Source organism: Bombus bifarius, unplaced genomic scaffold (assembly GCF_011952205.1).
Source record: "Bombus bifarius isolate JDL3187 unplaced genomic scaffold, Bbif_JDL3187 scf7180000010271, whole genome shotgun sequence".
NCBI classification, from domain to species: Eukaryota; Metazoa; Arthropoda; class Insecta; order Hymenoptera; family Apidae; genus Bombus; species Bombus bifarius.
Genome location: NW_022885586.1, coordinates 3,619,885 through 3,833,712, shown reverse-complemented (window position 1 = coordinate 3,833,712; position 213,828 = coordinate 3,619,885). Strand labels below are relative to the sequence as shown.

At 39.9% G+C, this 213,828-nt stretch overlaps 15 protein-coding genes across 30 annotated transcripts; 4 read left to right on the top strand and 11 right to left on the bottom strand.

Moving 5' to 3' along the window:
- Nucleotides 1-13,763: 13,763 nt before the first annotated feature.
- On the bottom strand, nt 13,764-65,854 carry LOC117216570 (cilia- and flagella-associated protein 251-like). The gene is made up of 11 exons (XM_033463368.1): nt 65,650-65,854; nt 65,479-65,572; nt 65,084-65,235; nt 64,359-64,572; nt 25,447-25,514; nt 22,857-23,046; nt 19,228-19,318; nt 17,890-18,149; nt 17,563-17,676; nt 16,864-17,277; nt 13,764-15,023 (listed from the first exon to the last, which is right to left on the bottom strand). The coding sequence occupies exons 1-11, from the start codon at nt 65,652-65,654 to the stop codon at nt 14,718-14,720; spliced, it is 1,908 nt and encodes a 635-aa protein (XP_033319259.1). The 5' UTR covers nt 65,655-65,854; the 3' UTR covers nt 13,764-14,717.
- On the top strand, nt 34,393-90,955 carry LOC117216568 (RING finger protein nhl-1). Of its 7 annotated transcripts, none has more exons than XM_033463359.1 (16): nt 34,394-34,547; nt 37,769-37,876; nt 62,067-62,248; nt 63,136-63,369; nt 67,265-67,614; nt 70,791-71,066; nt 74,438-74,759; nt 76,147-76,364; nt 77,381-77,652; nt 78,422-78,737; nt 79,813-79,923; nt 86,541-87,059; nt 87,641-87,802; nt 88,342-88,498; nt 88,732-89,013; nt 89,776-90,955. In XM_033463359.1, the coding sequence occupies exons 3-16, from the start codon at nt 62,069-62,071 to the stop codon at nt 90,205-90,207; spliced, it is 3,831 nt and encodes a 1,276-aa protein (XP_033319250.1). In that variant the 5' UTR covers nt 34,394-34,547; nt 37,769-37,876; nt 62,067-62,068; the 3' UTR covers nt 90,208-90,955. The 7 variants fall into 7 exon arrangements, 4 of the variants coding, with proteins under 4 accessions (XP_033319248.1, XP_033319250.1, XP_033319249.1 ...); XM_033463358.1 differs by having other exon boundaries at nt 88,318-88,498; XM_033463361.1 differs by lacking the exon at nt 79,813-79,923 and having other exon boundaries at nt 88,318-88,498.
- A 236-nt stretch (nt 90,956-91,191) lies between these two features.
- On the bottom strand, nt 91,192-131,662 carry LOC117216569 (calmodulin-binding transcription activator 2). Of its 6 annotated transcripts, none has more exons than XM_033463363.1 (16): nt 131,392-131,662; nt 131,015-131,142; nt 121,600-122,024; nt 121,028-121,310; nt 110,506-110,597; nt 102,868-103,056; nt 102,382-102,780; nt 101,324-102,085; nt 100,719-101,054; nt 100,402-100,649; nt 100,101-100,300; nt 99,782-99,889; nt 98,619-98,776; nt 97,970-98,460; nt 97,206-97,361; nt 91,192-96,364 (listed from the first exon to the last, which is right to left on the bottom strand). In XM_033463363.1, the coding sequence occupies exons 3-16, from the start codon at nt 121,831-121,833 to the stop codon at nt 96,226-96,228; spliced, it is 3,795 nt and encodes a 1,264-aa protein (XP_033319254.1). In that variant the 5' UTR covers nt 121,834-122,024; nt 131,015-131,142; nt 131,392-131,662; the 3' UTR covers nt 91,192-96,225. The 6 variants fall into 6 exon arrangements, with proteins under 6 accessions (XP_033319254.1, XP_033319256.1, XP_033319253.1 ...); XM_033463365.1 differs by lacking the exon at nt 131,015-131,142 and adding an exon at nt 97,026-97,050 and having other exon boundaries at nt 131,392-131,661; XM_033463362.1 differs by lacking the exon at nt 131,015-131,142.
- Nucleotides 131,663-132,871: 1,209 nt separating this feature from the next.
- Nucleotides 132,872-135,877, bottom strand: LOC117216573 (AP-2 complex subunit mu). Of its 2 annotated transcripts, none has more exons than XM_033463370.1 (5): nt 135,724-135,877; nt 134,763-135,143; nt 134,427-134,677; nt 134,092-134,348; nt 132,872-134,015 (listed from the first exon to the last, which is right to left on the bottom strand). In XM_033463370.1, the coding sequence occupies exons 2-5, from the start codon at nt 135,100-135,102 to the stop codon at nt 133,535-133,537; spliced, it is 1,329 nt and encodes a 442-aa protein (XP_033319261.1). In that variant the 5' UTR covers nt 135,103-135,143; nt 135,724-135,877; the 3' UTR covers nt 132,872-133,534. The 2 variants fall into 2 exon arrangements, with proteins under 2 accessions (XP_033319261.1, XP_033319262.1); XM_033463371.1 differs by having other exon boundaries at nt 135,531-135,819.
- Nucleotides 135,878-136,225: 348 nt separating this feature from the next.
- LOC117216575 (peroxisomal membrane protein PEX14) lies at nt 136,226-138,240 on the top strand. The gene is made up of 4 exons (XM_033463375.1): nt 136,226-136,549; nt 136,784-137,107; nt 137,184-137,419; nt 137,919-138,240. The coding sequence occupies exons 1-4, from the start codon at nt 136,493-136,495 to the stop codon at nt 138,100-138,102; spliced, it is 801 nt and encodes a 266-aa protein (XP_033319266.1). The 5' UTR covers nt 136,226-136,492; the 3' UTR covers nt 138,103-138,240.
- Nucleotides 138,241-139,254: 1,014 nt separating this feature from the next.
- LOC117216574 (CTD nuclear envelope phosphatase 1 homolog) lies at nt 139,255-143,704 on the bottom strand. Of its 3 annotated transcripts, XR_004489389.1 has the most exons (7): nt 143,472-143,704; nt 143,186-143,376; nt 142,423-142,489; nt 142,143-142,344; nt 141,752-141,969; nt 140,602-140,776; nt 140,202-140,332 (listed from the first exon to the last, which is right to left on the bottom strand). XR_004489389.1 is itself a non-coding variant. In XM_033463374.1 (6 exons), exons 1-6 carry the CDS (start codon nt 143,515-143,517, stop codon nt 140,187-140,189), a joined length of 861 nt encoding a protein of 286 aa, XP_033319265.1. In that variant the 5' UTR covers nt 143,518-143,704; the 3' UTR covers nt 139,255-140,186. The 3 variants fall into 3 exon arrangements, 2 of the variants coding, with proteins under 2 accessions (XP_033319265.1, XP_033319263.1); XM_033463374.1 differs by lacking the exon at nt 140,602-140,776 and having other exon boundaries at nt 139,255-140,332; nt 143,195-143,376; XM_033463372.1 differs by lacking the exons at nt 140,602-140,776; nt 143,472-143,704 and having other exon boundaries at nt 139,255-140,332; nt 143,186-143,400.
- A 973-nt stretch (nt 143,705-144,677) lies between these two features.
- LOC117216571 (mRNA-decapping enzyme 1A) lies at nt 144,678-147,474 on the top strand. Its single transcript, XM_033463369.1, has 4 exons — nt 144,678-145,104; nt 145,584-146,037; nt 146,117-146,599; nt 146,686-147,474. Exons 1-4 carry the CDS (start codon nt 144,896-144,898, stop codon nt 146,920-146,922), a joined length of 1,383 nt encoding a protein of 460 aa, XP_033319260.1. The 5' UTR covers nt 144,678-144,895; the 3' UTR covers nt 146,923-147,474.
- Nucleotides 147,461-174,066, bottom strand: LOC117216576 (BMP and activin membrane-bound inhibitor homolog). Its single transcript, XM_033463376.1, has 3 exons — nt 173,533-174,066; nt 149,007-149,258; nt 147,461-148,533 (listed from the first exon to the last, which is right to left on the bottom strand). Exons 1-3 carry the CDS (start codon nt 173,663-173,665, stop codon nt 148,280-148,282), a joined length of 639 nt encoding a protein of 212 aa, XP_033319267.1. The 5' UTR covers nt 173,666-174,066; the 3' UTR covers nt 147,461-148,279.
- Nucleotides 174,067-174,703: 637 nt separating this feature from the next.
- On the bottom strand, nt 174,704-183,954 carry LOC117216566. Its single transcript, XM_033463356.1, has 6 exons — nt 183,197-183,954; nt 182,778-182,919; nt 181,722-181,945; nt 180,964-181,156; nt 178,442-178,567; nt 174,704-177,910 (listed from the first exon to the last, which is right to left on the bottom strand). The coding sequence occupies exons 1-5, from the start codon at nt 183,291-183,293 to the stop codon at nt 178,525-178,527; spliced, it is 699 nt and encodes a 232-aa protein (XP_033319247.1). The 5' UTR covers nt 183,294-183,954; the 3' UTR covers nt 174,704-177,910; nt 178,442-178,524.
- A 1,399-nt stretch (nt 183,955-185,353) lies between these two features.
- LOC117216359 lies at nt 185,354-189,395 on the bottom strand. Its single transcript, XM_033463013.1, has 4 exons — nt 189,313-189,395; nt 188,850-189,225; nt 188,384-188,594; nt 185,354-187,985 (listed from the first exon to the last, which is right to left on the bottom strand). The coding sequence occupies exons 2-4, from the start codon at nt 189,069-189,071 to the stop codon at nt 187,969-187,971; spliced, it is 450 nt and encodes a 149-aa protein (XP_033318904.1). The 5' UTR covers nt 189,072-189,225; nt 189,313-189,395; the 3' UTR covers nt 185,354-187,968.
- Nucleotides 189,396-189,763: 368 nt separating this feature from the next.
- LOC117216358 (splicing factor 3B subunit 4) lies at nt 189,764-191,504 on the bottom strand. The gene is made up of 4 exons (XM_033463012.1): nt 191,395-191,504; nt 191,077-191,160; nt 190,727-191,001; nt 189,764-190,652 (listed from the first exon to the last, which is right to left on the bottom strand). The coding sequence occupies exons 1-4, from the start codon at nt 191,426-191,428 to the stop codon at nt 189,804-189,806; spliced, it is 1,242 nt and encodes a 413-aa protein (XP_033318903.1). The 5' UTR covers nt 191,429-191,504; the 3' UTR covers nt 189,764-189,803.
- An 86-nt stretch (nt 191,505-191,590) lies between these two features.
- LOC117216360 (biogenesis of lysosome-related organelles complex 1 subunit 1) lies at nt 191,591-192,703 on the bottom strand. Its single transcript, XM_033463014.1, has 5 exons — nt 192,512-192,703; nt 192,306-192,442; nt 192,153-192,225; nt 191,861-192,078; nt 191,591-191,756 (listed from the first exon to the last, which is right to left on the bottom strand). Exons 2-5 carry the CDS (start codon nt 192,364-192,366, stop codon nt 191,722-191,724), a joined length of 387 nt encoding a protein of 128 aa, XP_033318905.1. The 5' UTR covers nt 192,367-192,442; nt 192,512-192,703; the 3' UTR covers nt 191,591-191,721.
- Nucleotides 192,704-192,832: 129 nt separating this feature from the next.
- On the top strand, nt 192,833-196,297 carry LOC117216357 (protein AF-9). 2 transcript variants are annotated; one of them, XM_033463010.1, is made up of 4 exons: nt 192,833-193,043; nt 193,286-193,451; nt 193,526-193,794; nt 193,897-196,297. In XM_033463010.1, exons 1-4 carry the CDS (start codon nt 193,011-193,013, stop codon nt 195,700-195,702), a joined length of 2,274 nt encoding a protein of 757 aa, XP_033318901.1. In that variant the 5' UTR covers nt 192,833-193,010; the 3' UTR covers nt 195,703-196,297. The 2 variants fall into 2 exon arrangements, with proteins under 2 accessions (XP_033318901.1, XP_033318902.1); XM_033463011.1 differs by having other exon boundaries at nt 192,833-193,451.
- A 2,765-nt stretch (nt 196,298-199,062) lies between these two features.
- Nucleotides 199,063-206,226, bottom strand: LOC117216351 (tropomyosin-1). Its single transcript, XM_033463004.1, has 7 exons — nt 205,838-206,226; nt 202,502-202,792; nt 202,086-202,219; nt 201,819-202,007; nt 201,482-201,557; nt 201,275-201,407; nt 199,063-199,439 (listed from the first exon to the last, which is right to left on the bottom strand). Exons 2-7 carry the CDS (start codon nt 202,739-202,741, stop codon nt 199,357-199,359), a joined length of 855 nt encoding a protein of 284 aa, XP_033318895.1. The 5' UTR covers nt 202,742-202,792; nt 205,838-206,226; the 3' UTR covers nt 199,063-199,356.
- A 4,329-nt stretch (nt 206,227-210,555) lies between these two features.
- Nucleotides 210,556-211,448, bottom strand: LOC117216630 (putative odorant receptor 92a). Its single transcript, XM_033463506.1, has 2 exons — nt 211,209-211,448; nt 210,556-210,805 (listed from the first exon to the last, which is right to left on the bottom strand). The coding sequence occupies exons 1-2, from the start codon at nt 211,398-211,400 to the stop codon at nt 210,635-210,637; spliced, it is 363 nt and encodes a 120-aa protein (XP_033319397.1). The 5' UTR covers nt 211,401-211,448; the 3' UTR covers nt 210,556-210,634.
- Nucleotides 211,449-213,828: the final 2,380 nt, after the last annotated feature.

The following is a 213,828-nucleotide window of genomic DNA, read 5'->3' as shown; positions in this document are numbered from 1 at the left end:
CTCCACTGACGTGATGCATTTACCCTTTCGAACAATCTCAAGAAATAAACAAATATTTGTCAGGATCTTTGAGTAACGATGGTACCAATTACGGACGGTTTACGGACACATTGCGACTGAGAAGAACCGAAGAGTTACCAAAATTCGTGATAAAGGAAATTGTCAATACAATTGTTTTGGAATAAAAAAATTTCGAAATTGCGAATTATACTTGTCTTGCTAATTGAACCATGTGATTGACGCGTCGTGTTTTTTCCACTGAGCTATTCAACCAATGCAAGATATAAATTTCGTCCGCCATTTTTATAGGAAAATATGAAGATCTGCGGATAATCTGGAGGATTAACGCTAGGAATAACGTACTATAAAATTTAATAGATCTTTTAATTCATTAACTAATTAACGTTGTTTGTGTAAAAATTATTTCAATTCCTTTCGTTCGTTACCTAACTGCAATCGAGGATGAAGGCAGACCGTGAAAAATACTTTTACGTCTTTTCTGTAATTACCAAAATTTCAAAAATAAGTTTCACTCGACGCCAAACTTCGCAAGCTCCATTCGCGCGGTCACGATGCGAATCTAAAAGGATAACGATACTCCGAAGAGCCGTAGCGAATCGCTGGCGTACCAATTAAAGCACGCTAAACGCGACCATTTAATAAGATTACTCGGACCACTCGTTAATCCCGTGAAAGCTTAGCTACGAGGGACGTGGACAAAGAGGGGTGAAACAGGTAGTCGGTTCAACGGGCTGGAAGCGGGGCGGAGAGGGTGTAAACGGCAAGAGGCACGAATCCATCGACTCTTACCACCTCTTGGACGTTCTCCCCTATCGCGGTTCCATCGACAGCCCGTAGCGTTGGTCACACGATCCCCTTGGTCGACGTGAGAGCATCGTAACCGTCGAGGGAGCCACTTCGACTAGCGGACGCTGGGTTATATTTAATGTACAGGATGGTACGTGTACACTTAACTGTACGGTACACGTAAATTCTGTGGTCGACACCACGCCAGAGAGTTGTTATTATTAAAATTCCGGCGTTAAGGGAATCGTCGATGGGATTTAGCTGGAAGATGCAAAACGTTGGAAATTCTTCAAATGAACTCGTTGCTTTCAATCCTCGTTATAAATTCCCTAACACATTCGTCCCTTTGAATTATCCATCCCGAGCTATCGTCATCTCAGCAGAAGCAAATAGAAAATACATCCTCACGTGATAGATGATAAACGTTGTAACTCTTTGATGAAAGGTAAATATTATTCGATGGAAAATCGGTATAACCATGGAATACTTTCTATAATCCAACTTGATGACTTATCCTCGAAGCTGTCTCACGTTCGCCATAGAAACCGATCGCGATGGAAAGCAAACACATCTGACGCTCGGAAACCTGTGCTTAACGCGAAATCGTTTTTATGAATTGTAGATGGCGAATCGTGAAAACGATCTACGCTGTTTACGGGCGTCCTACGGAGAACCGCGAGCGACGAAATCGATCGCGGAACGCTCGAGTAGCTCGAAGATGGAACAATGAAGACGATGAATAAAATAGGACGGAACCGTAAAGCTGGTTTAATCATCGAAATTGTAGTGTACGTTGGCGTGCCAATAAACGGACTCGATTCACGCTCGATGCATGTTTCTCGATTATATACATATTCATTGGCTTCAGGCGACCTGTTTGTCCCTGTATCCGGGGAAGATTCAGCCAGTAATTTCCGTGATCATAAAATCGGGGACAAGGCGAACAATCGGCTTTCCAGCTGACAAACTCCGACCCTTCCCGCGGTCGCGACCTCGCGCGCGATTCTCTTCCCCTTTCACGGTGTACGCTAACGCTTTATCGAACTGGTATCGTGCACAGTGTACGCTGAATGTACGTCGCTCGATTTTTACCACGCAGCTCGCGGAAGTGTCGAGGGAAATAAAATTTACTGTGGACTAAACGATCGACGACAATAGAGCGACCGGTGTGTTTGAACGACTCGATTTTACACACCGTTCCAGATCGCTCGTAGAGAAGCACCGTCGAAATGTGTAATCTCCTCGTGATTTTTTGTTTCGCTCCTCGTGCTTCCGCGTCCATGGAATACACCCGTGATCTGTTCTCTTTTCCGCGATTTTCTCCCGCTTTTTTCACTCCATTTTGTTTCAAGAGGGAAACAAACAGTCACGAGTGGGAAAATATCTCGTGACGTCGTATTTGTACAAGAAATATTCTCAATGGTGTAATAGACTGTCTCATTAATTTGTTATAGTAAGATTAATACTACCGTAGTTGAATACGCGCCACGTGCCTCGATCGCTATTTTCGTCAGCCCAGACTTTCATATTATTAATGTATTTGTTGTTATTTAATTTCATATATATTATTATTATTTTTTTAGATTAGAACACTGTATGTCCCCCCTAGATACCATGCAATTTTTCTTTCAAACATTTTCTCGTACCACGAATAACTTACGAGTTATTTTAGGTCGTCGTGTTGGGAGACTCACCCTGTATATTCTACTGGGATTTTTTTTATTGTAAACGGTAAGTAAATACATAAATAAATAAGAATGAGAAAAAGAGGATGGAAAAATGTTTTGGCAAGCGTTCAGCATCGAATTTCAGTGAACAAATTACACGGCGCCAGATATAAATAATCATAGCACTGGGTGTCCATTTGCGTGCAACATGAATGGTGCACCTGATCCAACCTTTCGTATCTCTGTCCCTTTCTCTCTGATTATAGCGCTCTCTGAATAGTGCAACCCGCCGCTACAAGAGGTTTCAACGTTTTATTCATTGTCCGGGGAATAAATCGATGGCATCGTCTGGAATAGCACGACATCGCCTTTTCGTTTCTTCTTATTTTATCCAAACTCCACGTCGCGAACAAGGAAACTCGCGGATTCTATTGTCCATTGACAAATTCGCGATTCTTTCGCTAGCCGCTTTGATTCCAAGTACCGTTCTATGTGAATAACCAACGTGTCTATGGAACGAAAGAAACGAAACGGAGACTTACATATTAAATAATATCGGGTTGTTGGAAAAATTCGTAGCGCTTGCAAAATTAGAAGATTTTTACAAATCCTTTTTCAATAACAGATATTTTAAAATCTTGCAAAAATTATTAGAAAGGGACGGGAATTCGGTACGAGTATCGAAACATTTTTTAAGTCTTTTCGAAAGCCTAGAACAGTAGAAAAAGTTAGGCCTGTGTAGTAAAAATGAGTGAGTTTGTTGGCGGAAAGTGTGGAAATATGCTTGCCGAAGAAGGTTTAAGTTTAATAATCCTTTTGGTAAGAGTAAGTCTTGGGCGAGAAATTACGGCGACATCGCATGTCAGGCGCAATAAAGTTGCCATACGTGAAGCTTTTAGGGTGTAATTCATTTTTAAAGCGAACAGAAGGAACATTTATCGTGTGTGGAAATCGTTTCGATAAAGTGCAAGAACCAGAGGTTGAAAAGTAAAGTACTACGATAAGATCTCGGCCGTTTTTTATTGTTGAAATTTTTCCAACCTGTGATTTCGTTACGAACCGTATCGTTTTCATATCTCGTTCTCTTCAAACAGGATTTCTCTTCCATCGGATTTGTCTTCTATTCCACAACGATTTTCATAAATGTACGAAAGATTTCGCACTTGCAGTCGGTAGCTGGCAAAATGGCATGGCAGCAGGATAACTTTCAACCAAGCATCATGCATCTGCAAGCAGCGAAAATCCCTTCGATGGCGGCCAAGTTTCTTCCACGACGAAAGTTGCTGATGCTTTTTAAGTTGCGACGCGCACGCTGCGTATGTTGCCGGAACCGTTCTTCGATATACGGCCAAAATACCATGGCGAGAGAGGAAATGGCAATGCTACGCGTGCACGACTACGTATTCTGACGTTCGGTAATAGAAGCTTAAATTGAAAAACATTTCGTACAGCAGTGTTCAATTTATTTAGAATCGAAAGGAATATTACGTTCAACGAGATGGTGAATCTTTATTAATTTCGAATTGAAACATTGACCGTCGTCATGATCATTCATGGTGACCCAGGTTTTATTAAATTTTTTAGACCGATTAAAGTAAGATAAGTATGGATGGAAAAAGTTTCAACGATAACTCAGATAATATTGCCAAAGTGCAGGTATGTGCACTTTAGAATTTGACAAAAATTATACGTTACGATGTAGTGTACATATCTCGGACTATTGCGATTCTTGAGACAAAATATGTGAAATTCGGGAGGCGATTGGACCAGATCCAGCTTGGATTTTCGAAACCTCGAAACCACAATCATTGACAGTCATATAAAAATATTCTTTCTGGGTTATACTTGCTTCTTATGTTATACATGCTTACTTTCTTGTTATATTTCCTTCGTATCGTATTATTGCGAAATATCGTACAAGTTGACACAAAGGTAACGCGAAATATAGAGTTATATAGCCACTGTTACCACCGTGGAATTCTTGCACAGTTCCAAGTAACTTTCCCAAGCGCCGAAACTTAAGATGCTATTACTTTCACGCCACTTTATATTTTTCTTTCGCAGAGACAAAATGAAAAATTGTTAACCCTGTAATGGCCAAGCCCTTAAATCGTTGCCTGAAAGTCGCGTGACTTTCGTATTTTGTTATTTTCAGGAGAACAGACATCGAAATACGAAAATGTAAATGAAGCGTGTACGAAACCTGAGAAAAGAAATTCGTCGAAACGATCGTATGTGCAAATACTTTTGCTAACCATTTTACTTCGATAAACGTAAAACAAAAATATTTAAATACCAATGAGGAACGTGGTTTGGTGGATTTTTAAAACAAACGTCGTAGCAATGGAATAACGTGAATCGCAGGGTCAAGCCACGATTTAAAAACGCTGGGATGCACGGAGGAATATTAATAGGAGTTACATTAGGTCGGGGCCAAGTTTAAAATCCGCCACAAAAACTATGTTAAAATCGAGCACACAGCTCGGCGAGGAAAACTATGGTTCGGAGCAATTACCACGGAGCCTTAGCGGCCTGTGGTAATGAGTTGGCGAATTGCTCGGAAGCGAACGCAATCGACGTTTCTTTCGCCGGTTGAATAAGCGCCGCTTAATTATCCTGACAAATCGCTGCGACGTGACCATCGCCGAAGAGTGGAACTACCAACGTCCACCGTCGTACGAAAACATTTAGTCCAAACTACCCTCCATTACGTAACTTCGGCTTCTGCTTGCATCACGAGTAACGTGTACGTGCTCGAACGAAAAAAAAGCATAAGTTTCTGAAGAAAGAATTGGAGAAAATTAAGTAACAAAACGTGATCGCGTAAAAGATTTCCAAAATTTCACGCGCGACGTACGAGAAATCGTAAATACGAAAGTAATGTATTAAAGTACAAAGCAAATACCAAACGTTTATAATTGACGACATAATTCTTTACAGGTATGTTAGAAGCGAAGATTGTAACTAGGAAATTATCTAAGAAATGTCATGACTTTTAACTAAGGCAGGAGCAGATGTTTAATGCATCTCAACTTTATTTGGAGCTTGAAAGCTCCAGTCAGTTAAAGTAACAAGTTCGCATTAATGAAGTGTTCCAAGTAACTGGAAGCCAAGTGACCTGATCGATGAGAGTAGAAATTTGAAAGAACATTTCAAGTCAAGTAAATCGTAGATTAAGAAACAAAATCAAGGAATTAAAGAAGAAACGCGTGACTGTTTATAAACTGGGTGACCTATTAAATCAGTATTTATGAAGATCCACATCATCGGCGAAGCCAGCATTCGTCATAAATCACGGACAAAGAGAAAAGAAATGTTAACAGAGGGGAAATCTGTTTCGTAATTCGCTTTAATCCTTGCAGCGTTATTATTCCATGAATTATACGCGTTCGTTAACGCCTCTCTGTCGACGTGCTTGCAGTTGTCTCTCTTAAACTGTGGATGCGTTAACAAGCGGCGAGGGCTGATAAAGTAGCATCGTTCTCTCCGCGACATTACGGAACGATTACTCAGCGCGAATGCAGGAACGGGACAAGGAGAGATCACGTCCCATCGTTGGAATTTCCCGGCAGACACTCGGGAAAGTATTCCAGTATTAATTTCCAAAGGGTGCGGTTCAATTTTTGCCAGCGCGGTCTTCGTGGCGCGCGAGACATTCGTCGAAATCATTTCGATAAAATGAGGATAAGAGATGGAAAAATAAATAAAAAAGAAAAGAAGAAAGAAATAAATGACCGTAAGAATGGGAGTGAAAATTGTACAATTGCAAATCCGCAGAAAGGAATTATGATAAGGTATGGTTGTTTGAGTCACTTGAGTCTCAGCATCTTAAAACTCAATCTTCAACGCTTGCAAAGAATAACCGTACTTGTTGCATATTCTGAGACACTATTAGCCTGTGATATAATAATGGAAGAATGAGAAAATATCGTGTACTTTATATGCAGCAAGAGAAGATATAAAAAATGAGGGAATAACTCGAATAATTCTATGATAGAATAACTTGAGTCAGAGAAAATGAGCGAGAAAATAACTCGCAGAAATAAAGTAATATATATGCAATACTCGTGCTACTGGATAGTCACAATTATTGAGAAAATTAACATTCGACGTCTTTTCTTTTGGCGAATAGAAGTTATAGCCTCGTAAAAAGCTATGATTAATGCGAGCTGTCAATAAGAGGTCAGTACACGATATATTTTACTGTTTATTACATCACTGATAAGCGATCAGTTAGCTTATTTTCAGATATACACGTCGTATAAAAATTGTTCGTAGCCGAATTCGGTGAATCACAGGACAAATTACTTAGCTTGGCTTAAAATATCCTTCTAACTCGAATAACCGTTCAAAGTTTTCTCTTTCTCCTTTTTAGCGCGACACGGAAAGGCCATTGAAAAATTGGAAGAATTTATGCAAATTCCGGAGATGTCGCAGCGGCGAGGATGCAAATGGCCGATTCGTCGAGCGATAGCCTTTCGCACGGAGACTAAAGCTAATCTTTTTTTAAACGAAATTCCCTTGTTCCCATAGAAAAAATTCGATATCCCGGTGATTACTAAAGTGGCCATAATCGATTCTTCGCCAATGCAAAACCAACGATAACTATCTATAACCCGGTACGCTGTCAGGCTTCCGCGTGGAAAACAAAAGGGACAAATTTGAAAATTGTCAATCCTGTCAAACAGCTTATACACAATCCAGGTAACGTGACCATCCTGATTACCCAGGACCAAACAATAACTGAAATTAGATTTTTCGGCACTGAATTAAAATTTATGAAAGGAAGTCTGATTAAACTTTGTTCCACGTCCGTTCCCAGAAGTCATTCAATTTTATCGAGAAAATTAAATGTGGCCAGCCACAGAAATTCGTGCAATTCCTATTAATGGCTCCCGTTATAAAGCGCAGATCATCGACGCTAAACATCGAATGATGCATATTTTGAAATCTTTCGACCCTCTATTACGTTATAATTTACGTTTCAACCTCGCGTTTTTAAGATCGATCTCTTATAAAAAATGGAAAGTGTGACTTATCGTATCCTTTTCCGATATCCTCCTTCTCTTCCATTGTTTTCCCCTCTATCTTTTCTTCCTCTGGTCCCTTTCTTAACTTCTTGGAGTTAACAAAGCGTTCTGCTTTATTAACACGATTCTCCGCCGATATGAATGTATAAAATATTTCAATAAAAAGATAAGGGGCAATGTACAGAGCGCGGGTGCGCGCGGAAAGTTGAGGCACATTTCAATTCGAGTAGCATAATGGTCGATATCCGCTCCCGTTTGCTCACCGAACGAAACTTTTTCCCATTTTCGTCGTATGAACGCGATGGGTGGCCGCGTCGCGCACGAGAACTTTTTACTTTCGAAAAGTGCACATTCTCGCGACCCATGGATTTTCACGTCGCTCACAAACCGCTCATAACCATTCTTCTTCCTTTCTTTTTTTTCTCCCCTTTTTTGTATAGGTGAATATCTAACAAGACATCGATTTTTGAAGGATCTTAGGAAACCTGAGTGAAAATCTGATATCTGTCCGTGTAAATTCGAGAATCATCCGAGAGCAGTTTGGCAAATCTGCTTTCAGAATAAAACGCCGATAACAACGATCGGTAGCAGCATTTTTAATATCATCGAACGATACTGGATAAAGGGAGGAATCGAAGTAACCGAGGCAAAATATCGTTAGAATCGCAATATTCCACGGAACTGGCAGAGTTAACCGGAGCACCCTCGAAAACTTTCTTAGGAAAATATCGCGGTAGAGATGAGAACGTTCATAAACGTTCGAACATTTTCGTCGGCTTATAGTAACACTGGGTATTTGAATTCTGTCAAAATATACAAATTACTGGCTAATTAGAACTAGAAACAGCGTTTCCTATCTTCTTATAATAAACTCTAATACTACTATTTATAATGCGCTAGTAGTAGTAGAATTAATAGACTATAAATTTAAATTGTCGATTAAAAACAATGAATTACACGATCGTATTAATACTTAAAAGATGGTAGGATTCGCTTCGGTTCATAGATATTTCAGTATTGAAATTTGTTTCAGTATACTCTTTACTTTCACTCATAGTTTAGGAATTGAGCATCATGGAAACAAAGATCCCTCTGTATAAAGATATAATGCTACAATGTTTGAAAAGGAAGCTGCTCTGTAAGCAACGTTTCTAGCTCAAAGAACATTGCTAACGATCGAACGATAAAATTGAAAAGCACTACGAATCGTTTGATAAGTTCTCACAGCATCCTGTACGCGTTTACCCTCCGTTTCCTCTTGTGTTCCGACCGCTCTCACGGATGATAAATAAAGTTCACCGTCTTGAAAGGGATCGCAATCAGCTCGTTTTGCTGGAGATAACGAAATTATCGTGTTTTTTTCCGCATGGTGTGTAAGCCCGCAGGGGCCAAAGGAATCGTCGTATATCTACATAGTCAGCACGTGCTACGAAATGTTAATAAATAGCACTTACGTATTTCAACCGCGATAATCGACTAACGAGCATATCGTATTAAGCGTGTGAATCTTCTGCCCAATGATATCGCGCAGGTTTCACGTTTTTTAACAAGCTGCTGAGCTCGGCAATTTCAAAGCGCAGCTTTTCGAGCTTCGCCGACAGAGAAATATTTAATCGTATTTTACCACCAAATCCTCTCTAACGTTTGTTTCGCAGATTTAACCATTCGGTGAGATTTCAACGAAATCTACGAATTTGTATTATCTATGGATATTGCTTATCAATCGTTCGAAGAATCTGGTGCAGCGATATCGATTTTTAAGAAATTCTACGTTTCTTGGACGCGACGCTATCACGTATAAAATCCTGTGATTAAAAACGTTTGAAAAGATTTCCAATTTCACTCGTCTTCTGATAGAGACTCCTTCTCTAAAACGAAACCGCTCGAGATATTACGCTGCCGGTTCTGAATTTTCCAATTTCTGTCCACAACTTGTTTACGCTCATCGCAATATCGATTCTCCGAGGTTCGTTATACCCTTATTAAACTGGAGCATGCGGTACACCATTGCGATACGCGAGCAACATTTTCATTTCAGACAGCAATCAGTTGCCATGCACTGCATTAGATCAAAACGATTCGACTTTTGCCAGAAAAGAAAAAAAACGACGTTGGAGGTTTCGATTGAAAATTAGACGAATATCTGGAATCTTCGAAGAGCAGAATTTACATCAAATAATTTGGTAATGTCCCTTACTTAATACGCGATCTATTAAAAAATCTAAGTAAGCAAAAATTGTATCCACCACCGAACACAAAAATAACGTTCCATCTTTGCGAACCAAATATCGAAATTTGTTATCACGCGTATCATATCCTTAAGAAACATAACTTCCAAACTTACACTTGCACATTCGCCGTTTAAAACTTTCAGGACTACGCAGAGACCCTGGAGCGTCTATAGCGTTCAGAGAACTAGCACACCGATAATTTAATCAATAAATTAATTAGTAGCTTGGTGTAAAAACTCGTCTAAGTGATATTATAATTTTCTATAAGAATGTTTCCCTTTCGAACTGGACGAAAAAAGAGTTCTACATTCGCTGGTTCCGTCTGACTTATATTCGAGCGCTTTCATAAATTCATCTCTCGTTGGATGTAACAAGAAATCGAATTTCGTACGAAAAAAAAAAGTCACTATGAGACCGTTCGACCGATCATCGTAGCAAGCAAATCGAAAGCGAGAGAAAAGAACAGGAACTCGAATATTGACGTTTAGAGTGTGTTCTCTGTGAAGAGGTTGGTAGCGCGAGCTGATTGAAAGTCACTCGTCGTACTAATGCGGCTAACATATGGCCGTCTGTTTCTACTGTTCCCGAGAGCCGGCTCCATACAGCTCGCGGCCAGTGATCGATAAGCCTAGATTCAAAACTGCTTTTCCCCCGTATTTCGTGCTGCGATTGGAACAATAAATCACCGCGGGCTCGACAGAATTCGAATCATATTAATAGTGCTCCGCTTTTTAGACCGTGAAAATAGGGCTAGGCCGAAACGAAACGGCCGTGCTGAAAAATCATTTCTCCACCACCGTCATATTCGGATACGATGAATTTGTAAAAATAACAGAGTAATAAAATAATAATCTTCTTCGTTGGTTCGTAGATTCGACGGACGTTCTGCTTTTTTGTGTGATTTTTAAATGAATAATTTACCTCCGATTAATCGCATTATTGTTAGCATTCTTAATTTCGATGTGATATATTCAGATATATTCTATAGAAAAGAAAGAAAGATAGCATATTGTTAAGTATTAAATAAATAAATAAATGTTGGTAAATTCTGAAAATATAAGAAAACAAGTTAACATTAAGTCACCGATAAAATGACAAAGAATTACACGATACCATTTCGAGGCCCTTGTTTCACGATACTCGTGGGCGCGTTTGGCAGTTCAATTTTCTCAACTTGTTTTCATCCTCCAACTTTTCCCCAGATGTGTATACCCTGGAGCATTTCTCGTCGGTACGCATACGCGTGTGTTTCGCAAAACAAGCCAACCAAACCAGCAACCGTTCGAAACCGGAAAGAAATCCCCGCTGAGACTCGCGGAAACAATGATCTCAATTAAACTTACGTCCCATTAAATCTTCCGCTGAAACTTTCCAAAATGTTGTACGTTTAATTTCTCTCTGGTAACTCGATGAAACAATGGTTATCGAGGGTGGATGGACACGATTCTTGGGACCAGCGATTCGATCCAGCTATTATAAATCACACTCAACTAGAGAGTTGAGAAAGTACCGATAGCCCTAGGTGAAACGCTGTGAGCTATAACGTCAGCTGTAAATCACGTCTGATACTGATACGGTCAATATAGAGTGTAGACTCTATTTCTGTTGTCAACGAAAAGGCAGCGCGATGACTCGCGATCGAGCGATACGCGTGTATTAAAAATTATTTCACGTGCCATCTGCATCGTGTCTTTCACAGCTAATAAATCACTCGTACAGTGGCAGGCAGGATAGAATGACAAAGATCTTGCCGCTTCGAGGCGAATGAGATCGCTTTTTCGGATTTTGTGAGCCGACGTTGCTGTCGTTTCAACGCAGATGAAATTAATGGGGTCGTCAAATAGAACCGTCATACAGAGAGGAACCAAGAAAGTCCTCCAAGGCCTGTCCTACTTCGTAATATCGCGGCCTGGTAAACAGACCCTTTGAACTTTATTAGCTCGTTCTACCCCCCTGCGACCAGTTTTTTAGATCGCTCTTCCTTCTTCGCTTCGTTCATTTACCTTCTTAGAAAATTTGTTTTGAAAATTATGCGCCGAAAAGTAATCTTCCTGCGGGCTTTCCGAGAGACACAGTCCTCTCATCGAGATACCCGTGTCGCGCTATAGCTAGAAAAAGTCAGTGGTCGTTAAAATTAATGAGATGTAAATACGACGAGTGAAGTTAGTGGAGAGAGGAGAGGACAGGGGGAAGAAACATCGCTTGGAAAAGATATCGGAGATTTTAAGAAAGGAGAATTTTTTCTAAATTTCTCGTAACTCAAACTTGAATAACCTTTTTAGTTGGAGGATGATCGTTTTTTACCATTTCCTGGCGACTTAATTCGAGCAGTCGAGAAGAGGAAATCATTATGAAGATACATCTACTCTGGGCATAGTAAGCTGTGGAGCGTCGGAATTTTTAAAAGGACATCGTACGAGGGAAACTCGTGCAGATTGCCCAGAATGTTCCAGCTGGAAATTGAACGGAAATCGAATATCCTCTGAATATTAGTTCAATTGTGTGTAACAGAGCCCAGGTGTCCTAATATCTATGGCAGATAGCGTAGATGTCGAAATGATATTTCACTGTCTCAAAGCTGTTGAACGTGGGTAAGTATCATGATACCAAATTCATCTCACATAAGAGCTCGTCTGGACGTATACCTCGAGGCGAGCTTCTCATTGTGTTCGAGTTACTTAAGAATACGATGTGATTGGAATCCGAGAGAGTTGTAAGTAAATCTCCGAGTTTTAACGATCGTCTATGTAGTTTAAATCAATTGTACTTTTATTCAAGTTGTGTAATAATCGTAAAAAATTGTCTAATTCCTGTATCTGCTTTAACTCGTAATTTTCACGATATTTTTTTATTATTCTTTTAATATTAAATCGATAACTTTTCTACACGACTCTCGTGTATCGCGTTACTCTCATTCTTCGTGACTGGTATGTACCTTCTACCTATGGTAGAAAATACCCTAAACTCACACAAGAACATGGTAACCATGGACACGTTGAAACTTGGTATCGTTCAAAATTAATTACACCGCTGGATAATGCGCCTCGTACGATCCTCGCAGTGTACACGCTACCTGTTTCCTTGTGTTCCCGATAATTACACCTGTGTAGTTCTTAATTAGTCTCTCTGAAACGCTCGCAGTGAACGACAACTATAACATCGCGGCGAAGAACGATCGATGTAGAACCCTTGCTACGACATCGGTAGGTGACGCCTCGGACACAAACCATTCTAGAATTTCGAAAGTTCCATGGCAAACATCGGTCTAGCAGTTCGTCCATAGACCAGTTACTTTTCGCCGCATTGTTGATTTATGTGCTTGGGAAATTCCCAACTATACGTTACAGGTGTTGCGCTGTAACTCGAGAAGACGACTCGAACAGATCTTCGTTCGACTTTCTCAACTTTTCCATAGGATTCGGATTCCCTTTGTGCGTCATCCTACGACATGACAAGGTCTTAAGATCGATCGTATCGAAGTTAACATCTTCGAGGTACCTCGAGCCGTAGCAGACGGGCGAAATTTGAAAAATGAAAGCTTAGTATCAGGTCGTGTGAAATGTAGAATGAGAAACAGGAATAACTGTCCGAAGAACATTTAGCGAAATGAACTTATTAAAAAATTAATCGACAAGATCTCTGGAAGACGTAGTAAAGTAAGAAAACTCACGAAATATTAATTGTTTCAAAGTGATCGATATTCTTTTAGCGATCACCGGAAACTTTTGAATGAAACACTTTTTAAAAAGTAACAACAGTATAATATCAAGTATATTTGTGTTTCTTGATAGAAACAAAACCTTGCCACTTGATAGATGACGTCAAACATTGCTCCGTGTTATATATCGACTTGATTTTATCGCTATGGAGACATTGCCTCTGAGCTAACCGGCGAAAGAATCATCTTATGGTATAGGCTAGGAACGAACGAAAGAATTTTTTGTGAAAAGGAGATTATCGAACAAAGTGCTGACAAACACCGAACGAAATTCTTCCTCCATTTTCCAGTTGAACCTTCTACGGGAGATATATTTCTATGGAAAACTGTGGCTAAAATTACGTCTGTTATGCCAGAACAGGCCAAACACGGACATAAGCTTTGACGTTGTATAATAAGCCGTTGGTGGATCCGACATCGGTTACGTTGGATGACTCTGACAGGAAGCATCGTCTTTGATGTCGAATCCAGATATTACGCGGAATCTAAATGCAGCCGTGGTAGAGTTTGCTCGTCATGAGACACCAGTCAACCTGCGGACGAAATCTGTCGGCACGAGGAGAGGCAGCTGCCGCGAAAAATGGCATAAACTCGTTTCAAACTTTATGTTTCCAACTGATCGATGAATTTTATTACCAGTCACCGCGCAGAGTTCGTAACCGAAAAATTCCGATCGAAGATTACCTGTCTTGCCAGCGACGACTCGATTTTTCGCTATTTTTCTCCGACGCGTAGTTGTTATCCGACCATCTGATAGTCGCAACGAGGCTCCGTGTGCTCGAAAAATCAATTACGAAAGAAAGTCGACCAAAGAAACCTTAATTCCATGATCTTACTTGAAAATTCATAACCGAGTTCGATTTCATCGAAATTATTCCAAAGATGAATTTCTGTTCTCGTTCGGGATTTTTCTTTCGCTCGTGGTATTTGTACTATTAAATATCAGTATCACGAGCAGCAAGCAACGAAATGAATTATTGTCGAGAGATTGTGCAAACATTTGCTAACGCTCCATGCAGCTGCATTATTTTTTATTGTGCAACTGGTTCGTTACTTTTTCGATAGCTGCAATCCCACAATTTTGTCTGTATCCGATAGAAAATATTTGTCAATTACCCACTAGATTACATTCGCTTACCATTTCGCTCGATTCGATTTACATTTAATGGCGCCACGAACGATGCCTGCACCTGCGTTGCTGAAAAAATTTCTTTCATTATTGCTTGTAATTTTATGACATTTAATCGATTTTCCTATAATTTTTTTATATCCATGGTTTCCCTCCTTTGCAGGGTTTGTCCGTGAGATTGAAGAAAAGGCGTTTGTAAGCGCCAACGATGTGCTCGCGATCGGTATCCGCTGGAATGACCTTTTCGTCATCGTGTTCTATGGCTACGTCGATATCTGGCTCCGCCGTCAAATAAAAGATGTAAGGCACAGGCTCGGAAGAACGTGCATTGTCCCTCACGAAATCGTCAGCCTCCACCATTGCGAATTGGCTCCTTACAGAAGCAATCTTCGACTCGTCCACTGTAGTCCTGCCAGTCTTCGAAGCCGTTTTCTCCATTATCTATAAAAATTTGCGAGAAGTTCATTGAAAATGAAAATCGAATATCGTCTTTGGACATAGATACGCTTTTTTAATATTTAACTTCTGCAGCAATTGAATTTTATATCGGTGCTCGATTACCAGTGAAAACGACGCAGATAAATCAGACGCGTCCCAAGTAGCAATTGAACGAGAAGTATTATTGAATCGTTTATTACTGCTCTTTTTCTCTCGATAATGGTGAATCAACTGGTGATCTTTCGATCATTTTTAACGCAATTGTATTTTTCTAACGTTAGATGTCTCAAGTTTGAACAAAATAAAAGAAATTTGTAATTAGTACACATGCCTCGTCGTTTCAGTTCTGTGCTAAATATCTCTTTAAAAATTACACGTTACAAATAGAAATTTTGTTTACAAAGATTTAGAGTTTGATTGAAATATGAAAATTCTTATTCTTTTGGTGGTACTAGAACTTTTTGATTTTGTCACTTAATTATTCGTCGTATATTTGTCCACTGTAGCTAGCACAAGTAACGTCTCTATAATGCTTCTCAAAATGTAAAAATAAGAAGAAAGTGAATTTATTACACAACCGTTCTATGTTAAACGTTTTTCTACAACTATAAAAATCTCTTTCGTTCGCTAAAATAAAAATGAAGATTGAATTTGCTTATATTGAAATATAAAATTTCGAAGATAGCGGCAAGGTTAAGGGAAGAAGTTTTAGAAGACACAGCACGTTAATCCGATATTTATCAAGCTTGCCCGACAGAGAAGAGAGAGAAGGTAAAAAAGAATTTATCGATATACGATAAAGTTACCTAACTGGACGAATTAATTCGACGTTGATTAAACAGCTGATTCTTCATAATCGCTCGATTAAATGGATTACTTGCTGTAACAAACTACCGACCGTGGATCTCTCGTAAATAAGAAAAACGCGAACCTCTTCCACTCTCGGCCGTCAAACAAAAGATCGACTCGCACTACTTATAAAACGACAGATAAAAATTGTTTCGAGAGTTTCTCGCTTAGTCGAGAGTGTGCCGTGTCGTCAGTTGCCTTGTAATTCACGGAATACGACCTCCGTGTCCGGTTATTGCGAACTCTTTCTACTTGTCGCGCAAAAAACTCGCCGCCTTGTGCGCCGCGTCGACTCTAATGGAGCTTGAAAACCCGACAAGAAACGAAAAATCAAAAGGCAGACGTTTCGAGTCGAGACACGAACGATACAAATTGGAAACAACGGGAGAATGCGTGAAAACATGGAACGAGGAATCAACAAGAACCTCTGGAACACAGGGATGTATCGAGCAAATACAACACAACGTACAGAGACAAAACAGTCCTTTCGATGCTTTCGGTAAAGCTTGACCGTGTTCGTTCTCGTTTTCTATCAAAAAAAAAAGAAATGGTCCACTAACTGTTGATCGATCTATAAATTTTTACATCGAATGTTTTTCTATGTAAACAATCGAGTTACGAATGGCATGGAACACAAATAGAAATGTGTTTCGCTTACTAAATATTCTAACGAGTACTTTACTCTGCTTTACATATTTTTCTATATCGTACGATTTCTATTAAGTTCGCACGCTTAAATTTCCCAAAAATGCACAAACCTAAGTAGTCTGATAATAACTGAACTACAAATTTTGAGGTGTATGATGCACGTAGCACGAAATCTCCTTAGAAACACCCACAATGGAGAAGTTTAACGAACAATTGATCTTTCTGAAGATCAGTGCAACGTGAAAAAATGATTTCCTGACAGATTTTCCTCCAAATCAGTGCAATGTGGAAAAGAAATCTCCTAGCACCTCTTAACAATCTAGAAATGTAGCGGCAGTAAACGTACTTCTGCAGACACTGATACTTTTGACGATTCCTTCAATGGTTCCCTGGTCGACGTAGCTTCCTGCTCCTCCTGTTCCTCTCGTTCTTCCTGTTTCTCTTGCTCTTCCTGTTTCTCTTGCTCTTCCTGTTTCTCTTGCTCTTCCTGTTCCTCGTCGACCGTGACTGTTTGTGGTGCTGATTCATGTGGCGCGGTATAAATCGGGTCACCCTCGGACTTTTCATTCAAAGAAATCCCGCTGGATTTCGTGCCACGTTTCCCACTTCTCCTAGGCTTTCTACCCTTACGTGAAATCCGTACAGATTTCGGGCTCACTAATAGTTTTGGACGAGGCGGACCCTTCACTTTGCCAAACTTGTCCAAGCCTTGCACCAGGAACGTTGTTATCACCAATCTACCTCCAACTTCCTTGATTGCCTATAACGCAAAACATCTTTTCAAATTGTTCATTGTCTTTTACATAGTTCACTCAACTTCGATTGCACGTGTATATTAAAATGTACAGAATCTATTGGGTTGGCAACTAAGCGATTGCGAATTTTGTCAATACCATCTAATGACAAAATCCGCAATCACTTAGTTGCCAACCCAATATATGAACTGTGCAATTTTCTTCGCAATTATCAAATGTCCGATTCTTTTAATATTTTAGCGACAAACAAGAGACAAAAGGAATAGTTCAAGGTGTCATGGAGCTATTACCAGATCGGCAGTGTCCTTCCAATGCTTATAATAGGATCGGTAGATGGTCGCCTCGTGCGTAAAATTCTTTAGAAATTCTCTCATCTCTTCCTCGGTCCTCGGTAAGGGCAGTCGCTGCAAAGAAACTCCCTTTTTTATAACGGTTTACGGGGTGTAAACGAAAGTTTGGAAGTTAGGATGAAGAGCGACGCTGTTCACGGAAGGAAGATTGGAAAGTTTAGAGAGACTTTTGCTCGAACGATCGGTCTGATTCTTACGGGATTGCGAGAACTGGGCGTGATAAAGCTAAGCGCCTGTTATCTTTAATGACACCAGCAAAGCTCTTACTTCGAACGGCTCGCTGTCATCCTCTTCCTCTATTCCTGAATGCTCCCATGGTGTGCCTATGGGCCAAATCTTCGCGAATTCTTCTTCGTTTGATCTTCTCGCTGTTAACATTTCTCCCGATTTCGTTGGTGATGTTTCTTCCGATTCTTCTTTGAATGTTTCTCTCGATTTTGCTTCTATAGTCTCTAGCGATTCTGCTGTTAACGTCACATCTGTAACTGTTCTAGCCAGGGAAATTTCGCTCGTTTCCTCTATGGTTCCTGTAACAATGATATGAATGTGAAACGGAGGATGATGAAATGACAAGATACAATTTGATTGGAAAATCATATTAAACAATTATGTATTACTGATTTTATTTTATTTGTTATCGTTTTACGAGAATGTCCCGATAAGATTGATCTTAAGGAAATAATATCTATACGTGCAGTGAAACATTGGCAAAAGCCCAAACAAAGACAAACAGATCATAATTATGCGAGACTGCGAGTATAATCTCCAAAATACACTGCAAGTAAGTTTTTAGACAAATAATTGGAATTATTTTAGTTTTTGATAAACACTTTGCGTTTGACGATTAATTTCTCGTTAATTTATACACTCATTGTTGATACAAATCTAAACATAGCTAAAGTGTCGAATTATTTATAAGCTACAGTATAAATGATCTTATAACTCACAGACGTTTCCTTGAAGAAATAATTCTCACAGTTTAATCGCGTGTTAATATCGCGTGTTAATATCGCGTGTTAATCATCCAAAATGAAGGACTTAGATTACGGTTTTTACACGGTATAAGCGGCAGAACTCGGTGGTACTCGTCTTAATTAAATCGCGACCAGCCCTTCTCCGGTTTGTTTATCGCGGTGAAAAAGTTGGACGACAACGGTGCTTTGTTTCGCCCAAACAGGGCGGGAAGAACAAAGAAAACTTCCTTCGTCCCTTCGAAACCGTTTATTCCTGGCGTTTTCGCCGTCCCATTGGGAGAAATTTAGTGCGCAATAACAGGTATACATTTAATAGAATTATCTATTAAATACAGAAAATTCTAAGATAAAGCCTGCTGTCTGGCAACAGCTTCGTATGCTACGTGACGTCGTAAAATCTGTTTAGGGCAGCGTAAAAGCACTACGTGACACCAACGCGAGGACAATGACCACACTTTCAGATTTATTTCGTGATAAGTGCGACGCCAACCACTACGGTATGCGTTTTCGGAATTACGGCTATCTCGCTCATATTTTCCCACTAGTTTTACGTTGCATTGTCCCGAGATGAAAACGAACGAAAGAAACACGGAACTCATAGACATCTATGATTAAGTTATTCTTCTTCTACCTTGATCGAAATCCTCGACTTTACGAGGAACTTCTTCTTCTTCCTGATCCGCCGCGACTTCGCTCGGCTCGATTCTTGGCTGGTATCCATCCTACCAACAGAAAATTGAGACAAAGTATCGTAGATTTTTGGGGAAATTTAATAAGGTAAACGCGAACTGACCGAATAATTGACACACGCTACTGACTATGGGTATTAAGACGCTTTAGAAACATTGAGTAAGTCTGCAGATTTATCAAAATAAAATAAAATAATCTGGGAATTATCTTTAATTGTACTTGTATACGTAAGAATAATTTTCTAATTAAGATACGTTCGTCAAAAATGAGTTTGTCAAGTAATGAAATACTTCCACGAGAATCTGATACTATCAGGTTTGACAATTACATGCGATACCTTCATCGTGATATACTCCTTTAAAGAATAATTTAATCGCACCGTAATGTTCCATTATGCGTCGCAATGATAATTCCAAAGAATAGAATCATTGCAGTCGAATTTATTTCTAATTTTGTAATTGAAATACATCTCGCCAAAGATAAAGGCAAGTGTACAGTTAGCGAAGCAGATCCTTTCGAACAATGGTGTATTATCATAAACTATCGTATATACATTCGTATACAAACAGATGTTGCTTCCCCTGGGCCCTGGCCTGAAGCAGTGCGAGTTAATAAATCTGTAGGACGCGAGAGAAAAGTTTCTACTTGCACGATAAAAACCGGTGAATGAAAACCGAGGAACTAGTTTTGCATATCGAACGGTTTGCCCTTTCATTTTCTTCAAAATTCCGCTTAACCCTCGACTTCGACGCGTATGATTCCCCCAGATTATGCGAAATCTCAAGCAAAACCTACCCTCAGCTAATCCTGAAGTTCGGCAAAACTTTAAACGCAGATGGTAGAATTATGGACTATGTCTATGAAAGTGATGTAATTTATAGCCGGTCGCAGGATGGAAGAACGCAAAAAGAAGAACGATTCGTTCGCCGTGACACGAATGGCTTGGAAGTTTGGCCCGTGCAAACAAAACGTCGCGCGATTAATGCATATTAAAATGAAAATTAAACTCGCTTATCTTCCTGCCAGCTGAGAGACGAGGGAAACGTGAGACGGCAACGGTTGCCTCGAACTGCATACATCGATCGGCGGACAGTTTAGAGTTACGTTGCAAATACTCGCTTTCGATTAGGCCGGAACTGCTAATCGTTTGCGGTTTCTGTTAATGCGTTTAAGCCAAAGAGCTCGATACAATCAATCCATGTTCTGTTTACGAGGTTATCTCGACGTCAATCAACCAGTCACGCGATCCTCCATGTTAAAATTCATTACTTTTACATTGACGTACCGACCTAATTTTAATACGTTCACCGTGGCCCTGACTTTTTCCACGGCCTGGCTTCTCTTATTAAAACACGAGCCAGCCCATTGCACTCCCGACTAAATATATTACAGTGAGCTACGATTCATCGTCCAACGTCCACAGTTTCGACTAACTGTTGTCCTCAAGGTCGACCGCCCCTGCGAAACGACACAGCGATATATACATATGTATGTATGCATGTGTGTGTGTGTGTGTGTGTGTGTATCTGTGACGTACGAACTTTTAAAACGACTACCTCGCTACGAAAAAGTCACTGGATACTGCGGAAACTAATATCATCTGCTATTTAATTATTCTAATTGTATTTATTTTTCACGATACATTTTTTGTTTCTCATACGAGGAAACAATACTTCTATAAGTATTCGAATACGTACGTACTGTAGAAGACATTTATGCATATATCCATATTATGCGCGTTACGTAAAACGTATTAAAACTTCATTAGCAGTGTAATGAGACACGAGTAACACGATTACTTTGGTCAAATTTGAAACCGACCAGGAAATATAATACACAGTTTACAAAACATTTGCTGCGGACGTTCATTTAGCGAAACGAATATCGATGTTTATTAACATAATGGATAATTGAATGTTTAAATAGTATACTAAATATCTCGTAGCTTCTACAGTACATTCTCGTGTTTCAGGTATTAACAGTATAATAATAACAATCGTGTTTCGTTACCGCGCCAATGAAACTTCAAAATGTAGCGTATTACGCGTAATATATTCATGAACGGTGTCTACGAATATTCGTGTGTAGGAACACGAAAAGAAAGAAACAGAATTAAGTAATAAAAAATGACCGAAATTATGACATTTCTGCCAGACAGGCGACCGTTCTTAAACGCTATGCGGCGATAAGTTTCTATCTCTCCTCTTTGTCTCTCCATTTTTCTCTCGCCAAGTTACTCACAAGAACCATGTCGGGAAAATCGTGTATGTGTGTGTGTGTGTGTGGCTGTGTGTGTGCGATGGCCGAGAGAGATTTAAACGCATTCCCTCGCCGTTGAAGCATGCAGCGTCGTGTATAAATCTCCGGCAAACAGACTGAAAAAGCGCACAAACACCTGAGCTTCGAGACAACGTTGCCTTCATATCGTACAGTATAACGAAAGCTCAAGGTTAAGCGACTAGATGCGATTCGCGTAAATCACGCTCCTCCGTGCGCTTTAACTTCGCTAGGAACACGAGGAAGCTTTGACGAAATTAAATTTCCGATGTTTAGACGCGCCAGCGAATTGCCGATTCTCCGCAGTCGGCTTCTATCCATGATAAAGGGAATCGGAAAATTTGATAACCGACGATATTGTTTGGGGAGAAGATGAAATTTTCAACAGCTCCGCCATCATCGCCTATTATAAAAAAAAAAACACAAGTTCGCGTCGAGTCGATGAATTTTCATCGGGACAGGTATACAAAGTTTCCCGTACTTCATCGGCAATCTCTGCCGGGGATCGTCGTCCATCCGTTTCGATATGAACACGATAGCTAAACTTGTAATTTACGTTGGAAATTTGAAATTCGTCGCCGGAGCTACGCTCGCCATGTCGGAATTTCATTCGGCGAGCTTTCACGACTTTCCAAGGTATTTACGCTGGCTCGTAACGCGTATCGTTCGTTTAAATGGCTAGCTAGGCTTTTGTTAACGATACTTCTGCCATATCTACAGCGAAGATATAACCGATTCGTCGTATTCGTTTGGCGAACGTGCGACCAAACAACCTTATCTTTTTTCTGTCAGCTGGAAATTATCGAAGAACGATATCCAGACGAACTCGAGCTCTTGATCGATTCTACGAATGCGAGTAGTAACCTAGTACATTTTTCCAAAATTGTTCTCTTATTGGTAATTCCAATCGTAAGCAAACCTAACTCTGCTTATATTGATAACGACATTAAATTGCTATTGCTAATAAATCGAAGTGTCGAAATTTTGTGTTGTATAAATGTTGAATAATGTTAAACAATGTAGTGGAAATAATGGCTTTTGTATCTTGATTTTGATACGTGAAATTCAATTTATAAAAGGAATAAGTAACGTAGAAAGATAATGCATATAAAATGTATACTTTCATGAACGGTTATATTTTCACTGTAAGTAACTATGAATGAATTTCGGAATAGAATCCCCATTGCGTGTAATGGCGTCCATTTCTCATCGCCCTCTGTCCCATCGCACTTTGACATAAATATCTAAGATCGGTCTGACCCGGAACAGGTCGTTACACGGAACAAAACTTACCTCCTCCTGTTTCAAGGCTTCATCGGCCTTCTGCAATTCTTCCGCGAGCCTTATAACAAAATCGATGTGAGCACGTAACCACTTCTGCCATTCGTCGGCAATTTCCCCGATGTTCGTGAGCCAAATAGACCAGACACGCAGCTTTTCCGATGGTACGGCGTATATCCGCTCCATAGACCTCACCACGTCCCTGCCATTTCGACGCATTATGTCATTTCAATTTCTCCATAGTCGAAACGTCTATCTTTTGCCCCAGTCTCTATTTTGCAAACTAAGAAAAAATTTCTCGCAGCAAGAATCACCGAGGAAAAATTCCGTGCTTTCTCGTATTTTCAAAAAATCGTAACTTGAGGTAAATCGATTCGTTCTTATATTCATGAGATCGACGTTATTTTCTCATCAATTGAATAATATTTATCGAATAATTGGAAAAATAATTGGAAAGGGCATGACGCAAATCGAGGGTCAAACAAATAAATTTGTGTTAGCGAGATATTGCGAAACTTTTTAGATTTGTTCTAAGAGGGAAAAAGTGTCCCTTAGCTTGAGGTGTCCGGATTACACAGTGGCAATAAATAGCAGTTCGAGGACCAAGTCCAAAGAATTGTGCAAACAGCGAAGCCAGTGCGAACTGTGTGGAAAGTTCGTATACAGGACGTTTGCTTCAAACATAGCGAAGTTTGCGTCAAACGAACAAATCGTGCTCTTCTCCCACAATACGATTATTTATCGCGTTCTTAATCTTTAATGTCCAAAGCCTTAAATCATTGCCGATAAATTATATAAAATTGTACACATGTATGTATTATATTTGTTGCTAAAAATGCCGATATTAAATCCAGCTATAAGTTTATTTGCCGATTAAAAGGAAATTTCATATTATCAACTGCTTTTACTGAAGAATGGAATATTCTGAATAAAACAGTTGAATACGGTCAATTTTTAGAATTGATTGATAAAATCAATAGTATAACAAAATGGGAGAAAAATTAATTAAGGCAAAAGAATAGCACGGGAATAAAGCTGAATTTTAATTTCCAAGGGAATGCACGAATTTCTCGACGTAGAACATAAAAATCTGTTTCATTAGAATTAAATAAAAAGACCCTGCTAAAAGAAGCTATTATATAATATATCGATCGGGAATTATTAATTTGACGTACCTTTAGAATAATGTCACACACACGCGCCCGCTATTGCGAGCTATTAATTAATTGGATTAATTTTATAGTTAGAAAGTGAAACGAGTAATTCCGAAACACGAATTTATAATTCTTCGTTCAAATGAATTTCCATCGCTTTTAATGGCAAGAAAACTTTCCAGTTGCAGGAATTATTTCTACTAGAAGCAAGATAACACCAACAGAGGAAAGATCCAGAGAAGCAAGATTTCCTTTTCCACAAAAGGTTTTCGTTAATCTCGTTAGCAAGGTCGAATAAAATTAAGCGATGAATATGACTTGATGAAACGTCAAATGACGGAGCAGGTAAGAATATTAACGCACCGATGACGTCAACAGATGAGAATAACTACATTTCAAAAATAGAAACGATCCTATTTATAGCGTTGCTCTTAAGAATGCAGAATACTTAAAAAGTGGAAAGTGTTATGAACGAACTCGCATCTTATCATCGAATAGATTGTTCGTCACACTGATTCAAGCTAAATAAATGAAACGTTCGCGGATAAAGTTGGTCAAATTAGGTTAGATAAAACATTGCACAAGTTTACTCAGCGTAACAACGTAGAAAGATGTTCGTACGTTCTGTAATTAGAAAGAATCGGCAAATGCCCGCGACGATTTCCTGTTTCTCCTAACAGCTTCGATTTGCGTCATACAACCTACACTTTAGACTAAAATTACGGTTCAGCGATCATGAAACTATTTCGAGATCGGATTCACGAGTAGCACGCACAAACGCCACTTTCCTCTTGCTGGTATTTTTCTAGGCCCTCAATTTCCACATTTCTCGGCTAGCTTACGAAAGTGCTCGATCGCTTTTACGAATATATCACGTGTGCTGTACGATACGCTTTGAAATTTCACTGACGCCGTAACGAGACACGTCTGTCGTAATTATATTTATTTGTGACGAAATTTGATCTGAAATCTTAATCTGAAATAGAAATTGCAAAAGACACTGAAAACATATGTTCAATAAAAATTTATTGTACGACATAAATAGCCACTTTAGACATAGAACAAGCGTTACAAATGGCTCCATTGAATATTAAAGATTATTTAAACACTCTTGTAATCTCTGCGAAATATATGTGGATTTCCATTAAATATCTTGTAACTTTTATATACATTCTCGGATTCTTTTCAAATTTTTCAATTATAATGGTGGCAGTCGTGTCTCGTTATAGCACCACTGAAGTTTCGAAACGTTTTATATAACAACTTTCTGTGAGTCGCTGAACGCACGAGACGAAACTAAACCAAAGTAAACGCGATTTATACGTGGACTGTTTATATTTACGCACGCCTTCTCTAATAAACGAGAAATCTAAACAAAGAAAAATGTAAATTTGTTCGCGTAGGTGTTACGAAAAAAAAAAAAATAGAATTTTCCATGGTAAACTTACAGATCCGACTTGGTTTTTCGAATGTCCTTCGCCTCGTCCGGTGGCAATTCCTGATCCTGATCCTCTTTCTGAAAAACGAGAACGATCATTTCCCATGTGCTCCGTGAATGTTCCAAGGGGGTTTGATTAACCATAAAGCAACGAAATATAGCCGTGACAATCGGACGATTGGTCAAAACGATTTTCGGTGGAACGATCAAGTTTATGGGACACTCCAGTCTCAGTGTAACTGGTATAGCATTGCATTCGGTATCGCGGATTGCCGCTAGATTAATGATCATTGGCCTGCCAATTCGTGATGTGTGTTATTAATGACCGAGAGACGCAGGAGAAACTAGGGAACTAAGTTTCCAAACGAATGACCAACGATTCCTGTAACCACGTTCTAAAACAGTTGATGTTCGTGACAAATATCACCCTCGTCAAGCCTTTCCACCCTCTGAATATCGTAAGGAAAAATTTACAAGATTCGATATATTTTTTCATGTTTTGCGAACCTGCAAAAATATACGGCGTATACGTAACGCATAAAAATACACAGTGTGTATGGAGAAAAAATGCAAAAAATTGTATCGAATCCTCTGTCGTATTTGTGCGACGATGTTTCAGATAGTAACGCATTCTACGATAGACCGAGGAGATTTGTTTTTGTTAACGAGTTAGTTATTTTACGGCATCACAATCGTCGTTTCTCTTAAAGAAAAAAACTCGCATATACGGCGTGATTTAATCTGATAACAATAGTAACGAAGAAAAATATCGATACGTATATTTAATTATCAAACTAATTTGGAAATGATTCGCTTTAAATACAATTAGAGTCTGTCGGGGAAAAACGAAAGGCTCTAGAATATTTATCTGTCTCGTCGAAAAGGAGAAGAAAGCGAGGTTTAATTTAGTTTTCGATTCTCGTAAATTGAATTAGGATCTTCAGAAGTATTTAACACGACATAGTGTTATCCACTTTAATTAAAGTAAACACGGTTATTTTTCCAACGAGAAAGACAAATTGATAGAAAGAAGTTTAGTGACGCACAACGTGATAATCTTGTTCCATAAAACTGGTTAGTCGTTAAGTCGCCAGGCTATTCAACGTTATAAAATTAATGAACCGAGCTGGAGAACATCTCGATTACGCGGACGTTTGTTCGCAAATATCCACGTTAATGAATTTTCATCGAATTCGTGGCAAAGAACGGACAATGATTGCGGCATTATGCTAGCGAGAACGACGAGATAGTGAGGTAATGTCTGATACGTATATGGGACACCGCACATTACCCTTTCCATGCATACGTGAGTCAAACACAGCAGCAAAGCGGTTAGCTGAAATAATAGCTCGTATAATCGATGAATATACATTAATATTAACATTAATATTATCAGCAGATTTATTTATTTTTTCAATCAATATTTTGACAGATAGAAAATTATGGATAACTGGATGGATCGAACTGCAAGGATTTATTCTTTGAAATTATCGTAATGTCACGACAGAAATAATCACATAACAGAAATTGACTTTTAAAAGCCGATATGAAATGACAAAATCGACGTTTGCAAGCGTTTAATCTTACGTAATAGTTTAAGATTCTTATGGAAATATTTTGTTAATTGACAAAACTGCAAGGACTTTATTGTTATCATAGCTACGTATAATGTAAAATATTCTAATATGCAATATTCTCATGCAATTAAATAGATTTTTAAAAATTAATATGCGATAATATGCGGTAATACCTCGTGTTAGGACCATGTTTTTTTCACAGATAATTAAATTTATTTGTTAAGTCTACACGTTTCATTAGAATACTCAGTATCGCTTTTTCTAGTAGTAATGAATTAACCACTAACTTACGTATCCTGATAAAATTTTCATATTATCGTCACATATCAACCAAAGTATCCGAATAATCATGAACTCCGTTCTAAAAGTCAGCAAAAATCACGGTAAACATTATTTTGCTGGTTTACGCGTGCACATAAGATGAAAGATGGTTCTCGATTCTCCATAAACGAACTCGCGCTCGATAAACTGCCCGATTGTTAATTTATCGTCGTACCAGCGTCTGTTCTTCGACGATATTAATCTGTTCTGATCGTAAAATAGATACATAAATCTCGTCACGACCTTAGGAAACGATATTAAAACTAAAAAATGGAGTTGTAGTAATCGGAAGAACGATGCAGAATGTAGTAGGACGCGAGTGAAAAATATGGATAGCGCGTGTCATTCGCTGTTAATTACATAACTCTGTCATGGCAGAGATATGAGTAACTCGATAGTAATTAACAACACGACATAACGATGATTCGGCGGCGAGACAAGATTAATCAGCCGCTTTTGAAAGCAGGCTGTTACAATAATTAACCAGGCATCCGTGGCTCAAAGCGACCGACATTTTTTCCCCTACTTTTTCCCTACTTTTCTGCTTTAAACTATAAAAATAACAGCAATACGTACAGGCTCAAAAGCTTGTACATTTTTATGAATATGGTATATTCATAATGGTTCATTATGCGAAATATTTTAAACCATTAGCATCGTTACGAGTCTCCATTATGGTAATTATATTGGTAAAATTTCAAACAAATTTGAACATACACATAAAAATGAGAATATATTTCGCGGAGATGGCAAATGTGTTTAAACAATCGGACATTACGATAATAAACTTCCATACTCAATGGAATCAGCCGCTTTAACATTTATCGTATTCTCAAGATGGTTGCGTTATCAAGAAAACTTTTCACCTGGAAGAAAAGGGGGAAAAAAGTGGTTGGAACGATTACGAGGTGGCGGCGTGTTTTCAACGTGAACGCAAGGGTCCGTAGCACCACGACAGATAGGAGTCGTGTCGACGGTGAAATAAGTCTGTTGTTATAAATATCACGCGGACGATAGCAAAAATAGCTGCCAGGGCCGTGACAATTGGGATGTTTCCCGACCATCTCGCGCAAATATTGCGGCAAATATAAAAATCCTTCGACGTATTATCATGTAATATCATACATTAAAATTCACCTGTTTACAATCACACGAAGCGATATCAGATTCGGAGAATCAAAAGCGTACCTGACTTCTTTTCCACTGTATTATTCAATGAGAAAAAAAAAGAAACATGATAATTAATGGCGTTGAACAGGAAACTAGATACACGAAATCTAAAGCTAGTTCTTCAAGTGTATCAAAACGCGCTGCAACTTCATCCAATTGAAATAAATCGAGAGAGTTTAACTTTCAGTTAATACGCGTAAGCGGCAAGTAACGGCGAGGGCGCTTCATTAATTATCCTTTGGCTAACGAATGTTGCGCGCAGAGAGAACGGGCATCGCTCGATCATGTCCTTACCTCGGACGATTATTAAAAGTTGTTATTCTTTTAATAAAAGTTACAAACTCTCTAAAGAAGATAGTACGCGGCGGCGGCAACGCAAATACGAATAATTAACTTTCCCATCGCGCCTCCCTTCTCTTGACCCACGCGCAATCGATACTCCCGTGAAATTAGTTGGCGATATTAATCCGCCGGCTTCCTCTCGACAGTCGTAAATTTGCAGAATTCCCAAAATACAGGAACCGACTGAAACCCCGATAATGTTAAACTGCAACTGGCGCCTTCGACCGCGAGAAAAAGCATCGAACATTCCAACGCCTCTTTCCCTCTATTTTTCCCCCGTTTTTCTCATTTTTTCTTCTTTTTTTTTTTTATCTTTCCTTTCTCCAGCCAAGGAATTCCACGTAGAACTATCGCTGGCCTGGAGCCGGGGAATTTTTTCCTCGCGTGAAAAAATGCAATTTTCGAAAGAATTCCGAGAAGATGCCGGCCAGGATGTATTTTCCTATCATTCTTCTACACCCTCGAAGAATGAAAAACACCTCGATGCGCATCGTGAGCGAATGCAGGAATTGTTGGTTAAACAGACGAACGATTATCGATCGGGAATCGTAAATGAGTATGGCAAGGACGATGTAAGGTGGATTCGCGATGAGATCGTCGGTATAATTGCGGCTCGTTGAATCGAAAGAGTCTTCGTTTAGGTCATGTAACTTGATCAATGTTTCACCTTCCTTAGAAAGTAGAATATCTTATCTGCCATTTCGAAAGATTTAAGAAAATTGTATTTTTTTTTTTTGTTTTTGTTTTATTATTATTATTCTGCACGAAGTAAGACGACCGTAAGTTTATTTCGGATAGTCTAATTTCATAGCTTCGCGTGATCTCCCTCTCCTGTCGCTTCTCATTTCTAGTAACGGTGAAAGGGTCGACGATCGGGTTTTTCCGAGAAAAATCCCTGAATCTCTTTCCGCTGAATTTTCCGTGCGGAACGCGAGAAAATCAGTTTGGTAAATTTGCTAAAACGAGGGAACGTGTGGTCCACGGGTTCATTTCGCCGTTTCAACGACGACAGACGAATAGACGATAAAACTCACGACTGAGAATTCTCGGGGCAAAAGGTGATTTATCGGCACAGTATTCGGCATCGATCGATATCGTGGCAGAATGATGACGTGAAATTAGCTGCAGCGCTTTACAAATCGCTCCACCATCGAACGATCAATCCCATTCTTTTTCCCCCCTGTACTTTACGTTTCTTTTTCACATTGTGTTCCACACGATATTAACGAAAAATGTTTTTCGTCATTACGCACTTCAGTGACATTTCACATTTTGACATTTTAGTATTTTTTTCTTTTTTTTTTTTACCAGAGAGGGGAAAATTAAATTTCTTAATAGAATAATAAAAGGCTCGTTAGTTTCTCGAGCTTGGACGAGCTTTTTGCCTGTAAATCTCAATTCGCTACGTCGTTAATCAATCACGTATTACCAGAATTTATACTGTCAAATATATATGTTTTTCCATCCTGCTCATAATTTTTAAAATATTGCGATAATTTGACATAATTAATTTTGATCCTCCTTTTATTAAAATTCACCTTTTTCCTCGACAACCAACATTGAAAGAAAAAAATCAAATTTTTCCCCTGTCACGTTCATACGTCATATTCCATTAATCCTTGTAAATATTTTATATCGAATCGTTGTAAAAGCAGATATTCCGAAAGTTAACTACAAAAGTGAAGCTCTAACCAACGAGCTTACAGAATAGACTGCTTTCGGTCGCAAGTATCACACGCGGAAATTGCGGTACACTGAAATTCCGAGTCGGAATGAATATTTCCTTGTCGATGATAAATTGAATGTCACGCCACAGCGAATTTTTATCCCAACTGCATATAACGTATAAATTATTCCCGACTGGAATTTCTAATGCAAAATTCGCGTGATTTATATACGAAGGTGGACGATAATAAAATTCAGTGGGAATAAACGATGAAAAAATAACTTCAAAAAATTCGTCATAATATCAAAAAGAAAAGAGAAATCTACAGATTTGTATCTTCTACTTTTTTATGAAATTAACATCTCTAATGAAACTTGGTTTCTGGGATAGACGAGAGGATGACTGGAAACGTTAGAAAATTTTCCCCGCAGAGCATTTCTCTGGTGAGTCACGTTGAGTTCGTTTATTTATCGTAGCATACGAGTAGACAACTAATGAGCCACACAAGCGGGACTTCATCTTGAAATTGCAACAGTAATCCCGTTAAGTGGCCAGGAAATTATTTCGGTCTCGACTAAATTTCCTTTTGCTTTGCTTCGTCCTCGATATCGTGGCATGGATTAAACAGTGGCGGAAATATCGATTAATAAAAATTGATTTATCAGCATCGTGGCAAATAATTGGATAGAAATTTAAACACTAGATTCTCACGTTATGAAAGGTGGAATTTCCGAAAAAATCTTCTGATATATAGCGGAAAGAATTTTTTCTCGAGGTCATTTTTTTTACAACATTCCAAACTCATCGGTATTCTTATATATTGATCTTGTATATTTTTTGTATAAAAAAGTGCGTTTTTTTATTCTTCATATAAAAGCTTTAAGGTATTCGTGTCTGAAGATTCTTAACTTAAAAGATATTTCATAATATATCTTCAGATTAACTTTAAATGTTACCAATATAATCACGACGTCCGTGTCCTCGTTATAGTGCTAATGGATTTTTTCAAAGTTTCCTATAACGCACATAACGTATTCATAAAAGTTTCCCATAGGAAATGTTCAAATATCCCCGTAGATTTTTCTATCGCGATAATAAAGAAGAAATTTTGCTTTCCTTAAACGACTCGAATTTCCGAGACAATCCCAAATGCCAAGATCAATGTTACACGACTTTGCGTCATTATACAATCGACTGCCAGAAAGCGAATTCAAATACAGTATCAACATGCAAAGAGCACGCAAAGAACATGCAAACACACATCATGTTTATTCAGTTGAAAGTTTCTTAAGATGACTAGATCAACTTTGTTAATCTCTATCGCGTGTTTTCTCCCTAAAATTAGAAGCGGCACACCAAGATTGTATCTCTCTGCTGATCATCTAACGGTTAGTTTTATTTTTAGACAGAATGGTTGTACATTTGTGACTCAGAAGCTCCAAAAAACGATCCGTGAAATCTCTCATCCGGCGCGGTCTATAACGGAATAAACGTTTTAAAATTACGTTTCAACATGCGGGATAACGGGGTCCGATGCACAGCAACGCCAGGCCAAAATATCGAGCGCCAATTTCGCGATCGAAAACGTTTCTAGGTTTTCATAACGGAAACGAAATTTCAGTTGGCTGTTTCGTCGTTGATATTTAACCGACGACAGTAAACCGAACGCGACACGGAATTTCGTGACAATTCGGACTAATGGCGTGGCTGTCGAATCGATAATAATTCAACATTTAATTACGATTCTGTCATTTGAACAGGACGCGATGCGTTCGGCGAGAGACCGCAAACTATACGCGACGCGGAACGTTGCGGGCGTCGCTGGTATCGGTGTATCGTATCGAATCGGAAGATAGATCGTCGTGTCAGCCTCGAAACAAAGTCAAGAGCAGACCGTCGATATTTCATCGCTGGTGGCCAGCTCGCTGAAAACAAAACCGCGAGCCTGCCGCGTCTGTTGCGTCGCCGTTCGATGAATTACACAAGTTATGCAATCGTTCTGACCAACAGGAAAAGATCGCCAAGTATTTCTCCTTGAAAGATAAACAGCTATAACGTTTGTCGGTTAGACAAGATAGAAAAAGTTGGATGGAAAATCGAAGCATAGATTCCCGAAGTGTGAATCGCCAGGTGATTTTAGGTGGATCGTATCGAATGTTCAAATACGACGATAGTTTACGTGTTCATTTGGACGAGTTTCACTCGTCGAGATTCGTCGGGACAATTGAAAATAGATTCGACTAAAACTCGCACGAGAATTACGCCTCTGTATAGTTTCTGTATAGTTTCTGTCAGCTTGTAAGTCTATATCAAATCAATTTTGATTCGTTTATTGATCGACAGTCAACGGCGATTACGTCTCGGATTAATCATTTAGCCGTTAGTTTTAGTTAATCAGTGTAGCTTAAACGTGTAAAGAGTAGGTTACACTTGGCAGTGTGTGTAAGGGAAACTAGTTTCGTGGAAAGGCGGTGTGATATTCCGTCATCTATTACAACGTGGTTTTGAAAGGATGAAGATCATGGATATGTTAGGATCGTTAGTAGGTCCTATAAGTCGCGAGTACCCACTTTGTCATCTTTAAGTCCTTTCTTCGTTGGTGGCAATAGATTACGGTCGCTTTAACGATTCTGTCGTCTCTCTTTGCCTCTCGCTACTGGCCTTCTACGTGAGATAGAATGTCTGTATTTGGAAGAAAACATCGCTACGACGGGATATATCAGTGAGAAAGGAAGGTTAAAACGACGAAAAAGAGGCGCGGTTGAAACGAAAACTTCTCTCCATTCTAAATGGCCCAGCGACTGACACAGAGGATATTAAAAGATCGGGCTTATCTCCAAAGACGCGATAAATCTTGGGAACTTTAATCGAGCGAAAGTTGCAGTTGTGTTTGTCGCGATTTACTTCCAGCAAATTTTCTTTCCACCGAAGGAAGAATAGTTGGACAATGGAATTGGCTTCGAAGAAGGGAGAAAAAAAAATGATCTTAAAATCGCGGGAACTGCTCGAAGCTTAATGAAGTCGAAGGTGCACGAGTGACGAGGTTGAAGAACAAGGGTTCTCGATGATTTCCGGCTAATCGACCGCGTTCACCGTTTTATAAAGATCGCAGAGAGGAAAATGGCTTTTTCTGACAATTATTTACCGATCAACAAACTGATATTATCGGCAAACCAACAAGTTAGAATTTTACAACTTTAAGTTAAATCAGATAATCAGCCAACTAGTAAATTGTAAAATTTCATTCCCTTAATACCGAACTTGTTGCCGTTGCACAAGTACACGGGTCTAAATTAATTGAAAACAGCTGCGAATAAAATGTTACGTTAACGCAACGTTGGCACCAGGTGGGTTGCTACTACTTCGTTTGGTCCTGAACTTATTACCAAGACCAGTATTCGAACATCGCCGTGTCCACAAAAATTAACAACAAACACGAGTCCAGAGACATCACCGTTAATTACGAACAATTCCACGGAACGATCGTTATTCGTCACTAAAAAATAAAAAAAAAATAAAAATAAATGTATTTATCGACAAAAGCGAAATCGTAGTCAAACGAACGACACGAGGAAGCCAAGTACGAGACGCTGGTCGCACTTTCGAAACGCGATTCGGTCTCAACCAAACGATCCATTTTTATCCACGATGGTCGCGAGGATGGAATGCAAATTTCGAAATGCCACGGTGAGGTTGAAAACAATCGTGGGTGGTCGAAGTTCAAGGACGGTGTTGGAGAAAAAAGTGCCCTCGACGGCGAAGTGACCAGCACAGGGGGCAAAGATGACTGAGAAGAGGACCTCGCCAATGGCGTGCACGGGGATCGACGGTGTTCAACTCGACGTAGCCCGTAGAGGCATGGACGAAGTAACGGGAGCAGGTGGAGGGGTGCGAACGCTCGGGCAGAGGATCAAGAAAAGACGACGAAGAGGGAGGAAGAGGTGGCGGCGGAACAGAGCGGCGAAGTAGCTAGCCAGAAATAACTAATAAGACATTCACTCTAAGACGGGCGGCCAACCGGCCCGGACGAACGCGGTGCGTCTCGTATAACTTCGTAATCGGGCACCTTATCACCCCCTCATCAATACGATAACACTACACACTGTTCGTACCTGCGCGAAACAACGGTGACGAGAAAAGCGTGGCAACGGAATATCGCTAGACACACGCGTCTGTATACACACAGTGCCGTGGAAACCTAGTCGCGTATCATTATCTCATCTCTTGGTGTCCTAGTTTCTGCAAAGTGCCTGCTACTGATACTGTTGTAGCCTTCTTTACTCCAGACACTGTTGATTAAACGAAAGAAGCGTAACCGGGCAACCAACTGATCGTAAAACAAAAAAAAAAGAAATAAAGAGAAATATTTGAATGAAATTGGAAAAAGGAGAAGAAAAGAGAGAGAAAGAGAGTGGAGCAAGGAAAAGAGAGAAAGAGACTGGAGAAAGAGAAATTTCAGTCAAGTATATCACGTGTGATATCGTATCGTATTGCATCAAATGCGAATCAAGTGCCGAGAGTGAAGAATTCGATTCTCGTACTCGTGTGCATCGCGACGTTAGTTCCGTCTTCCGGCCAGGATATCCTACACCAGCTGGTGCTTACGCGAGAAACCGACGAATCCGCGATTGGACCCGAGGCTCGGACGCGAGAGAGGATCTCTTTTCGCCGTCGCCATCGGCCGTCTAATTTTAAGTGTTAGATAATGCACACCGGTGCGCACCGGTGCGCTCCGTTACTAAAACGGTACAGCGCCGGCGATGCACACGCTCGCCCAGCGCGCACGCTCGTTCACGCGCTACCATTGGCGTGGAAACGCTTGCCCGCGCGCCTCACGCCTTGCCACGCGAATCGTGCAAACGCGAGGAGAAGAAAGCGCGAGAGAAAGAGAGTGAAAGCGGTGAAAGGTGCACGGTGGTGATGAGTTTACGCGCTGCGGCCCTACTCCCTTTAACGAATCCCACAGGAGACGCACGGGACCGGGAAGCCTGGGAAATCTCGGGGATTTCGAACGTATCGAAAGTCGGGACTTTCTCCTCTGTACCCGAGGGGTTTTCGTAGTATTTCAAGTTTCGACTTTCCAAGCTCTAAACCGTTTCATAGCGTGTCCCTTGCCCCGGGCTGTTTATTATTTTACAACATCTTTCCCTTCCCTCGTTGTCTCTGGAGACGGCTTATTAACGTTTCCTTTTTCATTTATGTGTATATTCTCCCTGGTGGCAGACACTCGATAGACTCTTTTAGAAATGGATCCTCGGATAGAGAAAACTCGAGGCTTTCATCACCGCGAGAAGAACTTCAGTTTTCTCGATCTTTTTACCACCGGATTCGAGACACTGGAACGGTTTTCCCATCACCGCCGTGATCTCTCGTCCACGTCTCTGCCTCTTCGTTTTCTCATCTTTCTACGCCGTTAAAAAACTCCATACTGCTCGTTTCCACGAGCAAGCTTTCCGCTCAGCGCAGCAGATAACTCTTCCCTTTTTCTGTATCGCTTCTCTCTGACCAACTTAACGACATCACGATCGACTTAGTTTTCATCCGTGGCCCGATGTGCGCTTAATTGCGATTTATCCTCGTTCTCAGCCGCTTTTCACGTACCACGATCGTTCGCCAGTTTCTTTTTTTTTTCTCGTCTCGTCTCTCTTTTCTTTTTTCCACGAGCCCAACCCCTGTTAGACCAACCGTTTCCCTCTTCGTCGTTTTTCTATCCGATTCGCCTTTCTTTTTTTCCGCTTTTTTAACCCACCCTTCTATCATTCTCTCGCTCTATCCGTCCGGTTTCCCTTCTCTTCGTTGCTCCGCGTTCGCGCAGCTTCTATTCCTTCTCCGCGTTTCTCACGTCCCGTCCTTCGATCCCACTATCTTCGTCTGTCTCTCCGTGCTCTAATATGGCCGGCCGGTGTCCAATTACTCGCTTCGTTCTCGCTACAGTTTTTCCACGCTCTCCACGACCGCCGTGGCAACGAGGAAAAGATCCTCATCAAGCGTCGCGACACGACCTTTCATTTTCTGCTTTTTCTTCCGTGCCGCGGCCGCCCATTCACCCACCCTAAACCTCCCTTCGTCCATTTTCCTTTTTTCTATTTCTCCACAAACTCCTTCCACGTCGCTCCTCTTCGTCGTTCCAACGTTTCGCCGTGTCTTTTTCCGAACGGCCGTGCCGAAGATCTCGCGAGACGCAATCGATCCGGCGTGCGATTTAAATTGGGAAACCGTGTCGACGCGTGTCTCTTCGTGTTGGCGCTTCGAATAATTAGGAAAGAGAGCGAGAGGGAGGGGGAGAGAGAAAGAGAGAAACTACGATTAAAAATATATGTTGGAATGTTGGGTGAGTGTGGTGTAACAGGATCGTCCAGGTTAAGAGAGCGAGGCGCGATTAAAGTTGGAGCATGAAGGGGGATGAGATCATCCCCACGTGGCGACTGTTCTTCCCGCTCTTTCGCCAAGGAAATTGCTGATTCCTGAATTATCGGTAATTCATTGGCAAAATGATTTCTGCGCCAGATACTTCCCGAGTGGAAGGCACTTTTATTTCGTTGCAGGAATCATACGGGTATTCGGAAATATCCGCTGGATACGATCGTTGTGAAAGGCTTTGATCCAGCCCATTCAGGATCAAACGGACAAAATAGTATATTTTACAAACGTTACTGAAGTTTATGCAGAAAGCGTAAATTACTGTTTTGGCAAGATACGAAAAATCTATGAAACAAATAGATGCATTGAAAAATTCCGCTGCACAAATTCGAAACACAGAAAGGAATTGTATAAATTAAACGGGAAATAGTTAATCATAAAATCCTTAGAACACTTCGTAAAATTGTAAACTCCATCCGGAAGAAGAGATAATAATGAAAGAAATATTGAAAGAATTTTTGAAGCTTTATGATTAGACAAACAAATGAGATTGACAAGTCCTTAATGGATTAACGTTCAATCGCGTCTGACCAAGAATGCGTCTCATCTACTTAAAACTGGTCGCCCGCCTGGCCGCATACTGATACGATCCACTTACTCGAATCATTCTACCTAACGCTTCAACTTATATTTACCTCTCGTTTCACTAGTTTCCGCCGAATCGTCGAAATATTTGTTTATGGTTAAAACACAACATATAGTATGGGTAGGAGGGGGAGAGAACAAACAGAATGACCACGGTTTCCCGATTGTATCGCGTGTCGAATTGGTGGTTACGTGATCATAGTTCCGTGTTCGCGCGACGACTCGTTTAACAGTGGTGATTTGATTTCTAGCTGTCACAGCGCCGGATATTGGTGAACGACGGGTGTGACCACTTGGGGCCCCCATAGAGAGGGCCCCCAACCGGAAGAAGCCGCCATAAGGCGGTCACAGTCTACCAGGTAAGCTCTTCTCCTATTTCTCGATCGATTCTCGAAACGCTAACCACACGTTACATGTACGTTATGCTTGTTTTGCAATCCATAACCCTGCAGCCTAGTTTGCCCGAATGATTGTGAATTAAAAATTCAATAAAACAGGGATTGACGGCTAGAAAAACATTTACCTAACTAAAGTGGAATTTTACCGACATTTTTATTAGAACGGAACGGTGAATTTCAGATTCGCGATACTGTTTGCCGTGAAAATTTCGCTTCGTCCCGATGATCGATGCCATGGAAATTCAGCCGAGATTATTGATGAGCCTTCGTTACAACTCTAATCTCGCGTTAGATCCTTATCAACGGCCGTTTCTCAAAGCAAAAGGAACGTCCGAAAGTTTGCCAGGATAATGGTATAGCAGCTGCTTTCGCCGAGTTATTAAGACGAGGCGGGCGAATAAATGAATCTAGGCCCAATCAATCTTCGTCCGAGAGGCTTATGATTCTTTAAAGTATTAAATTCTCGCCACCGTTTTCGCTTTTCTTCTCTTGCCTACGCTTGAAACGTTTCGATCGAAGGGAAAAGAAAGGAAAGAAAAACAGTAAAACAGACGACGAAATGATACAGACGGTTAATCGTTCACTGGTTGATGCACGCAATTAGACGATTCAATTTTCGCGTGAAAATGAAAAGCTGCGCCCGAATAAATACGGAACGATGAATGTGCACGGGCAGAGCTGGCCAGCTGACTGGAAGTGGCGAATGTCGGGTTAAAAAATATTATCGGATAGCCGCAGACACGTCTACAACCTGTAAAATTGGACTGGTAGAAACGGTGTTTCCCAAACGAATTCAATTATCGCGTGTTCAGGAAATTTGCTTTCTCTCAAACGGGCTGAACGATGAATCGCTTTAGAAGCCGATGTTGGCAATATTTTCCGCGCGTTTAAGCGCCGTTCCTACGCGCTGATATTTCCAATGAAATAACATTCCGATCAAGCACGCCCTGTTTGATTAATCAACACGTAGTCGTAGCCTCGTTCTTGAGATTTTACGAAATCGTCGGTTCCGCCATAAGTTTCGAACGTGGATATCGCGATACGTGTAACGCTGTTCGTTTCTTTACCTGAAGCTGCTTCACGAACATGTGAAATGAGACAGGCAACTTTTTTTGTTTCCTTGTCGGAACTATCTTAATTATAAGATGTAGAATTTAAGGATTGAAAAATTTCCATATCCCCGGAAACCATGTAAAAATTTGAATCTACATGTTCGAGATGCTAATTCAAAAGTTTGAAAGTCGGCCATTAAAAAGTTGAATTGAAAAATTTCAATGCGATCGTTAGAAATTTAAATTTAGTAGCTGGAAACGGGAATTGCGAAGTTTCAATTTGACCATTGAAAGTTCGGATTCGACTATTGGGGCATTCGGATCCAGTGATTTAAATTTAACCATCGAAGGATTGAATTTAAGCGTTTGAAATGTTTAATTTCGAAATGATTCATAAACTCTGGTTTTACTCGAAAGCTGTTATTGTGTTGCTCGAAGCTGAAGCAGAGTAACAGTTGGACCCGTTTCAAGATGCAACTTTGTAAACTCGAGCGCTTTAATCCGCGTTTGAAGAAGAGAAATGAAACGTTCGATTCGCTGAGCTACATTTGTTTTCCTATTTACCACGGTAGTTATTCATCCGAAATGAGCGGCTAATTAATCTTCCCTCGCGTTTTAAGCGCCTCCTTTCTTATCCGCTGCTCAGAAACGAAATAACTCTAATTACTTCTTTTCATCGAGGTATCGCGTTCAAATCCCGCCGTCGCGTGAAACTGTAATTTCCAGGGAATCGTCGGCGGCGGCGACCCTTCTCCTGTAAAAAAAAACTTTACCAACGTAGACGAGAGAATCATTTTACAGTAGCGCTCGTCCTCGGCGAATCAACGAGCCGCAGTTTCGAACGACGGTGGAAAAACTTCGGTGATATGAGACGAGGTCTCGCGGCAATTTTTGTTCGTCGCCCAGGAAGCAGCATGGAACGTAGAGCGAACGAAGGAGAAAGAAGTCAAAAGAGAAACGAAAGAGGGAAAAATGGAAAAACGAAGCTTTTGAATTTGAAAGTCGCCATTAACGAAACGGCTTAACAAAAAGTGAACGCAGGAAGTTGCGCCTCGAGCGGACCTATCTACACCCAAATTAGCGCAATTAAATGTGCCACGTTTCGTTTTACTAATTAATGTTCGTTTTTCACAAGAACCATGACCGTTCCGCTAATTCTAGCTAGAATGGAAATTTCAACTTGCGATAACGCGTCCACTTCAGTTCTTTTTCCTTTTTTTTTTTTTTTTTTCTTTTTCTCCTCATTCAAATCCTCACGACCAGCGAGAGAACACAAAGAATACGTAGAACGGAGAAAGTAACTGTCATGTAAAATCGTCTGTCCCAACGAATATTTTATATCAATTAACTAATGGGTCTATTGCTGTGACTGGACGAGATAACGGGCAAAGAGTATAAATTCACAGTGTTTCAAAGGCAAATGTCATCCGGCCGACAGGGATCTACAATTCGAATTTAAACATTCGTTACACGTGTACATACATTCGTTACCAGTGACCTGGCCGGGCTAGTTTATACCAGAGCTATTCGTTCTTCGATAAGAATAAATTTCGTACCGATAACCGGACCGATACGTCAAAAGTCACGTATGATCGGTTGCACGCCATTCGCGGAGATAAATTCGCCTTTGAATTATCTTTCGGATTAGATTTCTACGGCGCTACCACGATATTCTCTCTTGGTTCTTTCGAATCTCCGCTCTTTGTTAACAATGCTACCCGTTTGTTTCCCTTCTCGTTTGATCATTCCGATCGAAGATTGCATTCGTACGTGAATTATTTTCTACGGTTTCGCGAATCTCTACTATCTGCGAAATTCAATTCCAAGCTTTTATTGCCGGCACTCTAATTTAGGAATTGCACATTGGAGAGCAGTAAGTTTTTATAGCATTAACCTTGCTGAAACTAATATCTCCTCAAGTTATACGATATCTCGTGTAATACTTGGTCGGTTCAGAATTAATGCATCGCACGACTGTTCAATTTTAAACTGGGTAATATTAATTTTACCAATTATATTATAAATGATAACGATTGTTAAATTCTTTATGAAAATTGTTACGATCCTCCGAGTCATTTTCGAAGTGGAATGGTAGCTCTTTTACGATATAGCACGAAGAAGACCAGGACACTGCTGTAAACATAACATCTAAAATGTCAGCGTATCTCACGCGATTATTATTAACGTTATGGCGACCCGCGATCCGCTACGCTCCGAGTGTTGGCTATTAATACACAACGTACATGCTCCATTTATCTGCTTGTACATTCCTCTAATCATTTATTCCTTTCACCTTTATACTTCTTCGGAGAAAAACATAATTTGGAAAAACCGTATTTCTGTTCATTCTGAACATAAAACATCGTCATATCGTTAACATATATTTCTTACAAAAATTGGAAATATCTGGTACCAAGTATGCAAGAAATTTTAACGACGAAGAAAACAATTATCCACTAAATCGTTCTGAATTCACCGTCATTTTCCTACGTTATCGAAAGGTTAATAAAACGTACTACGTTAAAATTCATCGTCCGAACGATATCCACCGAACGATACATCACGTTCCCCTGGATCCCTAAAAATCTCTATCCAACAGGGAAACATTAGATTGATCCACGACAGGATCTAGCAGGAGTCGTTGTCAGAAGAAAAATAGATTCCTTGTATTCAGCGTTTACGGTGGACATGTGTGACGTATTCGTACAAATGGAAATCCATTTTTCATCAAGGAAAAACACTCCGGTTTCCCGTCGATGAATCTTCGACGACTTGCTTTCCTATCCCAACACGACCGTAATATTTTCGGAAGGCCCTAAACCGCATGAAAAATTCGTTTCTCGTTCAATTTCCTTCTTCCCCAAGGAAATCTACCTGTCATGAACAGCATCGTTACTTTAACATACTCGCTGATTACTTTGGGATAATTATACTTTAATTAGCTTTGCCTAAATAACGGCGTGTTTTCGTAAACCCTCTTATAGCAGCGAAACGAGCGCCGACAGAAATATTTAATTCCAAGCGTCCTTTCGATTTTCATTAGCAGAGCGGAGCAGCCTTCTCCACTTGAAGAACTAAACCTTCCCAGAGGAAGTTGCAGTGTCTCATTTAAATTGTTAAAGAATCCCCCCTAAAGAATTTAATAATTACGAGATCTTCGTCGATAAATGAAGCCCTCTCGCGTACCTGCTCGTTCAATTCGATGATAATCTTTGATAGATAGTCTCTTCTGGCAAAATCTATTCCGGTTTCATATCGGCTTCCAGCATCTCGTCTCGGCTGTTCTTTTCGAAGACGAGCTCGATTATCATCGATCTTATCCGATATTCTCGGCTTTAGACACTGCTTTTTCTAAAACTATATAAATTTGATTTGTATCCCCGAGCTGTATAACGCTTTATATTTCATATTGTACAGGTTTCGTATCTCGATAAAACAACGCGCAAATTATTTTACGTTTCTCAATAACATAGTCGGTTTTTATCCTCTTGTTATTTCGCTGTAAATCTGTCGTTTCAGCGGCATATCTGCCTTGCGGTATAAAATATTAAATAAAATGGAATTTGTTGAAGCTGATAAATTTGTTATCGAATAAATGTAACGGATAGATACTTATGACTGGCTGTATAGATACGTTATTTTTGACCGGTCAAGCGGACAGTAGAATGGAAGAATCGAGAGAAGGAAGCTAACAGCGTCATAAATCTACAGGAAAATCGCAGATGTACCGAACAAAAATCAGACACGTACGCTGAGTGGACTTTCAAATTTCTTCGTTTCCTACGTTTCTTGAAATAACCGCCCTTTGTCATGGAAATCTGAGTACTTACGACGCTACTACAATTCCATAAACGTCGTGGTTTCTTTCAAAGGTAGGGCGCTACCCTTAGGAGCGATACGTTGCATCGAAATCGAAATCGAAGAATGGAACGCTAAGCCAATGATACCTTGGGTTATCGTTGACCCATGATAATTTGTAGCAGTAATCTGAGAATTATTTCAAGAACGACGATCAAAATATTTCGTTGCCTGATGTGTTCGAAATCGAATGAATCTTTTCCCAAATGCGGCCAAAATTAAAATAAAAATATTTTAATACGACTAAGGAAGATACCTGGAATGAAAGAGCAAGAGCTTTTCTCCATTTGCGAGGGATAGTGGAACAAACGAATGCACACGTCGTTGTTTAAATAGCTCTTAAATGGAAGTAACGATGTTTGAGGGTTTTTCAAAGAAATGCAAGAAAATTTGTTGTTACACGACCCGATAGAAAATTTGTCAAGCATCGTCTTTCGATTTCAACGATGAATTATCTTTCGTATGTAAAAAAATTCTAACGTTAGGAAGATCAAACAGTCGCGTCACCTTCGCCAGAATAGAACACAATGACAATTTTTTGTCATAATCACGGTTTATACGAAAGAGGAGATCGAATTAAAAAATTTTAATAAAACGCCACGCGTTGATCATCGGTTTTCGTTATCGCAAGCAAATAATGGTCTTTTTTAATATTCGTTTAACAAAACATCGCGTTCGTTCGGTATTCACTTTTCGCTCGAGTCATTAAATACGATTTTAACGCAGCTCGACCGGACCAGCTAAAACCATCACCAGCCATTCGTACTGTTTAATTTGACATCATGTAGCTTCACATCGATTTCATCGGCTGTGCGGCTTGTTTGGCCCGTTTCATCTCTAAGTTGGCTGGCATAAACTGTTTACAACCGCGGTTAATTAGCTTTATCACCGGCCGTCCCACAGCGAACGTATCTTTTTCCATACACAATTTTCCATGTTTAAATTGCTCGTTTAACGTGCATCTCATTTCCACCATCGATACGCTCCTTTGTCCTTTTTTTTTTTTAATATATACGTATACATATATACATTTAATCAATCGATCTCATATTCGTCGTTCGTATTGTTTAATCAACTCGGCACACTTGGTTCTCTAACGGGAATGAAAATGAATTATTTCGATCGAAGGAATAATTAAACGTAACCGATCATATAGCAAAGTTTCGATCAATATGAATAAATATAAATTGGCGGCATACTGCGCTAAAAACAACACTACGTAGTACACAAGAGCAGAAGGTACATCGAAGAAAGAAGAAGATAAAGAACGCAAACAGAATCACGACAGAAGCCAAATATCCACTTCTAATAATACCGGGTGATTATCTCGATTTTTTGCAACGTCGCCAAAGCCACGAGTGAGAAGTTGCTCTTCTTTCTTCTGTGACATTTATTACGTGACTAGCTGCACTTTGTACCTCGTTAGTCCACGATGCACCCTTTCACAGTCGCCCAACCCCCTGCCGTTTGCGGTGCTCTCACGCGTGCAGTGCCGCCGGAGAGCGGGAAAAAAAGAAAGGGATGGAAGAAGACAGAAGAGAAGAAGGAACAAGAAGCAAAGCGTTAAAAGAGCACTAAAGGAGTGAATACTGCGAGAGCTTATCCACTCGACCCTTGTCGGTGAAGTGATCCAATTTTGGGCGGGCTGGCCGATTTAAGCTAGTCCTGTGTGCACCGTTGGACACGGATTTAGTCTGAAGAACATTTTGCCGCCAATTGGCTTTGTGTACGCCGATGGAAACACAATCGGATAAACTTAATAAACGCGAACGTTTAGACTTCTTTCAAAATTTGAATGTCACACCGTTGGAAGAATCGAACTATAGTTGGTCGGAGATTCGAAGATCTGAAGTTTAAAGTGGGAATTCGATTCGTTTAGATTTAGCGTCAAGAATATGACGCGGCAACCGACTTTCATATACACCGATGAAAAGCGCCTTTAAATTTGGAAATTTGTACGTGACACCGTCAGAAATTGAAATTTAACCGCACGAAAATTTGAATCGAAACGTTGAAGATTTGAAAATTCGAGACTAAATCGTCGGAAGTTTTGCTGAAAACTCGCGGGGCGGAAACTTTTGGAAGCGATTCAAGACGGGACATTTCAAAACTCTGCGAAAGTTTCGTGCATGCAAATACCCGCATATCGGAAGTACAGAGTCCACAGAACGTAGAATAAGTCGCGTCTGCGCCAATCACAACGGCGAAACTGTACAAAACCGACCACCATAAATTTCATTAGCAGACAGGGCCGAATGCAAACGACCGTGGCGTTCGTAAATTCAACGATTATCCGCTGTTACAATTCAACCGTTCCAGGGATTCGATGGCGGACAAGCGACATGGCACATCCATAACGAACTGCCCGAGGCTAAGTTCACGTTACAACGCGATACAAGTAATGATAGGGTCACGATCGTTAGCGAGACCCGCTTATATAGATCGAGTCGCAATTTTTTCTTTCTTTTCTTTTTTTCTTCGCCTGAGTTACTCGGCTCACCCTCCTTCGTTCTCCTTATACAGCCACGGTAAATCGCTGATAAAAACGTACGAAAAGCCAGCCAGACTGGCGTGAAAGAAAATTCGAGGATATCATTTTTTTCTGGCGATATCTAATGTTACGTCATTCCATAAGAAAATTACATGGAAGAAATATGATAGTCCATTCTTCTTAATTTTCCCAATTTTATACCACTTGGTGATTACGAAAGAAAGTATGCTAATGAGTGTTATGTTGGTTTAACTTAACCAATATCTTATCTTACTAACTACCATCTAACTGATAATTCTTAACTTAGTAACTGATATCAGCCTAAACGATCGATGGTATTAATATTATTTGTACGGCTTGATGCGAGAAATGGCAATTTCATATTTTTGCAAAAACGAGTAACATCGAGTTTCTAGACAATTGTATATTCTATATCAAAAAAGAACAATTTTAAATTGTATCTAGAAATGATTATAATAACATTTCTATATGCCAATGTCAAAATTTTTCATAAAATACTAACTGATATTTCGTGAATGTCTAACTGATAAAAAATATCCAAGACAGGATAAAAGGCAGATATAGCATAATCTTTAATTCTATCTGTATTGTATTAGAAAAGAAACTTGAAACAACAGAAACTTGTACGCCAGAAATTATTTGAACTTTTAAACATATCTCTTCAAATCCTAACATCTTGACTTTATAAACATTGGCATTGGTCAAAGATAGATTTTACTGTCGAATTGATCGATATACTGAATTTTCAAATTGCTCTCCTATAAAATAGTGTGGCAATGAAAAAAAAGAGGAGAATAATGGAACCTCTTGAATTCATTATTATTGATCGCTTCTATATCTGATAAAAGTTTTAAAAGTTCAACGTAGGGACACCACGTTACCTACGACAACCTGCTACTTCCATGCCGAATTAATGAGGAAAGATTAAACAGAAATTAAGGAGATAAAGATTGGTTTGATTTATGGCTTGCTCGATTCTTTACTATTCTCTTTCAGAAAGCTCGCTCTCCTTTGTTCTGCTTTTCGTACAAATCATAGAGAGAATATTCAGCGAGCTAGTCTCGTATCGCTGTAGACGCGTATCGTTCATTCCATTATTCTCCTAAAACCACGGCGAATCGCCAATTAGCGTAAGGGTTAATTGGTCAATTGGGACAATGGATTAATTGATCAAACACGTAGCGCGAAACTGGGAAGCGTATGGGGACACAGTCGGTGGAATCACGACTTTGGAAGGAACATCACCGCCGAAATTACGTGCCATGTTCTGGCCTTTATCGTTTAAATCGTTTTAAATCTTTTAACCTGGCAAGCAATCGGGACAGCGATGTCCATAGAAACTTAGCTAGAAGAATAACGCGACCAATTACACGGTTTTCCATTCTATTCGAACCATTCTTCTCTCGTGGGTTCATTTTCTCCGTGTAACTCTCGTACTACCGGTTCTTTCTCTCTGACTCCTGGTAAAAGCTAAGCGAAACTACCGGCGCTTTAAGTAAAGGCAATTTCTAAAACGAAACTTATTCATAGAAGACGACGAGTATCGAGACTCTGTCGGAACTATGTTCGAAATTTTACGATAGCGAAATACGAAAGCTGGCGCGAGGAAGCATCCCTCTCTTTGCCTTTTCGAGTGCAAGATCGATATCCCAGCACTGCGTTAAGGAGAGAAGGAATTACGGTATTAAACGTGACACGCTGCGCAAAGCCGTGACGTAAAATGTGGTATAATCATCCCGTCAAGGTGATGCGGCCCCCGTCAACGTCTCTATCTATTCTCACACGAACTGGCAACGAGAGCTTATTCCTCCCCGTTCGTCTCTTATTTTCCACGAGAATGGCAAAGAAACCATTCACGCCAGACGAAGATCCGGTCTCACCCATTTCTGACGCATCACTGTTTTATTCATCGCCAGTTATTCTTTGAATCTCGTGCCACATCCCCTCGGTCGCTGCGAGAATTTTCATTAAAATGCTCCGGAATAATAGATCGCCGTTTCGTACCAACTCAAACGCTTCGCTTATCGCCACTCTTCCCTGGAATCGGCGACTACCCGCTATTATTTCTACGGGCCACTCTTTCCTCGGATTTACCCTTTGAACGTGGCGTGCGCCAAAGGCGCCAAATTCGCCGTTAACGTGCCGACGAAATTCTATTCCGCTGCTCTTCATCCACCTGTGTTCAACAGCTCGTCGAAACTTTTCGTGAAATTAATCGCGGACAAAGCTCTGTCTTATCGTAAAATCCTGCGAAACCCAGTCGGCTGTGAGCTGCAAACGGCATCTCGTTTCACGATCGCGGTATATATCGGCAATTTCTGCGGGCTTTCGAGGCACGCATTATTACCCCGCGTTAGGTGGATCCCTTCACGTCGCGTCGCGTCGACGGAGAGAAGGCAAGGAAGCACGTTCTCCAGTAATATATCGCTCGACTACAAATGTATATTAATGCGCCGGCACAACATTTGAATAGAAGAACCGGCGAAGAACGTGCGAGATATAAATTAAAATAAATAGTGCGTGAACAACTAGCGGAGGAAACGCGCTAAATTATTCAATCCGTATTCCGCCACGAGCTAACGACTTTTTCAACGCGACGTTTCCGTGAAAAATAACGACGAGGAAAAACCAGATATTCATCCTGCACGATAGCTTCATAACGCATTCGGATGATATTCGACGTCCGGTATAAAGATAAAAAGAGAAGGTTGATTAATTGGAGTCTGTTGCAACGAGCAGCGAACGAGAAACAGGCTGCTCGTCTGAATCATCTTATGGAAACGATAATATCAAACAACCCTGTTACGTAGCTTGCTTATGCGTTATGCAAATCTGTCGAGAATAGTCTGAACGGTGGTTCTTGCATAAGCAATTACGAAAATCATGCGGCTATGCAACCTTCTCACGGAGGGAATAGCAAAGAGATAGATTGGCGAAGGGACTCGAAGAATGCATCCACTCGATATCGCCCTAACAAACGTTCGTAGCAAACCTGGCAACCGGTATTGCTACTAACATCAAAGGGTTGCACAAAGAGGCGAAACACGGGAACGTTATGATTGAAGAAATTGCTGCTCGCTCTTTAATCGTGTCTCGATCCAGAATCCTCGATCGAATCCTCAGTCGTATCGTAGATTGAAGAACCGTTGATTTATCTGAGGATGAAGAAAGGGCCAGCAAAGCGAATCGATGAAAACAAAAGGGTCAACGGCGTAGCATAGAAAACGGTGGCAAGCAACGTCTTTGTCGTTGGTTATTGTCCCCACTGCCAGCCGCCTTCTGTTCTTTTCTCATCGTCGACGGTAAAGAAAAGAAAAAAATTTCATTTTATTCGAGATCACCTCTAGCCTCGAGGTGGTCTCACGAATGAGGTGGCTCCGTCCAATTAAGTTCAAACCCTGTCCCGCAATTTCGTTGGAATAAAACGCGGGAACTTCTTACGATATTGTGTTCCTGATCTACGCCGCCGCGTTAATTAAGATTAACAATGCGAAGCACGATGATTATCTCTTTGTTGACTCGGCATAGTTCTGATTCTGGCAGTGCTGTATTGTCGACCACCAACCTACGACCCACTTCTACCCGGCTCTGAATAAAGACCGGCCGTATAATGGCATCGAATTAATTGAAAAACTCCATGGTAATGTGCGCCCCAGTCAAATATAAATCGACGATCAACGCGTATCTCGGCTGGAAACGTTCCACGCCCGATGGGACTTGCAACGGACACCGAAACTCGACAGACGGTGACTAAAAAATTAAGATCAACCGGTACAATCGATGTTTCCAGCTTTATCCATCCTTAACCTCTGATTTCCTTTCGATCCTCCCGGTAAAATATTTACAAAGCGCGTAATTAAGGGACCAACGATGGAAGAGAAATATTAGAATTGCAAAGAAGGAGATCAGAGCCTGGAGAAACTCGAGCGTCTCTGTGCCACAGCGTTTCCGCCCGATTATGATGAAGAACGGTTCGATTAATCGGCTGCGTTCAGGAGCCCGGTCGTCGTGGCTTTTTCTAAGAAATTAATTAACTATCCGTCGTATAATTCAATTAAAAAGCCATTTAAAAGTTCCGCGAGAAGGACATGGATTGCAGGTTGAAAAAAATTTTTAATCGACTTCTCGACAGTCCGCGACGTTAATTAAATCTCGTGCTCGCGGTATTCCTGCAGAAGTTACAAGTATTTAGATACTTGGTATCAAACTTGCGATCAAATGGTCTGCCAAATTTAAACCGAAGCGAATAAACACGCTTCAAGTCACTTAACTCGAATCTCTCTACAGAAGATCGACTTTCGTCCAACTTTAATCGTTAATCTTTCGTTTATAAGCAACAAATATTAACTATCTGTTTCATTAATATCCACTATCTTCATGCTATTGTCTGAAATAATATCACGTGCCAAAATTAAATCGAAGAGTTTCGCTCGAAGTATATCGTTTAGATATCTGCAATAGTTTGCAAACGTCCGAATACTTCAAGATGTTAACGTATACATCGTGTAACCGACGATAAATCAACGTTCCTGGCAGCCTTTCGCCTTCTGAATATCGACTCGTCGATCGATATATAGATTCTTAAGGAGAGGGTAGTTTTATGGAGTTTTATCACCAAGCTGTTTAACGTTGTTTCGTGGACCAGTCTTACGCAGCTGCCAAGTACAAAGGGTGGCTTATAGATTATACAGCTGGCAGGAGGGTCTATACAGAGCGCATATTACTTCGGAATATCGTTCCGCAACTTTCGTCCCCCATTGTCTGAGATTTCAAGTTCGAACTCGTGATCATTTTCACGGAAATTATACGCGGAAGTTATAAGATCCCATTGTTGGAAACTCATCGACATCGGGCGCGTCGAACAACGTCAATATTGGAACGTCTTCTCGTAATTAAACATTGGACGATGGTACGAATTCTATTCAGCCAATATGCAGGAAAAATGGAGGGACGAGAAGAAGGTGGAAGAGAACCGTTCTATCGCCTAACGAACTCCTATCGATTTAACATTCGTTCGAACGTCGATCGTAACTTACTGACTGTCCAGCTACCTGGATAGTTTATCCAATTTTTTCGTTATTATATGGAGTCACGCGAACAAAGTCACACCGTTGCTATTTTTTCGTATAATAATATTGGTAGAAGTTATGGTTTTTCAAATTCGTTGAAACGTATCGCGACAGAGAATAACGTAAAAAGCCGATTAATTACGAAATTAAATGAACGTTACTTTTTAACAGCAAACTACGCGTCTAAATTTACTTCACTTGCCTCGCTATGATTTTCAACCCGCCATATTTCAAAATCATTGATATCCGTAAGGTGTGCCCTGTTCTACGCCATCGTATCGATACTTTCTCCGGCGATAAGAAATAGACAGACAATAAGAACAAAGAATACAGTGTTCTCGGCTTCGAGGAACGCATAAATTGTTCGATTTAAAGGTCGTTTCGCCGGGGAAACTTAGATAAATCAGACTGGTTGAATCGGAAGCACCGATGATGAAATATTACAGAAATCCAGACGCGAATTCTAATTATTCGAATTACGAGCTACCTCCTAACGAAGTCCGCCCACAGTCGGGCCCGTTGTCTTGGTCGACGTGAAATTATCTTCGTCCAAGTGCAAACAAGCTGTATCGTCCGATAGAACCGTACGACTTTTGCTCCTATTTGCTGGCTCTGGAGAAAGAGACGAACAAACATCGTTGAACCGTTGCCAACGGAAGAACGTAGCTCTAACGCGATAAACAATGCGGCCAAAGAAGCCTTAAATCTCCTCCGTTTTGTTATTGCGACACGATCTTCGCGGTCAGAAGCGGTGCTCGCAAATCTACAACCCACGTGCACACGGCTGCGTCGTTGTAAACGCGATAGTGGTTTTTTACACGAACGTGGTTGCGGTGCCGACGATGTGCAACACGCGTGCAAGCACGATTTTCGCAGATTCGCCAAAGAATAGAGGAAAATGGGTAGGAAAAGGAGGAAAGGGAGGACAGAGGGTAGGCGAAGGGACGCAAAAAGAAACGGCGTTAGAATTTTTATATTAACGCCGTGATTTTTGCCACGCTGACGCGCAAAACGCTATGACGTGCTTTAAAATATTGCTCGACCTCTGTTATCAACCAGTCACGTAAAAAAGAAAAAAAGGGAAAAAATATATATATAACGGAGAAAGAAACGACGTGGAAAAAACGAGAGCTAGTGACTCTTATTGTAGCAACATCGAGGCCACACATTGCCACGGGATGAAGCTGAAAAAATTGCCCGACCGACACGTAAATCAACGCCGCTGCTGCTTTTCGACCATTGTTTCGCCGCGGACGCTTTTGTCAAATTTCAGTTTTTTATCGCGCGAATAACTTCGCGAGAATGTTGGAAATATTTCGAAATTATTCATACTATAGGCGACGGCTGGTATAATAAATAATGGACAGGGCAAAATATTCTATAAGGGTCATATATTCCGCGCGAGATTAAGCCAGAGATTTTTAGATCCACTGTCTTCACATGATAGCGAGTAAACACACAGAATTAAGTTACGCTCCGCTGATCTTGTTACTCGATCCTCCGACAGTTTTCTTCGTGGGTATCGCTCTCGCTCCGTTCTTTCTCAATAATTTCATTAGAAAACACGCTGCGCTTGCACACGTCGCAACCGCTAAATCACCTTCCTGGACGACAACGGGAGCAAAAGCAGCATCCGGAACAAGCATCCTTCTTCATAAACTACTCGACATATCCCTTGACAAACGTCGTTAGACTATAGTAACAGAACAACGAAAGCATAACACAGAGCTTATCCTAATAAGGTAGATATTTAGACAAATATCCGATCAAGTGGAAGAGAAATTTGTGTACGAAGACCGTGTGAAATCGTACGAAAATTATTCGAAAATACGATATCCACGTTTCGATTTTTCATTATCAGAATTTTTCACCAAATTGAATGACCAAGCGATAGAAAGGGAAATCATCTGAGAATAATTTGAGAATAAGTCGTTCGCGTCTCTACGTTTCATATCCAGAATTCCTGGTCGATTCGTGCGAAAAGGAATTACCTGAAATTGTTTGAAAATTTGCGAGGTAAAGTTGTGAAGTAAACCGACTAAATTTAGACTCTTCATATCCAGAATTCTTCGTGGATTCGCGTGAAGGGAAATTATTTGAAATTGTTCGAAAATTGTTACGAAGTAAACCGATTAAATTACGACTCGCTATTTCCAGAATTTTCCACCAAATCGGCTGACTCCTATAATGAAACAGTGGCAGAAATGAGAACGATAAGAGCGTGTTCTCATTGGGACAGCGCGATGTTCTCAAATAATACGTTTCTCTGTACGATTGTTGCACAATGATAATGCGGCGCGCCGTGGGCAATTCGCCGTGGACGGATAGCGTCCAGTTTTCCCAAAGGTAAAAGGACTTTCTGCTCTTGAATGTCACGGAAAAGCTTTCTGATTCGTCGCAAAGCTGAATGGATTCGCGTGACTAAAGAAAAACAAACATTACCTAACTGGTGTTTATCTTGCTTCGGCAAAGAGACGACGCATTTATCCGTTTTCTAAACTAGCTTTTTTTATCGATCAACCGTCACGATAAAATTTCAATGTGGAATTTGACTGAAAAAATATTTTCTCCAGAGGAGAATTGGAAATCTATGAGACGCGCCTCCGAGATACGTGTATAGACTCTTGCCCTTAGGGTGAAAAAGGTAAACGTCATTATTTGAACGAAATATCTCATAAAAGGTAGCAATTGTGGAAACGAAATGGCTCGGGCGAAACTTTACAACGCAATTACGAGGCTCGGCTGTGCCATGCGAATATGAACACGCAGTTCGTGACTATCGCTCTGCCGTGTCCTCGAGCATGGTTGTTCGCAATTTTAGACACTCGGGACGTGCCTCACCGCGCTAATTCTGTGGCCGTAAAAGAAGTTGCACCGTACTTTTTAGCACGTTATCCCTCGTAACGGTATAACTTTAACGGCAGATTAGGCGAACAAAGTGAAGGAGAACGGAATCACGAAACGACTGTTTAAGACGACGTATGAAATTAGAAGAGACTACTCGAAAGGAATAAAACGTGAGCTGGCAGAACTCTAATCCTCCGAGCGAAAGCTTCGAGTTACGGTCGACCTACCGTCCAGCATTGAAAATTCTGACGCAACTGGTACATAGAAGCAGATGGGAAGAAGCTAGAATTTTATGAAATTTAAAGAAATTCACGTACTATGATCAACTATCGATCGACCTAGAATATATTAATCGGCTGCGCTCTTCGATTTTTCACGATCCAATTTTATGCACAGAGATCATCCCAAACATTTTTCTTTGTTGAAACGACACTGAGATTTAGACAACGAAAAAATTGAATCTTGTAAACGAAGCAGACATTCGACAATCTCCTGTATGTGAAAACGAAATATTTAACGTTACTAAATTTTCCCATAACGTGAACGGAAACAATGTTTTTTCTTGGTGTTTCACAAATTCAGCCGATAATTGATGAAAGTCACGCGCGTAGCAAGCCATTCGTCACGTGTCAACGCGTTATCGACAGAATCATGTAGGAAAGAAAGAGAGACAAAACGGGGATCAGGAAAGTTTAGGGTGACTACGAAACAGCGACCGGAACGACAAAGGGAAGGGGAGAAAAAAGTAGCGGGAAAACTAAGGAGAGCCGCGAGAATACACTGGGGAAAACATGAACAAAAAGGAGAAGTGAGGGCTAAAGCTAGTGGCGAAGGTACTTTCAGTCGGTCGACTGACAGTGGAAAAATTCATATAGATTTATCCTGGCTAGGGACTACATTGGGGCCGAGCATTTGTCAATTAGAAAAGCTAGAAAGGGTAACAAAATACGAGACGTGCAGAGAATTTTTTTTTTCCTCGGCCAAGGGAAATCGATAGAGAGAAGCTGGTTAAAACAGACGGTGGGCGAACAATGGTTCGTCGATACTGATAAATAGACATAGTTTTGTTACGTTAAATAGACTGGCTGAAGCGGGTGGTGCGGCCACTGTTTCGATTCCTCGGCGTTTCAATGGCTTTCCACTGCCGGCGTTTCGCACGCTGCGAGGAATATTTAACAATCGATAATGGATGTGTGTTATCACGACGACGAAAACGGACACTGTCTCACTGTATTTGATTCGCCCTCGTTTTGCTGAATTTGCCTGATAATTATATCTTGGCATCGTACGAGGATGGTAACAACACGCGACTACGCATAATGAGAAAGAAACGCAGTATCAACGGCAATTTATCGACGAGTTCGGTTGAGGGAACATGTTTGGTACAAACTGAAGCAAACAACCGGCAACACGAATCGACGTTTTTTCTCTTTTTTTTTTTTTTTTTCTTTTTAGTACGACAGGAAATACGTTACACAGGAATAACACCCGCCAGTCGGATTTGTAAACGTATCGTGATACGATTAAATATAACCGTGACACCGATAAAAGGATACAATGAATTTAATACCGCGATAACCTTTTTATGCTCGATAATACATCTATCATTGCAATGTCGCGCGATAAACGCCGTCATAGACGTTCCATAAATTTTTCACTGGACCAAATGAAATTCCGACCGCGTTATGAGCAATTTTCATTTAACGATCGTGTTCATTTGCGAACACGGTGATCGTGGATACGAATTTGTTTCACCGAAACGATCAAACTCACTTATGTTTCTTTCCTTCGGTACTCCATTCTTCTTGCGAGTAACGATTACCCGTTATTTCTAAGGCTATCGGGAATAAAAGTTCGTGATATATTCTTAGAGTAAGAGTTTCACGAAGCGAAACAAGTAGAATCGAACGTTCCATTATACTTGAGTAGCGAATGAAAGAAAGATTGTTTGCGATCGTTGTATATCTCTGCGATAGGATAAGTAAAAGGAGATTTGCATGGGATGGAATTCCATCTATGAGAGTATTTAAGGTATTTTTAACTCTTCAAAGACGGAAATTGTAAAATAGAAAAGCAATCATAAAATTGAAAAGAAACGTTTCTTACTATGAAGATAATGGTTGTTCGCGTTTATACAGCGTGCCGAGACCACAATGAATTTAATTAGACAAACTCTCGGAGCATCCTTTTTCTCGTTCGTGATCTCATTCATCGTAACAAGAGTGCCACCACTAGGTAAGAAAATTCCCAGTTATCGACCTCGTACAATCTCCGACCGAGTTTTGCCGACTTAAAACAGCCACCTGGTAAATTCCCGTGTAGAAAGCTGTCTTGCCGACTAGAGAAAAGCACAGGTCGATAAGAAAAGCAGCATACTGCCGGAGCTATTCTGAGAGCTCTGCCTGAGAATACGCAGCGCTGGAGAATCGAGAACGTGCCTAACGTGGCTAACTTTAGCATGGATTTTCGTGCCGATGCTAGACGCTAATAGGAGCATAGAATCGCGATCAGCAACCCGTTCTCGCTAATGTCACTATTTCTGGACGACAACTTTTTCTGTTCTAGTCAAAACTTCGTAACAACTATCCTAACGGTAAATTTCGTTCCACTGGCAAACAACGTTATTCAACGAGGATGGAATCGTGCAGATTTTTTAACGTAAATTGTAAGACTATGCCAAGAGATTTTCGAAATAGACGTCGGATATTTATGCAAACTCGTGTTATAAATGCACAAAGTTGGAAAAGTTGCTCTTTCTCTGTTGCTTTGGAAAAAGAATTATCAACGTCTTCGACGAATGTTTGATTCTCTCCTTAGTTACGCCAGACTGATTAGGTTTAATGATGACAAACGAAAGAGGATCAGTAAAGTTAAGTTATAATAAGAAAAGGAAATGAAAGTTATGACAGCGTTGTAATATCGTTCTGCTACTTGAATCAATTGGGTAGCGGTATTAAAATGGTTTTTCCAGTTGATCGTACAAACGGATGGAAAACGAGAGTCCGTTAGGAAGGCAATTCAGTAAAATTTTCCTGGCGCAACTGTATCCGATCATCTGGATTAGCCTTTAATATTGGCCTCGGTGCTTGGCCTGCAGCCAGATTGAATATAATTGATATCGATTCACGGCTGACGTCGTGCATGCCGTTGCATCGTTTTAACTTTAATCGCAATGAACGGGTTAACTTATAATTTCTAATCAGCGTTAAACTAGTTTCGTCGCTCTTCGTCTTCTATACTTTAGAAACGAATACGACTGTTTCCAAATCCGCTGGCAACTCTGATATCCGTCATATACATATTATACAATTCTTCGATGGTAAACGTCCAAATATTTTCACGAGCCATTAAATACGAAAGGCGTCATTGACAATCACGATGATATAGAAAGTACGATTCAACGAAATAGATTTCGCGAGAATGTTCCAAAAATTGTACAACGTAGAAAATATTAATTCAATTATTTTTTGCGATGTGAATTCGTCATCTAAATTTATCGAATCGTGTTAACGCGTTAATAAATAAGTCATAGATCACGAGGCGACGAATATGCGTTTCCACACACATACATACACGGACGCTCGCGCGCAGATATATCGAATTCCTTCTAAATCGGGAACGATATAATTAAAGACGCGGAAAAATAACAATAACCAGACTGATGGTCCACTTTCACCGTTGCCTATTGATTTTCGATGCGGGTCGTGACGGGAAATTGAATAGGAATTTCCATCGATCTACAGCGAAACGACAAAATGCATATTAATGCTGGCGTTAAACAGAAGGCTTTATTAAATGGCGCTCGTTACGCCCGTCTCGTCAATCCGCAGCTACAAAACGGACAATTGCAAATTAGAAATCAAATCCGGTATTGTCGCGGGTAATCTAGAGTGAACGACATTCAACAAGGGAATTCTGGTCTACCGTTGACAACGGCTACTATCGGCCAATTTAATAACAACTGATGAACCAAAGTGAAACCATTCCTTTCCAACGTATAGGAAACGTTCCGTTGCCATCGAAACTTTACTGGATCGTTAAAATTTCACGTTTCGTTTAATATTAAAATTTTCACGTTGATGTTTCCGACACGAGGATAAAAAGATAGATACTTTGAAAAATTACGAATTCAGAGTTTACGTTAAATTTACACCGATGGATTAACACGTACGATACGATCGAAACTTTGCTACGTATATTTAAGATTCTTCGCTTTATTTCAAATCGAGATGTTCGATGCGAAGATGAAAAGAAATATCTCTTCTAAAACGACGATTCGAAAGACGCGTTAGATTTACGTCAAGACAATGTAACAGCGACGATATCGCCGAAACGCTATACTACATTCTTCAGATCCCACACTAACTCGAAACACCGAGCTTTTAAGAATAAAGATGAAAAGGCAGATATTTTCTAAACCAACGATTCCAAAAGACACGTTATATTTACATCAAGGTCTCTTTTGTCTCTTCTCGCTCGATCGTTCACGCAACCAAGTATTCTCCCTCTACTCTCTGTCTCACGATCGAAACCAAATTTTCGTCTCTCTCTGTCTCGAGTGGCCAGTCTCGTTCAGAAGAGAAAAGCTTGTGTAGCACGCGCGAGTCCATCGACGAAACACGCACGCGTGCGTGAATTCTCAAAGTCCCGGTGTGTTTCTTGCGTGGATCTCTCGTCGAAAACATACCGCCGGAAATCGAAGGTCTCCGTCTAAGTATAGCACCCGCTTCGCTAGCGTAAGTCTGGCCACTGACGTCGAAAAGTGTCAGTATACCCTGGACCAACCGATTCCAGCAACGCGCTGATCCCTGTGTGTCTCAGTATCTCGTGAAAACCGACAGTGCAACTATATAAGTTTCGTTTTACCAAGTTCTCGTCTTTTCGAGGATCACGCGATTCTTCTGCACAGCAACGAAAACACTGGAAGCGTTCATGAATGGATCGATAAGAACGTCATTGGCAGTGTGTCGCGTGTGAATACAGCATTTTGTGCACGTTTTTAAACTTCCTTCGTTCCAAGGAGAAAAGTCTCCGGCAAAGTTTCCTTCCACGAGCAACGAAGTTTCGTCGATAACAGTTGCCCGTTTTTTTTTCTTCTTCTTCTTTCTTACCACCGTTCTCTTTCTTATCCCTTTATTTTCCCTGCTTTTTTCTTCCTCCTTGTTTTTCGCTCGAAGGAAAGAAACGGACTCGGATTTGTTTTATGCCGACGCTTTGAAGTTCCGTAGAAAGAGGGAGAGAGTTGAACGTATAATTCTCTGGGTACGTATGCAAACTCCACGAATATGAAATAAACCGAATTCTCTGCCCTGCTGGTAGGTGTTCTCTGTCTTTGCTTGTTACAAAGAGACGCTTCCGATGCGATACGACTCGCTCCGCTAGAACGACGATAATTTTCAGAAAATTTGACGCGCGGTTTTGTTGAATGCAGATCGGAATCCAGGACGACTAACGAGACAGAGCAAATTCAATGTTCCTGAGCGCAAATACTTTTCTAACGTAGGATAGCGCGCTCTCGACGTCTTCCTTACAATCGTTTCGCATCGTCATTGTTATCGCTTCGTCGCACTGCTCGCTAATTTATAGTTTACAACGCTGCTACATTTAATTAGGCATTCCTTCGCTTCGATCGACGAATATTCTCTAGAATTTCGAAGGAATCTCGTACAGTCTCGCTTGACAAATATATATATATATATAGTAGAGTTGAAGGAATCGTGAAAATAAATGAATAGAAATATCGCGTTTCACGCGCTGCATGCGCCGCGCCAAACAAACCAGGTATTTAAATATCAAGTAAACGAGAATTTGGATCGTGTGGGCTGTTCAAAATACGCCCACAATATTCGGTGGAAATTTCAAGCAGACAAAGGAAAGAGCTGAATCAGCGACACGATTCGACCGCACTTGGCGCGAAAATATAATAATAACGCGCCACGTGCATTTGTGCGCGTCTTTTGACGCGTCATCAACGGTTAATCGGAAGAACTTGCTGGACTTTGCGCTTCTTATATTCTAAAAAAGAATTTTCCTGACCTTCCAAGTATACGCTACACCTCGTACAATTCTCCTTGTTGGCGAGAACTTTTCATCCTCCAACATGCATACGTAAATCCATTCACTCTTTGTCTCGTTCTCGGAACGTTTCTATTTTCCACCGAATTTTCCCGTGAGCAAGAGCAGCTCGGTCCTTGCGCTTTGTTGCCTGCTGAACAAACACGATCGCCAAAAATACCATACACTTTGGATCTCAAGCAACCGAAGAAACAAATTTACGGAAACAACGAGGTCGAACGGAACTCGGTCGAAGAGAACTCGGTCGGACGACAGGTCTGACTATGCAGAGGACAGATCTACTGAAATAATCTCTTATTCGTGTCGGCGAGCGCAAGAAGATAATCGTGCAAAGGAGGCGAACATCGTGACAAGACTGGTGTCAAAATAAACGCAGATCCACGGAAGCCGGTTAAGTCAGCAGCTAGCTTCCGGCTAGGTGTCAGGATTAACATTCTGCTTGCCGCTGGCCCCCGCCATCCAGAAAGTTGCTAATACAATAGCATCTAGCCGCCTGTTGCACCCTAGAATTCGCTTTAAGATCAACAAGTGGTTCGTCTAAGAGTAACAATGCTTTCTAATGTGGCCGCTTGTTTCCAGTGCGGTGACTTCTGCGAGAAGCTGATTGGTCGTTGGCGCGGCCTTCGACGTCGCCTCTACGTATTCCGAATGTTGCGAAAGCCAAAATGAATTTGGCTCCGATCGTCGGCTGCGTGCGTGTCTGAGAGAACTACTTTGAAATAATCCCTGATACTTCGCTGTGGCTGTACGCGCGTGTAGCCGGATTTTAAATTTAACCCACCCGCGTTTCATCGATGTCGTTCGGGAGTCGATTGGAAGACGAGCCAGAATCTACCGAGGAAATTATCGCCAGCTTTCACAGCCACGATAGCTTCGAAATAAAATTCCATATAATAACGATTCGCGTTATCATCGCTAATTACTTTTCGTCACTTTTACGACGAGAGTGTCGATAAAATACAGCTTGGATTACTTTTGTCGCAAGATTCAATAACTACGGCTACTTGAAAAGTAAAAAGGTACAAACCATAGGTAAGTAGACCGTAGGTATTTATGTACATTCATATTTACATGAGAACAGGTGGAAACACGGAACCTAGGTAGGAGAGTTTATTTTGTCAAATATTATAATGAAACTACTTCATTTTGAATATTCTTTACATTTCTTAATATTCCGTATATTCTGTATATATTTCGTATCTCGATACCACGTAAATGCATGAAAATCCACAGTCTAGAAACGATTAAAGATTATTTTATATATTTACAAATGGATACGCGCTCCTAGTTAAAACTCGATTTTGTAAAACTCGGTTATCGGGAGATAACCATAGAAGAAATCACATACGAAAAACGGCGATAGATGACAACTGTTTGATCTCGACCTTTGAGTGATTCTAAACGAGGATAACGGAGAACGATATTAGAACGTCGCGACGAATGTCACGAATGAGAATAGACGGATATTAATAAGCTGATGATATTGAAAAATCTGTAGGCCAGGCGTTATTTTACTTGGCTCGAGACACGATTGCATCTGATCAACGTTGAAAGCGAATGAAAACGTGGTGGCAATCTAAAGTTTCATACGTTGTACCAATCAAAGTGGAGTACTTTCGATGATTTGGTGGCTACTTTCGAAACTGTGCCGCGATCACCGCCATAAATCGAGCGGTGAATTTTGAACCGGACCGATGAACGAGAATACGAAACGGTCGCTGCCAAGCCACTCGGCTAATTACAAGACCGAGTCGTCGTTCAGGCCAATTTGCAGCGCACGAAGTTCACAGGGACACCCTCTCGGTTTACCCATCTCTCGGGCAACAACTTCTCGTCGATGATACACCGGGTCTCGAAATAGAAGAGCAATGACTCCTCGAAAAGAACTTGACATTGTCTTGTTGGCCACCGGTGCGTCGGTGTGTCACGCAGAATTAAGGAAAGCGCGTTCGTTAAAAGAGATTAAAAGAAAGAGGATTAAGGAAAGAGAGATAGAGAGAGGGAATTAGGATTTTCCTCGTAATCCGACTATTCGTTGAATCGCGAAAGGAAAATATTCCTTGGAGAACATAACGTTTCTTAGCAAACAGACAGGATAAATAACGACTTGGCACAATAGAAATCTCGAATTGCAACAGACTACGAATTACACGTTCGAACTATTTATTAGTTGTGACGACGATCACTTTGTATTTCAGGGAGTGGCGTAAGATTTGCGAATGTTTTACCGGAAATTGGTTAAACCTGTGACGCGGCCCGACTAAAAACATTTTCTTTTAATATAACGAGATCTCCCTTGTTTCACCGAGTTACAAACGCTACGTCTTTTGTATATATTTAACAAATTGGCTACCGGAGTGACGCTTTAAGATTAATTTCAACTTGATTCTACTAATCTGATCAAAAAAATATTTCCTACAAAGGTCGATCTCCACGTAGCTGGGGATAAATTGCAAAAATGCAAAATATCTAGGAAACTTGTTATTCGGTAAAAGATCAAGGTAACCGTGATACTTTAAATTATACGTAATTCTTTTTATTGAAGTTGGCATCGAAACGAATTCAACGTTTCTCGAATAACTTGTTAAATCGTTTAAATAATCATCTATTATTAAAATGCAAAATTAAAGAAACAAAATATAATCTTCAATAAACGTTTTGATAAAATTCCCTGCGACAGCCAAACGGATTTGAATAAAAAGCAGAAGAAATAACAAGTGTTTTCTCGTATTTCGCAGGCATGGAGCAGTTCGAACAACTGCTAACGTGCGCGATATGTCTGGACCGGTACAGGAACCCGAAGCTTTTGCCATGCCAGCACAGCTTCTGCATGGAACCGTGCATGGATGGCCTCGTTGACTACGTGCGTCGACAAGTGAAATGTCCAGAATGTCGAGCGGAACATCGTATACCCTACCAGGTGAGCGATCAATTCTCCAAAGATTTAACAAACAAAGTTAAAACTACGCGCCAATGTTGAGACTATTAACTTTCGAGACTTTCCTGCTCCTTAAAAAGTTATTACTTCTTTAACCACGTTTTCGCGACCGACGTTGTCGACAGACCGCGGCTTCTATAGTTCTCGCGCAAGTTCGCGAGAACAAAAGCAATTATAAGAGGTTACATCTTGGTCTCCTGCTCGTCCTAAACTCGAGAAAGCGAGAGAAAAACGGATATCGATTTCGCGAATTAGGATTCGTTTGCTTCGTTCTCTGAAACGGGCGGTTTGACGTCAGCAGTGAATCAAAAAGGAAACACAGAAGTAAGCTGGTCGGGACAAAGCAAGACTTTCGCGAAACACAGATGTACACGCGCAAAATTAAATATACCAGCGTACGAGGTTTTTGCTTTAACAATGTATAATGTGTGGCCTCATCTTTATTCAACGAAGCCACCGCGACGGCGTATCCCTCGCAAAATTGGATAAAGTTTCGCGTTTCATCTAACGCGTCTCGCCAACCATTTGTCTCAGTTTCTTCCCACCCTAAAGGTGGTAACCGACCGTTCGGCGTCAAACGTAACACAATTGTCCTTAATTAAAAGCGACGATGCGAGCGAACACGAACGACAAACGGGAATAAATGGGAACAGGAGAGAAAAAGAAAGAGAAAAAAAGAAGGGCAGAACGAAGGAATCCGGTCTAGAAACAGTTCTCGTATGAAATTCAATTTCAGGTAAAAGCCGTACTCCGAGATCAAAGTTATCCTTCTGTTTGGAATTTCTTTCGTTTCATTTCGAAGGAGAATCATGGTTATTCCATTAAGGGAGACCGCAGCGCGGTTTTAACTTGTCTCGTATTGTCGCCAGGGTGTACAGGCCTTCCCGACCAACGTGACCCTGCAAAGATTCTTGGAATTGCACATCGAGATCACTGGGGAGCTACCAGACCCGACCAGCGGTCAAACAATGGAACGTTGCGGCGTTTGTTCGGAGAAGAGCTACTGCTCCCTCTGCGTCCACTGTGAGAAAAAGTGCTGCCCTGAATGCAAGGACGCTCACATGGACATCCTCAGGCGTGAAATCACGCGCATCAATTCCCAGGTAAGCCGTAAGGGCCACGTGCTCACGTGGAAATTCTTTTAAGAATACGTCGCGCTACCACGGACCTTTCGCCGTAAAAAGAATCGCGTTACTTGCCTATTTACTCCGTGGAAATCTATTTTTGGCCAAGATATTAACCTTACGGAGGACTGACGAGCAGACTGCCTCTACTTGGGTGCAAAAAAAGAAGATCTCGTCGTAGAAACATCGACTCGCTAAGGCGAGAAAAACGATTTCACGCTCGGACACCATCCATCCCTTTATCTTCGCCCTTCGATTTCTACTAATTTGCTGATTCCGCTTCCCTGGCGATTAAAAACTCCCGGACATCAATGGAGATCGGAATGCAATAATCTGTTTGATGTTGATGAAGATTCAAAATAGATCGTACAGAGTAGATTCGCGATCGATTTCTGCTTCTCTTTCCTTCGCCTTTAGCCATTGTTTCCTTATCTTTGTCCTTCTATCTATTCTTGCCTCCTTTTATCCTTTCCCTCGTTCTCTTCTTCCTCCTTTCTTAATATTTTATCTCTCCCACTCACCTCGTCCTTCCTTGCGTTCCCCACGTTCCCCTGTTTCTGTCGTTTCTTCCCTTCCCTATGCCCTATTTTCTTTTCTCTCTCTTTTCACATTCTATTCACATTCACAGCCGAAATTCGGAAATTCAGGATCACCCCAACCGATCAAACATCCACTCGGCATACGCGATTCGATTTTACCTAGTCGTTGGAAAAACGTGCCGAGTCATACGTTTTTCACCGCGTGACTTTCAGTCGCTTTTATATCGGTTAACGACGCGCACTGATTTCACCGGCGATTCCCATTTCCACCTGTTTCCTCTCCCATCTCAGCGAATTCGCAAAATTCCGTACGATAAATTGTTAGAAAAAGAATAGAGAGAGAGGGGCAACGAATGGAATTTGTAAGTTACAACAGCTAAGTGAAATCATCATAATTATACGTATGAAATGGACGCGTTAACAACGTACCTGAGTGGGTGGTAACACGTTTTCCACGAATTCGCCGGCAACATTGCCCGGGGGATAATAAATGCAAACGAAGTAAAATTTGCCGCTGTCATCGTTGGCCAATCCGAGACCTATCGATTCCGTATTCTTCCAAATTAGTTGAGTGAAATGACGCACAGATTGCAAATCTTTTACATCGCACACACCATATTTGAAATAGTTACCCTCTGCGTACCTAAGGACCAATTAAAAATCCACTCGATTACTCGCTATTTCTTTCAAATGTGAATTCAATTGCCATAACGAATGTACGTTAATAGAAATTCAAGAAAATTAAACCTCGCGAAATTTTCGGCTCGAATGTAAAATTTCTATTTAACGTGCATAAACGTTCGTTAAATTATATTTTGAAAAATGATACGAAATTTTAATGGAATTTTTAGTTCAAGTTGTATTTTACATTTAAATTTAATCTATTAACCGGGTTGTCCCTTGAAAAACTCTAGAATCACGGAATTAAAAGTTATACATATTTATGATCTCTGGGAAATATGTATTTCTGCTAAATATCTTATTCGGATTGTTTTCGAATCTCACTAATATAATCATGAGCCTCGTTTTAAGAACTTTTCTATAATACACGTAAAATATCCGCAAAAAGTTTCTAGAAATGTTCGAACATCTTCGCGATACACCGTAAACTGATTGAATTATATAAGTTAAAATAGCAACTTTAAAATACCAACCACATTTCCAGCGGATCTTTCGGTTTAATCTCATAAGGGAAGTCCCTCCAGAAACTTCGGTATATGTTTTCGCCATAATCAGGATCCGATCTATACTCGAGAACGTCTTTTTTCGCTATTGTGTCCGCCCATTCCTGCGCCCGCTCGTTCAACTTGAAAAGCATTTTCATTTCGTAAACGTAAAATCTCGCTGCAATGCCTTAAATTCTATTCTTGCCGTCTTAAATTTCAACGTCATGGAAATTGACTAAGGATCGCGATGTTATCGCGTTAATAAAAATGTACAGCGGCAGTTCTTTGAGAAACGGCCGCGTTCAATATTTCATAGAACCTTGTAAACGAGCGCGCCGCGTGAAGAATATTTCCGGATGAAATAAGAGCAGATCCTTGTATACCTTATCATCGATTTCTAATGGAGAGGAACCGTGATTGGCGCGATATTCATTATGCAGCGTCAGGAAATCTGCCACGAAATTCAACGGGAAATTCCTGAAACAGAAAAAAAAAACTAGGTTACTCCCTGTCCACGAGACACGACGTAACAAGCGTTTCAATCCGTTGCTTACTCCATTTTTAATTTAAACGCTTTCAATAGTCGGAGACATGTTGATTGATGTTTGCAAGCGGATATTTGAAAATATGGCAGGTGTGCTTGAAGGCATATCTTGTAGGTTTCAAGGATTTTTAGAAAGAATTACACGGCTACATGTTTCAAATCGACGATGACTTAGGTTATACGAGTCATGATGGATGAACAATCGCGAAACAAATTCTCGCGCTCGTACATATTCGTTCGTAAATATCGGGGCGAATTTTAAATACAAACAACAATGTTCGAAACAAGAATAAACTAATTTCACTATTTGCAAGATTACGTTTACGAGGTTATTCGAGGTCTCGGATCAGATAACGATTTTTAAAGATTTTTATGATAATTTTTGATGTTCCAGTAACCTTTCGTGTTTACTTAATTCCCCATAAATATTCTATCAATCGGAGTGTGCGTTCATGACACAACAAATTTAAACATTAAACATTGTTCGCGTAACAATAGTCGTTTCGACGAGGAGCACCGAAATCCTCCCCGACTTCTCGAACAACCCAGTGAAATTGCGGTTTCGGGGTGATTATGTCGAGTGAGGTGGTTTTGAAATTTTAGATAGACCCGGAAATATTGAAATGGAGTTGCGTACCAAGCAACTAGATTCGATCGGGATGAATACCGCGAATTCAGGTCAACATAACCGCGTACGTACAAATACGTGCTATGTATGTGCAATGCAAAAATAACCGGCCGGTATATTTACCCGCTCCTAATGTATTCAAAACAAACGCACTCTCCTCTGCGATGCGAATTCAGCGTCTAAAGGGAACGTGAGACAGAACGCACCCCATGTGACGGTCAGTGGAAAATCACGACAGTGAGAAATGGAGATGTTTTCCATTGGACATCTTCGCCATAGAGTTAGCTTCTCAAAAATCACCATATATATAATATATATGTATCATAATATAATATTTCAAATATTCCAAATATACGAATATCTCGATATTTCGTGATAAAGAGACGCAAGTTTCAAAATATTCCAAAATCGAGTCAAAAAGGAATAATTTTTCAAAGAAGCTAAACGTATGTGTATAATATCTCCAGCGTTTAATAACGCAAATATCATAAATATTGAAATCTATAGTGCTAGAAATATTTTACCTGTTCGTTACGAGCGTCGATCGTACTCGATACACGCATCCGCACGACCGAGCGACAACTAAAATCAACAATACGCTACGCAATCGCTGTGACTCGAGGCTGTCAATACGCTACGCGACGGTTGAACTTCGTATCGAGAAGGTTACCATTCCAAATATTTCAAACACTTTAATTACCCAAATCTACACCGTGTCGAATATATAATATTCCAACTAATATAAAGTTCCAATTAATATACATAGTATTCCAAATATCTTAAATAGTCGGATCTATAATATTGGAAATAATATAATATCCACTAAATAATACAATATAAGCACAAATACTCGCATCTTAAACACAGCTCCATCGTAAGCAGGGCTTTTCAAATATCCGAAAATCTCTGGAGAAGGAAATAATTTCTAGAAATTGAGAGCGCAAGATTTTGTCTTTTTCCAACGATTCCATCGATTCGATAAAAATTCTGTTTACAGATACGCAGGGGGCTGCACAGGTTGCAGGACGCGCTGGCTTTGGTAGAGAAAAACACATTGGGACTACAAACAAACTGTGCCTCGGTCGCGGAAGAGGTGGACGAGATTTATCGGAGGCTGAGCAAGGCTTTGAAAGACCGCACGGAACATCTGCGTAACGAGGTCGATCGATACCTGGGCACAGAGCTCAGAGGCTTGATTCAGCTCAAAGAGAATCTGGAATTGGAAATCGCGAATATCCAGAGCAACTGCGATTTGGCGGAGGCTCACATCAATGAAAACGTGCCATGGGACGATTCCGAACTCCTCGATACAAAAGAGCTTTTCCTGCGTACGGTGGAATTCATCAGGTTCGTCTCATCGCCTTTAATCTAATTTCCTTTCTTCTCTTTTTCTTTCTCTTTTGCCACAGACCTCTCTCGAGACCCATACAATTAGAAAATATCGTAGAATCAGCCACTAGTTTCCTTCCTGCTAATATCGATCCTCATATTTTCTTGCGGAAATTTCGATTCCTTTGGCCTCCTCCCTAAACCGAAGATATTTAATCTCCCGTATTTCCTTAACGAGCCACCCTTGAACCAGATGGAAGCCCTTATGGCTTGTATTACGAAAAGGAAATTCCTCGCAATGTCTGTTTAGTTGTAAAAGCATGCGCCGGATTTATGGAACACGTAATACGCCTCACGGAAATTCAGATTAAAATTCGTTGAATCAAAGAAGCGGAGTTTCCTTTAAGGGTACTCGCAACCAACGGGACTGGAATGCAATATAATTAAGTACAGAGAACTAACGAAACACGAATTTAGTTCGAATCGCGTCACGATTGCGTTTTAATTGTATTTCATCGGTGTAGAAGTGACACGATGGAAGTGACATTAAAGGGAATCGAACGACGGAAGTATTTTGGATTTTACAGGACCAGGATCTTTGGAATTCGTTTCCTATCGTTTATAAGCGTCGTTAGAATCTAGAAACGACCTGGATCCCATGAAAATTCATTGTGGACTCTGCGGAGAATAACGATCCCCTTGAAATATAAAGTACCTTAAATTTGATCCACGAAAAGGCAATCTGCTAGACGCGTATTTCGTTTTTCGTGCTTTATCGAGCGTCAAGTTTATCGTCAAACCAGGCCACGATCCCTTAAATTACGACTACCACGTTTCTCGTTTTCTTCCATCGCGAAAAGTTCGCGCTGTATCATTTCGCTCAACGTTCAATTAAGAAGCAACAAATTTTACGCCGAGCCGTGCGTTTTGTAGATAAGCGGTACGTTTGACGCACGATGCCTGCAGCCACGTACACGCGTTCCTCTGCCATAAATTTTCACGAAATAAAACCCATGGTTACATACGCGGTCCGTGAAACATAATTCAGACAATGAAATGATAAATCATCCTTTTTTTCTTTTTTTTTTTTATCTGCGTTCCCACCTCTTAATTTTTCTTCATTCAGTGTTTAATCTGCAGCGCGCGTGTTTGACATTTTCACGCGATATACGGCAATTTTTTAACTCGCCAGCTGCGAGATCGTGAATGGCCAAGTATTTATTAGTTTGCCGGTGGATGTAGCGAGTAGAGGAAGCTAACGTAGAGAATATGAAGTGAAATGCAACGTAGAAAGTAGCTGAACTCTTTGAAGACTCTATACATTAAAAATAACCTTTTAACGTTTCACTGCGTAACAAAATTCGTTCCATTTGAAGATTACAGGGGGAAATATGAAAATATCACGAGCAAAAGGATACACGTATTTCAATATGACGTAGTCAAAAAGAGGAACCATTTGCATTCGATTCAAACGTATTGTCGTCTAGCAGTAGATGACAAACGTGTCAAGTTTCGTGAAAAAAAGAAATAACGGCGCGCCTAATATCTAAAATATGAAATCGATATTTTCGACGTAAATATATTTCAAGAGAACTCGACAACAACATTTGGTAAAAAAGTTGCGTTCGCGTACAAAGAACGAAAAATGTGATTCAGATATTTCCTTGCGTGATCCGCGTTTTTAACGTGTTCGTTTCTACAAGACAATTTACAAATTTACTGTAAACAATGAAATATCACGACGCGGATCACCGATAGAACGTAATTAATCATCCAATTTAATCAGCTGGTTTCTTTCGAGAGTATTATTCTCCAAGGAGAATATTCCTGCACTAGTCAGACACCGCGGTCGAAAAATAATGAAAGTTGCGTTGCAATTTTATGGAAAGCACGTGGCACGTTTGTACGCCTCCTTTTTTTCCAAATTGCTTCTCCGATATTCCATGAAACTTTTTCCACGGCGAAACATGGACATGCACCTGAAACAAGATGCACAACGGCTCCAGATAACTTTTACACTCGATCTTCCGCGGCGCATAATGTAAATGGAACCTTTCATCTTCCGAACTTGTCGAAATTCTGCTTACCCTTCCACTTCGTACGCGACACGGCAGCATACTAACCACCTTTTAGTTTCAAACAGTGTTCCCTGTTTTCGCCCGTTGCGGTTATTATTCTCGCGGAGAAAAGATTACCGAATAGGAGGGACGAGAGACGCGCGTAAGAAACTCCGCGAAATATTTAAAAGCTCTCCTTGATACCGTGATAAGTATGAGCCGAACAAGGGCACAAACAAGAGATCAGCTTTTTCGTATAAAATGCAAAGGCTGGGAAAGTTCGAGACACTCTCAGAACTTTAACACTTTTCGTTAATTCTGTTAACTTCTCAGGTAACGAAATAGTTGAACAAACAAGTTTATTTATAGCGAAAAGATGGCGTAAATAATTACTTTCTAACTTAATAATTAATTTAACCGTGTTATAGTCTTCGGATTTCTCTGTTCCAATTTTATTCTTGCCTTTAATAATATAAGAAAAGAAGAAGCATAGAATTGAAAGGAGAAATCGTGCGCGTCGAGGGTAGTCTTCTCGTATTTTCCCGGAATATCGGAAATTTATTGAAAACGGAAAGTCAGAAAACGGATTGCGATGGAAAATACTTGGAATAAACGCAGCAGAATTAAACTAAATTCGTATTTCATTAATTTTCTAAATTTAACTACGACGCTACGATTATCCTATTTCGAAAGGAGTCGGATTTATCGTTTTAATTAAAACGTGTCAAGGGACGTAGAAAATATTTCAAAAACGCAAAGGAGTTAAGCTAAATTTATGTTTTATCATTTCTCCAAATTTAACCATATTATCAACTTCCTCGAAAGGGATAAGAGATTTGAAAATACAAAAGCCACTCCCTAAAACGTACTATGTCCCTGAGATATAAAAATCCTATTTGTCTTTCCCCAGGAACAAATATTCAACTTCCGCGAGAATTAACTAACCGTCTAACAAAAATTTGCTTGGCAGCGGATCGGTGCTCACGCCAAGTCGAAAAGAATTCCTGAAAGTTGCCCTCGTTAAACGAAACTTTTTACTAAATCCCGGGAACCTGTAGCTGACTCGCAATAATGTAGCTCGGCAAGAAAGGCAAAAATTTCGTTACAGCCCGGACTAATTTACGATCCTGGTTGCAGGAACTTCGAGTACGAAGCCGGGGATTACAGTCGGCGAGTGCGTTTTGTAATGGCGCACGATCCGAACCAACTGGTCCTCCATGTAGCCGGTTACGGCGAACTGAATATCAAGCCAGAAACCGGAAGCGGAGGATTGCTGGGTAGCTCGAGCAGTCTAGCACCTCCCGGAGGATCACCGGGTCTCATGAGAAGCAAAAGCGACCATCGTCTGGCTTCGCAATACCGGCAGCAAGAGGAAGAGCGACTGGCGAGAAATCGATACGTGCCCGAATACGAGTAATTATCCCTTCTACTTTTTCCTCCAACGTTTATTTATCGTTCGTTCGTCTTTCCGTGACAAAAAAATTCGACTATCTGCTAACTAATAGGCCGGCCGTAAAACGGTTCACCTTCTTTGCATAATGGCGTTCGATTTTTCTAAATAGAGAACCATACACCGGCGAGAAAAGTGATGCTTTTTTCGCCGGCGTATCTCTTATCCTTATTCTTCTTTTTCCTGTCAAGATGCTCGGGCTAGAAAAAAAAAACATAGAAGAAATAAACCGAGGGAGATAGATAGAATTTGTGCGAATATTCTTAGAGATCAAGGGGAAATGTATTGCGCAGGTTATGGTTGCTTCGCGCGTTAGAATACGAGTCGGGTCTACTGTTTATAAAGTAGTTGGCGATACGTTTTGCAACCGAAGTGGTAACGTTTATCTCGTCAAGACAGGGGAAACTTGACTCGGGAATGCGTGGCAAATGATTTTACAACGATCTTCGAGTGTTTCGAAGGGAACAATGCGGCACACTGTGCAGCAAAGAAGTATCTTTGAATGGAGAAACTGTAGTCCGACGAAAGGACGTATCTCTCCGAGAAAATGACGACGGCAAGAGAAAAAGAGACATTTCGTTGGTAACTAGCTGACCGGTAAAAACGTGTTTGACCGTGGACGCAGATTACTTTGGAGTATTGCCAAACGGCATCCGTGGTGGGCATACATTTTTCAGGATGTCCCACATATCTATTCTAGCAAATGTTATAAATACACGAGGCTCCACTGGCTGTATCTTTTTCCTGGCGTGGGCCGGGCAACAACTTCCTCGAAGCCGAAATAGGCATGGTCGAGTTTAATTACCGGTCGTTTCGTGTAATACGCACACCGGCCGGTCTAATAACCCACCTAGTCAAGATGTAAATAAAAAGTCCTCTTGATATATAGAAACTCGCGAAGGTGAGTAGGAGACTTTTACGAGTACATTATTTGTGTTATACGCAGCATTTTGAAATTTTGTTAGCACCGCGACGGTATCCGACAGTTGGGATCACGTCGATGAAGTTGGAAATAAATTTGAAAATGTATATAGAAGTTACAAGATATTTAGCGCAAGACTATAATTCGCCAACATGAGAAAAATATTTTAACAGTCCAGTTATCCACCGTAGTGATAAGACTCGATATTCAGCGGGACCATCTCTGACTAATTTTTTAATAAACATACAATTGCAGTGAACATCTTGTAACTTTCACACGTATTCAAATCGGTTTCAAACTTTGTCGATATAATCACGACAGTCGTGTCTGACTACAGTCAGTGACAATTAAATATCAAAATGTTTTATATAACATGTAGTATATGTACGTAAAAGTTTTCTATGCTAAATGTGCAAATAACAATTAATTAACGGAAACGTGCAACCTACGAACGCTATAGCGTACCGTGTCCTCGATACGGCTGCAAGAAACTGCAATTAACGACGTTCTCGTTGCATGTCTATTGTCGCTAATTCGGTAGTTTTCTGACTGATAATCGAGGGTAGTTATATGAAGCTGTAGCATGCAAATTCGTCAGCCTGGTTCGTGCACCGAAATTTATTACAGCGACTAGTCGGCATTTATTTGTTTTACCAGCTAGCTCGGAGAACGACTGAATTTTACTCGCGCTCGAAGGGACTTTACGCAGTCTACAAGCATCGACGATTTAAAGTTGCAATTTCAATACAGAGACTTGAATAATAGTAGTTGAATATTTGATATTCGATGTTGTATTTCACAGTAGCGTGAGAGTAACTGGAAATTACTTTTATCGGTTGTCAACGTTCCCATCAAGGCAAAATTGTACAAACGTTTCGAGAAAACGCGTTTCCAACTGACAATAGACATATCAGTTGCTCGCGGAACAGAAATATTTCATATTAGGGTCCTCTTACACGATAATTTACCAACTAATGATACGATGAATCGACAAAAGTTACGAGTTATTGGCCATAAACTGTTCTTTTCTAATTTTAGAATTTTACATCAAACAGAATAACGAACGGTAATTTGTGAAATTGTAAAAACAATTTTATCATCGTGTACTGTATAACTTCATTTGTTTTATCACCAGGCTCGTTATTTACAACTTGCGATTTGTAACTTGTGAAACTCTATTAATAACATCAATTCGATTACGCGAGAGAGCTCCGAAACGAACGAATCTATTTAAATAAACGTTGAATAAAATTTGCTAAAGTCGAATTTCAAGTTCGATATTGTTTAATTTCCCGTCCAAAAGCCTTCATAAATAGAAATTAATATCTCGCGTTTCGAACGTGCAAGAGATTGCGCCACATGAACAAGACGCAGCACATTTGAACGAGATCAATTATCAACACCGTACACGATCGTTCTCCTTGCTGATCTTCTCTCATTATACGAAGCCATCCCTGTGTCTGCGAAGCGATAATTAAGCAACACTTGGATAAACCCGATGAATCTATTACTGTGCACTGCCTTGAAAAGCAGATAACCCAGTTCCAGAAAATCGCGAGCAAGGAAATGTAGCGTTTTCATCCGTGCCTCGAATTCCATTCGAAGAAATTAATCGTTAAAAGTGAATATCGTTGTCCCTGCAACTAGTGAAACGAAAGATGAATTATAGCGGAAAGAGGAACAGAATCGCGTTAAATTTTAATCTCATCCTCCTGTTTTTACGTCCATCCTTGTGCTTCTTTTTTTTTTCGCCGCTTCGATTTCGATGGGATCGTTAAAGCGTGCACTTACAAAATTGCTATTCGTTAGTTGTGCGACGTATCTGCGACACGTGTCACTCGAAATTGCTAGGACAGACGATGGCCGATCACAATGCAGAGACGCTTTATTGTCAGATGATCTTAGTTCGATTAGAGTGGACGTTCCAGCGGAATTGTTCATGACAGGCCGAATAGTATTGGGATATCTCCATCTTCTTCCATCGTCTTGTCCCTAATTCGTGGAATTCATTTCAAACATTGGAAATCAAATTTTCAATATGGTCCATGTAGAATCTTTCAAATTTAATATTCGAAGGAATTCAGTGAAGTTTAGCTAACGAAATTAATTCCATATATCGTATTACGTTTGTAGTATTAACTGTCTAGCATTTTCTTCCGCTGTCTTGCTCCAAATTTGTAGAATTAATTCGAGAAATTAGAATTAGAATTTTTAATATCGTCCGTCTAGAATCTTCCAGATCTAACGTTCGAAAATACCAACGAAAAAATCTTCCATTCTCTTGGCCCTAATTTATAAAATTAATCCAAGACGTGAAAATCGAAATTTGTAATATCATTCGTCTAGAATTTTTGAAATCTAATATTCGCAAACACCGACGAGGAGGAAATAATAGAATTATTGTTGCGACAGGTACGATGCACCAGAATACGAAGTGCCGAGGAACAAATCGAGATACAGAAGTCGATTTATGCGACACCGGGACGGGGACGATTCGGATGGCGACTCGAGGTCGACCGTGAGGTTTACGTCGACGCCACAGGAGCCCTCGGGACTTCGTGAACGTGTCCTGGACACAGAAGACGCGGCACGCGGGCCACTTTCCGGGATTTTTCGACTCACAGACTCGCCGCGTATTATGAAGAAGCTTCAAGAATACGAGAGAGCCGGAAAAAGAAAGAAGGAGGAACCGGTGTCACATCCTGCTCAACAACCTCAACCACCAAAACCTCAGGTTAATGAATAGCAATTTCACCCCTTTAATTCCGACCACGGTTATTTCAACGCTACGAAACTCTTCCACGAGTTACTTCAATAAAATACTCAGTACTTTTTTTGTCTCGCTTGTTTTCGATAGAAAGAAAAACTATGCAGGGAATTTAGCTTGTAACTACAGTATATCGCACGCGAATCGTTGAATTTAATTCGAAAAAGCGAACCTCTGTTTAGCCGATGCCGTTCAGTTTGTGCAGTTTTAACGGTGGTTATCGATTTCCTGGTCGACTCCCACCTCTCGTAATATTCTCAACGTTCCCGTAGCTTTCTCGACTAAAGAAAACAACAGCCGGCGCCAAATGAAATTATCGTGTTTACAATTATACCACTGAGATCGTATATTTCGAACGATCAATTCGATTCGACCACGACAACGTAAAGCATATATCTGCCTGATCAATAGTCGAGATCTTCGTCTTCTCGAACAACGAAAACTATCGTTACGATACATGTGAAAACCATTTCTAAATTAAATCGTTGACTCGATTGAATTTCTCAGTTCGTCCAATTCGTACGATCGTATTTAGTTTGGACAGTGACGCCACAGTACAGAATTTTCACACGGATTCCCATATTATGACAGGCGATATACGCGAATGGATCGTAAGAGACGGTTCGATGGGCAAGCTCGGCGAAAGTAGCTTCGAAATCCCGCGTTATATCGCTTGGATGCGATTCAACGGGAACTAAATTTTTGATCGTTCGATCTATATGTGTATAGTGCCGATACACACGACTCGCAGGAAAACGTATCGCTGTCTCTATGGACACGAAAAGGGAATAAATCTTGAATTTAAAGTAATTGAATATTTCACGCCGGAAAACAGAAGCGTGCCGCAATATGAAATGTATACTTGATCTCGATTCATAAATATGTAAATAATACGAGACACGAGTGAATAAATTTAGTTTGTAGTTGGCCGTTGTATATTTTTGTACGAAATTCTATTATAATACAAATGAAACATATGAATACACGAATATATTTTGCTCATCAAGAAAAAAGGTTAATCTGTTTCTCTCGTGTCCACTATGCGACAAATCCTCTCTCTTTGTCCCATTACCACACATCAATCAAGGTTAGCATTTTAATGCATCGTCCACGCGTGTGACGAATCACACGGTCAACGTGAAAAGATCTCGACTTGTCCGTAAGCACCTAATCACCAACGAGTAATTTATCCTCAGACTTGGCTCATACAGGAAAACAGGAGAAAGGAATAATGGAATGTTTAAAAAATTTGTTAAAACAATGGAATATGAGAAAAGATGTTAAGCCATTTAGCAGGAAATTTCCACCAAGTTATCGTAATGTACTCGTTAAATATATTCTTTTTATCGCGTAGGTCCAAGTCAGAAAAGTGCCGACAGCGATGGCGAGACAAACCAGCGAGGATGACGAGATTTCTAGGATTAAAAAGCAGAACAAAACGGCGGCCACACCTGCGACTGAAACGCTGGAAGAACGACAACCAGTATCCACACCTACACCTGTTCATCCACCTCCAAGGGAACAGTCTGAACGAGAACCGGAAGAACCTGCACGAAGACCGATGCCCGCGAGGTTCGTATTTAAAATTATGCTTCGTTTTGGCTAAAGTAATCCCTGCACCTGTCCGATTTGTTAATGCAATAAGCTCGCTGAGACAATTCAGATACCTGTGATTGATAGTAAAATATACAACTCGATCGAATTCGCCCATAACATTAAGTCACCAGGATCTCGGTCTGCGCGCGTTCCAGTAGTAGAGGCGCGTATCTAGTCGGACAGGCTGATTTATGCCCACCCGATAGAAACCAATCGGTTCGATGGAATATTCCAAGTTCCAGAGGCGGCTTCTACTCAATCTCATAACGTAGTATTACCCTGTAATTGGTGAATTATGTGTGTGTGTGTGTGTGACAGTATTAACGAGACACTTTTATTCCGGAAACCATTATTCTTCTTATCACTTTACTTTGTACGAAATGTGATAACTGAAGAACTATTTAAAACGACGATAAATAATTTCGATATTTAGAAGGTAATTTGATAGCGTTCATTTCTGAAGGTTCAAGTAGCAAATTAGAGTCTCCTTTCTTGATTTTCGTTTTTTCTCAAATATTGGTCTTTTTTAACTCTTGAATTATACTTTGCTTGCCCAGCATGCCTCGCAGTTTGAACTGACAAACGAAAGGTCAGCGTAATATATTCTTGAAAATGCTTCTAAAATAAAAGAGATTCCTATCGACATAGCGAAAGTAATTTTGAATTAACGAACGTAGGAAGAGATGAGAAAATGATTGAAAATGAATGGCGGCAGTGTCGGTCAATAGAATCCCGAATTGAACAATTCCGCACCTATGATCCGCTGTTGATCGTTTATGCAGCAGTTTATACCGTGATCTGGAATAGGATTTTGGAATACACGCAACCACAGAATGGATGAATCGTAGGCGGATGATTGCGTTATACGAGATCGAACAAAGAGAGCCGCGATGTAAACTAATGTCATCGGTACAAATTACGTACGAATGCTCGCTACTCTATCGAGTTTACTGACTACAGGAAGTCGTTAATTGAAATATCGTTGCTCGTAGGAGAACTTCCACGGATACCCACACTCCTGCGACGAGAAGCGCTTCATCAGACTCGAGCACGGGCTCCGAGAGCTCAGGAGGATCAGGAATCCGCAGCACGGGTGCACCATTCACCGCCGAGGAAATGAAGCAGAAATACTTGTCGAGAGCACCGACGTCGAACGCAACATCTACGATCTCGTCGCCGCACAGCGGCACACCACCGACTGCCAAAGACACCGCCAACGCCTCTCCCACTTCGCGATCCTTTCAGAGCCGTTTTTTAGGCGCAGGTAAGTTTCTACTTTAACGGCCATACCGTTACGCGAATCAACGCGAAACGCGTCTAAATTGGACATCGATCCTTCTTCTAACTCTCATGTCAATACCTTTCTGTGTGTTCTCGTTTAAAATTATTTATCTTCCCGGCAAGTGATTTCCGACTTCAAGTAGATCGTGTATATTTGAACGCTACAGGGGACGAGCGAGATAAATTAAACTGACAATCTGGTTACGAGGAAACAATTTTAAAATTCGATAGAGATAGAAGAGCAATATTATATTTTATATTCTTGAGCGTATGCAAAGATATTTGCAAAAGGTATTTGCGCATATCCTTATCTCTCAACGAAACGTCGATTTTTATCAGGTGCTACGCGTTTCATTTTCGTATGAAAGCGCTGCTAGGAGATACGAACGTTCATATACTTGGGTTTAATTAATTATAAATGTAATGCTCACTCGCAAATTTGATAATATCAGAAATTCATCGTGATAACTTCATCGTCGTCGATCAACGGCCATCATCATCGGGCAACGTCGAAAATTTCCGGTATCGACGTAAGGATTACCGTGAAATATCCTAGAACCGATTATTTCACAGATGAACGTTTAACGACCCAAATCTTAAGGTCATTATGATTATACCACGGGCGCCATTAACGAATCCACGTCCGATCCAAACGACGTTTCTCGAAAACGTAATTTCGCCTGGAAAGCGAAACGCGGAAGACCGTTTGATATTTATTTGAACGTGTACCGGATTTTCACATATCTCTGTAGGTAACCGCGCAGCCCCGCCGCCACCCACGCAACCACCCCCAGCGGCGCGAGAGGAAACGGCCATAAAGAAGAAGGAGGAAGAGGAGGAGGACGACGAGGAAACTAGTAGTTCCTCGGAGGAGACGGAATCCGAGACCGAGGAGGAATCGGAAACCGATGCACATCCGTCGGGCACGACGACCTCGACAACACCCTCGACCACTGCACAGGATCGTCAGAGAAGCGAATCCGCGATGGCGAGGACAGATATCGGGCCTCTGCTCGCTCGAAGCGCAGAAGCTAGACGAGGTAGCAAGGAAGACTCTCCTACGACCAGGCAAGTATATTTTCTGCCGAAAATTCTAATTCGAGGGTTTCTTGTTTTTATTAACAAGTAACATCGTGCGAGAATCCATCGATCGACGTGTATACGTACGTGGCGAGCATATAAATAGAGAAAGATAGACATAAATTCAATTTGTAATTATTCTTTGGAATTAAAAATTCAAAGATCGTGTTTGAAGGCGCAGTAGAACCTTGATTATTCAAACTAATCTCACGTTGTTTAAGCAAACGAATAACGCTATTTTCGTATAGGAGAAACTCGTTTATTTTCAACTATTTTTACAAACGTTAACATCAAACGAGAGCAGAAAGTTTCGAATAAAAATGTAGCGATTTACTTCGTGTTTGCTTTTGTTATTCAAGGGACCATTCTCAGACGTTCCAATTTGTTCATTGTTTCGTTGGTCGATGCTCCGATAATTAAGATTCTACTGAACGAAAAATATATTTCCAACGCCTACGTTATAGAGGAAGAATGATAATGAAACAGTTTATGATACAGTTAATCGAATCTACGAGTACGAATCTTTATTTAAATTAAACGATCTCGTAAATTAAACGAGAAGCTCTAACAGGGTGATTTTTTGCGTCCATCGCGGGATCAAATTTTGCAAAAAGCAATGCAAACGAGGGGTTCACCGCGTGTATCCGGGGATCAATTTATATCTTTCGACTTGTTTCTCTATCTTAATAAATAACGACGGTGATGCGACTTGATTTGAAAGAGTGAAAAATCAATAAATAGCGTGGACGAACGGTGTACCAAAAGTTTTATCGTAGCAAACGACGTCGATAGGAGAATCGATCGTAACTTCGAACTGTTTAACAATAATCTTTCGGACGATATCCCGCGACGAACTCTCGAGCCGTAAAGCTTCGAGAATCGGTCAGAAATTGCTAGCGATGTTTAAACGATGATGTACACGTAGAGAATACCATCGTAAAGTCGGTTAGAGATCGGTACAAGGAGATTGACGAAACGTACTGATAATTCGGGGAAACGCGCGGTGACAAGCGTTAAAGGAAAATTGAACTAGAATATCGAGCGATGTCAACTCGTGTCTCAGGTATTCGTCGCCGAGAGGAAGTCCCGCGCATTCGGTGACGAGCCCGACAACTACGACGACCACGACGCCGACGGGCGGCGCCGCGACAACGCCGGCCGGCTACACCAGCAGGTTCGTAGCACACGTAGATCACGGTCAGAATCATCAGGCCAGTTCTAATTCCAATAACCCCCACGACCGTAATCGTTTTAGGACGTTTAGTGACGAACACGATGAACCGTCAAACACCGATCGTGTCGAGGATTACGAAATCGCGGCTAAGAACGCGGATTACGATATTGTCGGTGCAGACGGATCGATGGTTAAACCGCAGTCGAACAAACGAACCTATATACCGGACGATAGTACGGACACCGACGAAACGATCACCTCATCCTCCTCCTCCTCCGCCACTAGATTCAAAAGTCTCGAAGGTAACGGTAACGATAGTCGAGTAGAGAACCGCAGCGAGGTCAACGAAGACGCGTTAATGGAAGGTCGTTCGGGGAACGACGTGAACTCTTCGTTATCCGCTTGGACCGACCGACGAGCGTCGCTCGCTCAACCAGCTACAATTCCAGATAATGGATACCAGCCAGATAAGACTGCGAGTTCCAATGGATCCCTGGAAACCTCGCGAGAGACGGCCATCAACGGTGACGGAAGGAAATACGCGAATGGATCGAGCGATAAATCCAACAACGTGGAATCGAGTTCGGAGAGCGAATCCGAGAGCGGCACCGAGAGCGCCACTGACAGCGACTCTGAAAGAGACGAGGAAGAGGACAAAGAATCCAGAGACGAGAATAGTAACATAATGAATAAAAAGACTGAAAACCCGGAGCAAGGTCGAGCCTCGGATATCCAACACCTGAACGATACCAACAGTGAGGATGAATCGAACAGTTCGGAGACCGACGACCAGACTACCGTATTAAGCGTACCGTCCAACTCTCATTCCGAAAATAGTTACACCGTTCTGGAACGATACGACGATAGAAGCACGAAGCGGCGAAGCTCCTCGATACTCGATGACAAAAGTATCGAGGAATTGTTCGACGACAACGGATGGGTGATTACTGATCAGGATCTGCAGGCAGAAAAACCTCGGAGAATCACGAAAGGTTTCAAGTCGATCGATCGCAATGACTCGGGCATAAACAACGAAAACACCGACAATGAATCATCCTCGAACGACGAGAAAAGTAACGTTCTGGATAGCGATACGATCGACAAGGAGGATAACGAAAGGACTGAAAACGAGAACGCGTTAAACGTATCCGAATCGTCTGAAAGTTTATCGAGAAGTCGAGCGTATAGACAAAGTAGCATTGGCAAGAACGGTTGGCTAGTGTCGGACGAATCCGAGACTGAATCTGACAGAGCCACTTCACCCGTGGAAAATTCTACGATCCGAACTGAGACCGATACGACAGAGGCGTCGAAGAATGTAGCGAGTATCGAGGATGAGAGAATGAATGACGATGACGCGTCAACACCGACATCGACCACGGTGAACGAGAAAAAATCTGAAAGTGGCAAAGATTCGATCGTGGCCGACAGCGTCGACGAGAACGGTTGGGTGATCCTAAACAAGGTGAACAACTCGTCTACGGGGAAAAATATCGAGGGCGGAAGCATGGACGAGACGAGCACGATTCGTTCCCAAACGACCGACCTCGTAGCGAGATCTAACATTGAGAACGGTGCATTAGTCGCGAACGCTACCCAATCCAAAGAGACCGAGACTTGCAACGAGCACGAGGACACGCCTGGTGTCGATATCACTATACCGATGCAAATGGTAACCACCGTTTTCTGTGTGTCCGTACTGTGTTACAGCGTTCTAATCAATCTGTTCCTGTAACCTGTCTACTATACACCTCTTTGCCCATTTCTCACCGTATTTACGTTCACGCCTTCTTTTTGTCGTTGTTCGTCGGTGTTAGTAGTAAAAGACTGCAAAGACTACTCTCACGGATACAGACGAGACTGTCTCGATTGCAAGATACGACGCAGCAGTTTCTTCGTTCGTTATTTTTATCCTTGCGTTCGTTCGCTTCGATTCCCTCTCGTTCTTCGTGTTTCCTTCGCGGCAGGAAGGAACGCCGGCCTCGTGGAACGTTTGTTTTAAACCGTAAAAGAGAAACAGAGATCGCAAAGGAAAGTGTCGAACGTAGAAAGAATGGAATTCCTCGGACTCTTGCTCGGCGAACAATTCGTTTACCTGTGTTTCGTCTGAACTCGAGCGCTGGCTATTTGTCGCCTCTTTTCGCGAAACTGCTGCCCGGGATCTGGCGTCTTCTAACGTCTTTCAATCGATATCATCGACCATTCATTCACGTCGGATCACAGACATTCGAAACAAAAAACGAACGAACAGAGTATGCATAATATAACCGATTAGACCTCAATCGAGTATTTATTGTATGGTAAAAAACTTGCATTTTATATATTGTGATAATCGTACGTACGATCGTAAGAGTAACTTTTTGTTCCTACGTTGATCACCCGCGACTATTAATCCCCGCATTGCTCAATAAACGTAGCTTCGTAGACGCGGAAGAAAAATTAAGAAACACCGCTCTAGTCGGCAAAACTAAGCGTAGTTCAGCGCAGTTAAAGAAACCGTCCTCCTACAGTGCAGCTTAAGTCCACGCTGAAATAAACGCTTTTGAAATCGTTCCCATTGAGAACACGGCCGCGCTAATGGCACGTCGCGAGACGAAATGTGACGCGTAAGACTATTACGATTACAGTGGTTACGTATTCCAACGAACTGGCTTTCTCACGAACGAAACATCTAACGACTGCGACGCACATATCCATAAAAATCTGTGTATATATATTTGATACATATCTAACGTGTCGAATTCGTCGGAACGTCAATTCGTCCGACTACGCATCCACTGTAACCATAGCCTAACGCGTGACAAGCCATTCCCGTTAACCCGTGATCATTTTCATATCATTGAAACTTTTTGTACTCTTTTTCCTAGTGAATAGACTTGCGTCAGTTTGTTGGTGTGGTAAATAAACTGCATTTCTTTGTGATAACTCGTATTATTTATTTCCCTGTCAACATGTCCTCAGTTTAGATAAGCATATAACAGAACAACGAAACAGAGAAATGTCGTATCCCGCCTGCAAATCTCTATACTGTCTGTTCGTTGTTATTACTCGTATCTTTCACGCGTCTCTGTTGCTTGTTTTTTCTTAAAATTGTATTTATCGTTTCTTGTCACCTCAGTTTCCCAAGTATCTTTGTCGTTCGCTCTTCTTATTCGTATACTTTGTTGTCATTCCTTCAGAAAATACGTAACAAGCGTAGAGAATAAAAAAAGAAGAAGAAAAATGCATCTTTATTTATTGCACTAACAGATTGAACGTTCTCGTCTCAGAATCATGTGAAATCCTCTCGTTACTCGTTTACACGCACCACCCCCCGCCCCCAACCCCTAGCGAGAAATTTCCACGAAGGCGCTCGGCTTTCCTTTATATTTAAGACCTCCCTCGAACTCTGTTGCACCACATCAAGATGCACGCACGCTCATACCACGAATTTACAGCTTACTCGACGAAAATGTAGTTCCGAGGAGAAGGTAAAAATCGATCCACGTGTAAGAGGCTCGCTACGATCAAGGTATCATACATGTTCGTTGTCGACATTGAAAAACTTAGTATTGGATGGTTTAAAAAACGATACAAGGCTTGTTCCAATCAAATTATCGAACAAGCGAAGCTATCGTTTGCAACGTAGATAGATTAATCGAGGTTTTAATAATTTAACAACGACAATTTGGACCTGACACCGCTTCTTCGAATCTGATTAACCTGTTTGCAATCACGCGCCAGATATCTCGCGATATAGCGTCGTTCGTGTAACGATGAAAAATGATTAAAAATTTTATTAAATTGTAAATTAGAAATCGATGAATCAACGTCTTGGACGGATAGGTGGCAGCTTTTTACAACTATGGTATTTATCACACTATGGTAGGAGAACGATATTCTGAATTTTTTTTTTATGAACCTGATTCTCTGTCACGGAAAATATTTTCGATATTTTGATAAAAATATTTGTTCACGAAATATGAATAAATGTGCAACGTTGAATGAAGGGCGTGTTATACGTGTAGGAAAAAAAGGCTCACTTGATTTTACCTATAAATATTGAAAAAACAGACACGTGAGATATTTCATCCTTGACGCTGCATGAATAATATTTCATCGTGCGATATCTCGTTCGCGGTTACAAAGCGGTTAAGTGATTTCCATTCGAGCTTCCCTAATAACGATGAACTTTATGGACCATTAAGTAACATCGAATTCGAAATTCACGAATGTCAACGCGAGAACACGCGAAATATTACGTAAGAAACTAATGTGACCGCATTATGCACGATACGGAAAGTGCCGAGGTATGCCGTAAAGGGTTTAAATATAACCCGTTTGTTACTTTAAATATCCTACAGCTCGGATAGTCAGTGGATCTATATCGGTCTGTAGTCTACTTGACTGGAAACACGGATGTTATTCCAATACGTTTTAGCGTTTGGCGTTCACTAAACGCGGTAGCTCGAGAATCATCTCGAGATTTTAAAGCGAACGGTACAAAAAAAAAAACGTCGTAGAAACTGCCGAACCACCGAGATGTAGCGTTTAAGGTGTTTGAACGTTACGAGCTGGTTGAAACATTTTCTCTGGCCCGAAAACACGATGAACCAGAACGTTCGAAAATTCGATGGCGACTGAAACATCGGCGCTGTTCAAAGTTTGCACGAGGAAAGCAGAAAAATGTAGGTTAGAAGTGGTCTTAAAATTTTACGATTACTGTTTGCGGTAACTTCTCTGTCATACATATTTACCACGTATATATCAAAAGAGGAATGTTTATCGTGGCCAAGAGCTGATCGAAAAAGAACGTGTCTCGGAGAAACGCGTGTTAGATGAAAAATAATTCAAATGGAAAATAAATGCTTCTATAAATTAAAATAGGAGGTGCAACGAACGAGTATCCAATTAACAGGAAATTAGAAATTCCTTGTTGCACGCATTCGGCACTCGTAGCTCGACTCTTTCATTCTGTTACTGCTAAAAACACGCGAATTAATCGCTTGATCTCGAATTGGAACGTAACGGCGAATTTTATCGGATGATCAAAAAAAAAAAAAAAAGAAAGAAAAAGGAAATCGATAATTGAAAGGAAAAGGTCTACTTCCTCCGGAATAAAATTGCTTCCGACGATACATGGTTCTTGTTTACTCGCCACTTTACACAATTTATGAGGGATATGATAAAGAACTGACATATCAAATAGCGTGCTACAGATTGATATATAACACAGCAGATATGCATCCGTTTTCACTACTCTGTACACCATGGATACACGGCTGATTACACGTCAGATTTATACCACGTTGTGACTAATTGCCATGGATCCCACGATAGAATGGTAACTAACACTTGGACTGATATAATAGTGAGAAAATGTAACGCGATATATCACGAGAATAGGACGTACGTATGGTTATCAATGAATACCAGCATGATTAGAAGATAAGCTGGCAGAATGCGAAACTATCGCTTCGAGATCGCGACACTCGGTTCCAGGGGACGAAACACGTCACGAACTGCATCATCCATCAAACGTATTTCATTCTGACGTACGTGTTACTAAATATATAGCTATAACTGCAAGTTAACAGCTCCAACACTTGGACGACTCAAGCTTCAGTTTTCTGCTCTTCAAATAACCAAAGAAGCTGTTGATGTCTGCGCGAATATCCGTGAACTGGACGAAGTACGGAATCGGTCGCTTGTAACTCGTACGGTGGCTCACGAAAGTATTTGAACATTTAGCGTAGCAAACTTTTATGTACACACTCTATATGTTGTATGGAACATTTTGAAATTTCACTTCCACTGCAATGACACGCGAGTGTCACGATTGTATTTGTCATATTTGAAACCAATGTAAAAATGTAAATAGAAGTTGCAAGATATTTGCTACAAACATACAGGGATTCAGTAAAAAATTATGAGGTTCGTGAGTTTTGTAAATAATGTCGTTTCGTATTTTACATTTTCCTCGAAGGATGTCATTACGTCGCATAAGTATTTTACGTCAAAATTTTGACAATTATTAACAGAGGAATTAAAAATCAGTAAAAACGTAGAATATCGGGAAACGACAAATAACATTCATCGACGAGTATGATGAAACTTCTGCGTTTTGGACCTACATATGCTCGCATTATTACAACTATGTTGCAGCTTCTATGTACATTTTCGGATTAGTTTCAAACCCTACCAATATAATCATACTCATAATCATAATCATAACCAAGCGACTTTGAAATTTCCAAATGTTTTCTACAACATAATAGTATACAGTGAGAAACTTTAAACTGATAAATCTAACTACCTGTAGTTTATGTCCATTTCATGTTACACGTGTCTCTGCACACTGTACAGTTACACATACTTGAATATATTTAACAATACAGGAAACGTTCCTTACTGTACGAAAGTACTTCTGTCACTGTCATTCACAAGAGATTTCTGCAGGTGTTCGAATACTATCGCGAGCCACTGTATATGTTCCCAATGGATCGATAACCTTTGACATAGACACTTATCGATGGCCAATCGATGTTTTGTCCCATTTTAATCCACCGAGTAACAACAGGCTTCTCGATTAACAAGTTCGATCTGAACGAGCCAACCTTCGTTCCGCAATGTTTCAGGTTCCTGAACAAGAGCAGAAGCCAGGCGGCGATGATGGCGAGCCGGGAACGAGAACGGGAGCGCGAAAGAGAACGAGAACGCGAACGAGAACGCGAAAGGGAAAGAGAACGGGAGAGAGAACGCGAACGAGACGCGGACACGGAGGTCGATTCGCCGTTGTCGACGAGGTCACGGTACGCCGCGTTGAAAGAGAGAAGACAACGGCTGGCTCGGTCCAGAAGCTCGCACAACTTCGGCGGAGATGACCTCGACCTCGACGAAGAGCCACCCTCTCCGACGACCCAGTCGCCGAACGCTTACTTGGCTGCCAAGTACGGAGCCGGATCTGAACTGGCCAGAAGTCGGAGTACTCACGCCTTAAAGTCGAGAGAACCGAGTCCGGAGCGTGATAGGGTTGGCACAGAGAAGGATGGCGCAGCTTTGAGTTCGTGGGCACGATACTTGAAGAACAAATACGGGAATCGCACCACCAAAGACAAAGAGCCCTCGTCCTCCGCCTCGACGATTCCATCATCGAGGTACGGTATTAACGTTGAGTGTTTTCACGGCTTTTGTGGTCAAACCGGGTTGTTTATGTTCGTATCTAATATTTTTACTGTTCTAGCTTGTCAAAACGCATACAAAGCTTTTGCGGTCTTTGTAAAAATGTATTGGAATAGTGAAATATGGAATTGAAACACATTGAAACGTGTCGCAAAAATGAATTATTATGTTATATTAGGTTGATTGAAGAGCTCGTAGCTTTTTTGATAAAAAAAAAAACGAACAGATTTTCAAAGAGAAATTGGTGAAAGTATTTGATAAATTAATATGTTATGTACTATTCGGTGAAATTGATTCTGTATGGAAATGAATTACCTTTGATTCTTTCAAGTTTCGTTACGAATTTTCCGAACAACTCAATGCCATCAGCTTTTAAATCAAACGTTCGAAAAATTTTTCTGTGAAGATACAAATGTGCTAATAAAGTTTCATACTCGCGGCATAAACGATTCAGATTGCCTACAGAGGCTGAAACGATTAAATTGCTTCGACCAATGATAAAGGAATTTCCCTTTCTCAAGACACGAAAGAGTTGTTCTTTTAATTTTATTTGCAGTGGAAGTACTACCTCGAGGAGATTATCGCTGGGACTACCTTTGAGGCACGGTGGTCAAACATCCTTCGAATCTTCTGACGACGATCAAAAAAACCCGTCAGGCTCCCCCACGTCCCCTACAGCAGCTCCCGTTATACCCGCGGCAGCAGGTTCCTCCACTAGGTGAGTCTATTTATCATTTGAGCCTGTCACAAGCCACATTGATCAACTTGGTAAATTGAAAGATAAAACAAGCGATCATGTTGCAAATATTATTTTTAAATTTACTTCTTCAATAAATTTACTTCTTCAATAAATAAATAAAATTAAATCGATCGTTCCTTGAGAACGGAACGTTAATCGCGTTTACTTTGCAGCTGAGGGGAAGACCAACGTAAGGAATGCGGGTTCGATCGAGTCATTTCGAACAGATCCGACATAATCATGAAAATAAGCACGCGTATTGGCCAAAAGTGTCACATATTCAAATAAAACAACATAGAAACGCGTAAAGGAGAACGATAGAGAGTAGCACATTCTTTACCCCTGTGCCAATCCGCTAGTTATCTTTTCAATTCTAATGCAGTACTTATGTAACGAAACTGAAAAATTACAACAAAATGCAAAGTTGACCGGTTTGGTTCGTGACAGGCTTGTTTAAACAGATGTGAATGAGCAATATGAAATTTTCATATAAGGAAATGGTTGTTGGAATTTGACAGCAATGGCCGGAGGAGTCACTACTTGCTGAAGCGGCGGCAGCTGTTCAAGTTCGGGATGCGGGGGAGCGAAGCCGGATGCTTTACCTGGCCGAGAGGCCTCGCGGTTGGCCCTGACAATTCCATCGTCGTAGCCGACAGCTCTAACCATCGTGTTCAAGTAATTCATCCTCAAAAATACCTTAGAGATTTCTCATATTCCGTGATAAATTCGTAAAGTACATGTTCTTCAAAACGACCAAATCAAAGGGCGAATAAAATTTATTACGCGATCTAATAACACGTACTGTTCTTTAAAACAACGTCATCGTCAATGCCAGGGAAAGCTTTCTGACGATATAAAAACGAAGGAAGATTGATCGATGTATTGAAATATGGCGTTGAAATTTACAGGTATTCGACGGTAATGGGAACTTCATGAAGGAGTTCGGAACATATGGCAGTGGCGAGGGTGAATTCGATTGCCTCGCCGGGGTGGCGGTTAACAGGATCGGACAATATATCATCGCGGATCGTTACAACCACAGAATTCAAGTTCTCGATCCTTCCGGTCGTTTTCTGAGAGCTTTTGGATCCCAAGGGACCGCCGATGGTCGGTTTAATTATCCTTGGGGAATCACCACGGATGTTCTTGGATTTATTTATGTGTGCGATAAAGAGAACCATCGCGTACAGGTACGTGTGTTCGCGATTTTGTTATTTATTTTTCTTTCTGTTATAAACTGTTCGGAGAATCGTATGAGAAAAGTGCAAGGCCTAAAACGGCAGCGTCAATGCGACAACATACACGAGACCCTGAAAGATATCACACTATGTGAGACTTCTTTACCTATATTGTATTGTGAACATACGATAATGATACAAATATGATGTTAGTTTCAGTGTTCATTAACCCTTTTCAAGCCCTCACTATGTGTACCTAGACTTTGTATAGTTAATCCTGAATAAAAAGCCTTCAAAAAAAAAGATTTTTTCTGAAATAAAAAAACATTAATTTCGAGTAATTCTCTGTTTGAACCCCCCGAACTCATGGAAATGAGAAACGTGAGAGCAGCTACGGGTGAACGATCACAGTTCTTCTATAAAAAAAATTAAAAAAAAAAGCATTAGTACGAAGGGAAAATGATGCTTACTTGAGACACACGGCGTTCAACAATGGACGAAACGTGAGTTATTTTACAGCGAGAATACTAAACACGTAATCCCTCGACTGATACCCTTTGCGATTTCCAACCTCGTAGGTTTGTGTACAAAGGTCGATTATCCGCTAATTGGTGTGTGCAAGATATCTTGTGGTAGCGTGTCGTGTAGGAAAAAATAATCCAGAAACTATAATCAAATTTCTAATATAAAGCAAATAATCTCTGTGTAACGAAAGCGTCTGTATGCTGAATTGTATCATTTGTACAATCGCTGTAACAGTATATGTTTTCGCAGGTATTTCAGTCAGACGGTACGTTCGTGGGCAAATTCGGTTCCTGCGGAAGCGGACGTGGCCAATTGGAACATCCTCACTATATCGCGGTGAGCAACACGAACCGCGTGATCGTCAGCGACGGCAACAATCATCGTATCCAGATATTCGACGTGAACGGCCACGTGCTGACCTCCTTCGGATCCGAAGGTTCCGACGAAGGTCAGTTCAAGTTCCCAAGGGGTGTCGCTGTTGACGATCAGGGCTACATCGTCGTCGCCGACTCCGGTAACAACCGGATACAAATATTCAGCCCAGAGGGGGCGTTCCTCAAGTCTTTCGGCGGATGGGGCAGCGGTGACGGTGAATTCAAGGGTCTAGAGGGTGTTGCTGTCACATCGACCGGTAACATCGTCGTATGCGATCGCGAGAATCACCGCGTTCAAGTGTTCTGATTTCGTTTCGTTTCGTTGTGTTCTCTCTTATTTCTTCTGTGATTCGTCGACCAAGGACGTCGAACGATCGCAAAGGAGGGCTATTTTAAGAAAAGAAATTCGGTATTCTAAACGGTATTTTTCATGGTACTTTGGATTTTTGGTCGTATAATTAGGACGAGCAACACTGTGGTCCATACTTTTGATCAGAAGGGTTTCCAAAGGTCGACGAATATCGCGTGGAAAGAACGAAAAGCGCGCTTCGACGATGAATGAATGAGACGTCGCGTTAACTGCTTGCTTGCGTTAGAAATTAACATGTAGCTGTGTTGTGCTGAGCTAATCATCTTACGGGGAAGCCCTTTGACACAGAGACCATGGAAGCTTCGATCTTTCTTTCGAGAGATAATATATTGAAACGATTGGGTTGGAAATTTCGTATTCCATTTCAATGTATGGCTTCGATGCGAATACGTCTGTGGCCGAGACGAATCGACGATGGAACCGAAATGAAACTCTTGGACGTCGGCCAATTTACGGAGTTTAGCTTGAAGAATGAAAAAAGAAAAGGAGAAAAAAAAATCATTTTGTCTGTTCTTCTCTCTCGTCTTACCCCCTTTCTCTCATTCTACCATCTTCCTCGTACGCACATCATATCCGCGTAACTTAATTTAATTTATACTCAAAGTGACAACAATACAGTTTGTACCGTTTGTATGCTTCAAATAAATTGTTGCGGAAGTAATAAAAGAGAAACGAGAAAAAAGGACGTGTCTTGTTTTGTTCTGTCCGCTGAAAAACTTCCATTTGAAAAACGTCAAAAAACAAAAAAAGAAAAAAAACAAAAGAAAGAAGTCACCTGTCTCACCTTCTGTCAATCCATTGGCAATCTCGATCTTAAAAAGCCAACCGTGGAAATTAAGAGGATTCGGTAGCTTGTGTCTTGGACGAGTGCCTAGAGCTAGAATAGACAAATAAGCGGGGGTAAGTCAAAAGGTAAGTGAGTCAATAAATATATAATTTATTAAATGCAATGATGAAATGGTGTAACAATAGGGGGCGGGCGAACGGCGATCATAGGATCGCCATAAGGGCGGACAAGAGGGAATACGCTGCCCCGCCCAACACCCCCGGATCGGAAATATAGATAAAATATTTTCGTTATTATTTACAATATTAGTTGAACGTTAGTCAATAAATAATAAACAGTGGCGTAATCCTTTATTTAATATAATTTAATAATGTAATATTACGTTTGCGATAATAAAAATATTACAAGAGATGGAGCCTTTACCATTATTCGTTTCCACTAAAAGTAGCACGAACTTGTTTAAATTATTGCAGCCATCGTTCCAAAATTCACGCGATCAGACAGATCCCCTTGAAACCGTGTTTGACCACGTGTGTCGACGATCGATATTCGTTCAAGAAACCTTTACTGCCATCGTTCCACGGCAAATGATAAGTATCCAAGAAAATCAGCTTTCGTGAATTTTCGAACGTGAGTAAACGTCGGCTGGATGTAGATGTCGAAACAGCTGTCGAAACCATCAACCTTCCGGGATAGTCGCTCTTCGCGAAATCGAATGGGATTTAACAAATTAATTAATCGGCGTTACGCTTCCTCGATATCCGTATAGAAAAACCGCATAGACAGCGCGGAACGTCGAAACAACGCCACGCCGCCGGATTATCACAACGAAAGTACGCGACATGCTTGGACGTTATTATCGAGTAAAATACAGAGGGTTGATACCTCGATAAGACTAGAAATATGTTTATGTAACGCACGGGCCAGGCAGGCAGCAAGCAGGTACAAAGTGACCGTCTTAATCAAGGAACAGTGAGTAGAACATGAGCTAGGCACCGATATCCGATCGTTTCGACCTTTTCGACATCGTGATACAAACGTCCTACAGGATGACCCGTGATACACCAACATGACGTCAAGATCGAAGGTGTCGCATCTCGTAAAAAACGCGTGGACATACATCTTTCCGCAAAACATTTTTTGTACAATATCTTTTCTTCGTGATGTTACTCGTAACGTGCATATTCCTTTGTTTCCTGATAGATTCAGAATGTTGCGTGTCGCCGATAGAACTTGTTTACTCGTTAAGAAAATGAACTTTTTTATCTCTTCGAGGATAATCACGTGCCTGTGTAATTTGAAACGCCAATTGATAGATGATTCTCGGTCGTGCTGGTTTATAACGAGGCATCTTACACGCGTATATATCTCGTGCGATTTTCTGGAGACTGGACAATTGGAAATATTCGAATCTATAGCGCGAATCAATCATTCCCAATCAAAGGAGAAGTTTTTTTTTTTGTTTTAATAGTTCCTCTATACCTACTGATTCGTCTCTGCATCTAGAAAGTTTAGTTTGAAAAGTGGCATGACATATTTTCTCATCTGTATCGAGTTTAATTAAGTAGTAATAAAGTTATAATTAATTATTTATATAATTAATTAAAGTGGCAGCAGTTAGGCCATGCGGCTCCTATCATCTAGTCGTCTTTGACTCTTGGCTTTCTTACGTAGATTTAAAAATTTGTTTACTTATTAAACTTTTATATTTTGAGAATAATTTTTATTAAGTGACTTTTAAAGTTTATGTATCCTCGAAGCGCCTACCCTAGCGATGTCTTTTAATTAATATTATTTTTTAGCATTTTCTCATTTTTTTTCTTTTTAATCTCGCTGTTCTCCATACCTCGATATAATCTTGGTGTACGTGGTAATTTAACGCGATTCTAGAGTAATAATGGGGAACTCTGAAATATTTCGTCCGCGGCGCCGGCTTTTCCATCTGGGAACTTTTCTTAATCGCGACTGAAAAATACTGTGTGCAAATATTTTATACTTTTTTATTTCTTTTTATCTTTTTTGTGTCTTTTTTTTTCTTTTTGTTCGTTCGTTCTCGAATGTCGGAAAAGCGACGTAACCGCCGTATTTGAAGATCGGGCCGCCGTCTCGGAAACTCTCGAAAAAAATCCGTTTATTTCGGCGTGTGTGCACGGAGCTCTAATTCCTTTCTTCACTTTTTTTTTCTTTTTACTTATTTTCGCTTTCTCAAAAAGTCAGAAATTTTTATCGTAAAATTCGAAAGTTGATTGCCACGCACGAAGTTGTACAAGCCCGATAGACTAAAAATATTCCTAAGGTGAGATTTCCTTTTCTTTCGTCATCGGCCACGCTCCCCCGTTTTTTTCATTTTAATCGACTTTTTTTTTTGTTTGTCTTGTAATGTACTACATACTCGCTAGCCCTCGTTTAATAGTTTCTTAAATATGTAATAAGCAAAAATATGAATATAATAATAGTTTTGTGTATATAATAATAATTATTATTTTACTCGTCTCATTTTAAGTATCGATAGGATCGTGATTAATTAATTAATTAATTAATTAACAATGATTAAAAGAGTGTAAGAATTTGTTATTCTCTTTCTTTCTCTTCTTCCATTCGCATCCTTCCCTCTCATCATTATTTTTTTTTTCTTTTTTGTTTTCATTATCAACTAATAATTCTTTAAGCTTAATGGCATGAAAATGCTCGTTGGAATTGACTCGTGTGTACAGTTTATCATAATTCATTTTTCTTCTCTCTTTTCCATTCGCGCTCCGCACAATTATTTAACCTCGCTACAAAAACCTCATAGCTTGTCTTAAACACCGGAGGATCAACACAGGATTTCTTTACTTTTTTTTTTCTTTATTCTTATAAATCGAAGACGAGGATCAATCGGTCCATCTATCAACAGATTCTCTCGACAAATCTGACGGCGTAATCTCGACCCACCATACTGGATTTGTCTGTCTGTCTGTCTATTTTTTTTTTTTTGCGTCTCGGCGACTCGCGTCCCCAATGGACGTTGAGACGTTCGATTTTTTGCGTAACTTTTTTTTCTTTAGTATTTTCTGCGGAAATACTTTCTTGGATCACCATTAATTTATCACAATAGATTTTTGTCTTCTTAAATCAATTTGAACGCGGGTACCACGGCTGTGCCCCCGTGCGCATATATTCCGCCTCGCTACGCCTTAATTTACCTCTATTTTTTAATTTTTATTCTTTCTTTATCTAAAGAACCTTTAAAAAAATCCCCTACTGGAGAGAGAAACGGTAGGTAGTTTTGTAACAATGTAATCGACTATCTTACCCTAATATAATTCTACGAAGTTGATTATACTGTGACTTTAAGCACAGCCCGTGGATGAAGTGCCCTCCGTTTAAATAGAGAAAGGGCTCTTGATTTTTTTATGTTTTTTCTTTTTTGTTACTTTTACTTTTTACTTGTTTCTTTAAACTCTCTCTCTCTTTCTCTCTCTCTCTCTCGCGCGCTCTCTCTCTCTCTCTATTTCTCTTATCTTTAATTTTCTCTAGCAGCCTTTTTTGTTCACACGCTCACTCGTCCATGCTCTCTTTCTCTCTCTTCCTAGGTCTCAGATATACCAGATTTCTCCGAAAATAAGATGCTTCTTGTTCATCGACCTGAATTGTATTGCCTTTCTTGTTTAAAAGCGACAAAGAAAAATTGTATCGTGCAAGGAAGAGATCATTGCTGCCACCTAATTCAAATATTATGCAGTATCAATATCTCCTGAACGTTCACGTACAACAGATATTGCACCGTGTTATTACGGCAATGAAACATTCGCATCATGCTCGATTGTATTGAAAAAAAAAAGTAGAAAAGAAAAAGGAAATACGAAAAAACGTCGCGAGATTCGAGCCACTTTGATTAAAAAAAAATTCGATTTCGCGTAAAGCTGTGTTATAGCGAGGAACAAATAACAAAATAGCGTTCGATGTACAACAGCAACGAATAAAAAACTTGCGCGTCAGATCTCGATCGCCTTCTTCATCCTTCTTTTCAACGATAAATACTTAAATATTGAAAAAAAAAACAAGCAAATCAAACGTCATTCGTACTTCGGTACTTGAAAATAACGCACTGCGTAAAATACTTAATACATATATGCTTTCTCACTCGGAGATTAATATGTAAAAACATAAATTAAACTTCACAAATATGTAAATCGTACAAAAAGAACGAAAAGAAGGGAAGAAAAAAGGTTCTTCAACGACGTGTCCACGAGTCTCTTATCAATACTGTTCTCTCCTCGTCGTTGTCTATATCGAGTCTTGTACCATTTACGTAAATCATACGTAAAGTAAAAAAAGAAGAAAAAAAGAAGAAACGAACAACAACGTATATAAGCTATTACACTATTGTCGCGTGAAACACTTCGACGGACACGCAACGCGAAAATAATGAACCTCTAGAACGGCTCGTTCAATGTACGGTGCCATAGACTTGCAAGGATAACAAAAAGGGTATGAAGAAAACTATCTATACAGTGTGCCAAAAATCAATGCAAAATATAGTCGTTCTTAAAAAGGTTTCAGCAAAAAACATAGCCTCTTTCGTATTCTCAGTCGTAAAAGGTATTTGATACAATTGATGCCTCAAGCGGAGGGCAACATTGCAATTCTACGAACATGCTTCGACCGATGCGATTCTTAATACGATCTTAAATAAAATTAATGCATTATCTATTATGCTTGAATCGCCTTGCACGTGTACAACGTCTCGTGTACGCGTGCTAGAGAGACCATGATAGACCACCTACCTCTGATACCACTTATCGTCAACGTCGACCGAAGAAACAAATGCAGGAAATAGGCATAAACGGCAGCGTCGAATAAACTGAAGCGAGAAATGAATAAAGTGGATTCAGGTGATGATGTCACGATCCTTCGGCTGAACTGTGGGTCAAAGATGCGAAAGGTGGAAATTGATGTTTAGATCAAAAAGGCAGGTACGTTATTATTGAAGAGAGCAAAGCGTGTCCGTGTCGTGATCGGTCGTCAAAGGCTTCTTGGACTATATTGTTCCTGGAACCTTGGCGAACCTCGACGATTATTCCGTCGTAGCGTACCCCATGACGACCATTATTGAGTGGCTAGGCTCTATTACTTTGCTTCCGATGTATCATCACCGTTCTGTGTGCTGTTCGATCGACAGTCGATTAAGTGACCTCTTGGTTGGCGGCTACTAGGCTGGCCCCTGGGCTAGATGAGGGCGAGCTTTGGGGGACAGCAACCGCCCGTAAAATGCCCGCTGGCGGCCTCCCGTTCCCGTTTGCGGCGGCCCTGGCGTTCTGCAGCCTAATTCCAGAAATGCATTCGTTCATGTAGATCAAATTTACCGAGCTAACCTACTGCGAATGTGCATACATGACACTGAATGATCAAGCACTCTGAGGAACACGTGAACTACGAAACAAACGAGCGCATCTAACTCGGTAGAACCGCAATTAACACTTTGCTGACAACGATTGAAGTACTTTGTATCACGATTCAAGGAACATTCTTCTCAGACATAAAGGATATAGTTACAGTTTCCTAAATAAAGTACTCCAATTCCCTCTCTTTTGCTTTTCTTTGTCTATCTTCTTTTGTTCTTTTTTTTGTATAAACTAATCTACAGGAGAGCAAAGTGATAATTGAAGAGAATATCTTCTCGTCTCTATGAGAAGCTCCGTTTATGATGACCGTTGCATGGACTCTGGTTACTTTCGTTAAGAACACGATTAAGACATATAAAACAGAAAACACAAAGCACCGGTCACATTCCGTATAATAACACAGAAGCTAACCAAGATAATTCGTATCGGAAACAATAGTTCGTTATTCGAGGGTCGTGAAACAGGGTGCACTGATCGTCCTGGTGAAAGCGAAAGAGCGAGTATCCTTTAAAGAGATACAGGAGCGATAAACGAGCAGTGTTTGCCGCGCGACAATCGCCCTACTTGTTTTCGTTACTTACCGGTCGTGAATCGTCCCACGACAAGCTGCATTAGTACACACAGAAGAGGGAGACTTTAGAACTTTAGATGTCTTTCGTACGATAAGCCTTTCGTGTGCTAACAAGAAGTCTACATAACTAATAATGCGTGCACATCGTTGCAACAAGAAATGCAATTATGTGCACCGGACGGATACTAACTTGATCTTCGATTGCCGCATGAACTGCTGGATCTTCCTCGCAGCCTGATGAGCGGCCTGCTGATGAACCGCTTGCTGTCTGGAGCTAGCCGAGCCTGGACGCGAGCGATAATTCCTGTAGTTGCTTTGTATCACCAGAGCAGCCTTCGTAGCTTGTCTGCGAATAGGAAGAAAAGTAGACGCCCATGAAATAAGAACTTGCAGTGACACGCTTCGAGAATGCGTTGTGTATGTATATACATAATGGACAAGAGCGGAAGAAGCGCAAGGAAGGTAAGCTTTCATCTCAAACAAAAGTCGTATTAATTTAATGCCAGGTTAATTTTGTATTCAGGACGCCGCAGCGGAGGTAAGGAACTTCCTAAAGTTTTCGGATTATTTACGATGCCAATTAAAAGTTCACCTCCCTCTCCGTATCACCCCTTAGAGGTAGATAGAATGAACTTTGGTGAAATCCGTCCGATTCAACTGGATCGTTAAATTGGCCCCGCGGTGGTACGCCTTGTCCTCCCATTTTATTAATTGCAGCTTATTAAAACTAACGTTCAACTCGGCGAAATACCAACGAGAATTTAACTATTCGAACGAGCCGGTGAAAAGTTTCGTAGCGACAAGATTTCGTACATTTAATCGTTGTTATTATTTTCAACTTCGTGTCCGTATTATATAACGATGGAAGTTAAACCCTTTCGTCCGGATAAATCGGGAGGATAAAACGAAGAGTAAATAATACGGCCGCGACGTGTTAAGCTAAAAACAGATTACCTAAAATAAGCGTACTGTTTATGTCGACGATAATATTGTTGGATGAGTACAGCAGCGTGCCTCTCCGCTTCTTCCTGCCTTTGACGTCCCTTGTAATTTCTGTAGGCTTTCTGGATCATTCTAGCGGCGTGATAAAGCTCTCTTTGTTCTCGATCGGACAGAGTAAGTCTGCTCAGATCCGCTTCGTTCCCGTCACCGTTTCCGTTACTTCCACCTGTTCCGCAAATTCCAGAGCCCATCACGTTACCGAACTTCCGATCTCCACCGGTCGAATAGTACTGGCCGTTATGACCGTTATTTCCGTCTAGCTGCAACTGCAGCTGTAAGAATTCGCAGAAGTCGGCCGTCGTCGGCGGTGGAGATGGCGAGTCCGGTGTGAGACAGCTGCTAGATGGACTCGAGGGACTAGCATCTGCGTCAGCATCCGAGACTGATGCCGCTCCTCCACTGCACTCACGATACGAGTCGAACAATTCTCCAGAATCGAGTGGCTATAAGAATTACCACCACCATGCGATATGAATTTCATTCTACGAAGAATTTTATTTTAAGAGTACGGTAGGAAACGTGTTGTTTAAGGGATTTCTGATATAATTTCAAAGACAAGAATATTGCATAGGTATAGAACTAAGATATACTGAATGCTTACCATTTGCTCCATCAGAGCATCTTCTAGAGATGACAAGGGCGGTGCCGGGGGAGGTGGTGAGGAAGAAGACGGAGAATCACCTTCCGCTCTCTTGATCCTTTCCGGTAGCGCAGCTATAATTTGCTCAGCCAATGTCAGCACCCTCGCGTCTTCTTCCCCTATAAAAAGGAATCACCACCCTAGCCAAACTCGAAAAACGTATTACAGGACCGCCGAAATCACATTGATCACAACATCGAGGACTTTTTGTTCGCTTTTTTTTATCTGTTCGTTTTTTTATTTTAAAGCCGTGAACGTATTTTTACGATGAACCAAATCGGACGTTAATTAAACGTGTAACACCAAATATTGCGGATTATTTCGTTTTTTTATATATATATATGCAGTGGAGATCTCTACATGACACGAATCGAACGTCTTCAAACAGGCAAATCAGATGGCGAGCGTAGACGTTTTTCTCAGCTTGTTGAATGTTCCGTTCTACGGGTGATCTGACGTAACCCGTGGTATTTTGACAATGTGTGTTTTCCGGATTTAGCTCAGCTGTGCAAATCACGTGTTCTCGTGTAATTGTCTCGTAGGTTCCAATGTTTTATTGATTGATTATTATTATTTTTATTATTAGTATTTTTGTCACGGATATCCGTTTTAAAACTTGTCGACATAGCCCAGAGACGAGGACTGTCTATCTCTCGGAGAATTGGTCGGCAGCCGATAATAGACGGCTAAGAAAGTTTTAGACGTTACACAGCAATCATCCAACACCAGCAGTTACGAAGGCCAAGCAACACCAATACTGCTTTAAGCTGCAAGAGTTCAGAGGAGTTAGAGGACAGCGAGCCTGGACCATTATCCGGTCGTCTCGTACGCATAGACAGAGAGACAGAAAAAAAACAGAACACTGTGTGTGTACGTGTGTGTAATGTAATGTGTGAGAAATAGAGATAGAGAGAGAAAGAGAGTAAGGGAACGCAGTTTTAGCTAGGAATACTACGGATCACAGCCCGCGCAGTACTTGTTTATCTAGGCCGATGAATCTATAAGTGTAGTATTAGAAACAGACAGAGTTACAAATATATATGTATATATATGTATGATATATAGTTACAGATAGACAGGCAGACAGACAGACAAATAGAAGGGGAAACGAGGAAGGTACGGACCTACAGTCTCCTGAGGGGTCGGAGCGCTTTCCATTCCCTGCTCGCTGAGGGCTAATGACGAGTCATCCTCTTGCAACAATTCCATGTTGTCCAGCAGCGGCGAGCCACCTGTGTTTTTCGATAAACCCCTTAATGCTACGTTTCCTGATTAATTTTACGCTCGCATGAATTACGACCTTGTACTCTAAATCTTACGGGGCAGAGATATTTTATATGGCGCGGGTCTTTATAGGAAAAGGAACTGTGATTTACGTGTTGGACGTGAATGTATGTGCGTGTATATACGGAAGAGGGCAGTATAATAGCAAACGAGACTAACACAACGCAAGATCGAGACCGCTGTCTTGAGATGGCCTCCTAGGACTAGGGCTGGCGGGTCGCAAGAAAAGCCTCTCGTCTTGTCTTCTCGCTTCGAGTCGATTCAATTCTTCTGCAATCGCCGTGTGACCGTTCTCCGCCGCTAACTCGGTCGCGGTTCTGTTCTGACAATCCCTCACGCGAAGTGCCATTGCGTTCCATCTGTGTAAATAGACAGATATTCGCAACACGAACTCAAACGAAATGAAATATTTCGTGACACTCGATATTAAAGCCGAATTCAAGAAAAAAAATATATGTACCTATAGAGGATCCTGGCTGTATCCGCGTGCCCCGCTGCACAAGCCCAAGCAAGTGGTGTGAGACCGGTGCTATCCTGCCTCAGGGCATCAACTTCGGCATCTAATACGCTACTAGGATTTTCCGCTCTCCAGTGAAGGAGGGCGCAGGCTAACCTGGAGTAGCCCAACCCAGCGGCCAAATGTAGGAGAGTAGGGCCGCCGGATTGTAATGGTTCCGCTCCGGCTCGCCACGGACGGACAACAGCATCCTGAGACATAGATGATCTCCATTTAAAGGGTCAAGTGTGTTGGAGGTGCTAGCTAAACAAAGTACTGACTTGACAATATGCCACTAGCCGCTCTTCTAGATGAGCTGCGGGAGATGGAGGGCCAGGTCCTTGCAAACGGGACTCCACATCCGCCAAACGGTCCAGAAGGGCTCGTTCCGGACTAGGCTCGGATGTCGGTGCCCGACGATACTCGAAAGCAACGCTATCGGAAACAACGAAGCCGTCACACGCCACTTGAAGAGATGCTATTCCCGGAGCATGGGCTGGGCAACGACACCGCAACACTCCTGGTTGTACCAAACACGCCTCAACCGGCTCCGCATCGAACAACACCGAATAAGATTGAGAATTACTCCCACCAGTCCACGGACCAGCGACCAATACCTAAAACAGTAAGTAAATTTTCGCTGCTTTTTCTTGATTAACTTCTAAGCTTCAGCAAATGCATCTATCATCCATTGCATCATCTTCCATTTGCATTAACCTTCGAAAATTCTTCCAGCATACATTGGAATTTTACCTTTCAACTGAAAAGAGACATATTCTAATCGAGTATTCGTGACTTTCAATCAAATTATACACAACTGCATTCGAAGAGAGAACCAGTATGCGCCGGACTAAGGTTGAATTAATATCAAATACATGAAACTCACCTTCACACCACCCTCGGTGTAACTCCACTCCGGACTATACTCCGCAATATGGACGGTTGTTCCAGGATGACATCCCACGTCATTATCAGATCCGCCTCTTTCTTCAGCCTTAGTTTGTTCGGCTTCAAAATCGTGAAGCTCGGGTAGGTCACCGAATACGTCAAACGCGTCTAAGTTAACTAGAACATCGTCCGATGAATCGATGAAATCCATTGGATTGATCATGCTGTTGTCTGCCGGAGAAGGCGACGGAGACGGTGGAACCATGTTGGCGGACAACGTTCGCTGAATATCTTCTTGACTGAGGTCCAAGGTCTCGGCGAAGTCTGTGACCTCGGGACCTGTGCCACCGATTGGCAACGATTGTACCGCAGAACGATCCATACTTTCTTGAGCGTCTATTTCCTGTTGGGTCTGTTGTTCTCTGTCCACGCTCGTCTGCTGTACAATTTGTTGCTCCGTAACCTGTTGCATCTCCACTTGTTGACTTTGCTGTTGTTGCTGCTGCTGCTGCTGCTGCTGTTGTTGCTGCTGCTGCTGCTGTTGTTGTTGTTGTTGCTGCTGCTGCTGTTGTTGTTGTTGTTGATGGTGATACGGTTGGCTGTTGAGAATTAGAAGACCGCCACCACCTTGGATTTGTTGCAAACTTAAAACTAGAGGAGCCGGTTGTTGGCTTTGAGCCGTGTGGGAATGTCTTGAGTATACGCGAGGAGCCGGTGAGGCTGTTGTTGACGATTGCTGACCTCCGGTAGTCGAAGAAACCTGATCATTACGACGAATATTAAATAGAAACAAGTATCGAACAAAAACATTACAAAGACGAGAATGTAGAAAATGAAAATCTGAATTGTAGATATGATATTGTCGATCAATATACGTGTACTTATCATTATGTTCGCTAGACCGTGGATTTTTATGCCATTATGAGACATTTAAAGGTACGAAGACGCACATAACGTATGAATTTACATAAATATCCAGAGTCTAATTTTTCTATCGTCGCTCTCAAAAATCACCATCTCATCTCAGCACAGCATTCAGATCCACCGAACACGTACCTGATTGTCCGGTGTTAGTCTCCTAGGTGCAAGCTGAGTGCTAGTGGTAGAAGAAGTGGAAGATGCTCTCTGTCTGTCCAATAATTGAGAAACTATCATGTCGACGGGATGATTCGAGTGTTGTGTAAGATGGGGATTATTAGGATCGTCATCTCCACCGAGGAACATGGGTCGAAGCTGGGAAGCCAGCTCGTCTCGCGTCCACTCCTTCTTGTCTGGCGGCAGTGCGAGACACGGTGGCAGCGCCGCGAGCTTTGCATCACCGTCCGGGTAAGGAACGTTTAAGTAGTGAACGAGGACGACGTCTGGATTCTGTAGTAGCCAATAACATCGCCGATGAAACGTCGGGAGGATCGCCGAGTGCACATAACAGCCATAGATGCACTCGACTCCCTGTACCTAAGATTTCATCCAACAAGCAAATCTCACTTTATCAAACTCGATTCTGATGCACGTCGATTTTCATCCATAAACGAAAAAAACTACCTTCAGTTTCATGTGATCCTCTCGTGTAGTTTTACCATCTTTCCGTTTCTTCCAGCAATAACCGTCCCGCCGGTAACGGACTTTCTTTCTCGAGTACAGTAACATCGAACCACTTCGAGGTCGTACCTTTACCTCCCGACTTTGCCATTCCGCGTGTCTTTGGAAACTGATCAAGATGGCAGCAATTTCCTGATAACAAAACCAAAGTATTTCAATCTATGCAAGTCCTCGTACATCGTTTTATTTGTGTCATAAACTGGTACTGTATGCACGACACGTTATGACAGTGCAACTGCGAACTCGTCCAGATGACAAGGATAAGACAATCTCGATTGAAGTAGGATATGCGAATTCGAAAGAGCACATAGACACTTCTCAGTCAGTTTCGCTGACATCTGCTCCCTCCAAGGTTTTCGCTTACTTTTCAAATCGTGCTGATACATCTTGCGATCTCCCTTCGATTCTCATCTTCGTAAAGATACGAACGTCGCAAAACGAGACGGATATTTCGCGACTGGTGGTAGAAATCTTTCGAATGAAATCTAGATCTTGAAAATTATACAAGAAAAAATAACAGGATCTTATTAATTTGAACAGGTCGAGCAATAAAACAATTCAGATAACAGAGATAAGTTCGTCGGTTAATCCCTCCAGCTCTTGTTAATTCTGACGATGGAATTTAGCTGTTAAGATCTCAAATGTTCCTTCTTTGACGAATAAAATTCATTTTAAATATAAAAAATAATTACATATAACACAGATCGAGTGTGAATGATATAGGGTATACAAGGTGCTGCTTTAAATACCAAATGTCACTATAAGAAATCGTAGCTAGAGATAACTCTTTATCCCATAAATCTCTCTTCCTGGCTAATATAAAAAATTCTTCAACGTTCCGTGCAGAGCGTTTTCTAGCCTAGTTACATTCACAGATATGAAAAGTAATGCGCGTGTTTATTTCCTTCATGTTTACCTACTACTAATAATAGCAGCTCGGATATTATACGGTTCTTTATTGATTTTCCGCGCAAAGAACCAGTACTAGTACAACTTTTGAAACAGAACGCATGATAATAGAGAAAAAGAACTCGAGTGCTTGCACGATAGAAAAAAAATCTAATTACCGGCGAACAGATTTTGCCTGGTTAATCGTGACACGTCGTTTTCCGCGCCGTACGTGGCCTCAAGTCGACATGCAATGCAAGGTAGAAGACTAACGTTACGAGACGTGTACAAGGGAGAAAAAATGGGGTACGTAAGGAATTAGAAAGAATTCGGTCTTATAAATTTTTTTTAAATATCCACTGATTGAGGATAGAGTGGGAGGAAGGCAGCCTCTTCGAGTAAAAAATTGAACACTCGTAGGTGAAATAAGCAGCAGGGGGCAGAAAGTGTGCGGCACGCGATCTCACGTGGCGTAATGCAAATCGAACGCCAAACTGCAACTGATTCGCTCAAACCGTAGAAAGGTGGCTGGCAATAAAATTCACGGTGTTGATATAAAGTTCAGCCAGCCCTTCGCGTGTCATTATCGTTCGAAAAGCGTTTCGCCCGCGATCAATTCAACGTGATAATTCGTAACGGTGAGGGATCTCTCCGTGAGATTCTGCAAATGTCTTCGACATAGCGTTCGGAATAGCACGGATACCGTGGGATAATTGAAGCTACACGACCGCAATGATCGAGGAATTTCGCGTACACTTTATACCGATAGATGGTTTCTGATTGGGGTTGCTCGGTTGGCAAGCTCAAACCACAAATCGTACATTTCAAATGAGGTATGTCAAGATTGCACTCGGTTGTGGCGCGGTTCCATCCGAAGGACGCGATCCTATTGGACGCGTGGAGACAGAGTCGCTCGTTAACGTTGCGTCCAGTTACGTAATAAAATTAGCGTGGAACCGTCGCCCTGAAAATGCATAATACGAAAAAAAAAAAGGTAGACGTAATAATTACCGAGGAACATTCGTCTCGCTGGGAAAAAGGTAATTGCTGAATAAAAAGAAGAGGAAGGAAGGAGGAAAAAAGGAGAGAGGAGCAAAGTATGGTTCAGAGTGCTTAATATCTTTGCACCGTTCCCATGGGTGGGCCTTCGACTTTCCAAAGGTTCTCCAGCGAACGTGGCCTGGATATAAATATTCTTAACGAGGGATGGATGAGAATGAGCGGAACGGGTAACTGGAGTGGCTGGAGAGGGGAAAACGGAATAAGAGCCCAGCGTATACCCGACAGCCAACCATTAGGCCAGCCAAGCGCCGACAGCGAAGCTAGATAAAGCTTGCCCACTATGTTGCATTGATTTACAACTGGTTAATTGATCATTTGCATTCTGTCGGGGATACATTGCGCGGTCACCCGTACAGAAACTAGAACTTCCAAAGGCGATTTTCGTCGTGAATTTCGCCAACACGTTCTCCAATCCCTTTAGCTATAATTACGAACCCACTGATCAATGGTAGAAAAGGTCAAGAGAGGGACTCAAGATGGATGAATCGTATAATCGATGCTCGTTTTTCATTCGTATAGAATCGAAATCGCTTTCTATTTTGCGATAACGGTTACGTAAGAAACTAGTGGAATTATTACATTCCTCTTACATATTAATAACCTACCTAGTATCTTATTTTATCAGTCAGGGATCAGCTACGAAATCTTCTTCACGCGAGGTAGCTACGTAAATTGATTTTCTATGCGTTGCCATATTTTGCAACGTGCCAGACGTGAAATGGGTCAGGCAACGTGGAGAATAGTTTAACTTGAAAGACGGCGTCTGACAGTGCATATCGTTATGTTGCGTGCAAGGTCGGCTTCCATGCAACGCCAGTCAGACTCACAAAATTTTTACCGTGATACTACATCTAATTGCGTAGTTAATATTCAAGTTCGTGTAAATCAAGCTTTTCTTTCGTTCTTAATTCTTTTAATTTATTTTTTTAAGGACACACTTCTGGTAGGTCACATACACACACGTGTTAACTTTGTGTCGCAACGAATCCGAGTAACAAATTAATCCAAGAAGGTCGGTCGAAATACGTACTCTTTGAACAAAGACCGTATAGATCTCTCAAGATACGATGAAAGAGCCCATAGATTCCTGTATTCGGTTTAGCGGATACGTAAACGAGACGCCTTCTGTCCCGCGTGTTACCGGAAAGGATGTATTCTCCTTGATTTACGAATGCAAAAGGACCGATAAATCGACCCTCCTTCCGACACCCTAAACAAAGGTGTTACGTCGTTCCAATGCTTCCCACTTACAAATTCGTGCCAGAGACATTTCGTCGGTAATTGATAATCAATAGATAGAGAATAGACAAACAGTGAAAACGACTAAAGATGAACGAAAAGTTTGTGTTTCGTAGACCGTGTGACGTACGAGTAGCTTGTGACAGTTATCGACAGACAGTAGATTCACACTGTTCGTCGATAACAATTTTTGTCACGAGTATATAAATGTTTCGGAACAGTTTTGTATTTACAAGACAGTCTATGATAAAATAAACGTCACTTGAGAATAGCTTGCAAGTTCGAAGTCTCTGTCAGTAGTATAAGTCGGTATTTGTTCAGACGCAGACGGGAAGAAGCGACAAGAGCACGCGACGTAAGAACGTCAACGTCAAGCCGAAAACTCTCGTCAACAATATCGAAACATACTTGAGAGTTTGCTAACAGAGTGGAGACGCTTTAATGACTGGTGACGTCGGCCCAATGAAGCTCGCTTATTTTCCATGCAACTCGAGTCTCTGAGTGCTCGATCTCCTCTTTGACAAATTATGTAAGTGAAATTTTTGCAAAATGTGCGAAAAAACGATGATAAAATGCTATTATTACTAAATCTAGAAGCTTCACAGCGGACATACAATTTCAATAAACGTAAATACTGCATTCTCCGAAATTACATTCTCTCAAAACCGCGACATCGTTCGATTCGGAATTCAGTTCTCACGGTGGTCTAAACCGAAATACAGTGGCAGACCGAAAGAAGTTTATAAAATAAAGATAGAGAAATATTGGAATTTAAAAAAAAAATGATTTATGTCAGATAAGTGCGATGAATAAATATAATATATATAACAAAATGGACGACTATTATCAGTATCATAGAAAATGTTTAATGCGATAGTTACTTAAAAAAAAAAAAATTCACAGCGTATCGATTTTAAAACTTTGTTTTGTCCGCCATGTAATCTGAAAAATTACAACTGATGAGGCCCACACGTACTGATTACTTCGAAAAATTAGACAATTTCCTGGATCCTTTGTAGCGCTCCAAATAAAAGGCAATGAGTATTTTCTCTTGAAATCAGACGAACGATGATCAAAAGCTGGTAAATAATTTTTCTTGATTTCGCGTGAAAGCTTGAAAATCAGCAAGTTTGTAACGAACGCAGTCGGAAATAAGCAAATATTAACTTCACAATAATAATAGTCGTATTTGCCGAAATCAATTTCGGTGTTACGTCCAAATACAATTTACTGAAAAACGGTCGAAGCGGAAATTGCATTACTGGCAGTGCAAACTAACGTTTAATTGCGCCGACTGTCATTGTGTAGCCAGGTAAACTGTAGCTATTCAATGCATTTATACTCTGCTGCAATCGGAAATCAATAAGCAAACAGAAACATTGTTTTCGGATCGATTTCCGCTTACAGATAGTCCGTGCGGTTCCGTATGCTCATCAATTAAACGAAATGTTATCGCAGAAAACTAACGAAGGCACCGGCACCAACGTAAACCGAAAAATCCAACTGTAATCCGGAATGTTACAAAAACGGATTTCATTGAGAAGGAAAAAAGTCAGAGTTAAAAAGTTAGGCGCAGCTCTATCGTATATACAATTTTGTGAAAGTATAACACTTGCTATGTTATTAGACTGCAGATGTTTATGCAAATTCATATTATTAAAAATGCAGATAAGACAGATAAACGAGCCTTGAATGAAAAAACGCTTTATTTCCTAAATTTAGTAATATGTACTTCTACTATATTTACTTCTGATATTTTGTATATATATTTTTGCTTATTTATTCTTCTGATAAATGCACGAATATCCGCAGTTCAATCGTGACAATCACAGTGTGTCATCGCGGTAATCTAATCTAAATAATGTAATAAAACCACAGAATGTTAGTGTATAAGATATTTCCATAAGCATTCAAATAATTTTGCAAGCCATTAGATATAGGATAACGCGAATCTCGAACAAACGAAAGAGCAGTCAATTTTTTATCATACTCTCAGTAATATCACGTACGATATTATAAATCACGTAAGTAGAACAATCAGTGACGTTCTAATTCACGGATAAACGTAAGAGATCCACGTATTATTTCGTGTTCCAGATTTCAAATACTTATTTCTCTTTGTGGTCGGTTACCAGTTAATAAATCAACGTCATTAAATCTCATTACCGATGGCAGAAGTGCAAAACAAACGATGTTACTTCTCTGCTATATAGGTATGTGTTAAAAATTATTACTATAATTCTGCTTGCCGGAATATATTCACCGCGTTCTATGCTCCGTTACAAATGGGATTTCATCAGGCAACGATAGGAAGAGTGGAATGAGCACGACAGAAATCTTGGGAAGTTATCAGACATCGATTTGGATGCGAGGGGAAAACGAGAATACGTAAAGCCTGGCGACGTTGTTGGGAGGGAAAAAATCGATGAAGCAACCTGAGGCTACATACGTCTCTCTATTTTCTGGGCAATAAATTCCAGTCCTGTATAATCGGGGCTATTAAAAAAGTTAATAGGGAAAGTTTCGCCGGAAGAATTCTAGCAGCGAGAACGAAATTGATTCGCTTCGGTACAGAACAGAACGTAGAGCTCGACTTTTATGCTCGTTTGAAATTTAGACTTGATTGCGACCTGTCTCCAATAACAACTTAGAATTTGGCAACGGGTCAATAAAAATTCAACCCCGGCAACGGTCTGAACAATGGGCTCTTTGCTACGTCAATCGAATAAACTGAATTTCCATTTCCAACTAGTTGACCCGTTGGTTAGTTAATCTTTGCCCGGAGTTGCCGTGCAATCAAAAGTAGACTGCAAGTTTACCGCGCTCCATTTATCTCGTTCCAGTATATATTATTCGTGAAATTCTCAATGCTCAGCCATGAAAAATGAAAGAGGATGCAAAGTCCGATGATGATGAGCACTCTGACGTACTCACGTATGCTGTCAGAGCAGTAGAGAGAAATGGCGTTGAAGTAGGGACGAAAGCAACACGGGAACCAGGGTAAATGGGTGAGGAGGAAGCAAGGCGAGAAAACAAGATCACGGCGGGTGTCGCCCGGTAAGGGATTTCGACTGCATGCAAGATGGTATAAACTTTCTCGTGTTACAAAAAGTTGCTACGTTAACTTCCTAAGAACTTCATCCTATGAATAGTTTCGCGAGCATGAATCGCTAATGTGCCTGGCTTTCATCCATTCCGCGGTTCTCCCGAGGTAAGTGAAAAAAGAAAAGAGAAAGACGGAAAAAAGATCGAGAGGGAAATGAATTGACGTAATATTAATAGCGATACTTTGTTCCCGCTTCGAATTTCCAAGAGACCCTATAACGCCACGACTCGTTCATATTTATGATACTAATAATTTCACGTCAAAGTTACGTCAACGTGAAAATTCAAACGATAGCTAATATAAAAGGATGATGCAGCGCTCGAGTTGACCTCATTAGCGATGCATATTACACCGCAATAGATAAGCGAAAGAAGAGGCAACTTGCACGCTTCAACGACCAGACCCCTCGATCGTTTCAAAACAAGCCGAAATTCCTCTCGACGAACAAATCAAACTTTGTGATCGATACTTTTACTTTCCATAATCCTAGGCCACGAGATGAATCTCAGCCGCGATATCAAGAAGCAAACATGACCGGAAGATTCGACGTTAGTTTATCGAATCGTCGCTACCTTTGTGTTCGCTATTTTGCCTATTCGGAGGGTGATTCTTGAAAGAAAAGAGGAGTAAGAGGGGAAACACCGAGAACGAAAGATCGGATGAAAAATAGACGAAGAGAGGAACGAATGAAAGGAGAGTTATCGTCGATGAAGGATAGCAATGGGGCAAACACGGGCTCGCAATTCGGTTCGACTCGACGGAACTGAAAACTCAACTCGGCTCGGCTGAGCTCTCTAGCTGGCTCCAGCTATTGATCGGAGGCCGACCGGGGTCAGAGTAGCAGTGGACTACATCGGTACACCTACGAGTGCACGGTGCTCCACGTGTTGGTATGTGCACTCCTGCACACTGATGTGAGCTTGCACACGGACGGACAGCATCTATCCTCTCTAACCACCGACGCTACGTACGAGCCACCAACGGCGTTGCGACGTCGCTATTTACTTTCCAGTTGTGCCTACTGAAATGCCGTGTAAATGTATATCCAGTTGGCGCTGCTAGGAAACTGTACGCTCTTTTGTTAGAATTCGACCGAGACATTATCTTTTTTTTAACCCGCTCCTCTTTTTCGCTCGCGTACCTCGTTGCATTTTCTCCGCTAGTATATAGTTTGCCGTATAGTTTAGTCTTTTCTTTTTCTCTGTTCTTAATGGGCGCCCGAAAAAGTTCAAGCATCGAGTGGTTTTATAGAATTTCAAGCTAAAAATAATCGTTTACCAACTCACCTCGTTGGTGTTCCATCGATGCCTCTGAGTTGGAAAATGTTCAGCTCGTGGCAAGGTCTCCAAATTCTCCGGAAGTTTTATCGGATCTCCATCTAAACAGAACGACAACGAACACGATGAAAAAGCGTCCTCGATAATTCGAGATTTTTAGGTGAGGGGGAAATAGTTGTGAAAATTCAAAGAGATTCAATAATCTAATGGTCTCGATAATGTACGTAAGTTTTCGATTAATTTTATCATTCGAGTGTTCACTAATCTGATTATTCCCGGTATCACGCGAGTTATCGTAATTCGTGCTCGCATATTTATTTCGACGAAAGCTTAGACGTTTGCATAACATATTATTAGTCATGTTTATATGCAACGGATCGAAGCTGTTATCGATCGTAAGCTAACCCGTGTGTGAGAGCAAGAGAACAATAATTTTAAAAGTAATGCACTTTTCACGTGCATAGTATTACCTCCCCGGGGATTTAAAACGCATAATTTATTCGAAAAGAAAACAAAATGCGGTGTGCCAAGGAGAGTTTTCCCCTTTTCTAATTTTCTGAATAACGCAATACGTTTTCATTAGATGCTATCAATCTAGAACTATGTTGATAAAAATTACAAGTGAAATATAACGATATCATCACAGTCCCTGGAAAACGAACGAAACAATTTCTAACTCACGGACAACTCGGTGTATCCTCGCTAAACGCAAACTGCTTGACGTTACGAGTTGTTCTAATAAATTACGCGTATTGACGTTCCAAGACATTAAGGAAACGGCTGTTCGTTGGATGAAATATTTCGGTCTACTGCCACAGGTTTGCCTACGATGTTATTGATACCACCGGCAGTGCAGCTGTAGTTCCTCGGGTGTCTGGTAATTTATTGCCGATACCTTCTGCGTATATTGCATTTTTCTAACATCCAGCGTAACGATATGGAAATTGAAAAAAGCAACAATATTTCAAAGCGAGTGCGGAAGCCAGAAGAAGAAAAAAAAATGAAATCATCACCGTAAAAGTGTCTAGAATTGCGTCGTTCAATTATCGCGAGGATAACGACATATTTAAAATAAAAATGCAATCGCAGCATCAAGCTCTTAGCTCCTCGTCGTCGAGTTGTAACGTATATATACGACGATCGGAATATATCCTTCTAATCCTGGTAGTATGAAAGAAACGTAAGGACTCACTTGGTGCGAGAGGCGTCGGGTAGGTCGCGTGATAGACGACACGCTGTGGATTCGAATGATTGTAGCCCGCCATTTCCGTGGCGCTCGTCAGAGCGACCGCTTCTTGGATCTTACCGATCGTGGCCGATCGTCATCGTCCTTGAACGTACGCGTAGCGCGATCGTTTTTGTGCTCTCGCAGGCATCCCCAGGCTCCTCGTGAATTTGGACGAGTGTGCGGCTGATATGGCGACTCGACAATGGTCGGTGTTCGCGATTCTAGATCGTGACAAGCTACGGCGGCACTCTTTTTGTCAGGAGAGCTTGCTGCCGGGTTCTAGGATGGAAACACGACTCGCTTGACGTTGTCCTCTACGTGAGGCTCGTGCACGTGGGTGGTGATTCCCCTTAGAACGGCAGGACATATCCCCCAAAGAATCGTGTACGCGAGCCAGGTTGTCCGTTTCAAATAATCCCTATCCTCGGTTCGAAAGTCAATTTAATTTCAGCCCGCTGATCGAAAAGAAATCAAGAGTCACAGAGAGACAATATTATTCACAACGAACGTCGTTGACTTTACTCGACGCGACGTACTCGGATTGATGGACGACACACGTGGAGGCGAACGCGTGGAAATGACACCGCGATAAAGATTTGAATCTTCGCCTTCTTCTCCTTGCTAATATAACTCTTAATTTTGTCTCTCCTTCTCTGTTTGTTTTAAATGCTTCTTCGTACTAGTATAAAAACCTGGAGCCCCATTGTATTCTATACTCGCGAATAACCCGGAACAATTCTTTCACAAACCTTCTTTCCTTTCTCTCCTTTTTCGTCCACCCTATCTCCTAGTTAGTTAGTTCTCTGTACCTCTTCGACCTTGCTTCCTTCTTCCTGCTAGAGTCCTCGCCTCTCAAATCAAACACACACTCGTCTCGTTCTCGTTCTTTCTCCAACTCTCCTTCCTCTTTCTTTTTTCTGTTGTGCGTTCCAGGAGCTCTTATTCTTCTTATATCCTAAGTTACAACACTGAACCTGTCCCTATCGGAGGGACAAAATAATGTAAGGGTCACACAGTACAGAGAGAACTTAAAAAGAGATTCGCCCGCAGCTGACGCGTTTTACGATCGCCTTTACCGCGTTCAATCCTTTGCTTCCTCCGTCGTTTCTCTTCCTTGCTTCCCTTTCTTCCTTCCTTCCTTCCTTCCTTCCTTCCTTCCTTCCTTCCTTCCTTTCCTTCCGCCCTTCTTTCCTCTCTATCACTCTTTCTATCTTTCTCGCACGCGCGCCTTTCTCCTGCCGATACCACCAGTGGTAGAGCTTCAGAAAATAGGCCTTCCTTCTATCTCCCTTTCTTTACTCCCTCGCTTATCCTCGCGTGTCCTCTCTCCTATTTCTTCTCCTTTTATCCTTCCTCTCTTTTTTTTGCGTTATAGGCTTCGTAACGATTCGCTTAAGGGCTGGAAATAGTTACTTTGTCGCTTGCGTTCCGCGTTCGCTTTGTTTGTTCTTTTGTTTTTACAGAGGTCTAAGAAATTTCTTTTTTAGAGTAGGTAAAGAGACTTTTAGGAGACGTGTGTATTTCGTGTTATTTAGTGTTATTTACAAATATGTATGTTTTTGTTTTGTTAATAAAATAGGTTCAAATTAGTCTTTGGCCCCGCGTGTCTGCTCCCGAGCGGCGGGAGCCGCAGAGTGAGCCAACCCGCGACTCTCGACCTCCGTCCATCGCCCCTCTTCTCGTCCTTCCACGACTGTCCCCTACCCCTTTCCTATTCCGCCATTTCATAGCATTCATTCCCCACCATCGAGACCAGTCCGACTATCCAGCCCCAGCCACAGCCCCTGTTCACCGAATCCCTTTTCCTTCTATCTACCTCGACCCCTCTTCAACCACCTCTCTTCAGCTGCACCTTCAATATCCAACCTCCCCACTTTACTCACATTGCCACTACCCCACTTACTTCACCCCACTATGTCACCCCCACCGCCGAACAGCCGCCCTCTTCTACGTGTTCCTGGCCGGCAAGGTGTGGGTGCACACCGAGCCAATTCCACGGAGAACTCGCCGATGCTACCCTCTGGAAAACTCCGACGGAGTTGTAAATTAAGGATTACCGAGAATGCAAATTAATGCCTAAGCGTACATTTCTCTACCTACTCCTACTGTTCTCGACGCAGGATCATCCTACACGCTGGAAACACAGAGTGTTGCTCCGTGTCGAGCCATGATAATCGATTGTTATCCAACCTCCTGCGGCATTTACAACGCCATGCAGGATAATTCCTATATGAGCGTTTAACGACTCCCTTTTCGTTCGTGCTTTTCCAGAAGGTGGAAGCTTTTTCCCTCGTCGGATTTACACGGCTTTGGCTTTTGCCCCGGGAACGCTCGAGAACCGCTCGCGGTGCAAGCTATCCCGGGATAGGGTGAAAAAGAAAAGAATGGACGGATACTCGCGGCTGCGAGAAGCAACTTTCCTATTTTCCTGCGTGTCTTTTTGTTTCTCTCGTTTCCTTCCTTTTTTCTTTTTAATTAGCCGAGCTAGTTTAACTGGGACAAGCGAGGAAACGCTTCGCCCAAATTCGACGATAAATCGGCTTTACGCCGTGGAAATCAAGAAGCGAGGGAAAAGAAGGAAAGGGAGGGATAAAAAAAAAGAGAAAGGAAAAGGAAAGAGGATAGTGCACGCTGTTTCCAGCGTGGTCTGCGAGAAATAGGCTAGGACAGAAGGGGCAGGACTTTAAAAATGCAAAATTGCAGTGATTCAGCATTTATCGAACACCTGACATTCTACCCACTGCCAATGGGGAAGTTTCCTCGAGCTGCCATCAATATTTGCGCTCGACGTAGGAACTTCCAAGCGAAGGCAAAAAGGGAGAAAAAGGTACGACTCCCAATCGAACGTGTTACCAGTTAACAAATCGAGAACAGTTGAAAATGAAAAAAGAGAAATGTAAAAGAACGAACCCTCGGGAGAGGGAAAAAAAAGAAGGGAGGAGAAAAATGTTGAGCAGATTTGCCCGTTTGGGCACATACAGACGCAGCTCCCTAATCTCTCCCCATCCCCCTTTACCAACCCCCTAAACTATATTCCACTCACAACCTACGACTCGTCGTAGGTTATAGCCAACTGCCTTCGCGCCTACACACGTATTTTCCACACGTACAATGACAGCCGTACCTTTGCAGAGACTTGCAAGCTAGGCTATATAGAGCTATAAGCAGGGCATGACACAGCATACATCGGATTCTCGCAGAAAGTTCGCGTCGAATTTTAATGGAAGTGCTGCCATCTCCTAGTGACCCCTCGCAAGTGGGCTTCCTATAGATATCGGCGAGAAAAAAGACAAAAAAAAAAAGAAAGAAGGGGCGAAAAGAGAGCAGACGAGAGACGGGGAAGGCTTGAAATCACTCGGGCGTCGGGCCCCAGTCCCTCTATCGCGAATCTGATTAATGGATGGATTCATGGGCACGAATTTATATGGATTTAAGCGGCACTTTCACGCACACAACTGCCGCCAAAACTGTGTACGTGTGAATTTACGTTTATAACCCGTTAGATCTGAATTAGGCTGTTGGAAACGTGTATGGTCTGTTTACACAGATACACGTGTGGAGCATGTGCAGTGGAGCACCGGATTGCTGGCACTCGCAACTCGCTCGAGTCGTACATTTTCTCGCATAAGCTCGTAATTTATCCAGAAACTGGTAATTGAGCGGATCTCGTAACGAGGGACATAACGAAATGAAATAAACCTGCGATATCTGCGGACAACTTCATCCTCGACCAACCCCGTTGCTCGCGGTGTCGTCTTATAAACAGACGTGTTTATTATTTTACGTTAAATCCACGGGCTTACGTTTTTCGTCCTCGATAACGATGTCACTCTGTTAATGGGATGAAAATGTTCTCCCTTTCGTCACATTCTTCTTTCTTCTTTCTTTCCACCTACTATCGAATGTTTCGTCACGCGATGAAACAACCCGGCGTGGATCTACACGTGCTCGAACTTTCGACCTATGTGTCTACGTGTCTGTATCACGTAGCGAGGAATAATGGGAAAGCAGGAGATCAAAGGAAATAGAAACGGTGGCTTATTTTTAGAGAAGCACGAGGCCAAAACTGGAACGCATAAGGTGCATGATTGCCGAGCTTGCGACCAACGTATGGCCAGGGATGATCGCTATTGTCTCCTACAGCTGGACCGCCAACTAATTTTTGGTATCGCGCCGAGTTTACTCGTATGATCCATAATTCCTGACTAGCCATCGAAATGGAACGTTACATATAACTGTATTCGTTTACGACAGATTTATCGTTTTGGCCATAGAAGAACGTGGAATAACCGCCGCTTTGAGAATTGCATTCACATTCCGATAGAGAAGGTGCTCTTCACGGAGAGAGAGCACACGGACAACGGTTATAAATCATCGAGTTTCCTAATAGCTTTCAGTAAAATAAATAAAAATAATTAAATCTGTTAGAAATCCACGGCATGGAGGTAACATTGCGAGGATCAATATATCGCACGAATTTTAAATTGCACGTCATTTAGGTCAGCACGCAAAGCTGAAAGGGCTAATAACCCAAAGGTCTCCTCGTGTGTTAAATGCGATATAAATAGAGCTGTCGCCCGCTCATCCCCCCGTCGCTGTGTGTAACGACCTTAAAGAATGAAAAAGTAATTTGAATTAAAAAGCATAATGCACCCCTATTATGAGTTTTTTCGCCAACGCTAAATTACCAAAATTCGATTAAAACCATTTCAGAAAATATACGACCGAAGGCATGTTTCATTTCATAATCGATGCAACCGATCGGCCACAAAAATCTCGATGCAGGTTGCACGAAGGCAAAAACGTTCCTGAAAGCAATCGAAGAACAGGACGAAAGAAGAAGATCGTAGAAAAGGAAAAGTTTGGATCCCCCGGAAGGAAGCAACCAAGAATACAAATGGAAACGAAGGAATAAGTTGAAAGATCAAGGTAACAATCGTGGAAAAATGGAGGAGAGCCGGGGGAAAATAAAAAAAAAATAGCAACGGGAGGAATTAGAAAAGAGGGTAGGAAAGAAAGAGAAAGGGGGTTCGGTCTCGTAGATTTCACAAGCGCAAACGGGGCAGGCGCGAGACGATCAATTACGTAACCCGATAAAAGTAGGTCACGTGTCAAAGTGCGGAGCCATCCCCAAGGTGTCCAACTTTTTGGTATAAGCTCGTAAATTACCAGTCAGCTAGCTGCTGCTACCCCCACGGCTTTAAATAGAACGTTGGCAGAGGCTCCTGTCCAACTATCTCTCCCTTTCCCCTCTCTTTCACCGACTGTGTTCCTCTCCCTCGGTCATCCTTCAATTCCATGCTTTCTCTTTTTCACTTCGCCTTACAGGCTCCCCTTCGTCCCTCGTGGCCTTTATCCCTCTTGTTCCTTTATCACGTAGATCGCCTCTCCGTTTCGTCGAACACGAGGCAAAGTTAGCCGGACACGTAAGTCGCCGGTCGTTAGTCGGCGACGACGATAGCTCTTCGAGCCACCAAGAGAAGGAAACAAGAGAAACGAGAGAAAGATTGGGAGAATGAGAGTCTTTGAGAATGAGTGAGAGAGGGAGGGGGGAGTGAGATAGAAGAGAGAAAGGGAGGGAGGGAGAAAGACAGAGGAGAAAGGAGAGGGAAAAAGAAAATTCCTGTGTACCTATTCCAGTGCAGGCCAAACAGAGATGGACAGAGAATAGAACGAGAACGTCTCTTTATGTGTGCAAGTATTCCCGTGCAGACCAGGCGAAGTGAAAGAGGGAGAGAGAGGGAAAAAGAGAGAGAGAGAGAGAACGTGACGGCAGGAAAGCTAAGACAATCAATAAGATCGCCGGGTCCGAAGGAGCTCGTGCTCGGATTCGTCGAGTTGCTTCGGTACTTCTTGCCAGGGACCACGAGACTCGCGTTTAACAACTAAGTCGTAGCCTATAGTCGTTAAACGCAACGTCCCGAATTAGGATCCCCTCGAGAAAATGAACGAGGGAGGAACGAAGACGGACAGCATGAGAAACAGCAAGGCAAAAAGGAAAACACGGAGGAAGACTAAAGGTACCGAGAGGATAGAGAATTGGAAAGGTCACCAGCGGGATTTCGTGGAAGAAAAGACGAATGGAAAAGATAGGCAAGAGACAGGCAGATGGAAAAGAAGGATTGGTACCTGCACCTCGAGGGGTCGATACCTACTCCAGTCAGCAGGATTCGGATAGGTCAGGATAGTCGGGGATAGGCTAGAAGAGACGTTGTATAAGGCATATATGTGTACAGGAGAGCCAACCAGCAACGCCTTGTTCGGGGGATGCATTCCGACGTTTGCACGAGGATAGTAATTTCTAGATACGAACCACTAAATTTCGACGATCAGACGTCGTCTACCAACAGAGAAATTACGATCCGAGATCCTCGCGATTGCCTGGCTAGTTCGACCTTCGAACACAGAAACGAAATCCCGGGGAAAATCGATAAAGGGGGAAGAAATAGTGGAAAGACCTTTTGCTCGAGGGAACAAAAATCGTAAGGTCGCCCTACCCCTACGTAAATGAAGCAAAAGTATGGAGAGGTGACAGAATCGCCGCTCTGGCGGATATTACCGGAACTACGAATTATCCCCAGCGGAGTTTACCCGCGAGAGTGCAGTTCTTTCGGGGGGGTTGTTTCAATGGAGGGTGGCAAACTCAAGTTCTACAATGTTCACACTGGACTGTGACACCAGTCGATAAGGAAGACAGCCTGTTTAGCAATGGTTTCCGGGAAGGAGATAGAATTCCTCGTAACAGAAATTGCATATAGTTGTTGGTTCGGGAAGACGATTAAAATCATAGTATAGAGCTGGCTGATTAGACTTAATGCGATCGCCTAAAGGTCTTATTTAAAATTCAAGCTTATATACCGCTTATTATACAACAGAATGTGTTCGATACGTTAGCGTAAGGCAAACAGTGGACACGTATGGAAGTCTGAATCTACTTTGCAGACGTAACTCGTCGATAGCCACTTTCGCTCGATAAAAATTTTCAAGGAAACTTACGCCTAAGCCACTTAGAAGAAAGTTTATGCCAGAGTCTAAAACTATAATGAAGCCGCGATTACATGGAAACTCGCGTCGATATCGACTTTCGTGGAACTGTTTCTATTTATTTCTCATTTATCTGGTTCTCTTTTCGCATCGAAAGCGAAAGAACGCTTTGTTTTATATTGGATATTTTACAAAAAGATCGCGACAACGGTATATATGCGCGACGTTGAAACGTTTCAAAAAAGCATCGAATCGTGAAATTCCAGCGAGTCGAGAAGAGGGTGGTTTCAAGATCGAAACGGTCGTCCTACTTTCAGTAAAAGCATTATACAGACCTACATACATGCGTGGATTCGAAGCAAAACATTTTTTCAACCACCCTATCCACCGCGCCGGCACCGTGTAACTAGAAAATGAAAATAGCTCCTCGTATATTTCATCGAGCCATCTAAACCTCTCTGATATTTTTCGCACCAGAAATATTTAAATTATTTCCCCTTACAGGATCGTAGCATGTTACTCGCGTTTTCCAACAATTTATATCCTGTTTATAGTTATCGTCTGTTACTAATCAGCCTGCTGACTCATGCACAAATACGCATCATGGAAAATATTTCGAGACGAATTGAACACGAGTACGTATATTTCTGTCACGCTACGTGTACATACTGTATTTCAACGACTGTGTGTAACTGGGACTGCATATGCATACCGCGTGCATATATTCAATTCTGGAAACGTGGAACAAGCAAGTCACTTCAGGGAGCGATAAAAAGGGGCAGCTTTTGACGACGAAAGAATGGAACACGTGACGTCGAAGTTCAGGATGAAAAAAAGAGAAGAGAAGAGAAGAGGAAGAAGGAGAGAGAAGAAAAATTATACGACCGTGATAGCGCGGCTCTCGTAAGTCGGATAAAAAAAAAAAGTTTCAAAGAGGTCTCGGAAATGGATCTTTTTTCCTCAAAAGTTTAACCAGATTCCTGCTCCGAGTAACTCAACCTTGGCGTAATAAAAACAGCAAGATCTTTGGTCTAAACTCCGCTTGAAATACGACCGAATCGTGAAATGAAAAAAAAAATAACATAACTTGCAATGTAATTAAATATCGTTTTATTTCCGCGAGCGCGCGAGATATTTTCAGACCTGACAAGTAGTTAAATATATGCATACAATTCGTTAGAGAACGACACACAAACACTTAACACGCTCCACCCCCCATTGTGATGTTAAAAATTCATTAAGACGAGGTTCGAGTAATTGTTTCTCTTCTGTCGTAGAAGTTAATATAAACTATGTATAATTCATGCGGGCTTAAATAGTTTTGATTCCGGGCGAAATTTGATCGATGAGCTTCGTTTAAAATTTAAATGCGGGTCTTAAAGGGGAAGAATTAAAGAGCGCGCTCGTCCTATGAAACTCGATGGTGTTCTGCACAAAATGCAGAATATTTTTCACCGTAACGTGTTCTCTTCGTTTATTGAAACGAGACGAGTAACCAAAGGAACGCTGAAATAATAAAGCGGTTCGTGGAAAAAATAGAGGCTCACACGCATCAAACGACGCATTCTTGGTACACAATGCTATTTTATAACGTTAACGTAATACATCTAACATTGTACTTCGTGTTCTGAAATGCATCAAACTTTCGCTTTGTTTTATCTCTTTAATTAATCTACCAATACATAAAGCGAGGCACATCGTCACGAGATCTCCAATTTGCTAGAAAACTTTTATTAGAGTGCTTTATCGTGTTGCAAAAAGCTGTGCCACGCTGGTAACATTCTTTTAGGCCATAGCGTTTCCTAATATCGGCAAAGAGAGCGGAAAAGAGTCGCGAACAGTCGTTCAAAGAATAATAAAACAAAAAATTATCGTTTCGCGAATACGTGTCTCCATTTATCGAACTTGTTCTCTCGCACAAAGAAACGGTTCGTTGAATGGAAACACTGTGCGTTCTATTTTCTCTCGAATCAACGCACTTTCGCTCGACTATTGCACATCGATCGACTATAACCAAAATCGCGATTACCTCGTAGCCTTTTCCATCAATCGACGAATAAAACGATTGATGGCACGAGCACCGTTCCAATAGCAAGCAGGAACATAAAGCCATAACTTCATAAACGTTTGTCATCGAGTGGAAACTGACGATCGTAACAGCATAGAATAGTAGCGATGAAATCGTTTCCTCCTTCAGTGCATAAACAGCAAAGTAAATTATTACCTTCTAAGAAGTATGGCCGATAGGGGAATAAATAATTCACGGGAAGATCGGCTGGTCTGTCAAAGGTAAAAGGAAGTAATGGCGGAAGTACTTACCGGAGATGGGATCCGCGCCATCGAGTTTCCTGTCTAAGGAGACGTTCTCGTGAGCGGCTTCCTTGCTCGTCCTTGGACGACATCCAGAGTTCGATTCACCGGTACCGATCCCTTCTTGGCTCTTGTGATCGTTCCTAAGATGATCGTTTCTCTCGTTCGCTTTGGAACCTCCGCTACCAACCACGACCTTTGTCGATGCTTTGCTACCGATTGCCCCGGAATTTCCATTCAGGTTCCCGTTAATGTTGATGTTGTTACCGTTCGTGGATGAATGATTGTCAGCCTGGTGAAAAATGTTCGATGTCTTCTGTGGAAGCTTGTTGTTACATCGCAAGAACTTTTCTAGTCATCACAATAAAACATTTACAAACCAACATATACTCGATGCAAAAAAAAAAAAAAGAAAGGAAGAACAAAATCCAGCTAATTCTAATACAGCTACGTGAGAAGAGATCGGCTTAGTTGCTTCGAGATTTCCGGTACAAGTTCCTATATACCTAGGTGAGGAACATTACCCGACAGGAAAATCCAAGTTGACTCGGTCCAACCATAAAACGAATTAATCGACTCACCGTGGTGGTCATGCAGGTCGAGGAGGATGAGCGCACGACGACGATACGATTCTGATTGTGATCATTGGAGGCAATCGTGGACACAGCAGCGTGATTGGCGAGCCCATGGGTCTCGTGAGCGTTATTGGATCCAGCATTGGAATTGGTGTTACTAGTAGCAACGTTACTACCGAGGGAAGTTTGTCTGATCACCAGAACACTGCCAGCCGGCTCCAATACCACTACTTGCCTCATCCTCACCGTCCTCTTTTAAGTCTTTCTTGCTGTTACTGACGAAGAAGGAGAACGTGCACAGGTTGCACGAAAGCTTCCTCGAAAGCGATCCTCCTTCTTCGGCTGATCCAAGTATCCGACGGGAAATGCGTTCTCCAGCCTCCACCCCTAGGTTCTTAAAGCTCCAGCGCGATTGCTACCACCTGCTCCTCCTGTACACACGTACACCAAGATACTCGATATTAAAGCTGTCGTCTTAAAGGATGATCCTACCTTCCATCCTATTCCATGTCACGGCCTTCTCACTCCCTTATGAACGTGTCATTCGAGCGTGCACCACCGTGGCTTCTTTCGCAAGGCAAATCGATGAGATTATTTCGCTAGCCGCCTCTATCTACCTTTGACGATCGCTTTTCACGCGCCGTTTTACTAAAGTATGAGTAGTAACGCTTAACGCGAGTACCAACGCTCGATTTTAAATCCCTTGCCTTCGACGAGTTGTAAACAGACGATGTTACGAACTCCAAGATTTTCATATGGATTTCCGTATCTACTCTATCTTTTCAGATGAACATTTCAAAATGTTTCTACGTATTGGAAATAGATTATGCTAATGTCAAAACTCTTACGTCGACGATTATTTTGTATTTCATCGATCAAAATGTACCAACGGCGGAGAATAGTAAAAATGCTGAGAGTAGGAAATATATTAATGGCCAGTTATCACGGCGGATTTCGTGGACTCGTGATAGATTGCTTGCAAAAATAAGAAATGAATATACACGAGCTCGAAGATTTGAAACCGTTCCAAATAACATCGCGATATTAAGTTCTTGGATCGGAAGCACGCGAGGGTGTTGCGTGTATCCAAAATCACGTCTGGAGAAACTATATCTTTCGAAATTCGTCTTCCTTTATACGAAGAATTTCATTTCTTTCGTTTATCGGATCGTGACCGATTCATTTACTGCTATTCCGTTCTACATTCTTGAATAATCATACGACCAGGTATAGATCTATACGGATCCGTGTAAGTACCGACAATTCTATTTTTTTACGATTTCATAGCTAGCTGGCTTTGCAAAGTTGATTCTAGTTGGCAGCCATTATCGTACGTACGATTCTTGGCAGCCATTATCATAGATTTAGCCAGTAAAATTGAGTCAAAGTCTTCCGAAAAACGAATTCCATCATAGAGATGAGAGACTTGAAATTATTTGAATAGGGGTAGAAACGTTGCCAGTTTTTTGATGAAATCCGAAACACAACATCCTCCAACTGATTGCCTTTCTTCCATAGCTATTCGTGTATTCTGACTAGAATTAAATATCGAATTCCAATTTTTAACAGACCTCTCAAATTCAAATTTAAATTTTTAACAGTCCTTTCGGTTGATATATTCAATTCACATGCGAATTTTCAAATTTGCGACAATTTTTTCCAATTTTTCAAGGATACAAGCGTCCAAAGGTTGTCGCTCGAGCTCACCGAACTTTGAATTTTTCACAAATTTTCCTATATGATCGTATATTTTTTTAACATCACAAATACAACCATGTAAATAAAAATGACAGCTATGTTAATGTCCTACGATTAAAAGCACGCGACTTCGCCTGTTTAGCATTGCACGACTGTGACAACATGTTCGAGTGTCCTACATTTGTAGATTCACCGATCGATAGTGAGCTTTGTGTGTTTCGTATTCTAACCCGAACATCCCCTAATAACAACGATTAGCTCGAACATACTTCCGATTGTTTCGTCGAGGGATAGTCGATAAGAAGTTTCGAAATCTCTGTGCACTTCCTGTCGATGGAACATCGGTCCCCTTAAACGAGAATCCAGGGAAAAAGACGATAATTCACAAAGGATCCCCATCTACTCGGAATTTCGTCATCCTCCACGCCCTTTCAGCTCGTCCTCATCCCCTGGTACACTTTGACTTTGCCACTCGCCTCGACGACAGTTACTCTCCCTTTGACGAAAACAAACTTAATTTCCGGCCTGCAGTAACATTCGCGAAAATCGATTTCCACGTTCGAATCGTAGCTAAACGCTTCTACAATTCCACGATACTTTGTACGTTACTTAGATCCGTGGAATTAAGGTGGAATCGAACGAAAATTAACTATAGACGGTAATCACCGGTTCGCGAGCTAAACTATGTACGAAACAATGCGAGATCCGATCGTACTCTCAGCGAAATTTCCCTTCTCACTCGAAAGTCCATAACGACTAAGTACTTACTCGAGAGAAGAGACTTGTCTACTCGGAATTTCATCATTCTCCACGCCCTTCCGACCTCTTATCCTCCCTCCAAGCTTGCTCACTCTCTATCTTTACTGCACTTCAGAGTTTGGGATTCACCTTGAAGACAGTTACCCTCTCGCCTTCCGCTTTGAGAGCAGAGACCTAATTCTCCAACGCATTTCAACCCTCATAAAATACGATATCACGGGAGAACGTTACTACTACGTATAACGTACGTTCAAGTTATTGCCCCTTGATTAGATGGCACGAGATTTTCTATTCACGATGTATATTAGTAAAATATCGCTCTCGTAACTTGTACGATGAAAGAAATTGTCAGTGAATATGGAAAGTTATGACGGAAAGCAGAGTAACGACACGAACTCGCTTATCCTGCTGTTTGTTTGATCGCAAATTAACCAATTTAATGGCTGATCAAGCGCCAATAATCCCCTAACAAAAGACGTTCCAATCTTCTAGGACAGGCACGTGGCTCACAAAGGAATACAATGTACATGGAATTTCGTCATGGCTTCTCGATCGTTCAACCATTCTCCACGCCCTTCCGGCCTGTTACGCCCTTCTCCTCTAGACCTCTTTGCCCTCTTAATATCTCACTCACTCGCTTTAACTCTGCGATTCGCCTTGAAGCCAACCACCCTTCCTTTGAGACGCAATGACCCAGTTTCCTTCTCCCCATGAATCGAGAAATTCAAGGCATGAATTTTGAAAAAAGGCGGCTACGATACCTTGTAACCGGTTTACGAGCACTTCTCCGGATATCGCTACAACTTTTGAATAACATATGAAATCGGCAACGATACCTGTTTCCTAGCTGATCAACGACGAATTGAGAATTCTGCACATTGCGTTGTACAATGGTAGGACTCTTCGATTTCAAGTTGAAAGCTTGGACGCGAAACTGTGCGAAAACCGACGGAGGCCTTGAATCGATGAAACAATGTTCGTGTGAGAATCTTTTTTTTTCTTTTTTCTTATGACGTACGTGTCTTAAATGGACATGGTTTCGAGGCAGTCATCGGAAAGCTTTAATTAGCCAGGTTATGCAACGCTATTTACGAGTCCAGCTAAACAAGATATATCTTCGCACGCAAATGTGGCGTTACAAACACCTGAAACACTTTTGTAGTATGCGCGGAATGCCGATCAATTGCACGTGTCGCGTGTCAGTTAATATAACAGCTGACGAGTTTGTGTATCGAGAGCACGGCTAACAAACTGAACAGGATAATTTTCGTGAAATTGCCGAGTGCGTTACGAGCGCGACGCCGTTACACAGGTGGCATCGTAAGGTATAAAAAGCCGTGATCGAGTTAGAGCTTCATGGAATCTCGTACGTACATACGTGGAAATCGGCAACGCTTATTTTTCTACGTGGAAAACCAATCAGCCTGCACGCGGTACGCGAAATTACCAACAAAGTGCGTTTCTTTGCTTTCGGGATGCGTCGTTCGGTTTTATATTCCTTCTGTTATTTATTTATACCACCTTCGAGAGTAACCGACCTAGTTCTCCATCCACATGAACACACAACCTACAGAACGCAAGTGAATTTTGGAAAAGGACTCTGTGGCCCATCTGTTTCTACAAAGAATTCTATTCTCGGTTGCCTTGAATATATATGATATATTCTTCTGCGAATCTACCTAAAGTACAAAGAAGTTACAGGCTGATTACAAAAATTGTATCAATGAAACGATCGCTATAAATAAATTGAATTTATATTTCAAAAAAAAAAAAAAAGAAACCGAGAACTTCGGAATTTCCTTTGTACACGATATTCGAGCGAATCGGTTTTTCTTTACCACGGTAATCAGACATTTTCTCTACGTAACGCAATTAAAAATATGCATCGTTAAATTAGTGCTCTGGGTACACGTTGATTCAGCTCGTTAAAGGCAACGCAATTTACGTATATTAGTTCCGTGCAAGCAAAGTAACGTTAGTGGTGCAAAAACGCTCGCTGTTTTTGCGGTGTTTTCCTAAACAAGCAGCATCTCTAGACAAAGTTCATGCAAAAGAGCGAAGCATTTTAGTCGGTGCAAGTTTGTTTGCTTCAAGTTTGCCATGATGCTCTGCCACACACTTCAGTTTGTCCAACATTAATATCCTGTACAAATGCATACAACATCGCGACCATCTCTGACGCTTTTCAGTCCAAAGATTTATTACTATTACCAGATAAATGCTACAACTTCCTAAATTTGTTAGTCCGTAATTACAGGCTGATTTGCCAAACAACTACTTTCTCGTCGTAAATTTTCGCGCATCACTCGATCTCGTCTATACAGTACGTCGTTTCAATAATCGTCATACGATAGGCAAACGGGTGATTCTACGTGAACAGAAAATAAATTGAAAATATAGAACGACGTTCTTTCATACGTCACTGTTTCTCCGATAAAGCTAAATTTGCAAACTTATTTAGTATATGGGAATTTAGCTAATTACCGACTATCTACGAGCAAATAACAAGTAGAAGGTTATTCTACGTGTAAAAATAAAGAAAAATGTGAGATAATATTTTTCTGTTTAAAATTTGGTTAAAAATAAAAAAAAAAATAGAGTTTAAATACATTTTAATTAAGAATTTTCCTGGCACACGTGTACTTGAAATTTCCAAGCTTCATTTTCTCAGAAGACACGCTCTGAACAAATTTCATTCTACATTTTCAACTCGTTTTCACAGTAGAATAACTTCCTACCGATTACTCACTTCTGTTCAGTTCGAAATTGCTCTAGTTCCGATATAGTTGACAAATTTTCAAACTCGATTTTCTCGAAAACGAAACGTCATGCCAAATAGTTCGTCGTACATTTTCCACTTGTTCCTTCACGTACGATCGATCCCTCGCTGATTGCTAAGACACCTTGTATAAAACTGCACGCAGCACCAACACGAATCACAGTTTAGATTTCAAACTTGACAAGAACAAGAGGAAATAAAAGGCAAGAGATCCAAAAGTACGATAACAGACATATGCGCGTACCCTTCGAGAAGAATTCGTAGAAACAGAATTCCCTTTTTCAAAGTTGACGACAACTTTGGTGAGTAATATTTTCAAGAGCAAGGTGAATCGTTCACCGGCTCGACCTCGTCTGGCTGAGAGATAGGAAGGCGGCGAGACAGCCAGTTGAGAAAGTGAAGGAAGTCGTGCCGAATCATGTACAGATTGTCAACAAGTACACACGTTGAAAATCGTGCCGACAACGTAAATGGTAGTTGAGAAAATTGATCGAGTTAGTTGGGCATTACCCGTACCAAGTGTATTGTGAACGGCAGTAAATAAAAATCCGCAGAAGGTCTCCAAGTGCAACTTTTGGGAAGAAAATGTCAAGATTACGAGCAACGACAAATATGTTTGCGTCGAAAATAGAAATTTTCAAAGATTCGTCGAATATGACCTAGAAATAAATCTCTTCGATGCTTCGTGGTTTTTATCCAAAAAGATTGAGATTGCTATCCTGTACATATCATCGTCCACAGGTATTTAGGACACGTGATGCAATTCGGTCAAAAGGCTGAAATTTTCCGTACATTTTCCAAATTATGAGACGATAATAAAAGTAGGTTTCTCCGTTGTTAATTCTAAATTGCAATCAAATATTCTGTTAAATGGAAACTGAAACAGGAAATATGCGTGTATCATTCAAGTTCCATATTTATCCGTAACAAATGGCTAAGACTTCATAAAATCTACACGTTCTACAAACACACGTTATAATCGCTCTAACATTCCGTGTCTCTTAAAACAAATGTCGCGGCAAGATCAATTGTCAATTGTCATCCACCTTCGTTGCTAATTGAGTTTACAAGTGCAACCATATAACGATAGTAACGTTAATTGGCCATTCATAACGTTGTAATGGTACATTAACGATGATCGTATTAAGAGTGAAAATCGTGCGGAAACCCAACGATTATGGGGGAACGAGAAAACGCGAATGACCTCGCACGTTTCTATTTAACACAACGCAAAAATAGATCGACCTTTTCCAACAACATCATTTCCCACAATTTACTATTAACGTATTTAATCACGTTACATCGTTCGTGATGACCTTTTTGTGCAAATCATTGCCCCGTGCACCGAGAAAATAACCCGAACGCTATTTATATTCGATATATGCCAAACGTTTTCATGTCATTTCGATAAAATAAACGTTATTGCGAATCGAAACAAACAGAAAGCGCGTGCTGAAAGGCATCTACTTCGATGGGACGAAGCAGATGCGTTTCTATATACGCCATTCACAATGTTCCAATGTGTCTTTCTCGCCACGAAAGGCGTCAGGATACAGTATACCATATATGTTGCACAATGACGTAGGAAATGATAACGGATATGCGCGTTTCCGTATCGAGCGATACAAAAGTTGCATTAATGTTTCTTAACGAAAAGAAAATAGAGAAGAGATCATTATTTTTTATATTCTGCAACGACTGTATAGCGATTAGAATATACACAACATTAATTCATCCTCTGATTATTCTGCTTCAACGGCACGTGATTAGCAACGCATCTATCCTTGTCATTGATCCAACATACGTGTACGGTAGAGTCGTGGATTTTAGCGATAATATCAAACAACCTGGCTATCCGGATATAAAGAGGTACACAATGGAAAAAAAAGTATGTTATCGAAAACCTAGCGTTCTCTGACCGATATAAATGACTATGTCGGTGGCCAAGAGATAAAGATAATTCAAGATAAAATTGTTTCGGCATGTGGTTAAATGGAATGTTAATCTTTACTGGTCTTTGAACTATTCCGTACTCTTTACACATCACATAGCTACCTTGCTTATCAAGCCAATTGTTCCTGATATATCTCTGAAGCAATTAAACTAGCACACTTAAAGCCAAAGAACACATAGTGAATTTTTAGACTAGAACGTAAATAAAATGGTATTTCATTATCACCGTATGAAAGACCTTGGGCATAAAACCAGTTGACAAACATTCGTGATATACAAACAGAAAATGACGTCACACAGCCGATTTATCTCTCGTAAATTAAGAAAATAACGCCACGTAACGTGCAAAACGCTAACTCTAAGAACGATCAAATCTGATATTCCTTTAGGCGCTACGCCGACCTAATTTCATTGAACAAAAGATATTGATACCTGGGAGAACACTAAAAATATAATACGCTTTGTCTGGAACTGTAAAAAAGAAAGGAAACTCGAGCACAAAACCAAGGCGAACTACGATAGCTCGTTATAGCAACTATCGACCAATTATCGATCATCAAATAATGGGATATGGCATTGAAGATTACAGAAATCTATTGGTACGTCGTTCAAATATACTACTCAGAGGCGAAAGTGTATTTCCCACGCCATAGCTCGATTGGATTTATCGATTTAATCAGGTCTAATCTCGCTGATGATTGAAGTGAGCCTGAGCGTGAAACTTTGTGTCTTTAACATACTACACAACAGGTATCCCCCGTATGTGAATGCACCGACAGTTCTATTATTATCGTTGCACGTGCCGCTCTATCGGCAGATAACCGCTATATACGTTCGATAGTCGCTTCATACATAATGGACTATCACATTTATTTACTTTTTAATGCTACACATGTGTAGCCAACACTCGTCGTAATTTATATGAGAGGAGCACGCGTCCAGGTGTTATGTAGTCGCGCTGTATAATCTTGGTATTGTGTACAATTTCTAAGCGTCCCACACAGTGCCCGACGTGATACCGGTTATGTGTTAGACTCAACAAGTCCAAAGAAGTCTGTGTCTACTTTTACTTGCATTACCCGTGCCAACGAATCCTATATATATCTTATATATATGCTATATATATCCTATGTATATATATATATATATATATATATATATAATTGTATGGATATATATATATACAATTGTTGTTATCTAAAATGTAGGGAAAAAAGGAATATAAATAGTATAATTAAGCAATATAAATACCGAAATATAAATGACTCAGTCAAGTAAACAGTTAGTTATTTACAATAATTTAGAGACTGATTCAACATCGAATACAAATACTCAAATAACTCACGAAACAGGTGTACGCCTAACATACTATATATTCTCCAGCTATATATACAAAGGAAAACAACAATACTCGAACGATTCATCGTGGAAAATTGTAATGAAATCGTGACGTTAGGTATGATAGATAAATGTGAATACCGATAGTTTTCGCTTCCCCTTTAGAATATTTAGTCGTTCCTTTATCGCGCGATGTGTGCATAAAGCACAAGGTTTCCTTAAACAGAAGATTACAACTTGGCTTCTAAGTATACTTTGAATCGACCAGGTTTTCACCTCTAAGGCACCACTGTCTGTTTTGCCTTTCAATAGCCTCCGCTCAAATTTAAAATTTCAATCGTCCCACTGGCCGAATATCGATTATCGTTTCCGATGTAGCACGATAAGATGAATGATATGGTGATGACGAAAAAAACAGTGGAGTAGTAAGAGACGTTGTTGGTTTAATAATTAACGATTCGACGCAGAATAAAGCCGTAAAGGTGACTCGTATCCGTTACGATAAAATTGTAGCTGGTAGAACCACAAGTGGCAGGAAACACATATAACAACGTTCTTGATAACAGCTGATTACGATGAGCTCGCCCAGATACAATGGTCCAATGGTTAATGAAACCACGTTGTACGCTAACATTTCGATATATGACGGATTATTGTACGCTTCCTTACATTTCCCGCCAAGAATGATAATTCGATAACGTCTGATTTTTTATTTCATCAAACTGTCATCACAGAAACAAACTACCGAATAATGTAGCCGATACTTTGAAAACGTTTCGTATAGCCATGAATACACACACCAATCACATTTATTCCTTTGAAATAACCCGGGAGCCGACAATTTGAGAAACAACACGTGCCGGTATACAACGAAAATTATAAAATTCTCAATACCTTCGTTTATGCCAGAGCTGCAGGTTTACGGTATGTACTAAAAATAGCGGTACCCATAAAACTGCTCGGTGAGAATCGCCACGAGACCTCGAAGACGTGGCGTATACAATACACGACCACGGTGTAACCTAAACATTGGTAAATTGATCAGGATTCGAAGAATTTTGTTTCCACCGAAATTCACCGAGGTGCAAACTAATCACGGGTGGAAAAACTATCAGTCACGTTCGGGAAATACTTTTCTAAGGCTCGACATTACGGTACGAGGACAGCATACAAAATCAACGTAGATCGGCTCACGGAATATATATCGTGTCGCTTAGCGCCAATATATATCTATTTGATCGAGCAAAAGATACATTGTATAAAATACTTACAATATCTGTGCTCCGTGTGACAGAAGGCCCGTAACCCGTATTGAGAGGGTTCATCTTGAGACGATTGTTTACGCGGCGCCAACACTTAGAGCAATGAGATATCACCACTTTACCACCGGTTCATAATCGTGCATTACTCTTATACACGAATCTCTCGATGTATCGTTGATTTTCACGCATGAAATCGTGTGATCACGCGTGCCTGCGCTCGCGGTCGATCCTTGGAATCCATGACAGGTACGAGCACGGGTATGGCTGCGAGCCGCATGCGCCAAAGCACAAGTTATCACGCTCTACTACCAAGGCAAGCGGGTAACATATAGATGAGAAACTCCGCTTTAAATTTAAATTTCTACTACCAAGTCGCCACACCGATTCAATTGTATTCACTCGAAACCTTAATTAATCGAACAGATTAAAACTAATTAGGACACGTCCCTTCGCTTCTTTCTCCTTTCTCCGTTGGCGTTCGTGACAGCTTTCAATTTGTTGTGTGTCAAATCAATTACTCGATCGATTATGAAAAAAATGGAGTTTTAGATTAACAAACGATTCACGAGAATTATTAATCTTTCATTTTCTATGTTGATTATTACGTACCTGGTTTTATCGTTAAGACGTAAGATAAAAATGTGATGACGTTTTAGCTTTTATTCACAAGTAATAAGTAACTTGTATAATTTCAACTTCCGGTATATTTGTGCACATAAATTCATGTAATTATAAATTTTCTATTCAAAAGTTGGATTTAATACAGCGATTATTTAATAAAAATAATAGTATTAGAAATGTTTATTTAATTGAAGAATTTAATTAATTAAATTATAAAATATATATGAAATAACAATACATTTGATTGATTTCAAATTTGAATGACTACACTTGCGTGATTTGACTCTATTTGTAATTTGAATTATACACGTTAGTTCGTTTTGCCGTGAAATCCCGCGAACATTATTGTGCGATTGGTAGTGAAATTCATGTGAAAAAAGAAGCCGAAATTTGGGATAACATCGCAATTTTTGGTCTCGTTGCTGCAGAAATAACTACGAATGGTAAGTTTATATAATTATTATAAATTATTACAAAAGTCTTAGAGTAAATCAAAGAGAAAGTAACGGAGAAATTTTTAGCTCAATACTCAATTACAAGTGTATGACTGATTTTGAAATAAATATATGATCATTTTATCGGTCATGATGAAAATAAAAGATGAAAATAAGAATTTTATCCAAAAATAAAAAATCATATGCGTTTCGGATTATTACTACCGTAAAAAAGATATAGAGAAGATTCAAATTCAAAAATAGCAATCATAACTGCCCTTTCGCGGCCATATTGCATTTTCATTCTGTCATTACATTCGAAAATTATATAAACAATATAAAATATGAACAATATAGAAAGATACTTTGTAATCAACAATATAGAAATCAACCATTTAACGATTAACGTTATTTTAAAAAATTACGACATAACATAACATTTTAAATTACATACATACTTTATTATGCATATGAATTTTAACATAGAGAGACAAAATTATTCCTTTACAATGAATCGAGATATTCTCTATTCATTTTCATAAATGACAACAAATATGTTCAATAATCTAGACTTTATTGAGCGCATTTTAAATATCATTCACGGTGTTTAGCAATTATTTTAAATTTTCTCGTTGTTACGATACCAAAGAGGTCATGAATTTTTATTTTATAAAAAAGAATAAAAAATGCCGTTAACGTAACGTATAATGAAGTATGATATAATACATGTATGTTCAAGATTAAAATCTAATCCGACGCATGAAATTACATAAATATTAACTTTCACAAAAGTTGGAATTTCGCTAAAACTCAGATAGAATAAAATTGTTATAGAAAAAGGTTCTTAAAAAGAACTCACATGTTACAGTAAAATATAACACGCGAAAGAAATTAGATTATAAAACACATTGGCACAAAGATCTTCCCCTCTTGGTATCTATCCATTTATACGTTTAACCATTTATACGTTTAATCATTCGTCAGTTAATCTAAGTATTTCAAACAACTATTTAAATATGCGCCGTAAAGTGATAATTTTGAGAAAATCGTATTTATGCCTTGAGGTTACTCATTTACAATAATGCGATGAAACGTCATTAACATCGTGTCTCGTATAGACCACTTCGGCCTATGTATCTCACCCATTTTATAACATCATGATCGGAATAGTTCAATTTGGATTCAAATACTTTCAAGTACCGAACTTTGAATCCAGAGGGCGCAAATGGTACTTCGAAATTCATCGATATAGGCGGCCGGGTCCACCTCTTTTTTGTATCAGTTTCAAGCAAATCGATTTCCGCTGATAACTGAGTTTCTTTCATACCGGCCATACGTTTAATTTTCCATACGATAGCATTTTCAGATGCTTTATATTTTGCTTTTCCTTTCAAGCAAATCAATTGTACTCCAGCGGTATTCAGAGGAGTAGGTACTCGAACTTCGATCTTTTGTCCCAACAAAGATGGTTTAAAGTTTGACTTCAGTACTGCTTTCACTTCCATCTTTGTACGTCCCACTTCACGCACTAATGGAATTACGCGGAAAGGCAATGATATATCTTTGGTGGTGCGATATCTGCAAGACATTACCAACAATTATTAATTAAGATTATTAGTTTTACATTCATAACGTTTCCCCAAAGGATTTTTACCTCATCAACTCAAATTCTCCATCAGGAGGTATGAAACTGATAGCATGTTCTGTCTCGAATTTACTAAGCTTGACACACTGATGAAATTGGCAGTCATCGATTACAACAACAGGTTTCCCAGATCTAGCACCTGTAGGATCATCTCCACCTCCTCCCAAACCGCTTCCACCTTTCATACCTTTAGCCTCCATAACAATCTTATCATTGATTCCAAACTTGCATTCTGGCATTCCAGACAAATAAGATTTCATCACAACCTGTTACGGTAGAAATGTTAGATTAATAAGTTTTCCAAAACCTCAGCTGTTCCCTCATTTTATCCCTTGAATAATAACCTTCCCAGCAACATGTGCACTTAGCACTTGCCCTTGAGGGCTCATTAAGAGATTCACATATTCAAGAACATCAAGGAATAATTCATTACGTCTGTACTTGATACCCTCTCTTCTCCATCCAATCTGACCAGTTACTTGGGAGGTTATTTGAGCCTGTTCTTCCTTTGTTGCAGATTTTACTCCTTGTTGAGTAATGAATGTTTTCAACACTCCAGTATCACAATTCTGTGGATACCCAAAATCCAAGATTTCTGGACAATAAATTTAATTATACTTTAAAAACAAAATATTTTTTGCTTATGGAAATATCTTTATATGACATATTAAGGTACTAACCATCCAAAAGCTCATAGATTAGCACAAAGTTGTTCTTGATATTCTCCTCAGAAATCTTACCAAAATATGATTGCATAACATCGATAATTTTTAATAAGAACTCAAAAACCATTGCAGCATTAACATTTTGTTTAGTAACAGCAGCCAGCCAAATATTAGCACGTTTTATATGAAAGAATGATGTTCTGGCAATATTGGTAACAGGGGAGCGTACTTGTTGCCTAGCATGGATAACATTGACACGAAATGCATCAACTGCATTTCGTCCAATGTCATCTCTATATACTCTGGAGATAAGTACCTCTCCCTTATGATTGTAGACAAATAAACCCCCTATCATTTTGACAGAGGGTACCTTTTATTATTCCAATTACAATCAATCTATAAACACATAATATTTATTTATTACCATACAAAATTTTGGATTTATCAAAATATATTTGTAAATCTTATATACTTTCTAAGATAAAATGTATCTAATATTTAATATAATATATTTATCAAATTTAACACTTTTTTAATTACAACCTTAAAATGTTTAATTTTAGGAATTTATATATAATGATGAAAATCTGTTGTAACATAAATATAGCGCGTATTAAAAAACATTGTTAGACGTCCAAAAGAATTAAAAATCAATGAATGCAAGTAGTGATATGAAAATTTTTTTGGGACAATACTGTATTAATTCAATTCAAATACTATAAGGACTAGCTTTGAAGAAAATGAGAGGAGCAATTTATCTAAAAATTAACGTAAACTTCTTACATCAAGTAAAAGATAACGCCCCTTTTCTTAAATGACATTTGAGGTTCTCTAATATGTCTTGTAAACGGTTAGTATTATTGATCGGAAATGAACGGCCTATATCGTAAGCACTATCATTATCGAAAATTCTCCGAAAATTATGAAATGCAAATATCCATAAATATAAGTTTCAGAATTGTAAAAGATCACTTACACATGACTCTTAATGCGATTAATAAAAATAAGAGACTAATTTGTATCAGCCTCCGAAACGTACAGTAACAGTACCAACCTACTGATACAAGTGCGAACTATCAAATGACGAAAGCAACACCCACTTCTTTATACTACGTATCTCAAAGACATACTATTACGATAAGTTAAGTTTAAAATAACAATAGATTAGTATAATATATAGCAATGAGTTGTATCGAAATTTAGATTTGTCTATCCATCATTATGATTGCAAATATCATAATTATAAGTTTATGGGACAAGTAGGGTTGTTGTATTGATTTCAAAACCGGTAGTTGTACATTTATATGTTTAATCACTATAATAAAAATATTAAAAAGATATTGAATTTGTCAACAATTTACAAGTTTACAGTCTACTAATTAAGCTCTTCCTTTGCACGCTCAGAAAATTTTTTGTTTTCAGAAAATTTTGAAAATATATGTATAAGATTACACTCTATGTTTTTAATGATGTAGCAAATTCATGTTTCTTTTGTTATTTGATATCTATACATACGATATATTTTAATTAAATATAAAAAACAGAGTTCAATAATTTTCTTGGTAGATATTTGAAAATCTTCTTATACCCAAAAGATACTATATCAAGTGTTTATACCAACGCCTGCGCGTTGTAATATTTTCGGATACATGTGTACCTAGTATTACAAAATGATTTACATAAGAAAAAACTGAATATGAATACATAGTTATGATACTTTCGTTAAAGTGATCATACCTTTAATTATGGCTATGGCTAACCAAGATGCAAATAATAATAACCTTGCTTTGAGGGAAAATTTAGTAAGTTATTATTATTCTTAGGCTATATATATGTATATATATATATTTGCTTATGTATATTTATTTAAATATCTTAATATTTTATCATATATTAAGAAATTTCAGCAGAACGATACGAAGTAAAAGTAATCATTGATTGATTATATAAGTATTAAGGATAAAATGATGTAATAAGTATACATTTTTTGTTAAAAATATTTTAATATAAAAAGTTGATAAAAATTTTTCTTTAAGGTAAAAACAGCAGTAGAATTTTTACAAAATCCTAAAGTACAAAGTAGCCCTATTGGACGTAAAGAAGAATTTCTTCAAAAAAAGGGTTTAACAGAGGAAGAAATTAAAAGAGCATTTAAATTAGCTTCTATTGACATAACGATTGATCAAAATGTTGTTCATAATTCAAATGATTATACAGTGGTCCCTATTCCACCGAGACAAATGTATCCATATCTTCAAACATACCCATACCAAATAACTCTTTTCCAAAGAATTAAAGAATTCTTCAATGCTACGGCTTTAATTGGAGCTACTATATATTGCATTTATTGGTTTTACAAGGTATTATCGTATGTACATAGTGCAAGCCTTACTTTCAAATCATGTAACAAGTTAATCGTATTGTACTTCATTGTAGAAATTTATTGAACCATTTCTATTTGGCCGGAGAAAGAAGGATAGCGTAAAGGATTCAGTTACTGAGTTAGACAAGACTATTCAAAATTCCATGAAAGAAGTAAAAGAATCTATTTCTAAAGTTGAGGGAGATGTGCAAAAGTTGACACAGAATCGATCTATGGACCCAATGGTACCTCAATTGGTACAAGAATTGAAACAAGATTTAGCTAGTCTCAAATCTTTACTTTTATCAAGGTATAATATACATTTATGTATGTAATTATGCTGTAACATGATTACATATTGAAGTATATTACGACACAATACGTAATCAACAATTAGAATTTATAACATTTATTCCTATACAAGATAATCATTCTGTTTATACATCATATACTATTTTATTTTTAAATTTATACAATAATCTTAAGATATAATTTTTATACAAAAGTTTTTTTTCTCCTTCTTTATGCTGATTCACACACATACAAACATGCATATATTTCAGATCCAATCACTCAAATACATTCATTTAAAAATACAAAAGTAAAAATTTTTTTTTAATAAAAAAACTATAAAATATATCAATCAAATTGTGATTGATTACAAAAAATATGTAAAAAACACAGATTCTACGTTTAATATTCTTGCATAATTTTGTAATTAGTATTACCAAAATTGTATAAAATTTGTACGTAGAAAGTCAAGTAATTTACAATTATTCGTATTTACCAAAATTTTGAATTTTAAACAGAAAACAATTTCCAAGTGCGCCAGCATCAGTACCATCTATATCTATACCAACATGGCAATTAGATGCTGCAGGTACAAGTCAGGAAAAATCAACTGAACGAGAAGATGATGCTGGAAGTGGAAGTAGCGCTAATAATTCAGATAGTTCTCTGGAAATGATTCGCGAAGATCCGCCTAAGGTGTAAATTCAAGATAATTCATAAACATTCACTTCCACCATAACAGTCTTCAATGTACAGAATATTCTGTGATGTTTATTAAAAGAAATAGATGATTTTAATCACGTGTAATATATATTAAGATTCGAACTTTTACTCTTATTATATTACCGATTCAACTTTTATTTTGACCAATTCTGTGTTGACTTTTGTGTCCAAAAGTCACATAGTAAACGTTTTGGTTCCTATAAAAATGTAAAGTTGTTTGTAAAACAAAGGGACATATATAATGCATTATATTTTAAATAATATTAAATTTTTGTAAATGACGCTTGTTACTTAATTTTTATTTATTTTTCTTCTTTTTGGGAATCTCTGAAAGAACTAACATTTGTTCGGCTTTGATTATTAGCATCAATCTTCCATCCCTGTTGTTAAAGGCCTCGAATATTGTTTAATAATTTTATGATATTGAAATAAAAAAGTAAATAAAAAATAAAACATTTTCTTAACAATATTCCTAATGCACAATCACATTACTATTTAACATTGTTTATTACTTAGAACAAATCATCTATATGAAATATTTAACGATATAATGGGAAAGGTATAAAAACCAAAAATACAAACTAGCTTTACAAACTAAATATGTACATTTTAATTCATATTTGAATTTAAAAAGACAATCGCGATACATAGAACCATATTAAGCCAAGGAATATTTTATACAAGTTGCTTTGCAGTGTATATCTGAAATTAAAAAATTAATATTTCCTTGACATATAGATATAATTGCATGTATGTGAGCATACATACATGTACATACAGGTATACTATGTACAGAAAGACATTATTTTATTAAATGTGGTGTAATCCTGCTTTATCTTATACCTATTACCCATGGCTACTCTTATTACTTTGGGGAAATAAATTACTATTAATAATATAAATCCTTGTGAGCAATTCATTTGATATACGTCAATAAATAAACAAATGTTCTCAATCATATGCAATTTATTTGAGAACAAATTATTATTTCAATCTTGTGCACATGGGCATATTTTTTTAAATTGAAGTTTTATGATTAAGTGAAACTAACATTTATATATATATATTTATGTATCTATATATATAAATGTTATGTGAAATGTTTAATGGCTTGATTACACTTTTCATTCACTCAAACCAATCATTCTGCAACAAACACATTCCTCACCATAGTACAAACCATGTAATCTTCAATATTACTTTGAATGCTTAAACAAGCGAACAAATGTACTGTAGAGCTACATGTACGATTACATCCGTTCACTGTTACTTTATTCGTCTATTTTTTTATCTCTTTAACATCGTACATTGCGTTTTAAAGAATTTTAATTTTTTTAAAAATTTATTGAAATCAAATATCGCTTCCTCATAGTTCTTTAATACTTCTTTTTATTATTAGGTATATCCAGGATAGCTGCCTCACTGATACAGTGAGTTACAGCGAAGTCCATTTAAAGTGTGACTTAGTAGTAGATTATCCTTTTTTTAATACTACACTTTAAGTTTAATAATATTATATATAACAGAAATAATTTGTTTAAAAAATATAACACTTTTTTATCATGTGTGGCAAAATACTTAAAATGTTTTGCATATCTCCACTTAGAACAAAATTATTTCAAGTAAAATATATAAATCTATGTTAACTGAAAATCTTGATCTTTGGCAAATACATTTTTTTCTTAAAAAGCTCTGTATGTTTGTCGTGTATGCATGTGTGTATATGTGTAATTGTTTTTGCGTATGTGTGTACCATTCGCGTACGTACATATATAGTATTGCGCACACATGAACATAACGAAAATACCAGGATATTTTGTGCTAATGTAAATAGTTTGGTTAAAGGTCCCACTCCCTTTCAGACTTACTCGCTACAGTTTTGTTTTCTAACGAGCGTAGAAAATGAGGACAGGGTGTGTGTCAGGGATCATTGTCGCATCGTTTAGTCAGCATCCTAATGTCTATTAACACAGTACCAGTAACAATAATCCTAGATTAAACACGCTAAACGTTTTGTAGTTCGGTCTCTAATAAATCTAATTTATTAATTAATCCAAACTGTGCTACCAAGTATGATGTAAATGTAAATTCCTTGAAAGAACAGACCGCACGTCCTGTGTAAAACGAAGTGCATCCAGAACTGGAAGTAAACTTAACAGAGCAGTATCTCCCGCGTCGCTAAACCATGACTTTATTGGTATTGCATTATCTGCCATAAACAGAAAAAAGGGAATAAACAATTGCTTTCTAAAAATGCTTAACACGTGAATAACATTTTTAAGTCTAAAATATCTAAAAACGAAATATCAATTAAAAAATTATAGTTGTCCAATATAACATCCAAGAAAATCCGATTATACAACACTTTCTTTATGTAAAAATATACTACTCAATTTTTAAAGAATGGATTATGATTTTCTTGGATGCTGGAGATAAAAAGCATTGAATAAAAATAAAATCTAATCTTTAATCTAGTACCTGATACACAGGAATTATTAAAAAAAACGATTAAAACAGTCGAAATTAGTTCATTGCCAATTCGGCGTAGTGTCCAGTGCTTATTCAAGTGGAGGAGCATTGGCAATTGAGCATATTTTACATCTATCCATAGGCCTGTATTCAGTGCTTGCTTACAGAACATCAACGCTGATAGCTGCAAATAGATACGTTTTTCAATAAAATTTATCTCGGTGTTCGATTTCATTATTTGTTTACCCAGTCAAACTATATAAAATGTAAGTGTAGGAACTAAACGACATGAAAGAAAAATTATAAAATATGTCAATGTTTTCTCTGTTATTAATGCGCGCAGCACCGTTTATTTAAAATAATTACAGCAACGATCATAGCAACGATAATAACAGTAATAGATACACCGAAATTGGTTTAAATTAAAAAATTAATAAATTCGTTCTAGTAGAAAAAGTTTCATAAAATAAACTACGTATCTTAAATAATGTTTTAAATCTTAGTTTCGATGTTTTAGTTTACAAAATAAAATTGCAATGATGGAATAATTTGATATCAATGGCTGCATAGACAATATAAACTCATAAAATAATATATAATTCTGTATTTATCTGTATCCCTAACAACTAGAATCGGTACACAAAACGTCTTTAATCATTAAAGCATATGGACATCAGAATGTATTTGTAGAATGTTATTTATGAGTGCAATTTCTGAATGAATTTGATTAAAAGTTGTTGAGTAATGAGATTAGGAAATATTTAATCAATATTTTTAATGTAGATCGAGATAGAATTATTCCACTACACATAGTTGTGCACATGTAAGCAAGTTCTGACTACAGGTTGTGATATATAGTACATGATACGACAATAGTATTAAAATTATAAAAACAATCCTATATGTAAATATGTATACTAAATTCGTGTATATATTCATTTCATCTTTTATTAATCGTTTTTGTATTTGTAATAATTTGTTCACAATTATTGTTGTATCATGCATAAAATTAAACAGATTTAGAATACATGATTATTTTTAATACATACGAAAAAAATTAAAAAATTAGGAAATCGTGTTAAATCAGACAACTACATTATAAGAGTCATGAAAAATTAATATTATTGCATTAAGAAAAATAAATATTATGAATACTTACGAGGATAAGCCCTGTAGGCTCCAGGACTGTTATCAAGTATAAAGACTGACGCTAGATCTGAACAAATTGCAGATAGATCTTTAGTATAGGAACCCATTTCTGGTGTACAATGTTGTCTATAGTATCTTCTTCTTAAAATACCCCTGTTGTTATCTAACTTTTCTGCAACAGCTGCTCCATAGATTTCCATGGAAGCAGTGAAAACCACTAGTTCGTACCTTTAAAAAGAGGAAAAAGAAAGAACATTTATTTTTCAATATATTTAATAGCATATGTTATATTAAAAATATCAACAGTTCATAATTGATATGATTTCTTATCTAAAGGCATAATAGGTACAAAGTCTCAATTGAAATATAAATGAAAGTTATTTTCTGATAATGAAACTTACCATTGACTAACAATATCTAGAAAGAAATCTACATGTGGTCTTTTGTGGACAAAAAATCTGACTGGATGTCTATCTATTTTCACCTTAAGAATAAAATCTGGTGGTGTACCAAATCTAACTGTTGGCCTTGCTACTCCATCATGATGGGAGTGAATTAATGTTTCATCCAAATCCAATACTAGTACTTTCCTTTTAACTATACCTATAATACATTTTAGTTATATATATACATTAATAGCTTATAGCAACACATCTAACATAGAATATCAGTAATACTTACTAAGTCTGTGCCTTGACAATGGAGATAATGGGAAGATCTCATATTTAACAGGTTGCATTTGTGATATCTAAAAATGCATCAATTATAAAACATGAATTATTTATTTAATATTTAGCATATGCATAATAATGCCTCTATTATCAACATAAATAAGCAATAGAAATAATGACTGAACGCAGTGTGCTTACATAAAACATATTTATATTAATGGAATATGACATGTGTAAAAATAGGGGGTAAAGGAAAGTAATTAAAAGATTCCTCAAATTAAGATACTTTATTGTTTTATGGTAAACAAATGTCATTATTTACCTGGCTGTTAAAATATATCTAATATGTGAGAAACACAATATATAGAACATAATATATACATCGTTTACTAATTAAAAACGCTGATTAACAATGATATAGCAAAAGCATATGATACTTCAAACCTCATATGACCCTCCAGAAAATATGATAATCATGATTATTCTATATGTTTTAACATCAAAAGCAAAAGAAAGGGATTACAATGTTAAAGAAAAAAGCTTTTAATCATTGCACGGAATGTTTTAACGTAATTAACGCTGCATTATGAACACGCTATATTGTGACAACATGATCATAACAAATATTCACTGGAACCGACGGAAGATTGTTGTAAATGGAGAAACGTGAATTAATGTATTTAATGGAGAAATTGACACAATACCAGGAGGATATTATGTTATAAAAATTGTAAGGGAAAAAATGCTAGTAGAGGCGCGAAGCACCTACTTACGGCTCTAACCTGCTTCTTGAGGAGAAAGAAGACGCATGTCCACAATCGGGAGGCCATCAAGAGGAAAGCTCTCATCCCCATCTGCAATTGCTTCAGCATCTCTACTGATCTTCTTACCGGGCCGAAGTCCGGCAACACTTGATCTCCAGTCTCGCCTACGTTAGGGTCTCTTTTTCCCTTGCAACACTCCACTTCACGTTATAGTATTATACAAACTTTATCGTAAACAAACGTCTTTTACGCGAATAGGAAACATGGAATCTGAATATTCATCAACATTACGAACCTTCCGCGTATAGTGGCGGCGTGCACATGCAAATACGCTTTTCCATATCTTGTCATGTTTCGGTAAAAACTACAGGCAAAATCTATGTACGAATCTTTTTCACATACACCACGCAGTAGCCGCCATCTTTCGCACATCGACCCAATTTTTCCATGCGCTTAGCTAGCGCGCATGATATTCTCAAAATTCTACTTTATGTGTATCATACACCGTTTACATTTCCCGCGAGCCGACTGCATAAGAGAAAATTGAGAAATATAATGATCAGACTAATCATAAATCATTGTACATATATATACATACATATATATGTATATATACACACACACACACATATATATATATATATATATATATCTAATAGGATGGTATTATATAATAACAAGAAGTTCATTCATTATTCAAAAGTTTAAATGCAAATTTCGGATTTAAAACATTGTTCTTTTAAATTTTCAAAGATTTATATTGCATGTGATTAATTAAAATCACATCTTATAAAAAAAACCAATACTTAGTGTTCTGTACATCATATGTATTAATGAATACAACAAACAACACACTCGATTCTGTCGGCAAACAACAATTAGATAAGGAATCACCAAAGTGTTATCACTTTCTTTTATGGAATGAAAGCACGAATATCTGCTATATCAAATTGATATTAAAGCATGACATTCAGTTTTTGCTGTTATCAAAAACTATACCACGCGGTCAATTCTGTTTTTTTTCCCTATTGATTACAAAGATGACGCAATATTTGATCATTTCACTGCTATATTCTTCCTGAATAAGTTAAAAAATTAATATTATTCAAATTCACTAGGAAATCGCCAATTTATTCTATCATCTGGGATAATATTAATTAAACAGCACGAATTATTGTTTAGTAGGAATTTATAAAAAGTATTACTAACTATTTCTGGACACCTCTTTTTGGATTAATAGAACTTACCGTAAAAGTGAAAACTTAAAAATAACTTTCTCTGGGGCTTGTAATTTGCAATTATATACGTTCAAATATGTATGACCAGCATTACAATTATGTTATTCTCGTATTATTGGTTTAGATTTTCAAAATTTCTGTCGATTCGATTGGGTAAACTGTCGCTTGATCCTCCTCTCACAATTCAGCGTCCATTTCAATAAATCTGATTGCTCGGTTTTACACCAATCAAAAACAGACGTTGAACCAAACGGAAAGGAAGCGTCGGCTTTCTGTGATGTTACTAACTCGCAGATGTAGCAACGGTATCAACCTTAAAATCTAGTATGACGTTTAATATACAGGCAGCTGCTTACGTTAGATCAAAATACAGTGCTCTTAGTGATTGGCTTGCACGACTAAGCTAAATTTCAATTGAATTAGGAAAATACCGATTATTCTTGTATTTCATAAACTGTACCATCAAGCTGTAAGGAGCACGATGACGGATTTAACAGGGTTACGAATGAACGTGGCCGCTCTGAAACGGGTAGACCCCTATGTAAAAGATATTCTGGAAACTGCGACACACGTAGCACTTTATACCTTTAACGCAGTTAATAATGAGTGGGAAAAAACGAATATTGAAGGTGCTCTATTCGTATATTCGCGAAATGGCGAACCCTATAACAGTGTTCTTATCATGAATAGGTAACGTATAATGTATATACATGTATACATACATATACATGTACATTTTTGTATTGTATTTGTCTATATTTTTTAAACATATTACAAATATTAAGCGTGCGAGTATTAACATATGTATAATTTATACTATTCATTAATACATTCAGTGAAAATAACGTTCTAGGAAACATGTTTTATAATTAAAGGCACAATGAATATTTTAATATTTTCTATAACTCATTATTTCATGTATTGTATTAGAAACATTGTTTCTATTAGATTTGCATTAGTAAAACAAATTAATGTATATGATTTAATTGCAATATTATATATAGCTTGCTAGGTATTTGAAGTATCATAATACTATATACCGTATAGTGTTCAGCAATCTTGTTATAGGTTATTATTTGACATTATACGAAAGATAATTATATATCAAAAAAAATCTGTGCGAGTCTTAAATAAGCCTATTATTTTATGTATTAATAACATTCTTACAGATTAAATACAAATAACCTAGTAGAGCCAGTTACGCAAGGTTTAGATTTACAACTCCAAGAACCTTTTTTACTCTATAGAAATTCCAGATGTAATATTTATGGCATTTGGTTTTACGATAAAGAAGAATGTGTACGCATTGGTGCAATGTTGAACAAACTTATTAAAGAATCAGAGGAAAACCGCAAGACTTTCAATAAACCTGCTGTTAACGTAAAAAAAGAATCCGGCCCTAATGCGAGCAATGTTGATATATTTAGTATGCTTAGTAAAGCTCAAGAAGACTTTAATACTAATAGAAATAATAATAGTAGTGGAGGTGGTATCAAAGAAAGGCATAGTACTAAATCTCCATTAGATACTCCTACAACTGATGATGTATCTGGACCATTAGCTGCGCCATTAGGACCAGATGTTACTTCACAGAGTGTAATGGACTTTTTTGCAAAAGCAAAAGTTAGTATTACATGTTCAATCGTATATAGTGTTTTAAAGTAAGGAGTTGGAAATATGTTAGATTTTACAATCTTTCTAGGTTAATACTGGTCACTTTAAGGCTGGAGATCAGCCTACTCCAGGGGGTACTGTTGCAAACGAAAGTAAGCCTTTGCTTGCTCGGTTAATGTCACACCCAGCAGCTCACACAGTTGAACATATTGAAAAACAACACAGATCTATAACCCCTCAACCAGCTACTCAACAACAGACTACTCCAACTACTATATTGACTGCTAACAGTGCTTGTAATGCAACAGCTTCGAACAGAACTAAAAAACGAAACAGAACTGCTTCTCAACAAGATTCAATGATACCTACGCCTGCGTCTATAACTCAAGAAATTTTAACACCTATGAATCAAAATACTGCCGATACAAATGGAACAACGGGATTTCTTAGGATACAGTCACCCACAAATGCATCAACTTCTACTTTAACGAATCATCAAGCATCAGATATTATTGGTCCTAGCAATTCAAATCCACTCGCATCTTTGTTTGCTCATGCATCTGCGACAACGGTGAGTGGATGTATATATCGACTCGTGTTAGGTTGTATATTTATATAAGTACGCGAAATTTGAAATTTTTATTTTAATCCTATCAGGCATCGGAAGATATTATTACGCCTCCCACTCTATCAGGAAGAGGATCAGCACCGGCATTAATTCCTCCTGTTATGTTCGCTGCCCCTAGTCCACCTGAACCTTTAACCAGACCGTTAGAACCATTGACAAAAAATCAGTTTCTTCGAGCCTTTAACTATTTATTGAGAAGTGATCCCGATTTTATCAACAAACTTCACGAAGCTTATGTTAAATCGTTCGGTGAAATATTGTCCTAGAACTATAATTTGTTAACCGGTATAAATGGAACCCGTCATGCGGGTTGTGACGGTCGACTGATTATAGTATCGAGCGAAACCTAGTATTTCTATGTTACATGTACATAGATGGAACACAATGTCCTGCTCGAATTTCAATTGAACTTGACTGGTAGCCCAATTTTTGGGAAGATCAAATCATAAATACAAATAAAGATACATACCTTAAACAGTATTTTTATAAGCTACTACACTTTTTCCCATGAAAAAGAGTGAAATGGATCATGGATGCGTAACGAGGTATAAAACCTGTGGAAATTGTAAAAGGAAATGAGACGAGGAATGTGAAAATTGTACGATTTTAAACTGTGATGCCAAAACATTTATATTATACTAACATTTTATGATTACTATTTCGAAATGAAACGAGACAAATTTTCTGAGCTGATCAAATAGATTACATATTTTACGGAATAATGACATACCCTTCCTATATATCGGGTATCGGTATGGTATGTATATGTAATTATAAAAAAAGGAGGAAATAAATAGAGACCGATTACTGAAAAATTATTTCAATGTATTTTAAGTCGATTTTCGTATCGATTTGTCCCTCATGAGTAACACGTGTTGTAAAACAAAGTCGTGGTACATTTAATAATATAATTATCATACAAGTTATGTCATACTATCACAATATAGTATATTTATATGGAATACGATTACTATGTCAGGAGTACGTGATGTACTAGAATAATTGATTTGCGGAAGAAGATATCTTATACAATTAAAAAAACAAGTATCAGACTTTTTAGTGTTCTTCGTTCATTTTTCATCGATATCGTTTCTCGATGGAAAAAATGATTCTTATTGCAGGATTATATGTGTATCCCTTGAGATTATATTGTAACATTACTATGGTCTTCTGTCTAAAACCGTCTTTAACATTTGAAGTTCGACGATATCGTAAAACGCGATTACAATTACAATTTGTACGCCGCCTAAATAAGCGAATATCATTTAATATACGATACAAAATACATAATCTATTTACAATGCTACAATAAAGGCGTTATCATGCGTATCATTTTTTTTTTCTTTCTTTTTTTTTTGCTTTTAATTAACGTCATATACAAAGGCCCTGTTTTATTGACCTTTTCTCACTCTTCAATCTTTCCTGTGATCATTCACAGGATCGTCGTTCAAAGGAATTGCAGCTATCGATGCACAACACGCAATGTTATAATTTACAGCAGTCGCTTTTTTCACAAAATTCACAGCCAAGTGGAGCTATACAAGCCCGCTAGCTTTCTAGTTAGTCTTACTAATGTCTATCCGCTAGAACACTTTATCGAACGTCTTTGGGATTGCGAGATTATTAAACGAGAGGCACTTTCGGTGATCCTAATAACGGTGGTCCATTATCGGGCATTTGATGTGATCCGAGTTTGTTGCTTTGCGTCGGCACAGGCTGAAGTAATTTAGTGGCAAGAGTGGCCAGTATCAGTAGAGCGATTAGACCGCAAATCGGTACAGCGATTGTGGCAGTCTTGAACCATCCATCTGTCGCTTGACCTCCGTGATTGATCGGCTGCACCGGACTGAGGAAAGGTCGTTGGTCACTCACCAGTACTGTTAACAATAAAAAGTCTTTCGTTACATACCTAGCTGTTTGAAATAAATTATGCAAAACGTTTCATTATTCATAAATTCACACAACCTTCGACTTTCGCCATTGTTTTAAATCACCGGTTCGAGGCTTCGTAAAATTCTCTTCCTCTCTCTCTTTCTACATATATATATATATATCTTAACACATATTTATCGAACAAGTGGAAATCATTGAACTCAAGAATTTTTTCAACGTATGAGAAATAAATTTGAATAATCGAGTTAGAAGGAAATGATATTGTGTTATCTCGCACTATCTATACAAAACGAACGGAGCGTGACTTGTATTAGAAAAAAATTCGTTACAAAATAAACGCGGAGACGCGTACGAAAATAGCATTATAGAGAAATGCGAAAGCGCCATTTCTGATGGCATCGCGTCGAGTTAAGTCCACGCAATTTTAATGATCTTGCAATGAGAATATTCATTCAACCTTGAAGAGTCTTGTTGAGCCTGTTTCTCATGGCTGGGCTATCCACGTGGTTACAGAGATCTTGTTCGCAACAGAGGTATCCCGTAGGACATTGGTGTTCTTTGAAGCTCTCATCGAGGCAGCCACTGTAGGCGCTATGTTCTGCTCTTAATAATGATGGATAAAAGCAGCCCCTGCCACGGCACATGTATCCTTGAGGCACACATTCCGGTTGATTGCAATAACACCTCACTTCTCGGACGTATGGCGAGTCTGCGAATGGAAAAAATATTGAGATTAATTAATTTTTGTTATTACGAGAGGAATTCAAATCGAAAGATTTAACATGATTAAAAAGGACCGGTGAAAAGAATTGCATGCGAGGACATCAAGTTTATAATTTGAGAGAATCACGGCAATGAAACAGGAATACTATTACGAGATCAGCAATACAAATTATCTCCAGCGCTACGCTCGAAATTGTCGGACAGAGGGAGAGAAGTTTGAGGTCAGAGAACATTCTTCTCAACTGGAATAATACCGAAAGTGCGATAAAGCGAACAAGACGTCTTTCGTTTTTCATGCTGTTTTTGATAATAATAGCCTTGATTGATAATAGATGATTCATTCTGATTAATGATGCAATATTACGGTTCGTCTTTACATACGCTAGATTCCCTTGTACTTGTCTCCAACATCTCGGATATAACAAGATTCTATCAACGAATGTATATACTAGTTAAGCGATATACTGCACGTTCTACTAATTGATTACATTTCATCTTTATTTATAAGCTCGTATAGTGGATAAGACAATTCGAGCGATATAATTCCACTATCGTTAAGCGTTTTCACGTTCAAGCATCTTAAGCATAACTGCGTTGATATACTTGGCGGCCTCCCTTAATGAGTACCCGACTGAAAGTCATAAAAGATTATACCCTGGTCGTTGCAACAGCTATACAGAGAGCTTACTTTCGTTTACCTGCCGGCTACCAAGCCCTCCTTCGTTCGTCGATGAGACTTATAATTTTATATAGGCTCGTATAAATATCTTAGTACATACATAATTCGACAAAATGCGAATCGGCATAAGATGTATATCTACGAGTACAGCGTATATCTCGCTAACGTATTTGCCAAACAAATTTCTTAAAATAAATGGTAGAAGGACAACAAATTTTGATAGAGAGTAATGTTTGAGATGTTTTGCTCGAACAGACTACAACCGGGGGGTCTGGAAGAAATCCACGGCGAGAAACAGGCTCGATACAACACTGGGACCGTGCTTGACATAGCGTAAATATACATTACACCGAGAGAGAGTAGAGTTCTCTCCGCGGTGTGTTAATGAGGGCCGTATGAAATAAACAAAGAGACACGGAGCAGTTCGCAGTGACTAACCATCGTACCGCCTGTTTATTATGATAATGCGAAGCCATCTTTATCCGTGACTTTACTCTCGCCCGTTTACTCTTCTCTCAGCCTCTCCCTTCACGTTTCCTTCGGCCAACGGAATAATTTATTTTGCTGCACAAGCTGCCATGTGGATTTCACTGCAACCAGCTACGGTTTAACGAAATAATTCATTAGCATGATTGAACGTTGCCTCTCGACTATTCTCATGAAACTCTCAAGGCGATATCGCGGCAACCTTCTTTTTGTCTTCTGTCATCGAGAAACAAAGCGACGCAACAGATCGATCGATGCGAAACTTCGATATCACGAAGCGTGTCAGTCAGACCCTTTTGTCGGTGGAACAAAGAACTTTGGTTTTGTAACGATTAGCCGCAGCAAACTTGTTTATTATGGTAATGCGAGACCATCTTTATTCGCGATATTACTTCGTCTACCCCTCGAATCCTCCCTGCGTCATTCCCCGTTAAACGATCCTTTCTCCCTCGACGAAACTTCTTACGTTCCCCTCTTTCTCCGACTTCTTGCTAATAAGCTTGCAACGATGCCCTGCCTCTGTCTGCCGTCTCTCTTTCTCTCCGTTCGTCTTTCTTTTTCGTTCCTCGTCTTTCTCGTTTTCTCCTCTCTCATCGCGCATCTTCATCTCTGTCGCGTCCACGAGGCCCGCCTGATCGACGAATAAAAAACGTTAAAACAGCCGAGTCACAAAAGAAAGATTAAAGTGGAGAGAATATATGGAGAGAGGCATGCGGCCTCTCGTTGTGTGCACCGTTGCGTTGTTGTGCCGCTGCTCGCTCGGTTGGTCGGCGGCTCTCACGAGCCTTCAGAGCGACAAAGCCACCGGAGACTCGTAAGAGCCGTAAGAGGGTTTCAGGAAAACTTCTCTTCGTAATTCTCCAGATTACGTAAACTTGTTGCGACTAGTTTCGATCAAACGCAAAGAGTCCTCGTTCATCGAAGGGTTCTTCATACGAACGACTCGGCCGTTCGAAACTTTTACGAAGATTCCGTTCTGTGAGTCAATTATAACGTAAGTACTTTTTCTCAAAAAGTATCCTCCGATGATGTAACCTCCGATACGACGTCTATATTTTATCTTACGTTACGGTTCAGTGAGGTAGTTTGAAGTTTCCCCAGAAAGGTATACACGCCTTTCTTTTTTCATCGGAGCCGCGGAACGTGGTTAGGAGGAAACTAGAGAGAACTGTATCTACTCTGTGGAGTAAGGGGAGAAGGGAGGAGAGACAGAAGAAGCTGGGGAGAAGGGCTCCGTGTGCGTTTAAAATAAAAAGGGAAAGAGGGAAGCAGCGGGAGGTCGAGAAGGCCCGGCAAAGAGAGATACGGCCGACATGCCTGGAGCCGAAGAAGACCCGTCCGAAAACAAAACAGACTGCTTCGCGGGTTGTTCGTTATGCGTCCATGGCATATTAATTATTTCCCGACGGGCTCTACCCCCTGTCCCCCCTCATTCTCTGCCCATGTTGCTCGTATTTCTTTTTTACATTTTTTCTTCGGTTGCTAAACGATTACAGGTTCGAGAAGCACGTGAATCGATGTTCTCCTTCGATTTCTTTTACTGCGTTATTTTCATAACAATTTCTCGATACGCACAGTGCGAGTGTTCAGGCATTTTATCAAGTGCGCGAAACATTTGCTCAAATCGGTTGGAACTAACGATTAAAAATGTGAAACACGTGGTCAAAAGCGAAGCATTGCGAAATTCGTTCCACATTCGACAGATTGCCTCGATTTAATGACGTTATAATCCGTAATTTATGTAAATGCGCGCGTGTGTGTTGCGAATTGAATAAAGATCACGGGAGGAAAGGGGAGAAAAATATACGCCAGATGCCGCGGGCAAAAAGGTAGACAGGTCTGAAATGCTTGACGAACGTTCTCCTCTGTGTGTTTTGCGCTCGTAAAACTGTCCGATTTCTTCGGGCATGATTGGCGAATTCTTCGTATCCGTATCTTTCGATAAAAGCTTCTAGCGACGCACACTACGGGAGTACGCTTTCGATGATACTTAACCTTTAACATACTGACGTTAGATATGTGTAGTCGGCCGGGACATCGGATATATCTAACGAGATACACGTGCTGGTTACTTGTAACTCTCAGATAAGCTTGTTTATTTGTTAAAACTACAACAACAGGGTTCGAGGGTTCATTTCATTTGCTCTTTATCTGGGATTAAATATTCATTTATGTAGACGAATTCCAACTACATCACATCTCAGCCTGTTGCTCGTTCGTGTAAAAGTTAGCTAATTAATCGAATACTTTTCGCCAATTAACTCGCGAAATATATATTTCCGATTTCATATTGTATGCGTTGGATGAAACATTTTGAAATTTCATTAGCACCGTAACGGAACTGTTACGATTATATCGGCAAGAGTTTCAAACCAAATCTATACGTATAGAAGTTATAAGATCTTTACTGTAAATCTGTATCGAGTAAAATTTGGCTAATGGACAAAACTCGTGTATGATCGTCGGGTCTCGTTGCGACGCTAATGAATTCTCAAAACGTCTTGTATAATATACACAAAATATGTTCATAAATTTCAACGTACGTAAACGCAATGTTCTTTGAAACTATTCTCTCATTAGGCTTCGTTAGAATTTCACTCGGCAATAAGAAGCTCGCTGGGCAAAGCCCGGCTCGATCGACGTGGAATTCAACGAGCAAAAAGATAATCGATACTCGCGTCGATAACGAGTCGCTAAAAGCGCTCTACGAAGGGTTTATCCAAACGACTCGTGCAACATGCCCGAGGATAGAAAGCCGTGCTCGACGGAAACTTGATTTGAACGAGCCCCGTTGTATATGCAATTAGAAGAGCGACGACCCATGTACATACATGCACGGGTTGCGTCGTGGCTGAATGTACACCACCGCCGGGAATGATGAAACTAATGAGTTTCTCTCGGTTCCTTCAAGTGTATCCGTAATGCACGTATATTGCGTAACAACGTCCCTCGTATGCGCGCACATTTATTTAAATCTAGTAGATTTTATTTTGTTGCAGAGGACGTTTAAGAGGAGACGAGCCGCGGCTGCGCTAATGGCATTACTTGGCCAATTACAAGGTGAACCGAATCGTCGATGACTACGAATATTGGATTTTCTAATTAATAGGAACAACGTTGACTTGTTATGTAATGACAATTAGTGGCCGTTGTCGGTAACGCCGATTAATTATCAGCTCTATTCGTTTCGGTTTAATCATGCCGAGATTTATTTTGCTTCGTTGGTGGTATACTATCGAATACAGGTAATTCGCGATCTCTGTTCAGTCGACGAGGGAAAGGACACACGCGTGACTAATTTCACAAAATTTCTCTCATTCTGCTTAGCTAAAATATTCTATCTGCTGCTACAAGATTTATCGAGGAAGTTTTATCGTTTTCTTTGTGCGATCATTGTCCTTTTTCCCGTTCGATTTAATTATAATTTAAAAATGCTAGATAGGATATTTTTAGCAAGAGGGACACGGTAAGATTCGTATTTCGATTTTTGTTTCCTTCTCACCTGATCGCGTGTTACTCTAACGAAAGCGTGACGAGAGAAAGTTTATCGCTGTTCTCAATTGTTCATTCCGGTAACCGCGTTATGAGGTAATTGTTAAACACAGAGTGACTCGGTTATTCTTAATTTCTAATTAGTAACGTCCATCGTTCTAAATTGCCGCAATTAGTATTCTACTGGGACATAAAGCAGCCATGTACCAGCATAGCAGCGTTGAATTTTCACAGGAGCACACCCATGGTTACGAATTCGTGTTGTTTCTGCCATGGCGGAAGAAAGTTATCATTACGCTACGGGATCATTGTCGCTACGGGGAAGAAAAAGAACAGACATATCGAGATAACAATCAGGGATTACGATACAGCCAAGATTACAACTCCCGGTGACCGTGTATGGGTTCGCGTGCATGGAAGACGAATGGCTCGCGAGAAAAGGGGTCGTTTTCATCGTTTCTCAATCTTGGCAATGGTACACATCGTCTTTTGTGCGTGCCTCATCGGCAGCAGGTCTACCGGGCCTGTCGAACGAACGATCTTTCACTGCTAACATGGCAAGATGCTACGGAATTCGAAACGATCTCTGCGGCCACCGAACCTATTTAAATCTATCCAAAGCGACATAGAAAATTCCTACAAATGTTCGATAGTCCCGTAGCGACAAACTCTTTGACTTAACATCGGTATAGCATGTAGTTAACGTAAAATTCGAGTACGAAATAGTTGCACAAAAGTCAGCCAGAAGTAAATTCTATAGCAAATGTTCACAATGCTTAACTATACTGGGTTTCTCGAATTTTTGTATCACAATTTCACTGCCAAATTAACAAAGAAAGATACCTTTGGAATTTCAAGACGTTTATGCATAAATTTGCAGTATCGTTAATGCGTCGATTTTCTAAGTCCAATCATCCTGAATTCTTCGTCGTTTTGTTACATCATCGAAGGGTTAAACGATGTCGGGTCGAAAGGATAAAAATCAGCGTTTCTTCCTCGCGTAAGAATCTCTTTTCCCTTCTACTATGTGCCGTAACACGTGTAACAGTTATTACCTAACTCGCTTCCATCCACGTCTCGACGATAATTCGCTGCAAGGATCGACAGATTGAGGACACGCGATCCAAGCCAGAAATGGCTGGAACGAGCGGCGGAGTATTAAGGTAGCGGTGGGAATTATAAACGGTTTTTAAACGACAAGAAACAAAAAGGAAAGAAAGAAGAAAGGTTGGTGAAACGAGTCACGTCCTGCGATCCACCGCGGGACACCTGTTCGTGCCCTGACCGCGAGTGGGCTATGAACCTACGGAGTTATGCGAAAACAAAAAGGTCCTCGAGAACGAAAGGTTCCTCATCGACGCCGAAAGGAGTGGTCACCGAAGAGAAGAAGAAGAGGAAGGAAAGGAGGAGGATGGAGAAAGTAAAGGAAAGAAGGAGGACGAGAACAGAGGGACCGGTCCTCGGAGAGTTCCCCGAAAGATTCGTGAGAACTTTCGTCGAGCTGGCACGCTGTCTTCGTGGTATTCGAATACGCAGGTCGTCGGATCGATCCACAGGAAGAAGGTTAAGAAGCGATCCGCGATGAATGGGATCGGATACTGAACAAATTTGGTACACCTTTTATTGGCTTCCTTCGATATCTCCCATCGGTGGATACCTTTGCAGTAACAGCTGAAACTCTTCCACGATGGTTTCTCAATTACTGGGATTTATAGCGGCATGCGAGAATATTTGAACATTTGTCATAGAAAATATATATATGTCGGAGATGAAAGGACACCGGGCCTTCGCTCTGGAACTTCGGGAAAATCCGTAAAATTGTAATTAAAGTCTACAGCTGTAATTAAACAATTTGCCGTCATTCTACCCAATTGTACTTATTTGCGATTTGTGACAATAAGCTTGGGCTCAAGGCGACAATCAATCGCCGAACGTAGCCGCGGCCAACAGGGCGGGCGCTTCGTCTAACAAAGGTGTGGAGTGGTAGTATGGCCCTCATTAAAAGAAATACCCGCAGAGGTACTCGACAGTAAACATTTCAACGGTTCCTTCGGGCAAAATGATTACAAGATGTCGATGCACCTACACAGCACAAGTTCAGCTAGCCTGAGGACCCGCTATAAACCTTAGGATTTTGTTAATTAAGTTTCTTTAAACGGACAAGCAGTCTTTGTCCCAAATTTCTGAACGAAGGCTATCCTCGACGAATCCGATGATCTCGTGTCATTCTCTCGTGAGGTCGTATTAGCGAGTGACTTAGTGTCTGTACGCTCGGTGGATATTCCACGTTTTAACATAGAGTCCGACTTAGATTTTGTGAGCATGTACATCTATCATCCCATTGACCACGGATTCGTTATCGAACCTAAGACCATTATCACTAGTGTCGCGAGTGTCTAATCGCCGCGGTTGATTGTAAAGTCTGTAGTATCCATACTCGTGTTAATAAACCATACTTTGGTTGTACCATAACGATGGCTAAGTCCAATGAAGATTTATCAAACATATTCTTTTTACATATTATACATAAAACATATTATACATATTCTTTTTTCGTGCGTTATATAAAACATTTAACGAGACACGACTGTCATGCTTATTTTGGAAAAATTTGAAATCAATCTGAAATTGCATATAGATATAAGAGCTATAAGGCCTTTACTGTAAATTATTACTATAAAACGCTAAAAAATTAATGTTCAGGATAAATTGATCACCATGGTTGGGTCTTAGTGAAGTTGGGTATCTTAGTGAAGTTTTAAAATGTTTCGTATAACACACACAAATGGTTTTTATAGGTGTTCGAATACTGTGGTTAGTCGCTGTATGTTTGATAGGAATTTTCGAATTGGTATTTGAAATAAAACAATATGAAAGATTTTCATGAAGCTATGCTTCAATACAGACGACAGATATGCTAATCGTTGAGATTAGTAGCGATTAGTAGAAAGCATCTAATTGGGTCGTTAAGTTAAAGTATATGGATGTTTCTTTCACGGAGATTTTAACTATGAGAATACTGGCGGGATCAGGACAGTGGACAACCGATAAAAGCTGTAACTAATGGTACCCATTAAACGGGGCCGGGTACCGCACCAAATTTAGTTGACTCTTCATTGACTTGCAACGAAAGACGGCCCCGTGTCTCTCTCCAGGAGGTCTACGATAGGTTTTATTGCAGCTGCGTGGATATTTTGACCACGTTGAATGGTCCTGGATCATCAAGGTACGCGCATGCCATGGCAGCGTTATATATAATCTCAAAAGACAACTGTGCATCCGTTTAATGGGTTTGAACTTCTCCTTTTTTCCTTTTTAAGAAGGATGACTGGCCAAGAACAAGGTACCGATTAAACTTTTTCTCCTCTCGAGGAGATTTCATGTTGTGTGTGTGTGTGTGTGTGTGAGAGAGAGAGAGAGAGAAAAGAACAAAGATATCCTTAGCAGTTTTTTATGTCCGATATTAAGAATGAAATTAATTTTCTTACCAAGCAACTTTGTGTCTCGGGTCTGATTGGAACGCTGTCTCGGTTAATGATCTTGAAATATTTTTCGTAGATGCACAAACAGATTAAAACCACAATGCTGTACAGAACATATTTCGTCGAGTACAGAGTACAAGAGTATTACAAGGTTACGCGAAACAGCCATATAATACAATGGGGAGTAACGGGGTGAAGCAATTTCTGTGGGCAGGGGCAACGATGCAAAGCGGTTCGCCGAATGCACGACAAGTGCACCCGCATAATAGGCCGGTTCTTCTCCCTTCCTCTTTTCTCAGGCGGACGACTGGTCAGGAACCCGGAGCTCAATAAAACTTTTGCTTTTCGTGGTGTTGAGAAGTCCTTCGCTTCCTACCATGGAGATGCGAGCCGGGACCGGATTCCGCGTCGAATGGAAGAAAGGGCTCCTTAAGTTCTTTATCGACGGTGACACGAGCCAAATCAATTTCACGAGTGTCCGCTTTCTCAGGTGTCGTAATCTTCTTCGACGAAACTTTACGTCTCTTTGAAAGTCGAAAAGTTTCCCTGCCTTTCTTTCGTCGACCAGATCAGACCGGTATTAGGTCAGAACAATTTAAGAGACAAGCGGAACGATAAAATTGTTATTTTTTCAATTCTCAGTCGCTATCCCGATATAACCAGATGATTTTTGAAGATAGGTAAAGGAAATGCGAGTTACACGAGGTTTACGTCTTTGTTTTGAAGCTGTTTGGACGATTTCCTAAAACTTTCATAAACCTCGATCGATGTTGGCTCTCGTAAAATCTACGAAGATTATTTTTGGCAGACGAGAAAAATTGTTAGGACCTTTGTATGCAATAAGTTTGGTATAGGATGATTGGCAACGAATGATTGGAATGTACGATATAAGCAATTGATCGTCGTCGATCGATATCTGTACAGGCGTAGTCGTAGTAAAACTGACAGTCACGCGTATCGTACAAGTAATTATCATCATTTTATTAAAGGTGTAAATATAATCGCGAATATACATAACAAATCGTTCCATTTCGGTGTACATTGTGGATCTGTTGGTCGATTAGGAGACAAGTGTACAAGAAAATTAAATTACCACGAAGGTAACTCTACCGTGGACGCGAGACTTTAAATCACCATGTAAATCGACGATACGATCTTTCGGACATGGAAGTGCCCCTCTGTACGTGCAGATCGGTTTGAGTCAATTAAATAAGACGAAGCTTTACTTGGTCGTTTCGTTAGCTGGCTCGCCATCGGCGGTACTAATTTCACCGATTGTATCACGAACGCGAACGAAGAAATTTATGGGGCCTAATGGCCGAATAAAGATTCGTAAATCGAATAGAAGTAATAAAGTCAAATTGAATTCGCAGCAGACTATCGACTAACCGAGACACGAAATTCGCGCAGAGACTTGTAACGTTTGAGGCGAAGACAAAGGGCCGGTAAGTCTCGATACAAATAAAACTGTATTCCCGTGAACTTTCTATGCTGAAATTATACAGAAGAGGTATAAACCGTCCGAGATCTCTGGTCGAAGCCCAGCCGCAGGCAGTTCTCTTGTAACGGATACATGGGTCAAAAAATTGTCCCCGGCCAAGGGTATCTCCGGCTTTCGGCTAATTTTCGTTTCACAAAGGGTATGTACGAAGCTGGTATTTGCGTTGGGACCTGTAACTATCATCCCCGGAGTACCTGGCCATTAAAGAAGAGGGCAAGGCAACGCAGCGAACCAAGCAAGGACGGGGTGGCAATTAGCAAGAACAATAGGGACCTGGAGGCCCTTATTTCTGGGAAGTAGGAGGAGGGTCCCTCTGGGTCCTGCCATTCCAGAGGCCAGGTATATGTATTTTAGACTATAACCCACTGTCTTGTCATGAGCTCGTGTGCGTGCTGGTCTACGCAAGCCTTGGTATTTCGGCGCTAGAAGGCAGGTTCTTGATGTTTTCGAGAGGCAAACCAGTGATTAGCCCTACTTAACTCGACTGCGTGGACGCGGTGCGGGCATCGTCAAGTAAAAGGCATCCTCATCAATTACATGCAATTGCCAAATTGCTCCAAATTACATGCGTGGATCGCGGACCTTTTATGATAATACTTGCTCGTTTTGTTTCGCCGGGTACAAGAACCACCTTTAATTATCGCTGCTCCGGCGCCCCTTTCGAATAACGCAAACGTAATCCGATAAAACGAAACGAGTCCTTTGATTTCTAGTATTTTTCCATACCCAACGTTCTCACGTAAAGAGCGCTGTTACCCTTCTAATTTTTCACTCTTGGCTCTCGAGATTCTTCATATTCTCCTTCCAAGACGGAAATCAACGCGCGATATCTCGAAAAATGAAGAAACGCTGGCTAAATCGTTTTAATCGAGAAAAGTAGAATAGTTATGCAGAGAATCACTTTGAAGAGAGATCTTGGAGTGGAACGAAGAACAGAAAGAGTAGAAGTATCGTTTACAATGTTGCTCGTTGTATTTGTTCGTGCGCCGTAAAGGAAATTGTGCCATTTTCGCGTTACGACGCTGCAGAATACCGATGCTCGAATCGAAATTTTATAGCGTGCCATTGGGTGTTGGATAAAAGTACACTCTCACGATAGCTTGTCACGCCCCTTTGGAATAATGTCCTCTTATGTTTTCTTCCCTCGTTCGTTCGTTCGTTCGTTCGTTCGCTCGTGCGTACGGCTGAAGTGCAATTGAACAGCGCTGACTACATATAACGATGGTTCTTTGGTGCGTTGGCTGAGTAAATAGCACGGATCGCTAGTAGAAATTGGCTTGCGTGTCGATGCAGCAGTCGTTGATTAATCGTAATCAAACTATGCACCGAGCTATATTATATAAAACACAAATTCGTTGAACATCGATAGTTCAACAAAATAACGTCGAAGGCACCTGTTATCAAAGAACTCGAAACATGGTATACATGGAACACATCGCGTTATTAAATGTCGCTTTACGCTGCACTAAAACTTGAATCGCATGTAAATTCGTCAAAATATCGTACGTTTAACAAAGTAATCTCTGCGCCATTCCATATATTTATTTTTTTCAACGATTATTTTGTTTCATTGATCCAGATTTGTAAGTTTCGTTTTGCGAGCTGTTATAATCTTTTCGTTTATAAGTTTCTATAAAACGATTTATACATTTCAATTTTTTATTCGTTTCGATAAAATTCATTAGACAATTAAACGACTAGAACAGCCATTGATTGCTTAAAACAGAAACATTTTTAATGAAAAAAAAAATGCAATTTCAAGGAGTAGAATAGGCCAGGTCGTTGAAAAAAGTTTTTCGTTGGTAGTTGTGATCACCCAAGTAGCCGGACGTTTTATCCTGATCGCTCAAGTATCCAATGATTTACTAGAAGAACAAAGAGTCCGTTGGGCCACCCTGAAGGAAGTGCAGTTCAATCGGAACAGGTCTTCCTCGCAAGCCAGGAGGAAGTGAAACCTTCAACGTTCCAACAAGCGCACCTCGTCTGGTGAGCGAGCGTCTACAATTACGTTAACATAATCCGCAGGTGAAAAAGTCGATTAGGGTAACGTCACATAAAAAATCCCGAGGAATGGTAGCCGAGCTTTTAACAGGTTTTACGTCCACTACGACGCACTAATAATTACGTGGAACGCATCTCCTTATTTGTCCCATCGGTTAATTCACACCCGCTTCAAGTCTAATAACCAGGTTTTACATCGGTATTTATGTGTCGGTGTTTATAGTAGGCAACAACACACGCCGTGGCGGATCAATCGGAACAATCGGGAAACGTTCTCCTGGCGCACGGAACTAACATAGTAAAACATGGTAGCCCGTAAACCGCATCATCTACGAAGTAAAGCAAACGAGTATGCTCTTCGAAAACAACAGTGTCGGTTTGGATATCTTGGACGTAAAATGAGCTTTGGAAATCGAAATAGTATTTTTCTGTATAAGTAAAAAAGAACGTCGGAACGAATAAGGAACCGCGACCCAAAGGCATTACCTACCGCGTTAATCGTTAGCAAGCAGAAAGAAAGCAACGACGACGGTTCGCCTATCGTCATAACTCTACGTCTCCCGTGCGCGGTTTCCTAGCTTTCCGTCCTTCGAGCAATTTGTTTCTACATGGCACGTATGTTAGGTGCTCACGTGCGTGTACGCGGTTCAGGGAGAGTCGACGGGGACTTTTCAATGGTTTTCTTTCCTTTTTAATCTTTCGCCTCGGTTGTTACATCACGCCACGTCTTGATGAATACACGACGAGCAGTGTTTCCATGAAACGCATGGAATCCTGAACATCGCGAGGAAGAGGGCGGAAAATCTCGTTTTGAAAGCGCACGATATAAAAGAGCCGGAGAGCAGTCATTGAAGTTGTTAGACAACGTGTTGCCGATGAATGTAACACGATCGAGATATGTATCGAGCATAAAAGACTTTCCTCTTTATCCCATCCACGACTATTTTTACTTATGTAATTCCGCCTTTTAATTATCATAGCGAGAACGAGTATCATGTTTTCTTTCCACCAGTTTTCTTCGTATATTTCCTTTTACGGCTTCCGTTACGCGTCAGAAACGTTCGCCTGTTGGATTCGTAATCGTAAGAAGCGTGCAAAAATTCAGTTGCAACAAGTCGCGTGACAACTGGCGCGTGCGTGCGCTCTCCTTTGCTCCATTCGTGCGAGTCCATTTTTGCGAGTAGCACGCAATGTCTTCTTCTTCTTCTTCTGTATTCAAAGAATGATAAGACACCGAGAGAGATTGGCCAGTTTCAATGTAGGAGTAATCGCCAAGAAGGTAACGAGGTTGAGAATTAACATTCCATTGACACGAAAATGGCAACGATCGATAAATTCGTGCCTGCGTTAAATCACGATGTACAATTGGGTGACTGAGTGGAAGTGGATTTGTATTACCACCTGTGCATACAGGTAGATTCGAGGAGGCAAGTATTTATAGAGATGTCTCCTTGGAATCGTTGACATTGATTCTGCAAATCTGTCACGGCGTCCGCTATATATAGAGGCTCATTGTAATTACAGCGGAGTAGGAATACGCTATTAAGCATAGTTAATGCGTAGAGCGCTCGTTGGCTGCTATGTAGAAACGATCTTCAATGTTATTTAACAGTCGAGCAGCGCGATAATTGCCCGATCGTACGCCGATTATTGCCTGGAGTATGCAAACGACGACGATTTACATTTTTGTGCGAAATTGCGCCGACTATTATCGATGATATTCGGTAAATTTATTTCTGCCCGAAACTCGTACGCCATTACGCTTTAAAAGGAATAGCTCAATTATACGTTGGAAAAACGACGACGAATGCATTATGAAAAGTTGTTGAGACGAGGCTATCAAAAGTTTTGCGAAGCCGGCCATTCTCTGTAATTTCTGTAATTGCTAAAGCAAGCTGCTTGCTTAATTTGAATAATTATCCGGTAAAGCGGAACCTACGTGTTCCGATCGTATCTACATGTCCGCTTGAGTGAACGGCTGCCATTTTTTCCTATTATTATCGGCGCCCGAACAAATGCATTAATTAAGTAGCAAAGATGGTGCCCTTTCGATACCACGGGCATAATTGCTTCGGTTTTTGCTACCTTTTAAGACGAAATAAAGGTCCCATTAATAATGCGGCTTCGCCTGCTGCGCGTTAAACGAAGCGATTTATGAATAAATTACAATAACTACGTTAATTATACGTTAATTAATATTAGGTACCATATCTTAATTGGATAGCGTAATAAAATTCCTATAACGCTAACTATATCATTTAAATGTAATCCCTGTAGGCGATATGAGTCATCTATCTGAGCGAAATTTCGCTCGTGAATTTCTCTGGTTAATTTTAATTTTTTCTTTTTTTCAACAACCTTCTATTCGACTTATTAATTGATTACACATCGATTGAAATTAGAATGAATTAATATATTGATTATATACCATATGGTAGAAGCTTCGACGAGTATCCCAAAATTTGGCCGGATCTTTTGAAAGTCTAGAATACAGTAAGAAAATTAGTCGTATACTTAAACGACTCAATGACTACGTACGAAAGGTAAGGAGATACGCTCGTCCATACGGAGATTTCAATTAGAAGACGGATTAGATTAGAAGACGGAAAGAAAAATGGCTGTGAGGCTGAGTTATGATTTCTGAATGAAATTGCATGGACGAAAGTATGAAAATTTAATCGAAACTTTGATGAATGGATATTATTATATCATTTATGTGAACGAAGTTCATTGAGAAGTAATTTTTATAAAACCAAGCCGAGCGTATTAATGATGTAACGTGATCGACATACATGATTGAAAGAATGTTCACCAGTGGTATAGTACGTATAACGTGCAAGGGAATTGTAGCCACGAGCGACGTGTCCTCCATCGAGCGTAATTTGGCAGCAAATAACTCGAGAAAAGGAAATAGCAATCGTGCGTGCAAGATAAAAAAAAAAAATATATCCCGCATAACCACATTCTGTGTGCAGCGATAAAAATGCATCCAAGACTTGTTTAACGTTTTTACGCGTCGCGTGTTTAGCGTCTAATATATTTCATAGAGGAATTGCGACAGCTTTATGCTTTTAATATCGGTTGATCGATAAAGAGAAGATAACCATCTGCTGTAATTAACCTTTTCACGTCCGATATTGCGTTTATAGAATATTATACTTTAGTGAGTTACTAATACACTAATAGACGGATGTTTATGCAATTTCGTATTTCTATCGATCGGAGATTTGTTTCACCTATTAAATATTTTAACGATGTTTTAGACATTTTTTTACATATTTTCTACGCTGCACATTCTGTGTATTTTTCTACTTTCGAGCTTACCACGAACGCATAAGCATTCGAAAGGTCACAGGTGACGAACATAACGTCACGTTTGTCGTAATGTCGTGAAAACTCACCGGTAAAGAATCGTCGCCAGAAATCTTACTATTCGATGAATTTCTACTCAAATTTGAGAACACTCGGAGGTATCGATTTCGATTAATTAGGTTTGCGGAAATTGAGTGTTTCTAGAGTTTGTCGATTCACTGACGATCCACGCGTTCGTTTCGAACGCGGTCACGAACGACGACAAGCGGCAAGAAGTCTTGTGCCGAAGGAGGAAGGTTGCAACTAAGCTAATTGATCAAGACTGAGCGTGCCGTTAATGGCGATCTGTACGAGTGTCGGAAACACGTGATTTTGATGCTTGAAATGACCCGAGGCAAAGTGAGAGATTTCGATCCGTCTTCAACGCGTGACATTATCCAAGGATGGAAATAACTGGTTCGCTTATGGTAAATGTTAATTCCAGTTCCTCGAACGAGTTACTCTCGTTGAATTCCGTTCCCTTTGTGTAGGTACCACCGATGGAATGTACAAAATAGAGATATCTTAGATGTATGTGTGACAAATGCATCGCGCAAATATTTACACAGCGATAGGATAGCATAGCGGTTAACACTTACGTTCATTGCTAATATTAAAACGAAAAATAGGTAATTACGTTATTTACCGTGACTCAGTCATTTGAATAATTTGCGTTATCTCGACAAACGATACGTGCAGCCGTCCGCTCGAAACAAAACGCTTTATCGACTCTGTCTGGATAACGCAAGCTATTTACCGATTGCACGATTAATGGACACGCTCCTGGTTTTAGGTAATTAGTTAACCTTCGAACGATGGCTGGTACCGTAATCACTCAAGTCGTTCTTCGTCATACGAACCTATGCTCATCATACTACCCACATGAAGGTGCCATTTTATACGAAGAAAAGCAGGATATTTTTGTCGATTTATTTATTTCAACGTCGCTTCTTAATTAAACGGGTGAATTTTAATGTATGACACAATTATTATAATTTACCTAATATATTAGCGCGAAATAATTTCAGTCAATTTTTACCACGTATTCTGCATCGTAATCGTACATAAACGTAAAATTCTGGTCGACTAACCGTTTCCTCGGTAATTTAGATCAATTGCAAAATTTTATACGACGACGGTAGGTGCCCTACTTCTGAATAGCAACGTGCTCTTAGGTCGACGAAGTTTTATGGTGAAAAGGCGTCTGCTCAGCTGTGAAGTAATACGAGACTGATTGAGAACGTACTAAATCGAGCAACTTTGCCGTAAAAAGTAGAAGATGTAACTTCTCGTGTTTTCCTTTATGATCTCCGTGTAACGTGGACGTTCAGGCATTGAGATTTCCTGTTTCCTATGCGATACGCTTGTATTATCGCATTTGTATCGCAGAGAATAACCCACTTGAAACCTGTGACAACGGTGAAAGATAAATTGCCCCGTCGTTATTCGCGTAGCAAACATTCCTCCGAAAGTTTCACGATTATTAGACACGTGAAAGCCGAAGGAAAAAGCAGCGAACGCAGTTGGTCGCAGAAACGGCTAAGCCCGTTCATTTGAATTCGATGCATCTTCGGTTGCAGTGGACGCATGCATGCCGCATGCGTGCGTGCCTGCACGCGGTATCATGGCGCATACGAAGCACCGAATTAACATAACGCGCGCGACTCAGCCTCGAACTCTCGCGCGGGTCCGGCCGACAGCCGTCTATTCGAATGCCACGAATATACATAGTTCCCCACCTCTGATTGATAGCCGATAGTAAATAGGGAACGAAATGGTCGCGGCTATATGCGGGCCGCGTGACAAACGCATAAACTCGGCTGTGCGTATCGCGTATGTTCGTAGTCTACGTACGATATATTATTCGACGATGAACGCCGCCTTGCATTTTCGATCGTTTGATACGAAGATTATATGGCTCTTTAGGCGCCACCGACTCGAGGAATTCTTTTGTGCGCGACGCGTCTCGTCAACAAATCAAATTCCGAAATACTCTCGCGGAATATCAAGCGTTTTCAATGCGAGTTCATGGCAAAAGTATCGAGCGGTATTGGCCGATCGGGAATGCACGGGGAAAGGAAAAGTGTCGGGCAAATGGGGTCGATGGTGTTTCCAGAAGATTGAAAGCTTCCGGGACACACTGTCCGTACCGAAGCATAATCGAATCGGTGTTACATCATCGAACGGATCGATATTTGCACACAGGTATCTTGAAATCGAACGAGAGATAGAAAAATGAAAGATTTGATTGAATGTAAGTATCGCCCGAGGCTTGGCTGTACCGTGCCGTGAATCGTGGTACAGACAGTGACTCGAGGCGCAATATGTCTTGCATTTATGATGAGAAGAACGGAGAATTATAGCTGTTTGGCGCCACCGATAGGAAAAAGAAGAAAAATATTCATTACCAATCCAGGTCTAGTGACGTGCGAGAGGTTTAACCACGCCTGATGCACGTCTCACGATAAAATATTATACTATAGATAGCGATCATTCGCAATGACTATATATATTTGTTTTTTGATTTCCTTCTTTTCCTTCCTCGGACGCATAAATTACGATTGATTTCAATTGCAAACTTCTGCCGGCTTATTGCAATAACACAGCATCGTGTGAATTTCCGAGCGCAGTAATGCACGCTGCGTATCGTTTGACGCATATTTATCGCACGCATGTGCATCGGACAACGGATGGTAAGGGTGCACTGGTACCATTGTTGAATTACAACAAGTTCGATAGGACGGGACACGCGTTTCAAGCAGTCGAGTTATATCTGTCCCTCGGCTGCTACTTTTTTCCCGATGCCCACGCATATCCGTTGGCTTCCTCAAACGAAATTAATTAGAAAACAGTTTCACACTTGAAGATGACATTTGAGATGATCATGATGTATGTATGAATGAACATTTTAATCAACAAATTTTACAAACTATTTGATTTTTCCATCGTATCTCTTCCATTCTGCGAGACATTTCAAAAGTATCGACGACAAATTATCAACGTTTACAAAAATAGAGAAAAATTGATCTTGTCACGCTTGTATCTCATGCGATCTTCATTTTCGATATTTCAAATTGCTCTTTTTAACTTAATAAGAAAAATTAAGGCGCCATTATCCATTCAACGTCTCGAACACATTTGTCCACGTGTGTGGTCGTACGTGCAAGTCTCGACAGCTTGAAGAATGAGCTAAATTCTCAGACAGCAAACATCGTCTCCGTAACGAGCGCCATTTTTGCATATTATGTATTCGTGGCTAACGAGGTCAAGTTCGAGGAGGTAAAATAACCAGAGAGAGAGAGAGAGAGAGAGAGAGAGAAAGAGAGAAGTATTCTTCGCGTGTGTCGGATTGAAGTAGCTCGATAGGAATATATTCGCGGTATCAAGAAACTTTGAACGGAAATTCTATGTTGCCTCTCGTGTGCTACGCAACGAAAGTCATTAAAGTCATTAAAGTATCCACTTGGAATCGAGCGTGGCAGACAGTGGACAATGATTGCGAACCATCCGGTGAAAGTACGACCATTACCTCGCGGCGTAACTGATCCAATGTGATTACTTTGATTAATGTCCCTCTACATTTAATTAATAACGGAAGAGTCGAACAACCGGAGAAAAAACGAGCGGGTGAATGAATTATCGTGCACGCTCGCCAGTAATTTACCGTCTTGCGAATAAGCTTTCTCCTTCCCGTTGACATTTCTTAAATTTATGGAGTTGGTACAGCGGGGGCGGCGATTCCAATTAATCGATCGTTATTTCTTAGTAAATCGATGTTAATTACTCGCTGTTCGCGCCTGTCGATCATCGACTTGGCTATCTTTCCGTTCTTTTTTCTTTTCTTTTTTTTTCTTCTCTTCTTCATTGCCGATTTCGACGATTTCACGAGTCGCCGGATAACGCGACTCGACTTGTCTTTTTCTTCATTTCGCCAAACGCGTAACCCGATCGAATTTAATTTAAGCATTCGATTCGAGCGATAGCGAAGTGGCCGTAAATAACTCCCGGTCCCCGATTCGGAAGCAGATAGCAGTTGATACGTGGGTGGCGCGTATGGAGCGCGAGGGCGCCAAGAAAAATGTCTTAACTTTTATCCGTAGTTGTGTGCTGTGTATCTCTACTCAGTGCACGTAATAATATCCCAAGCTGTACGCGACAACCGTCACTTCCGTGTACTCTGTTCACTCGCAGATTTCTAGATACGAAACATAAGATAGCCATCAAGCGTCTGCGATCCGTTCAAAGGGAAGACGAGGCTAGGAATGTTCTCTTAGAAACTTTCGTTGCATCGAGATGAGCCACGAGAATTACCAACGAGATCATTCGCTTTTTCCATCGTTACTCCCAAGACAAAATGTTTTCTTTACGTTTTTACGTAGAAATCGAAAAATGGCAAAGTTCTCTCGGCATCTCGTTCCATCGAGATATCTAAACATTCCATCGAGGCAGAAAGATTATCCATTTTTCTCGTCGTTATCCTTCGGATAAAATATCTTCGTTAGTTCTTGTGCGCTTTATCGAATCGAAACGAGACCAACGGTGAACCCATACCCGCGAAACCACTTCGAAAGAGCATAGCGGCGCAACGTGCACGCGTATTGGTAAACGTGTATGTACAAAGCTGTGCACGCCGTATATTTACGTACGCGTGGACGTGTAGAAGACAAAGAGGCATAAACTCGTCACGCACGCATGCACATTTGTGTGGCCGACAGGCGCCACCGTGCCGGTTCTGTGTACGTCTGTGTGTAGACGAGCGCACGTAACACCAGCTGCAACTCGGCCGAGTGTGAACACGTGAAACACCGGCCGTACTCGCGTGTGCGTGCATGCGTTACGTTTGTCGGTGGCGCGCGGATGAGCTCGCATTTTTCGACGCGGTTGCTCCGTTCGAGACAGAAGTTTGTAGTTGCTTCGCGACCATTCCGACATTTTGCATCTTTTCTTTCTTCAACCTGGACTTCTTTCCACCATTGAACTAACACCTCGAGTCTTCCATAGCGTTTCTATTCGTGAATTTCTATCGAATAATGAAATGTTTGTATCAAACATCGCTCTTAGTTGCATACTAAAAAGAGTTACGAGAAAATTCTTAAGTTGTCTAAAGTTTCTTGATAAAACAGGTTTCTCTTTTTCTCCTCACAGAGACAACGTGGAACGTCGTACAGCGGATACACAAAGCTTTACATACTGATTAATTAGGTCGAAGTATATATTAAATATCGTATCGTTTAGCGATATTCTCATACGATCAGCAAAATTCGGTGCTATAGAAACGAAATCTACAAATAGATAAAAAATATTCTCGATTGGAAGATAGAGAGATACGCCAATATTTTTTGTAAACACCGTAGCCAAGATATTTTGAATCGTACTTGAAACGCTCGCTTCTATTTGTCGCCGACTTTCAGTATTATTCGAGTTCGTCAGAAGTCAAACCGATCGATTCCACGTTTTACAAAATTCTCAGTTTCTTGATTTCATGAAAACCCAGAACTCGTAATATAAAAGTTTCAAGTTTAATTGGCTTCAAAGGTGTTGAAGTAATTACTTTAAGAAAAACACTACATCTTTACTTTTGTACATTCGTGACCTGGAGACCGCTGTTACGAAGAGAATAGAATTTAGTGAAACAAAAAATTAAAAATAAGGAGAGGTCCATATTAGTGTGTCCTTGAATATAAATTGTGTTTTGGATTACAAAGCCTAGAAACAAAAGAGATATAAGTAGAGTTCTATTGGCGTTTCTTGTAGCCTTCAGCTAAAGCTACAAGGTTGACTTTTTGGTAATGTCCTTTGCTATAAATATATGAACGTGCTCCCTATCACAGCTTCTTCTATTGTATTGTAACGCTGTAAGAGTGAGAATCTGGATCAGCATATGCTTATACCTTTATTTATTTCAATATATTTTTGTATTACAAATTCAGTCGTTCATTACATTCTATCAGTGAATATGAACAAAAAGTTCGCTTAAAACCAATAATTTGATTTTTTTCACTGCACGATGCGCGCAAAAGTGTCTTTTTCTTTCTATCATTCGGACTAATGCTCGAATCAAGGATGATCGTTGCGTAAATTCGAAATTTCAATTGATTTACGATTCAAACGATTCTCGCTCGATTCCCGTTCCAACACACAAACGATAACATTTATAAAACTGACAATTGCACGTCTGGGATTCGAAACGAATGAGTCATATCGTAAAATCGACCTCGCTAGTCTATAAATATGCAACCGGCTGCACGAACCGAACTGGGAATTATCACAATTCCGTAACTTGTTTGTATCGCATAGATAAGAGACTCGAACCCCGTCGATTTACGTAATTTTTAATGAACCCTTGCAAATACAACGTTTTCTGCGCACGACTCGCCGGGTGCAGTCGTTAAAGCGACACGCATTGTCTCTTTGATCGATCGGAGGCTTCGAGCGTTTCCTGATACACCGCGAAAGCTAATCAGCGTTAATGATTCTGGGAAAACTGCGTGCAACTTTCTAATCTATGTGCACTATAAATATAAAATTCTGCATGATCGTTATTCCTCGAAGAAGAAGAAGATCGACACAGCTTGCAGATAAACAGTCGGATTCGTCGGATGCATTAGATTAACGGCTTCTTCGCGATCGTCGAGCGTCCAGGGAACAGACAGACACTGAGAAAGACTGGAGAAAGAGGAGAGTGGAGAAGGCATTTTTCCCGGGACGAAGAATGCGATGTGCCGCGTGTCTGAGAAACTATAACGTCAGCGAAATGGTTCCGTGAACCGAATCCCATCTCTTTCTCTGTATATGTACGTAGGATTCGCGAGCGCATAAACAGATCTACGCGTGCAAGCAGAAAACTCGAAGATTAAAAACACGCTGTTCGAACGATTTGTCGAGTAGGAGTATCGAGGAATCAACGAAGAAGAAGTTAGGTAACGCGTAAAGATACAAAATCTGTATAAGCCGTGATTTATTGTATCGTCTGGTTGCATAAGAAGACTCTTCTCTTCCATTATATCTGCCAGACTAGACAAAAGTTAAACGATTATCCACGAGCATCCGATTCGAAACAGACGCTATTCTTATTATTTCGTTGTTCGCGAAACAACCTGTTAATCCGATCGTTTCTAAACAGAAATCTGGATAATCGTGGAATTACAAGTTAAGGGGAAATTCATTTCTGCGACGAATATCTTGAAACTTTTATCCACGTACGTTTCCAGCGTTTCTTTCAAACTTTACCAATACTTGTACTCATACTTGTACCATATGTCGTAGAATTTTCTATAACATACGTATCGTGTCCGGGACAAATTTCCGCAAACGTAGTTATACCTTCGCGAGCCTGTCCGCATCGACAAACGATATTGTACCTAGTTTTGCCACTGTTTCGCGTTCGAAGGAGGAGATTTGTAAAAATGTGGCCGCATTGAAAGCGTTAATACGCAAGAAACAAGCACGTTTCTCGGCACGTTGTCCATGATGCGCGTGCGATTCACGATGCACGGATGGAGACTCGCTGGTATACTGGTATACTTGCGTAAACGAGGACCGTGCAGACAAGCGTGTCGGAAGGTAAAGCTATCGTGCACATAGGCATTATATTATATACTCTGCTATTCGCGCGTCTAGCTGGCGCCCGACACATACTTTATCGTCTTTCTAAACTCGGTATCGTACGAACGGTAAAATTTAAATATTTATTATTTCGCAAGCGCCTCGAGTTTGACCGGAATTCGTGTAGCTTGGCCACGTACGTCGCGACTGATCCCGCAGGACTCCGTATCGTATCGTAGGCGCCAGTCGATCGCGTAAATCTATCGATCGATCGTGAATCATTCCAGCCGGACCACAACGAGATAGTAAACCACCGTGCTTCCCTTTTTCCTACGATTTTATCGTTCTCTACCGTCTGTTCTCTCCTCATCCATTTCGACGTCGTATCCAACTCAATTTCTCTCGCGATTCTTCCTATTCCACTTCCTTCGTTCCGTCGTTCCCGATACCTGGCTCTTCGGTGCATGTGCTCTTTTATTTTACCTTTCCTTCGAGAAAACAAGACCGTCCTGTCTGTGTCACAGAGAAAAGGATGCTCCTCTTTCTTCCCTCTCTTACTTGGTCGAATACTCACGTGCATCGATAAGACGTTGAAATTGCACGCGTCCTTAATTGCGCCGAGCGGCACGAAAAAACGGCAGACGAGTTTAAAACATGCCAGCGCAAACCTTTTTTCCCTTTCGTTCCGGAGAACGTACAATTTTGCAATTACCGTAGCTGCGCTGTGTGACGTTGGCATACCGCGTCTGCATCTGCTTCCCTCTTATCTCGCGTTTCTTTTTTTATCGTCCGGACACTTGCTTAAACGATTCCAACCATGCATCCTGTGCTCCTCTGTTATTTCCCTGGTTACATTCGACAACGATAAAACCCGCTCTATCGAGCCTCTCATTGTTCCACAGATTATTAATGTCGGATCTGTATCGCGTTCGAACGATACTCCCGCGAGACTTTGTTTTCGAAGCAGTTTGACAAAGCGTTGGGAATTTTCGTGGGTTATTCTACAAACCCGAAGCGTCATGGGACATGCAGAAAAGGCCGAGCCAATTAATGTACTTCAGCGACTTCAGTGGTCTTAATTTAGAGAGCGGCGTTTCCCGACTTTTATTACTCCGGTGTCAAAGTCGAATGGCAGCGGTCGAAAAGTTTCCTGGCCGCCTCGTTTAGGAAAATGACTCGTCACGAGTGCTACCCTTTGCTCCTCTATGTTTTGTAAAATATTGCTACATTTCTCCCCTAATTATTTCCAATGATTCGTATCGATCCATCTCGTTCCGGAAGCATAGTACATGCCGCAACTTTAATTACGTACGGTGTATCGATACAAATCGCTCGAATTGATCGCAGATAAGATACAGTTTGCCCTCCGAGGAATCCACTCGATGCAATTCGAGGATCGATGGTTTTTCATTGAAAAATACGTGCAAGGTGCAAAGGCCACGTGTAATAATAAACTTTGACCGTAAGACAATGAAACGACACGCAGAAGCACAACAGTTAGCATTAGCAAAGAATACGGGACAACCTCCGGATCTACGTAACTGTCGTTCGTATAAAATTCGACTCGCCCGACAATAGAACGGCAATTCCACTATTCTCATTGATTTCGTCCCCGTGTCTGGCGCCACCCACGTGTACCCGTTGACGCGGCCGTTTCGAGCCACGGCACAGGCCGTATACCCTGACTTTCCCATGAAATCATGCACTGAAAATGTAACCTTACCATTGTCATCGGATTTTCCCTCGTTATCGGCCAGCACCTCGTAGTCCCTCGAATCAAGATCCATGGAAGCACCAATGACCACAGTTAGACTGGACACCATCGTCGCAAGAGTCAACAAGTCCCGTGTCAACATTTTATTCTAAATTTATAACATGCACTCTGATGTGTCAGGATATCGTTAAGGACCGCGTTGCCGATCAGTGTTAGTGTAACGATCGCGAAAAACAAAATCAACGAGAGCCACGATCAAACCCCATCGAATCGTCTTCGATTAGAATACCTCGTGGTCACGATCGATCGATCTTTTCGTCGATCTTCGAAATATTCATAACGAACGGAAGAATGGTTTACGGAGTAGACGTGTGGTGGAAAAATTTGGAAAGATTCCACGAGCGTCCGATGCCGACGATGGTCGACGCTTGACTGACTGACTCACTTCGGTCTCGAAAAGCAAACGCCGTGCAGCCGGACGACTCCGCCGCGGCTGGCGCGCACCAGGGGCACCCGCCGAAGAACACTCGCCAGATAGTTTTTAAACGAGTCCCGCCTCCGGCTGCGATAGTATATGCCCCTTGTCGGTGAGCCACGCACCGTGAACGCGTACAATACGCACGTTCAACGGCTGTCGTTAATCTATGATCTACCTTCCTTGACTCCGGTCGATCCCGAGCCATCGCTAGAAAACGTATAACAAATCCTAACGAATTTGTAGGCCATCCATTTAAACGTATCACGAGAGAATATTCGGTTGGAAATAATCTTCCGAGTTTACGTACGAAACTCCAAATTTTGTCTATTTTTGACGAGGAATTTCCTTGGAGCGAAGTTATCGTAATTTTAATTTAATTATAGAATTTCCACGGGATTCGATAGAAACGGTTCGTTTTGAAATTTATCCGATTTTTGATCAATTAATCTTTATTTTCAACGAGCAGTTACATATTTCGAAGTAAAGTTCGCGTGGAAATAGAATTTTTAGTTTGCTCGCTCATCGTTCATCGTTGTATATCGATACTTGTCGAAACAGTTAGGTGGATTTAAACCGATCAATTTTTATATTCAACGAAGAATTACTTCGAAGTAAAGTTATCTTAAAGTATCGGCGTTGATCGTAAATCTCGATCGAACGAGTCAGATGAATTTAATCGGGTCAATTTTTTATTCTTGACGGAGAATTACCTTAAAGTAAATTCAATGCCCAAAGTACATACGATCATTCCATCCATCTATCCAGTTTAATACTGAAATTCTAATATCTTGTTTATGAATTCACGGCGATCGATCCATGTTATTTTTAACGAAGAATATTTTAACGAAGGAATTTTGGGATAAATTCCTACCAAAGTAGAATCATTCCTAGCCAATTTACGATAATTCTAAAACTCCGACACGTTGTTTACTCATCATCGATCATCGTGGATCCTCATCGAAGCGACTCGATGGATTTAGGCGAATGAAGAGCGCGCACATGGCCTCTGCCACTTACGTTAATGGCAGTCACTGTACCAGAACGTAGTATGCGGCCAAGCTGGTATAGTTGTGTGTTGGTAAAAGGTTGAGTAGTGCGGATCGACGCCGGGAAATGGGCGGTTGGTGAGGGAAACGAGGGACAAAGAGAAGGGAGACAGTGGCGCCTGAGCCCCGAGGCAGAGACGCCACATTTGCTTCGTGTAGGTGAGTGTCTGTGCGATCCACGCTACTCGCACACACTGTGTCGTTTTGTATGTCGCGCGCGCGCACGTGGTCCGTGCGTCCTGGTAAGAGGAAGACGGACGATGAAAAGAGCAGCAGCTTACTTCTGCTGTGGATCGTCAGCCCTTCCTCCTGACAGCCGCCGGTCTCCTTTTTAGCTTTTGTCGTGCGCTACGTCGTCTCCGGCAACTTCTTTTCCCTACTTACGGACAAATGTGCGCGAGTGCCGCGTTTATGCGGCCTTTTAAACGCGTCGATCCTATGAATCGGATCTTTCAATGAAATTGCGCGAGTCTAGTCGGACGAGGAAGCGCCCCAAGTACGCTAACGACAGAAATGAAATCGTTCATGAAGATAAATTATACTTGTCTAGCGAACACCCCGTATATTCTGTGCATTTGTACGTCGAAGACGTCGACACCTAACTGGCTTAACTAAAGATCGTTTTGCATAATGGTAGGATGATAGACGAGATAAATAAATCGGCCTTTGTCCGGATAATCGGCCTCCCTTTTCAGCGTGCATTATGCATAAGCGTGCCCGTCAATGGACCTTTTCACTTTGCGTGAGATGTCTTTCGACCCAGGCTCGATCGATCATAGACAGGTAGAGATCGTCGTCTGGATCGGCCTGTCGCTGGCACACGAAGGCAACCGTAGAGAAGACGCGTGTTAAATTCGCTAGATTAATTCGTCTCTCCGCACGATTTCCTCGAAACGAGCAAGCTTGTGTCTTAATTCCGTACACTTAGATCTGTGATCCTTGGCCGTTTATTTCAATCTTCCTGTTTTGTCAGCTTGCTTGTACACATTAACGTCGGATCAGAGGACACCGATTGAGAATTGTGAAAGTCGCGAAGCTGCGATCGCTTTGTTGTCACACCTTCGCTAGAACGCGAGATACGTGATTGTAATCGTCAATAGGATTTCCTTTTCAGGAACTAGCGCCGCCGGTGCTTTGAATATAGCTACCACGAAGTGGACGATACGCAGCTTATTTTTAGCCAGGCATTAGCCAATTAACTATTAACTCGTTGGCGCCATGGCGCTGCTCCTATTTTTGCTTATTTCTTACACGAATAATGCATCGTTGCCCCGATCCGAATCTTTGGTATGTTCACCGAGAATAATCCAATCCACGCTGACGGTGAGCGATGTTAAGTGCTGTCTTCCGAATCCAGAATGAAATATGCTTCTGGCACGGTATCGTCTTACCGATATTACTCTCTCGAGCGCGTCCCATCGAGTTCTCGCTTAAGGAGAATCGAAGCGACAAGTTTAGCTTGCTCGTCAACACGTTTCGTTCGTTCGTGAATTCAAAGCGTTTCAGTGTTGAGCGGCGTAGATAACGGCGAAGACAAAGGCGTGTTGAACGAGAAGTACCGTGCGGTTCGTTGACATTAGCTGTGGTACAAATACGATCGAAAGAACTATGATGGCTTATTAATAACTATTCGCTCGAGAGAAATCGAACACGTAAGTCGATCCACGAATACAGGAGGAGATTGAACTTGCTACAAACGAACCTTGTCGAAAAAGAGAGGAGGAAGAGAAAAAGAAATGTCTTGTTAGTGGCTCGTGGATGAACCAGTTAGACAAGCTGAAGATATTTATCTAAGATATTTGGTCATTCGAGGATGCCCGGAGGACGGGTATCTACCTACGAATCGAGCCTATATATTTAGCCGAGTGATTGATTTTCGTCGGGCGCAACGAATGCGGTGGTCAAGGCGGTCGAGTTGGAATCCGAAGTTGGATCCAACGAGCACCTGGTTATGGCTGACTGGTTAATTCTCATGGTAGGCTTAATGGAATACGCTATTGTTCGTCGTGATTCCAGACGGCACACGGCTCAGGTTGTCAGTCATCGTACGAACGAAGATGCTGAAAAAAGCTTTCGATAACTCGTCGTCGATCGAGAAACAATTTAACGGTGCGAACAACAGGTCTTGTTATTTTTCCATTCTATCCATTCCATCTCTACGTACATGTTGATTAATCTCCTTGAGATTTATATTATCCGTATTTCCTGCCACATGATCAAAGCCTATTACATCGAATACAAAATGTAAGAGAATGTAAAACATATGCAAATCGGGATCTAACGTATTCTACTATTTTTACGCCTCAATATACTTACTATCTTACGCTATTCTTATACAAATTATTTACAATCGTAACAAGATGTAAATCCATTAGAACGGGAATGCAGTTTCTTGTACGCATAATAACTTATCGTATCATCGTTCGACGTGCACACTGACTCCCCAACACTGGCTCTTGTCTACCGTCATATTTAGTATAGAGTCAACGTCGTACATATAACAAACGTTCACCATGTACGATCGTCACCAAATTCGTCCGCCATCCTAAAAATGTCCGATTCTTCCACGCTTTACACAAGTATGTGCTTCTTTCTTTCAACTACGTGCATGCCCCGAGGATGACTAATTACATGGAAACAAGCGAAGCACCTGGTTTTAGACCCGTGAGACCGGGAGGACGGAATTCAAATAAGAGGCGCAGCCCGATGTTAGTCATACCCTTGGAAACAAAAGATTTCAGCGAGTTGTTTGCCCAAAACTGTCCCTCGTCGAGCTTCGTCATGCCTTCCTTCGATGACTCTTCAAACCGCATGATATCCCACGTTTCCACGCATCCGTTCGACGCCACCGTGTCCCATCGCCCTGAACAAACACGAAGAATAGTCGATTGAGTCAAATACAACAGAACAGTTGTACAAATAATTAAGCATTGATAAACCAGAGTAACAAACGTGAAACTAGATTACGTACGACTTAATTACAATTTTTAAAGATGCATGGATTTGAAAGGGCAAGTCTAGTATCGATGAAATTATTCGCGTCTGCTATTGTCGATAATCTTCTGGCGCTACCGGCTACCGAGAGTCGAAAGTTGTTCGATATTATCCATGACAAAAATCTGTTCGATACAGACTCGTTTGGCTTGTCGGCGGCGGTTATCTCCTGCACAGCCGGCTTCTATTTATATTTTGCGTTCGTTAGTCGATCAGGGGCATACGATTAAAGGCAGAAAGTATCCGTGTCCGTGAGTGCGTACGAACGCACGTTCGAGCCGATTTAACTCCGGCTCGGACGCGACGTAGTTTCTCTTCGTACAATGAAACCGGTAATACGTAATCTAATAAATTTCACACGTCCGTTTGCCTGACAAAGAATTATTAATTGGACTCTTACCTGATTCCTTTAATCCGATAAAAGGAGATGGTGATAATTGTTGGAAAGTTTCGAGGCTTAAAGATTACAAGTAAGGATCTTCGTTATTCCACGCTGCCAACGGTGTATGGATTTGTTTTCAAGAATCTGCAAACGAGTAAACGGCATCAGCAGCGAAAAACCGGACGATTTGTGGCCGGTTGTTAACGCGAAACCGAACACTCCATCCATGAATTTAAAAATAGTACAAAAACAAATGTCGGAAATTTCAAGTATCGTTATAACATGGAACGCGATTCCAAAAGGAACATACGAACGAACAAATGTGAATATCAGGAATATCAGAAATCGGGCGACTTATGAATCTACGAAGTTTCGAGTATCGTTACGACCCTGAATGAAATCTTAGAAATAAATGAACGCGAACGTCGACGTCGAAAATTTCTAGTGTTTCTAAATCTATGAAGTTTCAGTTATCGGTGCGACGCCGAGCACAAAACACCGTGAAGCACGGGTGGACCGTACTCCAAAAATATCCGGTGATAAACAGCGGACGAAGTAGAAACGCGCATTCACCAAAATGTACACTTTGCCGCTTATCGGTGTCTGTTATCCTAATTCGCCTGTATTTTCCCTGCACTCGAGACGCCGTGCCTGCGGCGATAAAGAGAAGCCCCTACCGATTCTTTGGGCTGCGCGTTATCCTTGTGACAAGGCAACGTCATTACAAGCAGATAGAAACGTGGCCACATTAAAGTTGGGACCGTGTGAAACACGAAGAAATCGGGAAAGGGACGCTGGTCCCTTCTACAGGCAATCGTGACGCTCGAAAGACATACTCGAAGGCGCGATAAAGAAGGAAGAAAGGAAGCAACACGTGGAGGAAGGTAGACGCGAGCCGAAGACCAGGACATTCCCAAACTCGAAAATGCACTTAACTGTTCGGAGACAGAAGATTAGAGGGTAAAGCCCACGGTGGGCCTCTCGGGACTCGTTATCAGTTTCGACAGGGTCCCAAAGAAAAAGGAGTGTTGATAAGAAGCGAGTTGAGCGGCTTTTAGTCAGATCGACAAACCGGCCAGGCTTCAGACCCCTGAAATCGACCGGCTGAGAAAAGGAAGAAGGGAACATGGTCAGATAATAAAAAGTGCCATCCGAAAGGAAATGCCGCTGTGTTACGTGACTCGGTGGAAAGAATGGAAATTGTAGGTACAATTATACTACGACACGATACTATGAAATTTATTAATTTGTTAACCGAGTCATTCGTTAACAAAAATTATACGAATAGGTTTGTAGATAAAGAAACGATTATTTCTAAGAGATTAGGAATATTAGAGACGAGTCAGTTAAGTCGGTTTCTCGGTTGAATAAAGTTAAAGGATAAAAAATATTATCGTACTTGTTGGAAAATGGAACGACAAATTGATTATTATTCGATGCAATCGGACTGGAACATTTATGCCATCAGATTTTTACCGATCGATTGTCTATCGCGAACTATCGACAACAAGGCGAGACACGTCGCACGTGGCTAGCTTATCGGATCGGCAATGAGAGGACTCCTTGTACGTGTTATTAATATCGGTAATATTTCAAGTCCGAACTGTCCGACTAAGCTGATAATCGTGGTTAACAGACGCAGCGTGCCGATTTTCGACGTGTGAGTACTGAATTGACTACAACGTCAGCGACTATCGGATGGCAGTTGCAGTTTGTAACCTCGTGAACGGTGATTGTTAACGGGTCGCCGAGTTAATATTAGCACAAGGTTTTTCATCGTGCCGTGCTTTCCAATAGGAGGGTTTTTCAGAGCGTTTAGACGCGCGAGGGAAATGCGCTAAAGGTAGCTCGCGTTCGCGGGCACTCGCTCCTTCCTTCGATCAGATTTTTCTGGCACGTCTATTGTGTTTTGTCATAGAAACGAATCGAAACTTTTGCTTTGATCGCAAATTTGAAACGACGCGTCGCCGCGAATCGATTCGCTGGAAAAGCCTGGCAGACTAGAATGCCAGCAGCCAATGCCAAGTAATTACAATTACGAACTTACATATGAATGTTGTTTCCTCAACAAAGAGGCGAACAAATTCTTGGCAGAGTATCAAGGAATGTGGCGAAAATACAGGAATATTTTTCAATTGTATACGAAACGGAAAAGGAGAGACGTAGGTGAAGAAAGAAAGGGAACGTCATTAATGAGAAAAAAGTAAGAAAAAGGAAGAGAAGAAGACAAGGGGGACGAACGATCGAGGATTACTATTTATTCTTAAATAGGTCGCGTTTATGAAATCAAAAATTACGAAGAATTTTTCTGGCAATACGTCAAACGTTCATTTGCGACACCCTCTTTGCTCGAACGTGCTTAGCGTCGTAAAATACGAGTTTTATAGATGCATCTTGCCAGTGCAGCGGTGGGTTTTCTTCGCGGCAAAAGCGAAGTCAATAAAAGTTCGTTACGTGAGATCCGACACCTTTCTCGCGGCGCGCACGCGATTTTCTAACGAGAAACTTTACGGTAGGCGAGATAATAAAAATTTCCAGACCTTGTAATAACGTAGCAGGCTGCTAGGACCGATATCAGAGCAGCGATCGCCAAGACCAGCGCAGCAACGTGCAGCGGTTTAACGCGATTCTCAAGGAATTGATCCGGCGATTCTCGACCTCCGGCAATCGGCCCTGGATCCGGCTGAATCGATCCCATTATGTCTCGGCTCGACGACATCCCATTAAAGGAACCTTTGTACATAATACAAGACTTATCAGAAAATCCATTCCTCGAGCTTGTTTAGTCGAGAACAGTGGCGCCTTAAATGTTCTGGCATTGAATCATACAGCGCGATATCTCTTCGGTTAAATTGTTACAGATATCTACGAAGCGTGTAAATGAAGCGGGTAAGATCGTAAATAAAGCGAGACTCAAAGTTACTGTAAGTAGTTTCAACATTGTCGAAGTGGCGCCAACCTGTACGAATTTAGGGTGAAACTTCTATGTCTTCGAAATAAGGAGAATGCTTAAATATCTTTAACGACGTGCGAACCTCTCTGAAATCATACTGATCGGCTCTATTTTGCATGAAATTTGCATGAAATTTGCATAAAATTTATTTCGCATGGAAAATTTAAAGACGCGAGATTACGTAGGATGCGCGCAATACGCAAACATAATCAAAATATCTAAATATCCAAAGTATGGTATTGTTTAGGATAGCATTATATATGCGCAAAAATATGCGTTTCTATACGTGTACAAATAATTCTGCGAGCCATTGTAAATAGACGAAGGTAGCAAAGGACTCTTTACCGGTGTAATCTAAAGTGGGTTCCACAGCATCGGGCGTCTCTTTGTCGTGGATCCACGTGGACACGTTTATGCGGTGATCGGCGTTACAGTAGTCGTGGCTGTCGCAACACTTCAATCTGGGCCAGGGCATACGGATCCAGGCAGCCGACGATCGGTCCACGTTGTCGCTCGACTTCGACCTCGTGACCCAGGACTTTGTCTCGCATAACAATGGCGTGGCACCCCTGAGCAATGGCAACGTACAACGTTCCGATAAAATGGCCACTGCTCGATAAAGTTCTCCGACCCCGGCGATAGTCGGAATTTAAATAATCATTTTGTACGATTTACGCCGCGAGATTTCAATATTCCGCGCGTGTATCGCGCTTGTTACGCTTGGCGAGCAATCGATCGTTTCGTGGCCAGTGAAGAAAATATCACGAAGGAATTCGGTCGAAAAAAGGAGGTCAATTTCGATCGTTGTTTGCGAATCGCGTTATCTTCAATAAAAATTAATTATTTTGTCCGTTGCTAGTTATCTGGTAATTAACGCCACGCTACACTTGCCGATAACGGTTCGAAGATTTAATTGGTAGCAATAAAAACTGGCTAACGATATTCGAACGCTCCGAGTCGAGACGATTTCGACATCTCTCGTCATTTTAGCACGGCTTTAGAAAGAATTCGTGAAAACTTCTCGCACCGATTATCTCGTCAAGGTTACCTGCTGTTTGCCATAGAGCCACGGCGAATTTATAGCGGTACGTCAATCGTAAGATTCAGCGAATTAAATCGTCTTCGAGTCAACCGGACTTGTACCGTTGGAATTTATTGTAGAATAAGAGGAAAAGGTTAGAGGTCGGGGTGTTGCTTTTAAACGAGAGGTTACTACTATCGTAATAGTTGAAACGCGATTTCTACGTTTTCTGCTTCGTACGATATTATTTTCTCGACCAAGACAAATAGACTTTGAAATTTTTACATATCTTCTAACTGATTTCTGTTTACCACATTTTCTTTCAACATCGTCATTCTCTTTTTCAATGTTAATAATCTCAAAATAAAATTCATACGAACTCGGTGCATCCTCTTGTCGTAGTATTCCCTCCGAATTCTTGGTCTCCAGTCAAGATCAACTCTGTGTAACAGTAAAACTTGGTCTTGCACGTGTCGACACCGGCTTCTTTACAGGCCTTGCTCGTGCATACGCATTTTCTACCTGCGAATATCGACAAATTTCTTGGCATTTAGCGTGAACGAGTTGCCGTGACACGTACACGTACCATGTCGTAAATCTGTTCGTCTCGTGTATTTTACGGCGCATCGTTCCTTTTTTTTTTCTTTTTTTTTTTTTACGGGCTCATTATAGATATGCGCGGCCGATAAGTACTACGATAGTACATGTATGTTAAACGTATCGTGCATTAGCACGATTACGACGCATAAAAAATCGATAGCGACATTGCCGATGCATCGGATCAAACCGGCCAACTTACCTTCGATCTGTTGAACGTTGCCCGACAGAAAAATCAGAAATAGCAGGATGAAATATATGCAGATTGGCGGCTCGATAGTCGATCGATTGAAATACATGCCGTAAGCCTCGGCAGAATCTAACACTCCGAGAATCACGAAAGTCTCGATAATGAAAAGTATCGTCGGGGAGGATCACTCGAACGCGAGTACGCCTCAGGGACAATTTCATTGATAAGGGAAGAGACAGCGAAGTAGGTACGGTTCGCTATCTGCACGAGAGCCACTTGAAACGTATGCAGAAGACAGGAATATACATTATCATGTTGAAGGGCTAGCCTTCGCTAAATGCAGAGACGATGTTCGATAAAGGCAACGCGGCTAGCGGCGAAAGAAACCCGATTTGCACTTGACTGCTTATTGACGCGGGATTATTCGAGGCCACTGAACGGATCGGTAGAAACAGCGGCGTGGAAATCAGCCGCCCTTGATTTTCATTTTTCGCCGTTCGACGAGGATCATCGATTACGGTAATTATCGTTGACAAAAAGAAAGACGATTAATCGAAAGTCTGCGTCTGCCAGTTGGAATATCTCGAGTCACTTGGACGTTGAATGGGTTCCAAGGAGGCAACCGTGTCTCTCGAGGAAGTCACTCGTAAGCCAATCGAATCGAACGCAGAATCACGGCGCCGAGTCGCGACTGACAGCGAGACGTCGCGAAAACACGTTGTGTTATCGGCGTAAAGGACTATTTGAAAATGTCTGAAGGAAGCTTCAAGACGAAACTGTTAGCCGCGTGGGCTCCTCTAATTTTAGTACCTCCCACTGGAACACAGATTCGTATCCTTCTCTTTCTCTTGCTTTACACGTTGGCTACTCTCGATTTCCACCTCTCTATCTCTGTCTCTCTCTTTCTCTCTCTCTTTTTCTGTCCTTCCTCCTTCACGCCACTCTTCTACCACCTCACGAATTTACTTCTATATCTATTTTAATTCCGTCATCGGTGACATTACTTCGCTGGCATAGCTTCGTCGTCAAGGCGACATATAATCGGTTCCTTGGAAATTTCTTCTTCGGTACGACTCGGCCTCTTTTCTTTCGCGATACGAGAATTGGGTCTCGTAAAATGCAGAAGCCGAGCTCTTTTCCACTTTGTTATTTTAGAGATCACATCGCGCAGTGTTGGTGATAACATTGCTGAAATAAGAACGCCAGTGAAGCAGAGGAAAATCAGAGGGAAATCGAAATACAAGCGCCACTGTACAGAAACGATTAATGGCTTTTGTCTTTCCCATCCACCGTGCCACCGCTTCTTTGATGGCTTTTTGCGTTTTCTCACCGCGAGGCGGTACCATTTCCGCCAGCTCCCTTCGCGTACGTAATTTATTCACACTTAAACCGGATTTTGCTAAGTCTTTTTCTTGGCCTTTTCACTGGCTCCGGTCTCTTTTAAAGCCGATTTATTGGAGCAACATCGCAAATTCGCGTACACTTTTACGCAGCCACGGGACGCGTTTCGCAAACGCTTTCCAGATGGAAGAACGTGTCTCCTCTTTGTATACAACCAATCTCGCATTACAATTGAGAATAGGAATTCTTGCCGAGGACGATCCTTGCTTAACAATCGTATTGGTCTCTATCGATTGATATTTTAAATTAATTTAAATATAATATGTGGATAATTTTTTGTCACTCTGTTTATACAACTCGAAACTCGTGATGTTCTCGCTGTGAAAGAATTCCAGTGATTTTTTTTTTTAGAGTTGCCTCGAAAAGTCTCCTAAACTCTGCCGATTTATTGGAACAATAACGTCTAGATCGTATGCACGTTCGTATCTCTCGTTGAGCTACGATATATTTCCGTCCATCCAGATGTAACGAATCATTGACGGAATAATATCGTACTACCGATAGTACACGCTGGTGTATTTATTACGCGCATTGAGAACGCGTGTATTTTATAATAAATATTATAGAAGCTTGTTTGTTCGCTCGTAACGAATATCAAATTCATTCGTTCGGATATCAGGTTTGCTCGTCTATATTCTAAATTTGTTTTTTGCTTCAATCCAATGGAATTCCCGAAATGACAAATTTTCGAAACTTCCATCGATACTCGTCGCGAGACGAAAGACTATTAACGAACAGAGAAACAGGAAAGCGAAATAAAAATCCTCGTTTAATTCCACACGTTCGTCTTTATTTCTTCGAAACGTAAAATACAACGATTAAAACATCTTAACCTCTCGTCAAAGGGTAAATCGCGTAAAAATCGATGGTGCAGGATTCGTAATCGAGAGTCGTTCGAACATCTTAATCGTAGTCATTGGCATCCAACGGCAGAGCAGACGAGAGTTTAATTCCCCGGTTGGTTTCCTGTCCATGCAACATTAAGCAGAGCCCCGCTGCTTGCACATTTCTTTATCGTCATCCGTCGAGTGACAGTAAAAGCTGGGCCTGGGTTATCGGAATGACACTTCGTTACAGTCGAACGAGGTCGCCGGCAGTCTGCTCTCCGTTGCTACTTCTTATTGCGCGAACGAATCAAGTGTTCGCTGTAAAAAGATTTACCGAGAGCACAAGGATTTCTTTCACTCGGGTAATTTATTGAGATGTATCGCGAACTGTTCGGACGATCGTTCGAATAGACCTATTTCAACGAGGTGAGGAGTAAGCAATTTAAATTCCTCTTATACATGCAGTGTCTCGTTGAAACTGGATCTTCTTCTTACGGTTGAATTATCGTCTTTCTACTTTGTTGAACTCGAGGCAGAGGATGTCTTCCGAGCTGGGATTTAGTTTGGAAAAAAATTTTGATCTGGCGGTGAAGGTAGCCTAATTAACTCTTAATTAAATCAACGGTTCAATCGTGAGAACTGGAGTTTCTCAGGTGTAAATGTTTGGGGTCCGCCGTTATTAATGGATGTCTTGAGTAAGCGCATTGTAGCGTGGGATTCGTGGAATAATGAAAAAAAGAAAAGAAGGTCGTGAATATTATTTAAACGCAAACGCATCGAAATTGTATATTTATAGAATTTTTCACCGCCATTGACTTTTTATATGATAATATCAGACAGTAGTTTCCACTCTCATCCTACGCAGCTAATTACAATCACACTTGTGCAAAATGTCAAACGTGTATCTGTTTCTCTTTCGGTGCATATTAATTAATTTAGCTGAAGTGTAAAGCGTCGCGATCGATACGTGTACGCCGGTACACGAGCTATTATTTCGTATTAAACGTCCATGACAAACCATGTTCTACGTACTAACGCTCCGACGAAGGAATAGCAAACGTTTCACTCCCACGTAGCTGCCTCGAATTGACATGATCACAGCCAGTCATTACGCAGATGGAATATGACAATGAAAAGTTGCATCGAATCCTTTCATTTTCTCAAGGTAATTCGAAGTATGCACGAATCTCACCTCGATCTTAGAAGGTTTATACGCTCGCATCCGTAAGCCAATTGATACACTTGCGATAAACATAAACAGATATCGTAATTACTATAGTGCATTTTAAAGATTTTATTTATTTTATTAAAATTCGTGTTCAAAAATTTCCGAGTATCCCGTGACTTACGAACGCCAGTGTACAATCCTTCGAATACCTTAGAAATCGCAATGCGAATAGATGAAAAGTACACATCTTGGTTTTATCATTCTGAAATGCGCATGTGTTTGCCGCGTGTTTGCTGTCGGGGTTCGATAAAACGCCAAAGTTTTTCGTAATTCCTCTCTTCTGCGAAGATTATCGCGATTAACCGCTATCGCGGGATCGATCTGGAAACAGAGAAGCGGCAGGAACGAGTCGCAGGGAAAAGGAAGACGAGGAATTGAACAGATAAAGAGAAAGATGCGAAAAAAGAGGAAAGAGGGAGCAAGAAAGATTAAGAGAGATGCGCGAAAAGATAGAGAGTACACGTCGCCTTGAGTTGCATTCGCCCGATTGTCCTTTTTAATTAGCCCCCGATCTCTTGGTACGTCCAGTCAGGTACGTCGACCAAGTTGCAGCGTGTCTTCTTAATTGTTAATGGGAGTTACGCCCATTCGAGTCCTCGAGAACGAGTTTCGATCGGGCTGGTTGCACTGTGCTCAGCCAAATGGAAGCGAGGCTTCGGCTAAGAAATTCTAAATGCTCGACCGATGTTCAGAAGCGCTAAAACGATCCAACGAACCTAATCAATGCCGATCTACGATTTGTATTCCAGACACATTATCGTAAATCATCGTTTCCCGATCTTTTAGTAAATCCTACTACACCGGTTGTTCTCGATTCTACGCGTTATAAAGCATCGTCAAACCTATAATTTTACGTTGTTCTTTGTTTTTATCGCGTCCCGCGTTAAATTGGAAAACGACGAATCGCTTAATCGCAAACGATACATCGGAAGTTTTCATGTTTAATAGGATACATCGCGTGTGGCAAATTATGAACCAAAGGAGGAGTCGGATCGCGGCCTAAGTAGCTTCAGTGTCAAATTGGCCATTAAGAAGACTGTATTCTTCGGTAACATCGTTTCTCATTTGTTCAAAATGTCGTTTGCGATCAGAGTGTTTTGAACCGCTACCAGTTATTACTTCCCGAGGCTAAGTAAAAAGACGCATTTATCGTAAATGTTCCTCGCGACATAATGACGTGGCCGCGATGTTCCGGCCGATCAAAGCTCTCGATGCGACGCGCTGTCTTTTAAGAGGTATTACCGTGTAAAATGCCATGGGATGATCTTCCAACTCTTCGCGTCGGCTTCCTTTCGCTGGCATAATCGCTCCGTTAAAACAAAACGACTTCACGCAACGACAGGAGCTGCAATATAAATCAATGCATGCACAAGATTATTATTGCTCGAAATTGCACGAATTATTCCTGATCGCCGCGCCATCCCCAACTTTTAATCGAATCTCGGAGAGATTTAAAGCGATTGTCCCCCTTTTCATCGGTGTTGCGAAACTTTTTACATTGGAACTCGTCCTTCTATAACATCCGTTCGAACCGCTTCAACCACTCTTCTGTAACCTAATTGCTCGATACGCAACGCGTCCACGCTAACATCGTCTTTACTTTATCGTACGTAATTATGCAGTGCAAAGATGTGTCCGTACGTGATTGCGTTCTGGTCAGACGTGAAAGTTTAAACATACGAAGAGTATGCTCCGAGTTTTACGGTTCAGTTCTATAGGTATACGAGCAATATTTTTACTTACTCAGGTGATTCACGGCCGGTTGAGAAGCAATCACGAACATCTTCCTGTGCGATGGAAAAAATTCCGACGTCGGGATTATGCTTATGGATATCTCATTCTGGTTGTTACTCGGACGATTGTCGCGATCGTTTCGTCGATTGCCGTGCGTGCTGTGTCTTAGTTGTACACCTTGAATATTATGTCTGCAATTACTGACTATGTAACTGCTCACCTAGTTTCAAAAAAAAAAAAAAAAAAAAAGGGGGAATCAAAATATTCCTTGGAGTAATCGGCGATCGTTAAGGAAATTAAACGAACGCGCCACATCGATTCTAAGGGAACACGATATCGATGATTGATAATGAAACGACAAACACAGATATGGAAAATACAATTTCTTAGGTTTCGTTTCGTTTACGTAATAAATTTCTAGAAATTTCAATAAAGCGAACGTTCCTAAGATCAGAGATCATCGAGGATCACTTACCGAAGATATGATAAAAACAGCGAGTAAAGCAACGCCTAGCCAAAAGTACCAGGCTTCCCAAAAGTGTCGTGGTGGCCGTCTTTGCACCAGCAGACAACACTGCGAGTTGCAACAGCAATACAAGCAATATTTATCCGGTGTACACGCGTATGGTTTGTTCGTTTCGCTATCTTCCGTATTGTTTCTTAAATCCGCGTTACACTCGTAGTAGAGGCGAGCCATATCATAAGTTGAACATGATTCCTTCCTTTCGATCGTCGAACAATTATATCAAACTATATCTAGAATATATTGGGAGCGTTTTAACTTTATTCGAAAGTAATGGACAAACGAGGCGTCGTACGGATCGATGAAACTACATCGAATCACGAGAGATCTAAAAAAAATCGCGTTATTTTCAGAATGCATAGCGCCGTCGGCGCCGCTTAATTTACCACTCCAGACACCTGTTCCCCTTACTTACTCGGTTGATGACACGCGACAAGCTTACGATTCCTTCGCGTTCACTCGTTTTTTTTTTATTTTTCGTCCGATTTCGTACGCGAATCCTTTCAACGCGGTGACATACCCGAAGACAACTGCTCTGCCACTCATTTGTCCGTTCAGTGTTATCACTATCTGGACTGGACAGGCTTGCAATAATCGATAGAACGAGCTTGGCATGTCCTTATTCACACGCGACTTCTAATCGATACATTAAAATGACCGCGTTTGTAATCGTTAAAAAGAAACTGTGAACGATTTGTCATAATTTTCACAATCTATGGTTCCTTCGCCGTTTAAGAACGAGGAATTGAAAGAAACTCATGGCTTGAAACTAATGAAATTTATTCAGACATTATATTATCAAATACAGATTTGCGCAACAATAATGTATTTGAATGTCTTGAATACAGTCAAATTTTTACATTATGTTATTAAATAATGACGATATCATAAAGATGAAGAGACAATCTAATATTGACTGGAATCGTGAGGTGGTGGAGGTGGAGGTGGACCTCTTGGTGGGAAGGGTGGTCGAAATTGTGGAGGTGGTGGCGGCGGTGGTCCACCCTGAGATACAGGAGGAGGCGGTGGATGCCTCCATGTTGGAGGAGGTCGCGGTGGTGGTGGTTGAAACTGTCCAAATTGCGGAGGTGGAGGTGCTCCAGTAGATGAGGGAGGCGGAGGAGGTGGAAATTGACCTTGAGGTGGCCCACTCACTCCCCAATGAGGAGGTGGTGGTGCCATCATTCTAGGTGTCGTCTGTTGCGATTGAGACGTTGAAACGGGCATAGGTGGCAATGGAGGTGGCATTCCAGGCGGTAAAGGAGGATGTGTGGCCATTGACATCGGAGGTAAAGGAGGCGGAGGAATACTTGCTGGAGGAAAGCCACTCGATGGCGGCGGTGGAACAGGTGGTGGTGGTGGGTGACCCATTGGAGGTCCTGGTGTTGACGGAGGTGGAGGTGGTGGTACAACCATTCCATGATGCATCACATGATGTTGAGGATGATGAGTAGCTTGGTGAGTCGCTGCATTGGAATTTGGAATCGGAGGTGGTGCCAAAGGAGGAGCGTCGGCAAATAATTGATGAGGCCTGTCTGCTTGACTTAGCGGGTTTTGAGCAGCTAACAATCGTTCAGCAGCACTACCATGTCTTTCTCCTTTCGCATCGCGTTTGAAAGCGTATGATACGGAAATCGGTCTGTTGCATAAATACTGACCGTTCATTGCTTCTATACTTGCATCGGAGGCATCGAAGGAAGCAAAGTTTATGAATGCAAAGCCCTTGGAGTTCCCTGTTTCAGGATCTCTCATTATCTGAAATATAAAAACATGTTATATATTTTGTAAACACTTATTATTAATTATTGTTTGTTAGCAGCATGCATTACTTTTGGCGTCTGAAGAATTACTCCAAATGCACTGAAGGTGTCGTATAATAGTTTCTCATCTACTTCTGGATCAAGATTTCCAATAAAGATATTAGCACCAACATCTAGGTTCTTCTGATGAGCACTTGCTTTATTTACTCTTATTGGTTTTCCATATAATTTTATCATGTTCATTATCTTAATAGCATAGTCAGCATCTTCTTCTCCCATAAATTCTACAAACCCATAGCCCTGATGCATTTGTGTTACTCTATCTTTAGGCATATGCACGTTGACTGAAAATATTTTCAAGGAAATTCAATTACTTTAAAAAAAAATTTTAAAGCAGATATAATAATATTGTTACATACCCACTGGTCCTGATTGGACGAACAGTTCCCACATAAGGGATTCTGTGACCTTATCATCCAATCCACCGACATATATTGTGGCATCTAAAAGATATAAAATATTTTATTTGCACTATAAAAAATTACTATATATATATATATAGAATTGTTAACCTACAAATTGTGTTTACGTACACATAACCTAACACAACACAATATTTTTAGTTTTAATATATTATACAAGATTCGTTCCATAATTGCAATTAGGATTTCAATAAGAAGAAAAATCAAAATATTATAATATATATATTTATCTAAATATTTTAAATAGACACGTACCTTGATTACGTTCAGCAATAGGACCGGCCGCCATGATTGCCAATTATTATACTAGTGGTCTGAACTTATTCAGCTACCATGATAAGATTGATATTCAAAAATGTTATTAATCTATATCACTGGATAGTTTATAAAAATGTTGTTATTAATAATAACAAACTTCGATAAAATCAACGAAATAAATAAATTCTTAACAGAAGAAAAAATGATGAGATTTATTTTAAAACATAGTAATACAAACAAAAAACAAGATAAAATCTATAATGACATTTAATAACACTTATTCTTAAGTTCTTTTAATATAATATAATATATATTTTTAAGCTTTTAAGTAGTACTGGTCCCTTGTACTTCTTGGGTTGCTGAAATAAATGCATTAATTATATTTTTATACATATTTTTATAATTAATTCTATGTTATATGCATAAAATGTAATTAGTACAAACGATTGCATTGGTTGTTTACCTTTATAAGAATATTCCAAAGCAGTTGCTATAGTTCTCATATCTCCTTCAATGCTACGTGCCCAATTCTCAGCATCACCAATTTCTTTTAATGCACTGGAGAAAGCTTCTACTAAATTCAACCATGACTGTGTTTGTTTTGCAAAATTTGTTGCGCTGTGTTGTAATTGTTTTGCTTCTGCATCGAGTTTCTTCTGATTGAGATATGCTTGTGCCACTCTACATGATCAAATATTTCTTTAAAAAACAATTACATTGTAATTGTTTCTCGTCAAAGGACATCAAAAACTTACCCAACATTTAAATGGTCAACTAAAGCTTGTGTCAAGTTACTTGCAGCTTGCACAGCTTCTTTCCTCTTTTGCTCTGTTGTAACAATATTCTATATAGTTATTCGTAAGTATAGTCAATTTATAGAAGATCAAAAGTATGTTTATTACTTTTACCTTGTCTTTCCTTTCTTGCTGCTTGTTTGCTTTGGTGCTCTTTTACAATAGCAGATAACATCTTTATTACTAATCAGTTGTATTACTAAGGTTCCAGTGGGTTACTGCAAATGCTAGGTTCCTTTGTTTTTAAAAACCTATAAGTAATACCACTCGATTTATTTTTTTCAAATATGATATCTACTGTTTATGGAAAATTTACTCACGATTAATGACTATCTATATTAACATATTTATTCATTTTTAGAGAGGTACATTTTAATCTATTAATTCAAATAACAAAGTTATTGTAAATTCTGCTTAAAATACTACACTGCTGGTTAGTACTTAATGTCTCAACAATTTACATTGCAGAAGAGCAATTTGCATCAACCAATAAGCAATGCTTTTAGAATAGTATATTCTAATAATAAACAACGTATCATCTGTTCAATCAAGGATTGAACAAAATTGTACAAAAGCAAGGATTGATATTAGAACATACCTCGGCAGACAATAGCGTTTTCCTATAGATGGCAGTACAGTCGTGCATTTTTAAGTCTAGTGTACGCAGTAACAAGTATGGCGACTAGTTCTCGTTGGTGTAGAGTTTACCTGTTGATAATCGAATCAGATTTGGCTTAAAGGAAATTTCTGAATTATCGTAGTACTAACGAGGCGATTTGCCTCCATCAAACTCCTCGTTTATCACAATATTCTGCTCTAATGAGGTGTTCAACATTTTCATACAAAACAAGTGTAAGCAAACGATGTATCAGTATTTCAAGTATACGAAAGTTAGGAAAGAAGTGTTGTCATTGTTTTCACATTTAGCATAAATTGTTGGACAATGATTTTCAACGTCACAAATAGTTTGTAAAGGATCAGATAGTTAAGAATTCATCAGAGTTTTCATTCACGTGTAACGAGATAAATAAAAATGTAACGTAATTGCTGTGTTTACCCGCATAATTAGCTCTCTCTGTTTTTCTTTGAAAAAGCGTGTATCAAAAAATTCATATGAGAGAATGGCAATTCGCATTACACTAGAATGTGGACACTCATCAATGTTACGTATGCGTACCACCCCTCAGGGCTATACTCATGATTGGGAATTATTTGTGCGGGGGATTGACAATGCTGATATTCACCACTATGTTGAGAAAGGTAAATATACTTTTAAGGAAATACCATGCATCCATAGATACAAATCTTCCGACTTATTTTGGTTTGTATTCCAGTGGTTTTTCAATTACATCAAACATTTTCAAAACCAAAAAGAATCTTAAAAGATCCACCATTTGTGTTAAAAGAGTCTGGATATGCTGGTTTTGAGATTCCAATTCACATTTATTTAAAAAATAAGGATGAAGGTAGCAAAAAGATAGAGATTTTATATGACCTTAACTTACAATTTAGTGGTCCTGCAATTACAAATGTTATAAGACATACTGAAATAATTAATAATCCTTCAGATGACTTTAGGAGGAAACTATTGAAGGGTGGTGGTGTGAGTATATCTAATCCTATTTATATAGGTTCTTATCTTTCTATATAAATTCTATATCTTTCTATATAAATTATAATATTAAATTAAATATTATATGTTTAGGTTCTTGTGTCCAGTTCTGAAAATTCAGTTGAAAAGAACGAATCTAAAGCATTAACTATGGTTGGTAAACCAAAGTTGAGTGGGAGTGAGTCGAAGAAGCACAAAAATATAGAGTCAAAAACTTCAAGTTCTTTTGCTGAATTATTCGGTACACCTCTGAAACCTACAAAAGTATCTCAGGACACTAAAAAGTCTACACCACAAGACAAATCCTCGGCTTCTAAATCATTAATTACCACAGAAAAGTCTGATAAAGTAGACAAAACAAAGTCTAAGGATAGTCCACATAAAGATCCTAAAAAGGACAAAATGGAGGATAAAAAGGACAGAAGGATCAAAGAGCAACCTAAAGATAAAAATCGAAGTAAGGAGAAATTAAAAAGGTCTACTAGTCCTGGAAATAAGAATCATCCTAGTCCTCCTAATAAAAGGCCACCATCACCTCCATCAGCTGGAATAAAAAGAGCTTGTAGCCCGTCTCTGCCTCCTGCAAAGAGGTCAATTTCCCCAAAATCAAAGGAAAAGGAAGTGAAAAAGGTAACTTTTGAAAAAGAGAAAGATAAGAATAAAGAAAAAGATAAAGTAAAAGATAGTTCTAAAAATGTTGTCGATGCTTCTAAGGGTGAAAAGAAAAAGGACAAGAAGAAGCATAAAGAAGATCGGGATAAAGAACGAAAGGATAAGTATAAGGAAGGAGAACGGCCTTCCTCAAAGGAATCTATGAAAGTAGCCGAGAAGAAAAATAAATCAGAGAAATCCGAGAAATCCGAGAAAGAGAAGAGTCAAGAGTACAAATCGGCCAAAGAGGGGAGAAAGTCGCCGAAACCTCCGAAGGAGAGTGAGAAACCAAAAGATGAGAAATTATCGAAGACAGAAAGATCTGAGAAGATCGAGAAGTCTGAGAAGGCGAAAGACAGTAAGAATGAAAAAGATAGGCAGAAGCACAAGCATAAAAAGCGGGATAGAAAGGATAGACGGGATAGTAGCAAAGATAGGGACAAGAGAGAAAAACGCGACAGAATAAAGTCCTCAACAGAGAAACAAAACAATGTGCCTAATGTTCCAGTAGCCAATTCCTTTTCAGTACTGGAAATGCCAGAAAGAGATAGTAGTGATTCAGCGCCATCCATAGATGACGATTCCTTCCCTGAATCAAAATTAGTGCCTATGGTTAAGAAAGAAGTAGAAAATTTAACGGTGTCTACACCGCCGGTGGAACTGACGAAACCACTTTCACCTGCAATTTCTACAGACATTAAAAAGGATAAGGTAGACCGAAACAAAAGGGACAGATCTAAAGGGAGTAAAGGGGAGGAAAAAGAAATCCGTAGAAGGAAACGACGGAGTGATAGTAAAGGCGATGACGACCATGTGGTTAAAAGAGAAAAGGATAGAGGTCATTCGACATCACCTCCTTTGGAGCCTGTTTCTTCAAGTCAATCACCAGTTGTGGTTGATCAAGAAACGGTTCTTTCGAAGGCGAGAGACGATCGAGGTGTCATAGAACAAGTCGCCGAGAAGCGTGTTGAGGCGGAAGCGGAACAAGTGGCCCCTGATTCAACGAATAGTACTTTGGTTGATTCAGACATAGGAGAGCCACCCGTATTTTCTGAAGATTATGTGTCACAGTTAAAAGACTTGCAACAAAAGATAATGACTTTGCAAGATAATCAAGAGTTACAGAGAGTTGTTCAGGTAATCGCAGAAACCGGTCAATACGAGATTACAAAAAAGACATTCGATTTTGATCTGTGTGCTCTGGATCGTAGAACGGTACAGCGTTTACAACAATTTTTTGCATCGTGACCGTCTGTAGCGTAAATCATGACACCTTTTATTATAAATTATTATTCTATGTATGAAGTCATTAAGTTATTTGAGCTTATAAAAGAGATTCCTCCAGACTAATATATATACATATATACGTATGTATATATATACATATGCATATATAAAAACAAGTAATATACAAGACCCCAGGAAAAATTTTGTAGATACCGATGTCCTCGATAAAGAAGAGAGGAGTCTACTTCTGCCTGGGTATACGATTCAGATTTTGCATACTTTCCTCTTAATATGCCAACTGAGTACTTTCGATTGCATTAACCCGGAAAACGTGCATAATTGATCTATGGAAAAGAAAATGCTGTTTATGAATCGCAGCTATATGCTTATAATTCTAGTTTCTTTATCGTTCACCGGATCAACTTATTTTCTTACATTTTTATATATTTCCAGCACTTGTTATTTTTACATTGTTTTATAGACATATAAATAATACATAATCTGTGGAAAGGATAGATTAAAAATCGTATATTGTAGTTTCGTGTAATATAGAGTATTCATCGTTTCTTTCAAGAACATTAGGATCTGCAATGCATTTTTATTTATGTAGATACAATACGTACACGTATATATATATATATATATATATATATATATATATATATATATTATGCTGCTCTCTTATGCATTATATATAAATGTATGTGATGTATATGAATATTACATATGTTCATTACAAACATATATTTGATTTCTTGTATGGTAAAGATATATAAAAGATTATGTTGACTTTAATGATGTTAATCGGAAACGTTCAAAGATTTCGTGCATCATATTGCCTTCTACATAGATATATTCTTGATATCTTTCAGAGAATTTAGCGTAGGTTCATCTATCTGAATCGAGGGTGACCATTATATTTATTGATATTTTCATATGGGACGTAATTAAAGTAAGAAACGTGTGGAAGAATCATTTGATAATTTATATTTTATGTTAATGCTCGTTTATATATTCCATTATTATTATTATTATTATTATTATTATTATTATTATTATTATTATTATTATTATTATTATTATTATTATTATTATTATTATTATTAGTTTATTATTATTATTAGTTTATTATTATTATTATCATCAATATTACTATCATGTAAAATACATTGAAGAAACGATGAGATTTGTTTCAACAAGTCGTCATGGTCTTCTCAATCAGAAATATTTGGCACGCAGAGCATTCTATGCAATATCTTATTTTGTATTCACTTCTACAAAGAATTTTGTAAGTATTATTAAAGTGAATTAGGTATAAATAATATCGATACGTCACGTTAGGAAGAAAAACTGGAAGCACCCCGACTATAAACTTCGCTATAAATTTGTTCTCATTATGCGTCAATGTTTTATCTTTGTGTTTGTTTTATTATCCATTGGAGTTGCATTTAATTCGAGTGGAAATCGATATTTTGTTTTATGAATGGAGCACGTATCTGTGTCATGTGTTTTCATCTTATTTAAGATTTTTATCATGCAAATTACATCGATATATGTATAGCCAATTTCTACTGTGTGAATGTTTGTATATTCATCAGGAAAACTTTTCTTTACCATATCGTTATTCTGCATCACCTGTATAGATTTACCATGTCATTACAGAATGGTGTTGCGTGCAATTGATAGCCCAAATAGTCTAATGTTTTTGATAATGTTATTATTAGGTAACGAAAATTGTATATTAGATAAATACTGTGGTAGTTTTTATAGTTTTTGTAGTGCATTATTTATTGTATTAGAGAAAGAAATATCTTGAATGTTGACTAAACGAGGAAATCTATTTCGATTCACGTTAATTGGCGCCATACGTATCGAAGTGTTTTTTTCTATGTTCGTTTTTGCTCAGTCATTTGGGCAAATTTGCGTTGCCAAAACTTTAGTAACATTAATTGATATTAATTGATAATAATGTTACAGGAAGGTGATTGCGATGAAAGAGATTGAAGACATAATATAATATATAAGACCAATAACATGGTCTTTAGGCAAATTGAACTGATTTATCACTCATGAAATTACAGTATCTTTTCTTTTTTCACATCGTATTTTTCACTATAATTTTAAACTGCATTTTATGCTTTTGAACAGTCTTATTTATTTTATTCGAATTATACTCATCAAATGATATGCTATGAATCAAAGAAATTATTTTAGAACCGGGGCATTATTAGAAACAACAGAATGGCTATATACTCTGATGTTATATTCAGATCATTGGTACATCGTTTACATTGTTATTAATTGAATAATTTTAACTGATCATTCGAACCACAAAGTTTTATAAAATCTACCCTTTGTTAGCCGAATATTAAGAGTTTAAACGTTGTTTCTCTCCATAGAAGATGTTTTATTCAATCCCGTATCAATAAAGTTTCAAAAAGAATATTTCACTGTCCTAATATCAAGTAAACGTCACAAGATACATTTGTATTTTATCGTTTTATCATTGGGCCGATAAGTATATCACGGAATAATGCGCAGTTTCAACAACGAGAATAATTGTGGCAGAAAGTTTATCTTAGCGTAACTTTTGTATCCTCAACATATTCATTGTCTTTGATTGTTACAGTTTTTTAATACACATTATATACAGTTATATAATACCTGCGTTTTAGATGTATTTCTTGTTTTGTAGAAATTATTCATATTTTACAGATGAGTTTGTATATCTTTGTTTGTTGCATGCTTGAATTTTGACTGAGTATTATGTTTCCGTGGGTGGTGTCATACATGTCTAATTAGGTGTGTATATTTGTGAAAATAAAGTGATCCCGAGTATTCGCGGGCCATTGGAATAGGCTAATGTTGTATATAATAATAATAAAGATTATGCACAACTACGCGAGGCAACGTTTCTAGATAATTACCAAATGTAAATAGTAGATAAGCAAATGTGTGTATGATTAATCATGACTTTCGAGGATATAGTACAAGACAGCACTCCTGAATTGATATGCCATTCGGTGTACATTTATGCGTTCATTGTACATTTAATAAGTACATTGATGACTAATAAACATCTTATATAACTGTGCCTCTATAAAAATATGTCACGATAATTTTCAAACTAGAAAGAAGGAAATCCGACAGGTCTATTCCCAACGTATACACATGAACGAGAAATCTCTTTTTATTTCCATGTAGTTGATAATCATTAAATTTTTGTATACTCACCTCTCCTTGTTGCAAGACGACGACGATACTTTTAATAAAACTTTCCGTATAGCGAGCGAGATAGAGAAATAGAGAAAGAGACAGATACGGATCCTGCTAAAAGTAGAAGTAGCTTTCCGATTCGAAATCTACTAAAAGTCCTTGCAATTAGTAACGAGATACCACATTACAGCAGTTTATTGGGTGTAATATTTCGTACAACAGTGTAACAGAGTAAAATTCCTTACGGATCTCCATACATTGACCATCTTCGTCGCGGTAACGTCGTACAACTAGACAAATAATATCCGATTTCCGACGATCTGTTCTCAGCCTCAGTGCTTTTTTGGCCGATCGTGCAACGATTGGTCGCGTTTTGGAGTCCTTGATGCGTAACATTGCAGTTCCATCCCCACGCATGACATTGTAATTATAGTAGGAAGCACAAAAGATCGAAATAACTTAGTATCCTGCCAATTCGGCGAACGTGGAGTCCATCTCGTCGGCGAGTGACTTGTATCTATCCTTGTTGATGCCCAATTCGTCTGGAAAAGTTGATAAAATAATCGAATTGCTGATATATTTCCTTCTTTCATTTTAGTAACATTTTACATCTAACGAGTCGTTTTACATCTAATCAAGAACGATCCTACGAACTTTCTACTTGATTCTTGTGCATTTGCCCGGTAAACAGTTGCACTTCGTTCAGAATTGGAAACGTTTCGGGTAACTCGGTTCAACGAGCTTTCGTTTACCGGTCAAGCACGGATCGATACACTACTTATTTTAATGAACCTAAGTCACAGTTTGGAATTAATGTGAACATAGAGATCATCAGAGTTTGTTCGCTATTGAAAGTATGTTAACCCCTACGCAAAAAGAAGTTATATTAGATGGAAATGTTATGATGCAACGACATTCGTTCTAAAGAAAAAAAAAAGAAAAAGAATAAAAGCACACTTATAGCTTGATCAAAATATAGGAATGTCGTACAACGTGGTGTATGTCAGTGTGCTCGTACAATTCGAAATTGTACACAAAATGCATCGTGTGATAGGAAATGTTAAACGAAGCGGTTAATACTTTATCACTTTACTCGAAGCATGTAAGTATCGTGAGGTGTAGTATACCTTTGCAGGAGTCTAAGACAAAACAGTTTTACAAGGGATTGGTAAATGTACCTGACGTACGACGGCCCACATAAACGTGCGAAGCTTTTTGTTTTATTTTATTCTGTTAAGTGCCTTGTGTGTGTATGTTCATGTGTTCTTGTACGCGTATATTAATAGACAATGCTTAACGTAAACGACAAGTACTAATTAATCTGTTTTTATAAAAAAAAAACTAAGCAAAGCGCTCCCAAATCGGACGATTGAAACAGTGATCGGGCAGTAAACAAAGAAAGAAAAAAGAAGGGAAATCACAAGAGAATAAAATGGAACCAACGGAACTTTAAACATGAACGATGATCGATAAAAAAGAATGATACTGTCGGTTTTACATGACCGTGAGAACGCAAGAAAAAAGGCAAAAAAAAGACGGAGAATGCACTTTTAACATCTCCTTTGTTGGTTTTTCGGTCGTAAAAAAGTAAAAATTACGCCCAAATTTGGAAGCTATTGCAGCGGAAAAGAAGAAAAAATCAGCTAAAGCGGAAAAGTATCTTTGAAAGAGAGAAGATAACGATACAGAAATAGCTAAATATGTTTCGTGTACAGGAATAAACGAGAAAATTTGAAACGACTATGGATGATATTTTTTTTTTTTTTTTTTAGTAGCCAGAAAGCTCAGAGAATGTCTTGTCCAATTCTTCGCAAATCGTTTTGCGTTTCTCCTTCTGCTGGTGCAATATGTCTGCAAAGAAAATCAGTTGCGTTGCACGATGAAGTGTCGCTTGTTAACGCGGATATCTATTAACGAACACTACCTTCGTAATCTCTGTAACTATAAAGAAATTTATGCGAGTAAAAATGAATATTTTTTTTTTAAATCACTCTCTTAGTCATATTCAGTGGAAAGTCGCGGCTCGACTAAATTTATCAACGTAACTTGAAAATATTCGTAATAATTAATCGACTTGCGACGTGTGCAGCATGTACTAAAGTGTGTTTGACGTTATTCAAGGTTGGCAAATTGGCCACGAGTCTTTGATTGCATTCCAGTAGAATTGGATAACGGAAGCGTTGCTGTCAATTTGCCAAATTACGTCAGACACCCGTTTAGATTCGGTGCAAAGTACTCTGAGATCACTCTGCAGCAACGGAGTAGTAAATATTTGTAAAGAAATAAATTCGTTGCTTATTTAAGAAAATACGCTGCTTAAACGATGTTAATCCAGTAAAGATGGTGTTAGAACGAAAGGAAGTCATTTCGACTTTACCTTCGAGCCTGTCGACCTCCTTCTGCAGTTTCTTAACAGTTTTCTCAGCAAATTCGGCACGGGCTTCAGCTTCCTTTAGTTTCACTGTTAGGGTCTTGAGCTGGCGCTTGAACTCCTCGACTCTTTGATTAGCCTAATCGAATCCAGTCGGTCAAATTGTTTATCCGAAATGCGTTCCCAAACACCGTGAAAAATCGACAAACTCACCTTCTCTTCGGATACTTCCAAAGATTTCAAGCTGTTACCGACCACTTTAAGTTCCTCTTCAAGTTCCATGATCTTGCTGTAACGTTGTAAATAATATGCTTTAAGTAAAAACAATTATTTACGAGTAGACTGTGAATTTTTCATATTGTTGTAAGTAAACAGAATAAAATGGAGATTCATTTTACCTTCTAAAATTTATGATACAAGTACTCACTCTATCGTTGGTACTTTACCTACTTTTCTATGTTATAAGGATTCTATTGCATCGTTAAGTTTTACGTAAACGCATAGAAAGTCGCAATCTATTTACGAATAACATTCCTCGGGGGCAACTTACGCTTCACCAGACTTGACTCGATCCTCAGCGACTTCCAACTCGTCTTCAACAAAGGCCAGCTTTCGCGATACTTCGTCCGATTTCCCATCAGCGTCCTCGGCAAGCAGACGAGCCTCTTTCAGTTGATTCGTCAGCTGATCCATCCTCTCTTCATCCTGTTGCGCGCGGTTTTCCAATACTTTGCACATACTGCAATTACGTTCATTAACATAATTACGTTTCTATCTATCGTACAATAGTTTCACGATCGACTTTCTCAACATTTACCGGCTAGATTCGTCGGCAGCCTGAGAAGCTTCGGCCAACTTGGCAGTGGCAGTGTTCAATCGTTCCTCGGATCTCTCCAAGTCCTCCTCAATCAATTGTACTTTTCGGTTCAGAGCGGCGACCTCGGATTCGGCCTGAAATTAGAAAGCTCTCGTGACTCATTGGCCTTTTAAAAAAGGGGGAGCACAGGGCGAAACAGATGATCCCTCGTGTTACGAGACACCATAGCTAGCGTAAAACTGCGTCACACTGAGTCATCGATCTTAAAACGAAGGTATAAAACTACGGTATAAATATAAATAAAATTTCTCGGCGAAAAATTGACTTGGACCTGGTCCAAGGTAAACTGGAGCAATGACAGAACTAGGGCGAAATCCTTAATCGTAACAGACTAACGGAAACATTAGGTTACTCACGTTAGTCAGAGCTTTCTCTTTTTCTTCGAGATCCTTGTTGGCCTGATCCAGGGCTTGTTTGTTGGCTTGAAGGTCGGCTTCAACCTGGGTAAGCTTCTTTTGTAATTCACCGACTTCCTCGTTGACCTTATCCGCGCGCATATTCGCCTCCTTCGCCTGTCCTTCGCAGGCATCGGCTTTATCCATCGCATTATCCTTTTCAAGCTTCATCGCTTGCATCTTCTTCTTGATCGCGTCCATGGTGGCGGCCTTTTTCTTTTGCCGGCTTCCTTCAAGAAACTATCGAGTTCACTGAAATTTTCCATGATCCTTTCTCTTAACGATTGGTCGAACATCGTTTCTAGTGGTCTTTCTGATTAGGTGTTAAAAATTTCGAAACACTTGAAACGTGGCAATCGATGTTTGTCTGTTCGATGAAACAGCATAAACTTGGATTTCTCGATGTTAGTGGAATTATATCAACGGGTTTAGTCTTGGCAGACAAATCAGACGAGATTATCGATTTCAGATAAGTCGTAAGGGGTCTTTTGTTCTTCTACGACGCGATAATCGTCTCGTAGAAATATATCTTTTACACTTGCGAGGAGAAGATTTGTATAGAAGTCACGAGTCACTCACTGCGAACATACACTTGATAAAAAATTAATATACGTCTTATAGTCTTAAATACGTAATTAGAGTCAAAAGATGGGTCCATTCGATATAATAATTAATTGACCGTTTAAATATTTCAACGAACTCTATGAAATACACGTTCGAAATAAATATCTTGTAATTTCTATATATATTTTCGGTTTTGTTTCAAGCTACATCAACGTAATCATGGCAATTGCGTCTCGTTACAGCGTTAATAAAATTTCGAAAGGTTTTGCATGACACATATATGCAATATACGAAGACAACAGGATAAGAGGAATTATAAATCACATTTTCTCCGCTATATATCTTTGAACTTAGCAAATTCTCTGCTCTTTTAATTGCGTATTTTATGTGAAAATACTCTTTCCAGACGTAAGACGCTATCGAAATCAAAAGACCAAGAAGAATGCGACGCTACCTCCTGTGATCTTCATATTCGTACATGGTCTCTACATGAATTCGAATACTTTGATGATCCACCGTATACATATGTTTCACGGCTGTGACTCGTCATCGTTTTAACCCTGAAAATAAACGGATGGGTCCGCGAATAAAGTAGGCGATGGGCTTGCATATTTTCACGATCGTAGGGAGTTCTGCGAGTCATAATCCGGCAGATGATACCGTCCGGCTTCGCGATGACGAGGAACGGGGCACATCGGTGCGTCTACGGAAATAGCATCCATAGGCAGGCTCTATAAATATGCGCGGAACGACGAGGAGAGGACGGCGGCCGACGTTAGTGAGGCCGCAAGGCGAGGAGTCCAAAAAGCACGAGCGTAACCCAGAAGAACGAGCTTTACTTGGCCGCCACCGACGACCGACATTCGATCTAACTGCCGCGTATTAATAGCATTTACGAAATCATCGTCGCCACCTCGCGATCTCGCGGTTCGATCCTGCATATTCGGTTCTTGGGATTTGTCAAGCTATAGGAAATGTTTCTTTTTTTTATTTCACTCGTTATGCCCAATTTCTCCAATTGGAAGTACAGAGAGCAAGACCCGATTAGCCTTTTACTTGTGAATAGAGTAAAGAATTTATACAATGCACCTCGTATGAACAGATATATAAAATATACAAAGTAAAGTAGAAATACTCGCGGTGGTGTTAAACCGAACACGCTGAATCTGATCTCCATTTCGGCCCCGTTTCTTTAGCTACGTTCACGAGCATACGAATTTGCATAACGGTCAGCAGTGTACTTATCGCAACAATATCTGTGATATTGTTGTTAACCTATGACGAATATATCGATCAATCGATCGATCGATCTTCGATCGACGAAGCCTGGATTAATTCCGGGGACATGTAAGTTACACGATGGATATATTTCGTAGTCGTTGGAATGTAAACAAGGTATAAGATCGCAGAAGGGATGGGAATATTTGAATTCATTAAATCGATTATTCGATAGCTGAATGACCACATTCGACCCTATTTCAGGATATTATTAGCACCTGGAAAGTTTTGGCATTTGGTTACCCATGGGTGCCAAAATGACATCACTGACCATCATTCTCGGTGGTCGATAACAACAGCGAATTGGTCGGGTTATTTAATAGCAAACAGGCGTTGTTAGATGTTTAGCGGATGAATTTTGGTTGCCTTTAAGGTTTAAGCGAGACTACGGAGATTAATGTTGTAGAAAGATCGTTATGCGAATGCTACTTACGACATTGCGTTTTGTTAGATCCAAAAGTAAATTCCCGAAGCGTTAGCAGAGCTGTTGTTAATTGGCAGCGGTTAATATGTTGCAAAAGCGCCCCGGTTCCTTACACCGTCGGTCTTCCTGCAAGCATTTAAACCACTAGTATACTTTAATCGCGTAGACAATTTGGTGTATCGATGCAGATAGGATGAATGATTGGATCGTAACGATTGATTATAGTTAATATCGAGTTGGGCTTTTCAAAATACGTAGTATTCGTCGAATTCACTAGGCAAACGTTAGCGGTTGAAAATAGCACACGTAAACGAAACGATTCGATGATGGCAACCGGTTTATTTTTGCCACAAAGTGGACCACAATATTTCATCTTTTCGGGATTTCTCATTAACATCTATAACATTTTCGTTATCTGAAATTTTAACGTTGATTATAGCGAACGAAAAATTGTATCGTAAAACGAGGTACTAACATGACGTACATTTGTTAATGGTAAGCAGTGTTATGTTAGGATTAACGCTACTTACAAGCATCGCCAAAGCAGTTTTTTTGTGAAAAACCTTCGAGACGGATGCACCTCGAAGCCAAAGCGGATTAATTCGCTTCCACAGCCTTCTCCGTGGCTGGCACTGTTTCGTTGCAAATCAAGTATTTTCTACGTGCGTTTTTCAACTTGAAGCTTGTTAGTCGAAGAAGCAGCTCCATTAGTAGCGTAATAAATCTTCGTGGTAACAAAAATTCAACGATTAATCCAACTATACAGTCTTCTTTCACCGAACGGTTCCATCGTCGAAGATGAAAATCTTCGACATCCTCAAGTTTCTCGCACTGGTGAATTTTGCACCAGTTCTCACGCACACGTCCATCCACATCCTTCCTCCCTTTCTTTCTTTCACACTCGCGTCACGATCACCGATCCATGGAGCAAAAGATAGCCGAGCATCGAGAGAACGAGAATGTAGAAACAGCCAGAGAATAAAAAAAGAGAAGCGATCGGTCGGGGAAGAATTTCGTGATAATTCACTTACCTAACCCGAGCGAGTAGAGTGGCGCGAGTCGAGTGTTCCGAGGGTGCTTCGTAAAGCTTCTTGCTCGACGAGGACGCTTGTAATCGAGGCGAAGCCGAAGGTGGGGAGCCCAAAAATGGACCGCCACAGAAAATTCTACGGGGGTGGGGTCCTCCGCGTTTATTTTCTGCTCGCGCCTCCTCGAAAATTTCTCTCACCTTCCAATCGGAAGACACTGGCTGGATTCAGTGATTTTCCAATTTACAGATCGATTTCGAATTACGAAATATGTTTATGATAAACCGTTCAATTTATCTTATCGGTGTTCAAGATAGATTTTATCAGTCGATATTGTTATTTATCTGTTAGTAGATGTAAAGACAATTAATTTGCTCCCTCTACGTTGAATCGATTTATAGATATACATTTATGGCGTACATCGTACTATTATATATATATATATATATATATATTTATAGATAGATTTCGAATTGCGAAACGAAATTTTCCAAGGAGACTAGTTTAATGATCTTAACAATGTTGAAGGTACGTTTTAACGATTCTGTTATTAGGTGTAGAAATCAATTTCGTGCATTTCTAATAAAGATATTGTTTCACTGTATATTTTAAAGCTATCAAGTATTAATCTTGACATTCTTAAAATATGGCATAGATGTATAAGATGATCTCGAGAGGCAATTAATTTTCAATTGAAAAATGAAACTAAAAGGCGATTCATTTTCAATCGAACTGACTGCAAAACAAAATCGATAAATTTGTCTAAATAGAGCACATCATTAATTCGACATCTAATATATGAAATCATTGATTATATTAGTGGTATTAGTATTATGATATTAGTAGTATTTTTATTATACAATGTTATAGGTCAGAACATTAGAGAATCGAAACAAAAGAACACGATAACGATTTTAACGATTCGACCATGGCCTGTTTCGTTGTTCGTTACTATTTTCGAGTGTTTTGCAGCGTGTTATACTTTATACACCGAATAGGAGCTTTTAACTAGCTACAATCAGACGGTCAGAAATAATAAACGTCTAGCTTGGTAGCTCGAGTAACAAGCCTTGAAAAAAGGCGTAAATATGCGTAAGATTACTAATCGTAGATATTCATCGTGATAGTGTTTGTGTCCTCTAAATGTATGGACCATAGAGCCACATTCATTACGATTAAAAATATTTTTCGGTTGCACTTATGCAACCTTGTCTAGTCCACATGAAAGATCACGTCTGCTATATATGTAGATCAATAATATATTAAATCGTTCTCCCAAGTTCGAAGAACGATCTTTTACCTTCACTTTGTTTCCATACGAACAATAAATAAAATTTTGTAACATCGTTCTGCCTTGTTAGAAATGTCGCTATGAATTCGGTGCTTAAAATATCTACCTCTTTTCCGGCACAGAATCAAAAAGCTTTCAAAAGTTTGCAACAGGATTGTCAAGTGTACAGGCTCGTTTAACGTTCTGATTGATCTAAATAAATGTTTCACAATAAATGTCATTTTTATGGTCTATAATACAATACAAAATTGTTAGAATCTGCAATAATATTTTATAATTTAATAGTCGAAAGTATTGAAGTTTTACTATGTGACGTAAAAAATTATAAAGATATAGAGATCAGAATTATAGTGATTTTTATTTATTATATAGATTTATTTATTGTGATTGAAGCAAAAAATTATAACTATTTAATCTGAATATAACGCAGTAATGTGATACAACTAAAGACAACAAAATTTAACTACTCAACTTACTAACAATTTACTCAACAACTAACAATTTACAACAACTTATGAGTAACGATTTAACCCGCAACTAGTCGCAACTGCAACTAGTTGCAATTCACTGCAAACTCCAACTGCAAAATTATAGACTACTTTTTTTTTTATCACAAAGGATATAACCTAAGAAACACGAAGATGGTACTCCGCTGGGGATAGCCACCCACATGTTATATTATTATACCACTAAGCTATAATATTTTACCAAATGTCCTACTGGACAAATTGTAAAATTTAAATAAATAAATAAAAAAACTACAGTTCGATATAAAAAAAAACTTTTTTTTTACGTGGAGGGAACTTTCATAGGCATCCGCGTTCTCCGGGGAGAGGAAAAAAAAATTTTTTTTTTTTTTTAGCGTGGGAAAATCTTCATAGACACCTATCTCAACGCGCGAGGCGGGACCAGGGTGCCGGATTTTTACCGGCTAAAAACCCACGGGCGGGCATAAGCACACGAGTGACGCAAACCTGGGGGTACTTTCCCCCAAGCACTCATAGAAAGTAACTACAACATGGTAGGCAAGGGAGAGAATTCTCCCGCCCTCTTGCCCGTTATACATTAAAATCCTAAGAGACTTGGGGTTTCCCCTTTGCACAAATATATGCCCAGGACGGTTTCGAACTCGCGGACTCTGCATTACCGGTTTATGCCCTTTCGAGCGTACCTACAGACCCGCCGAATATTTACTAGTTGTTCACTCATAACTATCTCCATCAAGTTGTCCTTATACCAGAGTTTTCAGTGTTGCTACAACAGACACGTGTTTTACAGCTGTTGACCCAAGATGGTCACGTAAACCTTTTTTAATTATAGAATGTCCTAAAAAGCCACATGCATACTGTCCATCGAAATTTCCCACTTCTTGGCCCGTCAGCACTTTTATTGTTTTCCATCTGTAGATCATTGGAATTTCTCCAAGAGTTTTTCCACGATACTACAAAGATGAAATTACAACGTGATCACTTGTTATTTTAACAGATCTGTCAGTTATTACTATAAAAATAAATTCTTCATTATGTCAGCAGGTGGTATGGCCCAATCCATATCATAAATAGCATCGCGAACTTTGTTGCTCTAAAAATTACTTTTGCAATTGTGCGTAAATGAAAACATGTATCACAATTTGAGATCAAATTCATCTTGCATAATGATATATTAGCTACTAATATTAATAAGTTAGTAAGTTACAAGTCACAGGTCACAAAGTACTTTTTTATAATTCTACAATTTTATACCACATGGAATAATCAGTTGTCTTTTAATTCGTAAAATTTACATATACAACGTTATTTGTTTTACTACGAATCGTGCTTAGTTTTTTATTATAATACCGATAACTTGTAAGATCAAAAATTTTATTTGTAACATTAAATTCATTCTACACGAGAGCGCAAGAAATTAGAAAAAATCACTCTGTTCTTGTCCTTCTCGCGACATTAATTAATCACCGTACCATAATATTATCATTAGACACAGAGTAAAAATCTCAAATAAAATCGTCGTTTCTACTATTCCGTGCTATTGTACTCAAAAATACATGTAGCGATCGAATAGAAACGAAAAGCAGTGGCAACTTTCAACGTCATCTCTTTCCCAAATCAACAGTATAAATATACCTGCATAAGCATACAGCACAAATAGAAGCTTTTCCAGACGGAGTTCATAGAGAATGGATCTATCGTAGAAAGCTTGTAGATACTCAAACATAGTATTATCGAACTTATACAGAATTATAAGAAAATCATGTACTGGAACAGTTGGTTCACTGTTTCAGCAAATCTCCAATCAAATAATAAATTAGAAAATTCGATACTAAGAATTTCAAAATTTTTGACCACGAAAAATTCACATTTATTTGTACTCGTAAATTTCGTGGTGACGTCCAATTAAATTCTCAATAATTTTATTGCATCTTATCTTGAATTCTTAGTTAGACATGGTGTTCCTTTTCACTGCCGTCAATGAGAATTATAGATTTTTAGTTCGATGACAAAGTATCTCAAATTGCACGCCAACTCGTATCATCAATCTTGAGGTCAGTGAATGAATAAACGAGTTGTTTGATACGCTAGGGATATGGTGTACAGTTTTTGGGAGGATAAGTCGTACAATATCCAGTCATGATTCCATTTTCCTATCTTTTTGCTTTGAAGATTGTAATATACGAAACGTAAAACATCTAATTAGTTTTTCTCCTCATCGATCTTTTTCTGCCTTTCGATACATTCCTATTATTATTACATTTCACACATCCCCTTTAGTTGTTCGAATATGAAAAACATAACTATTTCCCAGTAGAAGCTTTCAAGAGCAAAATTTCTTTAAAGTTTCATAGCTGATCGCAGACGATATGATTGGCTAAAAAATAGGCTAACAAAAAAACTATTGGTATCTTTTTTCACTTCCCCGAAGTCACAGAGTTCCATTTAATCGATTGAGGGTAAAATACGGCGTCGATAAACGAAGAAATGGTCGAATTTGCCGTGGAAATGGATAATGATTCATCGGCTATTATCTGTCTCCCCTCCACGAGGGGAAAATTAATAAGAAGTAAACTGTAGAACACGCAGCACCATCAGTCTGCTTTCGTCGGTCGCAAGAGAAAGAAGGTCGCGGTTTACCGATATACTTTGTTTTGAATAGTTTCATTGACGGAAGAAGAGGAACACAAGTGAAATGTGTCGCTAAGGGCAAGTGATTTAAGCATGTACATATATGTTATTCAAGTTTCATATAATTTATTGGAATGCACTTCGGATACTCTAGTGCAAGTTTCCAGTGTTTTGAAAGATTTGTTTTTTTCTTTTCCTTTCTCTAAGTGAACAGTTATTACTCTATTCGGAAGAATCGAAGAAAGACGGTTCTATGTTAAGAAATTAGCCTTTGTTTTCACGATTCCTGGCTCTGTTGGAACACACTGAACACGGAGTAAGAAGTCTTCAGTAGCTACAACATAAATGTTTCTCATAATTTTTTACCTACAAATATAAAGGAAAAAAGGTTTAGGCGAAACTGACTGTCATGAAGGACTCAAGGTTGACGGAGATGACGTAAATACTGGTAAATTCGATCGGTCTCATAGCGCGCCTCATTAACATCAAAAAAGCTCTCTTAACGTTGTTATTTAACGATGTCCAGTCGCTTCTGAATATCACATCAGAAAGTTCCAAACTCTGCACGGAAAATTATATCATTTTACTCAATTAGTTGCAAAATTTCCAGAAGGTGGGATTTCCTGTCAATGGACTGCGGATATTTATGTAAATTCATATTCTTGTGCATATAATTGGAGAAGTAGAGCTTCAGCACAGTTGTTTCACCTACGAAAAATTGTAATATTACAATATTTTTATATATTTGCCTATTTCTTTTCACGTTAAGCGCTTTCTATGCATTGATGGACCTTTAAATTTCTCATAATTGCATAAATATCCTTAGTCTAATTATGATACGAGCATTTTAGACTGACAGGAAATGTGAAGTCTCTATACGTATACGTATACAAACGTATACGTGTGATGCGTACAGGAAATCCAACCTTAAGGTTTTATTACATTCTTCGTCGTAATGTTGAACCTTAAGCTTGACTTCATTTCCGAACCAACAGTAGTAAAATATCTGCATCAACGAGAAGTTCATAAAGAGGATCCTTCCTATGATGTTCGAATCCATTTCCATTTGTGTTATTTGATAAAGGTTGAAACAGATCATACACAGACTTGTATAGAATTGGAAAAACATGATTGTTCTAAATTCCTCGTTCACCATTTCGCTAAATCTGTAAGCTCGTAAATAAGAAAATGTTACAGTGAAGAAGTTATACAGGGTAGTTGGTAACTGGTGGTACAAGCGGAAAGGGGGCGATTCTACGCGAAAAAAAAAGTCGAAAATATAGAATAAAAATTTTTCGTTTGAGGCTTTGTTTTCGAGAAAATCGACTTTGAATTTTCGCTCGGTACGCTCGGAAAAATGAAAAAAAATTTTTTTATTCTACATTTTCGACTTCTTTTTTCGCGTAGAATCACCCCCTTTCCGCTTGTACCACCGGTTACCAACCTGTATATTGTATTTCTCTGCGAAGTTATCAAAAGAGAAATAAATCGGCAAACTGACTTGTATATCTGATTGTGATGACGAACACACAGCTTCACTGAGTAATTCTGGTTCGATTCGATGTTCTTTAGACGATGCTCTAGTATTTCGAATTGGCAGGTAATGTGAATTAGTAGGCCACTGTACAGAGAATCAGTAGCGACGCATCCAAAGGAGCATATCGTCGTGAATAACGACTGATAAAGCAAAGTAAGCAGAAATGCAGATGCAGACGAATAGTCGTATGGTACCCATGTTCGATATGTTAGTTGTCTTTTCTTATACGTCAGAAGCGATTCCATAAATAGATAAAAATTACTAGTCATGAGTATCGTCATGTAACCAAGTGTGTTCCAGCTAGAAGAAAAAAGAAAATAGAAAAATGCTTTCAGTCGAAGAAGCATTGTCGATCAATTGAAAGTAAGTTCTTATTTAATGCAACAATCTATATTTTTGTAGGTAAATATATAGTTATCATACTACTAACACAATTTAACCTTAACATCGAAAATTATTTGTTGTATTAGCCAATATTATTAGACGACTTATTGCAGATGCTTTTGTGTATTCGTTTAGGTTGTGGAGGATTGTAAATAATGGTTGTTGGAATAACGAAGTAACTCGTTGTTGAAATCGCCAAGTGTATTTAAAATAATAGATAAATAAATAAATACAGATAATTTCGTTAAGACGCTCGTACTAACAAATTTGCTAAGACAGTGTATAATCGCTAAAATACTCGCTAAAAAAAATTAGATCGCTGATAGATACTCAATAGATACTCGTAGATACTCGCAGATACTGCAATTCTTACAATCGCGTCTGTTTATTTATACTGGTTGGGAGAGAGTCGGAAAATTCAATATCGTTTTTGTTCGACGGTTGCACGTAGCGGCGACACTGTTTTGCCAAGAGTTTATTATTACATTGTGTGTATCCTAATGACATTGATACTCCGAGACAAAACAACATGATATGAATTGTCCTCTAGCTCATGTGTTGTTACAAGTTCATCTAATCATATCTATATACATGATAGGAAGTTTTCATTTCAACAAACTTACTCGGTAACTTTGTCGAATCTCAACAAAATTTCGAATTCTTGTTGGTTCATTGGCAAAAGTGGCTCTTTCTGTAGAGTGTCGCGCAAACGTACGAAGCTTTCGCGATACATCAACATAACGGAGACCTTGATGGTTGTGAGAAACGATCCCATCGTCACGTGAAAATTATCACTGAAGTCGTCTATGTTTTCTACATTGTATATCATATCCATTATTAAACAAAGAAAGAAAGTATTCAAGACCAGGAGCGAGAATACCGTATAAATCTTGTACAAAAATTTTTTGCGGGGTGTTTTCCACGAAGCCGGTGGTAAACAGCCGCACAATGTGAACAATAAGAATGTCCATCGTAGTATATGCATGCTTGATGTGAAAACTTTTTATTATCACGCACTTCCTTTGTTTAACCGATCCTTATTTCATTATAATAACAGTGAAAGTAAGTATGCAGAGAAATTATCGAAAATGTAGAAAGAAGTGAGTTATACGCTACTCTCGAGCAGTTACTTCGACTCTTGTTCGAAGTTAGAAATGTAACTGACGACTGTAAAATCAATTCCCTCTTACTTCTTTCAACAGACTTATTTTCTACTGCAATTACCCTTCGCTGTACGTATCATTACTATAATAGTAGTGTGTGACACGATGCCATTGGATGCGTATCTACCGTTTAAAGAATAATGAATCAACCCTTCGTACTCTTACATATTTTTTTCATAGCCCTCTTCATATTATCCTTTGTTGCGAGCTAATATAGCGTAAATATTCTCCTTCGATAATGTTTCGTAAAATAGAACGAGCGAAGAATATTATCCACAAATTGGACGGAAGAATTTTTAGTTGAAAATGAAATATCGTCCACGTGTGCTTCTTCAACATATCACAAGGGATAAACGTCCAACATATTTTCTTCTACGATCAGGCAAGCATTTATGAGTTGGCATTTCATGGTGCAAAGTTTATTGTTACGTTCTCTACATGCATCGGTACATTTGCAGAACGTTATCCACTGGAAGCATCGATACAAATAGTCTCAAAAT

Coding starts and splice junctions, on each gene's coding strand:
- LOC117216568 (XM_033463357.1), top strand. CDS start 62,069: ATGGAGCAGTTCGAACAACTGCTAACGTGCGCGATATGTCTGGACCGG. Junction 62,249..63,135: donor AACATCGTATACCCTACCAG/GTGAGCGATCAA, acceptor TATTGTCGCCAG/GGTGTACAGGCCTTCCCGAC. Junction 63,370..67,264: donor TCACGCGCATCAATTCCCAG/GTAAGCCGTAAG, acceptor TTCTGTTTACAG/ATACGCAGGGGGCTGCACAG.
- LOC117216570 (XM_033463368.1), bottom strand. Junction 18,150..19,227: donor AGTCGAGGATTTCGATCAAG/GTAGAAGAAGAA, acceptor TCATTGTTACAG/GAACCATAGAGGAAACGAGC. Junction 17,278..17,562: donor GGAAGGACACTGCCGATCTG/GTAATAGCTCCA, acceptor TTTGCGTTATAG/GCAATCAAGGAAGTTGGAGG.
- LOC117216569 (XM_033463363.1), bottom strand. CDS start 121,833: ATGAGGCAAGTAGTGGTATTGGAGCCGGCTGGCAGTGTTCTGGTGATC. Junction 103,057..110,505: donor ATCGATGGAACACCAACGAG/GTGAGTTGGTAA, acceptor TTTTGTTATCAG/GAAATTGCTGCCATCTTGAT. Junction 100,650..100,718: donor GGCTAGTGGCATATTGTCAA/GTCAGTACTTTG, acceptor TCTATGTCTCAG/GATGCTGTTGTCCGTCCGTG.
- LOC117216573 (XM_033463370.1), bottom strand. CDS start 135,102: ATGATAGGGGGTTTATTTGTCTACAATCATAAGGGAGAGGTACTTATC. Junction 134,678..134,762: donor AATCTATGAGCTTTTGGATG/GTTAGTACCTTA, acceptor TTTATTGTCCAG/AAATCTTGGATTTTGGGTAT. Junction 134,016..134,091: donor GGAGAATTTGAGTTGATGAG/GTAAAAATCCTT, acceptor AATGTCTTGCAG/ATATCGCACCACCAAAGATA.
- LOC117216575 (XM_033463375.1), top strand. CDS start 136,493: ATGGCTATGGCTAACCAAGATGCAAATAATAATAACCTTGCTTTGAGG. Junction 136,550..136,783: donor TTGCTTTGAGGGAAAATTTA/GTAAGTTATTAT, acceptor TTTTTCTTTAAG/GTAAAAACAGCAGTAGAATT. Junction 137,420..137,918: donor AAATCTTTACTTTTATCAAG/GTATAATATACA, acceptor AATTTTAAACAG/AAAACAATTTCCAAGTGCGC.
- LOC117216574 (XM_033463374.1), bottom strand. CDS start 143,517: ATGGAAAAGCGTATTTGCATGTGCACGCCGCCACTATACGCGGAAG. Junction 143,377..143,471: donor GCCGCCACTATACGCGGAAG/GTTCGTAATGTT, acceptor TATAACGTGAAG/TGGAGTGTTGCAAGGGAAAA. Junction 140,333..141,751: donor AGCCTACAGGGCTTATCCTC/GTAAGTATTCAT, acceptor TGTTTATGGCAG/ATAATGCAATACCAATAAAG.
- LOC117216571 (XM_033463369.1), top strand. CDS start 144,896: ATGACGGATTTAACAGGGTTACGAATGAACGTGGCCGCTCTGAAACGG. Junction 145,105..145,583: donor AGTGTTCTTATCATGAATAG/GTAACGTATAAT, acceptor ACATTCTTACAG/ATTAAATACAAATAACCTAG. Junction 146,600..146,685: donor CTCATGCATCTGCGACAACG/GTGAGTGGATGT, acceptor TAATCCTATCAG/GCATCGGAAGATATTATTAC.
- LOC117216576 (XM_033463376.1), bottom strand. CDS start 173,665: ATGTTGACACGGGACTTGTTGACTCTTGCGACGATGGTGTCCAGTCTA. Junction 149,259..173,532: donor GGGAAAATCCGATGACAATG/GTAAGGTTACAT, acceptor TTCCATTCGCAG/ACTCGCCATACGTCCGAGAA. Junction 148,534..149,006: donor GCTCAACAAGACTCTTCAAG/GTTGAATGAATA, acceptor TATTGTTAACAG/TACTGGTGAGTGACCAACGA.
- LOC117216566 (XM_033463356.1), bottom strand. CDS start 183,293: ATGTATTTCAATCGATCGACTATCGAGCCGCCAATCTGCATATATTTC. Junction 182,920..183,196: donor CAACGTTCAACAGATCGAAG/GTAAGTTGGCCG, acceptor CGATATTCGCAG/GTAGAAAATGCGTATGCACG. Junction 178,568..180,963: donor GCCTGCTACGTTATTACAAG/GTCTGGAAATTT, acceptor ACTCGTTTGCAG/ATTCTTGAAAACAAATCCAT.
- LOC117216359 (XM_033463013.1), bottom strand. CDS start 189,071: ATGGCTCGCCTCTACTACGAGTGTAACGCGGATTTAAGAAACAATACG. Junction 188,595..188,849: donor CTGTTTTTATCATATCTTCG/GTAAGTGATCCT, acceptor TTTTGAAACTAG/GTGAGCAGTTACATAGTCAG.
- LOC117216358 (XM_033463012.1), bottom strand. CDS start 191,428: ATGGCGGCCGGTCCTATTGCTGAACGTAATCAAG. Junction 191,002..191,076: donor CGTCCAATCAGGACCAGTGG/GTATGTAACAAT, acceptor AAATATTTTCAG/TCAACGTGCATATGCCTAAA. Junction 190,653..190,726: donor TAATTCTTCAGACGCCAAAA/GTAATGCATGCT, acceptor TTTATATTTCAG/ATAATGAGAGATCCTGAAAC.
- LOC117216360 (XM_033463014.1), bottom strand. CDS start 192,366: ATGTTATCTGCTATTGTAAAAGAGCACCAAAGCAAACAAGCAGCAAGA. Junction 192,226..192,305: donor AGCAAGAAAGGAAAGACAAG/GTAAAAGTAATA, acceptor TTGTTACAACAG/AGCAAAAGAGGAAAGAAGCT. Junction 191,757..191,860: donor TTTGGAATATTCTTATAAAG/GTAAACAACCAA, acceptor CATTTATTTCAG/CAACCCAAGAAGTACAAGGG.
- LOC117216357 (XM_033463010.1), top strand. CDS start 193,011: ATGAGGTGTTCAACATTTTCATACAAAACAAGT. Junction 193,452..193,525: donor TCACCACTATGTTGAGAAAG/GTAAATATACTT, acceptor TTTGTATTCCAG/TGGTTTTTCAATTACATCAA. Junction 193,795..193,896: donor AACTATTGAAGGGTGGTGGT/GTGAGTATATCT, acceptor TTATATGTTTAG/GTTCTTGTGTCCAGTTCTGA.
- LOC117216351 (XM_033463004.1), bottom strand. CDS start 202,741: ATGGACGCGATCAAGAAGAAGATGCAAGCGATGAAGCTTGAAAAGGAT. Junction 201,558..201,818: donor CGAGTCAAGTCTGGTGAAGC/GTAAGTTGCCCC, acceptor ACAACGTTACAG/CAAGATCATGGAACTTGAAG. Junction 199,440..201,274: donor GGAGGTCGACAGGCTCGAAG/GTAAAGTCGAAA, acceptor CAACTTTTCCAG/ACGAATTGGGCATCAACAAG.
- LOC117216630 (XM_033463506.1), bottom strand. CDS start 211,400: ATGGTGAACGAGGAATTTAGAACAATCATGTTTTTCCAATTCTATACA. Junction 210,806..211,208: donor GAAATGAAGTCAAGCTTAAG/GTTCAACATTAC, acceptor TTTTCCGTGCAG/AGTTTGGAACTTTCTGATGT.